Source organism: Elgaria multicarinata, chromosome 5, assembly GCF_023053635.1.
Source record: "Elgaria multicarinata webbii isolate HBS135686 ecotype San Diego chromosome 5, rElgMul1.1.pri, whole genome shotgun sequence".
NCBI lineage: Eukaryota > Metazoa > Chordata > Lepidosauria > Squamata > Anguidae > Elgaria > Elgaria multicarinata.
In genome coordinates, this window is record NC_086175.1 from 107,882,102 (window position 1) to 108,170,459 (window position 288,358).

The 288,358-nt window shown below is 41.4% G+C and overlaps 2 protein-coding genes across 4 annotated transcripts; one reads left to right on the forward strand and one right to left on the reverse strand.

The window, feature by feature from the left end:
• Positions 1-73,904: 73,904 nt before the first annotated feature.
• STARD13 (StAR related lipid transfer domain containing 13) lies at positions 73,905-235,751 on the forward strand. 3 transcript variants are annotated; one of them, XM_063126969.1, is made up of 15 exons: positions 73,905-74,020; positions 190,315-190,386; positions 192,683-192,764; positions 198,588-198,651; positions 203,411-204,798; positions 205,580-205,753; positions 212,547-212,706; positions 214,423-214,621; positions 219,634-219,841; positions 221,944-222,058; positions 223,325-223,546; positions 225,468-225,685; positions 229,094-229,270; positions 232,353-234,603; positions 234,713-235,751. In XM_063126969.1, the coding sequence occupies exons 4-14, from the start codon at positions 198,619-198,621 to the stop codon at positions 232,468-232,470; spliced, it is 3,012 nt and encodes a 1,003-aa protein (XP_062983039.1). In that variant the 5' UTR covers positions 73,905-74,020; positions 190,315-190,386; positions 192,683-192,764; positions 198,588-198,618; the 3' UTR covers positions 232,471-234,603; positions 234,713-235,751. The 3 variants fall into 3 exon arrangements, with proteins under 3 accessions (XP_062983039.1, XP_062983038.1, XP_062983040.1); XM_063126968.1 differs by lacking the exon at positions 73,905-74,020 and adding an exon at positions 107,757-108,028; XM_063126970.1 differs by lacking the exons at positions 73,905-74,020; positions 192,683-192,764 and adding an exon at positions 160,968-161,523.
• Positions 235,752-251,418: 15,667 nt separating this feature from the next.
• On the reverse strand, positions 251,419-283,265 carry KL (klotho). The gene is made up of 5 exons (XM_063127720.1): positions 282,498-283,265; positions 271,131-271,641; positions 263,577-263,845; positions 257,559-258,675; positions 251,419-251,813 (listed from the first exon to the last, which is right to left on the reverse strand). The coding sequence occupies exons 1-5, from the start codon at positions 283,263-283,265 to the stop codon at positions 251,419-251,421; spliced, it is 3,060 nt and encodes a 1,019-aa protein (XP_062983790.1).
• Positions 283,266-288,358: the final 5,093 nt, after the last annotated feature.

Sequence of the window (288,358 nt, forward strand, 5' to 3'; positions counted from 1 at the left end):
CAAGGACTAGTCAATACGTTAGACAGTTGTGAATATGCAATTCCCACTGTATGTACATATATGCTGTGTTAAATACTTTAATTACATGAATAATCCTTCATCTGAAACTCAGACATACAGCCTACAATGGTGAGAGGGAGGTAGCTATCATTTCGTCACAGTTACTGAGTGACAGGGGTGGTGGAGGACACTTGGCCAGCTTACGCTTACTCCCCCAACCAAACAGAAAACTTTGTTGCTCTCAATGTTTTTCCTTCAGTCATTTTTTAAAAATCAATGTTTAGCATTTATATAGGGCTTCGAATTCACTAAAATGTTCCACATATATTACTTCAGTAATCTTTACAAGAACAGTATCAAGGCAATAAATCTACATACACCAGTTGCAGGGGAACATAGGCAGTAGGGTGCTACTGCTCCCGTGGCTGCTTGTGGGTTCCTGGTTGACAGCTGGTCAGCCACTGTGAGACCAGAGTGCTGGACCAGATGGATCCTTGGTCTGACCCAGCATGGCTCTTCTTATGTCCTTAACCCTGTAAATTAGCACAGGGGGTGAACTGGTTGAAATTAAATTGGTCCCTTTGTTCTTTTGTCAAAGTTAAAAGCCTCTTCTAATATAACACACAACGCTATTCTTTTCCTATGAGACAAAAGACTGCTCTGAGCTGTCAGCTTCCCCCTCCGCTTCTTTATAAAGCCAGCCTGATCTGATCCCCCCCGAACTTAGGTCTCAATATTATCTTAAAGTTAATGTCTTTCATCCTTATGACTGCATATGTACACAAATCCTCAAGTCACTTCATGCATTAAAGGTGCAATCCTATGCATGTTTGGACAGAAAAAAGTTCCACAACTTTTTCTGTCTCAACATGCATAAGATTGCACCTTAAATGAAATTACCTATGAGAGCTGATCCCAAAATAAGCAAATTATTTTTCTAAGGTGCTTCCAAACTTTGTTATCCTACATGAGCTAATATATAAGTATAAAATTTGGTATAAAGAAACTTTTATTTTCTTATATCAGTAATACCACAACCATACTGCTAGAATACTGAGAAGATTTCTTAATGACATCCACAAACTAAGTATTTTCCATCTATCCCTTTTTCCTCTTCTCTATCTTTTTTGGGGGGCTGGGGTGATGGTCAAAAGCTATGCTACTCCTTTTGAGGAGAATAAACAGTTTGTTCAAAAGAACATCTCAGGTGATTATCCTGATGCTTATCACTGACATACCTAACATAAATGAGCATACTGAAAACAGGATGTCCCATGGTACAAGATGAACAAATAACCAAAGTTCATCAAGAGCTAGAGCTTCACCTTTCATGTTTGCTCTGATAACTATCTGGTCTGCATAGACCAGTGTCCTTCCAATAGCTGAGGACCACTTTTTATGAATTAACATTGGAAAATGCCCTTCAAATTACTTTAGGATATGGAAAAGGCACATAAGAGACATAATTTTAATAGTAAGCCTGTTATGAATGCATTTTTACCATAAGGGGAAAATAAACAAGGAGACAATCTGCCTAAACCAGGATGAAAAGGAGTGAAGAGAAAGAATAAATCTACTTTTACTTTGACGCATGTATGCTTTGTGAGAAATAAAGGCAAGGACCAAGCACACTTTCCTGTAGCTGAGGGAGGAACCACTGCTCCTATTTATAGGGACTGCTGTATGTGCCCTAAGACTAAGAGTTATCAACACCCCAAAGTTTCTGCATAAGCCATTGTTCTGAGGATGCCTCCGGAATTTAAAGCACAGTGTCCTGTGTTAAAACAACGCAAACAACCTACCTCAGAGGGTGGGTACTTTGGTCTCAAAGCTAAATTTATTGATCAGAGCACACTAACAATTATTTTACAGCACACCAGTGTGCCCTGATACACAATTTAGGACTGACTGGTCCTGTAGATATTGAACTTGGCTGAATTCTTGTTTGGAGCTCTTTGTTTACAGCCTCACTTATATAATACGTTAGTATTTATTATGTGTACACCAGAGGTGGGGAACATTTTGCCCTTCAGATGTTGCTGGACTATAACTCCCATCATCCCTAACCAAGATAACAAATCTTGAGGGATGATTGGAGCTAAAGTCCAACAACATCCAGAGGGCCACATATTCCCTATCCCTCATGTCAGAGCTTTTCTTTGAAAAGCAATATGTACAGGTCCATATCCCAAGGGGCTTAAAATCTAGAAATAGTCACCTGGTTTGCATGACACAGTTGGCTCATCATGGGCCACAGCGCATGCCAGGTGCATACAGCCACCATTTTAAATATGCAAACCCCAATTGGGGAATGCATCTTCTCCTGCGAACCTGGCCATCATGGATTATTCAAAAGTTAAACAACCCTTGCATAACCCTCAACTAGTTGTAGAGTTATGTGAGTGTTGTTTAATGCTTGACTAACCCACAATGGGTTCATTCAAAATGGCAGCCACATACTGTAGTTTATCATGGGTTAAATAATCCATGATCAGCTGGCCATACCGGCTTTATAAATGGGAATCATTTAAAAATAATTAAAAAGACCATTATCCAAAAACTATACACATTATATAGACACTGAGCTAGGTATGGTTTAAGTAGTAGTAATTACTTAATTGCAAGATGTTTGCTGAAATTGTGGTTTTCTCTGTCTTTTAAGTGATTCTATTTAGTACAGTACATATGACCTCCCCCCTGCCCCCCCCCCCCCAATTAGGTAGCTCATTTACATTGTGGTAGGGTCAGAGTTCAACTAAGGCAACCTTCCCCAACCTGACTCTCCAGATGGTTTAGACTACAATTCCCAACAACCCTGACCACTGGCCTTGCTGGCTAGGATGCATGGGAGTTGGAGTCAAAAACATCTGGAAGGCATGAGGTTGAGGAAGAGTAAACTAAGGAGAGTGCACTAAGATCAGAATTCTGTTGACCTCAGTATGTCTATGAGCAGTAAAAAGTGCAGCAACTTCAGTTTACCCCCTTTGTCCTTACAGATGAGCACTGCAGATGTAAGTGGTTTCCTGCACTCTTTCCTCCACCAGAATACATCTCTTGCCTGATTAATAATGGTATAGCAGAGCCAGAATAGGCTCCATGACCGCCACCTACTGGATAATGAACTCTGACTTCAAAATCCTGTATATTCCCAAATAGTTCACTGCTCCTCATTATCCCTAAGCCTACTACTACCACTGCTAAGATCCTCATTTCCAAGACTACACCTACATTATCTATAGCCAAGGATAAATCACCCTATCAGGTCGACTGGGGGTAGATATAGAGCAGACAAAAGAAAGTACTTATTCACATAATCAGTTTAAATAACTAGCTGCCACAGATGTCTCGAAAGGTAACAATATTCATAGCAGAGAGATCTCTAACCATGATGGGAACCTCCAGGTACAGAGACGCTATACCCCTGCATACCATTTACTAGAAGGCAGGCAGTGAGAAAGGACTGTTGTTTTTTGCGGTTCTTGAAGGTTTTCCAGAAGTATCTGGTTGGCCACTGCAGGAAACTGTATGCTAGATTAAACGGACCACGGATCTATTCCAGTGAGACTCTTGTTCTCAACTATCCCTCAAGAACCATTCCAAAGATGCAGGTTTCCTTCCCAGCAATTTTTCCCTCCAAACCTTTTCAAAAACAAATAAACAAAAAACCCTCTCATCCGGCTCAGAACGTTCTGCTGCCTTCTGCTCTAACCTGTTTTACAGTTTGAGCCCACTCAGAAGTATCAGAGTTCAGTAGGGCTTGCTACCAAGAGTGCATAGGCTTGCAGTCTTCATTTCCAGCATGGATCTCCTTATGATTTCTGAAACAAGCAGATTTACCTAGTGGAGGCTGGTGGCTCCGATTTCGTTGAGGCTGTGAATCCATTCTGGGTGTCAGGCAGGACCAGCCAGAACTCTAGTGGATCTATCCAAGGTGCTGGACCTAGTTTTGGTTTAGTGTTCAGCACCCTGGATTTTATTTATTTATTTATTTATTTATTACATTTTTATACCGCCCAATAGCCGAAGCTCTCTGGGCGGTTCACAAAAATTAAAACCACAGTAAAACACCCAACAGTTTAAAACACAATTACGAAATACAGTATAAAAAGCGCAACCAGGATAAAACCACACAGCAAAGTTGATATAGGATTAAAATAGCTCCTTTAGAGTTCTAGCTTTCTCTGACTGAAATCACAATGGATTCACAGCCCCACAGAAATCAGAGCCACCAGCCTCCACTAGGTTTATCCCATCCTCCTCCTTCATAACAACCCAAAACCCGTAACAACTTGCCTACTAACGGTGTAATCCTATACATGTTTACTCCAAAGTAAGCCCCACTTAGCTCAATGGGGCATACACTCAAGTAAGGGTGTATAGGATTACAGCCTAAAGCACCAAAGTCGCCGCCGCCCTTTCCCTCAGTTCCTACATTCTCCCCTACTAAGCACCATCCGCGACAGCCCTTGTTTCTCCCTCACAAGATCCTTAAACCCCCAAACGGCTTCCCAAGACGAACTCTTTCCCCAACCCCCCACAATATTGACAGCCCCAGCCCCGCCTCTATTCACGTGATCACGACGTGTAAAACGCTAGCCCGCCCCCGTGCGCGCGCGTTCTCTCACCATAATGTCTCTCTAGTCTCCACCCTTCCGTGGGAAGCGCATGCACGGGGTCCGAATGAGAACGCGCGAGCAAGCGAGGCGCGAGACAGGCTGATCGCCAGATGGCGCCACAGCCTCATCAAGCTCCCGCAAAAAAAAACAACGGACAGCCGTGTCCTTCGGCTACGTCAGCGAAATGCGCGCGCACGCTTTGAATCCGTCTGCGCGTCGGCGGGAGGTGATGAGAGAAGGGGGGCAGCACGGGGAATGGTGAAGAAAACGAGGAGACGTGCGCGTGCACGCACCCAGCGGGGCGCTGCCTTTGAGAGCTTGCAGGGGCGGTGCCTTTTGAAGGAAGAGACGACGAGCCGAGCTGGGGTTGTTGTTTTTCCTGCGCCCGCGCGCTGTTTCCTCGCCTGGGCGAGTGAAGGGAAGGAGTCCATTCGCGAGGGAGGAGGCGGTGGTTGTCGGGCCTGTCTCGGTTTCCACTCTGTCAGAATGCGATGGCTGAGCATGTCTGTGGTGTAGGCTGTACCCACGTCATGCTTGCTCCTGTGACTGCACTGCCCCCTCCCATTTTTCTCTTCCCCTCTGATTTTTTTATAAATAATTAAAAAGCATTTTACAATATTGTCTTTAAAAGCCTTGCAAACCAGATGAATTGCCCTTACTTTTTGGGGGCGCACCCCCGCCAAACGTTTAGGCAGGCTACAGACCTACCTCAGGCCAAGAGTCGCCCCCAGGATAAATGTGCATAGGATTGCTATCTTCCTGGTCGTTTGTTTTTAATCTTGTACCGGCCTTTCCCCGAACCAGTCGGGAACGATGGCGATTTGCAGTTGGTCTATTTCTTAATGATGTCAGCCAAGACCATAAAGAGAATCGTGGGCAAAATTGCTAAAAGACCCAGTGGTGGCGCTCAATCTAAAACCACGACAACCTAAAACATAGTTGGTATGTGTTGTATGTACAGTGCATTCCTGAGAAGTAAGACCCATTGAGATCAATGGGGCTTACTTCCTGGTAAGTGTACATAGGTTTGCAGCCTTCAGCAATTCCAGATTTAATAAATTAAGTGACCACCAACTAGTTCTTAAGGAGAGTAAAGTCAACTGGACTGGGCCTCTCTGCCTTTTTAACTGCTGAATAACCAGATCTATTCAACTTCCCATCACTGCATCTCCATGCAGTGCTTTTAAAAGGCACAAATACTTTATTGGGATTTAAAATGTTGTTTCTACATACTACAAATCACCACTCTTGCCTCAACACCTGACATGAGTTTATTTGATTTTCATTTTGGGAACAAAAACTACTTTCAGAACACTGAAATGTTGAACCTTTATGTAAGAATACTACTAGCCTTTTAAAGCTGGAAAAGTTTAAAATGAAAACAATGGAAGAAATAGTTCATAGATGAAAATAGGGACACACATGTATTTGTAAATGCTTATTTTCACACCAAGGATGGCCACCTGAGCCTTCTACATCACAATGATGTTCTTTTCCACTTGCTAAATTTTCTATTCAATTATTCTGCATCCAAAGCAGGGTGTGTTGTGATGAAAACAGGCTAGATAATATGAAGTCTGTTATCAGATCTCCCACTCTAAAAATATGTGAAGAGCCACACGGGACTGAGGAGGGATCAGGCCTGCAGCCCCAGAGGGAGGGGGAAATCACACCAGTTGTACTTTTAGTAAAACTGAATTTAACAACCTCAGCAGCAGTAATCCATCTGATAGCGAACTCACATGATGAGTGATAACAAAAATGGAACTAAAAAGACCACAGTGAGACAAGAGGGAAGGTATGAGAATGCTTTGGAAAACACTAGACTTTGCAGAAGTAAAAAGAAATATTTTTAAAAAAACAAGGAGAGGCAACCGCCTCAGAAAACAGCCCAGTGAAGACTGAGCATGCTCAGTAGCTATGGAATGTTGAGTGTCAATTGGAAAAGAAAATGGGGGAGTGGAATGACCTGTTTCAACCCTAACAGCATTTGGAACATGGCATGGCTGGTTGGCAGGCATTCCGAAAAGAATATTTTGTTGCCGTCCCCACTTGTTCCCTATAATAGCATATTCAAATGGTTGAGTGTTGACATGATTGGTGTCAAAGCAAGGGCTCTGAGACTCACAATGAATTGGCCCTGCATGAGCTTTGCACTTACGGTTAGTAGTTTTCTGGAAGAGCTGGTATTTAGTAGAATATTTTCTCTCACAATGGACCTGGGACTTCTGAAACAAACTGCAATTCAAACAAATTCAGCAACATTTATTAGGTGCGGGTTATGAGTTAAGTGCACTGGCATTTGTTGTCTATGCATGTGCATTTATATGCATGTGCGCTAGAGTCAAGATATACTTGCCATACATACATACTCATGAAAGGAAGGTGAAACCCAAAGAATTCTAGCGTGTGTGTGTGTGTACACTAACACAATCTGTCAAAGAAATCCTCATCTCCAATGACAAAATAGGGGCAAAATTAGGACAGAATTTTATCAGGGACAAGTGCCAGAAAATTATTCTTGGTAAACAGGAACGGTTGGAGCATATTTGCCACTGAGCTCACTGGGATTTATTTCTAAGTAAACATAACATTGGATTATACTGAAAGAGTGGCAGCCATCAAAAAGCATTTCAAAGTAGGGTAATGTTGAATATCCTAAATACAATCTGGTCATTGTTCAAGTCCTTTGAGAGAATGAGGGGTTTTTTTTGGTCCCAATTGTAGTATTATATACTCCCAAGTACTTCTTTCTGAGTTGGACAAGCTTAGACATGATTCTAGTTGATGCAGATGTGTGGATGGCATGTGAAATAAATACAGTCATTTGAAAGTGTGAAGGGGGCAGGGAATTGATTAGATAGATGAAGTGACATCAGCAATGAAAAAGGTGAGGACGGGAGAACCCAAGATTATTCATGCCCTCCAAAGAGGAATAAGTGTCAAGACAGTTTCCCTGATTGTTTGGATGCCAACTTTGTAACATCTGTCAACAGCAGTGACTTTGAAGACAGCCCGATAATGAAATTCATTGTTGCCTGTCATAATCTGTGTTAAAGGAATAGCACTTTGCTGCAGGCTATGTGAACAGAAGGAAAGGAAATAAACTCATTAGAACAAAACAAAACAAACGTTGCAATATCCAATATAATGTGGAAAACCTGCCCAAAAGTGGTTTTCTTTCTCAAGACTGCAGAATGATTTGTGTCTATGTTGGCCTACTTTGAGAATTGTCTCTTGAGAGCTGCCAGATTTGGAGAGCCTACGTGTGGAATAGGGGACAAATAGAACATTTTACTGCAAAGAAGACTATGCCTTGACAGTATTTTGTCTCTCTGTGTCACCCATACTTCATGTTCTTTTTACTCCTGTGACCAATGAATGTTTCTTTTTGTCCCTTGGTTGGAACAATATTTCTTGTTTATTTTCCATTTTATTTTTTGAACTGCATTGATTTATTTTATTACGTTTATATACAGCCCCATAGCTGAAGCTTTTAAGCCCCCCCTTAAAACACCGCCCACTGTTCTTGGCCTCCTGGAGCTTGTCTACATGCCCTTTATACTCCATTGTGATTGTGGTGTTGCACCCCGTTGTTTACATGATACAGCCACCAACTTGCAGCCACATTGGACTTTTTCCTGCGAAACTGCTCTTTTACAAAGTGTTTACTGCTACTTTATCAGTTGCTTCGATGTCACCACATGGTTTCTTTGCCAGTGGTGGCTTTGGTTCGGGTTAAGAAAGTGGATGGACTTAGCAGCGGATCCCAGCATGGGATAGGCACAGAAACGCACGGCACGGAGCAAGGGAGGGAGGTTGGTGGCCCAGCTACACCCCTATCTGGACAGGGATAACCTAGCTTCAGCCATCCATGCTCTGGTAACCTCCAATTAGATTACTGCAATGCCCTCTACGTGGGGCAGCCTTTGAAGACAGTTCGGAAGCTGCAGCTTGTGCAAAATGCAGCGGCCAGATTGATAACTAGAAACAGAAGGTTCGAACATACAACGCCGATTCCGCTTGCATTGGCTACCTATACGCTTCCGAGCCCAATTCAAGGTGCTGGTTTTAACCTATAAAGCCTTACATGGCTTGGGACCGCAATACCTGACGGAAAGCCTCTCCCGACATGAACCTACTCATACACTGCGCTCAACATCTAAGGTCCTCCTCCGAGTGCCTACTCCAAGGGAAGCTCGGAGGATGGCAACAAGGGAGAGGGCATTTTCAGTGGTGGCCCCCCAATTATGGAATGATCTCCCCAAAAAGACTTGCCTGGCGCCAACATTGTTATCTTTTCGGCACCAGGTCAAGACTTTTCTCCCAGGCATTTAACAACATATGCTAAGTTTGTTTTTAATGGACCCGTGAACTTTTGTTTTTTAAATGGATACTGTTTTTATATTTTTGATGTTTTTAAATTTTGTATACTTTTAATGTTCACTGTTTTTTAACTTTTGTAAACCGCCCAGAGAGCTTCGGCTATGGGGCGGTATATAAATTTAATAAATAAATAAATAAATAATGGCCACCATGGCAATGTAAAAGTTGGGGAAGATATATAACATATAAATTAAATGAACTTGCACAGAGTTGCCATAAAAATGGTTTTTGCAGTTTCCCGTTCCTGCCGTTTGACAATGGTACTGCGATTTCCCCCAGGCTGGATAGCCTGCGCTCTCTCCTGCTGTGTAACTCTTTCGAGTCCACTTTGCAGCAGCAATGCTGTGGGTTTGGGGGGGAATCAGGAGGCAAAGCAGTGTCATATAGATACAGCCTTGGCTTCACAGGAAGGTTAGTCCTGTGAAGTCCAGCAATGCTGCCTTAAATGGTTTGCCACATGTGACACGCAGTGCCTTCCTTTATCTTGTTTATGCAGTGCCTTCCTTTATCTTGTTTACTTTCCTAGTCATGTCTAAATCAATTTCAGTCAGACAGTTTTGCTTCAAGTCAAAGACAGTTTTGCAATGAGTGAATGGATTTTGGGGTGTTTATTATTCAGGTTCGCTCAAGACATTTTGCTGCCTGAGGCAGAACAGCAAATGACTCCCACCTCCACCCTCAACTTCAAGGCGTGTTGTACCCAAAGCTGGCCATCTGAAGCAGAAAATTTCATGCGTGCCTCTCACTCTCTCTGACAGTAAAAGAATAGTAATCAATCAAATAACTAAAAATTTGCTGCCCCTTCATGACACCCCTTACGGTAGACAGCCCTGCTTGTAGAAGCCACCTGCTCTTTCACTCAAGTAAAGAACTGGTTGTAATTTAAGCATGTTAATTCTGACACTAGCAGCAAACCCAGCTTTCTAGGGGACTAATAAAAGAGAAAAAGTTGCCAAAGGTCTGAGAAAAGGGTTTACATTTAATTTTTATGTTACCTTTATACTCCGCCTTTTAATAAAAATGCCCAAGGCAGCAACATACACCAGTTTGTGCTAAAGAAATGTGGCATATAAATACTTTAAATAAATTTTTTAAAATGCATTGGGCCTGTACTCAGCAGAGTTTAGATTTAGACCCATTTTCCGTGCATGTCCACTCAAAGCTTGTTACTTAGTGCCATTTAATACTATTTGTGGATTTATATTGTTAATTTATTGCCAATATCATACACTGTTTTAACTGGAGGGGTTTATTATAGTGGAAACTAGATAGATAGATAGATAGATAGATAGATAGATAGATAGATAGATAGATGCAATAGCTGAAACGTGAAGCTCTAACTTTGATGAGGATGCCTTCCTTCTCATTTGTGGGAGAAACCATAGGTTGCCACTGGTGCCGTAAACCTACCCAACCTGTGAAGCTAGCTCCACAGAATGGATCTGCGGCTGCAAGGCATTTCCATTGAGGTGGCTTATAGAAACCACTCACTTTCATCCCCTGTGGATATTGATAGGAGAAAAAGGAAATGATTGCTCCTTCCAACTTACCACCAATGCTTGCATGTCTGTTGGTCCACTTCTTTGTTTTATGGAAGAGCTTGTTGATCCACTTCTTTGTTTTATTGTTGGTTCCACCACCATCACCACCACCATCCTCACACCCCTTGAAAAATCTAATCCAGATATTTCCTTGACCCAAAGACCTTTCTACATACAGCTTCTCTCTCTCTCTCTCTCTCTCTCTCTCTCTCTCTCTCTCTCTCTCTCTCTCTAAATCATGCTGCCTTACCGGGGCTTTCTGCATCTGCTTTCTTTCTGGGATTATGACCAGTGCCATTACAGGCCGTGGTTTGAAATGGAATACTTTCTCTCTCTGCATGCTCTATGTGCTCAATTCACTACTATTCACTTTAATGAGACACCACTATCTAATGGCATAATTATAGTCCAACACCGAATTTACAACTGGAAGATAGTAAGAATTCTCAGATATTACCACATTATCTCTGTGGTTTTTTTAAACCCGTGATTTTCAGGGGATAGTGGGGAGGGGCCTTGGATGCTAACAACGTCAAGTAACGGACCCGCAAGCATCCATGAGTGGCCATCATGACGGTGCTATAAATTGCTTGTTTCGAGAAGCTCATAATGATAGTCAGTTAATAGGAATGGCATGAATGCGGGTAGAAAAAAGAGGGAATTAGGCATGCAATCACTGAAATGCTCTCAATAAGCCCTTTAGTTCTGATTTGCTTCATAGACTGAATGGCAGATTTTGGCTTAGATATCTGGCATGTATAGATTTTTTTCTTCTAATGGCATCAATGCCTTTGATCTAGAGCACAGTAAATAGTTTCATGACTATTCATGGGTGGCTAAGTACTTGCATTCCAACATTTCGAATTGCTAAAGTCATTTAGACTGAAAAGCACTGAGCAATATTGACAAAGCTTGTGTGTCTATTCCATCACCCACCTCAGTATTTGTAGTTGAGATCACAAGGCTTTTTTAAAAATCCAGTAGATGATAAGTCTGGCCTCTAAAGCCAACCCTGATTTCTACACATTCTACAAGTGCTTGTTCATTTCTGCCACATTCCTGCAATTCAAGTTTAAATTTGTTGGCAGCTATCATGCTTATTGCAACATTCTTCACAGTGAAACAAATGCGTATTTTAAATAGTAGGTGTTGTGCTGAATAAGATTATACAAAGAAACCAGCATCTTTTAAAAGGATCAAAACTATTCCAGTCATCAGAGAAGCAACATGTCACACCTAGTATACATTTAAATTCTCTGTAATCCTGTAGTTAGAATATTGGATTGGGGAAAACTTGGGCCAGCCAATGGACCTGTTCAGACAACACAGTAAGCCATGGTTAGGCCGCTAACTGTTTTGCAGCAAATGGTTAGTGAGCATATTAAACCATGGTTATGCACCCACCATAATTCTGTTGGCTTTCCTGGTCCCTTGGGCAAGCTCACATTCTGACACAGGACACCCAAATCAGTGAGACTTCTTTATTGCAGGAAATCCCACAGTAAAGGCTTAATGGTTATAAACTTCAGAAATCATATAGCTGATGATCAGTAGCTATAGGCTCCAAGAAATTCCAGAAAACTCAAAAGCTAATCAGTACTACCATGACATGACTGCTACCCCATCAATGCAGATCTGGCCCTTGCGTCAAATCATTACGAATGTGGAATAAAAAGCAGCAAATAACAATCTGAAAGCAGTATATGGAATGTCTCCTGTGACCTAACAGTTATCAATGCACTTCAATACCGTTATAAAGCAGTAATGTAACTCTAGCTTCAGATTATAACTACTAATTATAATTTGGGAAGACTATCAGAAGACAAACCCATTGATTATTGGGTGGATTGAACTATAATAAATAAATAAATAAATATAAAATTAGATAGATAGATAGATATAGGGTGACCATATGAAAAGGAGGACAGGGCTCCTGTATCTTTAACAGTCGCATAGAAAAGGGAATTTCAGCAGGTGTCATTTGTATATATGGAGAACCTGGGGAAATTTCCTCTTCATCACAACAGTTAAAGCTGCAGGTGCCCTGCCCTCTTTTAAATCTGGTCACTCTAGTATAGCTCCTGCAGCTTTAACTGTTGGGATGAAGAGGGAATTTCACCAGGTTCTCCATATATACAAATGAACTGCTGAAATTCCCTTTTCTATGCAACTGTTAAAGATACAGGAGCCCTGTCCTCCTTTCCATATGGTCACCCTAGATAGATAGATAGATAGATAGATAGATAGACAGACAGACAGATAGACAGACAGTCAAATAGATCTATAGGTCTAGTTCATGAGTTGTTAGTTCCTAGGCTAGACAAGAAATTTAACCTTGAGGTCAAATTTTTTTAAAAAAACTGCTTTAAAGTCTGATGAGAAGACTCTTAAGATCTGTAGCAGGATAGATTCCTAGCATGCAATCAAATTATTCTTAGGACCACATTATGAGAGGAGCTTCCCCCACTCCCCATATCTGGTTGATAATCAGTATGTAGGGGAAATGTCATGAATAAAGCAGACCCAAGTTTTATTGTTGCGTCGCATCGCTTATAAAGCATATTCTGTTACACATCATGTTGTGCAAGCTCTACATTAATAAAATTTACTGCTTGTCAGCTTTCCTGCAGTTCAGCAGTAGTTTGATGCAGCCCTTAAAAATATATGGACTATTGAGTCTTAGTCCAAATGCTGCTTTTGTGCCAAATTTCCAATTAGCAAATGCCATTTTATTAACTAAACCCTGTTGAGCTCCATCTTTCAGTATAATGAAAGCCATTTCTGCTCTCCTTAATTTAATACACAATTTAAAGGGTTATTGAACAAGACAGGAACAAATTCTAATGGAGGGAATTAGTATGGTTTTAAATTCTGGGAGCTCTTTGAACCTTGTCTTTATCTACCTTCTTGCCTAGGAAGCTGTACTCTATTCTTTTCAAAAAGAATACGAAGGAAAAAAGTTATAGTTTGAAGGCAGTCAATGAGAAGTAGAGTATGACTAAGTATATTTTTGTATATGTGGCTTAAATAGTTTTTGAGTTTGCAATCTACAGTGCTAATATAATGCCTGGGTTGTGTAGAATATAGGTTTTTTTAGTCTTGTTCTAGTCCATAATGACAACATTAACTCACGTCACAAACACCATGAGCTCAAAGGCCTAATCCACACCAAGTAGGATATTACATTATGAAAGCGGTATGAAAACGGTATATGGTACATGTCAATGGGCCCCAATAGTTGTCAGTGTACTTCAATACCGTTATAAAGCAGTAGTGTAGCTCTTGCCTTTTATATACCGCTTTCATACTGCTTTCATAGTGTAATATCCTGCTTCGTGTAGATTAGGGCATAGGCACTTTTTAAGGACAAATTAGATGTTACAATAAACATGTACCTGTTGCGCAACACAGCCATCCCTCCTTATTCATAATGTTTAGTTAGAATTTTGGTCATGTGAAATCAAGATATTTCACATTTCTTTGTTCTCACACAGACACACAATTGAAATTGAAAGTTGAAAACCCCAATAAATCAATCAAATTTATTTGTATAACACCTTTCCAAAATAAAATTCATTGAAAATAAGTTACAACAAATTAAATAAATAAACTCTAACTCAGCTATGGCCTTGCAGAAGGGGTGGACAGCTTGTGGACCCCCTTGCATTTTAGCCTACAACTCCCATCAGCCATAGTTAGCATAGCCAATGGTTAAGAAATGCTGGAAGTTGTAGTCTGAAACATGAAGAGCACTAAGCTGAGGCAGGCTGTCTTATGACTGGCCTTGGGTAAGGGCCAAAACAGATTTTATTTTAAATTGTTTTGGAATAGAAACAGTCGCCTTGTGAGATGACCTTTACCAGGACAGGGAGATGAGGAATGCGACGCTGTTGATTTTCTTGGACCTCTCAGCAGATTTCTATACCATTGACCACGGTATCCTTCTGGATAGGCTATCTTGGCTGGGAGTTTGAGGTAGTACACTTCAGTGGTTCTGCTCCTGCTTAGATGGCTGATTTCAGAAGGTGGTACTGGGTGATTATTGTTCTGCCTCTTGGCAGTTATGCCATGGGCTCTATTTTATCCACCATGCTCTTCAACATGCTGTTTAACCTATAAAGCCTTACACAGCTTGGGACCGCAATACCTGACAGAACGCCTCCCCCGACATAGAATCATAGAATAGCAGAGTTGGAAGGGGCCTACAAGGCCATCGAGTCCAACCCCTTGCTCAATGCAGGAACCTACCCATACACTACGCTCGACATCTAAGGTCCTCCTCGGAGTGCCTACTCCAAGGGAAGCTCGGATGATGGCAACAAGGGAGAGGGTCTTTTCAGTGGTGGCCCCCAACTATGGAACAATCTCCCCAATGAGGCTAGCCTGGTGCCAACATTGTTATCTTTTCAGCGCCAAGTCAACACTTTTCTCTTCTCCTAGGCATTTAACGGCATATGTTGAGTTTTTAACTGATCCCTGGATAGTTGGTATGTAGTCTGTTTTTAAGCTTTTTATGGGTTTAAATTTTGTATATCAGTTTTTAAATGTTCAATGTTTTTAATCTTTGTAAACGCCCAGAGAGCTTCGGCTATGGGGCAGTATATAAATGATGATGATGATGATAATAATAATAATAATAATAATAATAATAATAATATCTACATGAAACTGCTGGAGGAGGTTATCCAGAGATATGAGCTGAGGTATCACCAGTTCAGATGACATCCAGTTCTATCTCTCCTTTTAATCAAATCCAGGTGAGGCAGTGGGCGTTCTGAACCAGTGCCTGGGTGTGGTAATGGACTGGATGAGGGATAATAAACTGAGACTCAATCTAGACAAGACAGACTGAGAGCTTCATCTCACGTACCTGTTTCCCTCGAATTATCCCCTATAGCGCGAAGCTGTCGCCGTTGTTGTTGTTGTTGGTACAGGGCGGCTAGAGCCTTTGCATACCAGGAAATGGGTTTAAGGGGGGAAATGTAAAAAAATCAACGGGTGACCCAATCCAATTCAAATTTGGTATGCTTAAAGCTCTCTTTAATATCTATTACTATGCCAATTTTGTTGTCTTTATCTTTAAAGCTTACACAGTTGTAAACATTTGTTTAATTTTTCTTCAAATCCTGCTCCTGTGCCCCAGTGGCCGCTCGGAAAATAACAAATGATACGCTCGAAAATTAGTAGCAAAATATTGCACTTCTTTTGTTTAAGAAGCGCAATTAAAGCAGGATGCATGGGAGTACTTCACAGTAAAAGCAGATTATAAGCTGGAAAACTTCGGAGTCCTTTGCACGCAGTTCGCAGTGATTGCACAGTATAATGCTGGTGTGATAAAGCTCTGACTGGTAGCCCATTTCTGGGCCTGATTCAATGTGCCGGTATTAAGATTCAAAGCTGTAAACCGCTTGGGGCCAGGTTACCTGAAAGATCGTCTCTTTCCAGACCCTATCAGTGGCCCTTCTCTAGGAACCCCCACCACAGAACATGAAGTGGGTGGGTACTAAGCAGAGGGACTTTTCTGCCGTGGCACACCGGTTGTGGAATGAGTTTCCCAGAGAGGTTTGACTGGTGCTTACATTGTGTTCCTTTCGGCGCCAGGTGAAGACCTTTTTTATTTTCCCAGGCCTTTTGGTTTTTGAGTTACTGTTTTATATCTAGTATTGTATTTTAAATCTTTGCACTGCTGCTAGCTTTTGTTTCATCATTATTTTTATACTGTCATTTTAAACTTTTATATTGTGTTTTATCGTCTTGTATGGTTTTAGTTATTATTATTATTATTATTATTATTATTATTATTATTATTATTATTTATATAGCACCATCAATGTACATGGTGCTGTACAGAGTAAAACAGTAAATAGCAAGACTCTGCCGCATAGGCTTACAATCTAATAAAATCATAGTAAAACAATAAGGAGGGGAAGAGAATGCAAACAGGCACAGGGTAGGGTAAGCAGGCACAGGGTAGGGTAAAACTAACAGTATAAAGTCTGCACAACATCAAGTTTTAAAAGCTTTAGGAAAAAGAAAAGTTTTTAGTTGAGCTTTAAAAGCTGCGATTGAACTTGTAGTTCTCAAATGTTCTGGAAGAGCGTTCCAGGCGTAAGGGGCAGCAGAAGAAAATGGACGGAGCCGAGCAAGGGAAGTAGAGGCCCTTGGGCAGGCGAGAAACATGGCATCAGAGGAGCGAAGAGCACGAGCGGGGCAATAGTGTGAGATGAGAGAGGAGAGATAGGAAGGAGCTAGACCGTGAGCTAGTTGTTGTGAACCGCCCAGAGAGCTTCAGCTATTGGACAGTATAGAAATGTAATAAATAAATAAGCAAATAAACAAAGCCATACTTAACCTTGAAACCATGAGGAGAGACATTGTGGGGTGGTGGTGGGGGCAAAGAAGCAAACAGGTTGAAAAAGAGAATTTCAAAATACAGAACTAAAACAGAAAAAAGGAAAAACAAAAACGAGGACCTCTTCCCCAAAACAATTCCCCCCATGCACTTAAAATGTTTAGTTCATCTGAAGACTGGGGAGGAAAGCAGCATAAGGAGCTGATGCAAGAGCAGGCATGTACTGATGGTGTCTTGGCTTGCCTTCCTCTCTGACTCTCACTCAGGCATTTGGTGCCGCATGGTCTTTGTAGTGGGGGAAGCGTCTGTCCAGATGGGGCTTCTCCATGTGTGTTCCAATAGTGTCAAAAGAAGTGGATGAGATCACACTAAGACAGATAGCCAGTCGATCAATCAGATGTTTTCTTTAAAAGTAATTGAACATTTTACAAATTGGGGGAAACCATTGATGTGTTTTTTGCATTGTGTTTTTCCTTTTAGACTGAGTCTGTAGAGGAGAGTGAATGGTCCGATTCTATGTGGTGCCTGATGAAGAAGTTGGAACAATTGAACGTGGATATTGAAGAAGCTCTTAGTGTTGGCTCCTCTCCTTCTGGGACTCCTTATACCAAAAGACATAAACAGATGGTGAGGAAACGCTGCCTATACCATTTACTGTGCATGGTATTTTGTCGAACAATGGAAAGCTGATTAACTGGCAAGTAGCTTCAGCAAGATACCTTTTAATGCCAAGCTACTTGAAAATGTACCCAAAAGGTTACATCCACTTCACAACCAATATTATGGTTTATTATAATTACTAATGATTATTTAATAAGCACATGCAACAGATTCAAGCCCTGAAGAGAATTTTTTTAATGGTTGTGCTCAAAGGCTTACAATGTAATATGTCTAATGTTTAAAGTTTTATATACGCACGAGGTCGTTGCAAGATAGGTATGCAGTTGATCAATCAGCCACAGCTTTTATAATGCTGGTGACCTGAATGCTCCATAATTTTGTCATTACCATCCATGGCAAGAAGTTAGAGGCTTTTGAGGAACGATATCTAATAAGCATATAAAGTTGAGTTTGGGCTGCAGTGTTTTTGCTGCCTTAATAAAGTCATGTCATTTGGTGGTATGTCCTTGGAGTGGAGGGAGTCTGGATGCTGCAGGAACCCTCTCTGACAATGGTCCACCCCACTACACACCTTTCCCAACCCCACTGCGAGTTTCTCTCCCCAGTGGAGCACATCTCCAAGTGGATGTGTGAATTGGCAGGCATAAGGAGAATCAGTGAAGGCCAGAAGACAGCACTATCTGTCTCATCCTCATGCAACGGAAATTGAGTTTAGGATTGCACTGCAATTTATTATCTAAATTAGACCATTTTCACCAATGTATTAAACTGTGTGTTTAGTGCCAAAGTAGATGTGACAAATGATTTTGTGTAATTTTTCTTATAAAGTGTAACTACAAAGTATGCAAGTTGCAGCAGAAGATCAGTGTGGGAGCAGGGACCTCCTACGTCTCCAGATGTTTTCCTGCCTAAAACCACCTCTCCCCAGCAGTTTTTCTTCTGTGGATAGAAAAGCAGCTGGGTGGAGCAGGGGGGTTTTTTAGAGGAAAACTGTCAGAGGGAAAGGCCTTTCTTCCCAGCCCCACCAAATGTTCTTTTGGTTGCACACTGCAGGCTCTGCAACTGAATTTAATTGTTAACATGGAAATATAGGAGAAAAACTGTGTGACAGTGTTGTTTAGTTCTTAGTTGCAGAAACAGGAACGGAATATCCTATAGACGCAGAGTGTAACTGATATAGCTGTGATGCTTATAACAGTTCATATTTATTTATTACATTTTTATACCGCCCAATAGCCGAAGCTCTCTGGGTGGTTCACAAAAATTAAAACCATTAAGAACATAATAAAACATCCAACAATCTAAAAACCCAAATACAAAATACAATATAAAAAGCACAACCAGGATAAAACCACACAGCAGAAATTGATATAGGATTAAAATACAGAATTAAAACAGCAAAGTTTAAATTTAGGTGTTAAAATACTGAGAAAATGAAAAGGTCTTCAGCTGGCGACGAAAAGAATGCAGTGTAGGCACCAGGCGGACCTCTTTGGGGAGCTTGTTCCACAGCCGGGGTGCCACAGTGGAGAAAGCCCTCCTCCTAGTAGCCACCTGCCTCACTTCCTTTGGCAGGGGCTCACGGAGAAGGCCTCCTGTAGATGATCTTAATGTCCGGGGAGGTACATACCTAATGCAGACAAAATAGTGCACAAAGCACACAACTATTAAAGTAAAAATGTAAAAGTCAAAACGGGGTGAACAGTTATAACGAACCAAAAAATGTATAATAAGAACAAAAATTCAACATAATTGTAACAAAAACAATCTTTAGCAGATAACATAAAAGTTATAAACAATTGTAATGTAGTACAATAGCAGTAATAATCAATAGTATTGAGCCACGTATAGGTCTCATTCGTTATTTCAAAACCGGACATACGATAGTTTACCAGTATATAATTCCTGTTTTCGCGTGTTGCTTCCTCAGAAACACTGAAAAGAAGTAATAATAGATAAACTTTTTAGATAGATAGACTTTTTATCCCCCATAAACAAATTGAAAATCCAATCATAATATTGTTGGTGCGAGAAGTTTTCAGTTTGGTGAATATAGCTTAGGGCTAATGCAGTGTGGGGGGGGAAACGTGGAGCGTTCAAGCCTCCATTCCATGTGAAGCTCTGTAAAGAAGTCTTACGAATCTGTTTGAGGCATTTGGCCGGGCTTTCAAGGTTGGAGTTTCTCTATTCCTCTATTGATAAAAATACTATTGTTTAAAGTTTTCTTCCATACACACACACACACACTTTTGAGGGTGAAACAGAAGTCTGGCCCAGTGCTGGGACAGGGTGAATGTGTGTATTGAAGCTTCAGTCAATGGCAGAGCAGAGAATGTGAACAATCTCTAATTTCTGGACTTAATCGTATATTTCAGTTATAAAGAAGTCCTGTTCAGAAAGAGAACTTTTTTCGGTATACATTTTTTGGAGGTGAAGTGGCTCTAAAGAGTGAGCACTTTCTCCAGTCAAGTTGTTCTTTCAGTTCTGAAAATGCTCTAGAATATTACATTACCCATTTCTCCCTAGGGTCAGTTGTTGCACTAAAAACATTAATGATTAAATAAAAATGGTTTAACTCCAGAAAGACTTAATGGCATCAAATGTTAACATAAATTCTCCAACCCTAGAGACCTATGAAATATAATATGGAAGAAAAATTGAGTAACATATGGAAACTCTCAAATATTCAATATTTTGAAATGTAGTTCTGAAGTGGTGGTGGGAGATAATTTAATTGTACTGCTTCTATGTAATTAAAATAGTTTTGGAGTTGGGAAGGGAATACAGATTAAAACTTACTACATATGCTTTCAAGCTTATATTGTGTACTGCAAAGAAAGGAATCAGAACTATAGGAAACTTATGATTTCTGCAAAGCAGCTTCCATGCAAGGATACTGAAGTACTTTGTCTCTATGTTGGGGCGCAGTTATCGTTGTGAATGAAAAGAGGACTTACTTCTCACTGAAGAGCTACAAGAGAACAGTTATAAAATGATATATTCTTTGAAATGATAGAGCTAGTATTCACAAACATGAAACCCATTCTAATGTTAGCGATATGAATCATAGAATAGTGGAGTTGGAAGGAGCCTACAAGGCCATCAAGTCCAACTCCCTGCTCAATGCAGGAATCCACCCTAAAGCATCCCTGACAGATGGCTGTCCAGCTGCCTCTTCAAGGCCTCTAGTGTGGGAGAGCCCACAACCTCCCTAGGTAACAGGTTCCATTGTCGTACTGCTCTAACAGTCAGGAAGGTTTTCCTGATGTCCAGCTGGAATCAATGCACCTAAGTGTCGAGTGGCTACACCAGCATACAAATCTTTGGTTCAACCATGCTTTTGAGGGCACCCTGGCTAGCTGATGCTTTGGTTATGCTCAACCCTAGAAGATGCAGGAGGGGTGCCCATCCCAAATCCAAATGGCCCCTTGCCTTGGAGAGCCAGTGGCAGTGGTTGGCACACATCTTTGGAGCAGGGCAACTGCTGACCACCGCAGCCCCCTGGTTCTGTTGCTGTGCCTCTTGCCATTGACACCTGCTTACCCACTCTGTCCCAAAGGGAGAGCATCAGCAGACAAGACAAGTGAGAAGAAGGAGCATCAGCAATCAATGCCTGCTTAGTTATTTGCCCTTTCTCTCTGGGAAGCACTTGGGATCGAGCCCAGAGGTGGTGGGAGATCAAGGAGATAGCTGTAGGGAGGAAGATAGGCACCTACTGAGGACATCTTACCCAAGAGCTCCCAAAATCCTGGGGCCGGCATTGCTATCTTACTCCAGGGTTTTAATCAGTCATTTGCTTAAACCCACAACTTCCCCAGCTATAGGGGAGCAGAGGAGCGAATGCATAAAGAAAGGGTGCTTCCCTGGATCACTTAGGGAAGCAGTGAGGAACCTCCAGCCTGTGGACCAAATTTGGCCCGCTAAGCCCATTCAGCCAGAGGTGAGAGGGGGGTGAGAGCACAACTGAGCCACAGCACAGCCACTTTGCTCCATTGTTGTCTTCCCTTGCTTGGAAAGTGAGGGAGGAACAAAGCCGTCTGGGCCCGATTTGCTGCTCTGTAAACTGCCCCACACTGGAAAGGCAATGGAGTAGAAAAGCTGCCAGCTCTGTGGATTTTGCTCCGCTCAGCCTTTCCCTAGCTGGGGAAAACCTGGGCCAAGCTACGTAAGCCAGCTCCCTGTCTGAGGCGCCACCTGGAGAAGTCATTGTAGAGAGTACTAAGCTAGATTGACCAATGGTACAAGAACAGTGGAGGCCGGTGGTGGTTCCAGTGTCAGTGGGGCTCCGGGTTTCAGTCAAAAGCAGTCAGAACTCTAAAGGAGCTATCCAAGGTGTGTGTATAGCTCCTTTAGAGTTCTGACTGCTTCTGACTGAAACCCAGAGCAGATTCAATGCCCCACTGACATCAGAGCCCCTAGCCCCCACTGTATAAGCCAGCTCCCATGTTCCTATGTTCCACTTTCCTCACAGCTGAATTGTGACAGAATTCTTCTGGGCCAGCAGTGTACTGTTAAGTCACAAGTCCACTTCTCAGTGGGGAAATTCATTTGCAATTAGGCAAAGGCTATAATTCCTTGTGGTGTCCTTTTCTGTTTAATGCTGCTTTCTGTGACGCAAGACAATGTAGTGCCTTTCTAGATGATTCATCTAAAATGATGTATGTGTGTTTTTAATATTTCCCCCTGTCCTCTTCAGGAAGCACGCACTCTGTGTGCTCCAGCAGTAAATCACAAGTGATGCTTCTGGGACACGTGCATTTGGTTATACTGATTACCCATCTGTTGAGAGTTCAATATATTCACTCTTCATTATATATTTAGTGTGAGGATACTTATTCTATCAATTACTATCTATTTGCTCTTCATGTGCTTTCAGTAGCTTCATTAAAATGCTAAACCACTCCTCTTGGGCATGTAAATCCTGATAGGCAATTCCAAGGTTAGATTTCCCACTTGAATAGTAACCTGTAAAATTGGGTTTTGCTTATCATGACCACATCAGCAGGTATTTGATATCTAGGGAAACAAGGGTTTATTGTCTTTCTGAGTACCCCAACAACTGCGATAACGTTCATTGGTCTAAAAATCAGGAGTAAGCAACTTGCTGCTCTCCATATTTTTGGACTGCAACTACCATAAGCCCCAGCCAGTGAACAGGGATTATGGGAGTTGTAGTTCAAAACATCTAGAGGACACCACGTTGCCTGCCTTTCCCTGCTTTCCATCAAGCAACTCTTTTAAAGTCAGATCATCACTGAAACATTCATTCATTCATTCACTCATTGCTCTCAACTTTTAATGTATGGACAATTTTATCCGTGAACGAATGACATTTTACAGCATTTGAAAATTAAATATTGTTAAGGAAGTAACATAAACTTGGAAGCATTGGCTTGCAGAAGTCCTCCAAAGGTGCACTGTTCTTCTTTCCCCAACAACCTTCAGCACTGGTTTAATTAGGCTTAAATGATCCTGAGATGTTTACAGGTACTGGGGCTTTTCCAGATGCTGTAGTTATACTGGGGAGACTCCGACTGAATTTTGCACAGATCGGACTGGATCAGCCAAATGCCATGGCCCCCAGTCCCATTGAAGGGGAATCACTGATGACAAGTATTAGCCATAGTTGCAGATAAGGAGTGGTTCCTATTCCCAATGAACATGTCGCACTTCCTTTTGGCACAGGGAAGGTTTAATCTTTGTGAACTGCCCAGAGTGCTTTAGCTATGGGGCGGTATAGAAATATATTAAATGAATGAATGGAGATTGCAGTGCTAGTGCAGGAGTGGACATCATATTGGAATGGACATCGTTAGTTCTGCCTAAATGTTTGTGAAGAAGTTTGTATTTAGGAAACTATTTTCTTAAAACAGAAGCTTTGGGAGTATTATAAAAGCTTAGTAGAAAACTTACATAGACTCTAAGCGATCACTATCATCCATGAAAATTGAATGCTACCAAATACTAATTAGGGCTGTGCACCAACTACAAGATTTGGTTCAGACACAGATTTGGCAATTCAGAAAACAGCCTGATTCAGCTGGGACTGATTCAGAGGCTGAATCAGAATCTCAATCCGGAAATACAAAGGTTCATGCCTTCTATTGACTCTTACGCTGCTATCTTTCCGGCGCCAGGTTAAGACTTTCCTCTTTGCCCAGGCATATGGCGGCACATCTTAATCACACGCATGTTTAGTTTTTAATCGGTTTTTAATGCTTTATGTGTGTATGTTCTGTGTTTTAGAGTTTTAAATTTTGTATACTTGTTTTTATCTCAATTTTAGAATTTCTGTAAACCCCCCAGAGAGCCCTGGCTATGGGAGCGGTATATAAGTGCAATAAATAAATAAATAAATAAATAAATAAATAAATAAATTATTAGAAATAAACTGTAACATGTTTGTTGTTTGACAGAATTGGATGACATTCACAGGCACAGTAGCCAGTTGTAAAGGGATGAAACTCGCCAGATTTCAGACATATAGTTCGAGGGTGTGTGTAGGCTAGATGCCTTTAAATTTAGATTTAAAAACAAAACAAAAACCCAACACTTTGTTATTAGGAATTCAGGTTGAAATGTCACAAATGAAATCTCACGTGTACAACATATGCTGATATATGTCCATTTGTAAGTTCATTCACAGGAGCACATGTTTGCATCGCTATTGAATCTTGTGTTGATTTGCATTCCTCTTCAGCGTGCCTTTATGATATCTTTAAATTTAGATTTGCATTGACACTGAATTCTGGGTGTGGTTTATCTTACAGCACAATCTGAGCATGCCCACTGCATTTTGGTTCAGTCATTCTGCTAGTTTAACATTTATTAATGCTTGAAAGAGGGACCTGCAAGTGCTCCTGTTCAGGGCCTCAGCCAGCCATGCTATCCTCCAGGATATTATAAACGATTAATATTCAAGTATGCCAATTCACTTCCATCCCTTGTTTTCCACTTTTTCTCCAACTGACATCTTCAGCATCCCATGGCTCCTGCTCAGTCCCAAGCTACTTGAATAAATCAATCTACTTAAAGGAACACCTTCTCCTATACAAGCCTGACTGCACTTTGAGGTCACCAACAGAGGCCTTTCTTACCTGCCTGCCGCCAAGGGTGGTTAGGCTGGTGAGTACAGGGGACCTTCTCAGTGGTGGCTCTGTGCCTCTGGAATCAATTTCCATGGTCAGTTCATCAGGCCTGTCCTTTGCAGATATTCAAGAATCCTCTAAAGACCCACCTGTTTTCTCTTAAGTCCAGGCCATTGGTTTTTATTGATGTTTAGTTTTTAATTATTTTTATCAACAATTTCTGTTCTTCTGGATTTTATAGAAATGAGTTTTTATGGCTTTTTATTGTGTCCACTTTGTGTGGTTTTTCTTTTTTAGACCACATTGAGAGGATTCTGTTGTGGAATTGAATATTTTGCAGAGTGCGTAGCACATGCGATAGCTGGATTCACTAAGTTTCTGACTTGAGAGGCTTACTGAGGAAAAGTCAATACTCACAGATTTTGTCAGTAAGAATAACTTTACTGAAACAAACTTTCCTTTACATATGGTCATCAATATATACAGCACACTTCACCAACAGCAGCAGACAGTACAAAGATAATAACAGTGACAGCAGTCACCACAAAATGACAACAAGATGCCTTTAAACAGGGACATCTTAAATACTTTTCCTTTGGTTCAATTAACCAATTGTCTCTACTCCAGGTCTTGCACATAGGCCAAAACTGCCAGGCTCTGGTCTGAACACCTGCTGCAGTCCAGAGACAAATCTGCCAAGCACTTTAACTCTTTAAAGTCCTTTCTTTCCTCTGTGGAGAAAATTCACCCCAACAGATTCTTCCTTAAAGGCAGCTTTGAAAAAGTCTTAGATAGGTAAATAGTCTTAGTTGTGCTGTTTTGGTTCTTTTCTCTTTACTTTTTTTAAATTAATTTACAAATTTATGTACTTCTGTGCACCTCAGGAATACCTCAAGTATGTAGAAGCTGCCACATTATTTTTGGGTGGCCTCATTTCACTTCAGAACTGATAGGCACTCAATCACCTGAGTTCGCTACTGGTATCTGAGATATATTGCAGAAACTCTACCTTCATCTTGGGCGGCTGCCACTGCAGCTTTTGCCTTACATAAAATCACAAAGGCCTCACTGCTTGCCAAAAGGAGGAGAGGCTGCTGCTGCTGCTGATTCTCACCAGGTCACAGGGTGAGAAATTACAGATGCTGCAATCAGAAGTTGAAAAATACAGAGAAGAAATAGGTAGTATTTGAAGCCCTTACAAAACATTCTTTCCCAGCTGGTTGGAATGTACAGTATGTATACTTACAAGAGAACCACACATTTTGATAACAAACATGTATTTACCAATCCCTGACAGTTAACATGAATACAAGGGCAGGTGAAGGTATTTGCAAGGGAGAAAGGGTAGGAAGGCTGAGTACTGCCTTCCTGCCAATTCACCCCTACAAAACCTCCCCACTGCCATCAGATTAGCGTTATAAGAATAACATGGGTTTAGAAACCTTGAGTTCACTTCACAGTATGTAGTTCTGTCCTTATACCCTTCTATATGTAGCAAGTCGGCTCCACTCTGAAGAATACAAATTGGGAAATCACCATAACTGGAGGAAGAACCTAGCCCCATAAGAGTTTACTCTTGATTTTTAAGAATTTAGTGTGCCCAAATATAGAAGGCCCAACTTCAGCTGTAATTAATCTATACTCATTTAAGTATGTTCTACTTAGAGAACATAGCTAATTAATTATTCTTGTTATCGTCATTATTTATAAAAGATTTTTTGAGTATTTGGTCCTCTTTGCATCTGTCACTATGACAAGAATCCTTACATCAACCCTGTAAGGCTGTTATGGGGCTGAGGATTGAGAGATAGTGGCTTATTTAAGACCATCTAGTGAGTTTATGGAAGAGGCAAGCATTAAATCAAAGATATTCATAATTCCAGTTCGTAGCCAGGTTTTTGAGAGCCCTTGAGCAAGACACACTCAATGGGCACCCTCCTTCAATGAGTCTCCCTTCTCACCATGATTGTATAAGCCTATATACAGCAGTTGCTGGGGAACATGGGTGGGAGCGTCCTGTTGCACCATGTTCTGCTTGTGTGTCATTGGTGGACAGCTGGTTGGCCACTGTGTGAACAGAGTGCTGGACTAGATGGTCCCTTGGTCTGATCCAGCAGGGCACTTCTTATGTTCCTATATCAGCATCTGCTATTGCTCCTCATCCTCTTCCTCAAAATAGGTACCACTTGCTTGCTTGACAGGTAGAAAACCAGGGAGGAAGTAGACAGAGGCAAAGTACATTTCTGTTCCTTCTCCCCACTATCGTCGTCTGGTCCAGAGTGAGAGGAGGTGAACAAGCTGGTTGCCATGGTAAAGAGGTGGAGCAACTCCGGGATGACCTTGTCAGTAGGCCCTTGCTGGAGTGTAGGCCCTCAACAGCTGCCCAACCATGCCTACCTTGATGCCAACTCTGCTCCCTATCCTTTACATAGTTGATTAACACAAAATGAAGTAGAGCTACACTAGTAAAGGCAGCAGCAATTCACAGTTCACTGAAATCAACAATAACATCTGAAAAGATTTGAAGGAAAGTAGACTGAACTCTTGAGTTCAAGGATTATATGTTTAAGCACAGCTTAAATCATACTGTTTTATTTTAAAGAATAATTCTGCTTACACTAGCATTTTACCTTTTAACTTCGGGGTGGTAAAGATAGGTGCTCAACTTATTTTGAAAGAGAAATGATTTAGCACTTCGTCTGTATGGCCCTCAAGGGAAAGAGATCGTAACAGAGCAATAACAAAAAGGTTTACTGGTAGGTGAAAGGGGGGAAAAGACAGTTGCCTCAGAGGATTTACAGTAAAGGCACTATTTATTTAAAATAGGTGACATTTACTTTGACTGCGTAAGCAGGATCAGCGTAAGAATTTCACTTACAATGCCACTTATAAATCGTAAACACTTCCCAGAGACTCTTTTTTTCGGGGAAATTTCAAATCTACACCCTAACTGAACTAAACAGCTTGCTACATAACCTTTGTAAATATTTTATGTCAGCTTAGGGCTCAAGGGCGAATATCTCCTTTGCGCTGCACTCATGAACAACTGTGTGCTTTACAACTTCAGCTATAAAGCATAGAAATAGCAAACCTGTATGCACTGGACAAATGAAAATACTTATTTTAATAGGTTGAACATCCTGACGTTGATGTTGTCAATAAATTGATGAAGATCCAAAAGGGCTCATACATCCCTGTTCTGCATAGGCTGCTGAATTTTAATTCCTGAGCCACTTTAACAATAGGTGCCCACCAGAATTGCTGACTCTACTATGAACTCCCCCAAGTTCAAAAAGTGGCTTAGGTCTTCGATACATTAAATTTTAAGCATCTGTTGGCTGGCTTCCCTCTTCCAGTTATGGCAAGTATACATTGCCCATGCCCTAGCCTCAAATTCTGCTTTGGATACAGGAGATGGCAGCAGAGATGTGAAGGTCCAGGAAAAATTCAAAACGTTTTTTGTTTTTTCCTGAAAAATTGAACAACTTTGGATTATGAAATAATTTCTTTTAGAATTATGAACAATATATTTAAGACAAGGTATTTATATATAGATACCCAGCCTTTACTCCCTGCCCTTCCAAATGCTTTCTAACAGATATGTAATAAAATGTTTATATTATTATTATTATTATTATTATTATTATTATTATTTATTTATTTATTTATATAGCACAATCAATGTACATGGTGCTGTACAGAGTAAAACAGTAAATAGCAAGACCCTGCCGCATAGGCTTACAATCTAATAAAATCATAGTAAAACAATAAGGAGGGGAAGAGAATGCAAACAGGCACAGGGTAGGGTAAGCAGGCACAGGGTAGGGTAAAACTAACAGTATAAAGTCCGCACAACATCAAGTTTTAAAAGCTTTAGGAAAAAGAAAAGTTTTTAGTTGAGCTTTAAAAGCTGCGATTGAACTTGTAGTTCTCAAATGTTCTGGAAAAGAGCGTTCCAGGCGTAAGGGGCAGCAGAAGAAAATGGACGAAGCCGAGCAAGGGAAGTAGAGGCCCTTGGGCAGGTGAGAAACATGGCATCAGAGGAGCGAAGAGCTCCTTTAAGACTAAAGATGTAAACTTTCTGGAAATAATGAAGCTGTAAGGAGAAAGGTTCTTTTTTAATCCTCTCTGTAAAATACCCAGCAGAATTATTTCTTCCATTCCTTATTAAAATTATTGATCTAACGTATCTTTTACTGATGGACATTTAGGGGTGCTCCAAGACAGGCTCAGTTTCCCAGCATGTGAGTAGAGTCACCATATCATAGTACAGAAGATAATGTGTATTCTTGACCATTTAGGCTTGTTCTATAGAGTCCTGTCTTTCTGGGTTTTAATGTAGTTCTAATCTAAAACCCACATGTGAAGGAAACACTATCAGTCACCACTGCAAGGTAGGGGCCCTTCACAGACTGCTATCCCAGAGCCCATCATGGCTGTAATCCATCCCTTAAGGGGGGTGGGGAGTGTGTGAGTCTGAGGCTCACTATAACATATTCTCATAATGAAAGACTGTTCTTTAGAAAGTGTGCATAAATAATAGCCTTAAGATGCTGCCTCTAGTAATCCACATTTGATATTGGACAAAATACATTTGCACTAGTGTATGAACTAAGAAATGGATTTTATTTGATGATCGTGCCAGCATTTTCAAATTGTGCCTAGCCAAATTTCTCAATGACCTATTAAATCAGCTGCACATTATCGTTGAGTTTTGATGTTGTCTTAATCCAAGGCTTGGGGACCACAGTTTATAGCCTGAACTGAAGATGCATGACATCACTAATAATTCAAGCTCAACACAGAGCTTAAACTAATGAGCCAAAGGAAGCATGGTCAGGAAGTGGAGCATTTGTGAGTCATGTCATGGGAATGTGTATGGTGAGCCATTCCTGATAATGCTCAGCCAAACCACAGTGTTGATGTTGGAAGATTTGGCGTGGGAACTACAAGTATATTCCCAACTCCCATTTGGCATTTTATTTGTATTTACTTTTTAAAATAACTTGGTTTTCTCAGATGGTCTCCCCCCCCCATTTCCTCAGACTTTATTTATTTAACAGTTATTAGAACAAAGGGCCCTAAGGACTTCAGTGTTCTATACAGGAGAAGAATCAGCATTTTCCAGAGATCATCTCCTGTTTTTTGCATGAAAGGAAAATTTCTGTTTTCTGACAGGAAGCCTTGCTTTGTAATAGCTTCTTCTTGGTGAGCTCAGACTTTTTTGTGTTGACCCTTGACAGTCTTTGCAATGAATTGGGCATGGCTCTGTTCTTAGTATTTGTCATCTTGTTTTATTCCGTAACTTCAGCATTACTAAAATCTCAAAATAATTTAAAAAATCTACTTTTTGAACCAGCACCATCCAGGAAATTAACTCTACTTTGTGGCTTGCAAAATCTATTCAAAAGTAAATGCACACTGATAGGCATTGAACAATCCATTTCCCCATTATGGCCATCATAGTTTCCAGTCATAGATATACTAAAAGCAAAGAGCCCCATGATTACTTTAAATCATGGCTCTCAGGAGGAGAAAGAAATTTTGTATTTCCTCTGCTGTGTTAATGGCAACCACCATTAATGCAGCAGGGGGAAAGGGTGCAATCCCAGAAGCCAGGGAGGACCCATGCCCAAGCACTCTTAGGGGCTTGTAAGCGCTCAGGTGTGAGTCCATCCTTGCACCAGGCACATATGCTTGGGTCCATGAGGGCTGGACATGGGGGGGGGGGTCCACTGCCCTTGCAGACCCAAGCAGACAGTCACAACTTCCCTACCAGGGAGACACTGTAGGCTACTCAGCCTTTTGTACTCTGATTCAGAGGGTGAGAGGAGAGATGAAAGCCAACTAAGTGCTGAAGGTGAAGTGACTGAAATGAAACTGATAGACCTAGGGCAGGGATAGCAAACCTCTTTTAGACTGAGGGCCAAATTCATTTTTGGAGAAGTTCTTGGGGGCCGCATTCCAGAGGTGGCTGGCAGGACTGACCCACCCATGAGGCAGGGTTAGGCACCCACATCAGTCAGCGGATGAGGAGTGGCAAATTATGCTGCTCTTCTCCTCCCTGCCTCTGCCAGGAAGGCCAGCCGCCACAGCCTCCAGTGGGTGCTCTGGAGAGCCCCATCAACTACTCTTCTACTATGGCATATGCTGCACTGAGAGACCACTTGGCGGGGTTCTCTAGAATTACCACACCCCCTCTCCTTCCCTAGTCACATGAGCTCCTGTGAGCAATCTTGCGAGACCCACATAAACTCCTGTGAGGTCTCATGAGACCTCCCATGAGAATCTTGCGGCCGCTTCTGGCTGTGCCCTCTCATTAGAGGTGACACCATGGCGACAGCAAAGGTAAAGCTCTCAGACCTAACTTAGAAGTCGACAACTTGTGGCCCTCCAGATATTTTGGCCTACAACTCCCATCAGCCCTAGCCAGCATGGCCAAGGGCAAGGGATGATGGCAGCTGTCGACCAAAACATCTGGAGAGCCACAAGTTGCCCACTCCTGATCTAGCTCAATATATTCTCAAGGCTGACTGGCAGTAGCTCTCCAGGGTTTCAAGCAGGAGTCTTTCCCATCCCTCCCTGGAGCTGCCAGGGATAGAACCTTCGACTGTCTTCATATACTGTTAAACATATGCTCTATTACAGAGCAATGGCCCTTCCCCCAAAATTACTCTGCTTCCAGCTTCAGATGTTTCCATCTTGAGAAAATGGGCATACATAGCTGTACCTCCTGTTCCCTGATGTCCCTGTCCTTCTGCTGTATCCAACTCTTTGCTTTGCTTCACTTCAGCTCCTGATTTCCCTTGACAGCTTCTTTTATGACCTTGGATGCAGGACAAGGCAATGCCTCTGGCTTGTTGCTTTAATAAAGATGACTGGCTTTAGCCAAATCTCAAGTTGGAACCTGCAAGTTATCCATGGGAGAGGTCACCTGCACTTCTCCTTGTCCTGATATGTTTCTAACCATCTCCAAAATGTGACAGGATTATCTGCATTCTGCTATGGGTAACCTCTTACAAACAAATGTTCTACATTGGTTGTCAATGAAATTTAGTTTTGCTGTGGAAGACACTTGTAGGACTGAGTCAAAATGGCCTATTCATTTTTTAAAAAAAATATTTTATTATTTTAGGAAATGGCCTATTCATGAACCTGTCCATGAGTTGTGAAAGGTGGTGTTTTCTTTTGTTGCCTCCCCCTAGCTACTTTACCCACAAATATTTTTGTTGATGTCATGGCTGATTTAGTTCTGTGTTCTGCTTTCTAGAAGAGTGACATCACTACTTAATTTTGCTTGCACAATTTGCTATATGCTTTCTAAATAGCCTTACTGAAGAAACACATGTTCCGAAGAAATAATAGATATCCATCTTATAAAGTCACCTTGCGGCTACCTGGGTGGTCATATGGAGCTGTTGCTTGCAGATCAGAAGGTTGCTGGTTCTAGTCTTGTTGAGGGAGGAGAGAAGGGGGCTGTGCTTAGAGGAAGCCCATAGCCAGTGTAGTCTGGTGGCTCTGAATCCTGTGAGGAAGTGAATCTATTCTGGATTTCACTCAGAATGAGTTAAAACTCTAAAGGAGCTATCCAAGGTGCTGAAACCAATCCCCAGGCTGAGTTTAGCACCTTGGATAGCTTCTTTAGAGTTCTGGCTGGAACAGATTCACAGTCCCACCAAAATTGGAGCCACCAGCCACTATTGCTTTATATAGTTGCTTTAAAAAGAAAAGAGAAAAGAAAAAAGGGGGAAAGCAAGACTTGCCTGTTCCCCATATAACAATTTCTTTCTATTTGGGAGGCTTAAAGCCAGCCTTTTATTTTCTTATTTAATATACACTGCACATAATGCTTCCCCCCTCCAACACTGGACCTCATGTCAACTGACATTTAAAATCTTTATTTAAAGGAGCAACTCTCTCTGTGGTGTATGTGTGTTTCACTGTCTTTATCTGATTATCAAAGTTTGACTGAAGCACCAGCTACTGAAGCAGTTAAGGGGGAAATCATTCTGAAAATTTTACATCTGTCAGCCTGTTAAGGGGATATAGTTATAGCAAAGTGAGAGGTAAAGCCACTCAAGGAGGAGACTTATTAGAGCATATCCAAACAAATGGGAACAGACAAACCTTCTCCCAAGTAGGCAACTGCCCAGCACCTGTTAAGCACTCGGTTGCTGAAAAATCAATGTAACAAGAAGTATAACTTGATGGGTACCACACACCATCAGGTTGCCAACTTCTTTTCCTGTGCCTTTAAGTGCTTCCTGTGTGGCAGAAATTTAGCAGGTGAAGAATTTCCTGGCACGGAGATAAAAAGATGTGGAAAAGATTCTTCCAAGTCAGGAGGTCCTTAAAAACACAAGAGTTCTGTTTGGCAATCGCATCCATCACTGACAGTCATGTACCGTTCAACACATTATTGTTCTGCAGGAAGCCTCAGTGAGAAAATGTTTAACGGAGTGGCACTATACCTACACAGATGTTCTCAGTGCAGGTGATGCAGGATGCTCCTGACATGTGTCTTAATTTGGCATGGGTTGAGACAAAGTGCAAGGCTAACCATTGTTCCTGCACCTTAAGTGGAAAAGTGCTGTCAAGGAGAGATAAAAGAAGAAGCTTCAAGGCTTGTTTACAAAAGGAATCCTGAAGGTGCTTGTGTGGTTTGTTCAGATGGAAGGAGTGAGCACCCAGGGAGGGGGGCGATCATAGCTGCTCTCATCTTTCAGCCCATGACTCATAACCAGCCAGTCAATCTGTTGGTCTCTCACTATTTTTAACCATTGATTTAGCCACTTATTAACATATCCATTATTCATCTTCACCCAAGCTCCTTATAAATGCTTTATAAAGGGCATTTTATCAGAAAGAACATCGCTCGATTAGCTCTTCCTTCTAAAAACCTTGAAACTTGCTATATGTAGAAAAGAATTATTTTTCATCATTATATGATGAGCAAGGTAAAGCTCAATTAAACCTCAATTCAATCGCTGAATAAGACAATCTTTCTTTTTAAAAGAGGTATGTTGAGGTAGAGATGGGTAAGTGGCATTCCCAGGACAACACAAAGGACCAGTTTTCTGTGTGAATAAAAAGAAAGCGGCATTAATTAGTCTATCCAATCTCCACTTTCACCACCATTCACTGCAGTGTTGCAAGCCGTATGTGATTACTTCTCAAAAGCACCTATATTTCTGTTTATTATAATGGATAGAAATGTTAGCTACAAATACTCTAAAATACAGTACTTCTTTCCATTTAGATTTGACTATATCGAAGAAAATGCCTTTAATCTTTGCTGTGAATATTGCCTTTCCTCGCTAAAATCTTTTTGTATTTCTCCTTCCTGGAAAATCACTTATTGTATTCAGAGATTATGCTTCTGTTTATAATATAACTATGGGGGAAATGACAGCCTGGTTTGCACAACATGCTGCAGCTCACCATGGGCTATTTATGTGCCAGATTGCATATTCAGCCCCCAACTGGGGGTTGTTGTATCATGTGGACCCGCCACTGTGAGTTATGTGAGGGTTAAACAACCCTTGCATAACCCTACAACAGACCATGTTGTGGCCTCTCAGGGGTTAATCAAGCCATGAAGGACTGTCATTTCTTGTGAACTGGTGCTACGTGAAAGTGAGAATATAATTTTAATAGATTGGTATAACACCAAGTGGATCATAACTGAGAGGATCATAGTTTAGAATAGTGTACATGATCAGGATTAGGGTTTATTCAGCAAGCTGGAAGAAGGGGAGTAAAAATAAATTAATCATTTATTCAATGAACTTTGTACATCTAACAAGTATGGGTCAAGCAGAAGTGGCAGGGGCAGAAGGAAAGAGAGATGCCCATTAATGAATTAACTTGTCTCTGCATTTAGGCTCAACTCAGGTTAGTAGCAAGGAGGATTTCCTCTGTAATATTTGTCTACTTTGACTCTTTCCTTGAATCGTCGAATTCTATCTGCTCTTCAGCCATCTGTTTTGTGGTCTGCATTGTGTGGACTAATGTTCAGAGGATTATGTAGAAAAATTGCAGGAGGAAGAAGGTTGGATTTGATGACTTACTGGTCCATTACAATTCTTTTATGTATTTCTTTATTGGCAGCAGGAACCACCAGATGACAATGCAGGTACAGCAAAGCGCCTTTAAGTTGGGATGGGGGAAGAATTTCACTGAGTTGACATTTTTATAAGAACTTATTAAATTTGCATTCCTAAATCAATGTGCAAAGCGGAACACAGATATCGTTTGATATTCGGACTTCTCCGAATTTTGAGAGCAGTTCTCTCCCCACCCCACCCCACCTCCCACACAATTGCTTATATTAGGGGGAAATATGTATGTTAGGGAAAACAAATGTTTTAAAAAGCATTATATAAGGGGAAAGTGCCTGCAAAAAGGGAGTGTATTAGCCAAAAAGGGAGTGTATTAGTACACAGAAATGAATATTAGGAGAGCTGTGCACAAAAATGCATAAGTTTTTCTTGCAGTCTTTTTTTTAAAAAAAATGGTGTGGAAATGGGACAGACTGAATTGAGGATTGGAAAACTAAAAAGTGTCAGAAACAGAAATTAAATGGTTCATCCTTACCCTTGGACAGACATGACCAGTAGTAGAAACCAGATTCAGGTCTCAGCAACAGTCAGTTGCTCAAACAAGGAGAAATATAACTTTGCTCTCTCCAGTGTACATAACCTTGATTTAGATCTGAACTACACATTCAGAAATATTACATTATACACCCCTACCTTGACTGTACCACTTCAGACTCCTGGTAGAGGAATACATGTTTGAGTGTTATTGCCAGGGCTGGCTCTACCATTCAGCAGGGTGAGGCCGTTGCCTCAGGGGTCTACTCAGGAGTAGGTCTTATTGCGTTTAATGGGACTTACTCCGAAGTTAAGTGTGTACAATTCCAGACTTAATCAATAATGGCATAAACAAGGACTAAATCATTCTTTGTTGTTATGTTGTTAGAAGCAATAAGCTTTTATAATTCTGCCGCAAACATCTACTGTTGTCTTTGAGGCAGCGTTGACAGTAAACATATGTTTTAAACGGAGATGCACTTAAACTGAATAAAACAACTTGGCATCAGATATCAGAGATTAGCAGCTCTGCTAAAAACAATACCGGCATTGGAGAGCTGATGTTGTCTGGTATGCTACTCCACTGTTTACAAAACTGAGTAATATGTATTCAAGAGGTATTACTTAGAGATAGACAGACAATGTGCCAGCATTGTCATTTGGTTAACACCGACCATAGAATCATAGAGTTGTAGGGGACTTTGTTAGCCATCTAGTCCAAGGATGATGAATAGGGTGACCATATGGAAAGGAGGACAGGGCTCCTGCATCTTTAACAGTTGTATAGAATTTCAGCAGGTGTCATTTGTATCCATGCAGCACCTGGTGAAATTCCCTCCTCATCACAACAGTTAAAACCACAGGAGCCCTGCCCTCCTGACCAGTTACAAAAGAGGGCAGGGCTCCCGCAGGTTTAACCGTTGTGATGAAGAAGGAATTTCACCAGGTGCTGCATGGATACAAAAGACACCTGTTGAAATTCCCTTTTCTATATAACTGTTAAAGAGACAGGAGCGCTGTCCTCCTTTCCATATGGTCACCCAACTGATAAACCTTTCTCACCCTGAAGGCTGAATTCCATTTCAGAGAAGCTCTTGGGAACTGTATTCCAGTAGTGGGTAGGGCCACACGCCCCCACTCCCACCCCCAATTCCATTGTTACCAGTTTATAGTAGGAAATATTTCTACTCAGAAGTAAGACTGAGTAGCACGTATATTGACAAATACGCAGGATAAGCCACTGTATATTCTTTTCAGAAGTAAGCAGCACTAAATCACTCAACAGCAGACTCCCAAATACCAAGCCTTCTCACAGGCAAGCAGGGCAACCCTCTGCATGTCTACTCGGAAGCAAGCAGGACTGAATCACTCAACATGTTTCTGCCCTGCCCCCTCTGCCTTGCAGGGGAAAGCCTTTATCTCTGATCAGCAGCTGAGCAGAGAGAAGTGCTTTCTCCTGCTAAGTGTTGAGAAAGTGCTGTGACAGAGGGAGCAGGACAAGAGAAAGAAGCTGTCAGGCCAGATGGGGAACACCCATGGACCTTATTAGGCCTGCAGCTGTGAGCTCCCCATCTCTGATCTAATTTAAATCCTGCTGGATGCAAGAAATCCAGAGCTAGAGCATCTCCAACAGATAGCAAAGTAGGATATGGAACTTCAAGAATATTAAGAAGTTGTTTACAGAACCTGGTTCCTTCCAGACCTGTTAACCAGACTTTGCCTGTTCTGATATAATTGAAAACTATGATTAATTGATTAATTAATCTCTCCTCTCTCATCTCACACTATTGCCCCGCTCGTGCTCTTCACTCCTCTGATGCCATGTTTCTCGCCTGCCCAAGGGCCTCTACTTCCCTTGCTCGGCTCCGTCCATTTTCTTCGGCTGCCCCTTACGCCTGGAACGCTCTTCCAGAACATTTGAGAACTACAAGTTCAATCGCAGCTTTTAAAGCTCAACTAAAAACTTTTCTTTTTCCTAAAGCTTTTAAAACTTGATGTTGTGCAGACTTTATACTGTTAGTTTTACTCTACCCTGTGCCTGCTTACCCTACCCTGTGCCTGTTTGCATTCTCTTCCCCTCCTTATTGTTTTACTATGATTTTATTAGATTGTAAGCCTATGCGGCATAGTCTTGCTATTTACTGTTTTACTCTGTACAGCACCATGTACATTGATGGTGCTATATAAATAATAATAATAATAATAATAATAATAATAATAATAATAATAATAATAATTGAAAACTATGATTAAACGTCTTTAATTGTGGTCTGTGGAGAAGGGAAGGTGTGCATGAGCATAAAGTTCATACATAGTAAACTAAGCCAAGTAAATTGAGATATATTACATGCAAACCAGGCCATAGTGGTAGAATATTGAGGGTTTGCAGCAGGCTAGGCACTGTCAAATAAATACGTATTTTTGTTCGTTGTTTTAAACTGATATTTGGATTGTAAATTTGGGTACATTTTTGTTGGTGGTGGTCAGACCAAATATAAATATTTTAATAAATAATATAAATGACCGCAGTCAGCATTGCTACATACAAATACCAAAATTACAAGGCACCAGCATTAAAGTTTAACAGATATAACTTAACTACCAGGCCCAAGAACTTATTTATTTATTTATTTATTACACTTTTATACCACCCAATAGCCGAAGCTCTCTGGGCAGTTCACAAAAATTAAAACCATGAAAAGCATAAAAACAACCAACAATTTAAAAACATGAATACAAAATACAATATAAAAAGCACAACCAGGATTAAAACCACACAGCAAAAATTGATATAGGTTAAAATATAGCATTAAAACAGCAAAGTTTAAATTTAAGTTAAATTAAGTGTTAAAATGCTGAGAAAATAAAAAAGTCTTCAGCTGGCGACGAAAGGAATACACTGTAGGCGCCAAGCAAACCTCGCTGGGGAGCTCATTCCACAACCAGGGTGCCACAGCGGAGAAAGCCCTCCTCCTACTAGCCACCTGCCTCACTTCCTTTGGCAGGGGCTCACGGAGAAGGGCCCCTGTAGATGATCTTAAGATCCGGGCAGGCACATATGGGAGGAGGCGTTCCTTCAAATAACCTGGCCCTAACTTACAAATAACCTAACTTACTTGACTTTTTGCATTATAAGGTTTCTGATAGCCTTCAAAATTCTAAATCATTCGCTTTGGAGTCCTGGGTAAGTGGCCCACATGCATTTGCTCATTATTTTGGGTCACACAGGAAGTATTATGTACATGCTGCATATTGTGAAATCCATTTATCCAAGCCCTGTGCAGATATTACACTGAGTGGGTCAAATCCAAACCTAGGCATGCTTAGAGTAGAGCATTAAAATTAATGGGATTTAAATTAATCTCAATCTCATCAATCCTAGCCAGCATACTCAGTGGTGATGGATAATGGGAGTTGTAGGCCAAAACATCTGGAGAGCGACATATTGTCCACCCCTGAGAAAAGCCTTTGATCGGATTCTGCAGGGTGCTTCTCATGTTCTTAAGGACTTCAGCCCATATATCTCAGATCGTAATCCATCTCTCTTGCCACTAGGTGACCTTGATTTTTACGCTATCTGTCCAAGGAGCTCCACGTGTACATAGCCGTCTCAGCCATTTGATTGACTAAGCACTATAAGCATTAGTCATTAATGGTGATATATAGTGATTTATCTGACCATGGATCAAAAGAGCATGATCAGTAGTGATCTTATAATGCTACTTTGTACACATCCTAAGGAAAAAGAGGGACTTGTATAATATAAATGCCGATAATTGAAATTTACAGTGATCACTCTGTCTCCTGCAAGATGCACATTGTGCATAATATATAACGAAAATTGGAGAGGCTGAGTTGTTTTTCACACCGTGCTTTAAATCTGCTCTCCATCAGCCTCTTTCCAAGCTGCGCTAAATCCATTTAGATAAATGAATGGTTCGTGTTTTTAATTCACATAGGGCAGACTTGACTTGTAAAAAGCAAGGAGGGGAGAAATCTAATGTTCCCTTAGAAATGGTTTTTAAATTGCCTCTGTCACTTCTCAAATGCAAGGATTGCCAAAATGAACCAGCCTCAGTATCTTTTGCTCCTTGGGGAAGCAACTAAGCGACTGAATGATTTTTATGGCAGCCTGCAATGCAGACAAACATATCTTTACTCCCCCCACCTTTTTTAAAAAAAAGTGAAGCCAAATGACCTTCCTGACTCACATCCAAGGAGCCTTCTACTCTCCTGCAGCGTTTCTATTCTAGGCAGGCACAGGTCATCTCTGAATTGTTTTGTGGGATTATATGCTTTAAGTGATTGAAGTGGTACATTTGAGAAAACAGGCGAAAGGCTTCCAGGATCTCTATGGGGGAGCCTTATTGCCAGGCTGATATTCGTATGGATGCAAACAAGATAACATAAAAGGAAAGCAGTCAGGAATGTGAATAGTGAAAAGTCAATTCTTCATCTAATTCACTTTAACCAAACTGGGAGGCAAATATCCTCAGCCATTGCTGTTTTCATCTCCTAATTCATTTAAATAGTAAGTGCCACCCAGACATAAGCCTTCATTACTCTTCCTGTATTAAAGAAACAAGCAGTCATTAGGTTTACAGACTGGGTTCTCAGGGATATGTATGTAGTATTGTCTTATCTCCACTGACTATCAAGTACTTACTGCTATTTACCAACCAACCATTTTACTTATTTACTTACCAACCATCTGTCAGGGATGCTTTAGGGTGGATTCCTGCATTGAGCAGGGGGTTGGACTCGATGGCCTTGTAGGCCCCTTCCAACTCTGCTATTCTATGATTCTATGATTTATTTAGTCAATCTTCCATCCCATAATAAATACATAAATACATTTTGAAATGCGACATGGGAGACCCAGGTTTGGAGATCCCAATGTTGTTTTCTTTCTCAAAACGCATTCCTGAGGAGGGGATTTGGATCGAGGCCACAGAGCTTCTTTACATTAAAAAAAATCCTGCTGCCTTAGTGGGAATTTCTGTTTCTGCTTTCTTTCTGGGTTTATGATTGGCACCATTACTCAGGCAGCCACGGGCATCACTGTGGTTTGAAACTGAATACTTCCTCTCTCTGCATGCTCCATTCACTTTAACGAGACAGAGCATCTTGAGGCATGATTATAGTGCAACGCTGAGTTTACACACTAATTCCTAGATATTACCACATTATCATTTGGTTTTTTAAAAGCAAGATTTCCAAGGGATAGTGTAGGAGACATACTGGATGTTGATGCCATCATGTAATGGACCCTCAAATTTCCATGAGTGGCTGATCACACTTGTTTAGAGATGCTCATAGTGTGGGGCAGTGGAGGCTTTTGGCTCAGATGTCAGGGGCACAGTGAATCCACTCCGGCTTTACTAGTTGGAATTCTAAAGAAGTTATCCAAGGTGCTGAACTCATTTTGGGGATAGTGTTCAGCACCTTGAAATGCTCCTTTAGAGTTCTGACTAAAACCCAGAATTGATTCTCAGCTCCACCGAAATCGGAATCTCCAGCCCCTACAGCACAAAAGCCAGGAAAAGAGCAAACGATCTGGGGAAAGGGGGTGGGACCATGGGAAGGGAGCATGGCCATTTGGGGGAAGCTAGAAGGCCGGATTTGTCCCATGTGCCTGAGATTCTGCACCCCTGATTTAAAAGATGCAGTAGCTAGTGACATGTTTAGCATTGCATCTAATTTGGTCCTGAGTCTATGAGCCTTTCTACACAAGGCATTGATTCCTCACTCAAGGTAGTTTGCAGGTGCTTCACATGATGTCCTCCTCCTCCTCCTCCTCCTCCTCCTCCAGGACCTCTCCTGTTGTTTGCAACCATTATAGCATGTGTGTGTTTTCTAACAAAGAAAGTCTGGTGTTTCTGTCAATGGTGGCATGTTGGACTTGATGGCCTTATAGGCCCCTTCCAACTCTACTGTTCTATGATTCTAACCTGTGTGTTTGTGCAATTCCGCTATACTATAGCACCACCTAGTGGTTGCATAATGGAACTTATGGAAAGGCAGAGAAAGAAAAACCCCAGAAAAAACCCCACATGTAACAGAGTTGATTTTAATCCCACAAAGAACCCGGAAGCAGAAGCCTTGGTAAAGTGGTGGGTTAAAAGCCTCATGTAGAAAAGCCCTATATCAGTGATGCAGGAGGGTATTTAGCTCTTTGCCCCATGCTGATTCCACAATTTAAACACCACCTTCCTTCTCCGGACTAGTTCAACCCTCTGTCTTTGGCATCCTTAAGAAATTGAGATACATTTATACAAAGCACATGCTACTGTTCTTTCCTTAATCAGGTAAATTGTGAGTAACGTGGCTGTGACTAGAGGTTCCAAATCTCAGCGAGAAAGAAAATTGAATTAATATTTTAATGCTTGGCTGACTGCTGCTTATTTTTTAACTGCCAGTAGTAAAATTAAGTGTTGCATTTAATACTGTGTACTGTGCTTGTTTCTGAATACTGTTTGAGTCATTGACTTACAAAACTTCTATGGTTGAGCAGTTGTGTGTGATTTTAATGGTCAGAGCTGGAGGTGTCTGAGCCACACTGCTGTATCCTTTTTGCGCCTTAGGTTGGATGCTTCCATACAGCTTAGATTAAATGCTAATGCTCCCTGAATGTATTTTGCTACAAACCTGGTTAGGCAGAGCATTATGATCATTTCTATAAATCGCTTTTAATATGTCAGATTTTGTGCTGCCATTTGGAATTGATCCAGACACTGTCTGTACTTTTGTAGTATAATGTCCTAAAAAGAATCAAACATTGTAGCAACCAAAGCTGGATGCTTGGGGTTGATGATGATAACACTTGTTCTGTTACTTTATTGTCATGGTTGTTGTTGTTGTTGTTGTTGTTGTTACATTTCTATACCACCCAATAGCCAAAGCTCTCTGAACACTTGACAAAACCTTAAAATACAATATTAAACATTGTATATAAAAACAACATTTTAAAACAATCAACCCCAGGACCAGTTAAAACCTTATCATATGGTGTCAAATGCCTGGGAGCAGAGAAAAATCTTAACCTGTTGCCAAAATGATGACAATGTTGGGACCAGGTGGACCTCACTGGGAGAATGTTCCATAATTGGAGGGGCCACCATTGAAAAGGTCCTCTCCCTTGTTTCCATCCTCTGAACTTCCCTCTGAGGAGGCACCTGGATAAGAACTTCAGATGAAGACTGTAGTGAAGAGGTGCTCCATCACAGGCCATTTTACAAAAAAATGAAATCCAAGAGTATATTTGCAGCATTGTGGAATTCACTCTAGGGTACTAATCCAGATTGGGGACCCTGTGCTTACTCGAGAGTAAAAGAGAGGGAAATGTCTTACACTATTAACGTCTGTTTTGGGTCAGAGATTAACAGTTTGATCATATACATGTCTAATCAAAAGTAAGCCCATTGAGTTCACTGGGACTTAATCCAAAGTAAAAGTGCTAAAAATCAGCAAAATGATTTGGAGAAAGAAAGCTAGAGCAAAGACCATCGGAAAACTATTTTGCCTCAAATTACTGGATCACTTTTCCCTATTATTATTATTATTATTATTATTATTATTATTATTATTATTTCTATTCCGTCCCATAGCTGAAGCACTCTGGTATACAACGCCAGCTTTACACACTGCCGATTTTGCACCATTAACGGTTTCTTCCAGTTAAACCTTGATCTTTCTTTTTGATAACAGGAGAAAGGGGGAGAAAGGGCAGGAGATGTCTTGCTGTTGCTGACATATAATTGACCTGCAAACTTCTGTGAGTGGCCAGACATGAGTGTGCTATAAATTGCTCCTTTAGAAAAGTCTACTGAGTACTAGCAACTTCACATATATACATGCATTGAAATTTACTACCTGCTTGACATTATCAAATTGTAACAATGTCCCTTGGGTGTCCCTTGGCATTTTTGCCTGCTGCGTCGTCTATACTTGGGTATTTCAATACTGTATGATTGTTGTAAAATGATGTTAGCCATATTAAGAATCTCAAAAGCAAAACAGAAAAGTGGTATATCAATATTTTTTTAAAAAATTAAATATCCTCTTTCAAGCTACAGGTCAAGCAAGACCTTAATTAAATCCTTATTTTGTTGCAATGTGTTTATTAGCAGCTCCTCTCAAAAACATTTCCAGTCCTTGTTTCATCCATGAGTCAATGAAACATGGATTGGTAACATCTCAGGATTCATAGTTTCAGATGAAGCTAAATGATTTGTCAACTAAGGAAAATCATTCTTCCTTCCTTACAGATGCTGTCTCAGACACAGGACAGAGAAAAAGCAGGTCGGTAACATTTTCAAAATTTATAGAGACATTCTACTGCTCATAAGTTATTGCCATGAATGGATTTTGAGAAGGAATATGAGAATGTACGGTGAAAGAATGTATGCCAGGCATTTTGAAGTGACATTCATAAAAATCTCAGGAGTCAGCTGACATGGTCAGCTCAAGACATTCCACAGCCTGAGGTGGACCAGCAAATTGTCCATATCCCCACCCACCCCATCCGCCCCACAAAGTCATGATTTGTAGAACCAAGGCTAGCCAATTTTTTTTGGCACCTGAAATAGAACTCACAAAAGTCTTTCTTGTGTGCGTGTGTGTAAATTACAAGAATAATATACTAAATAAGTAACAATTTGTTGCCCTTTCATGAAACCTAAAATCACTCTGCCTTATAATAGTGCTGGTCCTACTTTTTGTGTGAATGCAATGTTGCTGTTCTGAATACTGATTGTTTACGTCAAAGCAGCTCTATATATTATTCGTTTTAAGAATCATATTGCTCCTATTTGAGCTTCAGGGGCTTGGAATTCCCACCTCAAATCGTTACAAGGCCCCTGAATTCTCCTTCAGCTCAGATAAAAATCTGAGATAGATATCAGCAGAATACACGTTGTCTCAAACGTGCCACCATGAAAATATAAGAAGGGATTTTGTGGGAAATTTGCTAGCAAACACGATGGCTCATCCTGCCAGCCTATGAGCCTGATTGAAAAATAATGCATGGTATACATGAGGGTCAAATTGGGGAATTAATTTTGAAAAGCTGAAGTAATTAATCAAAGCAGTTCATGTACTGAAGTATTTTGATCATAAGAGAAACCATATTGTCAACTGGTCCCTGAAAAGAAAGGGAACTACAGCAATGACACATTGTTCCATAGGCAACTGGGAATTCAGCTTATAAACTTAGTTGAGATGGCTCAGAAAGGACCACATGAGGAACATTAATGTGGATAGATTTAAAAGGGTATTCGACAATGTCATGGAAGATAAGGCTATCAATGGTTATGTTGTGTTGTTGTTTATTCGTTCAGTTGTTTCCGACTCTTCGTGACTTCATGGACCAGCCCACGCCAGAGCTTTCTGTTGGCCGTTGCCACCCCTAGCTCCCCCAAGGTCAAGTCTGTCACCTCCAGAATATCATCCATCCATCTTGCCCTTGGTCGGCCCCTCTTCCTTTTGCCTTCCACTTTCCCTAGCATCAGCCTCTTCTCCAGGGTATCCTGTCTTCTCATTATGTGGCCAAAGTACTTCAGTTTTGCCTTTAATACCATTCCCTCAAGTGAGCAGTCTGGCTTTATTTCCTGGAGTATGGACTGGTTTGATCTATAATGGTTATATAATGGTTATATATTATACTAATTGCTGGGGACCAGAAGCGAAAGAGTGCTGTTGTGTCTGGGTCCTGCTTGGGGTTTTGAATAGTCATCTGCTTGGCCATTGTGGAAACAGAATGCTGGACTAGATAGCCCTTTGGACTGATCCAGCAGGACTCTTGTTATGACTGGGACACATATAAAGCAGGACAAGAAAACTGCAAAATAAAGGGTCACAAGAACGGCAACTGTTAAGGCCTAACAGTGATAGTGCATGCTCAGGAGAGTTTAATGTTTTGTTTTTAAATTGTCTTAGGTCCAATGCTAATCATATAAAAACCATACTAATTCAGGTTTAAATGAATAGGGTAGGTTTGTGTTTACTTGTCTTCAAATTATTGCATTCTGTGCAGAGAACTAGCTTGAACTAGTTAGCTTAAACCCTGTGATTTTGCATAGCTCAGATTGTCATCTGCCAATGTACCTTCTGTTCCAAAATTGCATTGTTCATCCTTTTTAAGGGCAATTATGTGCTGAAAGCAGATGAGAGAACCATTTTTGCAGCCAATGTCAGAATGAATATATATATATATATATATATATATATATATATATATATATATATATGCTGAATTAGCACATTGGATAACTCAGGCCTGGAAAATTGAGGTCTTAATTGGTAATTCTGTGTGCTGGGCCACTTTTACTGTTATGTCAACAAAATGTTACTGTTGTTAATCAAAAAACACAGTTCTCCCTATGAATGTCCCAACTGTTATTTTTGTTCACATTAACTTTTATCTACTCTATGTAATGAGGATGTCTTTAGAATGCCAGGTCAGTACTTACAGATGAAAAATACATTATTCTGAAGCAAGACCTGCTTCCTCCAAATGGGTAATTTTTTACTTAGAACTAGATAAAACTGTTCATTACTTCCTTGATTTATCTACACTGATTACAGCACTGGTTTTATACCTTGCTCTCTTGGAATGTTCAAGAAAAAATAATGCATGATTTAACAACTTAAAAATAATTAGATTCAGGGTGTGTGTGTTTTTAAAGGACTTCAACGCGTTGGCTTAATTACTGTGACCTAGGATCATCACCATGTTTTAAGCTGAAAACTCATGTTACAGCAGTGGTTATCAAAGTGTAGGCAGCCTTCCCTTGAAGAAGAGGCACAAAAAGTTCCAAGAATGGATAGGGTTAGCCAATCTCCCCTACCGGTCAAGATCTTGACACTTGTGCTTCATAACATGGACTTTGCACCTTTGAGACAGATGTAAAAAGCGGTTCATTTGATACCAGAAGGCTTGCTAAATAGGAACACTTTATCAATGGTACACCCTCTGCTTCACACACCTTCTAGGCAACGTGGAAGCCCCTTCACTGCAGTGTTGTCCTAGGTGGCTACATGTATGTTAATATTGCAACTATGCAGAGAAGCTATTTGTATGGATCCTTCTTACAAGGTGCTTGGCCAAGTCCGGTCGACCACCTGTGTGCTTGACCCTTGCCCCTCGTGGCTCATTACATCAAATAAGGAGGGGATCGCCGGCTGGGTCCAGGAGGTTGTAAATGCCTCCTTGAGAGAGGGAGTGGTGCCGGCCTCTTTAAAAGAGGCGGTAATTAGACCACTCCTGAAGAAGCCTAATCTGGACCCGGAAGATGTTAACAACTACAGGCCGGTGGCTAATATCCCTTTCCTGGGCAAGGTGCTTGAGCGGGTGGTTGCAGGACAACTCCAGGCACTCTTGAATGAAACGGATTATCTAGATCCATTTCAATCGGGCTTCAGGCCTGGTTTTGGAACAGAAACTGCCTTGGTCGCCCTGTGGGATGACCTCTGTCGGGAGAGAGACAGGGGGAGTGCGACCCTGTTGGTTCTCCTGGACCTCTCAGCGGCCTTCGATACCATCGACCATGGTATCCTTCTGGATAGGTTGTCTGAGGTGGGAGTTGGAGGTACTGCGTTGCAGTGGTTCCGCTCCTACTTGGATGGCCGATTCCAGAAGGTGGTGCTGGGGGATTATTGCTCTGTGCCGTGGCACCTAAGCCATGGGGTTCCACAGGGCTCTATCTTATCCCCTATGCTGTTTAACATATACATGAAGCCGCTGGGGGAGGTTATCCGGAGATGTGGACTGAGGTGTCATCAATATGCGGATGATACCCAGCTCTACCTTTCCTTTTCATCAAACCCAGGTGAGGCAGTGGCTGTTCTGAACCAGTGCCTGGGCACGGTAATGGACTGGATGAGGGCTAATAAACTGAAACTCAATCCAGACAAGACGGAGGTACTGTTAGCGGGTGGTTCTTCTGTCCGGCGAGGTGATGTTTGCCCTGTCCTGGACGGGGTTGCACTCCCCCTAAAGGATCGGGTCCGTAGTTTGGGGGTGCTCTTCGATCCAGAACTGTCACTTGAGGCACAGGTGAACTCAGTGGCAAAGAGCACCTTTTATCAGCTCAGGCTGATATACCAGCTGCGCCCTTATCTGGACAGAGATAGCTTAGCTACAGTTATCCATGCTCTGATAACCTCTCGTTTGGATTACTGCAATGCGTTATACGTGGGGCTGCCTTTGAAAACGGTCCGGAAACTTCAACTGGTGCAAAACAGGGCAGCAAGGTTATTAACAGGGACTGGCCGGCGAGATCACATTACGCCAGTCCTTTTACAACTTCATTGGCTGCCAGTCCAGGTCCGGGCCCAATTCAAAGTGCTGGTATTGACATTTAAAGCCCTAAACGGTTTGGGGCCAGGTTATCTGAAGGAACGCCTCCTCCCATATGTACCTACCCGGACCTTAAGATCATCTACAGGGGGCCTTCTCCGTGAGCCCCTGCCAAAGGAAGTGAGGCAGGTGGCTACTAGGAGGAGGGCTTTCTCCGCTGTGGCACCCCGGTTGTGGAACGAGCTCCCCAGAGAGGTCTGCTTGGCGCCTACACTGTACTGCTTTCGTCGCCAGCTGAAGACCTTTTTATTCACTCAGTATTTTAACACTTAATTTTAACTTAAATTTAAATTTTACTGTTTTAACTCTGTATTTTAATCCTATATCAACTTTGCTGTGTGGTTTTATCCTGGTTGCGCTTTTTATACTGTATTTCGTAATTGTGTTTTAAACTGTTGGGTGTTTTACTGTGGTTTTAATTTTTGTGAACCGCCCAGAGAGCTTCGGCTATTGGGCGGTATAAAAATGTAATAAATAAATAAATAAATAAATAAATTACCTGATTGGCACTATAGCTCCTGGGGGGGGGGGTGCCACTCCAATGGGAATGACCTAGGTTATTGACCTGACCCACATCACACACATCGCTTTGACAGAGAGAGCATCACAGGGGAAAAGCTCCCTAAATTATTTTATCCTTACAACCACCCTTTGTGGCTAAACGGGAACTTGAACTGACTTCTCTCCAGTCTGGAGTCCTTTCTCTCTACATGTTCTTCTTTAGCCTTGAGGGAGCAACCTATGTATGAAATGGCTCCAGCACAACTGGGAGAACATTTAAAGGTTCCTGTAGGAAGTTTCAGTTGTAGGGCTTTTCTATATGGGGCATTTCCCATGCACTCATCATACCGTACTCATGGTCGTTTATGGGTTCTTTAGATGAGATTGTGACCATCCAGTTTTGCTTCTGTGTCTAACCGGTACTTTCGACGAGTTTCTTTAGGGCAGGGGAAATGCGGTATTTGATTGTGAAAGCAAAAGAAAGCACAATTTTCTCTTGTTATTTGTGCTATTCTGCTATACCACAGTGCCACCTAGAGGTTATGTAGTGGAAAAGCAGGAAAGGAAATGCTGTTTGTGTAGTGCTTGGGTCTCTATTCTGTTACAAAACTGAAAGAAGATACAACAGATTAACAGGCTTATGTAGAAAAGCTCATGAAGTCAGCTCCCTGTTGAGGGGATTGTACCTGCTGAAGGAGGTGGGGGCCCTGTGATTGGCCACCCCTCACCTGGGGTCATCAAATGTTCTTCCGGCCCACAGGAGCTACTCATGGATAAACATTTCCCAGAGCAGGGTCTGAGGACACATGATTCAGCCACCTTGCTGAAGATAAGCAGGTCGAGTTTGTTCTGTGCCTGACTGGGACACCACTTAGGAACCCCATGTATTTATTTCTTTATTTTATGCTTATTACATTTATATCCTGCCTTCCCCCCCAACCTCTTGCAAGGAATCCAAGGCGGCTTATATGGTGATTCTCTTCTCCATCTTATCCTCGCAACAACCCTGTGAGGTACGCCACCTTGAGTTCTGCGAAGGATGAAAGATGGAATATGAATGAAAGAAATAAAGAACATATAAAGCATAGGGATGATAGGAGTTGGAGTTGAATACATCAGGAGGCTGCCTGGTTGGGGAAGCCTGGTGTATTAACACCTTCATTTCTTCAGCAGCTGGCAGTGCCACTCTTCAGACCATTTACTCAGCTGAAGCCTGTGAGTTTTCACCAGAGTAAGAGGCTTGAGGATCAAGGCCAGACTCTCCCTCTCCTCCTTTCTTCTGTGATATTATGAAGGCTCTCAGTCCGGTTAGAACAAGAGTTTGCCTGCATAGTTCTCTCTGACCTCTATTTTCCAACACCCCCTTTCTACTCCCCCTGCCTATATTCTGTATGGTGAAAACACTTCTCTTTGTATCGCATCCTGTTTTATTTGCATTTCATTTAACTATTAAAAATAAACGAACATGCTTGGCATGCCATTTCCTGGACCATCCAAAGGACTTTCCAATATGTTTATCTGAATACTTAAAATGTTTTCCAAGAAAAGCTGCAGCTGCACACAGTCATTCCAATTCCTCCGGGAAACCTTTTATGGTATACTAGAATTGATGGAAATATGATTGCATGCTAGAAATGGATTTTATTTCAATATGGAGTTCCAATAATGTCGCTTATGACTCGACTATAAAGTAATTATCCAGTATTTTTATGCATGTGTATAGCTGTAAATAGTGCTCTATGCGTTGTAATGTTTACCTATATTATGAAAAAGTAAAAACTACTGCCATGAGGGAGACAATTGGCCCAGTCCTTACTGGGAAAGAAGGTGCTTCAATTTAGCCATCGCTTCTCTTCTTTCTCAAAAGAGGATGGCAGTTAATGCTTATGAACTCTTCCAGATTCAAGCTGAAAGTTCAACTCTTAGAAAGTACAGCCTATAAGAACATAACAACGTAAGAAGAGCCATGCAGGATCAGTCCAAGGGCCCATCTAGTCCAGCATTCTGTTCACACAGTGGTTCCCACGGGAAACCCACAAGCAACACATTATTATTATTATTATTATTATTATCATCATCATCATCATCATCATCATCATCATCATCATCATCTATATACTGCCCCATAGCTGAAGCTCTCTGGGTGGTTTACAAAGATTAAAACATTGAACATTTAAGAAAACAGCTATACAAAATTTTAAACCCGTAAAACATAAAAGTTGATAGAAGGGACTCCGTACCACCGAGGCCACCTGAGCCTCAAGTGACAGAAATGGTTCTTGGAAAAACCCCAATCTATGAACCTGCTCCTTCATGGGGAGTGCAACCCCATCCAGAACAGGTTGAACACCCTCTATCCAGTGAGAAGAATCACCCACTAGCAGCATCTCAGTCTTTTCTGGATTGAGTTTCAGTTTATTAGCCCTAATCCAGTCCATTGTCGTAGTCAGGCACCAGTTCAGCACATCCACAGCCTCACCTGATGAAGATGAAAAGGAGAAATAGAGCTGTGTGTCATCAGTGTACTGATGACAACACACTCCAAAACTCCAGTTTACTGCACCCAATGGTTTCATGTAGATGTTGAACAGCATGGGGGACAAGACTGACCCCTCTGGAACCCCACACTGAAGAATCCACAGGGCTGAGCAATGTTCCTGTAGCTGACCCCCCAAGTAGGAGCCGAACCACTGCAATGCAGTACGTCCCACACCCAACTCAGCCAGTCGTCCCAGAAGGGTGCCATGGTTGATGGTATCTAAAACCGCTGGGAGATCAAGGAGAATCAACAGAGTCACACTCCCCCTGTCTTTCTCCCAACAAGTCATTGTCTGTCCCAAAACCAGGCCTGAAACCTGACTGAATTAGATCCTGATAATCAGTTTCACCCAAGAGTGTCTGGAGCTGGCCCACAACCACTCGTTCAAGGACCTTACCCAGGAATGGACCATTTGCCACTGGCCTATAGTTATTAAGATTTTCCAGGTCCAGGGAAGATTTCTTCAGGAGTGGTCTCACTACTGCCTCTTTCAGACGGCCTGGGACATGAGTGCAACAGGATCCTCCTACCCATGTTTCCCAGTAACTGAAGTACATAGGCGAATTGCATCTGATACTGGAGGCAGCAAACAGGTATCAAGACTAATAGCCATTGATAGCCTTTTCCTCCAGGAATTTGTCTAACCCCCTTTTAAAGTCATTCAAATTGGTAGCAAACTTCGATGACTTTACTATGTCTTGTGGTAGCAAGTTCCATAGGTTGGCTATGTGCTGTGTGAAGAAGTCTGTTTATTTGTCCTGTATCTCCCACCAATCAGTTTCATGGAATGACTCCAGATTCTAATATGAGAGAGGGAGGAAACTGTCTACCTATCCACTTTATCCATACCATGAATAATTTTGTACACCTCCATCATGTCTCACCTTCCTTTTTTCCAAACTAAATAATCCCAGCTATTGTAACCTTCCCTCATTGGAAAGATGCTCCAGCCTCTTGATCATTTTCATAGAATCATAGAATAGCAGAGCCTACAAGGCCATCGAGTCCAACCCCCTGCTCAATGCAGGAATCCACCCTAAAGCATCCCTTTCAGCCCAGACTTGAGAAGAGCTCCACTTCTGCTGGATTCCACCAGACTCTGCCCCTTATAGAGCTTCTCTACATTTTTTTAAAGGCTGCTTTCTGCTTCTGTTTTCATTCTGGGATTGCAATCCATTCAATTACACGGGCAGCCACGTGGTTTGAACAGAATACTTCCTATCTCTATCTTGAGTTTGAACTTCCATTCAAACCAATAAAATGGTGCCATCTAGTGGTGAAATTATAGCACACCACCACCAATATACTGGGCTAATTTGGCGGATTTCTTTTTTAAAAGCTGATTATCTCTGTGTTTTCTGACAGCGGGATAAGTGAGGGAGGAAGCATAGGAGATGTCTGCCTGATGATGATGTCATGAAATCGACCTGAAAACTTCTGTAAGTCACCAGTCATGAACTTGCTAAAAATCGCTCGTTTAGAGAAGCCCATAGTTTCCCTGATCTTACCCAGACACCTGATTTTTTAAAAAAATTAGAACCTGGAGATCCTAATCACAAACTGCTGCTGAGAGATGGCAGAGGAGAAGCAGGCATCTTGGCTGATTCTGACCTGCTGCTTCTGGCAGGGGGCTGAAAGAGATTTTTGCTTCCCACCCCAGCCCAAATTCCTTTCAGCGGCATTCTTTGTTGTGCCTCCTGGTCCTTTGGATTTCGGTCCACAATATATAACAGCTTAAGAGTTGAGAAAACCCTGAAAACCAGCTATCAAAATAATATGAGGCAACTTGCAAACAGGCTGGGATAGAGCGTCATCAGATGGAGGTGAGGGGAGGGAATCGTGTTTCCTGACCGTTGCTTTGGCCTCCTGCCAAAATAGGGTCCCCCCTTTGGCCCCCTTTTCCACACTAGGGATGAGCAGCTTCCTCTTTCTTCACACAGGGAAGACAGAGAAATTAGCAATGACCACATGGCGTTTTTATCACGCTGCTTTTCCTGCACACAACAGGAAATGGTGTCAAGTTTCACTTCAGTAAAAAAAAAAAAAGGGGGGGGGGAAGGATTTACAGAGTCTTATTTTGCCATGGGAGGCATGTGGGAGGTGGATAGCATCGTAAAAAGGACCCGTGAAAAGCCATGAGCAGGCAGTAACGAGTGTGCGATAAAGTGCTTGTCTGATAATGCACATAGTCATGGGAAGCACTATTAGTCTGGATGATGAGATGATTCCAAAGAAGCACAGTAATTCAGTGGTGTAGTGGTAAATTTTGACGTGCAGGCTCTCATTGTGACAGTCCCCATAGCCACACATCCAAAGAGAGGCCAAAAATTCAGGCACCTGTGTTGATCCATACCAATTTCCTTCTCCATAAGGGGCAGGTCTTTTGTAAAGCAATTAACTGCGCATTCAAGACCAAGCCACCCCAAAATACTTTGTGTTACAACAGGGAACAATATATTGTTGCTGGGGAAAATCCCACCTCACCCCCCCCCACCTCCAGCTACTGTAAGGACTGAAGCTAAGTTCAGAAGGATCAGGGAATTCTGGGGTGGGTGGGGCATGGCAGATGACATCAGTGGGGCCTGCTGATCAAAAAGTGCCAGGGCCCTGTGAACCCTGACGCCATGCCGCCACTGAGCACTTTCATTAAAAGTGATTGTGCAGACAAGCTTTATCTCTTTGCTGCTCATGTTCTTTACAGGACAAACTCTTTTCGTGTAACATTTCTGTTAAACAGCAAAAGACATTTGTTAACATAAAAGGTATCTGTATCTCAAGGAACGGGAGTAAGGTTTCTTCTCCCTTACAGACGAAACGGTGAAGTGAAATGAAGTGCTAACAGCGGCGATACGCTAAACAGAGCAGCATGCAGCATATTTGCTGATGCATAGTAATGTTGCATTTAGCAGAGCAGCAAGAGGCTGGCAGAAGAGGTGGTGCACTGCGGTGATATACACGACCTTGGGTATTTGTAATGCACATCTAATGTGCTCTTGAAGTGTTCCGTTATAAGAAAGTGTGGACTAATGGTTTGTCTGATCTTCCTGAAGTTCCTCCAGGCTAAAGCCCAATGAACTTCGGGGAGATCTGTAAACACAGGCAGGATCTACACTACTGCTTTATGACAGTTTATAACAGTATTGATGACTGTTGGGGCCCAGGACACATCCCATATACTGTTTTCAAACTGTTTTCAAAGTGTTATGTTTTGCTTGGTGTAGATCTGGCCATAAAGACTTGAGAAACTTCTGTCCTATCCATGTTAGTCTATTGCAGCCAAAACAGCAAAGAGACTTGGAGCTCTTGGAGACTGACAAATGTATTCAGGCATAAGGTTTTGTGCACTTTAGCCCACTTCATCAGATGCATGGGGTGTTTCAGAGAGTTCCAGGTTTATACAGTATATATTTACAATTCTTCCTTGCACTCCCCCTATGTACTGCATATAAACCTGAAACTCTCTATAATACTCCCAAGCATCTGATGAAGTGGGCTATAGTCCACAAAAGCATATGGCAGGACAAATAAGAACATAAGAGCCATGCTGGATCAGACCAAGGGACCATCTAGTCCAGCACTCTGTTCACACAGTGGCCAACCAGCTATCGACCAGGGATCCACAAGCAGGACATGGGTGCAACAGCACCCTCCCGCCCATGTTCCCCAGCAACTGGTGTATATCGGCTTACTGCCTCTGATGCTGGAGATAGCACATAGTCATCAGGACTAGTAGCCATTGATAGCCTTCTCCTCCAGGAATTTATCCAACCCCTTTTAAAGCCATCCAAACTGGTGGTCATCACTGCATCTTTAATTAGTCTTTGAGGTGCCACAAGACTTTCTGTTGTTTATACTTTACTCAGTGGCAGGATTTGGGACCATGCTGTGCAGTAAGTGGCACTTTAACCCTTTCCCATCCAGCAGGATTCTGATTAACATGTCCCCTCCTGAAGCTGCTCTTTGCCTCAGGAGAAAGGTTCCATTGCTGCCAATTGATCATTTTGATCCAGTGATGAATCACAGCTTTGTGATTTTTATTGGGATCACAGTACTGGAGGAAAGAGTCAACCCCCTCCTCGTGCATCACAGTCCTAGCCCTCATGTATCCACATTCCATAGCCCATGCCACTGCAGTTGAAACAACAAAAATCAGCAATGTTAAATGCATACACACATTTAATGGATCGTCTCATTTGGCCCTGATTAATGGGCTTGTAGGTTACATATGCTAGTCCCATTCACACTGTAATGTGTGAAGTACCCCCTCATTCTGCATCGTACTGAGAATCTGAATTTACGAATTATCCTTTTATGAGGCCTGGATGTGCTCAGCAAATGAGAGATGTCAGAGTGGCTTTGATATTCAGACAAACAGCATTGAAGGACTTGGGAGTGACTTGTGTTTCCTGCTTCTTGCATAACATGCAAAGCATGAACTCATACATTTTCCTTGTTACAATGTATGTGGGCCTCACATAGTTCACCTTGGTGTAGACATGCGAGTCCACTTTGTACATAAGAAGAGCCATGCTGGAGAAGACCAAGGTCCACCTAGTCCAGCAGTGTGTTCACACAGTGGCTGTCAACCAGGAACCCACAAGTAGGACATGGGCGCAACAACACCCTCCTGTCCACGTTCCTCAGCAAGTGGTGTATATAGGCTTACTGCCTCTGATACTGGAATGATACAGAAAAAGAGGAAGCATGAACGCTTCATTTAGAATGCAATTCTATGCATGTTTACACAGAAAAAAGTCCCACAACTCCTAGCATGTCCCAGGCAGCATGCTGGGAGTTGTAAGACTTTTTTTTTTTTAATCTAAGCATGCATAGGATTACGCCCTTAATATCTGATGGTGATCCCAGATCATGTGGTAAAACTGTTCCTCAGTGGTATCATTTCAGGCTTCATTTGGGTGGGTATGTCATGGCTGAATGCTTCCCGGTTTTGTTTTAAACTACCTGCACATAAAAAAAACTTAGATGTTGGGCCAGGACAGGCCCTACCATAAGGTGGAGTGAGGCAGCTGCCCCAAGTAGCAAAATGTTGGCATCCTAAAAGGCCAGCAAATTGCTAGCTATTTAACTTGCCATTGTTGTAGTTTTAATTCCAAGGATGGGCAAAAATACTTGTGGGATTTTCTCCCTTAGACATCAAACTAACTTTGACAGACTTGGTTGGAACTAAGGCAGCCATTTGCTGCTCCGCTTCAGGTGGCAAAACACCTTGAGTGAGCCCTGTGTTGGGGAGAAGTGATCTAGTCTAATCTTCTCCTGTGCCATGCTCGCTTTCTGTGCAAAAGGATCTTCATGAGTTTGGGGAGCATTTAAACATGCAAAGTCCTACCTGAAATCTGAAATGATAGAGTCCAAGAGCAGCTTTATCACATTAACAGTGGTTTACCAGGTGTCAGTTACTTGCATGAGGGAGGTATCCATGAAAGCTATATATAATGTATTAAGAGGAAGAGGAGCATGGACTCTTGGCCATGAGGCAGTACATGCTGATCTCAAGTGTTTACTGTTGAATTCATGGGAAAGAAAGCATTTCAGCACTCTTCCATGGGTCATTCCAGGGTTGTTTGTGATGGCATCGGCCAACAAGGGGAAAGCTCCTTGTGCAGATTCACCTTGAGGACTAGTAGAATTATGCCTTTATCTTGTTTGCCATGATTGATTCTGTCCTTGCAAACCTGTACAGTCCAAGCTAAGTAGCAATTCATGATCAGTTACTATTGCTGCCTTTTTGATATTCATATGTTGTCCAGTCAACTGAGAGTGATATGGGAGGGCTCTGTTGCACTCATGTCCCGCTTGGGGGTATCCCATGGATAGCTGGCTGGCCACTGTGTGAACAGAATACTGGACTAAATGGACCCTTGGTCTGATCCAGCATGGCTCTTCTTATGTTCTGATACTACCTTAGAGTGTTTTTAATTATTCAGCTTTCACCACCACCACCCAAAAAATAGCTTCTTTCAGATAGGGATGGAAGGTTTTGCTTCTGAGCAGAAAATAATCTCATGTCTATGTTGAGGGGTATGAAATGCCTGTCCTTTTACTTCCATGGTGTTTTGTTTTCCACTTCTGGGTCCCATGGTGTTGGATATCCATGGAAACTCTGCAGAGAGTGTCAGAAATCCTTGCTTTTTGGAACTATGAACAAGAAATGCAAATATCACCCTTCACTTTCAGTTGGTTGTCAACTCAGAAGTGCACACTGAAGTGCATATGGATTTGCATCTCAATTCTTAATCTCCTGGCTAGTTTGTGCAAGAGTTTGTACATCCAAAAACTACACTAGAAGATCTGCATCTGAAGCCTGCTGGACTGTTCCAGTTATGTCCATTCAGCTATATCAGGAATAGGCATGAATTAGGTCTGGATCCACTGGTAGGTCTCTGGACGATTTGCAGTAGATTGGCAAGGTTTTCTGACACCCAAGTGTTAACAATAGCAGCAACAAAACGACAAGCACCCCTCTCCCTTCAACCTGAAATGAAGAAAGCTTGGCTCAACCAGGAGTGGATTTTTTGTGTGGAAGGAATGTGAGCTATGCTCAGTTCTGATACTCAAATCTTTACAGTCAGGGGTAGGGGACACATGGCCTGTGGGCCACATGCACACCCTCACCGCCCAGCAGTATGAACCCGCCACACCACCAAATTTGCCATATATTTTTTTAAAATACAAAACAAAACAAAATGGTGGCGGTAGTGCTATGGAATGCTAAAAATGTCCAATTTAGCTTGTTCTAAAGCTAAATTTGTCACTTTTGGTGCCCTATAGGCACTACAGGTCCTTAAAAGGGTCAGATTTAGTTTCAGAACAAGCTAAGATTGACTTTTTTTAGAGGAGACTCAATTGAAGGAACTTTACCAATGCTATCCCCTCAAACCTGGGGCTGGTCTTGCCCTTATCCTTCCCCCTCATTGGCCCTTTTGCTTGTGCTGCTCTCCTGGCTGCATCTCTAGGCTGGGGAAGGGCTCAAATGAAAAGACTTGGCGAAAGAGAGAGCGCCAATTCATCTCCCTATTTATTGGTGTATTAACTAGGGCTGGGGAGGAGTTATCCCATAATAAGGCCAGAACCACAGGTTCCAGTAACGTGGAGGCACTGTTTGAATTCAGACTCCATTGCTAGCCCTATTCCTGAAACACAAGGGAGACTGGTATGCTGTGCCTGGGATGCCTTTGGGTTACACTGTGGTCAGAGGCCTCTAATGAACAGAGGCAGAAGCAATGCTGCCACAGTTGAAGCTTTGGATCATATGACCTGAGGCCCAAGGTAGCCCAGCTATGTCCTGAGTTTGAATGGCACCTTGTTTCAGTGTAATGGCCGTATTAGTGCTTTAGCACTGGTAATACTAGTAGTCTGTCCAGTTATTTGTTGTTGTCTAGTAGTCTAACAGTATTCTTTCCTGAAGACTTTTTTTTTTAAAAAAAAGCAATATATAAAAATGAATATGGTCTCATGGTCAAGCGTGGAGGCCAGCGGAAGGTGTAGATCTGCCTTCCCCACCCTGCTGACCTCCAGATTTTTTGGACTTCAACTCCCATCAGCCCCAGCCAACATTGTCAGTAGCTAGGAATGCTGGGACATCATCCAAAACATCTAGTGAGTGCCAGGTTGGGAAAGATTATTGTTGCTTTTCTCAACTTTGACTTCCCTTCTGATTTACACCTTCAGTGGGAGAGGATATGTGCCCAGCATTCAGGTATTTATTTGAAAGAACTTTATTTGTATTTATATATCTTGCACATTTTGACCTTACATTGCAGAGGGGGTGGGGAAATGTTTTCTTTTCCAGCCATTACTTTTGGATGGGAAAGAACCAATGCTAAAACTCACATTGATTTGGAGGGTGTAGAATTCTATTCTGCTACAGGGATTTATACTGCATGGGTGTTCTCTTTCATAACCAAGATCCCAAGACCCATCTTGAGGTTACGTGGGGTGTGTGTTTTTGTTTTAATGATTCATCGTTTTGATGATGCCGAGAAGCAGCTCCTGTTCTTTGGCAGAAAATAAACATCTACTTGAGAACGCCCCCTCCGCTCTCTCCCTCCTGAAAGTAATACCAAAAAAAAAAATCCCCAGAAAGCAGTCAGTTGAGGAAATACATGTTTGGACTAGGAACAGAAGCAACAGATACTTTGCTAGTTATTTTGATGGCTTCTTTGGAAGGGGTTGAGGGGGAGGAATGGGAGAGGGGAGCAGATACTGTCAAGATTTCCAGATCTGTTTTTCCGTTAGGGGCTAGTCAAATGCTAGTGTGAGTCTTTCCTGTCTGCTTTTCCCACAGTCAGTAAGACTTATCTGACAATGGAGTTAGTGTCAGCTGTCCAAAACTAACTAGGAGATATGGTCCTTTCGCCACCGCTATTGCTTATCACCGACACCCTCTAACTTTCTTTCGACTGTAGTTAATTTACAGACGCACAAGGCCAGGCCTTTTTCTTGTTATTTTGCCTGCTATAGCTCCACTAAGTTCAGTGGAATTACCCCATGGTTGGATTTGGTCCAAGGCATCTGAGATGAGAAGCAATAACGTGCTACTTAAATAGTTAGGGGCTCCATGCAGGTGTGAAATGAGAACACAACTCTAAGAGCTTTTGCTGGATTTACAGTTCAGATATCTGTTCTGTGCTACCAGCGTCAAAGCATTCATGTTAGTCAGCCTGTGCTGGGAATAAAACAAGGATTGTTTCCCCTTTAAATTTACAAAAGTGTTAGCATCATACAGCAAAGCTAGGGCAGCCAGGGCCATGGGTTATCTTTTACAGAGGACAGTCCTCTATTTGCAGGGCTGCCAGAGGACTGTTCTCTATTTGAATGGCTGCCTAGTCCAAGTCTGTCCTAAAGATAAAGAAACATAAGAAAGGAGAGGAGAGGCCTTAAAGTTTCCCATCAACAGCAGTCTGAGCAAGTCACACAGGTCATTTGGTCACACTCTTCCACACTATGGTGAGATGTACTTATTTCTATTTAAATTATTGTAATTATTTCTAAATTTGCATCGATACATATTAATCAGCAGATGCAAATGTTATGCAAATCTGTGCCTTTTGTCCTCCTTTTTGGTGGTACATCTCCTCCAAACACCTTTTAGAGCATCATCACACAGGGGGAAATTGTGTTTCCTTACCGTTGCTTCTCCGCCCCCACTTCTGTCCCTCATTAATTCCTCTTTCTTCCCGGAGGGAAAAGAGGAAGTAAACAAAGACCACGTGGTCCATTCATGTGCCATTTTTATCATGCTGCTTTTCCTGCACACAGCAGGAGATTGTGGCACATTCTGTGTTGTTGTTTTTTAAAAAGGCAGATTGAAAGGGGTCTATTTTGCAATGGAAAAATGAGTGGAGGGAGCAGGAGGCATGCGGGATGAAGACGTTGCTTTCATCGTCTAAAGGATGTGCATCAGATTCAGCTGAAGCTTGTGGAGAATCGGCCCCCTTTGCACCATTTTAGGTGCTTCCTGAGGTGAAGTAGGCTTCCCACCAAGGTGACCAGAACCAAAGCTAGACCAAGCAAGAAGCTTCATTTGCATGCACATCCATAAGTGGGCAGTAGCAAGCGTGTAATAAAACGCTTGTCTGATGAACCTCTGAGTTTCCTATTCATCACTTCAGAATATTGTTGATGTGATACAAAAAGTGGAACAGAAACATTTCTAAACTGAATGTATACTCAGGTCAATAGGACTTTTCAGATGCAGGAAATGGCCATCTCAGAATCCCATTGTTGTCCTCCCCTACAGCACAGTGATTGGATAGCCTCTGGTAAAATGTGCTCTAAGATTAGATGGTAGACCTGTCAGTCACTCATTCTGGAGCTAGGCAGCAAAGCAGCTCAGAACATGCAAAGACTTTAAAAAAGGGGGGGGAAATGACAAAATGGTGGTTCATGTAGAGAGGTGTTTTCTCACTCATCATCCTGCAGTGTCACGGGCACTATCCAGTAGGAGTCGTGACACTTGCCCTCCTCTACTGGAAGCCTTTTCTAGTAATGCCTTTTCCTTTCTCCCTCACTCCAGAATTCTTCCCTTGTGATGTAAAGACTGCATGCTCATTCTCAATTGCACTAGAAAGTTAAGCATGCAAGTGAGTCAGAGTGAAGTGTTCTCAGCTAACCCTTAAAAAAAGGAGACTCCATTTGTTATTGCTGAGTTGTTAATATAACACAGACATTGACATTTCCTGGTTACTGTAAACAGTGAAATGCTTTTAAAGTTAATGGAATACAGGTGCTGTTGGACCCTGCTAAAATGTTGTCAGAGAAAAAGACTTTTTGGAATAGAAAGAAATGCAGTGCACCCAGACTAGCAGTGTTGGTTTTCTTTTCTTTTCTCTCTTTTAAGTCTACACTGTATCCTGTGATCTCTCGCCCATTGCTCCTCTTTAGAATTCTCTGTGTGTATGCAAAAGCTTACACCACAAATGAACCATTCCTTTCGGTCCTAAATCCTAACCCTGCAAGTGGGTGCTGCTTCGGGTACTGAGAACAGCATCGTACAGTTATTAGAGCATTTGAAATGTACATGGGAGATGAGAACCTGATTCAATTCCCCATTCTGTCATGAGCTCACTGGGTGAAATTTGGTCAGTCTTACATCCAATGATGCATAAACGTTTATGCCATAATACATTTTTTTGTTTCCCCAATACTCGTTCTCCTTTTTGGTCCAAATCTGTCTCTCAGCCTAATCTACCGCACAGTTTTTTGTGAGGATCAAAGCGGGAGAGGACCATATATGCTTCCCAAAGTTCCATGGACAAAGGGTGGGATAAAAATAAGACAGATTCCGCCTATTTCCTGTAAATATGTTGACTCTTCCTGAACCACATATCCCATTACTGTAATCTTTTAAGAATGTAAACACCTCTTAAGGGGTCTGGATTTTTTATTGGGGTGCCAGACTCTCTCAAGGGATGATATGATGCAGTGTAGGGTAGATAGTGGTCTCTACAACACGTGTGGTCCAAACTCTATAGAGTTTTAATGAATAAAACTAGTACTCTGATTTGCGCCTGGAGGAAGGGCTAGAGAATGCCAATATAGACTTTGGTTTCAGTGGGCATGTTCATAGATACCAAAGTCTGTCCTGGCTTTCTCTAGCCACAGCTCTCTTTGAAATTTCAAGGGCAGCTCCATGTAGAGCAAATTGTACCCCTGATTTTCACTTTTAACTTATTCTTTTTAGTACATGTTTTATTAAAAGATGGTAGATACAAGCACCATCTTAAGAAGCATTGCCTTCTGTGTGACAGAAATGGTTCTTCTCAGATGGAGCCTACTGCCTGCAACACATATGCACACCATCTAAAAACAAAGGGTGTATACCATTATCCTTAGAACTGTTTGTTCTCATGTGCAAATCCATACATATTTAATTGGTTCATTTGCTGATTAGTCAGCTGAAATTTATTCGATTATGTATTTTATCGTTTATTGTTGTTCCCTGCCTCGATCAAAATGGAGAGGTGGGCAAGAAATAAATGTATTATTATTATTATTAATTCACAAAGTTTCAGGTTTTTTTAAATCAGGTAACAGCCGTAATTATACTTGCTAGGACTGATGGGGAAAGTTACACACAAATGCATGTAACAAAGCCCTGGTGCTTTTCCCCCCCCTCCTCCCACATGTCTCCTCTACTTAAAATTGGTGTATCTGAAGACTGCTTTCCATTTTTAAAAAAGAAGCTGCAGCAGAATAGGGGTTTTCTTCAAAGCATTTGTGTACAATGTGGAACAATCAAAATCATAGTTCTCGCATTTGGTGCAATTGCGAGAACACATTCTTAGCTATGACCACCCCCAGACTTTCCACAGGCAGCAGCATTGGGGATCTCTACCATTTTTTAAAAAAGTTATGCCTCTGTAATTACCAGAAGCAATGAGCAACTAGAGAAGCAGAGAAGGACACAGTGTGTGTTTATTTTTATTGGATGTATTGATGTCAAACAAGAATAGATGCTTAGGCATCTCTGACTGGGAATATAACTGACTCTCCGGGGGCAGGGGGAGTGCATGTGAGGAGACTAGGAGAGGATCATCCCCATAGCCCGGTCTTCCTGTGACAAGCATGTACAACATGTGACTCACCAAGTTGAACATAATCCATTGGTCACTTTCAGTGGCTCACCAATGGTTGGATGAACCTAAATTCTGCTTGGAGAGCTGTTCTTAAGCACCTGGCAGGCCATGATACATGATGGGTGGGCATTTAGCCTGGTGAGTGACCATTTAGGAACACTGGAAGGTACTTTTTTTCCAAAATGGGCCACTGCTGCTCCACGCACACATGCTAACCCACACTCACTGGTTAAGTGTGGGTTGTTATTGAACTGTGAGGTGTTTGTTGAACCATGGGTTAGCGTGTTGTCTGAACACAGGTCATTTTCTGCAGAGTGGCTTGTTACAGCTCACTTGAGAACCCATGGTTTGTTGTTGGGTTTTTCAGGGTGGTTAAAAAGCCACCCTGAAAAAATGTCCTGGGTTGAGACAACATGCTAACCATGGTTCAACAATAACAATCCACACTCAACCAATGAGTGTGGGTTGGCATGTTGTGTTAACAGCCCCAATGCAATGTGTAGTTTAATGTATGGGTGAGTTGTATTGGGATACAATTACATGAAATCAGGTCTCAATGCAGGGGGTGAGTTGATTTTCCCCACTCCATCATTAGTCAGCTCCTCAGATTTTCAAGAATATACACTCACCAGCTTTGCAAAACAGACGATCAATTTGTATAGTAGCAAATGCTTGTGATAATGTATTGAGGGCTGCAACTCAAAATTCTGCCCCAGTCATGCTATGTTATTGCAATATCTTCACTACAATGAATTCCACTCTTCCAGACAATTGCCTTATCAGTGAAGAACATTTTGTCCATGCTTTGCCTGAGGCTTTTATTCCGCCAGTACACAGCATACAAAACAGTCACAAAGTCATTTTTTAAAAAACCAAGGAAAATGAATCTAAGATATGTTAGGATGTTTCTTTACTATGTTTATTGCTGGGGGGTTTTCATCCAGTATCTGCTTTCACAAATGACTTTACTCCAAGAGGATCTCAATTTATCAAGAAATTTCAGGATTTTTTCTAACCTGGACCTGAACTTAGTGTAAGTTTTACTGTGAGGGAGAAAAGTGGGGGGGTGTATGTGTCATAATTTCTTGGTGCTGATGAAGAGAAAGAATGAATGCTGTTTTCTCTTGAAGAAATATGACTTTGAAGTAATGCTTTAAAGATCCTGGAAACAAACCAAGATGGCAGGTGATGCATTCTCCCAATTGCATTCAACTAAAGCCCATCACGTCAAATGCTACATGTTAAATACCCAAATGTTGCTTTAAGATCCATTAAATATTACATATACAATAATTTTATGTCAATTTAACTTTTTTTAAGGATAGCATTACAAGTGAAACAAACATCAACTGAACAGATATCGATAGTGGAGGTAGGCAGCTTTGTAGCTCTCTAAATGTCTCAACCTACAATTCCCATCATCTCTCACCATCAGCTATGTTGGCTTGGGCTGATGGGAACTCTAGGCTAAAACATCTGGAAGGCAAAAAGTTGCCCACATGTTCTATAGCCATCTAAAGGTGAGTGTGTGTCTTAAAACATCTGGCCAAAGTAATTCTTGTCCTCTTAACTCACTTACTGTAGCTTATTCGACAATATCCTACGCTGCCCACGCATTAATGGGACTTGCCTCTACTATAACAAAAAGTAGCAGTTTGTGAAACAACCAGAAATGAGAAGAAATGCTTATTTCCAGAACAGGGTAGAGCAGTGGAGCTCACAGAAGAAAGCATAACTGACCTGACCTGATCCAGAAACAAGCATTTCCTCTTGTTTTCATGGTTGTTTCAGGAACGACTAGTTCCTGTTCCTCTAGTGGCAAGTTCCACTGGTGCAACAGAACTAGCTGAGGCACTGGGGCAGTGTAGAGCACTGGCCATTGTTTGCGGCTGTTTCTCTGAAGAGTGCTCAGAAACAGTTGATTCATAATGCAGCTACCAGAATATAAACTTGAACTTGTCAAGTAAAGTGTGTAACACCAGTTTCTGTTTCAGTAAAACCATTTGCAACCAATTTTGTTTCCAGGCTCAGGACAAAGTGAACATGAGGACATAAGAAAAGCCATGCTGGACCAGACCAAGAGGCCGTCTAGTCCAGCATTCTGTTCAGTGGCCCACCAGCTGCCCATAGGAAACCCACAAGCAAGAGATGAGTTCAATAGCACCCTCCCACCCATGTTCCCCAGCAACTGATGCATATAGGCATACTGCCTCTGATCCTGGAGGTAGCATATAGCCATCAGGACTAGTAGCCAGGATTAGTGCTGTCTTTGACCTTTAAAGACCAAAATGGTCTCTGTGGGAACCAAACTACACATTACACTAATTATGTAGTATGTAGCTAAGGGTTGCCTTACTTTTTACTCTTGTGTAAGCACGCATGGCTCCAATTTTGATTGAGACCAAGGCAGTCTGGGAGTTAAATCTTCCACTCATTTTTCCTCCTTCACGCCACTGGGGAGGAGGTGTTAAAAAGAGGGTGGGGGAAACCTCCATTGCCTTGAATTAACACTTTTTTCTTCTTTTTTAATGTGGGGATAGTTTAGGGGGGAAATGGGGGGGTATTCTTCCCCTCCCGGAGTGCCATTGTCCCAACCCAAATTGGGTGCTTACATGAAGGTATAACATAAGACATGCTTCAGCTACATGCTACGCAATTAGCGTAAGATGTACTGTGGCCCTGAAAGATTTCCTCTTCCAGTACAACAATGGAACCAGTTACCTAGGGAGGTTGTAGGCTCTCCCAAACTAGAGGCATTCAAGAGGCAGCTGGACAACCATCTGTCAGGAATGCTTTAAGGTGGATTCCTGCATTGAGCAGGGGGTTGGACTCGATGGCCTTATAGCCCCCTTCCAACTCTACTATTCTATTATTCTATGTACCTACCTGGAAACTCAGATCAACTTTGGAGGCCCTGCTCCATGTCTCCCTGCCATCTGTGGTGGGCATGCAAGACAGGGCCATTTTGCTTGTAGCTACGGAAGTGGAATGCCTTCCCAGAAGAGCCCCGCTTGGTACTTCTACTGCTGGGAAGTAGTAAAAAATCTAATTATTTCACAAGGCATTTGGGAAAGGTACAAACCGATTAGTCTTTTATATTGCTGCCTCTGCTGTTGTAACCTGCTGTTGGTTTTGTTGGCTTGTTGTTTTTCAGTTTAGGATGTTTCTCTTTTGTTAAGTATATCATTTTCATTGCGTATTTTTAATATTGTTTTACAGTTCAAGCTTATGCATGTTTACTCAGAAATAGGTTTCATTGTGATCAATGTGGTTTACTCCCAAGTAAGTGTGTCTGGGGGTGGCTGGGTCTTTTTAATGGAAATCCAGCACTGAAATATTCTCAGTAAATAATAACATATCTTTAAAACTATATACATTTGAAGCCACTATAGAGACCAAAGATCATTAATAGTATGCTTATTAGTAATGTTATTTTAGTAATTTTTAGTATGTAACCATCACATCACCTCCTGCTCAGGCTAATTCAAATGTCTGCAGACCCCTCCACCCCATTCCATCATGGGATTCTGAACTTCCAAACAATGGGCTCCATCACACGTAATTTCCCCCTCCTTTGTAATTTTTTTACCTCCAACACCTAAGCACATCAAGCTTATGTTCCCTTTCACCTGAATACGCTGATCTTTCGCTTGTTTGTTCTTCCACCCCACCCCACCCCTTCTATTTCTCCCTCCAGTTCATTGGTTGCTCCTCCCTTTTTTTAATAAGACTTTTTTTTTGGTCTTTTTTTTAAAAAAAATCATTGTGAATATCAACAAAGAAAACAGAAATACATCGTGAAAAATGGGGACACACACACCATAGATTGTGTATGTAGAATTACCATCATTTCCATCATATAAACTGAAGAAGAAGAAGAAGAAGAAGAAGAAGAAGAAGAAGAAGAAGAAGAAGGGGAGTTATAACAAGGTTTCAAGAAAAGCAGACCAAATATCTGTATATTTATCCTCTTGTAAATTGTGTGTATATAACACTCATTCAAAAGTTGATAATGTTATTAGGTCCTCGATCCATTGCATTATAGGAGGTGTAAATTTGTCCTTCCAATGTGATAATATAAGTCTTTTGGCTGTCATAAGGGCTCTGAAGATCCATCTGCGCTGACCATGTGTTAACTTCCAGGAAACCAGTAGATAATTTAGAAGGACATGCACGTTTTATATTAAGGCTTGGAGCCGGCTGCTGAGAGAGATTGCTTTTCCCTGCCAGGACCTGATGCAGCAATCCATTCAAGCCAACAGCAAGACTCCTGTCACAGCACATGCCCCCAACAAAGGAAAACGTGAGAGTACAGCACTACACAGAGTCTTAAGGGTGCATTAAACATGCTTAGGGAAAATAATCCAGACTTTAGGCATTCTAGGAAAAGACGGAAAAGGCTGGGGAAGAGGCAGGGTGTCAGCAGGTCAGGCACGGCGTCATGTGAGTACCGTGCTGCAAATCCGCACACCAGGCATGGTGAGAGTGCATGGAGCCCAATGTGAGATCACCATCTGGTCAGGTCCCCTCACTCACTCCTCCCCTAATCCTGCTTTTTATCATTTCTTGTCTGATGAAGAGATCTGGAGATCTCCAAAGCTTGCACATTTTTCTTGTGATCTTTTGGTTGGCCTAATACAGGTATTACCCTAATATGGATTTTGGAATTTTACTTGGAGTCAACATGACTACTTTTTCTTTTTGTGCTGCTACTGACTTCACTAAAAGTCACAGAGCATGACATGTTCATTGGCTAATAATATCTGCATATATGAGTGTTTCTATGAGACCTGGATCTCTCTGTTAGGTAAGATTCTGGCCACATTAATTGCTGTAACATAGCTTGCTGGTGGGTAATTTCACATTCATAGTGCTTGAACAAATGAGTATGTAAGGGCATGTAAAGCTTCTCACTTCACAAGCTATCTATTGGCAATACATATGACAGCAATTCCAGGCATATTTGTTTTTTTTATCGTAACCGAAATGTTTTTGTTTTACCATAATAAGAATGTTCTTCTTATCATAATTTACTCCTACTGCTAGTTGATAGTATATATATACAGCCATCAGTATACATAGTTGGCCTCCATAATGACCACTAGAATATAGATAAGATTGTCATGGGAGTACAAAACAAAATAAAAAAATACAGGCCTTTGACTGTACCTCCGTGCATAATGTGGGGGAAATTGATTTCTGGCAAGATTGCTCTTTCATTCATAGGTCTGTACTTTGCCTTTCAGGGCACACTGACCTCACAAGACCATTTACATAAAGTTTTCAAACATACAGAAAGAACAATTACAATTTAACTCTTGGATGGTGTACTTTAAGAAAGACAGATTTCACATAGACAGATTTCTTCCATCCTGACACTTATGCCATGGTTGATACCGCACACCATGCTTTGGAGGACACATTTGGCTAGTTCAGTTGCTCACTGATGTTTTAGTGTGATTCTAATGTATAGTATGGTGCTTTAGACACTGTCTTTACTAGGAGAATGTGCACACTCCTTTTCCATGGTTGCATCTGAATGCTTTCTTATTCTCACAGCTTTCTTGTGGCCTGATCATGGGTGACAGATACTGCTTGCTCCTACACATCTCTCCTTAATCCCAAGAACAAAAACTACCCTCTGTATAAATAAAAAGGATATTGCAAGCAGATCACCTGTGCAATCACCAAGAGCAAAACTGCTGAACCACTATGGGGTATGTTACAGCAGTCCTGTTATGGAGTAAATGTGATGTCTGGAGGTATCCTAGAGCTAATGCAGTTGTAATTCCAGATTTCCTGCTCTATTAGAGGGGTTAAATTATTTGCAAATGCAAATAATAAATAGAGAAATGAAGGAAAAATGATAGCTCCACAATGAAGCTTCTTGATGTGCACACACACACACACACACACACTCTCATAGACACACACAAATAAGTTGCATTAAATATGCCACTCATTTGGATGCATTTGCCATCAAACTGAGTGACAATTTTCCTGTTGGCTTGAGTGGAAAGAAAATCCAAGTTCCATGCAAGAAATGACAACATGCAGAACTAATGTATGTTTTAATTGAGGCAAGGAAATCATCTAGTGTCAATTAACCTAGCCATTAATTACTATGGTGATGAAGGCATCCAAACGAGATGCATAATTGGAAGAACCTGAAACCTTTTGCACTTTTCTTGTGGTGGAACATTATGTAGAGCAGGGTCCTGCTCAAAAATGATGTACGGGGGGGGGGGGGGGGGGGGAGGAATCAACACAAGGAATGCTGCTTTCATTCCTGAGTGTATTTCATTAACTTGGGAATAAAGCAATCCACTGAATCACCCAACCCCTTCCGGGAAAAGTTAGATGTTTCTCCTTTCCTATCATGTAAAATATTTTCACTGCTTTCCCCACAAATTAGAGGTTATACCACCAAATAGCTCAAAATGTGGTATATAAAATGTACTTTCTCGCACCAGGAGATCCTGCTTTCTTGGGTCAGAATAAATGAAGAGAGGATGTTTGTCATTAATAAAGCAGCATCTATCATCTGGGTCAGACAAGTTTTCCATTTAGTCCAGTACCCGCACTTTAATATTGGACAGATGCTTGAGAAAGTGTTTTAATAGACTAGAGTGGAAATGGACAATGGATGCAGACAAGCTGGAGCGTGTTCAGAGGAGGGCAACCAGGATGATATTTGGACAGATGCTTGAGAAAGTGTTTTAATAGACTAGAGTGGAAATGGACAATGGATGCAGACAAGCTGGAGCGTGTTCAGAGGAGGGCAACCAGGATGATCAGGGGTCTGGAAACAAAGCCCCATGAAGAGAGATTGAAAGAACTGGGCATGTTTAGCCTGGAGAAGAGAAGATTGAGGGGAGACATGATAGCACTCTTCAAATACTTAAAAGGTTGTCACACAGAGGAGGGCCAGGATCTCTTCTCGATCCTCCCAGAGTGCAGGACACGGAATAACGGGCTCAAGTTAAAGGAAGACAGATTCCACCTGGACATCAGGAAAAACTTCCTGACTGTTAGAGCAGTACAACAATGGAATCAGTTACATAGGGAGGTTGTGGGCTCTCCCACATTAGAGGCATTCAAGAGGCAGCTGGACAAGCATCTGTCAGGGATGCTTTAGGGTAGATTCCTGCATTGAGCAGGGGGTTGGACTCGATGGCCTTGTAGGCCCCTTCCAACTCTGCTATTCTATAATTCTATGACTACCCCTAGGCTCTGTTTGCTGCAGCCCGTGATGCTATTTTGTTAATACCTCAAATCAGTGACATGTACACTTGAGTGCATGTGAACCTGAGGGTCACATAGTTATCTAAGGAACCCACAAACAACTGTGAGTAGGGAATGATTTGTGCACAATAAATGCCTCTTGTAAATAAGCAGTATTTCTACTATAGCACAGCGCCACCTAGTGTCACCAATGTGTAGAGCTTGGGTCTCAATTCTGAGACGAAACTAGAAGTAGATGCTGCAATTAACAGGCTTGTAGAAAAGCTCTGTGGGAGCTGCTGCAGTATCTGCTTCTCCTGTGATGCTCCTTTAACACTAAAAGATCTAGGTCAAATAGGAGAAACCAATGCTAAGGCCTCTACCCATACCAGCATTGCTTCAGGTTCCAGGAGAGTAATGCTGGCATGGGAAGGGCTGAAGTATGAGCTCCTCCCATGTAGCCCAGATCTTCCAAAGTACCATTTCAGGAGCAACATATTTATTTTTTTATTTAGTACTGCATTTATATCCCGCCTTTTTTCCTCTAAGGAACCCAAGGTGACATACATAATCCTCCTCCTCCCCTCCATTTTATCCTCACAACAACAACCCTGTGAGGTGGGTTGGGTTGAGAGTCTGTGACTGGCCCAAAGTCACCCAGTGAGCTTCCATGGTTGAGTGGGGACCAGAACCTGGATCTCCGGACTCCCAATCTGACACTTTAGCCACTACGCTACATCCTACAGAGGTTTCCTAACCCCCAAAATGATGTAAGAAAGAATCCTGAGACTCCAACAATTAACCCAGTCAATGCTGCAGTGATTCCAAACACAAATAAACAAGCCATTTTAAAGGACACCCAAAGTGAAAGCAGTGAGTGACCTCACAGCTCATGTGGTTTCCTGAACCAATGCTAGCCAAGCTCCTAGGTGGATGCCAAAAATCAAATCAACTTGGAAACTCAAGGGCAAGCTAAATAAGATGCCCTTTACATACTTAGCAATTGTGTGAATGGCTTTATAAAAATAAATAGGACATATGAGAGGCCTGAATGAGACTGGGACCCTGGTGGGGTAGAAGGGTTAAGAACATAAGTGCCATGCTGGATCAGACCAAGGGACCATCTAGTCCAGCACTCTGCTCACACAGTGGCCAGCCAGACATCAACCAGGGATGAACAAGCAGGACATGGTGCAACAGCACCCCCCACCCATGTTCCCCAGCAGCTTATTGCCTCGAATACTGGAGATAGCACACAACCATCAGGGCTAGTGGCTATTGATAGCCTTTGCCTCCAGGAACTTATCGAACCCCCTTTTAAAGCCATCCAGATTGGTGGCCATCACTACATCCTGTGGCAGTGAGTTCCATAACAACTATGCGCTGTGTGAAGAAGAACGTCCTTTTATTTGTCCTGGATCTCCCACCAATCAGTTTCATGGGATGACCCCGGGTTCTAGTATTTTGAAAGAGGGAGAAAAATGTCTCCCTATCCACATTCTCCATTTTGTACACCTCTGTCATGTCTCCCCTTAGCCTCCTTTTCTCCAAGCTAAACAATCCCAGTTGATGTAACCTTCCCTCATAGGGGAGATACTCCAGCCCCTTAATCACTTTAGTTGCCCCTTTCTGTATTTTTTCCAGCTCTATAATATCCTTTTTCAGATGTGGTGACCAGAACTGTACACAGTGTGGTCACACCATAGATTTGTATAAAGGCAGTATGATCCTGGCAGTTTTATTCTCAATTCCTTTTCTTATAACGCCTAACATGGAGTTTGCCTTCCTTACAGCGGCTGCACACTGGGTGGACATTTTCATACAGTCCTTTGCCCCCTGTTGGATAACAGGAAGAAATCTGCATGCTTCCAGACACTAGGGGGTGATAGAGCATGCGTTGTATCAACAGTCACTTTTCTTATTTATCCCTCTTCGTTGTCCTGTAGCTTTACTGGTTCCTTTCTATTACTCCCTTGCCCTCTTTCTATTTACTTCTATAACAGGCAACAGGCATGTGAAAAAGCAGGGGAGACTCCTATTCCTGCCAAGGGAAGTGTTTCTTCCAACACAAATTACAGTTGTGGGGTGGGAGGGCTGATCAAGATTAGGGCTGCAGCAAGAGGCAAAGGGTTCCTTGAAGGGAAAAAGGCGGGATATAAATGTAATAAATAAAGCCCCTAAATCTAATCCAGACCAGTCCCCCCCCCCCTCAGCAGGTAAACATGCACTCCATAAAAAAGCAAAGATAGCCATGCTGGTCCATGTGGGCGGGGGGAGCAGGGCAGCACATCCAAAATCTACAGTGGAGCAATGCCTTAGTAGGACCAACCAAAATTCCATAAAAATAAGCAAGCTTTCAAGTTCTCCAGAATTCTTCATCAGGGTAGATGGTACTTTTCCTACTAATAAAGGTATTGCTCAGCTGTGGATTTTGGACATGCTTCCTAGTTTCCTTGGTATAAATGGATATCTGAGGGTGGGGGCAGAGGTATGTAGAGATAAGGAGGAAGACGTGCTAACAACTCCTGTTATATGTCACATTGGATCTCTCATTAGAGATAAGCTCCTTTCTCACTAATTGAGGGCACATCAATTAAGTTTGTAGTAAGACTCCTTTGAACAAAATCTCTTTGAAATTTACCGTCTTTCAGTCGACAAAATACTGCAAATTAGCCCTGCAAATAAAATAAATAACAGTTTTACAGTTAGGACAGGGATGTTGTTGGGGTGGCATCTTAATACAACTGAGGGAATATTTTTTTTTATGAAGCACAAGGTATGACAATAGCAATAACTGTGAATGTGTACAAAACCACATGGAGCCTTTCTTGCACACTTTGTAAATGTTGTTGAAAGGGAAGCATTTTTATACCAAATGTGCATTCTAGCCAAAGTAGCTTTTCCATTGTTGTGAGAAAGCCAAAGAAGCTTTTTAGGGTGAGGTGTGAACACAGCCTAGCTAGTGTTGTGCCTTTGAATGCTGCTTATGTGCTTAATCTATGTTTGAGCTTCCTTGACCACATACTTAGCAAGGAGCAGTTTGAGATGAGTGTATTGTTTTGCCTGCCATTAGCATCCATTCTATTGCTGGTTCTGTGCCTGCCTCTTTATCCGAGTTTTGCTCTGTTGGCATTCTGCTGTTGTCCCTTGGCCACCTGGGCTTCCCTTCCAGCGTTCCCTCCTGCCCTTGCATTCAGTCTACCAGAACTGGGCCCCTTGAGTCAGAGGATGGCTTTCCTTCCCTTTGTAATTGGTGGCCAGCATCTGGAGCCCCTTGTGCTGTTCTTCTGGCCAAGTGACTAAGGCTGCAGCCCATCCTATGCACCAGCCTGGTATCCTCCAGATGCTGGGAGGTGGGATGATGGGAGTTGGAGGAGGTGGAAGGTTGCTGTGCTCATTTACCTGGGGGTCAGCTGGATTGAACCGAATGAGACTTACTTCTGAGTAGACACGCTTGTTTAGGACGGCACCTGGGCGGGCGCTCCTTACCTGGCGTGTGCCTGGATGTGGGGCGGGGACGGGGGACGGTTAAAGAAAATTGTCTCGGGTGGGGGCCGGCCGGGCCGACAGCGGCCAAGCGCACTCGCTCATGGAAGGGTTCCCGGCGGCGGCCCTTTCGGGGGCGGTTTCCTCGAGGCATGCTGGCAGGAGACGACCGGCGGAGAGTTCAGCTCACCCCTCCGGGGGCGGAGGCAGGAGAAGGGCAGGGGGGGAGCCGCCGAGGAGCCCGGCGCCTCCGCACAACCGCCTGGCGCTCCAGCGGCACTCCAGCGCTCGGGCTAACCCCGCCGGCGGGAGGCAGGCGCGAAGCGGCAGCCGGGGACGAGCTTGGCGAGGGCTTCTGCTAACGCGCCGGCGGCGGCAGCGGCGGCTCCCCTGCCCATGCGGCGGCTGAGCGTCTCTGGGACGTGCTTGCGGCCGGAGCGCAGCCCGAGGGGCCGGCGGCGGCGGCATGCCCAGCGGACGCCGCTAGGATGAGCAGCAAGCGACGAGCGGCTGCCAAGCCCCAGCTCCGGAGGTCGTTCAGCGAGCAGCTCCGCGTCTCCACGGCCAAAGCCTGGGATTTACTCTGGAGAAACGTCCGGGAGAGGCGGCTGGCAGGTCAGGCTGGCGAGCGGTCGGGCCGGGCGGGCCGTCCCTTGGGGAAGGGGGCGCCGGGCGCGCCAGGGCGAAGGGCGCGTGGCCTTCCCCACACCACGGAAAGCAAAAGGGGCAGCGCGCTGCGATGCCCGCTTAGCCCGCCAGGGCGGCGGTCGCCTCACTCGTGCCGCCGATTCCGGCTGGAGACCAGCAGCACCGGCTGCAATTCCACTTGCTGTTCTTCAGGAGCCGCTCCGAGTTTCGGTCTCGCCCTGCACACAAACCACACTTCGAGATGTACATTTCTTGCCTTTCCCGCCTCAGTGGTTCGAATGAAACGCTCGCCTCGTTGGCTGCAGGCTGCTTTCGGCTTTCGCGCTGGCATAGCATTCAGCATGGGGGGTGGGGGGACACGGGCGACAGAAACGGCAGGGAGCCACAAACGTCAAGCCTATTCCCGAGTCGAGAGCTTTATTTCCCCATAATATTCCGAAGGGTCTTCTCTTCTGAATATTATGCGCAGGTATAAAGGCAGAAGAGAATATCTAGCCAAGCCGAGGCGAGTTTCTCCATCCCAGTCACGGCCCCGTGATCTGTGTATTGATTTGGGGGGTCTTGGGGGAACTTTGGCTCGTCGTACAGCCCATCTCCGCGGGTGCATTAGTGCCGCGAGAGTGCAACTACGAACAGGATGAGTTCTTGGGGCTAGCGGGAAACAGCCCACTCTAGGCAGCGATATTTTGGGTACCATTCCAAGGCAGCAAAGTGTCCATTATTTAGTTGTGTAATATAATAGGTTTGCCATGTGCGGAGCGTTTGTGTTCTCTGCTTTGCTCATCAGCATGTCCTGGTCCGACTCTGAGCATTATGTTGTGCATTAAGATCTGTCGTTCATAGAAGTAACTTTGTGATGTGCCTTGGGGCCTTGCAGTGGGCTGCGCACTGAAGAGCCAGGAATTTTGTGTAATAGAATGGATTGGTGCTCTGCACCAGAATCTCTGTGTGTGTGTGTTAAAACAGATCTGTGCAGCTGTATGGGGTTTTACTCCGGACTCTGGATAAGAGACAACTGCTTTAGGAAGTCAATACAGTTTTGTGCAGCTGTGGGTCAGACTTGCCTGTATCGTTATGGCCACAGACCATGTGCTAGGGTTTTTAGTGGCTATTTTTGCCTCCCGTGCAGTGAAAACATAAGCATGTTTATTCCGCAGTGCACACTATGGAGTTTTATTGGACTTAACTCCCTCAGAATTCTTCTTAAGAATTGCTGCCAAAGTACCTCTATATCGGTGTATGTATTGATGTTAATGGGCGAACTTCCAAGTAAATAAAACACCAGGATCTGTGGCTTTATGTGGCTTTATTATGCACTTAAGGTGCCTTACTACACATTATAAAGCTGAATGTAGTTGTCTGTCTTTGTCCATTAATACAGCACTATGAAGAGGGTGGGGAGCAGGAGTTTCCATACTTCCCCCGAGTCGCTCCCTCCCCTCTCCCCCTCCAGACACTTCCTTCACTTCTTCCTCAGAGGTTGAAAACTGGTGTGGATCCTCCACTCCAGTCCCATAAGGAAGAACAAAAAAACATCATTTGCCCTCTGCTTACACCACAAGATTCTTCTTAACTCTCCCAATATTCGTATTTTAAACTCTTCATGTTATTCAAAAGCCAGCTTTTCTTGATCCAGCAAAATATCCTAGCCATAACTTGAGTACCTTTAATATAGTATGCGTTGTAGTTCTGCAAGCATGTTCACAGATGGTAGTGCAGCACACCATGGAATGTGTTTGCTTAGGAAGAAACTCTGTGTGGCCGCGGTAGCTAGGTGCAAATTCCTATAAGAGTCTCTATCAGTGAGACGTGCAGCTGGTCTCTTTTGATGTGCTTTTCTACGTTATTTTTAAATACGCTGCTTCAGTTGACAATCATGCTTCCCCGTGGTTGTCTGCCTGCCCACCCCTGAAATGCTTTTCCCTAGCCTCTTAAATGTTGCAAGCTTCTATCTTTACCATCTCCTCAATTATTGATCACCGTTTCATTTCATATTAGAAAACCAGGCAGTAGAAGCAGATGCATCTCTAGAAGAGCAACTCAGGTCCCCAGAGCAGCAAGGAATGTCTCTCCATCCAAGTTGTAATGTTTGTACTCTAGCTGGTTATGGGGCATAAGTGACGAGATGTTCTCAGCTCGCTGTGTTCCTACCTGGCACTTTTGGCAAGTTTACACAGCACTTTCTGCACTGAACGAAAAGCCTAGGAAATGCACAGGGAGAATACAGACACCTTCTGTTTCTCCTCCACCACTACCCTGCTCAGAGATTCCCCACATTGGATTGCAAAGCTAGCCGTGCAGAAAGCTGGTTCCAGTACGTGACTGAGCCCCTTCTGTATGTCTGCATTCAGGAACATGGGGTGGGGGAAGAAACCAAGAATGTACCAGGATATCGGGGCATGCAGGCCACCTTTCTAAATGCCCCCCACAAAAAGCCTCCCGAAGAAATGAGCCATTTTCATTGCTCTGGACTAGAGATAGGGCAGGTGATACCCTGTTCCCCTAGTGGTTAATAGAAGGATTGCCACGGACCTACAATTTCACCTGTTTCTCCATTCATGTATCAGGAGGGCGTTCTTATTGAGGTATGGCCAGTAGCAGGAAGAGACTGGTCCCTTCCTCCCACCCTCATTGGCCTAGGGGGCAGAATAAATTAAACACATTATCTACTGCCACATTGGCAGTATACCAGCTATTGGGCAGTATAAAAATGTAATAAATAAATAAATATAAAATATGGAATCAGAGCAAAACAGGGCTTTGTATTTTCAACCACTTGAGCTGATAGTGCCTAAGGTGCATTGCGGAGAATGTGCCAGTTGAGCTTCTTCTTTTTTTTGCTTCCAGGCCTCAATCTCCCGTAGCCTTTAATATATGCTCTGCATTCCCATGGCCCATTCCTCCTTTTTTGGACTTCCCTGTCCCCAGGGAAAAGATGGGTAAGAGCAATTCATATGGGCAGGTCCCATGCTGCTGCATTCATGCTACACCAGTACTGATGTGGTTACTTCAAGTGTCTGTGCCTACATACACAGAAACACACACGTGCATGCCAAGGCAGGGAAGTAACTTATTATTTATTGTATTTTAATCCACCCAATAACAAATGTTCTCTGGGAAGATTACAAATGATTAAAAGAATAAGATGCAATGCAGTACAAAATAACAAACAGCAGAGGATGTATATGAATAGTCGTAAAATCTAAAAAAAAAAAAAAGGGGGGCTCAAAAATGTTTGTGGAAAAGAAAGGTCTTTACCTGGTGCCAAAAATATAATAATAGAAGTGCCAAGTAAATTTCCTCAGGGAGGGCATTCCATAAACAGGGTGCCACAACTGAGAAGGCCGTCTCTCTTGTAGCCACCCACCTAGGGTTGTTCGGCAGGGGCACCAGGAAGAGGGCCTTTAAAGACAACCTAAGGATCTGAGCAGGTTCATATAAAAGGAGATGGTCCTTTAGAACTTTAACATTTACCCTTCTTGCATGCCAACCATGCTGCAACTATGATATAAGAACTGGCTTGAACTGTCATTGTTTTTAAAATATATTATTATAAAGGACCACTATTTCAGATCTGGACCTATCCTTGATCTATAACACTGTATGCTTTTCAATGAATGGGGCAATGAATTTTTAGGGGATTTAATTCAAAGGGCTTGAACCGGTGGAGGCTGGTGGCTCCAATTGTATTGGGGCTGTCAATCCATTCTGGGTTTCAGTCAGGACCAGCCAGAACTCTAAAGGAGCTATCCAAGGTACTGAAGATATTTTGGGGACATATACACATACATATAAATATCAACAAGTTTTTGTTAAAAGCATGTGCCAACAGCTGTTTTGTAGTTGTAAACCACTAAGATACTTTTGGCTTTTGAGTGGTATAGAAATATAATAAATAAATAATAAATAATGTTCCTATGGAGTAAACTTTAACTTCTTAACTAAACAAAAGCCCTTGACTGTCTGGAATTAGGCTACAGGCAATTCCTTGAAGGTTAATAATGATTGATATGGGCCATTAGCTAAGGTGGTTGAAATACTGAAAGCCTATCCTCATATGATGCCATAATTTAAACTTAATCTCCTCTGTCGTAAAAGGTTGGTGATCTTGTAGGAAAGATGCCCCTTATCTGATTAACAGAGCAATTGTATACATGTTTACTTAAAAGCAAGTCCTGTTGAGTTCAGTGTACTCCTAGGTAAGTGTGCGCACACTGTATAGGATTGTAGCCAAATGTGATTAATTTTACAAGGTAGAAAAATTGTGTACTATGATACCAGAGAAAAATGAATGCAAATATACTCTCTTATATCTAAATGACTTTTCAGGGGTTTTGCCATTTTATTTTATATTCATTTTTCATTTGTGTATTTTAGTTGCAGCCTTGAATCCTCTTCCCCACGCTAGTATTTCTTAAGAAAAAGTATGATCTAAATATGTTGTTGTGTTCTGGGACACTATCAGCTGCTCATTGTTAATAAGAAAAAAGTTCCATTAGATTAGCAGCTGCCCAGCATTAAGAAAACTTGATCTTTTATTTCTTCCTTTCCAATACCCTCAACTCAGATCCTTGAGTGACAGCCAGACCTGCAACTCTTCATTACAAACTTGTGTTTGGCAGCACAATCCTATATATGCACACTTATGGAACGACTTAAAAGTAGTTATTGTGAACAATACCACTTTTGTCACAATCTAGTTTGGCCTTCTAGAAAGCTTTTGCTCCTCCTAACTGCTTGGTAACCACACATTTACATTTTGGAAACCGCTATGAAAAAATGTACAGCAGCTGTAGGATGGAAATATCAGCAGTGATAAGTCCCATAACTGGGACTTATAATAGTCCCAGTTATGTTGTCACATAGAAGGATAACAAAAGAGACACCAGCAACAACCTGGCATGATAAACTGATACTGCAGTATAATTATACATTAGTATTTGTCTAGTGTTTAATATAGCACTATGAACTCAAGCACTTTCCATAAATGGCTCAATAATCACCCAGTAAGGTATGCCTGTCATTTTCCAGGTTTGAAGGGGTAGGAATGCACTGAAGCAAAGAAAGATGGTCTGGCATGAAATTTAAATCTTGAATTCTCCAATTTACAGCCAATTCTCTTCACCACGAGCCCTCTGAGATGTATGAATATCAAATTACTAGTTGGTCTATGGTCAGATAATCTAGTTGGCCTATGGTCATGTTGGATTTAGCTCCCTCCTGCCAAATAGGTTGTGCTCCCTTTAGTGGAGTCGAGGTAAAGTTTGAAGTGCAGGTGCTCATCATGACATTCCACATAGCCATGCTCCCAAGGAGAGTCCAAAAATTCAGGCTACTGTATTAATCCATATCGACAAAACAGTTCTAGCAGTTTTTATCTCCATCAGGAGGATGGATGTATTTTGTAAAATTAATAGGTCTTAATTGCCCAATCAAGACCAAGCCACCTCAAAATCTTTGCATTAAAACAGGGAATTATATATTGTTGTTGGGAAAATTCATTTCCTTCCTCCCCCAGCTACTATGAGAATTGCAACTCTGAGAATGAACAGGGAAGTCTGAGTAGGGTGGCAGATGACACCAGCGACCCTGCTAATGAAAAAGTGCTGGCACTGTGCCCCTCTGAGGCCTGGCTCCACTACACCACTGATTTCCTACAAAGTTCTCAGGGTTAGAAAGAGCATCAGGGTCAGTTCACTTCAAGACTGATGTCTTCTCTATGGAACTTTCCAGAGAGTTGGTACCAGCTAATTAAATTCTTCCGAGAGTGTTGCATCTATATTTTCTTCTTCCAGGACCTTTGATTGGCCGTTCCTCATTAGCCTCCACTTCTGACTCTTTGGAAAGGAACCTCTCGTGCAAGCACTGAGTCATTACTGACTCTTGGAGGGATGCCAGCTTTCGCTGACGTTTTCTTGGCAGGCCTTATAGCGGGGTGGTTTGCTGTTGCCTTCCCCAGCCGTTATTACCTTTCCCCCAGCTAACTAGGTACTCATTTTAACGACCTCGGGAGGATAGAAGGCTGAGTCGACCCGAGCTAGCTGCCTGAAACCAACTTCCGCTGGGATCGAACTCAGGTCGTGGGGAGAGTTTCAGCTGCAGAACTGCTACTTTACCACTCCTCGCCACACTGACTCTTTACTTGTGCCAGTAATTGCCCGACTGGTTGTTCTATGTAGGTGGAAGTCTACTTTGTCTTGCCTTGCCATTCCCTGCTCCTTATTTTATCTCAAATTCCAATTTCCTGCTCCATTACAGTTTTTACAACTAGCTCCCCTTCATTCTCTCCAAGCCTTCTGTGTCCATTTGGCCTTCCCTCCCTCCTGCAAATGCTTTGTCCTGATATCGAATTTTCCCACCCAATCTCGTCTCTTGCCTAAGCTTTGAAAATCAGGCTTGATCTCTGCTATTGCTTTGAGTTGTGTTTGATTGCAGTTGCTTGGTAGTTTTGCATCAACCCTACCTACAAGGCCTCTTCTGTTGCTTTTGTGGAAAGTTTTCCAGTACATTTTTACTAGAAAACCAATGTGAGAAAACCCTCCAGACAAATAAACCAAAACACTGGTGGTGGCAGGAATGTAAAACCATATTCAGAGGCCATATAAGGTTCTAAAAACAAGTGCCAGCAATTGCTGCTATACCTCAGTAAAGATGCTTTGTAAAGGTCTAGAATGAAGCTAACTGATTCATTTAAGCATGAAAGCTTTTGAGTTTGTCATTTCAAGTTATCTATCATAAAGTTTCGCGGATTCACCTTGACATGGACTCCAGTCAGTGGAGACTGGTGGCTCCGGTGTCAGTGGGGCGTTGAATCTTCTCCGGGTTTCAGTCAGAATCAGTCAGAATTCCAAAGGAGCTATCAGCACTTTGGATAGCTCATTTAGAGTTCTGACTCGTTCTGACAAACTAAACGCAGATTCACCACCCCACTGACATTGGAGCCACCAGCCTCCATCGACTCCACTTTGGGGACAGTTCAGAGTGATGAAACCTCAACAACCGTTTGTTCAGCTGGATTATCTTCAGCTTGTGGCTCCCGAAGATGTGGACAAACTATCTGGAGCAGTGAGGGCCATGACCATCTGTGTACTCGACCCTTGCCCTACTTGCCTGATTAATTTGGCCAAGTTGGGACTGATGCCATGGCTAAGGGATGTGATTAATGCCTCTTTTCAGAAGGTTTTTTTTTCTCTCCTGCTTAAAAGAGGCAGTAATAAGACCTTTATTAAAGAAACCGCCCTTGTCCAATAAGATCTGTTTAACTATAGGCTAGTCTCAAAAGTACCATTTTTGGCTAAGGTGATCATGGGCCATGTCCAAAAGGTGGTGCTGGGGGATTATTTTTCAACTCCACAGTCTGGTCTGTGGTGTCCCTCACGTTGTTTGCTTGTTACATCTTGCCCTTCCCCATTTTGTTTACTAGTTACACAAAACCACTAGGAGACATCGTTCAGAGCTTTGAAGTAAAGTGCCACCAATATGCTGATGACACCCAGCTCCATTGTTCCAAGGAAGCAGTTGAAACCCTTGAACATTATCTGGGTTCAATAATGGGCTGAATGAGGGTGAACAACCTGAGGCTAAACCCAGACAGGAATGGAGGTGTTGATGGTCAGTAGAAAGCCTGACTCGGGGATCAGGATTTAACCTGTTCCCAATCTAGTCAGGACCATGGTTCTTCAGGTGGCAGCTGTGGCAGGGTTTTGTGTGTGTGTGTGTGTGTGTGCATACTTTTGCTTGGTGTGCCAGCTGCAACCCTTCCTGAGTATGTCTGACTTGGCAACATATATCCATGCCTTGGTTACATCATGTTTAGATTATTGCAATGTGCTGTATGTGAGGCTACCCCCGAAGAAGCTTCTATTGGTGCGAATTGCAGCAGTTAGGCTGCTAAGTGGTACACAGTATCAGAACATAATACCTGTCCTGAAAGACCTGCACTGGTTGCCTGTTGCTTTCTTGGGGCAATTCAAGGTGTTGGTTCAACCTTCAAAGGCCTAAACAGCTTAGGACCTGGCTATCTAAAGGACAACGTGTGTCACTCTGAACTTGCCTGAATTTGGAGATCTGCAGGAGAGGACCTGTTGAGAACACCATTACCCACAAAGGCCTGTTTGTCAGACACATGGGAAAGCATTTCCTCCTGCGTTGCCCCAAACTACGGAATGCACTCCCTCAAGAACCGCACCTCGCCCCCACTTGCTTGGCCTTTAGAAAGGATGTAAAGACTCATCTTTTCAATTTGGCTTTTAAAAATATGTACTGTTAATGTCTCTACTGTTTTAATGCTCTTGATTTTATTGTTTTAAATAGTTGTATACTGCCTTGATCAGCAGATAAGGTGATCTACAAATGTCAATAATTAATAAATAAATAAATAAAATATCAACCAATCTCAATTATTTTCATCAAATTTATGAAATGGGCAATGCTGTGGCCCTCACATGTTTATGAGTTTAATGTCTTTTATTGAGAAAACAAGATGATAATGGAATGGAATACCTGCTTCAATCCCGTCATGCCTGGGCATTGAGGTAATCTTCAGAGGCTTTCCTTCAGCTTCCTGCACCATCTGTGGTAGGGTGGTTGGTGGCCAGAGAGAGAGAGAGAGAGAGAGAGAGAGGCATTGCCTTCTTAGTGGTGGCACCCTGCCTGGTGCCAACATTGCTATACTTTTTGTGCCAGGCAAAGTTACTTTTATCACCCAGGCTTTTATATGTATTTTAATGATTTTTCTATGTTAACATGCTGTTGCTGTCTTTTTTGTAAATCATCCTTGATGCTCTGCTGAAAGGCACAAATCTTTAATTGGTTGACAGACATATTCTAGAGCATCTAGAGCAACTTTATTGAAATTTCACTAATGTTTATGAAACAAAACCATAATAAATTATTTGTGGGTTACATGAGGAACTTTGAACACCATGAAAATCAGATGAGGACAAACAAATGAAAGTTAAGGCAGTGAGTTTCTTAAGAATGGAGTTAGGAATCATTGGTGAAATTTGGGAGCCTCGTGCATGGGCTCCCAAAATTCACTGGCTGAGTGGGAACCTTGAGAGGAGCCTTCTCCTATAAAGTGCTCCATACTGTGGCAATAGAAAGTTCCTGGTCAGGATGAACTTTAGATACAAATCTTTTAAATTGCTCTGACATGTTTGGCAGTGAATTGCAAGATATTCTTCAAAGTAGAATCTCTAGTGACATACAATACTATAATAGTAGTGTTAAAGGGGATATATGCCCAATAGACCTTCACTGGCGGTGACCAAACCAGAGCTGGTGGTGACCAAACAAGAAAGAAATTTTGGGATTGTGATGGACAGCTCAATGAAAATGTCCACCCAGTGTGCGGCCGCTGTAAAGAAGGCAAACTCCATGTTAGGCATTATAAGAAGAGGAATTGAGAATAAAACAGCCACTATCATACTGCCATTATAGAAATCTATGGTGCGACCACACTTAGAATACTGTGTACAGTTCTGGTCACCACACCTAAAAAAGGATATAGAGCTGGGAAAAGTGCAGAAAAGAACAACTAAAATGATTAAGGGGCTGGAGCATCTCCCTTACGAGAGATGGTTACATCAACTGGGATTGTTTAGCTTGGAAAAAAAGGAGGCTAAGGGGAGACATGATAGAGGTGTACAAAATTATGCATGGTGTGGAGAATGTGGATAGGGAGACATTTTTCTCCCTCTCTCATAATGCTAGAACCTGGGGTCATCCCATGAAGCTGATTGTTGGGAGATCCAGGAGAAATAAAAGGAAGTACTTTTTCACACAGCACATAGTTAAGTTATGGAACTCACTACCACAAGATGTAGTGATGGCCACCAACTTGGATGGCTTTAAAAGGGGGTTGGATAAATTCCTGGAGGTGAAGGCTATCAATGGCTACTAGCCCTGATGGCTGTGTGCTATCTCCAGTATTCGAGGTAGTAAGCCTGTGTGCACCAGTTGCTGGGGAACATGGGTGGGAGGGTGCTGTTGCACCATGTCCTGCCTTGTTGGTCCCTGGCCGATGGCTGGTTGGCCACTGTGAACAGAGTGCTGGACTACATGGACTCTTGGTGTGATCCAGCATGGCTCTTCTTATGTTCCTATGTTCTTATTGGCATTTCTAGTAGGAATGAAATGTTCATAATTTTAAAAACAAAATCTTGCTCAATACATAGAACTGCTGAACAGAACAAAGGAAATCAAATTAGCAAGAAATATAATGTAGACGTTCATATGCTCCTTTAGCGCAGTACATTTATGACAAATGTACATGTTCCATGTGATTGTTGTGAACTGTCTGAGGTAATTGGAATAATAACAATAATAACAACAGCAGCAACACCTATTTCTTAAGTCACCTTTCTGTAAATGCAGATTAACCTCAGTAAAGTATCAGTTAAACTATTCACATATAAGTTAAATGAATATTTCACAGCAGAGACCATTTTCAAAAGGGAACGTGAGAGCAATGTACCCAAAACATGCTATTTATCATCATGAGCTTTGTGTACATATCCTCCTACATACCATACTCAATTATATCCACATGTCTTCAGGAATCAAACCAAGGATATTATCATCTGTTTTCCTCTTGGTACTCTGGGGATTTAGAAGGTTACTCACTCAGATTAACTTCAATGGCAGTTTAATGTGTGGATTCTTCGTCATACCAGTGGGAAAAAAAGACCCTCTTTGTCAAAAACAGATCTTCTGAAAGAGTCTTATTTATATCAACTTGGGCGCTTCTGGGAAGAAAAAGATTACTTATGATTAGTCCTTTCATGCAGACAGCCAGAGAATTTCTGTGGGAGGTTCAATTCTATCAAAATTGTTCCAATCGCTAAAAGGTCAGTGATTAGTAACATGCCATAGATACTTACGGACATGACATGATCAGCTCTTTGTAAACAATGCGGTGAAAGGAAAACGGGTAGCAATTTCTTTTTGTCTGCATTCAAGTAAAGATATTGAGAAGCAGATGAGGGTTCAAGAACTTCATGGATTGAAAAGAGGGATGTGTACATAAATGTGGGTGGGTATAGGGCCTGGGCAATGCGGGATGGAGGGTAAATCATAACTACTGTTCTAGCCTGCTGCTCATGCCATTCTGTATATTTTCAGACTTGTCATTATATCCAGCTTTCCCCAGATTCTCAGTAAAGTTTTCTCTGTTTGCCTGAGATTGCAAAAACAGAGAAGGGGTGTTTTAATTACAAAGAGGTTATTATATTAACTGAATATTATTACTTTTTGTTCTTTACCAAACGTTCTGGAGTTAGTTCCAAAATACTGTTCTAGAGTTAGTTCCAAAATACCTACCTCCATATTAGTGAGCTAAAGAGTTAAACCTAATGGGTTATATCCAGTGTTAATTCTACTTTGAGTAGGCCCATTGAAAAGAAAGGGACTTAAGTCAGACTAACATTGGATACAACCCATTGCCTGGCTACCCTCTTGAATGGCATGGGCTATGATGCAGAGGACTGCAGTAAGAGCGGGGAATCAGCTGAAATCAGATCAAGGCCTTCTTAGTTTGAGTGAGTCAAAAAAAAAAATTCTTCCCCTTTTGTTATTTAATTTTCTTTTTTAATCTCTGGGTTTTTTTAAAGTCCTGTTTAGAAGTTTAACACACAAAAATGTCATGGAAATAAATAGGGAATAGTGGGGAGAGGGTGTGTGTGATCATCTGATCATTGTAAAGGACCTATAGTGTATTTAATTACAGACAGATTACAGTGGCCCGGTTTGGATGTATGCTAAACTATGTTTTTGTGCTACTGTCTTCTTTTCCAAGAAGAAGATGGTAGCACACAAGGAGATCCAATGTTTTCAGTTTCATTTTCAATTTCAGTTTCAGTTTCACCTTCAAGCTTGAAGGTGGCTTGTTTCAGCAAGCCATAGTTAAGACTAACCATAGTTTGTCCAGGATTGGACATAACACTAAACTATGGTTAGTTAAAGACAAATATTTCTGATCTCCTTGTGACTGCACTGGAGGAAAAGATGGAGGGAGGAACTGATGAGCCAAAGGCTTGTTTACATAACACTAAATTATAGTTTATGTTTTGCAGGGAATCAAATACTGTATATGATTAGGAAATAATTTGGACATTTGTATTTGCATCTTATAAAGGTTGTTATATTGGAGAACTATGTTCATAATCTCCTTTATCATAATTATACTACTCTGATGTATTATAAATGATCAGTTATGTGAGTTTACCAAAGAATTGTGGCTCACTTGTAGAGGTTATAACTTCAATCCCCAGAATCTCCAGGTAGGACTGGAAAAAATCCTGCCTGAAACTACGGAGACCCATTGACAACACCAAAGGTCTGACTGAGTATAGGGTAGATTCCTATGTTCCTATGTGTTTGTATAGACATATTTTCTTTTATAGAAAATATATACAACATGATTGTGTATACTGATAGGAGTGCCAGCAGGATCAAGGCCAAACCAACAAATGTATCTATGGATTTATTCAAAGGACTGGGACATCCTTTTGGGGATGCAGCACCAATTTATATGTCCTGTACATTCATTCATCTCTCTGTGACCATGTTAACTATAGTGTTGCTATATAAATTATTTTCACCTCTGCAATCATTTGGGTCCATCAGTAGAATTTTTGTATTAAGAACATACCTGGTGTTGGTTTCCCACATAATCGGTATTTCCTAATCTCCCTGGAGCAGTTGAGGGACTCATACATAGAACTTCCATATCCCAATAGGCATAGGTGTTTTTTACATACTGCAAACCTAATCACATTTAATTAGAAGCCTCATTAATTTGAATGGAGAATACTCTCAGGCAAGTATGTTCCAGAGTTCAGTGGGGCTTTTTGTTTGGGGGGTGTTTAAAGGAAAATAAGAGCATATATGAATTTATTATCTCCTATGTGTTTTTCTTGATATCTGGAAGCTAAATAGAAGTTGGTGAGAATGTGTAGTGCAAAGGGGCTTGTGGATGTCTGGTACTGAAGAATTCTCATTATGTTTTTCACATCAAATTATCTTACTTATTTTGAACATAACTTATGTTATGCTATTTTCAGGAGGCCAGGTTATATATATATAGTGTGTGTGTGTTCATATTTGTTTTACTGTATCTAGTACACTTCCATAATTTAAAATAGTTGTCTTTTTTTTACTCCTAAACTATAAAAACAATTAATCTTTATGAAATGCTCAGATGTTTATTTACCCAAAACAAGCTCATAACTTCGGTTAAAATATAGGTATGTAGGAAGATACTTTACATTAACTCAGACTATTTGTCTATCCCAACATTTACTGCTTGTTAAGTCAATGATTATGGATTGGCTACCAAAAATATGAAACCATTGTTTGAAGTAGATTTGCAAACCATGATTTGCGGAAACCATGGTTAACTGGGAAAACTATGGTTAAGGTAATGACCTGGTTTGCACAACATGACAGCCCACTGTGACTCAGTTTACCCACAGGGGCTGTCACATCATTCATTTTTGCAGGGCACTTGCCTTGCCATGGTTTGTCATGTTACGGGAATCCAGGTGACCAGGATTGTTTCAGGGTTAGACAACCCTCAAATAACCATAATTAAGACAACCTCAAAAAAAAAAATAATAGGAAAATTAGACAGCCCTCAAATGACCCTAAAACATGCCATGGGTTGTTTGAGGTTAGTTTAACCCTCAAACAAACCCTACTGCTTGGTTTCCCATGACACAACAAGCCTTGGCATGCCAGGTGTCCATCAGTGCCATGCAAAAATATGCGGCAGAGTCTTGCTATTTACTGTTTTACTCTGTACAGCACCATGTACATTGATGGTGCTATATAAATAAATAATAATAATAATAATAAATGCTCAGCACAACATGACAGTCCCCATAGTTAAATTAAGCCATGGTGGGCTGCCATGACATGCAAATAGGCTCAATGTCTCTTACTTTCCATCCTCTCTGTTTCTATGATGACAAGCAGATCTTGCTTGTGTCTCTTTATATTTGCTAATTAGAGACAAGTCTGAGCTCACCAAGCTAAACCAAGATTTCACTGGAAACAATGTCTGCATATGTAACAAGAATTAAGGCAACACACCATGGTTAGTGCTAATCATGGCTAAGTATTATCTGTGCTGTGCCTTAGAGAGTGAAGGGGGCTCTGTAAATATACTATGTAAGTTAAATACCTTGGCTAGAGATTCCACTGGGTATAAGCATTTTTCTGTCACATTATTTTTTTATGTTTTATTTTGTGTTATCCAGTTCCTATGTTTAGTTTATCACAGAATTTTCCTGAAATCTGGATTGCTACAAGGAGTGCACAGTATTATGGTGTGCGCCATTTTTACTTAATAAACTTTTCTGAGACATTCTAAAAAAAAAGTTTTCTGCCAGGCCACATAAGTAAATCAATTCCAGAGTTATTAGGTTTATAACAAGGTAAAAGCATCCTCTATTTCGGACATTTGGAGGGACACAGCTGGGAATGTGCCAGTTAATAGATTCAGACAGATGGATTCTGTCAGGTCTATGAACTTTTCACAACATTCGTTAAAATCGTCCCTTGCAGTCCTCGCTTCCAAACTGAGCATGCTTCCTGAGATTCACATTTGGAACTGCCCAAATCAAAGGGCAAGGAGGGAGAATGTGGCTTTAGAAGAACGTGTCCTTCAGTGATGGAGGTGTTCAAGAAGGAATGCCCCAAATGCCCAGTCCTAATTCATACATCAACATTCTGTTAGAATAGGCTGCAGCAGCGATGAGTCTTTAGATGCAATGAAATGAGTCTTTTCAGCAGCTGTTTTCTTTCTTTCTTCTCCCCTCTGGCATCTAAAATGATCTGCATCTGTAGAAATCACTGGCCAAGTGACAGAGAGACAACACGTCCTCAGAATTACTTCCTCTCTGTGTGCACGGGTGCTGAAACAGAACAAGACAGTACAGCAAACATAAGGTGTTAAGAGTTTCTGGGAATAGCATATAAACAAGCAATGACAAGGAAATTGTTTTTGAAGACAGAATTTGTGCGTTATACCATCCTCTTATCTCCACCCTACTGCTCATGCAGAAGCAATAACTGCACCAAAAAGCTCCAATTTCATTCTCTTGGGGTAGAGTCAGATATGTTCATGACACCATTACTAAGCAGCAGCTTTTTGCTGCTTGCTCTAGCCTGTACCATGTTTTGATTCACACACCCACATTTGGGGTGCTTTTTATAGAGTTGTGTTTTTTACTCTTTTTAAAAATGAATTTAGAAGTCAGTAAGAAAAAGCTGAGCCTGGAGACCGTTAATGTCCCACATAAGAACATAAGAAGAGCCCTGCTGGATCAAACAAAGGGTCCATCTAGTCCAGCACTCTGTTCACACAGTGGCCAGCCAGCCATTGGCCAGGAATGAACAAGCAGGACATTGTGCAACAGCACCCTCCCACCCTTGTTCCCCAGCACACAGGCTTACTGCCTCCAATACTGGAGATAGTGTCATCTGAGTTAATAAAATGTGGAAGATCCAGAGTATGAGCCAAACTACACATTAATTGGCTTTTATCAGAATTCTGTTCCTTTAAAAATTGTATTTTTTAATATACTGTTTTTTATTCTTTTATTCGATTTGTTGTTCACTGCTCTGAAAACTTTTGGATGGGGAACAGTATATAAATATTGTAAAAAAAAATTAAAAAAATAGCATGGATAGATGAGTCTACATGTTCATCCAGTCCATGGTTCTGTCTCCGACAGCACTTAGCCCCAGATGCCTCTGGAAAGCTCACAGCCAGCTTATAAGGGAGCCTTCCATTTTTGATGTGTTAGTAGTTTGTTTGATTTTATTGGTATGTAGTGTCCTTTTACAAGTCGGGATCCACAAGAAAGTGTTGCAAGCTATCTCCAGACCATAACAGGACTGCTCCTGTGTAGGGCTCCAAGAAGCCTGGAACAGGTGCCTTGTAGCACTTGCTTGGAGCTCATGGAAGGAGAAATGTTTTTCAGGGGAGGAAGAGCAAAAAGGATACTTATTTAAATTCCCACTTTCCTGAAAGCTTCCCCTACACATGATACAGCACTTAAGGGCTTACATTTCAGGTAATTAGATATCATACGTGGTGTGTTTTTTAAAAGGTGTGGATTGGCGCTTTCCCCACAATGCTATTTCCTGCAGCGGAGCAATTTTCACAGCTGGAGAAGAAAGGCTTCAATTCCCCCTCCCTGCATGTGCCATTCCTGAGAACCATCTCCACCCGCAACCTGGTATTTTGTTTTTGAAAACACACAATACCGTGATTGCTAATCATTTCATTAACATTATGTTTAGTTAGGCCTCAATATAAGCTGTTAGGGTTCATGCACACGGATTCCCTCTTTCCTCCATTTTCCTTTTTTTTTTTTTTGCCACCTTAGGCATTCCATGGCTCAACAAACATTAACATTCCATAGGTTCTAAAAGCTCACAGGTCTTTGATAAGCAAAAAAAAAAAACCTTTTAATTTACAAACTAATAGGTGGTCTAGAAATAATTCGTATAAATAAACTGAATAACTAGGGAGTCCCCAAATTTGTAGAAACTACCTTCTTGTTTTCGGGTGGCACTGTTTCACTTTCAAATTGATATGCGTACGGTCACCGTGACATTAAAGGGCTGTGTTTTGATGTTGTTTTGGATACATTTGTAGAAAAGTGACTCTCAAGTGCATAAAATGAAATATATAAAAAGCCATCTCCTGTTGTTTGTCCCCAACATAGGGCCCTAAATTGTAACTAACTAGGAAATATCACAGATGCATTTTGAGTTCTTTTGGCCCCAGTCTTTGCATCTCCCCTACCCCATGGAATCTGCCAACTTAGAATAACTTCATGTGTCTGATGATTAAAGCTTCTGCTTTGGTTTTGAGATTTATGCTTGCCATGGTGAGTTTGGCGCCACCCTCTGGTGAGCATGACAAGCAACCAGCCTTCCTCCAGATTTTGAAGATGCACGGGTGGGTGAGGATTGTCTCAATGTCTGCCCGATTATCCCTGCCCACCCCCCAGCTCCAAGAGTAGGAGGAATCTATGAGAGTGATGTGGTCCATGCACAATAAAATCAGGCAGAACTCCACCCTTTCCTGCTCCAGAGCACAACAGGGCGGGGTCTCACTTGGCTTCTGTTCAGTGGTGGAGCTGTGAGTGCTCCTGGGAAGGCAGCCTGCTCTGTCCCTCTCTTTTCCACAGGAAAGGTGGTTGCTGGGCTTTCTTCAGTGCAGTGCTGTTTGGCACCAAGACAGTGAGAGAGGGCAAACAGAGGGGGCCACATTCGAATTGTACAGCCCTGCTTATGCCACAATAAATCTGTCAGTCTTTAGGGTGCTGCAACACTCCATGTTTTCTTGCAGCAGAATAACACAGCCATCTATCTGGAATAAATATATGCATATTGGAGATACAGGATCCCAATACATGTAAGAGGCAGGCACTGTTTATCAGTTATCCTTCTCTTCATCAGAACAGAAGAAGAGCCTTGCTAGGTCATACCAAAGGCTTGTCTAGTCCTGCATCCTGTCTCCCACAGTAGCGAACACAATGCCTTGGGAAAGCCCACAAGCAAGACTTTATTTATTTATTTATTTATTTATTACATTTCTATACCGCCCAATAGCCGGAGCTCTCTGGGCGGTTCACAAAAATTAAAACCATTCAAAGTATAAAACAACAGTATGTGAGTGCAATGGCACCTCCCCACATGTGTTTTCTAGTATATTGCCTCTAATATTGTAGGTAATTTGTAGCCATTGGTAGCCTGAACCACCATGAATTCGTCCAATCCCCTTTGAAAGCTGCCTATGCTGGCGGCCATTGCTAAATCTTGTAGTGGTGGATTACAAAATTTAACTGTGTGCTGTGTGGAAAAGGACGTGCTTTTTATCTGTCCTGATTCTCCCACCATTCAGCTTCTTTGGATGTCCTCTGATTTCTAGTATTGTGAGAGTGGGAGAAAAGTAGCACCCGATCCATTTTTTCCACATTGTGCATAATTTTATACACTTCTGTCATGTCTTCCCTCCATAATTATCTTTTTTTCTGAACTTAAAATCCCCAAAATTGTAACTTTACCTCATGAAGGGGGGGGCGTCATCCAGCCTTTTGATCAATTTGGTTGCTCTTTTCTGCACCTTTTCCAGCTCTACAGTATATATTTTTTGAAGTGTGGGGACCAGAACCGTACACAATATTCCAAGGATGGTCATACCATAAATTTGTATAACAGAATTTTGATATTGGCAGTTTTATTTTTGGTTCTTTTCTTAATGATCCCCAAAATGGAATTTGCCTTTCTCACAGCAGCCACAGTCCCAAGATGCCTTCCCCGGTCAGTCACTCACTGTCAATTCAGACCCCATCAGCATTTTTCCCCATTATGCCTTACCTTACACTTGCTTGCACTGAACCACATTTCCCATTCTTGCATTTGGGAGAAATCCTTCTGGTGCTCTTCACAACCCGTTTCAGTTTTAACCACTCTACATAATTTGGTGTCATCCTAGATTTCATGGTTCCTAGCCTATTATCTCCTCAGTTGCTGTCATGTAAGAACTATGACAGCTACAAGTAGAGCAATAATGATATACAGTATTATGAAGAATCTATGTCTGCTGTTTTAGAAGAGGTCTGTTGGGAGGGGGGAACATTGTTTATTTGTTTTTAACCGTTTATAATGCTTTGATTCTTTTTCTATGTTAAATTTTTTAGACTATTTTTATTATATTGTATATATTGTATTTTTATCAATTGTTTTAAACCGTGCAGAGATCTTCAGGTATAGGGCAGAACAGAGATGATGATGATGATGATGATGATGATGATGATGATGATGATGATGGGAGTCTGACTAGTTTAGTTCGGCTGTTGACTGACAATGCTGAAGTCCACTAGACAATTTGTTATTTATTTATTTATTTTTCAGCTTTCTAATATTTGGGGACCCATCCTTATGGAACCGTAAAGCATACCTTGGCTGTTCCACAGCTGACATTTTCCTTTTGATTGTCCCTTTGATTTGTCCCTTTTCTGGGACAAACATTAGAGGGTATGCTCTCAGGTGAGCTATCTGGATTTACTTCCTCTGGTTATAGATTCAGAGATTCTGAGATAGTGTTGTTGTTTTTAATTTCTCCTTGAATTAGGGAAACTCACTGTAGTACAGTTTAGAAGGGAGGGGAACTAATTTAAATAGAAAACAAATGAAATGCTGTATCTGTAGTTGGTGAAAGGCTTATGCAAAGCTCGGTCTGGAACAACAACTTTGCTTTCTGCACGTATAGGAAATAAATAACTTCAAGCTGCAGAGGGCTGCTATAGCAGCAGAGCGAATGTTATCACGCTAAGAAGTATGCACTAATCCCCATGTTGTAGTGTTTCATGAAAGCGAACAAATTCAGCGGGATTATTAAATGACTGCAACAAATTCCCAGTTAGGATAGCTTTGAACATCTACATTTGGATTCTAGGTCAGTACAGTGACAATAATGAAGAACTCCCACTCAAATGCAGTTCATGTTGATTTCTACTTAACAGCTTCTTCTAAAGGCTTAGAGCAATGCTTTCTTTTTGCAGAGGGAATCATTTAGAGCAGTTGGTTAAATGCGCTAAGATTATTGTCTTGGGAAGGATAAGTCAGCATCTGGGGGGAAACAAGAAGTCTTCCCCTGACAAGGAATAAACTTTTGTCAATGCATTTTATGCTGACAAATAAAAACTCTTAGCTTCTGCAATGCCCTCCAGGTATTCATATATATTCAGTTTTTGGTTTACCCTATACATGTGATACAATTCCATTTATTTTATCATTGGATTATTACTTTGATCTATTCTTGTTCTGTGCCCCCCCCCTCGAAAAAAGCAGCCACATTTGTTTATGGCAAAGGATCTCTGGATCCCAAATTATCTTATAGGCCTGAAACTTTGAACACTCTATGCAGAGTCTGCCATTTGCCTGTGGGGTGGTGGTGGTTAACCATTACCCTCTGGTGTGCAGACAAATGTCAAACAAATGTACAATTGCTCTGGCACCCTGGCCTTCCCTCCTCTTGTCTGCTGTCTCCTGCCTGCTCACATACTGTCAAGGCATCCCAGATTCCTGTTCCTGTCATGCCTCCTCTGGAACACTTCTCCTTGGAGGAAGAGCTGGAGGACCAGGAACTAACTTTGTATCATGAGTAGTGCCCAGGTACTTCTGGTAGACCAGGAGGAGCCCAGGCCCTCAGGGGTGACTACCATGATGCCATCACCCTCTGGAGACAAGGACTATGTCCCAGAGGTGGAGGCAGAGAAACCCCCATGCCCTCAGGAGAGATGTGGCCTGAAAAGAGAGGCACTCAGAAAGAGTGCTAGACTGAGCCAGAGGCCTCCTTGTGATTTTACACTGCTCTGAAATTTTTCAATGGGGAGCGGTATATAAATATTCTAAATAAATAAATAAATAAAAGCTCTATTTGCATGTAGGAGGCTTGCTCACATGGAGGACCAGCAGTCACTAACAGCTCATTACTGAAGTTTGGGTGTTGCACTGACAGCCTCTGCATAAAAATGGAAATGTAAGGTTGAGGGAGTTGCTAGAAACAATGTTGAATGAACCGTCCTGAACCTAGTTTCCCTTGCCTGGATTCTGGAATGCTTGCTTGCATGAATATTTCTGGACAGAACTCTGACTTGCTGTCATGATTCCAAGCCCTCCCTCCAAAATGTGAGAGAATAAAGAGGTCTGCTGTGCAATCCACAAAACCTTTATTTAGTAAATAAGACACCTCTTCACACCTGAAGGGAGTGTGAATGTTAGGAGCTATGTCTAAACTTAATTAGAGTAACAAAGCAAGGCAGTTGCCTATCAACTAAATGGATGGTTTCCCACTGTACTGGACAAGCTTTTACTGGCCTTCTCCTTCAGGGAGGGTCTTCAAGCTGAACTTCTGATTTATGGCTAGTCTAGTAGACTGCTTCCTACCTCTTCTCAACTCCACTCACTTTATCATGCAGAATACTCTGGGATCTGTCATTTCCGATGCTCCCTCCCCCTCCAACAAAGACTGAGTTCCCAGGGTGGGTGGTGGGAGGAGAATGTCTCTGAGCTTAGGCCTCCTGTTTGATAACCTCCTGGGAAGATCCTTCCTTGACTCCTGGAGAGTCTTGGAGAATTACCTACCCCACTTTCTGTCTCAGCTGGTCTTCTTCAGTCTCTGAGTCTGATTCGGAATCCACACTAGGGACACCTGCCTGCTCCTTGTCTGCGGTGTTGCCTTGAACCCTTGTTGCCTGTGACCTCGATTGTTGAGATCTTGCCTTTTACCTGGCCCCAGTTTATGCTGCCCACCTTGGAACTCTTGCACCCTTGAACCTGCAACTGCTAGTCTCAGACTTCGGAAACATGAAAATTCAGTGCTTTTGAAGCCAGCACTGATTGGTTTTAGTTTCCATGTTGACCTTAGAAACTGATGACATCCAACCCTAAACAAACTGTGCAAATATTTATTCATTTATCTATTTCATTTCTATACTTTCAAATAGCCAAAGCTCAAATAGCCAAAACACAATATAAATGTACAACCAGAATAAAACCTATATAACGTGGCTTCCAAGTTTGGGCTTTATCTTATCACTGCCTTTGGATAGTCATTGTAGTTGTATATTCTTTTTCAGGGGCAAAAAGATCCCACTTATTGTGATGATTCAGTCAAATTTTGATTTTGAGACATGTTTTGACTGAATCAGCACAATAGATGGAATCTCTTTGCTCCTGAAGGAGGCTAACACGGAAAAATGTTGGCTGTTTTGCATCTTCCATTAAAAGTCTTCCATCATTTTGAGGCTTCACTTCCTCTCTCTCTCTCTCTCTCTCTCTCTCTCTCTCTCTCTCTCTTTCTCTCTCTCATTTACTTTGCTCTTAATCTTTTGATTCCTTAAGAACCTAAAGTGAAACATCTGTTCAGCTAGAAATAGTGGCTGGACAGCAAACTTACTCAGTGTTGTTGCGGGATTTCAAAGATTCAGTTGCGTCTTCCACAGATTGTGGTCAAGTCAATCCCAAGAGATGTTCACTTTCTTTTGCTCTTCAGTTCCCCTGATTGCTCTACCACAGACAATCCAATTACCATGTCACTGCAGAATGTCTAGAAATGGCTTGAGTACTTCCTCATACAGAATAAATACAAGAAAGTTTCTGAACAAAATCATCACAGTTGACAACATTACAGAAAGAGGAACATAGTGTAAGTTTACAAATTTATTAAATTTGACCCCTCTGGTTGAAAGAATTACTGCTTGGTTTTTAATTGTAACATGTTTACAAGACACTAAGCTGACAAGCTTTCTTGCTTTAAGTTGGACTAAGATGCTACTTTGGATACAGAATCTGTACAATCAGCAGTGGAAGCTGGTGAGTCCCATGTCAGTGGAGCAGTGAATCCACTCTGAGTTTTAGTCAAAACTCTAAAGGAGTTATCCAAGGTGCTTTGCAGTTATTGTGGTCTGTAGATATGAACAGGAACTTTGGAGCAAGGCAGACACCCACATTGATCCTTGGTCCTTCCTAGATCAGTGGTGGCTTGTTCAGTGTGGAATTGGCTGATGGCATCAGATTTATTATAAATACATCTTTGAAGGAGATGCCTCCCTGCCTCCCAGGCAGAACATAATTGCAAGGGACCACTAGTGTGGTCCCATACAACTGAGACGAGTAACTGCTTCTCGCTCCATCTGACTAGCCTGTTTCCCAAACTTTGATGAGTGTACCTGAGATTCACCAGATCAAGAGAGAATACAATGGCTTTTAAGGAAAGACTCCACTCAGTGATAGATTTGAAGCAAAGAACTGGTTCCTGAGTTGTGCTTTTCACACACCCTCTCCTCCCTCCCAATCCCCTTTCCTTGTGTGTCACGACTTCAAGACTGTAAGCCTGAAAAGCAGGACTGTCTCATAATTAATCTTTGTAACCAGCTCTGGGAGATATTTTTGGCTGAAGGGTAGGATAAAAATACAGTAAATAAATATAAATAAATAAGAAACCTTAATAAAATGCATAAAATGGCTACTGAACAGAAAAAGCTCCAGATAGCTGAAGTAATTGTCACCAGGAGGGAATCTACACGTCGTTGTGAGGGTGCTTACATGCGCCCCCAGTGCGCCCCCACAACGACTGTGTAGACCGAGAAAGAAGAGACGGAGGAAGAGGAGGAGGAGGCGGCGGCTGGGGAACCGGCCGCGTCCTTGCCGCCGCCGCCGCCGCCTCCCCGCCGGCCTCCTGCTGCCGGGGAGGCGGCGGCGGTGGCGGCGACGGCCTCCTGCTGCCGGGGTAAGAGCCACTCGGGTCGGCGAGCTCGGCTTCCACTTCCGCCGAGCTCTCCGACCTGGGTGGCTCTTAGCCCGGCAGCAGGAGGCCGGCGGGGAGGCGGCGGCAAGGATGCGGCCGGTTCCCCAGCTGCCGCCTCCTCCGCCTCTTCCTCCGTCTCTTCTTTCTCGGTCTACACAGTCATTGTGGGGGCACACTGGGGGCGCATGTAAGCGCCCTCACAACGACCTGTAGATTCCCTCCCGGTTAAATCTATGAACAATAGAGGTTTGAAAGAGAAGTTAGCTCAGACATTCACGTAATTCCTCTGTGTCATACCTAACAGGTTGCAATGATTATATCTGTTTGATATTGTTTTTAGCCACTTTGTGGATCTCAAAGGACAGGACAGGAAGATATACATATTTAAAATGAATTAAGGTTGCAGTCCTATACTCACACTTAATGGAGCTTACTTCTGAGTAGACATGTACAAGGTTGCACTGCAGAGCTGCAATTCTATATATGTTTCCCAGGTAGCAAGCCCCACTGATTATTTAGTTCAATCCTGAATAAACATGCATATGATTGCCTTTTAATTTAACTATATGGCCTCATTATAAGGTCAGTGTTTTACACTTTAAATGTTATATTATGTATAGCTTTTTATTACATATAAGTACTAGGTTTATGGATTGTGGAATAAAAATCAGGTTGCTTGCTTGTTAATCCTGTGACAAGAGAGCCATTCTTCCTTCTGGCTGCACTTATGAACCACAGTCCCCTATCCAACCTGACATCTCAGGGTAAATCTGCCTTTAAAAAAATATTAAATGTGACTTGATCAGGTCATTAATGCTTTTAATATCAAGAGAAATATTTTATAGCATCATTATCCTCTAAAGCTGCAGATCTTAAAATGCAGGCAGATAATCCCTGATATTCGAAATAGAGGGGAGAGTGAGTGGATGCATCATTTAGAAGGCTGCTCTGCCAAACTGAGGATTGTGTGTGGGGTGTCTTTGAGCTTTACTTTCGTCTGTAAAAAAAAATTTCCCTTACTATTTTTACAAGCTCCCCATCAAGGCAGTTTACACAGAGCAGCTGTCTTGCCTCTAAAGCACATCAGGATTTCTCTGGCTTTCAAAGTTCTGCTGTGTTTTAAGAACTTTATTGTGCCGTTTCTTTCTGCCTCTCCATCGGATTGAAATCCTTTATAAAGTATTTCCCACCATAAAAAATAGAGTCCTGGAGCATCAAGAAAGAAAGAATATCCTTGTGTAAGGGGAAAAAAATTGTAAGCAGCATTCAGAATTAGGTTTCTTCTTTCTGTAAATCTCCTGCTGGTGTTTTCTCAAGAGACTTATAGCATGGTGATGCCAGCCATCTATGCAGTGCCTATGCTCCATTTACCAAGGACAGTGCCTATTTTCTGGAACCTGTCCTTGATAAGTCACTATTTTTGTCTGCGAGGAGTGCCTTGTTAACATTTTGTTTGTTCCAATTGCCATTCTCCAGAGGTCAACTCGCTGCATATGGCCACCTTGCCCAACCTGGTGTTCTCCAATGTGTTTGCCTACAGCTCTCAAATCATTAGTGAAGGCAGTAGTTGTCAAAGTCAAATTAAACAAATAGTGTCAAGGCACACAACTACTAATATGAATTAGGGGTATTCAATTCTTATTCATATGTATCAATTCTTAAATTACTGTTTTCATATATATCATCACTATGACAGTGAGAAAAAGTAATACAATTTTTATTACAAAGCTGAAATAGCTAAGTAAAATATATATGAAATATGAAACATTAAACAGATTAAAAGGTTAATTACATATCTTCAGTGTTAACGAAACATCAAACAGATTTCAAAGTCAAATGGGTACGGATTCCAAAGTTAAATGGATATCTTCAAAGTTAAACAGGTATACGGTATATTTTCACGTGTTTCGCAAATAGCTTCTCAGTAAGACATTGTTTAACAACACATCTGGAGGATGCCAGGTTGGGTAAGTATGTCCTAGGTCTCTTGAACTTAAACAGCTGAGCGGAGGGAATTGGATACCTTTTGGCTCCTAATGTGCTCCCAAAGATATGCTTGTGCATGAGCACATGAGCATGCATGGCAGGAAGTGCACAGCCTGCCATTTGGTCGCTCTTGAGGCTCATCTTGAACTGTTGATAGCAGGTAGTAGACTATTGCTTTTGTCTGGCATATCTTTAAACCGAAAAACAAATACCTTCTTGTCTTTTAAAACATTACTGGACTGGGTATTGCATGGGTGGCCACATGCTCTACTTTATAGAGGACAGTCCTCTGTTTGAAGGACTGTCCAGTTCAAGACCAGTTGAAAGATAAAAGAACCGTAAGAAGCCAGGAGAGCAAGAGCCTTGACTAGATGACTCGGTCCCCTATTCACAGTCTTCCCCACTATGGTGAGATGCGCTGTTTTTCTATTGAACTTATTGTTATTATTTATAAATTAGCAGATGCAGATGTTATGCAAATGTGTGTCCTCTTTTGTCCACTTTTGTTTTGTCATGCTTTCCCTCCTTTTTGGCATTGCATAAGTGGCCACCTTAATATTGCAGAATAAATTAATACAGCTGACAGCCTTCAATGTCATGTAACGGGGCTGGTGGGGCTTGTATAGTAATCTTTGCTATAAGACCTTATCTGGCATGTGCTTATTTTCATCTATGAAATATTGTGAGGGCATGACAGAAACAACCCCAAAGCATCACCTTACGGGCTCTTGCAAGCAACCTGGGAAACTCCGATTCTACTGTATTCCCCCCTCATCCCTCACACATACATATAGAGCAATTTAAAAAAATAAAATACAATTTTAGATCTCCTAATTGCAGATGTGAACTTGGGAAATGTTACAGCAGAAATGCTAAAGGATAATAACCAAGAAGGAAACTGCTAAGCATCTTGGCCCAACACTGAATTCTGGGGCTCCTTGCTCTGACCCTTTGCCTGTCAGTCATCCTAATGTCCTATTTACAAATGGGGAGAGCAATCCTATGGCTTCTAGAGAGCGTCTGGGGAGACATAAGATAGTTTGGATCCCTAGATCCAAGGTCAAAGACAGCGGTCCGACCTCGGACCCAAGAGTCTGAGCTCCCTGTCCCCTCCTCCTTGCAGCTGGCATGGAGAGAACCGTCCTGGCTGCCTCTTCAAGGTCACAAAGATGACCTCCGAGGGAAAGAAAGGGGGTGGTTCTGTGGGCAGAGAGGACTGGGGAGGCTGGGGTAGGAAGAATCTTCCAGCCTCCCCAGCCTCCTTCCCCCCCTCCCGTTCCGTAGAGCTCCAGCTAGACACGCAAAACAGACTGTCTAGTAAAAATGCACCCCTGTACTCCTCTTGCTCTACGTAGGATGCTTGACAGCCTCTGAGTTTGGAGGCTGATGAGCACCCCAATACGATTGCACCCTAACAGAAGTAAAACAATTCCTTTAATCCTAGCCATCAGAAATGCAGAGCCCTGAAATGCAATTATATCTTGGCTTGCTTTGTAAAAAGGTACAACGAGTGAGCCTAACAAAACAGAAGAGAAGTAGTATTAAGGGAACGACTGTGCAAGTTCCATAAATTATTTTCAAAAACAGCTTCCACATAAAAAACCAACATCAGGATCATCTGTGGTGTTGCTTTGAACATCCTACTTTTTTCTTTTAGCTCTAGCCTAAATGTAGAGTAGGAATTTATTTATTTGTTTATTTATTTACAATATTTGTATACCGCTCCCCATTCAGAATTTCGGAGAGGTGGACAAAATAAAATAGAATAAAAACAGAGTTTTATTATACCAATATGCTGTAACACTGCTGGTTGTAATTTATTGTATTTCCCATATGGGAACAAGCCTTATACTTTAGTTGTCACTTTCCATCATAGGAATTTGTTGTGGCTTCTTAAGAAGAGCTGTTGCACTTTACGCAAGGTAAAATGAAATCATAAGGAGAAACTTCGATGCAAAAAAAAAGTACCAGAGTCAGGAACTGAACAGGGGTCTGCTACCTACCACTGGACTTTGAAATCTTCTTAAATTTGTACATTAAATAGATGAGAAGTAATTTTAAAGTTTCAATGAAGCCTTTGATCCCATCAGTGTTTTTAGAAAAGCAATGCAAAAGCCAAAGTCCAACCACATAAAACTATCAATATTGAATATGCTCTGGGGCATTAATTAACTTTGTAATATAATCATGACAACTTAAACTAATGTAACATCTTTCATGCAATGTATCTCTGGCCCAAGGTGATTTGTAGAACTTGGTAGATTCCAGTAAATTAAAGAAAAACTGTAATGAGGTGGTAGTTGCAAGGAATGCTACACATCAAACAGTTACTATTTCTCTCTGTGTTCATATAGTTTAAATAGTTTAAAATTAATATATAGCAATTGCTCGATCCTGCTACTTTTATAACAAGAGACAGAATAGTACAGGGTGTAGAATATTTTGATGTCACTGGTGCATTTGAAGGAAGGTGGTCATAGCCCACTTCCACGTGAATATGAATTTGGGCTGCAATCCTGTGCTCACTTACCTGGAAGTAAAGCCCTATTGAACTCAGCGGGACTTTTGAGTAGACATGTATAGGATCACACTGTTAGAAAGCAATCCTACGGTTCCTGGGAGAGTGTCCCAGGGAACATAGGATTGCTCAGAGCACCACCTCACAAAACCATAGACATTGCTATGACCTTGATCTCTTGTAGGTGACTCTTGAGTTCTGATATCTCCCTCTCCCCACCCACCCCTTCTTGGCTGCTGCAAAACCATATTGACTGCTTCCCAAGGTCACAAACACAGCCTTGGGGAGCGCTCCAGGGGGAGGGGGGATGCTGGGATACGAGAAATCCCATGGCCTCTACAGCGCCTCCCCAGCCCCTGGTAGTGTGCCTTCTCTAGATGGGTTCAAAGGACTGCATAGAGGAAAACTTCGTAAAAGAACGGAGAGGCCAAAATGGCCTCCGTTACTCCTCCCACCTTGCCGGCGGTAACTTCACAGGGCAAAGTCTACTCAGAACCCTCCGTGATTGGAGGCTTCCTTCTGACACATTTAAGCAGTGGCAATTTCGGTGTGGTGAAGGTACAGTTGCGCGCCTCTTAACTGGACAACCATCTGTCAGGTATGCTTTAAGGTGGACTTCTGCATTGAGCAGGCGGTTGGACTCGATGGCCTTATAGGCCCCTTCCAACTCTACTATTCTATGATTCTAATTAATTTTAACTTTGCCATTTTAAATTTGTATTTCTGCACTGCTGCTGATTTTATCCTGGTTGTGTTTTTATATTGTATTTTATATCATGCTTTTATACTGTTTGTTTTATACTTTGAATGGTTTTAATTTTTGCGAACCGCCCAGACAGCTTCGGCTAGCAGGCAGTATAAAAATGCAATAAATAAATAAATAAATTCCCTCCACTACACACGTACCATTACCTGTGATGATCCTAAACATCATAATTCTTCCTTCTCAAACATGATAGTGATGGGGAAACTAATGTGAATCAGACTTTTGCACACACAAGCTTTTGTGTGGATCGTTTCTTTAGTACACGGTGGAGGGGAGAGTTATAGATCTGTTTCTCCATCACATGAAGACATCTGCTGCTTGGGTAAGTGTATGAACTGGTCATAGTCCTCTAGCAGGGAATCAAGTAACTTTATAAAAAAAAATTCTAACATTTTGGATTGCTGCTCTTTATGTCTTTGTTTCAGTGTGTATTTGGACTCGAATCATGATAGGTTTTCTAGCAGAAGCCTCGGCATAACTATGAATTAGGTGTTTGTTTAAGATTAGGCCAAATCCCAAACTCTGAATCAAACTGAGTTTATGTCAACCGGTTCAGGAGATGTATGAATAGAAGAAAAGCTCAGAACTGAATCTGAACACACTTGAAGATTTGGGATAGAAGAAAAGCTCAGAACTAAATCTGAACACACTTGAAGATTTGGGATTTGGAGGGACAAAAGGGACCTCATCCACACGGCTGATTTAGTGGAAAGCATCAGCACATCAGGGTCATTTGCAACAGATGACACTGTAGCCAATCTGCAGCAACCCCACAGCTTTCCTCTGGAAAAGGCACACTTCCGGGAAGTCATTTTCCTTCTGTTGCTGTGTGCCTCTTCTCCCTGCATTAAATCTTGGGCATGCCTATTGCTGTGACCTGGCAGTGACCTGGTCAAAGAGTGGGGCCAACCCTTCCCCCATAATCCCCATTTTCAATAGGGCATTTTTGGACACAGGCTCCTTCCCATTTAGCACTACTTCCCATTCACAAGCATTCACAATAGCGCAGTTACTGCTTTCCCCATTCACATTATGTAGCCTGTTTTTCCCATTCAGAAAATCGCAGTAGCGCTGTATTGGGCACTCACAATAGAGCATTAGCTGCTTTACCCGTTCAGATTATGTAGCCTGTTTTTCCCATCAAGGTGTGTGGATAGGGCTGGGAAGAAGCTTCTCTCATTTGCTTAGCACCTACAGGATTGATGATGTTCAGTTCTACTCTGCCCACCCAACCCTGAAGTATGGGAGTTTCAAGTACTTTGTGACCCGTGAAAGTGGGGTTTTAGGTACTGTACACTGTGCTTTTCTTGCTTCGTGTGCATGTGACGGATCAAAGATATTTCATGAATATCTGGATATAACCAGAAAATGCTTCTCATTCTGATTCTATGTAGAGTGTCAGCAACTGATACATATCTCCCCAAGTTCTCCTTATAAGAAAAACACCAGAGGAGGCAGAAGTGGCATGGAGAGGCGTGGGTATAATTTTGTGACTGGCAGCTCTAGCTTCTATTCACAGGGAAGGCATTTACCAAGGCTCTCCAACCCCAGTGCTTTGGGGAAGGGATGTTGAAGTAATATATCACAGTACTAATTCAGGTTTCAGTGTTATTTGCTAGTTCTCTGTCCCAGGAGCAGGAACATTAACAGAGGGTTGGTGGAGTCAGTGAGACCTGGGGAGGTATAGCATTTGGATGCTTGCTTGGAAATGGCTAGATGTTCAAATCCTTCTGCTTCTGCCACTGTATACTCCACAGCCATCATCCATCCCTGTCCTATTGCAGTGTCTTTGACTTTGGTGCCAATTAAGCAGAAAACAAAGGAGACTTAAACTGTTTTTCATTCATCATAATTCCCTAGCCCCTGAACCTATCTCTCTGATATTTTGCAGGTTTCTTGCCTAGGGACACCTCTGTGTCATATGCCATTTAATTTATTTGAACACTTATAAATGATTAAAACAATTCCCCCAATTAATCAAGTGGTAGATTTTTTTAAAATGCAACTACTCATAAAAAGTGCAGATGGCAAGTGTCATCTTAACAGAGCCTAGAGAGGCATTCCCTGTTGTCTATCACACAGGAGGGAATGCCCTTCTGGGATACTGCTAGCTATGACAAATGCACATATGCATTATGTAAAAACGATGACAGCATGATTTTGGCTTCACAGGTATTAAATTCACACATTTCAAATTTAATTCACTCAGATTTCTTGTAATTTAGTAGTATGACATTCATTGCCTTAATAGCTCTCCATGATTGTTTAGCCCATATAAGACCTTTGCAGGTGTTCCCCTCAAATTATTTTAGTAGTATGAAGCGGGGGGGAGTGAAGCTGCACCTGCTGCACCCCCTTCAATGGCACGTCTAAGCATTCCACCCCATGATTTGGAAATCTCTGGCCAGCCTGTTTCTCTATATTAGTGTAAGTCCTCTGCAGCTCTGTGATAAATGTATATCTTAAGTGAGTTCAGTGTAAACAGTATGATAGTCTTTATGTGTCTTTTTCCAACTTTTTCTGGGAAAAATCTAACAAACAGCTCTGCAGGCATGAAGCAAGCCACACTGAAAACTCTAATCATCCTCCAGGTCCTGCATAACTATTTTGACTTTTACAAAATAAGCTTGCACATACGACAGGCAATAAGCCAAAATGATCACTATTATATCAACCAGTGTATATAAAATAATGCTCTCTGGAGATAGCAGCTCATAGTATTAAGCCTAAAGGTATCAGGTTGCCTCTGCTATGACACAGAAGTTCGTTCCAGGTTCAGATCACAACATTCTTTAATCCTGAAGCTGCAAAATGCAAGACAAGGCTTTGTTGGCTTTGGATAGTAACAAGGATGGAAGAATGTGGAAGTTTACCCACTAGAAATGGATTTGAATTAGCTCCAGAGGTGCAAGGCATGATGTTGTACTTGTAACTCTTCTAGTGATAACTGTGGTAGCTACAAATTGGAACCCTGGGAATGTAGGTAATGTTGATTGGGCTATTAGGAAGGCATATACTGTGGAATAGCAATTTCTCCTATGAGCCTGGATGATTGATCGTTTGATCGACTTGGGTTCATTTCAGTTTTACTGAAATTCACCAAAACAGAACCGCAGATTGAAACATGTGCAGCAATTGTGTATTGATATTTGGAGGGGGGGGGGCAGAAGTATGTGATTTCTAAATTCAAATTTGATCCTTTGAGAGCTGTATATTAGTAATTTCATCTGTATTGACTAGCAAATGACAAGGGTATATACAAGCAAATTAAGGCTTGTATTTTATATCTTGGTTTTATACTGTTGTTTTATACTTTGAATGGTTTTAATTTTTTTGAACTGCCCAGAGAGTTTTGGCTATTGGGCGGTATAGAAATGCAATAAATAAATAAATAAATAAATAAATAATAGTTGCAGTTCTTAAATTATAAATTTGCTCCTGCAGTAGTCATGTTTCTATCCTATCTATCTATCTATCTATCTTATATATAGAATTTTCATCCTGCCCTTTCACGATGAACAGTCTCAACACAGTTTACAGGGTTAAAAATACAATAAAAGCATAGTATGAAAATAGTAAATCTCTAGAGGTAAGATCAGCAAGCCAACAGATAAAAACAATCAAAACAATTAAAAGGATCTGACATATCATTAAGGCATGAGAAAACAGGTCTTGCTTTGTCTGCTACCTAAAGATAATAACCATGGCTCTTGGTGAATATGCCAAGGTAGTGGGTTCCAAAATTTGGGTGCCACCACAGAAAAAGTCTTCTTTACATCCATCTGACATGTAATGATGTGATGTTGAATAAATATAGGTTTGGGTATAGCTTTTTCATTATATTGCCGATGAAGCTTTACTTACTCTTTTTCTCTGTGTCAGATTTTTCATATATTACAAAAGATGGATCCTTTTGTAAACTATTTTGGCTTGCTATAAAATTGAAAATGTCACATTGGAGACCTATGTAGCATATGGTAAAGATATTTTGTAAAAATTGAGTGGATGATAGCTTTGACAGTGTGAAATGAGCAGATAATAACTTAGACAATAGGACAGGAGACAAAACCAAAACTGGCAATGTGAACGCTCATTATTGGAATATTTAAAATTATAGGTGCCTGATAACTTTTTGTATACAGATATATACAGTAGGTTCTCTAGATACAAGAATATCTAAAAATATATAGAGTATGCAATATACTGCATGCTATCTATGCTATTTCTGATATATATATATATATATATATATATATATATATTTATAATCATATACAAATTTAAAACTATTATTAAACAGAGTGGATTTGTGCAACCCTTTTCACGTTGTTGGTTGATTTGTATTTTGGTTTTGGGGGTGATCATCATCCAGTAAAAATCATTTTTAAAAAGATTCAATTTTCATGGTGATTAGGTACTAAATGCACATAAGACTTTCCTGCAAGATCAAGTCACACATGGATCATCACAATGAGTGATTGCAAATCATCATCATCATCGTCATCATCATCATCCTTTGCCAGGAGAATTCATAATAATCCATCCCTTTTTTAATAACGCTTTAAGGAATTATTCAATTTCAATTTTACTTCCACTGCTATTAATGTTGCTAAAAAGGATCATTTGTTCTGCTTTAGATAGTATTTTCTAAAATACAGTTTTGGCTCTCTGTATTCTGAAGTTTTTTTTAAAAAAAGCTTCAGTATTATTTGGAGGAAATGCTTGTATTCTCCAAAGAGAGAAGAGAGGATCCTGTACCTAAGCGATTCTTCTCACTTAAGATGTTGTAGCATGAAATCTCTCTCTCTCTCTCTCTCTCCCCCCCTTCAGACTCTCCTATCACAGCACACCAATGCTTAGTCAGCTCCGAGGCATGTCATTTGTATTTGCTTTCAGTGTTATGTACGGCTGCAAATGCTTGAATAGCCTTCACTTTCCTCTGCTAGGCACGCTGTGTACTTTCATTCTTTACTTTGACTGATTGGTCTTTTCCGATCACGTGAGGGGACTTGGAATCTTGAATTGTAGCTTTTGGCACACCTCTCTCTCTCTCTCTCTCCCTCTCCCTCCCTCCCTCTTTTTAAAAAGTGCTTGCTCTTTTCAGCTCCTTTAGGCTTCTTGCCTCTTTTCTCTCAGAGCTTTGATTAGATTCAGGAATTGCCACCCAGGAGACTGTGGTGACAATTTTTAAAGGGGCAGAGATGTTTAGGCAGGTGTCCAGCGCTTCAACTTCGGGCTGCTACTGTGTGAATACCATGTCAGCAGAAGGCCAAGAGATGTACTTGCGATTTGATCAAACGGCAAGACGCGCTCCATACAGGATAAGTAGGATTCTAGCACGCCATCAGCTCCTGACTAAAATTCAACAAGGTGAGTCACCGGCTGCTTTAGGCGCTTAACCAACTCCTTGCCAAAAGAATGCCTTCAGGTCCATTTTCTTGGCCTTAAAAATATTTGAACGGGATTTCAGATTGTGCTGTTTGCCTGGTGTTATGCCTGACACTTTAAAAAATACCTTGAATGTCAGTATTCGGCATTCAGTTTAGTTATCCATCCACATGCAAATGCAGAGCAGCGTAATGTGTGGAAAAAAGTACTTAGCTCCACAGCCACTTAATCATAAACTTTAACATTCCATACTGGCTTCATTCATCTTCTTAGGCTGCTTAATTTACATTGCTCCATTTACCATTCTGCTACATCTAAATCTGAACGGCGTACTCCAAACTGGACTGTTTTTATATACTATGAAGGAGCTCTTGTGCTGTAAGTACTGGAGGAAAAGCAAGTATGACAGGATGTCTCCCATGTGCACACAAAGTAACTGCTGACTTTTTTTTTAAAAAAAAATCCATTCATAGACTCCCTCCTTCCCCACCTCCACTTTCAATAATTTAGAGCAGGTAACAAAATAGATGACTCCGTGTCCCCAAAGGGCTCACAAAATAGATTATGTCAGATATGCCATTTTCTGGAAGTTTATAGGCCTATGCCTGCAATCTCTTTAGGCATATCAGCTTCTTCCTCTTTTTCTATAAAACATGGGGGAGAAATGATCACTCTCCAAACATATAGTTTCGTGGGTGGGTGGGTGGGTGTACTTTTAATCAAAGTGGATTTTAAAAACCCCACACGGAAAAATGAAACACATAAAAGAGTAACAAACAGTTTTGAATCTGTCAATAGTTAAATGGTAAATCAATAGAGAGTAGCCTGTGCTATGCATTTCCTACTTGTTTGCTGCTTTCCTATATACAATGTCCTTAACGGGTATTTCTGGCTCATTTCAATGCGCTCATAGCACCTGTATTGCATACAGTAAATCAACTGACTGGCAATATCAGTTGCCAATCATGAGGAATTTATGCTTTTCTAGATGACCACTGTAATTGGTTATACGTGCTGTATGGAGTTCACTGGAAATTTTGTCCAGATACACAAGCATAGGGTTGTATGTCTAAATGATGATCTCTCCTTTGTTGCTGTTGAACGCTGGGTAAAGGATATGTTGATGGAAATCGTATCACATTTATAAAGGAACAATACATATTTCAACAAGCTTTTGATGAATGAGATTATTTCCTTGGCAATCAGGCAAGCTCTTTTGTTTGCAACATGGTTTCAGGAACCGGTGATGTTTGGAGGATACTGGTCCTAGCTGTGGCTCTGATTTCAGGAAGGATATTAAGTCATGCCATATACCTTGTGTACAATCTTGATTGAAAGAAAAAGGGCAACATTTTCCCATTGGGTTTATTTAAAAAAACAAAGTATGCACAGAATTCAGTGCTGTTTAATGTAAGCATACATTTCCAGGTGATCTTATAGGAAAAAACAATTTCAAAAACTTCAAGAGTGTATCTATCTGAGGCCTACATAAAATCATGTAATGAGGCCTTAGAATCCTTTTTAAGCATCTGCCTATAATTAGTTTGAGAGCACTGTGTTTTTGTACATCCAAATTGAAATGCTGAAAAAGTTGGGCTTTATTCTTCTCCTTCAAAGACCCATCACGTTTTCAAAGAATTCGGAAATCAAATATATAATGCAGTTCTTATTGTGTTAGCGAGGGAGAATATAAGGATTTGAAGCTGCTGAAAATCTTTGCTCAGTTTCTGAGCCCTTTTCTCATCAGCCATTGTGCAACTGATAGGGTCAAGTAAGGGGGCCTTTCGGTTGCAGTGTCTAAATTATGGAACAGCCTTCCAAGCAATATTTAGTCTTTGTCCACTTTTAAGTGGTCTCTAAAGACTATATTTCAGCCACCATTTTGAATTAGGATCCCTAGTTGACATACTTTTATTGGCTATTCCCAGTGCGTTTTATTATGTTGTACTACTGCCATTGGGGATTTCTTGCTGTTGTTCTTGGAATGTGTTATAGCTTGTTTTTATATTTGAAAATGCCATTTGGCATAGAAAGATAGGACATAAATACCATACATAAATATTTGTATTCTATGGCAAATTTCCTAAAAGTCTGAAGCAATAATATATTGTCCAAACCAATTAGATATATGCAAATTTTCTCAATCTGGAAAACATTATTAGGAATTTGATGTATTTTGAAGTTGTGTATATAGGCCTGTGACCCTAAGCACACTCTAAGCCATTACTGACATCACTGCACTTGGAGAACTGAGATGTGTGGGCGAAACTACTCTCTAGTGGAGACCACTTTAAATGGCCCTTTCCCTCTGCCATAACTGCTCTCTCCAGTGTGGCAAGCCATGTGACTGACCACTCAGGACAGGTAGTATTCTCTATGGTGCTACAAACTGTGTATGTGTTGTGGGGGCGTCATGACAGTGCAGAGAAAATCCCGATTGACATGATGAGGCACTGCACCTGAACAGCTTGCTGTGTAGAGACAGCTGTCAACATGAACCATTGAAATGTGACCATGTGGCAGTTGTTCCCAGGATGCCAGACTGCAATTACCTGCAATGTGTTTGAGTTTGTAAAACTGTAACGTGTTGTGGAAAACGTGACATTTGTTTGGAGAGTGCCAGAATAACTTTGATTAGTAATAATAATAAAAACTGTAATAACACATCGTGATGTGACAGTCTGTATATTAAAAAGAGTCGGTCTGTTTTTACATATTTTAAACATGTAAACAGAGTCCACTTGCATATTTTCATCTGTTTATGTAGGGTGACCATATGAAAAGGAGGACAGGGCTCCTGTATCTTTAACTGTAATGTTGAAAAGGGAATTTCAGAAGGTGTCAATTGAAGAGGGTGAAATTCTCTCTTCATCAACAAAGTTAAAGCTGCAGAAGCCCTGTCCTCTTTTGTATCTGGCCACTCTACTGTAGCTAGTGTAGCTTTAACTGTTGTGATAAAGAGGGAATTTCACCCACTTCAATTGATACCTGTTGCAATTCCCTTTTCTACATTACTGTTAAAGATACAGGAGCCCTGTCCTCCTTTTCATATGGTCACCCTATCTGTTTATGTATTTATTGATTCAATTTGTACCCACCTTTTTACCAAGAAAAATAGCACTCAAGGAGGCTTACAATCATAAGTAAAACTTGATTAAAACTTAATAAAACAAATGCATTAAAACACAATTAAAAACACAGAATAAAAACAGCATCCAACCTCAACAGACATGCTTATATGCCAAAGGCCTGCTTGAATAAAAAATTACCAGAACTTTCTTTGTATCCTGGAGAGAAGGCGGTGGATAGGAAACTTTCCTTAAGTTAATTTATCATAGAATGCAAACCTGATTTTGACCCATTCCCTTCTCCCCTATTAGTATCCCCAGGTGCAATTCCACATTGCTCAGGAAACTCCCTCCGTCTTCTAGAGAGGCTTTTGGGGACTGCAAGGTGGCTGCTGTGTAGGGGTGGGTGGGAAACTGTCCTTCAGTAAAGCTCCTTAAGGTAACTTCTCTTAGGATTAAAGCCAATGTCAATAATACTGAACATTAAGAAAGGTTGAACTTCAACCACAAGGCCTGCGTGCCACTTACATTTTGCTTAATCCCTCTTTGGAAGTGCTGTTATGTTGGCTCTTTCAAACATTCGTTTATTTTAGACATTTGTATATCACACTTTCCCAAACCTAAAGCAGCTTATACTTAAAAAGCAATATTTGCATAAAAATAAAGCAAAAATTTAAAAATCACATAAAAAGCAGAAATACAGGAATCAATAACAGATGATGATGATGATGATGATTAAAAACCCTCTGCAAAGCATTCAACAGCCTTCCAAGAAAAACTACATACTGATCTTGAATGCCGAAGATCACGGGGAACAACTGAGTTTTGTAACCCCTCCGGAATGTCGTTGGGAAGAGACACATAGTCTTTGGCCTCAGTCAGGAGGTCATTCCAGAGCCTCAGGCCAATTGCATTAAAACTGATTTCCCTCCCCACAATATTTTTAAAAAAACTTAACACACTATAGCAAGTCTTTTAAAATGAGTATAATATCATGAGGTTCTTGACGTAAAATGGAAGGCCCAGATTGTTTGCTGTGGCCTTAGTTCAGCAAACTACTAAGTGGTGTTTTTTTTAATTCAAGGTTCTCATATTTTGAAAATAACAAACCTGCCCAAGTTAAGTCAACAATTTTTTCAAGCCTTTCCTAATACATCAGAATTAAACACAAGCTAGATAACTTGGCTGTTCTAGGCCTTGGAGCTTGTAGATTTAAGGAAAAGAGTTTGTGACCTAAGCAGGCCTGTATCTCCACAAGAGTTATACCCTGAAAGAAATAATCTCCGGAAAGAAATGGTTTTCCTCAGTGACCCTTATGCTCAGTGACCCTTATGCTCTGTCTAAGTGTGAGGGGCTAAGTGTGAGGGGCTGATTTGGGGTAACCCCTTTAAGCCACCCTGTTTTAGCAGGACGGAACAATCCTTCACTTCTCCTGGTCTGAAGGAGAAGATGAAGAACAAATATAGGTAGATAGATTTCCTTGCCTTCTGGCCCAAGATATTTTGGTGCCCAAGGTAAAGATGTACAGAATCTGAATGGGCTGGCAGCTGAATATTATTTCAACACTGGTGACAAGATAGGCTGGGACACAGGGCAAGCTATACGGCACACACACCTTTGTCTTCCAACACCTTGCTGCTGCTGCTCTACCACCCCACCCACACCTCAGCATCTACTGCCTGATATGGCCACTCATTTCATGTAATGGTAGGACCAATCCTATCTGTAGGAGAGCTCTTCCAGTATGATGTGTCCTCCCAACCCTGCTGGGCTTATTTACCCACTAAGCCAGTGAGCAAAAGTGGGAATATATTTGTATAAACCATGACGGTCTTTTGAATAACTCTTTGCTTCTCAAACATTCAGATGAGTCAACAGTGGCTGGAGCAGCTCAGGGAATCCCATAGCCTTCCTGTTAGAAGCAATATCTTATTTGCTGAGCTCTCCCCCATAGATGAAGTAGCTCCTTCTGTATAATAGCCTGTAGGCACGGTTAATGTGGTAGGGAGTTAACCTGCTCAACATGCAGTCACCTCTCAGCCCTGCTCTCCAGGCAACATGCTTCTCTCACATCAACATTCTTTGTTATTATTGACATGAGTGAAAACTAATTCCTGAGGAGCTGCACAGTGGACTGCCTCAGCACCATGACTTGCACTAACTGGGGAAAGACAGGCCCCACACAGAGACCTCAAGAAAAGAAAGACAAACTAAAAGAGAGCCTTCAGAGTGGTGCCCCCCTTCCTATGGAATTCCCTACCTTTGGAGGTCAGGCAGGTGCCAATGCTGTGTTGCTTCCGGTGCCTCCTGAAAACGTCGTTGTTTCAGGAAGCTTTCCTTGAGTGTCCAGCCACAGTTTTACCAAACTCAGGTTCTATCAGAACTCTGATCTTTTAAAAATAGTAAATTTTAGTATCGTGTTCTTAGTCTTGTATTCTATCTGTTGTTCACGTCCCCAAAATTCTTTGGATGTCAAGTGGTATATAAGTATTGTAAATCATAAAAAAATAAAAAATAAACTTGCAGGCCTTCTAAAGTTAGATAGATAGTTGTCACATTCTTAACATCTTGGACTAGTTTATGATCAGAGTATGTGAGTGAGAAGAACTTGCAGCCATAGAATGAGAGGTTTCTATCAGTTATAGCAACTGCTGTGGGTAGGGCAAAGGTACAGCAGAGGCTATCTTGGCAGAGAGCTATCAAGGAATAGAGAAAATTGCCTCTATGCCCTGTGAACTGTCAGATATGCCCTGTGGTACACCTGTGTTTGCCCAACCCTTACATCCTGCTAACAGGTTATGTTCAATATAATTTTCCTTTTTAAAACTAAATATTTAGCACTAAACAACAAACAGAGGGACTCAAATAAAATTCTAGGCTAAACATTTCCATAGGACTACATTTTAAACATTCTAAATAACTCGTTTTGCTTTAGCAATTATGAATTGGATCCAGACATGGTCATACTTCAAGTAGACACACTTAAATAATTAGTATTTAAATTAGTTTCCTCTAACTTATGTTCCATTAATTTCAATGGGTCTACTCTAAATATGACTGTGCTTGGATCCAACTCTATTTCTTTATGGCATGTGTTGTAAAGAATTTCTCTAATATTAAATGTAAATCTGTATTTTTCCAGTGTTTAAATCTTCCAGTGATTCTTGCCCTTCCTTTCTCCAGTATCGTTCCATTATATTTTTATGTTGAAGGGGTTTGCACATCCTGAACGAGATGTAATATGCGTGATCTGGAGTATTTATTCAAACTGCATGTGGAAGAACGGTGGAGATTCATTAATGATTACTCATGCACTCTTAAAAGTAAATAAGGTGGTAACTGTCAAAGAATTCATATTAGGTGAGTCAGAAAATTATGATTCTTTTCAAAGTTCATAGAAATAGACTGACTATATCATTCAGGTCTATGTCGTGCTGTTGGTTCCAAGTAATGAATAGCTCAATTCACACACTGCAAACAGTAACTCCATGGCTGTTGAACAATTCTGCTTATTATGCAGAGATTATAATTAGGCTCCTTCGTACTTTTCTGGAATTCAGCCCCTCTTTGCGCTTTGAAGAATTGGCACAAAATTGCTCCAACACAAAGGCTCCTGGGACTCATCTTCTGGTGAGAGAGCACTTTTAGGAGAGAGTCCTAAACCACTGTTGCTGGGGTAGAGAAGGAGTGGTAAGCAACCTCGTTTTGATCTTTCATATGGTATTTATGGAGAAAGTTTATTCACTGCTTCTCCACTTATGCAACTAGTACAAAATGAGTACTGCTAAGTTTTCCGGAGTAAATTTAGTTACCAAGCCTCTAAATTGTTCTTTGTTTTCTGGTTTTATATGCCACGGTATTTCCAGCGGAGGCTGGTGGCTGTGACGTCAGTGGGACTGTGAAGCCACTCTGGGTGCTTATCAGTGGTACCTTCTCAAACTGGAGTGAGGTAATGAGCAGGGTACCAGAGGCTCAGCCTTAGGTCCAGTGGTCTTCAACGTTTTTATTAATGACTTGGATGAGGAGGTGCAGGGAATGCTTACCAAATTTGCAGATGACACAAAATTGAGTGGGATAGGTAGTACCCTGGAAGACAAAACAAATTTCAGAGTGATCTTCATAGGCTGGAGCGCTGGGCTGAAAACAACAGAATGACATTTAATAGGGATAAATGCCAAGTTCTACACCTAGGAAAAAGAAACCAAATGCATAATTACAAGATGGGGGATACTTGGCTCAGCAATACTACAACGAGAAGGGTCTTAGAATTGTTGTAGATCACAAGCTGAATATGAGCCAACAGTGTGAGGTGGCTCCAAAAAAAGCAAATTCTATTTTGGACTGCATTAATAGAAGAATAGCTTCCAAATTGCATGAAGTTCTATTCAGCATTTGTTAAGCCACATCTTGAGTACTGTGTCCAGTTCTTGGCACCACGAATCAAGAAAGATGCAGACAAGCTGGAGGGGGTTCAGAGGAGGGCAACGAGGGTGATAATCAGGAGTCCTGAAACAAAGCCCTGTGAGGAGAGAGGGAAAGAACTGGGCATGTTTAGCCTTGAGAAGAGAAGATTGAGGGGAGACATGATAGCACTCTTCAAGTACTTGAAAAGTTGACACACAGCGGAGGACCAGGATCTCTTCTCGATCATCCCAGAGTGCAGGATACAGAATAATGGTTTCAAGTTACAGAAAGCCAGATTCTGGCTGGATGTCAGGAAAAACTTCCTGACCATTACATCAGTATGCCAATGGAACAATTACCTAGGGAAGTAATGAGCTCTCCCACACTAGAGGCCTTGAAGATGCAGCTGAACAGCCATCTGTCAGGTATACTTTAAGGTGGTATCCTGCATTGAGCAGGGGGTTGGTTTCGATAGCCTTAGAGACCCCTTCCAACTGTAGTATTCTATGATTCTGTAGGTTTCAGTCAGAACTCTAAAGGAGCTATGCAAGGTGCTGAACCCAATCTCCAAAACAGGTTCAGTACCTTGAATAGCTCCTTTAGAAGTCTGACTGGTGCTGAGTCCCAGTGAGGATCTACAGTACTGCTTATAACGGTTTATTATTATTATTATTATTATTTATTTATATAGCACCATCAATGTACATGGTGCTGTACAGAGTAAAACAGTAAATAGCAAGACTCTGCCGCATAGGCTTACAATCTAATAAAATCATAGTAAAACAATAAGGAGGGGAAGAGAATGCCAACAGGTACAGGGAAGGGTAAGCAGGCACAGGGTAGGGAAAAACTAACAGTAGAAAGTAACAGTAGAAGTCTGCACAACATCAAGTTTTAAAAGCTTTAGGAAAAAGAAAAGTTTTTAGTTGAGCTTTAAAAGCTGTGGTTGAACTTGTAGTTCTCAAATGTTCTGGAAGAGCGTTCCAGGCGTAAGGGGCAGCAGACGAAAATGGACGAAGCCGAGCAAGGGAAGTAGAGGCCCTTGGGCAGGCGAGAAACATGGCATCAGAGGAGCGAAGAGCACGAGCGGGGCAATAGTGTGAGATGAGAGAGGAGAGATAGGAAGGAGCTAGACCGTGAAAAGCTTTGAAGGTTAACAGGAGAAGTTTATATTGGATTCTGAAGTGAATTGGAAGCCAATGAAGAGATTTCAGAAGCGGAGTAACATGGTCGGAGCGGCGTGCTAAGAAGATGATCTTTGCGGCAGAGTGGTGAACAGAAACCAACGGGCTGATGTGAGAAGAAGGAAGGCCAGAGAGAAGAAGGTTGCAGTAGTCCAACCGTGAAATAACCAGTGCATGAACAAGCGTCTTGGCAGAAGAGACAGACAAAAATGATCGAATCCTGGCAATATTATACAGGAAAAATCGACAAGATTTAGCTACTGCCTCAATATGAGGAATAAAGGAGAGCGAGGAGTCGAAGATAAAGCCAAGGCTACGAGCTTCCTTGACCGGAGTAAGCGTAACATCATTGACAGTAAGAGAGAATGAGAGATGAGGAGAAGGTTTAGGAGGAAAAACAAGCAATTCAGTCTTTGCCATGTTAAGCTTCAAGCGACGATGAAGCAGCCAAGCTGAGATATCTGAAAGACATGCCGAGATACGATCGTGAACATCAGGAGAAAGTTCCGGAGATGACAGATATAGTTGTGTGTCATCGGCGTACAGATGATATTGGAGACCATGAGATTGAATAAGCTTGCCCAAGGGCAACATGTATAAGGAAAACAACAACGGGCCAAGCACCGAGCCTTGCGGAACCCCTACTGAAAGGGGAAAGGAGGAAGACGAGCTGCCATTAGTCAACACGCTGAAAGAGCGACCCGCTAGATAGGAGGCAAACCAGTTATAGACAGAGCCACAAAATCCAAGGTCATGAAGGGAATCTAAGAGAAGATCATGATCAACCGTGTCAAAGGCTGCAGTTAGATCAAGGAGAATAAGAACGGAATAATGGCCTTTAGACTTGGCAGTAAGGAGATCATTGGTGATCTTAGTAAGGGCTGTTTCGGTGGAATGCAGAGGACGGAATCCAGATTGAAATGGATCCAAAGCAGAGTTACTAGAAAGAAAGTCAAGACAGCGAGAGTAGACCGCACGCTCCAGGATCTTTGAAACAAACGGCAACAAAGAGACAGGTCGGTAGTTAGACAGAGATAGCCTATCAAGAGTAGGTTTCTTGAGAATGGGAGAGACTGTAGCATGTTTAAAAGCAGAAGGAAATGAACCAGAGGACAGAGAAAGATTAATAATATGTAGCAAGGAAGGGAGGATAGCAGGAATAAGATTAATAAAGACGCGAGAAGGAATCGGATCACGAGAACAAGTGGAAGGCTTCGAAGAGCGCAGTATTGTAGACAGTTCATCCGCAGAGACCGAAGGAAACGCAGAGAAATTTGCAGGAGGAGCTGACAGATGAGGTTATAATGGTTATGACAACTGTTCAGGTCCAGGGCACATTACATATACAGTTTTCATACCGTTTTAAAACTGTTATATCCTGCTTGGTGTAGATCAGCCCCCAGAGTGGATTCATAGCCCCTTGGCATCAGGTTCATAAGGCTCCATTGGCTATTTCCAAGAGAAACCTGCACTTATAGAATGTACACAGAACAGGAATGGAAGCCATCCTGTTCTCTAGAGAGAAATCTGAGGCCTAGAGGTGGATCACAGGGTATTATTGTATAAACCTACATATTACAGTATTAGCCTACCCATCAGTGCCTTCTTAGAGGGAGGCACAGAGGATGGCAACAAGGGAGAGGTGACTGCCCCCCCCCCCATTATGGAACACCTTCTCCAGTGAGACTTGCCTGGGCCAACATCTTTTTGGCACCAGGTAAGGACTTTCCTCAACTCCCAAGCATTTGAGATCATATAATAAGACTTTTAATGGGTCCTGGGATTTCCTGTTGATTGCTTTAAAATTATAATATTTTGGTATGTTTTGGTTTTATATTATGTTATTATATTGTATTTTAGGGGTTTAAATTTTGTAAACCGCCCATGGAACTTGAAATGATATTATGTTCTACCATAAAGGAGATGCTGTTTAGGCAAAGCTGAGGCATTGCATACAAAGCTCTGACAGCAGAAATGGCTGTTAGAAAAGTATGCCAGAATTGAGACTACAGGAAGGTAAACAGTAAACTGTTACAGTGAAATTGGACTTCTGCTCTTCTCTAGTCTACATAGATATTAAACACATGGATATTCCAATGTTGCCTCTTGTTTGGCCCTACTTATGGATATGAAGAATTCTGCAGAAGCTGCAGCTGATAGAATACTTTTTGCTCAGTTTAGACATTCATGATAAAATGCTTGCCTTTTCTGTGAATGATCTTAGCTTGTGTTTATTATGAAATGTAAAGTAGCTGGTCTTTGTTGTTGCAGTCAAAGTTCTTGAAGCATGGTGGGGTGAGGGGTGATCAGCCACAAGTAGACAAAGAACTTTAAATAAAAATATTTAGATAATACTTGATAGTGCAAACCTTTTGAGTTCAGTACAAATCGTTTGTAGAGTAGTGAGTGTAGCATTGTAGCTGGAGGCAGCAATCATAGACATTCTCTGAGGGGCCATAGGAGAGTGGAATTTGCCTCTCTGATGCCAGTGACAGCACTCCAACATCAGAAGAGGAAGTCGGAGATCTGCCCTCTCTCCCTTGCAGCCTGCATTGAAAGAACCACCTCAGCTGCATTCCAAGTTTGGAAAATTGACCTCGGAGAGGGGGAAAGGGGGTGTTTTGGTGGGTAGGGTGGGGAAGAGACCTAAGAGGCCAAGATATGAGTTATCCTGAGCCTCTTCCAGCCTCCTTCTCTCCCCCTCTGATGTGCCCTTGCTAGACAGACTAAAAAGCCTGTCTGGCAAAAAATGCAATGAAAGAGGACAGACAGGTGAATATTGTCTCTGTGTTCCTCCTGCCCTGCTGTTTTCACCCCCGCACAGCATTGAATACATAGAAGCCTCCATGTATTCCTTCTTGTGAAGGCACAACCTAGAGGATCACAGCCTTCTAGAGTGTTCAGAGTGTTTAACATGCATTTTTGAGTAATCTGTTCAGTAGATCATTGTTATTATACCCATATTGGAGGTGGTGAGGTGAGGCTGAGAGAGAGAAGGACACCTTTAGGCCAAAGACGCTTCCCGCCTTACAGTTCTGTCTCTTATTTATGCTATGTTACTTTCTGCGACATTAAAATATTTGTATTTTCAATTTTAGATTTAAAAACTATTCTGATTTTCAGGGTCTTGATACTTCAGTAACTGTACCAGTCTGTCATTTTACCTAGCTGAGATATTATTATCAATTGTTTATATCTTACTAGATTTACTCCTATAGTGTTACATATAGAGTTCCCAGAGAGGTTCTCCTGAAGCAGGCTCCAAAAAGAACTTCCTATGTTCCTTGTTTTTTTTAGGATCCATGGAAGTATGTAGTTCCTGAATTAGCCCAAGGTACAGCTCAGGGAAGCTGATCTTGTCAGCGGTTGGGGAACTTTCTGACCTGACTAAGCTAAACTTTAGGCAGAGACACTGCCCAGCCCATGTAACTGGCAACAACCCAATCCTAGCCCATTCCCATATCTGTTGACCGTCACATGGCAGGAGTGAGGCCTTCTAGAGTAGGGGGGGGGGGGACAAAAAGTAGATTAACTGCCAGCATTACTGACCATTGGCTATGCTAGCAAGAGCTTCTGGGAGTTGAAGTCTAAAACATCTGGAGATCTAGCTTCTGCCCATCCCTGTTCTAGAGAGTGGATAAAGGGATTCTGCGTAAGCTTTAGCTTGCGGGTTTTTACACAGTTCTGTCCAAGCTATGATTAGTTTCCAAGATTTGGATGAAAAGCAGATGCAATACTTCCAGTTTATGTGTGATTTGTTTAGATGATCCACAAAATGTTCTCCCTCATTAAACATATACATTTTGACAGCATAACTTAAACTCTAATGCTAACATCGTATCTAATGCATGAATATCAGGTTGACAGGGCAGTGTCCTGATCCCCCAACATACATAAGCAGAGACATGTGTGAACAGGGCTTTTGAGTAAACTCTTTAGAAGTATGTCTTCTAATAGTCCTGCTTCTTTATTTATATTTATTTATTTATTTATTACATTTCTATACCGCCCAATAGCTGGAGCTCTCTGGGCGGTTCACAAAAATTAACCACTTTAACTACTTTGTTGTCCCTGTCTGGATTTAGTTTTTCAATGCCACCTCCTTCCCCATCAACTTGTTTTTGGTGGTGTTACTATTTCTAACAACTTGTCATTCAAATTCCTTCTCTGGAGATTTAATTCAACAGGGTTTATATTCTTTTCCCATTTATCAGGGCAAATCTCTATTCTACAAATGAAGAGTTCTTGTAATTCATGCCTTTTTGATCCTGCTGCTTTACCCATGCATCCAATGTGATGTTTGTTGGATTTGACCTTCTACCACAGTGTTTTTGAATAATCTTCATTAAGAGGCATGCACCTCATTCCTGTAATTTTAATTAACTTTTTAAACACCCCAATTTTATTAATGTTTACTAGGAAGTAGTTTCCTACTTAGTTCAGTGGGATTCCTTATGAATGAGTCTTTAGGATCTTATGTATGTTTACTTGGAAAATATGTTCCACTGAAACTAATATGACTTGATGTTGAAAGTACATATAAGACTGGAGTAAGTTGCATTTTTGTAAAGCACTTTTCAGCCCCATGCATGTTTAATTTAATAATGATATGGTCACTCTTCCTCAGTGGCAGTATTTAACCATTGCAGCAGATCAAATTAATTTAAAAGTCACCTCTCCCTTTATTGGTCCTGGACCTTGCTTCTCAAAGAATATTTTTTCATAGTTAGACGTATTTGTGGCAGCATACAGTGAGTCAAGATCACATTCTCATGTCCTAATACAGACTTTACAATGTCCTACTGTTATTTTTTCTCCTACCAACAAAGTTTTGAAATTACTGAAGAGAAAAAGAGCATGACTCCTTGGATAAGCATCATCACATACTTGAAAAGAATGTGCATGAATTACTACAAGAATGTGCTACAACTTTTCAGTTGGGGTCTGTTTACAGAATTGGTTTATTTATTTCAAGACTCCAGCGAAAGTACAGAATGACTTTTTTATTATACTGCTAATTAAGACCAATGAGCATATTTTGCTCCTTTATTTCTCATATTTCTTTACTGTCCAATAGCTGAAGTTCTCTGGGTCATTCACAAAACAATACTTCAAACTATAATATAGAAAGTCACAATAAAACATAATATAAAACTTTAAATGTTCAAAAGATAATAAAACCAAAGTAAAAGGCAGCAGTAGTGCAAAGATCTAAAAAGATACTAACACAGTTTTTAAAACTGAAGAGCCTGGGAGAACAAAAAGGTGTACACCTGGTGATGAAAAGACCACAATGTAGACTCTAAGTGAGTCTCACTGGGGAAAGCTTTTGACATCTGGGATACCATCACTGAAAAGTCACTCTCCTTAATACCACCCTCCTCACCTCATTTGTTGCTAGGACCTGGAGAAGGGCATCTGGAGAAGAACTTAGGATCTGGGCAGGTGTATATGGGAGGAGATGATCCTTCAGACAACCTGGGCCCAAGCCATTTAGGTCTTTGAATTGGGCCTGGTGTAATATGATCATATCTCTGAGACCTTGCTCCAGTCCAGGGGGAGCTATAGCCTGTGACACTGATTCTGAGTCAGTTGGGGAAGGTGTACAGTCAGACCCAGCCATGGAAAACCAGGCGCCTGAGAACTCAGTTCTACCAGGCCTCCCACTGGCTTACAAGCTGGGAGAGGGTAAGATGCAGGTTGTTGATATGGCCTATCTTCCACAGCTGGGAGACCTGAGCTTGACGGATACTCCTGCTTCTCAGTGAGGGACTTCCATTGGAGCAGGGAGCAGGAGGAGGTCTCTGCAGGAGAGGGAGTTTCAGAGATGTCTCCTTTGCTCTGTTGTCAGCTAAAGAGGGCAGTGCAGAGGCATCCAGTGAGGAGCACCAAACATCTGAGAGCCAGAACTGCTTTTGCAGTATTGAATGTCCGATAGTAATCTCCCCTGTATTTAAACCAGAGCAACCTGCAGTAGACTTTCCCGGAAACAACATATTGATAACCTGGGAATCTTCCTGCTTTCACTGGAACTGTAAACCATTTGGGATTTATTCTGTGTGCTAAACCAAGGGCTGGTTGTGCCTTTTTGTTTTGAAGCTCATGAAGTGTTTCTTGTCAAGGAACTCCATTGTAATCTGTTAACTTTGGATCTTTATTGGAACTCCAAAGACCTATAGCTACTGGAATTACTGCAATAAAAGGTTTTACAGAGATTTGTGCCTCGCCTCTGGGAAGGGAGGTTCCGACTGTATTGGCCAGTTCCTGTTGCTGCCCTATTACGAACCAACTGAAGTTTCCGATCCGTTTTCAAAGGCATGTATAACCCTTTGCAGTAATCCAAACAGAAGATTACCACAGCATGGACAAGTGTAGCTAGGTATCTCTATTCAGATAGGGTCATAGTTGGTATAGTTCCAAGAAGACCCTCAAATTACAAACCTGATATTTTAGGGATCTAATTGAAAAACGGATTGTATTAATGTTAATTAACTAATAACAGTGTTACATTACTAATACAATTACTTTTGAGTATCATCCAGCCACTTTTGCATCTCATTACTTTTAAAAGAAATAATTTAACCACATATTTAAATTAATCAGTTTCATCAATGGCGTGGCTCAATCATAACTATAACTATGAGACATGAGCAGAATGCTTTCCTTTCATCCCACCAGGTAACCATAAAGAGTTGACATATTTGGGGAAGAAGAACTGCATGGGGTGGTGGGTGGGAGTATATGACATGAAATAAATGAGAGGATACATAGGAAGAATAGCCTGGAAAAAACAAATCAGTATATTCACACTGACTTCTAATTAGGGATGGGGGAGAATTTTTTTCAGTTCATATTTTTACGTAAACTTACCTCATCTCACACTTTTGAAATGCTATGCAAACCAAAAATTTGGTTGTTCTTTGAAATTTGCACTTCTACAAATTTTTCAGTAGAGTTCTCAAATTAAAAAATACACACAAAATGTGTAGATTAGGGGAAATAACATTCAACAATGCATTATATTAGAAAATTTGCCTACAACAATGTATATATTAGGCAAAAATACATATAAAATGCATATATTAGGAAAAATGTGCACAAAAATGCTTATGAATTGTCAAGTTAACTTTAAAAAAAATCATTCTCAAGGTTTGGGATGAACCAGAGTTAAGATAGGAGAAATTCTCAAAGTTCCAGATGAATCGAACTCAAGAATGGAAAAAATGTGAAACTGAGAGAAATCAGAATTGACAAATTTGTCAATCCCTACTTCTAACCTATAGGTTCATGTTTGTTTGTTTGTTTATTACATTGATATCCTGCCTTTTTTCCTCCAAGGAACCCAAGGCAGCATACATAATTCTTCTCCTCTCCATTTTATCCTCACAACAACAACCCTGTGAGGTAGGTTGGGCTGAGAGTCTATGACTGGCCCAAAGTCACCCAGTGGGTTTCCTTGGCTGAGTGGAGACTAGAAACCAGATCTCCCAGTCCAACACCTTAGCCACTACATCACACTGGCTCTCTTAACAATTTAGTTAAATTGGAGCTTAATTAACAGTGAATAGTCACAGTTCCATGCTAATGGATGCAGGCATTCCATGACACAGGACAGGACATGAGGCCCAGAACAGAGGGAGAAGTATCTAGCAGTCCCCACAAAACATGAGAAATCCCCAAAATAAGGAAGAAGGCAGGCTGTGAGACCCATCCAACAAAAATGCTATCCAAGTAGTCTACCCTTCTACATGCAAAGCAGTAAAGGACAAGCACTCATAGTCATCAATTTCCTCTTGCATAACTGAGCATGATCATCTCAGAACATGATTTTCACTCTTTGAAAGATGACATGCATTATAAGGCCAGTCCGGACAATTCTGCAGTACAAGCAATTGCCCAGTCTCTCATCCCACATTTATGGTATCAATGTGAAGAGGTGGAGCTAACAGAAGAGTCACTGTGACAATCAAAGGCAGTTGGATGAAGTTCCTAGGAACCTCAGGGCTAAGAGAAAATTACATGTCTTGTTCAGTGAAACTGCTTATAAGAGACAGAAGTTCTCTCGTAAGGTCCATTAAGATCATTTAAGGTTGGGGGCGCTAGAGATAGGCCTTCCCAGTAATGGCCCCTCTCCTATTATATTCCCGCCCCAAGAGAATATATGCCAAGCCGCATCTGTAGTTTTAAAGAGGTTTTTAAAAAGTTATTTGTGTTCTTTGGCTTTTAACTGAAATGTTTTTATTATATATGCACTTTTGTTGGTTCTTTTTTGAATTTGGCTTGTTTTTACTGGGTTTTATAGGCTTGAAGGCAGCTAAGAAATATAGTAAATAAAAAATAAATAAATTCTCCATGCAGTCCCTTCCCTTTTTTTCCCTCCCTGCTGAAGAAGGGCACAGCATTGTGAAAAACATTGTGAAAAATTACAATAATTGGCAATTGCAACGAAATGCACATTTGCAAATGAACTTTAGTTGCATTATTTTTTTCCTTCGTTTTCAGGATGCATCTAAAATCCTCCAGTCCAGAACAGGGCAGTGTCTTTTTCAATAAAATAATTTTGTAGGTCAGATGTAGTGGAGCTAGCTTTTCATTCCTAAGGTGAAGTACAAGGGCTATTTCCACCTAAATGTATGAGAATCCCATCCAAAACTCAAAAGGAATAATGACTATTCTCAAGCAGGCTGCTTTTTGTAAGGTATTTAGTAGGAGGGATTACTTGTTTAAAATCACATTAAATAGTAGCCATTCAGTAACTATTCATTTGCAACTTCAAAGACTTTTGTTTTCACTTCCTGCAAACATGTCTAGAAGGTAATTGAAAAGTCAGAGCTTGGCAACAGGTGAAAAACAACTGACTGCTTTTGAGCTTTCAGTGGTTGACTTTATGCTTGGGAAACCTGCCCTGAGGCCATGAGTGGCTTAGAAAACATCTGAGGATGTGACTCTACTAGGCTTATTCATACCAAAAGCATCCATATTAGTAGAGAGCTGACCAATATTTTCCATGGGTATTTGTGGACTGTATATTAGGTAAGCGTATCCTGTGATAATAAAGCAGTTCATATGTAAAGCCTACATTAAAATGTAACCCTGAACTGAAAGCTAGTGTGGCAGATGGCTGGGTTTGGCTGTAGGAAATTAGTTGAACTTACAGTATAGTTATATGTATGTCTACTCAGAAGTAAGTACCATTCATTTTAATGCAACTTACTTTTAGATAAGTGTATATAGGACTGCAGCTTGAAGTGTGCTTATCTCTGTGTTCGATTGTGGACATTGAATTGAAGTCAGCAACACAAGTTTGTAAGATCATGGAAGTGGGGACAGGTTCCCCAGATTTTTGTTTAGGATTGGGACTGGAATTTATTTTGAACCAGGATTCACCTTGGTATTAAGTGTAGCTACATGGAAAAGTCATGGTTGTGGGGTCTATTCAAATAGCCCAACGTACTTTCTAACAGCATAACAGTTTCAGATTTTCCCCATCCCAACTCTCTTTAGATTAACAATGCAGTCCTATGCATGCCCATTGAAAAGAAAATCCCATTGAGTTCAAAGGGGACTTACTCCCAGTTAATTGTGTTTAGGATTGCAGCCAAAATAGTATGACTGAAAAAGCAAGTGCTGAAAAGTTCTAGTCTTTATTCTGTTATTTTACTTTTATATATATTATCATATAGACCATTTGAGTACAGGTAAGACTGTGGTGATAAATCTAAATTAAATAAAAATATAAGACGAGCCAGATCAAGGGTCCATCTAGTCCAGCATTCTGTTCACACAGTGGCCAACCAACTGTTGACCAGGAAGCCACAATCAGGACTTAAGTGCAACAGCACCCTCCCACCGATGTTCCCCAGCAACTGGTGTACATAGGCCTACTGCCTGTGATACTGAAGGTGGCATATAGCCATTAGGACGAATAGCCATTGATATCCTTCTCCTCCATGAATTTGTCTAATCCCCTTTTAAAAACAAACAAATCGGTGACCATCACTACATCTTGTGCTAGTGAGTTCCATAGTTTAACTATGTGCTATGTGAAGAAGTATTTCCTTTTATCTGTCCTGGATCTCCCACCAATCAGCTTTGAGGGTTGACCCTGGCATCTAGTATTATGAAAGAGAGAGAAAAATGTCTCTCTATTTAATTTCTTAATGCCATGCATAATTTTGCATGCAACTTTCTGCATGCAAAATATGTACTCTACCATTGTACTACAACCCTTCCCTAAAAGGCCCCCGGAACATTGTCAAATCAAGGCCTCCTCATCCAAGAGTCTTCATTATCAACTTGGTCTGGTTTCATCAGTGATAAAATCCCTCCCACAAAGCAAATGGAGAAAGAAGAAAGAATCAGTCACCCTTTGCACTTGTACACGAGGTTCATGCAACACACAGTGTTCCATCTGTTTAAGAAAGAATGAAGTATTCATAAGATTCTCCATTCTGAAGCAAAGAAATTTCCTGTGACATTTTAAAACCCCTTTTGTATATAACCATTTTTAGATATTTCTGCTTTCAGTCATCTTGCATGCTACGCTGAGGGTGGTTTTTTTTTTAACTGAATGGAGTATTATGAGTTCTGCTCACAGTCCAGTAACGTCAGTGCTATTTGCTGAAATCTTTTTTTATTTCAGAATGTCTAATAATTTGATGCTCAGGTCATCAGTGTTATCCTCTGGGGAAAGGGAGGAATTATTCATGATGCTGAAATCCTATACAAAAAAAAAATTGTGCTCCTTTTCAAATTAAAATTATAGCCAGCGGTATTAATAATTTTTGTGTGTGAAATCATGATCTTCCTCTTCTAGGAATAATAAAGCAAGTTCTCTAAATTTTAAGGCCGTATTCTAGTTCCTGACACAAGCGACAGAGTTATTTATCATGGTGAGGGAGCAGGATTATTGCTGAATAAAATTGAGAGTCAGTTCTTTTAGTAACAGATCTTGACATTTCCTGTGTGTTCAGTGTACCTGTTAAGAAATGCTTCAGCCTGACTCATAGCAAGCTTTAGGAATATCAAACGCTGAGTCAAATTATTGCTCCATCTATCTCAGTATTCTCTACATCAGGGGTTCACAATCCATGCCCCCCTCAAGGCTTGCAGTCCATCATGAGTGCCCTGTCTCCCTCAATTTCCTTGTTCTCTGTGCTTTCCAATCCCTACCCAAAGATCTTCATATAGATCACTGTATCACTGTCATGATGGCTATATGTTACCTCAAGTATCAGAGGAAGTAAAACTATGTATACCAGTTGCTCAGGAGCATGAGTAGGAGTGTGCTGTTTTTTTGTGGTTTTCCCGTGGGCAGCTGTTTGGCCCTGTGTGAACAGAATGTTGGATGAGATGAACCCTTGGTCTAATCCAACATGGCTCTTCTTATCAACCTTTCCTTGATGTTGCTAGCAGTGAGGAAAGAGTCATCTGTATCAGGATTGGTTTGGGGGGGTGTCTTTGCGCCCCCTAACCTGCATCACGTGAGGACCTCAAGGCTGAAAACATTGTGTGCTGCATTGACTGGCAACAGCTCCCCAAAGCCTCTGCCAGGGGTCTTCCTGGAGATCTCAGGCGATGAACTGGAACCTTTTTCTTATTACGTATTTATTATTAGTTTTATATCCTCCAAGGAGCCCAAGGCAGCTTACATGGTTCTCCTCCTCTCCATTTTAGCATCATAATAACCCTATGATATAGGTCAGGTGGAGAGTCGGTGACTGGCCTAAAGTCACCCAGTGACTAGAACCCGGATCTCTTAAGTCCCGCTGCAAGACTCTAACCACTACAACACACACTGGCTCGCTACCACTGTGCGCTGCCACTCAACCACCCAGAGTTTTTCACCTGGTTTTGTGAACCGCCCAGAGAGCTCCGACTATTGGGCGGTATAGAAATGAAATAAATAAATAAATAAATAAATAAATCCACAGCTTCAACCTTGGTATAACTTGGAATCTTTTGCATACAAAGCATGTGTTCTGCCCCCAAGCTATGGCCCTTTGAGTTTTTGATCTGCAGAGATCTCCTGTTTAATATAGAGAATAGGCAGAAATAGTGCTGGTGATCATATCATGCAAGAAAAGAGTGAGCATGAATCAGCTGGCAGAGCTCTGTAGTTCAGCAGTCATTTATATAATCCAGTGTGCTTGGGAGCACACTGGGTTACAAAATGGTGGGACTGCTGGTGGAGCCAGTTACTGAATGGTGACTCAGAACAAATCCAGTTACAAAACAATGGCTTAAGAATAAATAGAGCCAAACACTATACCTAATGAGACTTTCTCGGTGGTGCAAATCAACCTTTGAGTTATTGCAGCTGAGGGATTTTATTAATATCAGACCCTTAAAAAATACTGTCAGTAGCAAAGCTACATAAATGTGTGGTCCCTGAAAAGCAGTTAATACTATCATGCATCAGTTCAAATGTTTTCTATTGCCAATATTAATAATATGAAACATTATAGTCCCAATGACTCGCAACCTCCCCATAGTCCTTCTACCACTTGTTGCCCCACCTTAAGGTCATAGTGGAAGAGACAGAAAACATGCAGTGAAGGGTGGTAGGTCCCATGTCAATAGGGCGGTGGATCTGTTCTGGGTTTTAGACAGAACTCTAAAGGAGCTATTGAAGGTGCTGAACCCAACCCTCAAAATAGGTTCAGCACCTCAGACACCATCTTTAAAGTTGTGTCTGGCTCCGACAGAAACTCAGAGTAGATTCACAGGCTCACTGACATCGGAGCCACAAGCCCTCATTGGATGTTTCCCAGAGAAACCTGTACTTACAGAATGCCTGCTTTGGCTCTTTAGGGACTAATACGTTACCTTGATTACGATCATGGCAAAAACTACTGATCCAGAAAGTTAAGTAGAATAAAAAGGATGTTACATTCAAACTAAATCTTCTCAGGAAATTATTTGTTGCCTCAATAAATTCCAGAAACTGACTTCAGGAGATCTAGAATTTAATTGCAGGTCATTCTGAAGAGGTGAAACCACATTCTCAACACTGGATGAGTCCATTGAAAACAAAGATGCAGAGGATGATGTGATATCTTCCACATCAACATTTCTACAAGTGGTTCGAGCCTCTCAAAGTCAGCAGTAACACTGACCAACTGTCACATACCACATTGTGGAACTGTTTGATTTTCACTCTGCCAGTGTGTGGCCACTTAGCTCTTTCCCCTGGAGTGGGAAGACAGTGGTTTCTATTTACTTCTGGAGAAACTGAGAGAACTGTGTGTTTCTCAAACAGTTTTGTCTTCACATTGCATTTAACTTGATAGTGACTTTTGCAAGGAGAGCTCAACATAGCATAGGGATGCTGGCAAATTTCATTCAGCCAGCATTTATATACACATCGGGAGGACACCAGTTTGGGCAAGGCTACTTTAGCCGCTCCCCCATGTTGGTTCTCTGGATTAGCCATTGTGGTGTCTGCTTTAAGAGTCTGTTTGCTCCCAAAGTGTTCTGCTTATATATTTGTAACTAAACACCATAACTGTCCAGTACCTTCTCATTCAAAGGAAATGGAACCCTTCCAGACTGCTCCTGAACTTTACTATGCTCATTTTCATACATATCTCATGAGAATGTTAGTGGCAAAACAGGTTAATTTGCTTATAAGTACAAACCAGGGCCAGCATCAAGGGTAAGCATGGTTTGGGGCACCTGTCAAGGGCCCACATCCCAACAGGAGCTCAGAAACAACAGCTCTCTGGAATTGCTTCTTCTCTTCACAGTGGCAACCTGCTTGCTCATCTGGTTCTCATTCTGACCCATGTAATGGTAATGGTGAGATGGAGGAGCAGTAGGTGTCATGGCCTACTTGCTCACTGCCTCTCTGCTTGTCAAGCAAGCAAGGCTTGATGGCCTTATAGGCCCCTTCCAACTCTACTATTCTATGATTCTATGAAGTGGTAGCAGTAATGAGAAAGAGGGTGAGGAGCAATAGCAGCTGGCAACAGTTGTGGTGAGAAAGTAGGCTCCCTGAGAGAGGCAGCCCATCAAAGGTGTCTTTCCCAAGGGTCCTTCAAAACCAGGACAGGCACTGATACAAACTATTCTAAAATTAGATAGATGCCATATTAATGTACACCAAACTACTACTAACGTAAACATTGTTACTGGGGCTGCAGTCCAGTGAACTCTTATCATTCGCTAGCCATCCCAAACACAGTTTCATTTTTATTGCAGAAATCATTTTAAAGACGTGTTTTGAACAAGTGAGCACAAACCTTTTAAAGTAAGTCAGCAAACATGCTGAAAAGGTTATTTCTCACTCCCTGAAAAGCAGCTGGAAAATTTTAACAAGTTTAAATATCTTCAGAAAACAAAGTGCTTTGCCACTACTTACGTAGTGGTTAATATTAAACAGCTGTTGTGCGCTGACATATATTTTCAGTTCCTATGTAGCTCAGCTGTTTTAAACATTCACTGGAAAATGTAAAATATATTTTACAGTGATATTTGTTTCTTGTTAGATGCTTAACTTGTGATGTAATGTGTACTAAACTTTGAGTACAAAAAAAGAAAAAAAACACACCATACACACAGAGTACGTGCAAAAAGTTTTTAAACCACCTGTAATGAACTCACAAAAAGTTCTGAATAATGGGTTGGATATAGGCTCTTTCATAAATAGAGCAGACCCATCCCAATGTTCTTCCAGGGTTACACAGCAAACTGGCTAGCACAGTAACTACTTTTGGAGTATGTTTCCTAAAGATTCTCATTCTCAAAATACCAAATCCCTTTTGGCAGATTTTAACATTTGTCTAAATTAGTGATTTTGAGACTGCATTGGAGAGAACTCTGAGGCTCCTCAGAAAAATGGGATGTCCTCAGTGAGAAGATTAATCATGCCAGGCAAAGTGCAGTGAATTTATATAGTATTGCCAATCTTCCCTGCAATGGATACCTATAGGTGGATGTGTGGTGGTCAGAGTCCCGTTTGAAAAAAAGCCATCCCATCCCACCTTAAAGGCATGCTTCGGAACAGTAGTAGGAAATGTAGGGAACTTTAATAAAATAGTAAATTGCCCAACACATTTTGGTGGGAAGTTTTCTTAGGGGAACTGAAAGAACAGACCATGCTTCACATAACAATATACAATTATAAAAGAAACCAGCATCAGACAACTCTTCTGCATATTACGCACATAATGGGTTGATGTCGGTTTGTTTTATAATTCATACAGGTTAAGGGCTAAGGGGTGTTTTACCTTTACAAGGTTTTTGATATGTCCTGTTTGATTTTACTGAATGACTATGTATGTTATATGTAGTTTATATTACGGATGTTTTATATTGTTATTTGAATTATGGTTTCAGTATTTAACTCCCCACAATGTCTATTGTGCTTATCTAATAACAATTATATTATTTGTGATATTTTCCCCACCCCTACATAGAGGTGGATTATATAATCACTATTGCCAGTTATGACATGTAGTTATCATGTTTCATGTTGTGCACACAGTTGCCCATAGTAAACAAGTAAAAATACCCAAAACAAGTTATTATTATTATTATTATTATTATTATTATTATTTATTTATATAGCACCATCAATGCACATGGTGCTGTACAGAGTAAAACAGTAAATAGCAAGGCCCTGCCGCATAGGCTTACATTCTAAGCGGCAGGGCCTTGCTATTTACTGTTTTACTCTGTACAGCACCATGTGCATTGATGGTGCTATATAAATAAATAATAATAATAATAATAACAACAACAACAACAACAACAACTTGTTTGGGGTATTTTTCAGTGCAATCTTTCAGTGCTTTCAGTGCAATCTTAGACAAATCTACTCAGAATTAAGCACTATTAACTCCAGTGGGACATTCTCCCATTGCAGTGTATAGGATAGCATCTTTTATTTCTAAATTAGATATTCCCATTTCTTCTTATAATCCACAGTATTCAGAAGACTTTCAAATGTGTATAACTAGTGTGCAAAGCCCTAAACAACTTGAGACCTAAGAGAGCGTCTTCTCCCTTACCAACCTGCTCAATCGCTGAGGTTGTCGGAGAGCATGCTCCTGGTGGTTCCACGTGGACCTGTGACCCAACTGGAATCCACTAGGAAAAAAGCCTTTAGTGTAGTGGCCCCTTCTCTGTGGAACTCTCTGCCCCTGGAGGTCAGGCAGGCACCAACACTAGGCTGCTTCCAGCATGTCCTGAAAACAACCTACCCCAACCTACTAGCCACTGTTTTCTGGCTCCTTTGTTTTTAAATTGAATAATTTTAATTTGCTTTTTTAAACATTTTTCTTTTACTGTTTAAATCTATGCTCACTGCTCTGGAATCTGTGTTATATAACTGAGCTGTATATAAATGTAAATTAAAAAAACACTGTGTGGAGGCTGGTACCATGCCTTCTTCTACCTATCAGCTCAGCTGTCAGGCCTCAAAGAACTCAGATAACACCATCAAGGTCCCCCAGGTACCCAAGCATATAATTTAAAACACTTGCATATCCCAGCCAGGAATCCCATATGCATTGTACATTAGCCAGTAGCCAACAACGCTTGCTCACAGATGTTGTTCGCTGTGTTCTTGCAATGAATTATGAAATCAACTCCACCTATGTGAGGTACCAAGCATGTAGTCATTTACCCTGTCAGTGACTCCAGGATGATAATCAAGAAAGAGCATCTGACTCTTCAAGGGCTTTTTTATGGTACTTTAATTCACATGTAAATAAATCAGGATTTGAAGTGAGCTAAAGAGATACATTCCAGGATAGCTGATCATGTAAGGGAGCTCCAACAATTGTATTCTTTAGCTCTGCTTTAGCATCTCAACATAATTAGGGTTTTTTTTAACCACTGCAGGAGAAGGAATCTCGTAAGCTTTCCGAGAGCAATAAATTGGTGCCACTATGGCAAACTTCACATAACCCCCCCCTCAAAAAATCAGGTAATTAGATGGTCCTGTGTTGCTCTTTAGAATGCTCTGTATGGTGAGACCCCACCAGAAAAGGGTGTGGCATTGAAACAGCTCTGAAAGGACAGACAGTGGGGAAGCAGTTTTTGCAGTGGCTGCTGATACATCACCCATTGATTGCTGATCTGTTGGCACCATGATGATGATTCCAGGTATAATAAAGTGGGATGGCGGGGGAGGGTAAGCATAGAAAATAATGGGTCCAGGCCATAATTTACAGTCTCTCTCTCTCTCTTTTTTCTCTTCCTCTCTCTCTCTTTCTGTGTCTTTGCATAAACTATTAACATTATTCTTGTTTAGATTATTATTATTATTATTATTATTATTATTATTATTATTATTATATCCCGCCTTTTGCCCAATGCTGAGCCTCAAGGCGGCTTTACAAAGTTTAAAACATAAATGGGGGGGGGGACACACACACACACATAAACATTTAAAACACACAACAAAATTATAAGACATTAACATAGATGGAGGGCCAGATTATTCTCCAAAGGCCTTCCGGAACAAAAAATTTATATTATTATATGTATTTATATCCCACCTTTTTCCCAGTACAGGGACTGTGATGTATATAAGTAAACTTGGATAAAAGAGAAAATATACAATGCATTAAAACACACATCTCCAGGCCAGTTTGATAATTGACACTGTATCACATCTGCAAGTTTCTCTTAATTGGGAGTTTAGGAAGAGCTTGAAGCTCGCAAACAGTTGCAATGTTGCACCCAGCATTTGCTTTTAAAACAAAGTCATTCTGAAAGTCTAGACTGAGATCTTAGAATCATAGAATAGTAGAGCTGGAAGGAGCCTACAATCCAGCTGACCTTCCTACCTGTGGACCTAGTTTTTCAGGCTGGTGGTACTCTTCATTAGTACCCCCAGCCTGAAAGACAACTCAACAGCCAAAGAGGATGGGAACCCTCCCCAGGTTATACCCACATCTGCCTGTGACCTTAGATAGACAATGCAATGAGAGAGCAGGAAGTTGGTTTGCTGTATTGCCACAAACAAATGGGAGACCTCAAAGACAGCACAGCTCATTTTCCGTATAAAAAGGGTTTAGCACAAATGAAATGCGTATCATGCATGGCTCACAGTTCAGGAACTTTGTGAAATTCTTTAGCAATGATGAGGAACCTGCTTTGCTTCCAATTTTCTAACCAGCTGGAGAGCCTGGGCATATTTGGATTCCAAAACAGATGCTTGTAAAAAAAGAAAGAAAGAAGAACTGGTAAAAACACATGGAAAAAACTGTAGCATACTTACTTAAGCTGATCTGAAGCATAGCTTGGAAGAAGGGGGAACACACAATAAAACGTATTGTGGAAACATGCTGTGTCCACTGTGAATCTCGTGAGGTGCAGCAGAAAGGACACACTGCAAACAATAAAAAGCAAGACTAGGGCTTGAAATTGATCAGAATATTTCAAGCAGATGGGTAGCAATCTAATGAAGCGTAGCAGTGAACATCCCTTTTTGTTTAATCTGCATTACTTTCCACTGCCAGCATGCTGTTAAAGTGAATTTGAACTTGGCTGTGCCTACTTTTTCTATGCTGTACCTTTCCTGGACTTATTGCAGACTTTCCAATAGAAGGGCAAATGGATGCAGAGCTCACTTCTGAAGTTCCAGATGTGTCTGATCCAGGACAATCCTTACTCAGGAGTCAGGACCAAAATAGACATTTAATGCAGCAGTATGCAACTTTCCCTTAATTTTTTTTTAATGGATACTTTTTCTTTTATGTTTTTTAACCCTCCCTCCTGTGCAGGGGAGGGGGATTTGGGGAGTGAGGAAATGGTGGGTTGAAAGGATTAACCTTCCCCTCCTAGAGCACTGTGGTCTCAATCTGAATTGGGCCATGTGTGCTTACACAAGAGTAAAAAATAAGAAAAGCCTCAGTGATTAGCATAATGTGCAGTTTGGTTCATCCTGTAAGAAGGAGGATCAGTAAATGCCAAGGCCTACTTGCTCACTAGCTCTCTGCTTGTCAAGCATGCAAGTGGTAGCAATGACAAGAAAGAGGATGAGGAGTAATAGCAACTAGCGACAATGCGGTAGTCTGATGAAGGAAGGAGCCCACTGAGGGATCCTTTCCCAAGGGCCCTCAATAACCTGGAGCCAGCACTGAATTCAATACAAATTGGGTATTGATGACACTGGTGGCTCTGTTGCAACAACCAAAGGATGTCCCATGCTGATGCTGGACCTTCACCTCGTGTGCCTCTAGGAACCCTACTAGTGCAATTTCTTATAGTGGCATCTCGCTCGCCATTGAAAGAAGTGTAGGATGCCAGACTAAATGAACCTTTAGTCTGATCTAGCAGAGTTCCGTTTTTGTCCTCCATTTAGACCTTAAGCCTCCCCTCCTCCCTGCCTCAACTTTTTTTTTACTTCATGAAAATAAGGCAGATTCCTGCAGCAAGTTGCTCAAGATTGAGGGTAAGTAGGCAATCTAGGGCTCTCCATATATTTTGGACTACAACTCCCCTCTGCCCAGTCAGCATGTCCAGGGATTATGGGAGTAGTACTCCCAAAGATCCGGAGGGAACCAGGTTTCCCACCCCTGTTCTAGATTCATACTGATGTAGCCAAGAACAAAATTTACTCTTGGTAATCAATTTTAGGCCTAGTGATGTCCCAACTTTCACTTGGATATAGTAAGAAAATTGGATCAGTGCATATTTTTCTGGTAAAATCTAGACTCGGTTTTATTGGCTAGATTTCAGAATCAATCATTTGTGCATCATTGCTGTCCCCCTCATAGGCAGAAAGCACAAACTGTATGTTTTTAATTAAATTACCCTAAAAAAATCTGTAGCTTGAGGGCGCTGGTTTATTACTGGTATCCAGCTCTATTTTCATTTACTAAATGACATTCTGAGAGCTTCTGTTCTGAATATAATCACCTAAGGGTATCTGCTCACTAAAACCCTGCATGATTCAATTATTGCAGAATGTCATTCCCTTCCCAGAACAGAGGGCTGGGAACATTAGCAAGGACTTTAATGTATCCCAGTGGTTTCCTCTTCACACATCAGTTTTCACATGAACAATTAAAAAAAAGCAAAAGAGTCTCAGCTACTCTTTTGAGTTTCAACTTTAAGAGCTACATAGTTAAATCATTCTTCCTATTGCCCTTTTTGCTAATAGCCCATCTTGCCCTGTATATGACCTGAATTTTATTACTATTTATTATATCCTAAAACTTTTATCCCACTGTCTAGCCCAAAGGTCTCTCACAGTGGCAACCAACACATTAAAAAGATAAAGTACACCAAAATACAAAACATAAAAACTTTATAACCCAACATAACATACAAAAAAGTTCTAATTCCTGGAGTGCTTAATAAATGGGCTTTTGAAGGATGACTTGTTCAAATCTTCCCATAAAGAAGTAGACATAGCAGGCAGGTGACCGTAGCAAATAGTACAACTATCTTTAGGATGGCTTTTTCACTGGAAGTAAAGTTGTTGTGAGTAACAAACAATGATGCTAATAGTGATGACACTAACCTAGTATTCATGAGAAAGACCATGGGTTAGAAATTTCTTTAGACCTGGATCCATAGCTTTCTGGTGTAATGAGCAGACCAAATGTGACAAATAATATTATTAAATTGATACTGCTTATTCAAGGATTGCATCTTTAAAGGTAGATCATGGATATAAAGCTTTTGTACCACATTTACTCATTATTATGCAGATATAGTTTTAGTCAATCTGCTTTTGCCTGAAATGATGAACATTTGTATTGTTAATTTTATGGACTTTGATGACAAGTAAAATGTTCCATGAATGTGAAGCTCAGCTATTTTGTTGCTGAATAATTTTTATGTTTGTTTTTAAACCCTTGTATTGTTTTGAAATGTGATTATTAAGGTCTCCTATGTTGGCTTTGTCATGGCATTTGTATGTCTTGTCATCAGCAAGTAGTTACAGGCCTTCAAAGATGTAGTTTTTAGGTTTAGCAACATGGCAGTACCATCTTTGTCAGCTGTTTAATGACAAAGGGTTGGATACAAAGGTACCCATTCATATGAGCACACTTTTGTACGTAGAATAGCTGTTTTATACTTTACACCACAGAATTGTGTGTCGAAAGCTTGCACAAGAACAGCTGCAGGAGCAATACTAGAGTGACCAGATTTAAAAGAGGGCAGGGCACCTGCAGCTTTAACTGTTGTGATGAAGAGGAAATTTCACAAGGTTCCCCATATATACAAATGACACCTGCTGAAATTTCCTTTTCAATACAACTATTAAAGATACATGACCCGTGTCCTCCTTTTCATATGGTCACCCTAACAGTTCCTTGGATTCAACCCATCTTCTCTTTTCACCAGAAGATTTCCTATTCTTCTTTGTTTTGAAATGTTGCCATAAGTGGGTGGTGGGAATTGAATTTAGTTACTGATTATTCTGGTAACACATAGAAGAAAATGTTGTAATGGGGCAATCCTGCACGTGTTTACTCAGAAGCAAACAAGGTGCTTAATGGGGTTTACTCCTCAGTAAGTGTGCTTAGGATTTCAACCAAAGACAGGTTCTTGATTAACATTTGAGGTCCCTATGGTTCAAAATCCTAAACATGGAGGGGACATGTATGGCAGCCCCATGCCCTCTACCTGTTGAGCTTCCTGTGTTGAACCAAAAGTTCTCAAAGAAGTTTGCAGTTGTGTTCAGAGGAATGTGGTTGCAGTCCTCCCCTCAAATAGAAACCTGTTACCAGATGTATTTGTTTCGATGAACAGATCCATTTAGACAGAACTATTCAACTACCCAGTCCAGGAGCACTCAAATCAAGAGGGAACATCTAGATAGAAACAACCAGTGCACTTAATTTGGAGGATAATGCATGGATTTCCACTTGTTTGTTATTTTACGTTAAAACATTTCTTGCACTCTTATACATTTTTTTACAGCGCATAGTTAAACTAAAGAATTTGCTACCACCAATTTGGATGGCTTTAAGAGGCAATTAGATGATTTCATGGTGGATCAGGCTGTCAATTGCTGTTAGTCCTGATGGCTATATGCGACCACCAGTATCATAGGCAGTCTGCAATTGGATACCAGTTGCTCTGGATCATGAGCAGGAGAGGGCTGTGGGCCTCATATCTTGCTTGCGGGCTTCCCATTGGCATCTGGTTGGCCACAGAGTGCTTTGCTCAATAAGTCTTTTGTCTGATCCAGCACAGCTCTTCTTTATGTTCTTACATGGCAGACGTCATCTCCTTGCGAACCTCTCTCCATTCTCCATGTTCTTAAAACTTTCATCTTTTCTCCAGGTGCCAGATTTGAAATCTAGCAGCATTGGCTTACTGACAAGGGCAGAAGCTGAGACATTTAGCTAATTGTTAATTGTAAGCTTATCTCTGTTTTGTCAGGCACTTTTTAATCTGCAATTTCTTTGATTGACTGTATCCTGCTAAGGATCCAGAGCACAACTGAATAAGCAATGCTTAATTGTTTTTCAGATCATTTAGTACTGCAACATCATTGGCCATTGGACACGAATACCGACTTTGTTTAAATCCTGGATTCAATTTGCAGTAAATGAATTACATGATAAATGGTGTCATTTTATTGTTTAATGCATTCAGAAATATGCACAATTGTGGAGAAAGTGAGGCTAATAAGTGTCAGTACCCACACAAGTTAGTCCAATAAAGGTGCTTCTTTATTTGTTCAGCTTTATATTCTATGGGAACAAAATGGCTACTTAACACTTACATAACCAGGCACTTCAGTATGATGCAACTTGGAATCTAGTCCACCAATTTTGCCAGGCAGAATGTTTGGTGGACTGTTTAATGAAAGCCAGAACTTTTTATTAGAACAAGAATTCAGGGGAGGTCAATACCCATAGCTGGGTTAAGAGATGCTCTTCTGAGTAGCTTTATCTGGGCCTACTTCAGTGATTTCCTTTCATTTGTCTCCTTTCAACTTTCAATTCCTCCTTCGTTTTATGATTGCAAAATTATCTTTTTTAGCGATCTTGGGAGATATGTACAACACAGGGTGGTCACTTGTGTGCTTCCAAAAAAGAAGACATACATCAAACAAAAAGAACACAAAAGAGGGCCTGAATTTGCATATGCTAATTTATATGTATAGATTCCAATTTAGAAATTATTATTCTAATTTAAATGTAAATACTGCACTTCTCAATCTATGCGCTGTGCTCAGTCTGCTGTCCAGGTGCTGTTGATGGGCAGCTTCAAGGCCCAGCTCTTCCTTCAAATGTTTTTTTTTTTTAAATATTTAAATTGGACTTGGACTGGACAGCCCTAAAATTTAAGGACGCCTTCAAAATAAAACACAGTCCTCTGGCAGCACTTCAAATAAAGGACTGCCCTCTGTAAAAGACGTGCAAGGCAAGTAAGCATCCAAGCTGAACACAAAAGGAGAGAATAATCTCAGGATGTTGTAAACAACTTTACTGATGAAAAGTAAAATAATACTACAGTCTCTTTCTGTAGTATTTAGCCTTCTTCAAAGTATTATAAAAATGTCTGCAGAGATTCTTATAACAGATTGCCTTCTGCTGTAAACAGTGGTGACTGGTGTACAAATGTGTTCAAAATTATACATGGTGTGGAGAATGTGGATAGGGAGACATTCTTCTCCCTCTCTAAAATACTAGAAACCAAGATCATCCCATGAAGCTGATTGGTAGGAAATTCAGTACAGATGAAAAGAAGTATTTCTTCACACAGCACATAGTTAAACTACAGAATTTACTGCCACAAGATGTAGTGATGGCCACCAATTTGGATGACTATAAAAGGGGGTTAGCTAGTCATGATAGCTAGGTGCTACCTCTAGTATCAGAGGCAGTAAGGCTATGTACACCAGTTACTGGGGAACATGGGTGGCAGAGTGCTGCTGCACCCGTGACCTGCTTGTGGGACCCTGGTCAACAGCTGGTTGGCCACTGTGTGAACAGAGTGCTGGACTAGATAGACCCTTGGTCTGATCCAGCATGGCTGTTCTTATATTCTTATTTTTTAAAATCCCACCTTTTGACCAGTACTTAAACTATTTGTATTAAACAGAAATTAAAGCCAGTTTACACGTGACCTTTAAAGATTAACTAATATATTGTGTGCATAAACTTTTCTGGGCCAGAGCCCAGATAAATTAATATCTAGGTTTCTGATATATGAAAGCTACATGTTACCTTATTTATTTCTGCAAGCATCTAGCATAGCTTGCCACATGGATCCTCCCGTTCACAAAGAGAGTTTTCTAGATAGTGGTAGATGTCTGGAGAATCTCTTCACATCCGATATAGCACATGTTTTCAGTCCCACCATCTTCACAGGCTCGTTTGGTGGGAACATGGGAGAGGGCCTTCTTGGTGGCTGCTCCAGTGCTTTGGAACTCTCTTCCCGGGGAAGCTAGACTGGCTCCCTCCTTTATGGGCTTTCAGAAGCAGGCAAAAACTTGTTTGTTCCAGAAGGTCTTTGGAGAACAATCTGGTCCTCCATCTATGTTAAGGACTTGTAAAATTGTTGTGTATTTTAAACATTTATGTTTTAATATTGTAATTTTATTTTATTATATTTTTTTTATTTTATTTTTTATTTTTGTACACTTCTTTTCCGAGGTTTAAAATGTATATGTTTTAAATTTTGTGAGGCCGCCTTGAGGCCCAGTATTGGCAAAAGACGAGATACAAATAAATATAATAATAATAATAATAATAATAATAATAATAATAATAATAATAATAATAATAGATATTAAGGCACAACAAGGAGAGTCTCCACACCAAAGCATCATCCTGTTAGAACAAAGTAGAGTGAAGTTCAGCTGTTACATGCTTGCTTGTTATTCAAGACAGTTTGAGATGCTAATGGTCAAGCAGTTTGTATTTTTGCCCTTTTTTACCTCTTGTCTAGTAAAGGGGTTTTAAACTGAAAACATGCGTAACTGAGATACAACTTTTTGGGAAAGCCAGTGACATAGCAGATGGGGGTCTTTTTCAATGGTGCCAAAAGGGTTGAGGCAGAAGTCCACTCAGCAGAATGAGCAGGAGGGACCCGAAATTCAGCAGGATTGGCTTGCCATATTTTGAAGTGAAGGAATACACGCGTCTATCTAAAGGGGGCAAAAGAACATGAAGTCCAGGGTCTAAAAGTAATTTACTATACCACTGGCCTTTTTACACTGAGAGGGAAAGAAAGCAGATGCTATAGCCAGTGGCTTGGAAAAAGGCAGCTTAAAACAAACAACATCTGCTCTAAATCCTCCAGGATTTTCTGTATATATCAAATCTCAGGCTTTTAATAAAGGACAATATCAGATCAGATTACGGAAGGATGATAAAAAGGCTTATGAAACATTAGGAACATCACCTGAAGAATGAGGACACCTGGAAACGAGTGCTGTGGGCACTTGATTATTGCCCACAAATCTCCCTGTAGCAGCAGGCAGACATCTCTTGCATAGCTTGTACATGGCATTCGTCTACATCAGCTTTCTCCAACTGGTGGCTTCCAGATTGTTTGGACTTCAACTCCTATCAGCCTCAGGGATGCTCAGGAATGCTGGGAGTTGTAGTCCAAAACATCAGGTTGGGGAAGGCTCCTCTACATCATTACTGTGGTTTGAAAGGCTACCTGTTATTGTGTAGAACGGTTTGCAGTTCACGCCATCAGCAGACCCATCCCTCTGTGTCGTCTGTGAATTTTAATGCTACTGAAATGCTTTCATACCAAGTACCAGAAACATCGTTTGCCACTAGCATATTGGTTGTGTCTGGGCTGACATCCAAAATCCGGATTTTGCCCCACCAACACCAGCCCTATTTTCAGCCTTTCCAAACATCATTCCATGTGATATTTTTGTAAGTGTTGGTCAGGAGGACATTACATATATAAAGGAGCCTGAGCCTCAATAAAACATGGGTTACCAAAATTGCTAGAGTACTCCCCCAGCAGATAAGAGTTCTGCTACACGTATGGTTCCAAGACACCCTGATTATTATTTTTAAAAGTCTTGAAAATTGGACATTTTTTATTTCTAATCATCAAAACATGCAATGTGTGAAGTCTCCTTCAAAGTAGTAGACAACACTCAATAGGCCTGCAAGCCAAGCCACCACCACCACCCCGTCAACATGCAGGGCTGTAAGATTTCTCCCTTCACATACTTCACCAGTACGGTGGAATGCAAGCTGTGTTTACTTAGGCCTCAAGGGAAGGGTATCAAAATTGTGAAGCTACTTTAACAGATATAAAGCTGAAAATTCTTATACATATAGTCCAAGACACCCTGACTACTAAAAACAATCTGAAAATGGAACATTTTTGTGTCTCATGATAGGAATTCTGCCTCATAGCAGCAGCCAGTACAGTACTCCAACAAGGTATGCAGTAGAGAACAAACCATGCCACATTTTTTATGGAATTGAGAGCCTTTATTTATTATTACATTTATTTCCTGGCTTCCCCCACACACACCCTTGCAACAAACCCAAGGCTGCTTACATGGTGGTCCTCCACTCCGTTTTATTTTCACAACAATCCTGTGAGGTAGGTTAGGCTGCAATCACTGACTGGCCAAAAGTCACCCAGTGATATTGATACATTGAAGAGATGAATTAAAAACAGCAAACTGAAAGTCAGTATTATACATGCAAATCTAAAGTGAAAGGAACTGTCTTGGTAGCCATACTTGAAGTTTTGAGATGAATTTTCTTCCTCAAAATTAACTATGTGAATCATTATTTTGATCACAGACTGTGAGACTGATTTCAATAAGCAATGACACGGTGAACCTTCAGAAGGATAAAAAGTGCCAAAACTATGTTTACAAATTTTGACTTAAAGACATTGGCTCCTTACCAAAAGAGCTCCATTAAAAAAAAATCTGATTGCCTTGAATGGGCCCCAGGCATTATCGGATTGGAAATGCTGTATATATAATGCTGAATTGTGTTGCAATGGGATAAGACCCAGGGATACAGTAATAAAACTGTTGTGTGATCACAAAAATTCCAGTGAAATTCAGTTCCAGGAAAAGATAAGTAAAGCTGATTCAACGTAGTAAGAAATGTCGGCAGCTGTAACAGTACAATGTTTCAACATGTTACGTGGATGCATGTGTAAAATCACACCACTGTGAAGAATCTTGGATCATCCAGTAAGGCCACCCTAACATTGCTTAGAAACTCCAAAAAGGCTAGTTCTGAGTTGCTCAGTCAAAAATACCATTCCCTTAATAATATTGCGGTTGTTTTTTGCAGAACTCAGGAAATATTATGTTATTTCTAGTTCTGAGTGTTAAAAGAGAAGGAATTAGAAAAGAATAATGAATAAAGCCTGCAAACTCACTCACTCACTCTCTCTCTCTCTCTCTCTCACACACACACACACACACTTGTTCTTGTTGCTTCGATGGTAGTAAGGGATTTTATATATCAAAGCCCCCTTTTTTCTATTACTTATATTCCATAGTGTGTGGTCAGCATATTTTGGCATCAGTAGTTGGGCAATGAAGTTGCCAAATACTATTTTGGCTTGGGCCGCAATCCTCAAACCTCTTATTCATGTGAGAGAGTAAATGGTTTTATGTTTTCAGCCCTGGGAGATGAAGTGGCATATGAATTTAACTTTAAAGAAAAACAAGTTTGTAAGTCATTATTATGTAATACATTTGTGTCTCATTCTTCTTCCAAGGTGCTCAGGAAGATGTACATGGTGTTTGTTTTATCCTATTTGTCTCTGGTGTAAAGGCTAAGAGAAAGTAGCTGCCAAAGTCGCAGAGTGAGCAATGTGGGAATTTGAACCTCAGTCTCCCTAGTCAAAGTCCAGCTTTCTGTACACTGTATAGAAATCTAAACTTCGTAGCCCCAGGTTGCTTGCACACATTGGATAACACTGTATAACAGAACTGCAAGAATAGAACTTTGATAATTTTCCATTTTCCAAATCTTTTGCATAATCATTCATTACTACTGAGTCTACTCTGTATAGGCATCACTGAAACCACTGATTGGTACCTGGCCATCCTGAGAGAATCATAAATTATAAAGGGGCCATTCCTAAGATGTTCTCTGGGTTGCTGGGTGAATAGAATGGAATAGAAAACTAGGAAGCTACTGTGTCAGGCTATTTATCCATCTATTGGAGAAGTATCTTGAACTAGCAATGATTCTCTAGGATGTTAGGTGGACATTTTTCACATCACCTGCTACCTGATCCTGTTTTAACTGGAGATGCCAAGGTTTCAACCTGGCATCTCCTGCCTGGAAAGCATATCCTCTACCACCTTCCCAACCCAACACTAAGGCCTAATCTACACCTGCAGGCCTTCCAGGATGGGGGGGGGAGGATCTTGGGCTTTCCAGCTTCTAGGATTGTCCCCCAGAGTCCAAACGCCAGCATGTCAGAACAGAAAAGGGATGTTCCAGCACAGTGTGTGTGTTTTTTAAAAAAGAGAGGAGACGTCACACAATTGCGTGGGTGCATTCTTGCACCAAAAGTAAGTTAAAAAAAAAAAACACCTGCAAACTTGGTGCCAAAACCCACCAAGAGCCATCCCATGGATGGCGAAAATGCTCCCCCTTACCCCCAATGGGCACAGACACCCCCCACAGAGCTCCATGCCTGTTTGGTGAGCCCTGCTACTCATGGGGAGGAGGGATGACCCTGGGAGCGAGTGCCACACTGCCCGCAGACCTTGGGATTGTCCTGGGAATGTGAGAAGAACCGGGAAAAACCCAGTCCTAGTTTACACGGGACAACTGAAAGCTCGTCCCTGGTTGATCCCGGGATCCCCTGTGCATCATTTGTATGCACAGGGACAATCTCGAGCCAACCCTGGGATAACTGGCTGATGTAGATTAGGCCTAAACGGTCGTTTGTGTTGGGCATGGTTGGAATGAAGTGGAAAAGGCTGGAGATATTTTTGTAATGTGAACTGAAAGAGACAAAGACCTAGTCCACATGACAGGACACCCCCACCATGGGTGATAACCCATGGTAGGTTGTGTTCATGATGTGCAAAATGGTGTGGTTTCTATAGGGTGGCTTATTTTTCATAAACAAGCCACCCTGAGAATCCATGGGTTGTTACTGGATTGTTCAGGGTGGCTTGTTTTCAGAGTGGCTTGTTGTGATATCCAAACCCGGCAGGGCAACTTCATTGTGGGTTGTCGAGAACGGTTAGAGAACTGGCTGGCAAGAGCAGCAAAAAACCCTTTCGCTTTTCGCAATATCCCTTGTCCCACTGCCATCCTCTCTCACCCCTTGTCAGTGCCCTCTGCCCCATGCTGTAAAGAAGAACAAAAAAAAAAACCAAGAACGAAGCACGCCAGAGATGATCCCAAATGCCTTGAAAATTGCATATGTTTACCTTGAAATTTGTGTATTTTTACTGATTCCCTTCCCTGCTCTGTAACCCATTGTTAGCTCTGTATCTCTGATAGCTAACAATGGGACACCAGTGGAGGGAAGTGACAATCACGAAGGGGTGTGGGGAGCCAAAAGTAGCCAGCAGCTGCAGGTGAAGGGTATTTGGGAACAGTCTTTTAGAAAAAATGGTGTTCACTAGCAAGGAAAATGCCAAGGGGAAGATGAAATGGACAAGCACATTGACAAGAGGGGGACATCGGTATGCTTGACTAATAATGGACAAGCGGTTTTCCGCTCTTGAACAAGACCCTGGGAATTTTTTTCTTTAATTGCAAACATGTTGTTGCATTCATAAAGGCTCAGAAAAATTGATCCAATCAACTAATCTGGTAGTTGGGTAAATTCAATTATCTTTGATGACCTTATTTCCAGTGCTTGGCAACTAAAAGTTCAAGCAGCAATATTCTACTAACCTGCCTTAATTTTTGTATCCACCATCTTGGAGAGAATTGGATGGTAATTTATCTGAAGGAGTCCAATCTAAGATATTCTCCACAGCCAACGCTTGCACAAACCAAGAAGACTTCCATTACTGATAATACATTTCTTTGTAAAATTGTAGAACTGCAGGCATGGTAGATTCCTGTTTATTTCATAACAGTGCTTTCCCCCCCCCCAACCACCCCCTTTCCAAAAACTTTCCAATTGTATAAGCTGTGGCATCTGTCCAGAATGATGGAATGTCATAAAATATATGAGTGTATGAAGAGAAATGTAATTTGCCTGCACCAATGAGAATGATTCTGAATTATTTTTGTAGCGTCTTCTACCAGTTCAGTGAATACGAAACCCTTCTTTATATAATAACAAATACACCACAAGGTGTACAAAGCAGACTGTTATGCATGAGTCCCTAGCTAGATGGGGAATCACACAACCAAATGTCTATTGCATAGGTGGCTCCTTACTTGATCCAGCAGTTGGGGATGCACATCTATAGCCCCGGTTTAGATAGTCTTAATCATCTGCTGAGAACAAGGGTGGTAAATTTAGCTCCTCCTTTTTTCTCCCCATCAAACAGCTGATTGGTGCTATTGAGAGTGTCTAATCAAGGCTGCGCATGCATAGATTTTAATCATGGCCATAGAATGTTAATGGGTCTTTGCTTCTTTTATTATTTTCCATAGTCTTCAGTGAATTTGGTTTAAGGCGCATTCACCATGTGGATTAACCATCTGCTCCCAATAACTGAAAATTCATATCCAATACTAATGAACGCTTTCTGTGTGCTTGCATGCCTCTAAAATACTGGAGGCAACTGTTTTTCCTCTCAAATGGAAAAAGTCACAACAGCTGCGGGACACACAAGGACAGCAGTGCTTGTCTGTCGTTATATTTCTGGCAGCAAACTTCTAAGTGCAAAGCAACTTTCCAAGCTGCCTAATTACTATAAGCCTGTTAAGTGTAACTTCTGTGGCAACGGGAAAATAGCTTCCTTTTAAAGATTTTTAATTGGATTACATAGTACCTGAACACCTGTGCTCATTCTCAGGCTCCAAACTCTATGTAGCTGAGATATATGTTACAAAGTGGTAAAGATAACGCACTAGATCTTGAAAAATGAGCTTTGTTTCTTTGCAGTTCAGACCCACACATGTTGACCCAGCCAGTTATATCAGGGTTACTCTCACATAAAGATTCATAGGATTGCCGCTTTAAGCTATCTATATTTGGTGATTCACATCATCTGAGAAAGAATTCCAGTATTTCAAATATACCTTTTGAATATAAAAGAATAACCAAGAATTTTTTAATCAACAGTAAACAGATAGTTTCTAGCAAATGCAAAATGGACATTTAATATTATGTTTATGTTACATGCAATTTTTCAATTGTTTCAATAGTTCATTGCCCATTTTCCCAAACCATTGTGTTTTTCAAGAGTGCTTAAAGCATTTTGTTTCATTCCTGAGTGCCATATTAAAAATGTACCATGGTTATCTAGTGGATATAAAATTTGTGGGAACAAAGCAGAGGAGCTGCCAGTGCTGGTAGATACGTTGTTCATCTTTTGTGATGCCTTTTGAAAAACAAATCTGTGCGGTATTTCATTTTCTTGGCACAATGGAAGGTGTGATAACTCTCCTCACACCAGTACCGTATTCCATCTGGCATGATCCGAATATCTGAAGTTGCCAGCCTAATACATCCAGATTGATAGGGTGACTCCTCAAAAGAAAGAGATGAATTTAGAAACAATGAGTGTTGTTGTAAACTGAATTAGTTTAAATATAATGTGGCCTTCCGATTTTCTGGGCCTTTCAGATAATTTTGTTTACCAGATTTAGTCTACAGCCATGAAAGTGACAATTGTGTCTTTAAAAATCCGTTTACCACATTTTTATCTAATTCTGCTTCTTAAGATGGAAACTTGAAATGCAGCAAATTACATCTTTGGAATATATATTGGGGGAAAATAATCTTCCATCTTCTAAGAATTTCTTGGAAACTGTGTGCAAACTCTCCTGCTGCCTGAGGTGAGGAAACATACACACCGCGGCTGGCTGCTATATGGCCGCCTCCACCTCCACCTCCTGCCACATCCCCCTCTTCTCCCTCCCCCTTCCTGCCTGTCAGCTACATCTGTTTCCCTCCTCCCTTGCTGCTGCCTGCTCTGCAGGGTGGCTGAGCTCTCTGAAGAGACATCGGCTGGAAAACCGTCCAGCACGGGTCTTCAGAGAGGCAGCCAGGCCCAAATGCCTGGCTTCCTTAATAACACTCAGGCATTGTGGGTTGAGGGCGGCATGTCCTTAGAGATTGACTGCACTGGGGGTGATCTCCAGGGCCACCTACAAATATAAAACATATAAAAGCAGCTATAAAATTTAAAAACTAAAATGCCAGAGGGGAAAGAAAGATCTTCAACTCCTGCCAAAAAGTGCACACATGTCATTCAGTGCCCAGCTTCAGGGTTATGGGAAGAAGATTGAGTGGGACATGATAGCACTCTTCAAATACTTAAAAGGTTGTCACGCAGAGGAGGGCCAGGATCTCTTCTCGATCCTCCCAGAGTGCAGGACACGGAATAATGGGCTCAAGTTACAGGAAGCCAGATTCCAGATGGTCATCAGGAAAAACTTCCTGACTGTTAGAGCAGTATGACAATGGAATCAATTACCTAGGGAGGTGGTGGGCTCTCCCACACTACAGTCATTCAAGAGGCAGCTGGACAGCCATCTGTCAGGGATGCTTTAGGGTGGATTCCTGCATTGAGCAGGGGGTTGGACTCGATGGCCTTGTAGGCCCCTTCCAACTCTGCTTTTCTATGATTCTATGATTCTAAGATAGCAGTGTAGGTGCCAGGTGAGCCTCCTTGGGGTGAAGGGTGCCACAAACAGGGTGCCACAACTACAGAAGTCCTCTGTCTTATAGTCACCTACCTAACTTCCTTAGATGGCCTCCAAAAATGACTGAACGGTCTAAATGGACTACAGTAGCCATACGGGCTGGAGAAGTTATTGTCAAATACATTTGGAGCCACCAGGTCCCCGAATTCCTCTTGTTGAGTGCCTGAGTTCATTTAGAATGGAGTACATTTCTAGTGTACTGACCAATTAGTGATCACTTCAGCTTTTGTAGCTCATTCAGTCAGTCTCTGACAAGAAGCTAGCCAGAAGACGAACGAGATTTCTCTTTGTGTCTCTGCACCACATCTCATGTAAGTGATTTATTTGTCAAGGACAAATAAGTTGGAAGTTGGAAACGCTATAAAACCCCATAAACGTTCATTTAAAATCCGATAAATGTGAACAGCATACATCGCAACCATTTATTTGTTTGATGTACATCCTATTCTACCCCATAAGCTTAGAGCTGTTTACAGCACATTCCCCCTCCCCCCAAATGGTAATACTTCTCCAACTAGCTTGCAATCTAAGAAAATCAAATGGTTTGGGGGATAAAAGATGCATGCAATGAGGCTTTCTCACAAATGGAACTCCACTCAATTTTCCCTTAACGATCCTAACAATCAAGGAAGCACCGAATATATATGAAATTCAGGCCCCCTGCCCCTCTGCTGTCCTTTTCACCAGCATCACACTTTCTGTTCCTAGACTGTTTGTGAGATATCCCTTTAACAACGTTCTGTGACTTCACAGCATCACAGCCAATGTCTATAAAAGTCAGCCACTACACCTGAATCAGGGACTCTAGAGCTTGAATCAGGATCCTTGTTGTCTGGGGCTGGGTCTAAGCCTAGTGGGCTACCATAAACTTCAGAGCCATCTTGAGACACAGAAGAAAATAAGGGTGTGCATCAGTTTCTGCTATTGGCAAACAGTATAAAACCTGTGGATTGGCCATTCCTAGTATAAATACTGGAAGTCCGGCCTTCTGTCTTTGCCTGGTCAATGGAGCAGTGAGTTCTGCTGCATTTCAAGCTCCAGCTTTTTGTTTCTTCAAGTTCCAGTTTTAATGACATGGAGTTACATAATATGGTCAACAATTTAATATCTAATGCTTATATGATGGAGGTTCCATTGTATATGCTCAGAATAAAATATTTGTGTGTCTCATCCTTATTTCTTAAAAAGATGAGGATTTGCTGCAGTATAGATAAATAAGCCACCGATTAACACATAAACAGTTTGGTTATTTCTCTGCTTCATATGAAGCTATTTTTAAATATATAATTGTTCTCTTGTACTTTTGGTTCTGCAAATCCTGGTTGAGAAAGAATACAAGCACTATATGGCCTCTAGTGGCCAATTTGTGGTACTGTAGGCATCTTTGTTTAACCTGAGTAATTTTTCAAATCATGATTCAGGTGTGGTTGCAGATACAGTACTTAATGCAGACTTCAGTGAATATTTCTTAAATAAAATTGGTTAATTTTCTGTGTCTATGTTCCTGCAGCTGAACAAAAAAGAGCATCTTTTGGACCTTTGACTTTATCCTTTGGCTTCATCCTTCACCATGGTGTGGTGAAGATGTCCAAGTTAGCCCATTTTTGTAGAATAGCTCCTCCTTCCTTTCATCTGCGCAGAAGAAAAAGTAACCATAGCTTCTATACCACTACCAGCAATTGCTCTCTAGAAAAGCTGTTACTTATCCTTTCTGCTGTCACAGGCAGGCAATGTTCTGGGAAAGAGGACATTTACAGATTAAGTTAAAAGTTACGTGTGGTGGAATCTGCACTATGAAGAATAGTTCTGTCTGACCCAGAAAGGTGCATGACCCAGTTGAAAAATCCAGAATTTTAGTATAGCTGTGATAAGTTAATATAATATTTCTTATATCTATAATCTCAACACTCCAGAAGTTCTGGAAGCTCGCAGATATCTTTTGATTTTTTAAAATTATTATTATTATTATTATTATTATTATTATTATTATTCATTTAGGGTGCAATCTTATGTAGATTACCAACAGCCTCCTGACTCAGAGACTGCGAAGTTTCCAATGCAGGGCGGAAGGACACCCTGCTTTTCTGTACACTGGTGATTTTGCCCATCTAGTGTTGGCATCTCGAAAGGAGAAGGAAGGAGGTTTAGGAGGCCATAGCCACCCCAGTCTCCTGCCCTCCCCATCTCCGCGCTGCATTATCTGAATGTGGAGAGGTTTCCTGGCTCCCTAACTCAGAGCCAGGAAACCAAATCATCCTATGCCTGGGGTGCGGGTGTTAGGATTGCTCGCTCCATCAACATCTATACTGCTTACCATATCTAAATATATGTCTAAGTAGTTTACAGAATCAAGAGATTAAAATACATAGTAATGAATACAGCAACTCATCAGCTCAAATGTTTTAAATATTTAAAACTAAAGCTAAAAGCACAATAATTAATAAACAAACTAACTGGGCAGCATGGTCGTTCCCGGAAGGCATTGGTAAAGAGATTGGTCTTTATCAGGGACCTACAACATACCACAGTTTTACAAATGCATATCCTTCTGCACACCTGGGCACTGCCCTGAGAATACAGAAATCACTATCTTGTTTTTGGGTGGCCCCATTTTGCTTGATAGGCACTGAACCAATCCAATTCACTTCTGGAAGGAATGAAGATGTAGACCTCTCTGGAGGTCATAATTTAGCAGATTCCAATCTCTGACAATCTCTTGCAAAATTCCAGTTACAAAAACAGATCACGGAGTTTCTTGGGGCAAACTGGCCAAGAGCTCAACTACACCAAGCAGGATATTCCACTACGAAAGTGGTATGAAAGTGGTCTATAAAAGGCAGGAGCCACACTACTGCTTTATAGCATTATTTAAGTGCACCGACAACTGTTGGGGCCCATGACACATACCATATACTATTTTCATAGTGCAACATCCTGCTTGGTGTAGATGTGTCATGGGCCCAACAGTTGTCAGTGCACTTCAGTACCACTATAAAGCAGTAGTGAAGATCCTGCAGTGCACTTTAATACCACTATAAAGCAGTAGTGTGGCTCCTGCCTTTTATATACTGCTTTCATAGTGCAATATCCTGCTTGGTGTAGATGAGCCCCAAGAAGCCAGAAGACGATAGAAATAGAAAACCCTGACCCAAGTTGTTCAGGGTTAAAAAACAAAACAAAAACCTCTTTTCCAAGAGAATTACGCCCACCCCCACCTCTTGAGTAGTCCATCAAAACCAGGCCTGCAACTCCACATACCACATGTGGGGAAATAAAATGATAAAGTCTTGGAACAAAGAAATTTGCACTGAGCATGTGAATCTACATGGTGCTCTTTCTCCCTTCCTCCTTTCAACTTAAAGAGCCATGCTGGCTGTTAGGTAAAGTCAATGTCACTTTATTCTGTTTTTCCTCTTTTTTTTAATAAAATACATGTTTAAGGAAAAATTGGAAAGTCACCAAGGAAGGAAAGTTGTGGGTAGTGTGTGTACCTTTTTTTGATGAAGGAACGTTTTTCAAGTAATAACAGGAATGGTGAAAGAAAAGCAAATATTAATTCTCTAGGCTTCTAGGAGATCAGAGAGAGACCTTAATTCCACAAAGGCACAGTGACCTTTGTGGTTCTGTAATAAAATACGCAGGTCATGTGCATGATGAAACATATTTAGAAGTTGTAAAGAAAACATTCTGAAATTGTAAAATAAGTTTCATCCAAAATTTATTGGTATGAGTTCGGAAACCATTGTTATTAGCCATTCATGGAGAAATGGTTACTCAATTAAAACTGACAATATATTCATTAGAAAGCAATTATTTCTACACACACACACCCTCTCTCCAAGCAGCTTGGTACAGCGCTAGTTCCTATTGAAATCTTTCAGAACAGAGACTTTCATCCTATTATTCTAACAGCTCCAGTATATATGTAGCCAAAGAACTGCTTACAGAATCTATAGCCATAGCTAGACAGGGCAAAATCCCGGGGTGATTCCCAGGATCATCCTTCTGCGTTCACATGACACACAAGGGATCCCGGGATCAGGGAGGGATCTTGCCCCGGGATCTTGCCCTGCCCTTTAGGCCCGGTTTTTCCATGGTCTTGGGCTGAGCCTGAGACCACGGAACATGTGGCTGGGCTCTGCGGTTTGTCCCAGCACCTTGCAATTCCTCGCGAGGAGCCAGGAGCCGCGCATGGAGTGCAGCACTCCTCAGGACCTCTGCACCCATCGGGGCTGAGGTGGGGGGAGCAGGGAAAGTAATTATTTTTTAAAAAAAACACTTTTTGCACACGAGCATTTGTGTGCTGCTGGCCCTTTAACCAGAAAAAAAATGGCAGGCGCAACGCCTCTCTGTCTGAGGGTGTCGTGCACCACGTGTGAACTGAGGGGGAGATCTCGCGATGAAAAAATTGCAAGATCTTCACCCCTCCATCCCGCTAGGTCTAGCTAAGGCCTATATGCACTTGGTCTAATCTTCTTCTTCATCATTCCCCCTGTTATTAAAGTGAATGTCCTTCAAGTAGATATGCTGGATGTAAAACAGGGCAGAGATAGAGCAGCAGTGGCGTTGTACTAGCAGAAGGGGAGCTTTGCCTACTTTTTCCTTAGGGCCCATCTACACCAAGCAGGATATTCCATTATGAAAGCAGTATGAAAGCAGTATATGAAAGGCAGGAACCACACCACTGCTTTATAGTGGCATTGAAGTGCACTGACACATGTTGGGGCCCATGACACATCTACACCAAGCAGGATATAACACTATGAAACTGGTATATGGTATGTGTCAGTGGGCCCCAACAGTTATCAGTGCACTTCAATACTGCTGTAAAGCAGTAGTGTGGCTCCTGCCTTTTATATACTGTTTTCATACCGCTTTCATAGTGGAATATCCTGCTTGGTGTAAATGAGCCCTAAGTTTCACTCCATTGCAGGGCAGAGGACATAACCCAGAAGAGTAGAGAGAGTGATTTTGTTTGCATTGAGGTTTCAGATCGTTTTCTCTACACTAGTTCTCTGCTTCATTATATAATGTGTAATATGTGCATTCTTTCTTATGCTGTGATGTTCTTATGATTCTTCATGAGATGTTTAAAATGTAAAAAAGAAAAGGAAAAAGGAAAGGTTAAAAATAAACTGAAATTCTGTACATAAAATAGTTTTGCTTAGTTTGCTTACAGTTAATAATTTCTAAATAAAGAGCTGAAAAGCGATGCTGAAAATCAGATGAATACTGTATTTAATTGATAGTAAAAAGATGTGAGATATAACAAGAAACAAAGAAAATTACACAAACTACAGGTTTATTATCCTTGGTCCACACATGTCCCCTATATTAGCAAACTAGGGTGATCACATTTGGATGCACTTAAGAGGGCAGGTTCTCTGATGGTAGAGATCTCCTCATGCAGAAAATGTGTGGGGTCAAAATGACCCCCTGCGCCTCCACGCCAAACTCCCCAAATGAGCTCTAACTGTGAGTGATGCATGACCAGTTCTCTCTGTAGCCAGAGAACATCCCTTACAACAGAGGTCAGGCCCGATCAGGTATTAATTCTGTCGGTTGAACTGTGCACAACTCTTTCTCCTTTAACAAGGCCAAAGTCAGGTGATTACTTCTGTTTCCCTCCAAAGTGAATGGAGAGGAAAGAAGAGGAATTGGATTCAGACACAATGTATTTGTTATCCTCTTCCCACGGGTCACCTGAGACAATGAGAATGTGTCAGTAAAAAACTGAAGGGCTGTCCTTGGGAAAGATAGGAAGAAAGGAAGCTGTCTTATACTGAGTCAGACTGTGGGCCCATCTAGTCCAGTGTTGTCAACACTCACTGGCAGTGGCTCTCTAGGGTTTCAGGTGAAATTCTTTCTTAGCTCTACCAGGAGATGCCAGGGATCAAACCTGTGACCGACTGCATGCAAAACATCTACTCTTATCACCTATCTATGGCCCCTCCCAGACTTATTTTGCATTGGAGACCATTCAGGTATGTGATCCCTCACCTGCATTCTGAAGTGGTACAGTCCAAGGAGGGCTGTGAATGCATGAAGTGGGCCAGAGATTCTCTCTAAGGCCTAATCTACAACAAGTAGGATATTGCACTATGAAAGTGGTATATAAAAGGGAGGAGCCACACTGCTGCTTTATAGCTGTACTGAAGTTTACTGACAACTGTTGGGGCCTATTGACACATACCATATACCGCTTTCATACCTCTATATCCTGCGCGATGCGGCTCCTGCCTTTTATATGGCGCTTTCATACCACTTTCATAGTGCAATATCCTGCTTGGTGTAGATTAGGCCTAAAAAAGCAGCTTAGCGCCCTTGAACCATGCATGAAATTGAAAAACAGCAGTTTCTTGAAGAGACGTACATGGAGTATCACAGCAGGATATTTTGACTTAACCTGCTCTCCCATGCTTTCTTTTTTAAATAATGTGCCTGCAGGTTTATTTGGGAATCTCGATAAAGTCATCTTTAGCAGTCTTGTAGATCTTAGCCAAAGCAGTACTGGGAAAACATATAAAATATTTTGCTTTGTTTCTAAAACTGGGAACGGACCTGGAATTTTCCCCCCTTTATAGGTACTGAGTAGTTATTTCCCTCTTGTCAAGCTATTACTGTGGATTAGGTATCACGTCCCCTCAGAGAACCATTATAGCTGCTGCACATAAAGCCTGGAGCAGGGACGGCTCGGACGTGGGCCTCAGCAGGAGAGCTGTGACTTGCAATGGATGGAGCATTAATTTCTCAGAATTACATTGCTCTCAAAACATAAAACTGCAAGCTGTATAATAGTCATTGTTTTCCACTAGGGCTCCTGCAAGGCAGGAAGGATTTTTAGTAATTTTATTTGCTTGCTCTTAGAAAGACAGCGACTCCCATGGCGCTGGCTTCCCTCTGTTACATCTGCTAAATCATATTATGGGAAGCAAAACATGGGGGGGGAATCCTTAACAATTCCATTAAAGTGCCGTTATTTCTGCCTTGAGAAGTAGTTAAACTTTTACCACTGCAGCACAGGCTTCAAGTCTAGCATTTAGTCTAAGAAGTCAACATTTAAGGCATGCTACCATCCGTCTCAGTTCTCTTTCCGCACAGTTGGAATAGCTAGCTATGTAATAATGTTGTGAGGACAAATGAGATAAAGACGTGGTTCACCCATCACAAATGACACATGATTTATTAACTGTGGGTTGTTGATAACAAAGTGAGGGACCTCCCACTCCCAAACCCAGAACTGGAAGTTGTTGGGGGAGGAATAAACCACGCTTGCAATGCAAGAACAAATGATGGGTGATAAGTCTGGGCCGTTCGTCCCCCAACAACCTCCAATTCTGGGTTCAGACTTGACAATAAATAACCCATGAATAGAGTGTCCCTGCATTGTTTAACTCAACAGGATTGGATGGGTGGAAGCTGGCCCGCTCGCTCACTCCAATTTGCCCATAGCTACTCTGACATGCAAACCAGGCCACTGAAATGTAGCTCCACAACTCCATAAAAGTTTCCATGTGGGAAAATATCCACCTCCCATTCACAGAGAGAAGAATTGGTTTAAAATATCACTTCCCTTGGTAACAAAACTTCGTAGTTACCATATCTAAGGTTGTCAATGTCAACCAAGAGAATGCCACACTCAGGTCCCACTCCAGTTCCAGAATATTGGATTTTATGAACTGGCAAACCTCTTGCAGTGATGCAGTTTGTGCCTAAAGTCCAAGGCTTCACAATTAAGCTCCCCACCCGCCCACAAATGACCATCCAGAGAGTGGCATCTGATGAGGGCATGGGCAAACAGACCTTGGTGTCAGCACCTAGGATGACATGGGTTTCCCAGGAACCACGAGGGCTGATGCTGCTTGCTGTAGCATTCTTCCTTTTTCTTTTTAAAAATATATTCAGGGAGCAACCAGCTGTGTACAGGTGCTCATCTTATTATTTTTACTTTAAAAATGTTATCATTTCCTACAACAAAATAATACTTATTCCCAAGTAAAAGTGTTTAGCGTCTGGATAGCAGAAGCCAACGCCATTTTCTTCCTGTATTCGTAATGGTGCTACAATGTAAATGAATTTGAAATCTAATACTGCGTATGTTCTGAATAGTTATTTATTGTGATCAGGCTTCACAAACTGGTTTCCTCTAATGTATCAGAAATGTTGAAGCAGTTGTAAAGCACTGGAGGACAGGGGCCCTTTCTACACCTAAGGATTATCCCAGGAAAATGGAGGGATCGTCCCTGCCTGCTCATGGGATCCCCTGTGGGTGATTTGCATGCACAGGGATGATCCCTGGACGATCCCTGGAAAAAAGGCAGGTGTAGAAACAGGGTGGCAAGAAAGAAGAGAAATGTGACATGTGTACTTCACAACTGAAGCAGTACGTGTGGCTGCCTACAATGGGGGGACCCCGTAAGACCATTACATCCAGGGTCTAAAATTACCTAGCTGCACTACTGCCCTTGAAAATAGCTCAGTGTAACACCACCTCATAAATAAATACACAAGGGATTATTTGCAAGCAGAAGAATGAGTAACTTAGGGTGACCATATGAAAAGGAGGACAGGGCTCCTGTATCTTTAATGGTTGCATAGAAAAGGGAATTTCAGCAGGTGTCATTTGTATATATGGTGAACCTGGTGAAATTCCCTCTTCATCACCACAGTTAAAGCTGCAGGAGCTATAATAGAGCTCTACTTAAAAGAGGGCAGGGCACCTGCAGCTTTAACTGTTGTGAAGAAGAGGAAATTTCACCAGGTTCCCCATATATACAAATGACACCTGCTGAAATTTCCTTTTTAATACCACTGTTAAAGATACAGGAGCCCTGTCCTCCTTTTCATATGGTCACCCTAGAGTAACTGGACAACAGTGAGCTGCTAATGCAGCTCCATGCTGTAGCTCAGCCTTCTCCAATTAGTACTCGCCAGATGTTTTTGGATTGCAACTCCCTTCATCCATGACCATTGACCATGCTGGCTGGGGCTATCGGATGCTGCTGTAGTCCAAAACCTCTAGAGGACAACAGGCTGTGGGAGACTGCTGTAGTAACTCCTACCTGTTGGTAACACTGGCTGAAAACCATCTTTGGATATGAAATCCGTGTGGTTTGAGAAAGGCATGGGTTTATAAAGAACTTTGCATTACTAAAAGCAATTAATAAATGATTAATAATTCAGGGAGCATCTGGGGACTAAGCAAAGTTCGCTTAGGAAACTCTCCCCACCCACCCCCAACTCAGTCTTGACAGTGATGAATCAAACTATTTTAAAGTCCATACACTTAGGCTGTTTCTACACCTGCCTTTTTTCCAGGGATCATCCCGGGATCGTCCCTGTGTGCATGCAAACGACACAAAGGGGATCCCGGGAGCAGGCAGGGATGATCCCTCCTTTTTCCTGGGATAATCCTTAGGTGTAGAAAGGGCCTTAGATTTAAAAAGCAGTTTCCATTTGCTCCTGCAGGTGTACCCTGCATGAGTGTTTTTTTTGGATCTGGCTTTTTGCCACTTAGTGATTGTCAGAACGCTGGCCTCAGGTTCAGTGTTGCATCAGAATAAAGTTGTTATGCAAGAAGCCGTCTTGCTGAATAAAATGCTGGCCTGTATGCTACATCTGTGCTTAAGACTATTTTTCACTTTGTGTTTCCTGATGCCTTTTCTTAAAAGGCATGAAGGCATCCAGAAAATCAGCAGAGGAATGATGTGTGTTTGCGACAACAACAATAACGAGAAGGGAATAGCCAAAGTCAAGGCTGAAAAAAATGTGTCTGATATAGAGATGGCAGATAAGTTTGTCCGATTTGCCTTTTAATGCAAACTGCCTAATTCACACTTCCTGAACCAATACACAAATCAAAATGCAGTTTGCTTTGGTATTTGCACCTCTCTGAATTTTATACATTTATACCCCATCTTTATTTCCTCTTGCAAGGAACACAAGGCAGCTTTCATGGGTTGTCCCCACCACCACATTTTATCCTTACAACACAAGCCTGTGAGGTAGGTTAGACTGAGAGTCAGTGACTGTCCCAAAGACACCCAGTGAATTTCATAGCTGAGTGGGAACTAGAACTCGGATCTCCTGAGTCCCAGTCCAGCACTCTAAACACTACACCACACTGGCACACAGGGTAACACAGGGGAAAGTGCACACAGAAATCTGTATGTTGGTGAAAACTATGTACAGAAAGCATTATATTAGGAAAAATTGCTTGAAAAGACACATATACTAGGCAAAAATGTGTGCAAAAACATGTATATTAAGAAAAATGTACACATATATACTTGCTGAAATATTTGCTGCTGAATTTTCATGCAGCTATTTTCTTTTAAAAAATACATGAGCTTGATGCAGAAATGGAATTGGAAAAATTAGAAATGGACAAATTCACCCAATCCCTAGTTTGGCAATGGAAACTGCCTTATGCTGACCCAGGCCATTTATCTAGCTCAGCAGCATCTATTCTGACAGATAGCACCTCTCCATTTCCCAGCCTGCTCCTGAGATCCTTTCACTGGAGATTCCAGGGACTGAACTCAGGGCTGATCCCCTCAAGGCAAAGCATATGTTCTGCCACTGAACTATGGCATTTCTTCAATTGTTGCACACTTCTGCCTGGCTCTGCACATTGCAAGACTGGTCTCTTCACAGGAAAGGCCATTCATGTATAAGGTCCACCCCAATGCAACCACTAGAATCCCCAGCCCAGGGACTGAGTTCATGGAGACCTACAGCCAGTCATGATAGATAGTACTAGGACAGATGGATGAATGCAGTCCCTGCTTCCCTCTATTTCATGGATGAGTTACTGAGGATGGTTTGCAGAGCAGTTTGGGGAAGAACATGACTCAGTATGAGGCATCATAGTCAGCTAATCCAGCAGCTTTCTACATACATTTTACAAATGCGCGTACAGAAAAGAAACAAGGGAAGTGATCCTCAACCTTTCCTTTTAGCAGTGAAAATAAGTGCCAATTCAGATCAGTAACAATCAAATTATTTATTCTTGAGATATTCTGGTCCCAAGCCATATAGGGCTTTAAAGGTCAAGTGAACCTGTGGACAAGTTTTGTATACTATGATCTGGTTGACGGGTTCCAGTCAGAACTCTTGTCAGCCATATTTTGAATCACTCACTAGCAGTGAGTGATTCAAATATGAATGATGACCATGTCTGATTTCTCCCAAAAAGGATGCTTTAATTGATCAGATAAAACTGGTAAAAAACATTCCTAGTAACTGCTGCCTCCCAAATTATGAACGGGCTGATTCGGGTGGAGGAGTGACTTACCAAAAACAGATTGTGCATTTATTCCTGATTTACCAGAAATCCCAACCATCAGTAGCTCCATCTAAGCTTCTATTTGTTCACCGTCATCTAATTCAAACCTGCCACTAGACTACCAGTTCAGGACTTCCACAGTGTTCCAAGGATTGGAAGATGGAAACAAGAGATAGAGCTGGGTGCCATCTGCATGTTGACCCTTAGCAATGAGGGTATACATTTCTTTTAGGACAGTGTGTTGCAAAATTCACAGTGTGTTTTGCCATCTGTTCTCGTTAAGATAGGGAAATGTTGTATACCATTGACTAGGTTCTTCAGGCTTGAAGGTCAGAGCTCTCTTGTCATTACTTCTCAGAGTTATTGATTTGACTACGCGGTTGACTTTCATGTGCACCTCATTAAGATGAGTAATTGTTTCCCAAGTTTCAAGTGGAGAAGCAGGTCTTTTCATGGCATAATTGCATGATTTACTCTGTGCAGCTAGTGGTAAGAGAAATGGTTTACACAGGATCCAGCTGTGAGTTTTCATTTCTTGAGGAACAGAAGGCGGGACTAGAAACCAACCTAAAGCCAGGCAGGGCATTGATCAGACCAGAAATGATGTAGAGCACAGCCCTGCGGAAAGCACTGTGGAAATATTAGCTGGCAGAGATAACCAAAAGGAAACGCTCAGTGGCAGAGTGAAACCATCTGTCAGATTCTGAACAGTTCCTCTCAATAAGCAGAAAATGAAGTAAAGAAGAGATCTTGTTTCAAGGAACAGCAAAGCCTTAGGATATTTGTATACAAAGTAAGTTTACATCCTCTAGTAATTATGTGTTCATTACTATGATAGTTAATGCCATTTGAAGTGCTCTTCAGTATGAAGAGAAAGGAAGTCTGTGCTTATCTTCTTTAAAGGTTTTAAGTCCATGTTAGACATGCAACCAAGCTTATCTTGGAGTTGCTTATTCGAACAATTTGCAAACAAGCTTTCGAAATGCTTATGCTCCAGGTTGTAGAATGCTTTTCATTTGAGAGCTGCCTTCTCAAATGGAAAATAATTATTTTAGAATAGGTCATACCAGCATTACTGATCAGAAGCATGCTGGAGTCTATATGTAAACGGAGGGAAGGATACCATTTGTGTTTGTGTTGAGGAGGGAAATGTTATTCTTGTCTGTATGAGCCTTAGTTAGAATTTATGAAGGGCTGGGGTTTTTCTTTATTTATCCGAAGATAAATAGGAAGAAATTACATAAGTGAAAATATACCCTGCTATCCTTTCTGAGATTATTTACAGCATGATCATTGGGAAGACTATCCCCAGTATGTTTTGGAAAGAATAAATGTATTCTTTTAGTACTTTCGTGTTGTTGCACTTAAGTGCAACTAACCTTCTGAAGAATTTACATTTCTGTATTTTATTTTTATTTTATTTTTCAATTTTAAATAGTTTGTCCTACTTTTCAACAAGGCTTTAAAGGTGAATGATTTTATGTTCTCATAGATGAAACTATGAAATATGAACTGCATTAACTATGTTCCAATTTATTAATTAATCCTTGATGGGTGTAAGCTACCTAATTATTAATGGCTTGGGATGGTAATAATAATGATGATGATGATGATAAGGTGCCTGTTGTTGCTGTATGCAAGACCATAGTAATTTGGTCATTTAGCATCAGAAAATTCTACCACAGTTTGTTCAGCAATGACACTTTTGTTGTAGTAGTTTTAATGGACTGTCCACTCCCAGCCAGAAGTGGAAGCTTTAGCTGTAACGTCTTTAAACACACACACACACACACACACACCATTATGGCCCAATATGGATGACAAAACATTGTAGCATGTGTGGGAAAATGGCTGCAGTCCAACGTCTGGAATCATTTATCTTCTGGTAGAGCTTGGAAGATGACTGTTTTATGCATTTTACAGAACTCCCTGTTGATTGATATCATTTACTTAGGGGGTTGTGATCCGTTGCTGACGACAGAGGTAAATTAGGGAAAGGGCAGCAACACACTATTAGTACTAGTCTACTATCAAATAGTAATAGCAGGAACAAAGTAGGTTAAATCCTGACCAGTATCCTTGATGCCCTGTTCTTTTAAATTTTGGGCGCATTTATGTGTTATTCTTGACAGTCATGTAGATCTATCTGATTGCTTCGTAACCATAAAACCCTCCTCTTTTCAGCTTTAGGAACTGGTGAGCCAAAGAGCTTATCCCCCCCGCCCCCTTGTTATCTGTTTCACTTCAAGGGCTTTCCTAGAATTCATGATGATGTTATTGCTGGGACTAGTGGCAAAAGGAAATGGCTGTGTGTTCAGAGTGTGTGTCATGACCACTGTTGCTTTTTGCTTTCCAAGACACTTACATTCACTATGCCAGGATCCAGCGAGGGGGTTACCCCATAATGTGGCTGCCACATACATAAACCCTATGTGCAACATGTGCTACTTAAATGGCTACAGTTTACATGCATGGCACATTTAACAACAAAAACAATTGTTCAGTCTGGGTTTTAAGAATTTCACAGTCATAAAGGTGCATTGGTTTGACTTTAGAGGAGATGAAGAAACCATTTTTTTCCATTCTACTGTCAGTCTGCTTTTGAAAGTGTGCATGGCTTGAAATCTTTTGTTCCCTTCTCACAAGGCCCCTCACTTGACTATCCCAGTCATACGTTGAACCTAATATTTGCTGTACGGCGGCAATTTCCTTAGATCCTGACTTTGACGTCATTGGAATCAGATTGCAGCATTTTTCATGCTGAATGAATAAGAACTGTGTGGTACGTGCACACGTGCGTTTGCTAATTAAATGTGTTGCTTCTGTATCCAGAAGAAAAAGAGAGGCAAAAGGTCGGATTTTTTTTCACTTTTCCATATTTAACTGGAACTTGCTTCGTTGGAAAGCCACAAACTAGAAAGAGGTTATAGGACATTTTGCAGAGATCAATTAACAAGGCAGAAATGTAGGGGATTCTAAAATAATGGGACATTGCCTTGCTCATCCTTCGATTGTTGTTACTGGGGCTTTCAAATGGCAAAGAAAATATCACAATACTAAGGGAAAAAACCCTCTGTTACTTCAATATATTACTTCTAATAATATTAGCTTCCTGTTTGTATATTAGTGCGCCTCTCCTGAAAGAAATGCTGCAACAATCATTCTAAGTGTAACAGAGTAACAATCATTCTATAATTAGCTACAATTAGCCCACAAATGTTTTTTTTAATCCTGGGTTGCCAAGTGGAGAAAGAAATGTTCTCTTAGACCTTGTTTGCACGTAATGACAACCCAGAGAATGGGCTGTAGTTGAATTGACGGTTGCCATTACACATGCACCCTGCAATATGGTTTAGCTATGGGGCTGTTCACATAACATAACAGCCCACCATTGCTTATTTATTTAACTCTGTTTTAGGGTAATGTGGATGTTCTTTAACATTGACATAACCCTTACCCACCGGGTTCGCATGACACAACAATCCCATATGCAATATGGTGCCTGCAGGTGCCACAGTTCATCATGGGTTAAAAACCCACAATGAGATGTGGCATGGCATGCAAACCCAGTCTATGGGTTGTTAACCACAAACAACTGAGAGTTCCCACCCCAACAACAAACCATGGTTTTTCTCCCTGATTAATAAACCATAGTTGTTAATGCAGGATTTGCACGTAACAACAACCATAATTCATCAACCCCATATTCAACCCATAGTCTGCTTTGTCATTATGTGTGAACATAGCATTCATCTTTGAAGTTACTATTTTATTGGTAGCAGAATATGCATGAGACAGAATTTCATATCACTATTTCCATACTCTATCACATCAAACTGCAGATGGGTAGAAGCATATGAGGAAGAAAGTTAGCTTAGAATCCTTCTCCCTGAAACACTGTCACAGATTTAATGGTCGTTTTATATAAGCATGGAAGTTTGCAAGGAGGAGCAAATTCAAGATGCAGTCTCTAAATGGTTCAGCATTTACCATTTCAGCTGTAAGCAGAAGTATCATGCAGTGGACAGAGTATTTCATGATATGGTATTAAGTATTTATTAAAAGAAGAAAGGGGTCAGAGTTTAAAACTTGGGAGATTCCTGCTCAAAATGACTTCTTTCAAAGCAACTTTGGAGTATATATCTGTTTGGCTATATTTGCAAAAAAAGGCCTTAGCTAGACCAAAGGTTTATCCCAGGATCATCCTGGGGTCATCCCTGCCTGCTCCCAGGATATCCTGTGTGTCATTTACATGAACAGGGATGACCCCGTGATGATCCCGGGATAAACCTTAGGTCTAGCTAAGGCCAAAGAATGGTAATGATTACTAATCTTATACACTTCTTATTATTATTATTATTATTATTATTATTATTATTATCCCGCCTTTTGCCCAATACTGGGCCTCAAGGCGGTCTTACAAAGTTTAAAACATACATTGTAAAACCTAGGAAAAGAATGTCACTATGGGTGCTAGTAGTCCTGCCCCTTTCTTCCTTTTTTGCCCTTTAATCCACAGAGAGGCTCATGAATAATGCAAATATGGCTGGTTCATATTTAAAAGACCCATCCAAAATTTCCCTGCAGCATGGACCAGCCCCCTCCCTTGCACGCCCCGATTGACTGCCTCCATTCCCTTCCCCACTGGCGGCAACAGCCTAACCACACAGCTGTGCCCAGGGCCTGCCTTTGTGCCACACAGATGGGCAGAGTAAGGCTGTCCATCATTTTATTTATTTATTTATAGTATTTATATACTGCTCCCCATTCAAAATTTTGGCGCGGCGGACAAAATAAAATAGAACAAAAACAGAATCAAAACACATTAAAAGTAAATTTTAAAAGAAACAAAGTGCAAAATGAACCATGGCTGGTCGTTAAGGGAAAGCTTCCTGGAACGACGAGGTTTTCAGGAGGTGCCAGAAGGAATACAAAGTTAGCACCTGCCTGACCTCCAGAGGCAGGGAATTCCATAGGAGGGGGGCCACCACACTGAAGGCTCACCCCCACTGGCAGAGGGGCTGCCCTGCCTGTTTGGCATGGAGGAAATTAATTACTATTAAATCTCAAGCTCTGAACTTTTTTGAACTTTCAAAATTTTCTGCATGTGTACACTGCTCAAGCTTCCATTTAAAACAAAAATGAGCAAAATCGGTCTGGGAGATCTCAAGTAGTAAGACTTGTACTACTGTATTCTTATATAGATTATTTGGCTGATCAAGGCATCTTTTTGGGCTTCGTATTATTACATATGTTTTAGGGTTTCATACATTTCTAATCCACCCTAATCCATAGGTGTATTTTAAATATAGAATGTTATAGTACTTATACTTAAGGGGGAAAACATACCTCTGAAATAGAGCCATGGAAAATACACAATAAAAACTGCAATCTCTTCTGTGTTGTTTTGTTTTTATCTCCCAAGCAAAAGACTTGAATATACTTGCAAAATATTGCTATGTGGGAATTATGTAAACACTTCAGTCTTATGTAATGTTCCATTTAATCACTTCTGCTATGAAATGCAGAACTGTGGCAAACACATTTCATAAAGTTTGTCTCTACATGTCATAGGGCTAAAAGTGCATACCGTTTTTGTTGTACTTTTACAACTCAGTTTAAATTGTAAATTTATTCCATGAAAGAGATGACCTCTGTTGAGGTTATGAAACCTCAAATACAGTTGTTTATTGCGCATAACATAGGGTTGTATCCAATGATGTTGTTCCACTAGCACAAAGTTTCTACCGCTTCTGGAAACCATGTTTTTATCCTTGTCCAAGTGTCAAATCCAATAGTTTGATTTTGCCTGTGCAATTTGTAGCACAAGCTGTTTCACACGGCATTGCAAAAACTGTTTCACAAGCTGTTAGTGGGTACTGTTACTGGGTGATTTGTCTGCCTGGCTAGGTGATGTACCACCTGTTATGGAGGGGGTTGCACTTTCCCTAAAGGAACAGCTTCGTAGTTTAGAGGTGCTCTTGGATTGATGTTAATCGAGGCACAGCTGGACTTGGTGGCATGGAGCATTTATCAGTTTAGGCTGATATACCAACTACATCCTTAACCGGACAGAGATAGCCTAGCTACAGTTATCTATGCATAGATAACCTCTCATCTGGATTACTGCAATGCATTGGGCTGCTTTCGAAAATGATCCAGAAAATTCAGCAGGTTCAAAACAGGGCAGCAACATTGCTAACAAGGACTGGCCAGTGTGATGATATTATCCCAGTATTTTTCTATCTGCACTGGCTGCCAGTCCATTTCTGGGCCTGATTCAAAGTGTTGATATTAACATTCAAAGTCCTAAATGACTTGGGGCCAAGTTACCTGCAGGATTGTCCTCCTGCTCAGACCCTAAGTTCATACTCATTGGTCCTTCTCCAAAGGAAATGAAGTGGGTGCCTATCAAGAAGAGGGTCTTTTTCTACTGTGGCACCCAGGTTGTGGATTAAGCTTTCTAGACAGGCTCACCTGGCTCTTTCCAGCATCAGGTGAAGTCCTTTTTATTTTCCCAGGCATTTTAGTCTTTTAGTTCAATCTATCACTGTATTTTAAATTTTTGCATTGCTGCTATGTTTTATCCTGGGTTGTTGTTGTTTTACTCTTTTTTATGCAGTAGTTTTAAACTTTTATAATGTATCTTATATAATATTTATGATTTTAATTGTTGTGCACCTCCCACAGAGCTTTCACTATTAGACAGTATAATGTAATAAATAAAATATAATAAATAAAATTATTGCACAAACTCATTATGCAATGAACTCATTAGAACTTCATTAGACTACACGTTGCTTGCACTGGAAAATTTGTAAATTTTCCACTAGCATAACACAGGATACAATCCAAAACCAACTCAACTAGCACAAGTAACACCTAGTCTCATAAAGTTGGAAAGAATTGCGCAGTCCCTTCTTGAATGATTGATAGAACAGCTTGTGCAACGCTTGGTGAAATGCGCTGTACTGTAGGTTGCACAACAGCATGTACAAGAACTTGCGCAAGCAGAATCAAAGTATTGGATTTGACACTTGCGCAAGGTTAAAAGCAGGGTTTCCACAAGCAGTAGAAACTTGGCACTAACAGAATTGCTCCATTGGATAGAACACGGACAATTGTACAATTCTGTTGTAGTTTGATATAAGCCTAGTAGTTAAAAAAAATACAATAGATCATACTGTTATGTGCGCCCCGCCTGCCTGAGCAGTGAGGCATCCCAGGGGCAATGCTTCCCTGAGTTTGGCTTCCTTTTGAAGGAGAGGACCTTGGAGACTCATGATGACCCATAATATTTGGATTTATTTACTGCTGTGGATAGGTTGACCCCAATAGCTTGGTTGAGCTTAAGCACTCCTACAAGCAGCAAATCAACAGCTCCATATTAAACCTCCCAGAGAAGCAGCCACCAACTGTATCTTTTCTCCCTTCAGTTCAGCTCTCTTTGCTCCCTGCCACGTCTAGTTTATTCTAAAAATATACCCTTCGTATTGGCGCCTCAATCCAGGAACAGCGATCAGCATGCAGAAGTGGGTTTCCAGAGTCAGATCTCTTCTAACAGGGCCCAATAGGCTGCTGTGCTTCCTCTAAGTAGGGTGACCATATGGAAAGGAGGACAGGGCTCTTGTATCTTTAACAGTTGCATAGAAAAGGGAATTTCAGCAGGTGTCGTTTGTATGCATGCAGCACCTGGTGAAATTCCCTCTTCATCACAACAGTTAAAGCTGCAGGAGCTCTGCCCTCTTTTGTATCTGGTCACTTTTTATATGGTCACCCTACCTTTAAGGGAATCTTGAGCGTCTGGGATAACTATCTGAAGGAAGCAATACAATCTCAGTACTCTAGCCCTTGTCTGAGTATTGAAGCCAGGTTGAGACCATGGACCGACACTCCTGAAGCCAGGTCTGCTTTGTTTCCTACACTCCAGCATTTTGCAGTTGAAAAATGGGGACACCTGTGTATGTGTAAGTTACACCTATTTTCACACTAGAGATCGCTACCTGATTGTGCCCATCAAACATTGCTGGAAGCTTTTCTCTACCTGTTGCGCTTTGCATTCATCTACCTGTGCACTAACCTGTCCTACATCAGGTTGTGAAGCAAAGTGTGCTAAGTGAGGTGGATGTAATTAATGGAGGCTGGTGACTTTGATGTCGGTGAGGCAGTGAATCCACTATGGGTGTCAGTCAGAACCAGCTAGAACTCTAAAGAAGCTATCCAAGGTGCTAAACCCTACCACCTCCAAAAAGGTTCAGCATTTTGGATAACTCCTTTAGGGTTCTGACTGAAACCCAGAGCGGATTCAAGGCCCCACTGACATTGGACCCACAAGCTTCCACTGGATGTAACCATTTACTATTTAAGACAGTGTAACAGAATGTTTACTTTCACAATGGAGCTCGCTGTGCCTATTATGGTCATTGTCATTGTGCTTCTTTAGGCTTCCTAGCAATGTGTCTCTGCAGAACCATAGATTTTGTAGGGTCATAAAAACATAAATGAGATCAGTGTGTCTGACACTATAAAATAAAGAATATGTTTCCATCCACTGACACTGAAAATCAAAGATAAAGATAAGCCTCAGTTACATAGTACATAATTAACGTAATGTGTACTTTGACCCTAAGTCAGCTGACATCCATGTAGTCTACCACAAGTGTACCTTTGTGCATCATATTTCAAGTTATCTTAGGGCCAAAACAGACATTACTTTAAATATGTATCCAACAGCTATATCTTTTGTTCATTTTTACTATAGAGTAGGTACAGGGCTCCTGATTTGGATCAGGACCCTAGAGTGACATATTGGTTGGGATTGTGGTCCCTATGCTTATTCTAGAGTAAAAATGAATAGAAGACATAGCTGATAGACACAGATTTAAAGTAATGTCTGTTTGACACATAGTAGTTGTGATTTAAAAACTCAGAGCTGTAGGAAAACCTACTATGGAAAGAAATCCAGTTGTTGGTCCCAATCTGGGTAAAGTTAGTCATCTCTAAGGCCCACTGAAAGCAATGGGATCTGGAGTAATCAGAACTAGCTTGTTTTATTTGTTTCAATCCGACACTTATCTCACTCCTTCAGACTCCATGCATTCAAGATTTGGTCATTTATATCAAGCTGACAAGCTGGAAAACATCATCATCTATCTATCTATCTATCTATCTATCTATATCTCCATTTCCTGTAAGAAAAGCTAGAACAAAGAAGATCAAACAACTTTTTTTTAAAGTCCTCTTCAAAGAACTTCTGTGAACAAGGAAAATCTAAATTTGGGGAAATGGTGTGTGTCCCCCACTACCACCCTCTGATAACACTTGTTTTCCTTGAAGGCATTGCTATATTGCAAAAGGTAAGCCTGTACTTGCTGTGGAAGACAGGGCTTCTATAGGCAAAATTGACTTGGAAACTAATTGTTATTGATTGGTAGAAATTGAATTTGCTTCAATATGGTGGCACCTTATGTCCTCATCTAGAAGAAATGTCTAAATTATTAATTGTAACATTGTGAGTGAGAATGCACCACACACACACACACACACTAAACAAAAGCCTAATCTGGCAGCACGAATTATGGCTACAGCCACCTTCAATTTCTGGCAGTAGCCATGTCTACCTTACCATGAGGTCTATAAGTTACAATCCCATAAACAAATTCACTGCTGGCATACTCTGGTGTAGGTTTATGCTTACATTTTTGACTTGATGTTGGCTAAAATGTTGGGGAAGGGCCATAGTTCAATGGTAGAGCACATGTTTTGTATGCAGAAGGCTTCAGGTTCAGTCCTTGGCATCTCTCTTTAAAGGTCAGGTACGGTGGTGTGGTGATAAATTTTGACAGTCCCCATAGCTGTCAAAGTGTTCCAAGGACAATCCAAAAATGAAGGCAGCTGTGTTGATCCATATCAATAAACAAGTGCTGGTATTTTTCAGTTCTACCAGGAGCTGGTCATTTGTGGAGCTAGTGGTTCTTAATTGCCCATTCCAGACCAAGCCACCCCAACATACATTGCATTACAAGAAAGAACAATTCATTTCCCCCAGCTATGAAGATTGCAACTATGTTCAGAAGAAACAGGCCATTCTGAGTGGAGTGGCAGATGATATCAGATGATATCAGCATCCTTGCTAATAAAACTGCATTGATACTGTGTCCTTGGCAAGTCCTGGCTCCACTACACCATTGGTTGGGTAGTGGGTGATGAGAAAGGCCTCTCCTTGGGGAGCTACTGCTAGAGTAGAAGGTACAGAATTAGATAAATCTTCTCCGTTTCAACACCCATCCTGCACTCATTCCATTCAACTCTGCATTGTGAACCTTGTGAATCCTTGGTCATATGAGTTTGTGAATCACCTCTGGGTTTTATGCAAGTCCACTGGGTTGTGCCTCATCTTTCATCTGTCCTTCCTTTTCTTGCTTACATGGCGAATGCCTGTGTAGCACTTTCCTTTCCTCGCTGTCAGTTCCTGCTCTTGCTGCACAATAGATTGCAGACCAGCCAACTTTCCCACTTTAAATGAGAAAGACCCCAGATTTTAGGGCTGATACTTCTCCCCGTTGCCTTGAATTCTGATGTACAAACACCTTTGTTCTTCTCAGTTCCACCTTCATTTAGTTTTCTAAACAATGTTATTGGCCATTAAGGTGGACTAAGGCTGGTTAGTGTAGCAAAGTGATTTGCTTTGATCTACAAACTGAAAAGCTGTACTTGCAAGATCAAAGCAAACCATTTCGTTACACCGCTCAAGTCCTATGCAAGCCAATAGGTTGTTTAGGTTGAGTGAGAGAAGGACAGCTAGCATTTTCAACTGTCTGGACTTCCTTCCCCGGCTCTAAAGGCGTACTTTCCAACATCGACATGAAACCTCTCCAAGAGGTCATCCAGAAATGGGGAGTGGGATCTCATCACTATACTGATGACACTCAGCTCTATATTTCCTTGCCATCTTATTCTGGGGAAATTTCTAAAAGTGTTTGGAGTCAGTGATGAGGATAAATGAACTCAAATCCAACCTGGACAAGTCAGAGATGCTATTGGTTAGGAGGCCTTCCAGTCCAGGAATAGGATGTCAGACTATTTTGGATGGGGTTGCACTAAAATACCAGGTTTGTAGTTTGGGAATACTCCTGGACTAAATGCTCAGGTGTCAGCTGTGACCAGGAGGAACATTTTGCCCAGCTTCAGCTGGTGTGCCAGCTCCACCCATTCCTGGTACGTTCAGATCTTGATTGGACTAATGCAACGTGTTCTACATGAGGCTGCCCTTGAAAACCACTAAAATTTCAATGAATACAGAATGTTGCTACAAAATATTGACTGGGGCAAAGTGCTGGGATCATGTGACCCCTTTATTGGATTAGCATCACTGGCTGCCAATTCATTTCTGAGTGCAATTCAAAGTGCTATCTATTTCCTTTGAAGCTTGGGACCAAGCTACTTGAAGGTCTGTCTCATCCCATGTGAACCTGCCCATCCTTTAAGATCAGCTGTTGCACCCCTCTTGCATCTGCTGTTGCCAGGGTCAGCCCCAGATACTTTACTGCCGGAGGCAAAGGACAAGCTGGCGCCTCCCATTCCACAAACAGAAACCCATTAGACTGGAATGGCAGTTGAATCTTACTTCAACACTGGCAAGGGAACATCAGAAGGCAGCTGGCTAGCTTAGAGGTAACAGGGCAGGCTGAATAGCATACATAACTCTTTTCTCCAACACTTCACCACCATTCCCCACCCTTCAGCGTCTGCCACCTGAGGTGGGCATTTCATTATGCTTAATGGTAGGGCCGACCCTTAACTGTTGCCTTTGTAAGCATGACTGATGGCAATGCATCGCAGAGACTCATTGCCTCAAGAGCTTAAGTCATCTTCCTTCTCATCTGAGTTCCACTGGCCGTTAAAGAAATACCTCTTTAAACAGGTGTTTGATTCTGGTTTTGTTTAATGTAATTTATTGATTGATAGTCTTGGCTCTTTGTCTGTGTGTATGGGGTGGGTGTTTGTCCTTGATGCTGCATTTAGTGTGATAAATGTGTCTTAATTATGGATTACTGATATTTTTGTCTTTTTTTATATTTTGTAAGCCACTTTTAGTGAGTTTTGGAAGGGAAAATCAGGGTAAAGTGTTTTGTATGAATAATGGAATGAGAATGGATAGTGGGAGGAAGAGGGAAAGGAAAGACGTAGGCAAGGAGAGCAGAACGGGTGAGCAAATCGGCACTAAATAATACAATGATTAAGTGAAAGTTTATTTTGCACAGAGAAACACAAGATGCAGCATCTATCGCCATTTTTAAGATATATTTCCTGGAAATTAAATATAACAGTTGTGTTTTTATGAACATTTAGCTGAATTACAAGAATTGTTGTCAGGGGACAAAGCCCACATTCATTCCATTGTATGCCTTGGAGATGGAATTATGTATCCCTTATGAGAAATGTTTGGTATTCGATGTTTTGCTTTTGTGGAGAGCATTAGAGGAAAGGATTGTCTAAAGAAACTGCAAGGAATGGCAAGTAGAGACAAAGACACCATTACAGAGTCTGTGGTTTTAGCCAACTGTTTATCATGCTAATTTAAGAGACCATAGTTTGAAAACATACTGTACATCATTTGGATGAAAGCCGGTCAACAACTGGTTTTCCTAGCAAGACGGTTATGCACAACTTTTCCCTTCACTTTCATGCAAACTCTTACAGGTTTTATGGAGGAAAACATGGAATCAGACACCTTCCTAGCCTTTAAAGGGAGCTTCTATTCTACAACTTCTCTGCAGGAAAGTCACTCATGGAGCCTAATAATTAGCAGGTGACTAGGGATGGGCAAACAAGCAATGTTTGAGATCACCTGGTTTGGCTCAGCCCAGATTCTTGTTCAAGTTTGGATCACTGTTCAACTGGGGAAATTGTGCAGATTGAGCAGCAATCAAACATGAAATTTGTGCAAATTTCCTCCGTGGACTAAAGTGGGGCCGATTCAGTCCATGGGGAAAATATGCACAAATTGAACAAGGAAAGTTGCACAAATTGAATGGGAGCCCATGTTCGGCAATTTACAGACATTTTCGGTGCACACTTACTCAATTGCGTTTGGAATTGTGAACAGGACATACTCACGTATTTTACAAGTGAAAACAAAATTCTCATCCATTCCTATGGGGATGAGGTTTGCATAATTACTTTTGAGGTGCTGGACTCTACAATACTTCCTTCTCTTCCATCCTCTGTGTTCCTTCTTCCCAGTTGGGTCACTACTATGGCTCCCAGCATTTGCTCTCAACTGTTGTTTCAGTCTGGTCAACATTGCTGCTCCCTTCTATTTCCAACCATGTGTATCACAGGGCTCAAATTGTACGAAGGAAAAGTATTTCTTTATTACATTTCTTTACTGCCCAATAGCCAAAGCTCTCAGTAGTGGGCCCTGAATAAAATCCATGCGTCACACTCCCTAACTCAGCTCAGCCTCATAGTCAAAACATGGTACACACGTAGCCTTCAAAAAACCATACATTGAATAAAGTGAAGTAATATACATTTCCACCCAGTGGATGCTGTGAATCTGTTCTGGGTTTCAGTCAGAACTATAAAGGAGCTATCTAAGGTGCTGAACCCCATCCCCTGCATAAAACCATCTGAAGTGACGTAATGCAAATTACCATCTAAAGAGCCCACTAACCATGGTAAGTCTAGGGTCTTTCCTAAAGCTTTTTCATGTCTGGGAGCCAGCTTCTATCTTCTCATGTCTTTTTCTGGGTCTCTCTTCTCTTCTTCACCTTCAGCAACTAAACGTCATCCCTGCCATTAGAATTCTGCTTTACATATTACTTGCTTCCATTTTAAAAAGGCAGATCTCATTTTGGTGGCCAGAAATTCAGACAGCTTAACATGTACAGTATGTATACTTTTTGTCTATCACTATAACAACAAGAACATAACTCTTCCCTGCCCCCTTCCATCTGTGGTACAATCAACTTTAAAATACTTGTAAGTCCTTGGGGGAAACCAACAGACTGTTTTCCATTCCTGGGCTGCAGAGTATATCCTCAGATTATGATTTTTTTTATTTTATTATTAGCCGACTTGAGCACGTTTAGGACGGACATTAGCAGGGGCTGGCTTGCAAGTAAAGGTGATTTAAGAAGGTGGTGTAATTTATTGCCTGATGTTTTGCTATACTCTGACCCATGTCCTGATTGAGCATTCATGTCTTGCATAGGTCTAACTTTCTTACAGAGATAGAGTTGTGGAGGTATGATCCTGCTACCAGGTGGATTGGATTATAAACAAGCCAAAGGGCCCATTCTCTCTCACACACACACTGGGGGATGGTGGGGAGGGGAATTATGGAACAGGGAGGAGTATGGAAACCTCTAGAAGGAGGGCATCACACAACCGGCATCCATACAACACTCCATGGTTCACTTACCCGTCCCTGCTCTGCAGCTAAACCTGTATCCTTCCGCTGCTGCCAATAGTTATGCCAGAGGCCAGCATGGCGGGGAAAGGAGTACATTGGCTGCTCCAGCTGTCACTATGCCATGGATACCACAGAGAAAGCCCATGCTGGCTAGAGTGTCCCCAAAAGTAGTGGACACTCTTGGCTGTCTTCTCTGTGGTTGGCCAGTGTTTTTTTTTTATAGAGCAGCAACAAACTATCGAGTACTCTTCACAGAACATGGTAATCATCCCCATGGCCCATTACCTCCTCTGCAGAAGTTAGGTAATAAGCATGAGTAATTGGCCCATCATGGGACATGGACACACATCCCACAACACACTAAGCCACCATGGATTGCGTTTCTGAGTGATCCAGCTTGGCTTAGTGTGACTTTGAAATGGCCTGAATGAGAACTTTTAAAACTGGGCACTAAAGCATGTATGTATGTTGCAGCTGTGTATGTTGGTTAAAATCCCTGCTTGGCTCTGGGTATGTCACAAGTGAAGTAATATCTTACATGTGTTGATAGTTGAAAGTTGGCAGTAATCATGTAATTCATTGCCAACTATATGCTACACAGAACTTGCCATATGGCCAAGTCTGCTTCTTACCTCAGTGAATTGTCCATTAATTGATTATTGTCTGCTTATTTATTTAAAACATTTATATCCCATTTATATCTCAGGGCAGCATACAGATAAAAGCATACAGTATAAAAACAGTAAATATACATAGCTAAAAACAAATTAAACCATAAACCAAGTTAAAACAATATATAATTTAAAAGCAGTAAAACTATTAAAACAGTTAAAACAATGTGCCTAGTGAATTCAACCATTAAAAGCTTTATTAAAAAAACATGTTTTCACTTGGCGCCGGAATAAAATCAGCGTTGGTGCCAGTCGGGCCTCCAAGGGGAGGGCATTCCAGAGTCGGGGTGCCACAACAGAGAAAGCCCTCTCCCTTGTCCCATCATAGCGAATGTGTTGTGCTGGTGGGGTGCAGAGAAGGGCTTCTCCAACAGATCTCAAGTCTCGGGCAGATCTTAAGCCTTATGCATTATTATTATTATTATTATTATTATTATTACGGTATTATTATTATTATTATTTAATAGCTGTTAACCAGCAACAAGCTACCCATAGAAGCCAATATTTGTTTTTGGCTTACAAATTTCAGCTTATTTAAAATATAGCTAGTTGTGATGTCTGAACCCAGAACCATGGCTTATCCCTGATTTGTTCATGCTGCTGTCCACCCTGAAACAGAGGCACCCAGCAATTTGAAAATGAAACTGTTCTGAAGACTTGAAAAAATGGGCAGGAGAGAAACAAATTGGAAATAGGAAAAATGATTCAGGGATTACTCATCAGCAAGGAGATTCATGCTAAAGCAACAAATCATTGTTAACATAAACCATGGCCTACTATTGTGGTGCGAACGCAACCATTGGGGATCCATTAGTTCTCTTACTCAAATCAGCAGTGATTCACCATGTTTATTCTGGCATAGAATTATATCAGAATAAACTGAGCTGTAAATCAACACCTTTGTTTTTAATGAGAACATTTCAAAACAGAAATTGCCCTCAGGGTTAAATAATCCCTGTATTTATCTCAGTAGATACCTATAGTACATATTCTAGTTTTACCCTGAAATTTATTGATTCAGTCAGACATTATTTTGCTCCTGAATTGATGAATCCCCCCACTCTGTATACTGGTGTGCATTTTTTGACACTTGACTGATGGGTGTACCTACATTTAGCATCTTAAATTGCCTGACATTAAAAAAAAACAGATCCCAGCCATTGTCATCAGTGGCAATTTTAATTCATTTTATGCAGCTGTCCATTATAACAGTGCACTGAAGAGGAATGTGCTGTACTTGGCATTAGTCTCAAGCACCTAATTTGGATACTGTTTATGACAAATTTCAACATTGTCTGAAAAGTTGTTCCAGGAATCCTGGTGAATAAGTATGTGCAAGATTTTTCTAGGAAAAATCTTGCATTCACTGTATTCACCAAAATGGTTATGTCCTAGATTCTAGGACCTACAAGAAAAAGTCAGACCTGTAGTCTATACATTCTCCCAAGCACACTTCTGCCCCTCTAAGAAAAACTTTAATAACTTTGCCACAGATCATGTCCTGGGAATTAACAGCCATTTGTAGGCTAATGGACTGAGGCTGTAGTACCCCATGCTGTCAGCTCCTCCAAGTTGCTCATTAATCCCTATATGCGCACTCTGCTGGAGCCAGGATTCCTTAGATCTTCAGCATGTTCTAACAGCCATGTTCTTTTTCACAGCATTGTAGCTCTAGACAGATTCACTGGGGTCGGTGTCAGTTTTGAGGGCAAGGCCTCCTCAACCCCCTGCCTCAGTGAGTATACCTTCTCACCACCATTGTCACCACCAGCTGCTATTGCTCCCCTTCCCCTTTCTGATCATTCTACTACTTGCTTACTTGACTCTTGCACCTTCTCACCATCTCTCTTGTTTTGGCCAGAGGAAGAAGTGAACAAGCAGGTTGCAATGATGAAGAGGAAGAGGAAGTCCAGTGGACCCCTGCTGGGCTATGAAACCTCAGCAGGTGCCCAACCATACCACCTTGCCTTCTTCTTCTTCTGGAGTTTTATGCCAAGGCAAGGCCAGAAGGCCCTATTACCACCACCTACTGATGTGTATTAGCCCAGCAACTGATTTACAAACTGCCAATTAAATTACTAGCTAGCAAAGAAAACACCATAAAGCAGAGATCACAAAGGATTAAAACTCAAGGATCTTAAGGAGAACACACAAGTCCCCAGCAGGAGCCCATTTCTCCGTTAATAAATGGAGAAAAGGTTCCTGTCCTCCCAAATATTTTATACAATCCCATATAATGTGATCAACAGTCTCCCTTATTCCACAGGCTGAACAAAGGTTCGATTCCACCCACCTAATATTAAACAGATTGCTTCGAGCTCGTGCCTCCCTTGCCTTGATGCAAACTGCTAGATGTGGCCTGAGCAATACAGACTCCTTGTGAGTAAAGGAATGTGCATGAGCAAGGCCCTGCTGATAAGTAGACCTTTTCTCAGGTGGTACAAATGGCCTGCAGCTGTGCTCTGGGTGGGGCTCTGAAGGCTCAGGCTTAAAAGCCTTCAGTTCCAAACATTAGGTGCTGGTGCACTGTCTGATTCCTGCTTTGTATTTCCCTGGTGTTCTCTGTGCCTGATTATGTAATGGTGATGCTTTTTGAATTGATCCTGATTGGGTCCCCAGAGCTCTGTTCCAGGGCTACTGTAAACAGGATACCGTCAGCCATATATAGCAGCTTGGGCAGGCATGTTGCTTGCTTCAGGCAGGTTTTAATGTATGGCTTCTATGCTGTGTTTGTCTTGGTGAGTCTGGAGTTGAAAATACAGGCCTAATTAGAAGACACCTAAGCTAAAATATTTGTAATGGAGCAAATTTAGCACCCAGTGTTGATTCTTGACATATTTTAATATAACATGCTTCTAATTCAAGTAGGCTGGCAGCTTACAAGCCTGATGATTTTTGGTAGCAGACATTTAGCTGGTCTTTAATACAGCATCCAGATATTTTGGACTTCAAATCCCAGAAGCCCCAGCCAGCATGCCCAATGGTCAGAATGCTGGGAGGTGAAATCTAAAACTTAAGAATGTAGCAAGAGCCATGCAGGATCAAACCATGGGTCCATCTAGTCCAGCACTCTGTTCACACAGTGGTCAACCAGCTGCCTACCGAGGACCCACAAGCAGGAGATCTACAAAACAACTGGAGATCTACTTTCTGCTCACCCCTGAAATGTTACACTGTCAATGACTTGTTGGTCAACATTCATACCCTGTATTTCTTTCATGGTCCGGTATTTCAGGGTTGAGTTTGAATGAAAGAGCCACTCCAGTTTTCATCTTGGAGGCAATTGAGCCAAAAAGAGTTTTTATTCCCATGTAATAAGATCTTGCAGAGAGTGGGGAAAACTTGGCTTTGCAGCAGTCAGAGTTTAACCTTTTATATATCTGTTTATTTATTAAAAGTATTTTAGCCTGTCATTCATATTAGAGTATCAGGGCTTTGTACCAAAGCCATAAAAATGTCACAATCTACTACAATAAAAGCATGGAATCACAGTAAAAACAAATTAGAAGCATAAAAACAGCAGACCACCTAAACATAAGCCTTCTCCATAACTTTTGTTCTAGTGGGCATTCTGTTTTATTTGTTTGTTTAAAATGTTTTTATACCACATTTCCAAAGATTACAGTGTGGGCTACAAAAATTATAAATAACAACATAAACAGCAATAGAAAGTGTTTTTAAAAAAGCAGATAAAAAAACAGTCATGGTCAAAATTAAATATTTTAAGATGTTTTAAAATGCCTGGTTGAATAAGATGTTTTCTTTTGCCTGGCACCTATAAGGCAATAACGTTGGTGCCAGATGAACCTTCCTGGGGATGTCCAGACACAACCGGAGTGCCATTATCAAGAAAGTCCTCTTTCTTGTTCAAACAAACTTCACCGCTTGTAGAGGCCTGTTCAAATACTTGGAACAGCCAATGATCTTAACAACTGGGCAAGCCTTGGACTACTTTTGATTGGTAGTGCTAGGAGCTGTCCATCTGGAGCACCCTGTGCAGATGGTAGCAAACAGTAAACAAATAACTATACCAAAAAACATAGATAAAATTCCGGGGGTCAGGGTTGAAGTTCTGCTCAAGCCGGTTCATCATTCTGCGTCTGTTCCTAAACTTTCTCCTCCTCCTCCTCCTCCCAGAAGTCTAGAGGTACCCTTTGCCTGGGATTATTGCAAGATGTCCCAGCTCTCCTACATGAGAGTCCAAGGTTCTTTGCTCCTTCTGAAATAAGGACTTGAATGTAGTGCAACCGCACCCACCCCAAAACCTTCTGGCTTTACAAGATGGGCAACAAGGAAGCATGGGGGATAGAACAGTGGACCTATTTGAGACAGGAGGAATAGAAAAGCATTAGCAATGGGTAAGAAGGGAAAGTCACAGGAGCATAGGCTATGGCAAGCTAGAAGGAAGTTGTAGCTTTTGGTTTCACAGGCTATGTATAAATCACTATGGCCTGGTCCAGTCAACACGCTAAACCATGCTGCTTTAACCACAAAATGGTTAAGGGATTTTGTGGTTAAGCAGCATGGTTTAGCGTGTTGTCTGGACCAGGCCATTATGTATTAGTGTGGTGAGCTTTCACATGTTCATCCCTAGACTTACAAAAACTAGTCTTGCAGTAAATAACTAGTACAGTTGATGTAGATGAGCAACTGAATCTCCATTATTTTCAAATCTATTTCTGTTCGCTTTCTTGAACTGCCCACATGCATAGTTGCCCAGAAGCCACATGAGCCTCAAGAGCCACAGCCTGGCCATGATTGGTCTGTAGACTGCAGCCTTCTCCCACATCCATTAGCATATCACTGTGGTCCAAAATGTGACTTTCAAAAAGTGAAAGGAAAGGTAACAAATCTACAAACAGAAACAAGAGCCGCTATCTTCTGGTGGTTAGTACGTTGGCCTCTGACTCTGTTCTGAAAGATGTGGTTTTCTGTCTTTATCTAGTTAAGAGCTGCTTAGATTAGCTCAGGGCAAGATACTCTCTGTTCTCCATCTGTTCAGGGCATAGCACACTGCACGCGGAATGTGGTACAGGAATGGATATCATTAATATCAAGATGTGCATGTTCTTGACTGTCCTTGAATTTCTCTGAAAGGAAGCAATTCAGCTGCCACTAACTTAGAGGCATCAGACTTATAGCATGGAATTTAATGTACATCTCCCCTAATAAACATATGAGAAAAGAGAGACATTAAATTCTGTGTCTTAGCTCTGATACTGTAGCTACCTCCATGTCTAATCTGAATATTACTGGTACTTTGTGTGCTAACCTCCTAATGATGAGGTGGCGTTCTGGCAGTGATCATTAGCATTACAAATGCTGTCAATGCATATTGCAACTAAAAAAAATGCTAACTGCAAATGTTTGATGTGGTAATCCTGCTTCTAAAAAGAGAAAGCAGACAAAGTCATTGTGCACTTATTATGTTACCTTGGCTTTCTGAAGAGGAAATTCTTCACCCAAAAAGAGTCCTTGGGCTTTATGAAATGTTAACAGTGTCGATACAAGGTAATGGTGATAATTACAGCGAAATCGTGGCATATTATATTCAGAGAGAAAATAATTTAGAATGCAATCTTAGTCTCCTGAAGTTGATAGCCAGAGGGGTTAGGATTAGCACATTGATGCTTCTCTGCCAGCCTCCGCTTGCAGAGAGGAGCGCCACAAACGGCGTGTGGGTATGACCGAGGCCCTGCTATATGTGGGTGGACAATACCGCTATCTCCGGTTGTTAATGGGGCGGGGGGGGCTGTCTTTTGATCTATTGAATCCAAGGCCCTCGGTTACCCCAGGGTCAGCCCATCAATTATGCCAGCCTGGAGATGGGTCAGCAGAAAATGCAATAAAATAAAATAAAAATCCATCCCTTCTGCCCTGGGTGACATGAAGTAGTAGGGGTGGGTCTGCTCCTCACTGACTCTATTTTGGATCACTGAGTTAGCACACTAAAGATTTTGGAAATGAACTGATCCTGATTTGGGATCTTTTATTTAAGCAGCTGTACTGTTTTAGGCTGTGCATTCTGGTGATGCTCTGTGCTATAGCCTCAGTTGCAGGGTTTTACTATAGGCCAGGTCTTTAGAAGAGTAAAGTTTTCTCAGAGAAGCAAGAGAGCAGCACCAATTGGGCCCAGAGGCCAGACAAGCTTGTCTGCATGTTGCTCCACCAAGGAGGAGATCAAGACTGAAACTTAAATAGGACTTTGATTGCATTTAGGCTGGTTGGCTCCACCTCTTCACTTACTGAGGTGTTATCTCTTAAAGGGGCATGGCCTGTTTTAGCAGCTTCAAGCTGCAACAATATGGGAGTGGCTGTGGCATAGGAGTGACCTCATGGCCAGCAACCTCCTCTGAATGCAGTGGAGCCAATCCGGGATCTTTCTGTGGAATTGAGTCTTGGGGAGATGGAAGCCTCATGTGCATTTACATGACTGTATCTTCTTCCTGAACTCTGATGCTTCTTCTGAGGACAAGGAACCAGGATCCACTGAGGATGAGGGTTCAGAGTGAAATCCATTTCATCATTTCAACAAAAAGTGGACTAAAATAAAAGAGTATTTAAAGACAGCTTAAAAGCAAACAGGGAGGGAGCCAAAGATATCTCCCTCAGGAGGGAATTCTGACCAACCTAACTGATCTTAATGCTGGGTTTATGAGAAGGGCCCCTGATGCCTGTCTTAAAGTCTGGGCAGGTTTTTATAGGTGAACATAGTCCTTCAGGTAACCAGATCCTAAACTGCCGCATTAATATATAAGGAGACATATTAAGAAAATTATCCTGGGCATCTTTGGGCCACAGGTGAAATGTCCACTACTATTGCTTATATCTTCTTAATCAAACTCCATGTGCATAGTTGCTTACTGGATAGAAGAACTAAGCACAGTTTTGCTAGTCATAAGGAACACATCATGTCATGTAAAGGAGCCATCACTGGAGGGATTCAAGAGGATTTGCATCTCTCAAATTCACCCTGGCAATTAGTTGGGCCTCTTCCAGCCTAGTGCTTTCAACAGTTTTGTTCAAGATTATATTTCTTGTTTTAAGCCTTGGCTATTCACCCTGGATAAATGAGAGAACAATTCTCAGGCTGGCTAATACTAGTTGGTCAAAGTGTGAAGGTGACACGTGCCTTTTCTAAGCACTCTGTGGAACATTCCATCAAGATTTTTGTCATAGTTATGCTGTGGTTAATGATAATGAGTGTAACAGATAGATTACTATATTTGCAGTGATCTAGTTCTGAAACAAAATAATAATAATAATAATAATAATAATAATAATAATAATAATAATAATAAATTTATTTCTTGCTCGCCTATCCATTTTGATCGAGGCGGGGAACAACAATAAACGATAAAATACATAATACTTGATTAAAACATAATATATTGTTAAAAACATCCTAAAAAACATCCTAAAAACATTTTTAAAACATCTTAAAATTCCACTGGATAGGCCTGCCAGAAGAGATCAGTCTTTATAGCTTTCTTGAATGTTAGTAGACTCTTAAGTTGACGAGTCTCCTCCGGCAGGCCATTCCACAGTCTGGGAGCAGCAGAAGAGAAGGTCCTCTGGGTAACAGTTCTTAATCTAGTTTTTGCTACCTGAGTATGCGGGGCGGATTGTATGAAAGAAGGCAATCCCGCAGGTAGCCTGGACCCAAACTGTGTAGGGCTTTAAAGGTGATAACCAACACTTTATACTTTGCTCAGAAACTAATTGGCAGCCAGTGAAGAGATTTTAAAGCTGGTGTAACGTGGTCACTTTCAATATGTTGAAAGTGTAATTCTGTAATATACAATATAGATGGCAGAGTTATTTCTCCTATCTAGTTAAACCGAGACTCTGGTTTTGTAGATCTAAACACCACAAAAGGTGGGGATAATTTTAACTTTAATAGTTTATACTGCTGTACAAAGTCAATATTGTGTGTCATCAACTTCCCCCTTGTTTCCAATTCATTTGATCATATAATTTAGGAAATATTCTGAGTTCTTTGGGGAGAGATTGAAAACATGTACCATAAAGGCACAGGAAACTTGTACCGTAAAGGCACACGAAACTGAACATAACCACAATTTGTCCACATTTCTTTTATGACTACTGAAAAGTTCTTTGTAACTTGACAACATGCCTATTTAGTGTACATTTTATTTTTGTATTTTTAAAACTACTGTTGAATAGTACCCAGAACAAGAATATGTATATTTGCCCTTAATGGTATAGCTCATAAATCAATAGACCTAGAACTCCAGCCTTAGTTGTGAAGTAGGCATAATCAGGTTGTATCCAAGGGAACCAATTTAAACCTAAGGATGGTTTTAAGAGGAATGATTGTGGCTTGATTAGAAGCTCTTCTCAGTTGGTAGGCCTTCGCTTGATTTACTACGGCTTTGATTGCTTGGATCTCAGTCCTATCCAGAGTTTTGTCTTTTTAAAATTGTATTAACATTTATTTGTTTTGGGTTTTTTTTGCATTTGTTCAGTCAGTGTTTATTAAGGGACTTGAGTGAAGCCCTGATCTGGATCAGGATGACTGCATGCAGGTTTAAACCTTGCTACCCAGCTGCTTTCCCAACCCCCATCCACCACTCCTGCATGCATGGACTAAGAAAAGGGGAGGGGAAGCTCCATTGGTGCCAATGGAATGAAGTACCGGATGACTGGAGGAGGGCTAACGTTGTCCCTATCTTCAAAAAGGGCAAAAAGTAGGAAACTGGGAACTACAGACCAATTAGTCTGACATCAATCCCTGGGGAAAATTTGGAGCAGATTATAAAGAAGTCAATCTATAATCACCTTGAAAATACTGCAATGTATACTAGAAGCCAGCATGGATTTGTTAAGAACAAATCCTTCTAGACTAATCTGATCTCATTCTTTGATCAGACTGTGAACTTTTCTTGTGGACTGTGGGAATGCTGTGGACATAATATATCTTGACTTTAGCAAAGCTTTTTACAAAGTACTCTATGGCATTCTGATCAGCAAACCAGCTAAAAGTGAACAACTATTAGGTGGATCCAGAGTTGGCTACAGAATTGGACTCAAAGAGTGCTTATCAATGGTACCATCTCAAACTGGGGAGGAGGTAATGAGTGGGGTACCACAGGGCTCAGTCCTGGGCCCAGTGCTCTTCAACATTTTTATTAATGATTTGGATGAAGAGGTGCAGGGAATGCTTATCAAATTTGCAGACGACACAAAATTGGGTGGGATAGCTAATACCCAATTAGGAACAAACTTCAAAGTGACCTTCATAGGCTGGAGCGCTGGGCTGAAAACAACAGAATGAAATTTAATAGGGATAAATGCCAAGTTCTACACCTAGGTAAAAGAAACCAAATGTACAGTTACAACATGGGGATACTTGGCTCAGCAATACTACAAGTGAGAAGGGTCTTGGAATTGTTGTAGATCACAAGCTGAATATGAGCCAATAGTGTGATATGGCTGCAAAAAAAGAGCAAATGCTTTTTGGGCTGCATTCATAGAAGTATAGCTTCCAAATCACATGAGGTTCTGGTTCCCCCTCTATTCGGCACTGGTTAGGCCTCATCTTGAGTATTGCATCCAGTTCTTGTCACCACACTTCAAGAAGGATGCAGATAAGCTGGAGGGGGTTCAGAGGAGGGCAACGAGGATGATCAGGGGTCTGGAAACAAAGTCCTATGAAGAGAGACTGAAACAACTGGGCATGTTTAGCCTTGAGAAGAGAAGACTGAGGGGAGACATGATAGCACTCTTCAAATACTTGAAAGGTTGTCACACAGAGGAAGGCCAGGATCTCTTCTTGATCGTCCCAAAGTGCAGGACATGGAATAAAGGGGTCAAGTTACAGGAAGTCAGATTCTGGCTGGACATCAGAAAAAAACTTCCTGTCTGTTAGAGCAGTACGATAATGGAACCAATGACCTAGGGTGATAGTGGGCTCTCCCACACTAGAGGCCTTCAAGATGCAGCTGGACAGCCATCTTTCAAGTATGCTTTAAGGTAGATTCCTGCATTCACAGGGGGTTGATGGCCTTACAGACCCATTCCAACTCTACTATTCTATGATTGTATATTTAATATTGTACATGGTTTAGCCCTGAAGCAGAAGGGTTGGTAATGGTTTATCTTTTGCATCCTTCCCCGTTTTGGGGTCTTCCAGATATGTTGGACTACAGCTCTCATCATCCCCAGCTAATGATTGTGTATCATGAGGATGACGGGAGTTGTTGTTCAACACATCTAGAGTGCATCAGGTTGAGAAAACTGGTATATGATGTCCTCTTCTGCCTAAGTAGTTTTTTTAGACCAATACCTCTTTTCTCCTTCTAAGGGAGGGAGAGTACAAAGGAGTTACTACAGCTGTAACACTTTTCCTCTACTCCAAAATGCACACATAATTATTATTTTTCCATTCACAAAGCACCCCTAAAAAGGCAAAGGATTATATGAATGTCCTCCAAATCTTTATGTGTGCCTGGTACATAGTTCCCCATTGACAGCTATAATGGAGGACAGGGCTAGAACATAAGAAGAATCATATTGGATCAGACCAAGGGCCATCTAGTCCAACATTCTGTTCACACAGTGGTCACGCAGGTGCCCATGGGAAACCCACAAGCAGGTTGTGAGTGCAACAGCACCCTCCCACCCATGTTCCCCAGCAACTGCTATATATATGCATACTCCCCCTGATACTGGAGGTAGCATATAGCCATCAGGACTAGTAGCAATTGATAGCCATCTCCTCCAGGAATTTGTCCAATCCCCTTGTAGACCCATCCAAAGTGGTGGCCACCACTCCATTTTATGGTAGTGAATTCCATAGTTTGACTAGGCGCTGTATAAAGAAGTACTTCCTTTTATATGTCCTGAATTTCCCACCAATCAGCTTCATGGGATGATCCCAGGTTCTATATTATGACACAGGGATAAAAAATGTCTCCCTATGCACTTTCTCCAGACAATGCATAATTTTGTATACCTCTATCATGTCCTTCCTTACTCATCTTTTCTCCAAGCTAAACAATCCCAGCTGCTGTAACCTTCCCTCATAGAGAAAGTCTGCCCTTCTTGAATCACAAAGAAAGACAGCTTCCCTCCTGCTGTCATGAAACCAAACTACTACTTTTATAGGACTCTTACTTGCACCATTACATTCTGCAAAGCATCTGAGAACAAATAGAAACATTGCTTTGGAAGTTTTATTTCATCTAATCATTGTTTTAACTTCAGAACTAATTGCATAGCAGGATATGAAATCATTTTAATGTGTTCTGTATTTGAAAATCTCATTAACAAGATTCAATTCAGCACACATAATACAATGTACTAAACTTGGTTACGCATTTAAATTTAACCATTGAGATGTTTGTATATGATTTTTAAAAAAACACATGGCACCAGAAATTATCAACTTGGGCTGGGGGAGTCTTAAGAGAACGTTTTGTGAACCGCCCAGAGAGCTTCAGCTATTGGGCAGTATAGAAATGCAATAAATAAATAAATAAATAAATGTGCATCATTTCTGGGTTGCTCGTGGAGACATTGCAATGAACTTAGCATGAATTATCTATGGAATTCAGTATCCTGTGCTATTCGTCACTGCATCTACTTTGGAACAAGCAAGCATTGTTTCTTTGTCAGCAAAAACGTAATCTTGTAGCAAGATAAATGGGCATAGCTGCTTCATTCAATCACATTTGCCTACTAAAAACCTCTCCTACCTTCTTTTGCAAGTGCAATGTTGCATTGGTTCTAGGGAGATAAAGTGGACCCCACCTTAAGATCCAATGCTCAGCTCCACTAATAGAGTCACTGCCCCTCTTTTCTCTCCTCGCTCAAAAGGGTTCTTTCCCCAGTAGCATGACCGCGTCTGGCAGGGCCAGCATCAAGGGTGCGGCATGGCTGGGACCCTGCTGTGGGCCCATAGCCCTGCAGAAGATGCACTGACAACCTGCTCCTCCTCTTCACATTGCAATGTGCTTGTTCACCCACCTCTCACTCTGACCCAGGCAACAGTGGTGGTGTTGAAGAAAGAGCGGTAGATCCCACTGCCCACATGCTCTCTGCCCAGCAAGCAAGCAGGTGGTAGCAGTGTTAAGAAAGAGGAGCAGCAGGTAGACTCACGGAAGGAGAGGGGCTCATTGAAGATGTCTTGCCCAAGGGCCCTCCAAAACCTGAAGCCAGCACTTGGACTCTTTAACCATGTGTGGATCCTTCATCAGTACAGAGATGGGGCCGTATCTCAAGTACTTGATCCACACACACCCTGCTAGCTCAGTCACTTACATTGTACTGATTAGGAGTAGACATGAGAGTATGTTAGTAGTAAAAAAATAATCTGGGCTAAATTAGACAACAGTTTTCATATCCTGTAGGAACTCATTTATTACTTAGACCTAAATTGCCTGCCACTATGCTAGATGTTACTCAAATGTTGCAAGAGGCATGGCTTTACCTGCAACCTTACAACTGAAGAAATCTTACTATCTAGCAGATGCTGATGTGAGAAAGATGTCTATTTGTGAGCAATACATAGGTATGTGTAGATTTCTGGGCATATCTCGTCAAAAGTAAAGACAAATCTAACTTCTTCCAGTACCACAGGAGTGCTTTATATGTGCAATTATGTGACAAACCATGAAATATAAAATATATAGTCTTCTATGGATACAGATGTTAGGAGTTGTAAAAGCATTAACAAATAATTTGGTCTCTAAGCCTGTGTTACAAGATGTAACACATTTTTCTGTGCTATAATTTTCATTATATAATGAAAATATAGGACTATGGAGTGAAGAAACTAACATGGGGAACATTCTATTGCCTCCAGCCGAACTCCAGTGTATCTCAGGGTACTAAAATGTCTCCAAACAAAGCTATATATTTGTGGTGTCAGAAAAAGGATGCTTAAGCCTTGCTTCCCTGAATTTGTTCTTATTTGAAAACAAAACAAGAAAGTAATCTAATGGTAAAAATCAATAGAGTTCTTAGGATATTGTTTGTTCCAGGCTCATATTTGTTTTCAAAAAGAAAACTCTGTATAGGAACTTAAGTCTGCTTCCCTGAATCATCTCTGTTGGAAATGTTTCATCCCAATATGTTGCATTGGCTGTGACAGGCAAAAAGGAATAGATTTCTTTGGACGTTTTACATCCCATGTGCTTTTTGTGTGTGGAACGAAAAAAGTGTGCATTTTCAAACACGGAAAATATACACTCTTCTAAGCTCGCACACCAAATGCTCACTTTCCACCCATAGGCTAAAGCATGAAAATATGGGGATTGGGGGGGGAATACACATTTTTGGACATGTACACTTTTGCATTTTTGAATGTGAACACAACCTTTAAGAAATTGTGAACTTTTCCTGAAAATTACGCTCCTGCTCACATTCACATTTAGGGTTGCAAACAAGGCCATGTTCACACATTCTCGTACATCCCTAGCACTCGTGGCTTTTGGTGGGGGGGGGGCAGGAGAGAGAATAATGTCATCTTATCCAAAGTTGAATCAAATTACATTAAAAGATCTGAGAAGAGGCTCTGAGAAAATGCAGCTGCTAATTAAAACAGTGCCAAACTGAGCCTGGCTTTTCAGATTATCATTGAGAGATTGCTTGATTTCAGCAAGCAAAGTGGGTTTTTCTTCTGGTTTGCTGAAATGGTGATGATATTCTTGGTGTGAGTAAGGGATGTCAGGCCTTAGCTAGACCTAAGGTTTATCCCGGGATCGTCCCGGGGTTGTCCCTGCCTGCTCCCGGGATCCCCTGTGTGTCATTTACATGAACAGGGATGACCCCAGGACGATCCCGGAATAAACTTCAGGTCTAGCTAAGGCCTCAGAGAAATCCTCAACAAAACTGAATGAGTTTGGATTTATATGAATCCGACTCACGGATTCCTCAGCAGACTGGCTCCCCTCTCTCCATCACGGTTCTGCAAATTGTTATTTTAACCATGGCCAGATCTACACCAAGCAGGATATAACATTTTGAAAATGCTTTGCAAACGGTATATACAATGTGTCCTGGGCCTGAATAGTTGTCAATACTGTTATAAATCGTTATAAAGCAGTAGTGTAGATCCTGCCCATCTGGAATTGTGCATTAAAAAAAATGAAAAAATGCATTTCAGAGGAATTAATGCATTTGGGGGAATTCATGAATTTGGTATGTGCGAATTTGCACAAATTCAGAATCAAAATATCCAATTCTGTCAATGAATGGATGACGGAATGAAAGGTGCGTAACACTGACAATTTTACACAAACCGCACATCCTTAGGTGTGAGCCAATGTTCGTAGAAGCAAACAATTACAAAAAACGAATTACAAGACATCTTGGTCTGTCTTTAAAAATAGCATTGAATTATATATGAAAACATGCAGATAAAATGCTGTTGCACTGTGGGATATATTTTTTGTTTCACAGCTGACTTAAGAAATACCAAGGGCATAAAATTCAATATTAAAGCTTCCTGTTCTTTCTTACTTTTTAGAAATTGAAGCAAAGGAGGCCTGTGACTGGTTGCGAGCTGCCGGATTTCCACAGTATGCACAACTGTATGAAGGTATGTTTTGGAGATAGTACAGTAGCCACTACACCTTTTTATGCACATTTTTCAAATGTTCGCATCTTGTTGAATGCATTGGGGGGGGGGGTTGTTCCGGGAATCACATTGCAACCTCAGGAATGTCCAGAGTTCAGCTTCGGATTGCATCCAAGTCTGTGTTCAGTTTGGACAGTGTGAACTGGGTAAAATCCTGATAAAAAATGAAGTGAAACACATTCCTCACATCTCCCTATCTATGAGTGTACAGGGTCTATTTTATCCCACACAACTCAGTGGAGGTCCTGCTTTGCTTCAGAAGTCCAGATGGCCAGGAGACTGGACTGAGTCTTTCAGTTGTAGCACCCTAAGTGGATCTTCTCTAAGATGGGAAGTCCAGTTGGCCCCTTCCTCATTAGCATTTTGGCATGCTGCCCCCCTTTTCTATATGTTCCATCACACCTTTACTTTGGTTTAATTTTTCCCACATTCTGTGATTTAATATCTGACTTCTGTTTTTTAAGCTCATATTTGCTTAATCCCTACTGTATAATGGAATGTATATTGATGTTAACTGATGTTATAAGGCGCCTTGGATCCCCATCAGAAACTGAAAGGTGGGATATAAACATTTTAATTAAGAAATAAATAATTGGAGGTCAGGAAAAAGTTCTTAATATTGTCTTGCATTGCTGTGGAGAGGTAGAGAGATGGGTTAGCCTTGCTAACTTGTGTTCACTTGTACATTTTTGTTGGGCTGTTAAAGATTAACATGGTACAGAAGGGTGCATTCTGCCTCTAAAGGTTTTCTTTTTAATTGATTTTTCTTCTTAAAGTCACACAAAATGGTACAGCTAGGGGGAGAAGGAGGACTGTATCACTCATTGCTATTTAGCAATGTCCAGTTGGCGACCAGAATATTTGAAGGACTGCTTTCTTTCACATGACTCAACACATATCCTGATTACTATACTATGCAGTTGGTGTCAATTACATTTGTATACTCCACAGATTATTCACTATTGAAATTCACACGTTAGGACACAGAGCTTAGGAGAGACTTGGGATTTTCCCAGTACTAACATATTGGGTTTTGAGTACTGGAGAAATGAAATATCCCTACAAGTGAAGGGCTTTCTTGAAGAAAGACATCTGCGTCCTCAATAAATGAAGGCCAAAGTAGACAAGCTATTTATGCACATAACAAGCACGTGAATATCTTTTTAAAAGCACGTGGATATCTTTTTAAAAATAAATAGGCAGGGGAAGGCAATCTGGATCAGGACCCTGGCATAGGTTTTCCCAAACTGGATGGGGGGCGGGGGAAACTATGCCTCCTCTTTGTATTGGAAGAGCTCCCAATTGAAGCTTTTTTCCCAATGAAAATAATAGGCTCACAGAGCATGATCTGGATCAGGACAGCAGTGTAATATGAAGGGTTAAAGCTCCTTGCCTCCCCCAATCTGCCAGGGTCCCAATCTGTATTGTGGGAGGTGCCTGCTATTTACATTTTAAAAGGTATCGTGTCTAGTATCGTGCCAAGTCACAAGCTGCAATTTTGCATTCATAACCGTTTTATATGACAGCCCCATAGGATCCTACAATTTTGAAAAATGGGAGTATTTACTGTATTTCTAGACTGTTTAAAAATGTAGGGTAGCATGCAGGACGTTATTCTTGTGTTTTCATTGTTAGCGTCCCAAAGGGAGGAGGACAGAATATTTCAACAAATAAATAATGGAGAATAAATAACTTATACGCTTGTTACTCTATATAACTTTTATAAGCAAGTGTTTTGTATAACAACATTGTGCAACTTAACAGTGTCTTGTGTAAAGACAACAAGAAAGCATTAAAAAGTGTCTGGGCCAGATCTACACCAAGCAGGATATAACACTTTGAAAACAGTTTGAAAACTGTCTATGATGTGTGTCCTAGGCTCTAACAATTGTCAAAACTGTTACAAACCATTTTAAATCAGTAGTGTAGATCCTGCCCTGGTGGAGTCAGGGCGTGGATGGTCGGTCTCTTTGATGGAATAGCAAGTTTTACAGTTCTGATCAGAACGCATTTCATGAAAAATGAGCCTTCTGATGTCCTATTGTATTATTGAATATGGCATGTTGATATCATTTTAGTTAGATCTTAACAACTCCATTTGAGTTATAAAAGGAAGTCATATTATCAGAAATAATATTAGTGGGGGAAATTCTAGTTTTCCCTTGTGTTTGCATTTTAGTCTGAAAGTACATTCAGTCCCTCTTGGAAGCAAGTAAGTGTGTAACCACTTCAGTAACAAGTGCTCCTTTTCTTGTAGATTCCCAGTTTCCTATTGACATTGCTGCTGTAAAGAAAGATCATGATTTTCTTGACAAGGATCTTGTAGAACCTCTTTGTAGGTAAAGTGTTTCGCTTTTTTACGCTCTTATTTTAATACACTTTTTTTTTTTAGCATTGCACAACTAGGGATGACGTAGAAATCCATTCGGGGTGAAGTTTGATGGGTTTTCATAGGCTCGACCCTCCGAGAGTTTGTTTCAGTTACCATGCAGCGCCCAGCACGATCTGCAACAAGTCGGGCAAGTTTGTGGATTTTCCGGGAATTGTGCACATTTTTAAAGTTCTGCAAATTGAGCAGATTACGGCCCAATTTTGCACAGATTTCAGACCTATTCGCACAAATTATGCAGATTATGGTGTAATTTGTGCAAATTCAGCCATAATTTGCACAAACTGCTGAACCTTCCAAACAAAACCAAAAAACCGTGCAAAAAAGTTACCAGAGTTCGGGGAGCAGCCCACAGCTGAGCTCGCAGACACAAGCTCGTCATACATGTCGCAGAACTCCATCGAGCCAAAAAAGAACTGTATTTCCCAGCAATGGACATCCCAATGCACAACATACATTATAAAATATAAAGAGAACTTTATAAATTTTACCTAATTTTATTAGTATCCCTCCTCCCCTGTGGAGGAAGTAGATGATCCAGCTAAAAGTAATTGTGATACTTCCAGCGTAATTAGCGATCACTCCGTATTACAGTGACCATATGAAAAGGAGGACAGGGCTCCTGGACCTTTAAAAGTGGTATAGAAAAAGGAATTTCAGCAGATGTCATTGTATCTGGTCAAGAAGGCAGGGTTCCTGCAGCTTTAACTGTTGCGATGAAGAGGGAATTTCACCAGGTGCTGCATGGAAACAAACAAAAACGTGCTGAAAGTCCCTTTTCAATACAACTGTACAACTTTTCATTTGGTCACCCTACTCCGTATGTACTTTTTAACTACATACCAGCCTCAGCGCTCCTACCCCAAAAATGTTATCAAGATCACAGCACATGGGGAGGGGAGGTTTAGACTTTCCCCCTCCAGCCAGCGTCCCCATTAAATCCTGCCTCCTCCGTATGCACAATTAACATGGGGGGTGGGGGTGGGAATCCCATTGGTGCCAATCAGAGCTTTTTTTTCTAATGCCAATTGCCATGGAGGGTCAGATTTCATGGAGACTGAAGTCTTCCCATCCCCACATGCTGCAATCTTGATAACGATCTCCCCAACGTAGCTTATATTTAATTTAAACAAAAAACACCTCATTGCTAATGTCACACGTACTTAGGCCTTGAGGCCAGAACTACAGGTCAGTGGAGATCCTGAACTGTGGACTAGAGTATCGCTAAACAGCTGCGAGACAGCAGGGAGTATTTAGAGCAGAGAAGTGGTGAGCAGAAGGAAGACAGTTAATTGTTCCTTCACCCACTGCCTATTATTGGCAGTCCTTTCCCCCCCCCCAATTCCTTTGTCCTCCATCCAAGGTTCCAGGTGCATGTTTAGAATTTAAGCATCCCTTCATAATCACCACTTCTCTGCTGAAAATCATGCCTCTTCTCTCCATCCAATTATAGCAGTTCAGCTGGGGCCCAGGTTCCCAGCCCCAAGCCTCAACTAATAGCTAGTTTTGGTCTCAGACAAGCTTCATGGACGGACAGGAATTTGAACCTAGTTCTCTTACAAAAAAAATACAAATACTGACTGTTGTACAGGATCTATCTCTTTTATAGGAATTGCTGTGATATATTTTGAACCCTTCAACATCATGCAGGCTAGACATTTTAAAGAGATCTGCCCCACCTGAGGAACCTATATCTCTGTTTGCCTTCCCCAGCCAGAGAGGCACAAGTGTAGGAAAATAAATATGCTCTACCACGGAGGTGGGCAAATTTGGGGGTGTGGGGGCCAATTTCAATCCCCCAAAACAACCTAGGGTCCACACCCCTACGGCTGGAACACGCCATCAAATTACAGCAGCAGCAGCATGAAAACAGTTGGCATTTTGACACTGAATTTCAGCAGCAAACTGCAAAGACGGCCTTAAAGGGCTGAATTTAGCACTAGAGCAAAACTTTAAAGCTACATTTGGCCTTTTGGGGCCTCTGTTTTGATTTTCCACTAAAATTTGGCAGCAAACTGTCAATTGTTTTGCCACAGCTGCAAATTTGGTAGCCCCCCCCCCCCCGGCTGTCTTTTCTTTAGTTACAGTTTGCTGCTGGAATTCAGTGGCAAACTGCCAATTGAATTTGATGGCATGTAGCAGCAGCAGCAGGGACATTTTATTTTATTTTTCCCTTTTTGGTTGTGGCTAAACTAGGGTCAAGACAACACATGGTTAGAGACTTGCAGGATTGTGTGAATCAGCCTTATCAAGCGGCTGCATTTTTGTTGCCTTTTGGATAACTGAACCACTGCAGAAGCCAAATGGCTGAGAGACCCTCCCAGAAACCTTCATCATGGTTGTAGAACCGCAGTGATGTAGGAGGCCTACTTTGTTGCTGCTGCTCACCTCAGACATATTGCTGCAGTTACTGCCCTTGGCTGGATTCCTTTGCAGCTGCTCAATAAGAACTGCACACTTGGACCCATAGAGAGTTAGAATTCTGACCTGTGCTAAGGTGTACACACAGAAAAACAGAGCAAAAGGCAGTCCAGTTTTAAGAGATTTTGCTCTACAATATTATTACGTTTAGTACACGTTATGTAGGAAGGTATTCTAGACTTTTTGCCCTTAAACCTGTCATATATGCTGATGGGGTTATCAATGGCTACTGGTCACAATGGCTATGTATTACCTCCAGTATCTGAGCCAGTGTGGTATAGTGGCTAAAGTGTTGGACTGTGAGTCAGGAGATCCGAGTTCTAGTCCCCACTCAACCATGGAAACCCACTGGTGACTTTGGGCCAGTCACAGACTCTCAGCCCAACCTACCTCACAGGGTGGTTGTTGTGAGGATAAAATGGAGAAGAGGAGGTTTATGTACACCACCTTGGGTTCCTTGAAGGAAAAAAGGTGGGATATAAACACAATAAATAAATAAATAAATAAATACCAATTGATGGGATACATGTTATTGCACTCATGTCCTACTTCTGGTCTTCCCATAGGTATGTGCTTGGCCATTGTGTGATCAAAATGCTAGAGAGGCCATTTGTTTGATCCAGCATGGCTCTTATTTATTTATTTATTTATTACATTTTTATACCGCCCAATAGCCGAAGCTCTCTGGACAGTTCACAAAAATTAAAACCACAGTAAAACACTCTTCTTATGTCCTTACGATACTTGGCCCTCTCCAGTGGTTTTATGCAGTAGCATTGAACTCCATGGAACATCTTTGGAGTATTACAGTCCCCCAAGTAAAAAAGAAATATACACAACAAGAGTATTATTTATGATAGGGTGCAGACATGTATGAATTGTGATTTTTGAATACAGGCAAACAATCTGGATCCAGCCCCCTGTTCATGTTGCATTTTACACAATTGCTGCTGTTCGTGCCTTTTTTGTACATGGAAAACAGTTCTCTGAGTCCAAAGTATAACACATTGATCATAATGTCATTGACTATTGTTTCTAGTCTTGGAATTATTCTTGCTGGGACTTTGATTCTCATTCCAGTGACAGATGTAAGCAGATGGAGAACTCTGTCTTCTGCCATTGGCACGTCAAGAGGGTGCGAGAAATCCAGGCAGGCTGTGTTTAATTGGAGACTCTAGAGATATAAAGACAGCCATTAATCCTTTCATTTCATTGGCACGATCTGTTTCAAAATATTGGAAGGCCCCCAGAAGATATGTCATCATCTTTCTTGCTTAAAATGTGAACAACTAAATCAGTATGCTGGCATCTGGTCACTGACTCCATCAAAATGTAAACCTGAGTATTGAGGAGGGGATTATCTTTTAATGTAGATTTGGAGAAAAATGTAGATGGGAAATTATTGTCACTTTTGAAGTATTTGTTCTTGAAGAGATCAGTTCACTAATAAATGTGACACCATTGATGAGGTCTATAGGAAACAGAGCATTGACTCAGAGCTCTGCGGACAATGAGCAGTATCCAATAGTGTCAATCCACAAACTCAAATAGTGCTAGTGGAGTTCTGTCAAATCTTTCCATTGTGCATTATGGTTGCACAAACATTGTGCAAATGGTTGCACAATGGATTGTACAAGCATAATCAGCAACTAGTTGCACAAAGGCTTGCACAACTGTAATGCACAATTGCTTGTACAACAGGTTGTGCAACCACTTGCACACCCACACTTGCACAAATATAACTTTAGTTGAATTCTCCTCTTGTGCATAGTTTGGAACCCTAGTTTCACTGGCGCAGCGTCATTTGTGCTAGCGGAATGACACAGTTGGATACTGCTCCTTGGGCACACATATGAACTCTTGCAAGAGCAAGTTCTTCTACTTAGGCCATTTCTACACCAGCCCAGTATAGAGGGAGGGAGGGGGAGGATCTCACGATATCCTGATTGTGAGATCCTTCCCTTAGTCCACATGCAGGCGCAAAATCCCGGGAGGAAGGAGGGTGTTGCGCCCGCCATTTTTTTTAAAGGAACGTGCACTCCAACGAACAGTGAGTTTTTTTAAAAAAGCCCCAACCCCGATTCCTCCAGGCCCAGTTCCTTCATCTACTGCTCCCTGCTACTCGTGGAGAAGAGGGAAAAAGCTGGCATGGGCGGCCACACCTCCCGCAGTCTCAGGACGATCCCGAGACCATGGGAAGAATTGGATTTTCCCAGGGATTATTTATTTTCCCAGGGAAAACCCACACTCATCTGTCATTTGGATGCACAGGGACTCAGCCATGACCAGCCCACATTTTCAGGCTGGTGTAGAACCGTCCTTAGTCTTCACAGAAGGGACCGTGAAGGGAAGGACTATAACTCAGTGGTAGAACATCTGCTTTGTATACAGAAGTTCCCAGGTTGAATCCCCATCATCTCCAAACCTGGAGAACTGCTGCCAGTCACTGTCAATCATACTGGGTTGGATAGACCAATGGTCTTTCTCGGTATAAGGTAACTTCCTATGTTCTCGAACTAAGGTCAGAGAAAGATGGTTGTGCTTTTTAAAGAATGTTGAAGTTGCTATGAGAGAACTAATTGCCTGCTAGATGCACTTTTATCACTCCAATAAGCATTTGATTGTTTTTTTCACGGTTTTTAGTGTTTCTAAAACCTGCAAAACCTTTTGACCAGGAATGAGAGTTGGGGCTCAAGAAATATATATAGGCAACCACCTTTCTTTACTACCACTTTCAGGAAATAAGTGTCAGTCTCAAAGCTTGGGTTTAGTTTAAGAGACCCTCAATACCAATCAATTGAGTTTTTTAAAGAGTTGCCTGTTATTAAACGTATGTCCTGCTCTAATCTAAGTACTTTTCTTTAAAAAAAATGCTTTTTATAGTTGTGAGAAATTAGAGCTATAAATATATATTTCGTTATGTAGATAGAAGGTACTTGTTATCGTCATCATCATCATCATCATCTTATGTTATTAAGTATGTTTATTTGACTTCCTTTCTAATATTGGGATTTTGCATATGTCAGGTTACTGAAATCTATCAGATTTAATGGGGGAAGGATGATAAAGATGTAGGATTGTCTGAAATCTTATCCAGAAGCCCATTTCTGATTATGGTAATGGGTATCAATCTTTCAAATCACCAAATTTATGGCTGGCTGATTTGGTATGCAGAGAAAAATGGATTCCTGTACCAGTCTTACGTATAGGAATTAGCATTGCATAACCCACTAGTTGTATTCATTGAAAGTTGTATTCATACAAATGAAAGAGGGAACAATATCTGAGATCATAAGGAGCCAATTCAGTTGGTTCATGAGATGCTAATCTTTGGGTCTTGCTTTTCTTTTAGACGACTGAACACACTGAACAAGTGCGCCTCAATGAAACTCGATGTAAACCTCCAAAGGAAAAAGGCAAGTGAATACGAATTTAGAAATGTTTGTTCTTTGTATAGGCCAGAGCTTTTGAAATCTCCTAGGATTAGCACTAGAATTCTCCTCGTGTTTAACCACTGAGTCTGAAATTGTGCACGAAGACTAGTTGTAGCTCATTGTATATTCAGCGCTGGTGTATAGAATCTTGCTGTAATGTAAATAATACAAGAGGATAGTAACTAGCCTTTATGTTGCATCAATGGGCAAATGAAAACTTACTAGAATGTAGCATAGATTGTAATGTAATAGTATTGGATTTCTGTGCCATGTAATATATTAGCACTGTGTCCACTGCAATCTTTGACTTGTGATGGAGGTCTAACCCCCAGATCCTGATCACTATCATCACGTGGCAGCCACCTTTCCACCTCCTCCACACTGCCTGTTGTAGTCTTTAGTTCAGTAACAATCTAGAGGCATAAACACACTTGCATAGCAGCAAATGAGAAAGGCTCGATGATAAGAAAACAATTCCCAGCAGCCTTCTCAAAATACACGTTGCCTAGTTAGCTTGGTACTCTGAGGACGTTGCCTTGCCGTATTGTCCAAAGCCATGTGACCATAGGACATGATTCCCTGCCAGATAAAAAGCCAATAACATTTTTCATTTTTTAGTGCTGACTTATTAAAATAAAGCTTGCCATGTTTACAGCCTCCTTGTGTAACACAGGCATTATTTAAGGCTTAAGGGGTTTCAAGAAGGAATGCAGAAAATGCCGTTTGATATGGAGAATTTTGTAGCGGAGCCAACAACATTCTATTTACAAGGCACTCCTGTCTCAGGGGTGTTTTCTAATCAGTAGTTTGCATAGTGCAGATCATTGCCTTAAGAAACTTGGTTTCTCTTGCAACATGCCTGACAAATTCTTGTCAGTGGTGCTACAGAAGTTGCTGCCAGCAATGCTTGAAGTAGCATAAACTGGAGTGGAATGCTATCCTATTTCTTCTCAGGCGGACCTAAAACTATCCCATTTCTTCGTACTGTAAGTGGTTGAGTCTGGCCTCATTTCAGAAAAACTGTCCTGCTTCCTTTTTTCAAACACTCACTGGTAGGTTAAAAGTCTTCTCCTAACCTAGGGATGTAGGAGGAATCTGTCAGGGTGGGGTGGGGAGTTCACCAAGCTTTCAGAATCTCAGCTTCCTGGACATTGGCTCCCTTCCCCACAAGCTCTCATGGCTTGAAACGCATCGAGTTGGGCCAGCTCATGGATTTTCAGGAGGTTGGGCAATAGAAAGTTGTGCAAATTGCAGTCATAATTCACGCAAATTCCAGGCGCAATTTGTGCAAATTATTAAAGAGGAAGAAAAACCCGCAAAAAGCTCCCGTACATCAGGAAATACCTGCGGCTTTGGGTCATGAATGCAAGCCAAGCCGGACAGGCAGTGGAGACCTGTCAGGCCCCAAAAGGGGTTGGATTTTCAAAGGACGGACATCCCTATCCTAAGCACACTTTGTCTGAAAGATTAAACATCAAGTGAGGACAAGGCGTGTTCACAGTGCATTAAGCATTAACTTTACAGCTGAACTTTCAGATGAACATACCCATTAACTGATAGGTAGCATCAGCCTTGCCTTTCTTTGCCTCCTGGTTCCATCACTCACCCACAAGTGTCTCCTCCTTTTTCTCCACTTTCGTTTCCAGCTTGAGAATACTGTGGTGATACCCACCTTTCTGTCCCTTAGGTATGTCCGGCTTTGTATGTCTAGTGAGTGCAGAATGTTTGACTGAGTGGGTGTGGCTAGTGATGTGGTGAGAGAGGGGGAGGGAGGAGTATAAATAGGTTGGCTGAGGGGATTGTGAGTTTAGTTTTGAGGTTTGGTTTTAGTCTGGGAGTTTTAGTCTGGCTCGCGCTTCGTGAGAGTGTTTGGTGTGAGGAGTGAGAACAGACAGTGTTTGGTGTGAGGAGTGAGGGGACTTGGGATTGTTGTTTTAAGTAAAAAAATAAGCAGGTTTGATCCAAATTGAAATACCAAAGATCTGTTAAATTTCAATAAACTTTACTTTGTGTTCTGTTACCACAAACCACATGTCAGCTCGGATTTATTACCTGCTATATTACACAGTGCAAAAACATCTAACAATACACCTGCAGTTCAGTACCTCAGCAATAGAACCTATTTTCCAAACCCCTTTACCTTGTTCCCTCACATATAGGGGAGAGGTTGTGTTGTTTTTACCCTTTCCTCAGGCTTTTCAAGAGGTGACTCTTGGCTTGAGAAGGGTGTGCTAGGCAAGGCCTTCTGTGTGAGGTCGGTGCCGACACAAGTACCCACACACACACCCCATATAAGACCATTAAGTCCAGAGTCTAAAGTTACCTGACTGCTGCCTCGTTTAACAACTGTATCTGCTGTTTGCAAGGCCTGGAGGTTAAAGCCAAGCAGACATTGCTCAGTTAGAAATCTTGACACACTTATGTTTTAGAAAAACAACAGCCAAGTAAGCTGCAAAATAGTCTTATGTAATGGAGGCCAATCAAGAAAGAACGGTCTGACTCTGAGGCATTTGGGAAGAGAAGAAAAGACAGAAACGGCATTCAATTTTAATCATTGACAATCTTCACGTGTACTTCTACGTAATCAAACTCTTAGCCCCACCCATTAAGCTCCAACTAAACCGTGCACTTGCATTGTGACGTTCCATTAAATTGTGAAGAAAATTTGCCCTTAAGTCATTTGGATAGACACAGCTGCTGTTGGAACAACTGCCTTCTGCAGCTGTGGGGTCATGGTCCCAGTGAGGAACAAAATGTAGGGGAAATCCATTAAAAAGCAGCTACATTTGTGCATTTTGTTGGCATCCACATCCACCTGAAGAAACCATATTTTCAAGTCACATTTTCTGCTTTTACACAGCTCTAAAAAGCTAAAGATAATCTCATAATGATAGCTACATGGCAATCCTAAGCATGTTTACACAGAAGTCAATCCCATCGTCTTCAGAGAGGCTTACTTCCTAGTAAATGTGTTTAGAATTGTAGCCTAGGTGGAGTATTTGTTCGTATGTTTCAGATATATCTTTAAGGATTTGTCCAGGGCTAGTTAGAACAGGGATTCCAGGTTTAAATACAATTACGTTTTTTTTAATGCCCGGTGAAATTAACAAGATTTCTTTATGCATAACTGGATACAGAATTGCACAACTAGATGCAGTTGTCCCAGTCCAGCAAGTGAGATCTGCATGCTCTTACATGCTGGAATAAATAGTTTCCACTGTGTTGCAAATCTGCATCGGAAGGCACATCCTCATACACACTGTGATGCTCATCTGAGCTACTTGAGCTTTATTGAACATCTGGATGTTTCTTTTGATGCAAATGGTTCATCTGCATCTGGGGCCACCTGTTGTTGTACATGATGGGCGGGTTCGCACATCACACTAAGCCACCCTGCGAATAAGCCACTGAATAATCCATAATACAACTGACAGACTATCAGCCTTGCTGCAGCTTTTTCTCCTGCTCAGTCCTTCAGCTGGCTCCAGAACATATCCTAAGCACATTTGTAGCAGACCCCGTCATGTCTCCAAGACCCAGACCACACCCCACTCCGATCACCATGCTTTTTTTCAGTGCTCAGGTGTTCATACTTTTTAAATTATAATTTTGATCATACTTGCAAATGGGTTTATACTTTTTTATTATAATTTTGTTCCATTCTTTCACAAGTTTAAACAGTTGCCCACAACTATAACTGGATTAGGGTTACAGATGTCAAACAGCTGTTACATACATGGTAGTCTCAGGACAGACCTCCTTATGTTTTCTTTGGGGAATGGGGGCTAAAATAATACTGATAGTCATCATATAACATTATAATAATAGTAATAATAATAATAATAGTAGTAATAATAATAATAGTAATAATAATAATAATAATAATAATAATAATAATAATAATAATAATAATAATATATTTCTTACCCGCCTCTCCATTTTGATCAAGACGGGGAACAACAATAAATGATAAAATACATAAAACTGAATTAAAACATAATATACATTGTTAAAAACATCCTAAAAACATTCTAAAAACATCTTAAAATTCCACTGGATAGGCCTGCCAGAAGAGATAATTCTTTATAACTTTCTTGAATGCTAGTAGACTGTTAAGTTGATGAGTCTCCTCTGGCAGGCCATTCCACAGTCTGGGAGCAGCAGAAGAGAAGGTCCTCTGGGTAACAGTTCTTAATCTAGTTTTTGCTAGCTGAAGTAGATTTTTCCCAGAGGACCTGAGTGTATGGGACGGATTGTACAGGAGAAGGCGATCAAACATTTTACATAAGGATTAACTGAAACTCCCTTTTGATTAACTTTGTCATAGCTTATACATGAAAACAAGATGTTGTTTGGCCACATGGGATAATGTCATCCATTTAGAATTTATAGAGTAATGCATTATAGTTGATAGTATCATCTGTTTCATTTTATTCCCCCAGTGATTTTATTCAGTCAATGTCCATGAGGCTTTTGCTTGTGAACCAAGAGAGAGTATATTCCAGATGGATCTATTGAATGAGCTAATGTTGAAGGATATTGACTTTATGCTGAATCCACTCTATTTATTTCTACATTTCAGAGCCTATATTGGAATTTTAGAAAGTGAGGAAAAGAGGGCTGTAATCCATTATCTTCAGCCAGTCTGGTTAACTTTACTGCATCACCATTTTTTTTAAGTCTATAATGCTAGAAAGGGAAAGGCATTCTATTTATCCAGGTCCTATATGCTGTTTTTCAGAGCGAAGACTCTGATGAAGAAGATCTTTGTGCCATCAGTAACAAATGGACTTTCCAAAGGACAAGCCGAAGGTGGTCTCGGGTGGACAACATTGATACCTTCATTCATCAGACAGACAAACATGGGTCCCCGGGGGACATTAAAATGAAAATCACCACCAGTAGCGAAAGTGTGCTTACCGATCTGAGTGAGCCTGAAGTCTCATCAATTCACAGTGAGAGCAGTGGGGGAAGTGACCACAGGAGCCAGTCTGGGGTCAGCGGCCTTCTGAGGGAGACATTTGACTGTTCAGGACAACACTGTGCAGAAAACATTCTTGCGCATGATGCTGCATCAATTGGTAGTACCCCTCCCCAGCTTCCAGAAGACTCTCTTAACCTTGGGAATGAAAAAACAACACGAACCAGAGCCAAAACGTTTCTAAAGCGCATGGAGACACTAAAAACCAAAGGTGCACATGGGAAATTAAAAGGCTCTGGAAGGACTAGTGGCTTAGTAATAAGTAGACCTATGCTTCAGCATGAGCCCAAAAGCTTAAAGGACATGCAATGTGTGCAGATTGGGAATGGGGACCTCCAAAATATAACAGTCCAAGACACAGTCAAACAAGGGTTTTCCTTCTCTGTTAAATCCAGCAATGACAGTAGCCAATCAGAGATTAGCAGTAGTGGCATTAGCACCCCTTCCTTAAAGGAACGTAAATATCATGAAGCAAATAAACGAGGTGGCATGTACTTGGAGGACCTGGATGTCCTTGCAGGAGCAGCTCTGAGGCAAGTGATGGATCAAAATCGTAGAAATGAATTCCATTCCCAAGAGAACCTAGTTGTCCATATTCCTAAAGACCACAAGCCCGGGACATTTCCTAAGGCACTTTCCATTGAAAGCCTCTCTCCCACCGACAACAGTGTGAACTGGAGGACAGGCAGCATTTCGTTAAGCAACAAGACCTGCTCAACGCCTAAAGAGGCCAGTCCCCTCGCTTCCTGTCCAAAGGAGAGCCGTGTCAGCATTTATGACAATGTTCCAGGTTCTCATTTATATGCCAGCACTGGAGATCTTCTGGACTTGGAAAGAGAAAACCTTTTTCCTCACCTGGATGACATTTTGCAACATGTCAATGGGCTTCAAGAATCTGTAGATGACTGGTCCAAAAATATATTGCCAGAACTGAAAAACAATGCTTTATCAATTGGTGAGTGTGGGTCTTTAGCATTCCAGTCAACAGCTAAGATTTCATTAGACTTTGAACAGAACTCTGTATCTGATGGCCGGACAACACCTAGTGATATGGATAGAGATGGGACATCTCTCAATGAATCAGAAGCTACTGGTGTCAGGGACAGAAGAGACTCTGGTGTTGGAGCATCTCTCACCAGGCCAAACAGGTTTGTAGGCCTTCTTTTATTGGATATAGGTCAGGAAAATCCTATTGCATGGAGTTCCAAAGTAGAAAAAAATCTATTGGAAGTATAAAATTGTCATACAATTCTTCTATTGTTATTTGAGAAGGGAATAGCTGGTTGCTTTTGCAGGAGTAGCCCAGAGACACATGGCAGCTCAAAATCATAGGAATTAATTTTAACTCTTGATTTAAAATTGTATTTTATTTCCTATTTTAGTTTTGAATTGTTTAACATTCCTGAAGTATTTTCCATTTAAAACTTCTTTCCTGATTACAAGAGTATTAACTGGAGGACAGGCAGTATCCTATTAGAAAGGAAGTACAGTTGGATGGAAGTTGTTCCAACTTTCCCAAGTAATTGAAGCATTGTCTCAACTTTGGGGCTTTTCTAGGGCTTGGCTGCTAGAGGGGTTAGTGTCAGCACAGCACAGTTATGGATTATACCCTGTGACTATGATTATGCACCTTCATATTCAAGTATAAGCTCCATAGAAGTGAATGGAATTTACTGGAACAAAAATAAATGGCGGTGTTGTACTGTATGAATAATAATCATAGTCTGCAACATTTCTCAAACTTCTTAAATGGGTTCTTATTGTGTTACATAAATGTTGACAACCGGCTCTAGAAGCACTCTGGATTTGTACAGGTACAGACAACAAAAAAAGAAAAGCACGTGAACTTGCAGACACAATTTAAAAGCATCAGCCTAGCACCATAACCAGGCTTCTTACTCAATTGTGTTTTATTTTGTCTGTCTAAAGGCGATTACGTTGGCATAGTTTCCAGATCTCTCACCAACTGAGCCATTCCATAGGATCATTGCAGATCAGCAGTCAGTCAGCTGCTCAATTAAATCTGCTGCAAAAATTTTCTCTGCTTCGCCTTACTGCCATCATGGAAAAATACTCCATGTCAAACAAGCATGGCTGGACATGGTGAGTATTGTATAGTTTGAGACGGGTCTTTTTTGTTTTCAGAATTCTTTAATTATACAGTCTAGGAAATTATTGTTTTTTAAATCAAATATATTATAGGAAAGTCCCTTTTGCTTATTTGGTGAAAGTCCATTCTGCATTTCAGAAGTTATAAGAAGTTTAATTGCTCATTTCAACCAATGGAAATTGAAGTTATAGTCCAAGAACCCATGTCGGTATAATGACACTATAAGTCAACCTTCCCCAACATCTTGCTCTTCAGATGGGTTGGACTGCAACTCCCAGCTTTTACCCAACTTTCCCTCCTTCCTTCCTCTTGTTGGATAGTAGGAACAATGCATGCTTCCAGACACTAGGGGGTGATAGAGATTGTGTTGTATGAACAGCCACTTGTCTTGTTCATCTCCAAAATTGCCCATCTTATAAATGGCTACTGTGGTATTTAAGGAGTGACAGCCCTGACGTACACCCATTTGTGGTCCAATATATACTGTATAAGGAACAGTGATGAAACTAGGGCCATTTTGCAGTGATCCTCCTCCTGTGCCATAAAAATATCAAACCTGACTGTGTTATACAGGTTTAATCACAACCTGGATTACATATTATGATCAGCACTGTAGCACTTTGCTGTGGACTTCGTAGCAATTTGTGTTCATTGTACAGAATCATGTGGTGCATAATTGGCATTCAAGTCATAGCCACAGCAGTTTTTGTACCTCTGCTACCAAGAGGCCGAAGGCTCCTTTGCATCTGGAGTGGGGATTTCGGCCTCCTAATTCCTATGAGGTCATAGAATACGCGGTAATTGAAAGGAGGGCTAGAGAAAGGGGAGTAAGAGGTGTTGGAAAGTCTGGTGTGACTTACAACGGAGTTGCCTTCTATAAAAAAACCATAGTGACACAGCATTTAGTATTGGAGGGAATAAACACAGGCTAGAGCCAGTTTAGAAGTACAAATCAACTTACTCTATTAGTGCTTTTATACAAACTGTCGAAGAAGGCCATCTAACACTGTCTAACTACAAGCATCCCCTAAAGATAGGTGCAGGAGTATAAGTGAGCGAGGGCATGTGCTATAGTTACTTGCTTCTCTCAGGGAGAGAGCACATGTTGCTTCTTACAGAGGCAAAAAAGGAAGGGGAGGATGTAGGAGAACGGAACCAATGAAGTTACAGGACAACAAAGAGGATGAACAAGACAAGCGGCTGTTGATACAACACAATCTCTATCACCCCCTAGTGTCTGGAAGCACGCATTGTTCCTATTATCCAACAAGAGGAAGGAAGGAGGGAAAGTTGGGTAAATTCTTATCATGGATATGTGCATACAAAAGAAAATATGGCTCTCCCCTGAACATGATCAAAGGAGCAGATGGGAGTACTATGCAAGCGTGTAATCTGGTCATCCAGCAGAAACTACTGTAGTATATTGGGGGGGGGGGGTTGAATTTGAAGCTGACACTGATGCTATTGTCGGTATAATTTTCTTCATCCACATGAGAGCTTTCTGATGCATAATCACCTTCATCGCATGGAACAGAAACTTCTTCCTCTGCATATTTTCTGGCTTCAGGAGATAGAGGCACTTGAGACTACTTGGCCATCCACTTCTGACTTTCAATTTTCTAGCTATGGTCTTTTTGTTTACATAACACAAGCTCACTTCCTGTTGCTCAGTTTCAGATTCCACAAACAAAATTCATCCTCAGCATTTGCTCTAACATAACATATTCCAGCTGAGTACTTTATGGCATTAGCTAGCACCTAAGTAGCCCATATAAGAGTGCTAAGGATTATTACACTCATTTTGCAGCCAAAGGCAATCAAAGTAAAGTTGTAACTTTTTGGTCTGTAGTCACACGGCAAGAAATATAATTCAGGAACTCCGATTCTATACACCACGGGGAAATTCTCTGACTGCAGTAGTAGTAAAGCTCCATTTTTTAAAAAAAATCATCAAAATGTATACATACAGCACAATTTTAACCAAACTTCCCTTAAATTAATGTAATGGTTTTGTAATTAGTGAGTTGTATCATGTATTATTGTTCAACTGCAAAGGTGTATCTAGAGATTTGTCCTAGATATTGGCCAGGCAGAAAATATGCAACATACTGCTGAAAGAGAAGATCCATTCAGTTAAATAAAGAGAAAAGAGAAGCACCAAAGACAGAAGTAGCTGCAGTGGTGGATATGACTTGCATATGTAGTTCGGGGGTTGGCGTTCAAGTCTCCTAATTTGCTACATTCTCCCCTTCTCCCCTGTTCATCTTTCATACTGGTGGGTTGGGAGCTGAACTCTGTCTTGGTCTCCTCTCTCTCTGTCTCTCCATACCTGCATATTTGACTCCTAGATGGATGGAGCCATGTGCTCTACACATAGCTCAAGAGGGATGATCCTTTTGGGTCTCATTCTGGGGTGCCATTTTTATTTCCATGCATGGGACAGGGATGGGAAAGCAAGAGTCACAGCAAGGTTCAAAGGCCCACTCAAGAATAAATTGCTTAAAAGTAGTGCATTTTAGGGCATTTTCTGGGGTTACTTTTCAATGCATTATAATTATTTATTTATTATTTATTTATTTATTACATTTCTATATTGCCCAATAGCCAGAGCAATTGATTATTACAATGTTATCAACACTGCTCAAGGAGTCACACCTTTTTTAAAGCAGATATGTGACTTTGGGCCTTTCTAGAACTACCTTAAAATCCGGGCGTGTGGAGGGGCCAGGGTAAAGGAAAGCCTCATCGTGTCAGCCATTTTGTTTCTTCCTTAAAGGGGCCATGTGCACAGGAGCGCACCAACAATAAAGGTAGATTTTTTTAAAAAAAATAAAGGGTTCCCTGCTCCCCCCTTGCCCCTGACTTCCCCCCTGGCCACGATCTCCCCCGCCCTCCCATGATCTCCGATCCCCCCATCCCCCGCGATCTCCGATCCCCTCATCCCCCGCAATCTCCGATCCGCCCGCCCGCAATCTCTGATTCCCCCATCCCCCCTCAATCACTGATCCCCCAATACCCCGTGATCTCTGATTCCCCCCCATCCCTTGTGATCTCTGATCCCCCCCATCCCCCCTGGCTCCGGTTCCCCCCCCCATCTCCCCACCGTGCCCTGATGTCCACAATGCTCTTGCAGAGCACTGCGCACCGCCTGCCACTTTTCCCAGCTACTCGGGAGTAAATGCGGTAGCTGGGAAAAGCGGTGGAACAGGCTACACGCCCACGGTCTCGGGCTCAGCCCGAGACTATGGGAAATACTGGGCCACAACTAGTGCCGGTTATCCCTGGCCAAGGGAGGGTTACCCCTGCCTGAGCCCAGGACCCCCTGTGTATCATCTGGACGCACAGGGGCCGGGCCGGGGCTCACACCAGGCTACTCCATCGTCTAGCAAGGCCCTTTGACTACCTGCCTTGTATATAGACCCATTAAAGTCTTGATAGTCACTCTGGTAAGCTAGTCGAGATATAGATGCTCCAGTTGAATGGAATCTGACAGATATGGGGAGGGTGTTCCTGAATGGTGTTGTTTCATGTCTCAGCTGCGCCCCTCCACTTAAAGGGCATAATGGAAACTGGAAATCCTCATTGGATGTGCAACAGCACATGTCACTTTCGTGCCAAACTCATCAGGGCCATCCTAAGATATTTTGCTACCTCAGACTAGGGATGTACAGATTTTGTAAAATCCTTTCCTCTGCATTTTGCAGATTATCAGGTTCATTTCGTCCCATTGTCCGCTCATAGATGAAATCCGTTTTTTTCCAGTTTCCAAAATTTGTGTAAATTTGCATGAATTTGCATCTGTACAAATTCACATCTGCAGAAATGTGCACCCCCAAAAAAACCCGTGGGCAAATCACCCCAAATGAGCATGTTCATGTTTTAGCCCTTGGGGGAAATGTACATTTTTTGCTGGTGTTCTTTATTTTATGCATTTTTCTATGGCTAAATTTATGTAAAATTCTGGAAAGTTTTTTAAAAAAGTCAATCTGCAAGTCCACAGAATCCATGTGAACTGGGAACTGCCGGTCTGCTGCCAAATCCGTGGGTCAGATTCATAGAAATCCAAACTCATTTGATTCTCCGATATCCCTCCCTGGCAGAAGGATAACATGGTTCCCACACCCTGCATTCCACATACAGAACCAGCCCAACAGTTGCATATTGTTTCAATACAAACTCTGGGACAGCGTCCTCCACTGCTCTTGAAACAGCAGGCTAGGGTTAGGGGGCACAGGATACATGTCACCTTGCTAAGTCTTCCAACCACTACACCTCGCACTTGCTCATTGCCAGTGCCAGCATACTTCATGTAAGCAAAGCCATGCAGGGACATTGCCTGCTGAAGTATGTATTCTGATCTGTCTGCTTCTCTGCCTATTCACTAGCAGAGATTTTTCATAATGGTGCTAAACGTGACACACTGGGAAAATTCATACACCCTGACACACTACCACAAGTCATAGTGATGACCACCAATTTGGAAGGCTTTAAAAAGGGGTTAGACAAATCCATGGAAGCTATGAACATTTACTAGTCTTGATGGTTATATGCTATCTCCAATAGCAGAGGCAATAAGCCTAGGTACACCAGTTGTTGGGGAACATAGGCAAGAGCGTGCTGTCGCACTCATGTCCTGCTTGTGAGTTTCTTGTGGGCAGCTGGCTGGCCACTGTGTGAACAGAATGCTGGACTAGATGGACCCTTGGTCTGATCCAGCAGGGCTCTTCTTATGTTCTTAAGTGACTACGCAAGACAGACAAATAGACCAGGCCAGTAATAAACAAGCATTGCAGCCTCTGAGGCACCAGCTCAGGAGGTTAAGAATGACTGTGACGCTTAAGGGAACAGCAAGGTATGGGGCTGCCATCTCCCGGCTTCCACTGCCTGAGGCAGCCGCCTCAATCTTCGTAATGGTAGTACTGAATATAGATATCATTTGCTGAATATAGATATCATTTGCGTAGGAACATGGGGAGCCTCCTGATAGTAGCCAGACCATTTGTCCATGTAGTCCATTACTGGCTAGTCTACTGGCAGTGACACTCCAGGGTGTCGGATGGAAGTTCCCCCCCCCCCATCACCTGCATCATGCTCCTTTAACTGGAGATGCCAGGGACTGAAATTTTGGGTGCAAAGCATGTGCTCTCCTATTGAACTATAGTCCCTTCCCAAAATAAGGGAGAGCGCTCTCTTGGGGAATTGAACTCCATTCTCCTGCCTGACAGGAGAAGATATTGTCCCATACCTCATCTTGCCCTGAGCTTGTTAAATGTCTTCACCTCCCCTGCAGTCATCACACAGTTTATTTAGATCCCAATTGTCTTTCTACCGCAAACAAGCAAAACTGTTTCGTGCTTCAGTTTCACTTAGATGATTCTTCTCACAAAGATGGGTCTGTACTACCCTTGGAATGTCTCCGTAATCTATCCTTTGAGCATCACCCAGGATGAATTTGGCATGTAATATTCCTTTGCAGTAATTCTATAAATGAATGGGAATGATAAATCATGCAATTTAAGATTACAGACATAATGAGCCACATTGAGAAAATTAACTGTACATGCTTTCAAGTTTAATCTCTGCCATTATTTATTGCACTTCAAGATGTCAAGTATTTGCTAAGAAAGTGTGTTGAAAGCTGTGTTGTAGAGGATGCTTTAGTGTAGAACAAATACGTTTGATTGCCAGTGGCAAAATGTAAAACATCAATGTACATTGATGGTGCTATATAAATAAATAATAATAATAATATATCCAGCTTTAGGAATTAAATCTATATCTGCTTTGAAACTTTCCTTTTTCCATCTCTGCTATTCCTTTATCAAGCCCAGTGTTCTACCTAACTTTAATCATTGTGAGCCACCAAGCCAAATGCAATCTACCAGACATTTAGGATAGCCTATCAGGGATTTGATAAAATCACCTAGGTTTGCTGCCTGGGACTTTTTGGTGAACTACATTCAATTTGATGGGTCACAAATGCAGGCATGACCTAGAGCAAATGTTCCTCCAGAAGTTGTACTGCAGGTCCCATCATCCCACATTATTTTCAGGTATGCTTTAAGGTGGATTCCTGCATTGAGCAGGGGGTTGGACTTGATGGCCTTATAGGCCCCGTCCAACACTAATGTTCTATGAATTTATGATTCTCTTGGCTATGTTGGCTAGGGCTAAAGAAAGCTGTAGTCCAACAACTTCTGGAGGTCCACACATTCCCCATCCCTGATGTTGGTCTCCTAGATAATAAATCCTTTGGACAGAAACTGATTAAACTCTTTGGTATATAGAACACTTAGGTCCCTGCAGTAAACATGTGACTGCATTTCACATTCCCTTTCTTTCTTTTAGAAAAGATAGGAACTGTAGGGAGAGGGGAATTAACCTTCGTTCTACACACACACACACACACTGGTCCCAATAAAAAATGTAGTCCCACACCAATGGCAGCTTACTTCCTGGGGATGTAGTTGCACATTATGTACATATAGATACCAATTAATTTCATTACACTTATTTATTGCATTTATATCCTGCCTTTGTTCCTCTTGCAAGAAACCCAAGGCGGCTTATGTTATCCTTCTCCTTTCCATGTTATCCTCACAACCCTGTGAGGTAGGTTAGGCTGAAAGTCAGTGACTGGACCGAAGTCTCCCTGTGAGCTTCATAGCTAAGTGGGGACAAAAAACCAGATCTCCCAAGTCCCGCTCCAGCACTCTAACTATACTGCACTGATTTATTATTATTATTATTATTATTATTATTATTATTATTATTATTATTTTCCAGGGCTGTACCAAAATTCATGAAGAGGATGAAAGTTCCAGACTACAAGGATAAGAACATCTTTGGTGTGCCTTTAATAGTCCATGTGCAAAGAACTGGGCAACCCCTTCCACAGAGCATACAACAAGCCCTGCGCTTTTTACGCAACAATTGTCTGGATCAGGTAGGTTCCTAGTTTGTGTAGGCTATGAGTGTATAAAGTCTACTGGCAGCCTTATTTCTAGCTAAATTTTCAAGGTGAAAAGGGAAGTTTCTCTGTATGAATGGAGATCCACTCACACAGCATTGGATATCACTCAGTAGGTAATTACCTTCAATGTTCTAAAGCTTTTCTCCTTGAAAAACTTCTTTCTCTCATCGAACTAGCTTTTCTTCTGGAACAGTAAGTGTTTGTGTGAATTATGACAAAGAAGCAGCACTTTGAAGGAATCTCTGTTAATATGACAACAATAAATGGAAACTGGAAGAAGAAGAAGAAGAAGAAGAAGAAGAAGAAGAAGAAGTAATTTATTTATTTCTCGCCTCTCCCTCTGGATTGAGATGGGGAACAAGATAAAATACAAAAATATTATAAAATATACAAAAATGATTAAAACATATAAAACTAATACATTATTAATGTAACAGCCAGACATCTTAAAATTTGACTGGGTAGGCCTGGTGAAAGAGATCAGTCTTTACAGCTTTTTTATATTCAGAAAGATTGTTGAGTTGGTGAATCTCTCCCGACAGACCATTCCACAACAAAGTTGTGGCGCTCCGTCTTCAGGATTCTAGCCACTCCATTCCAGTCCAACCCATCACCATCCCACCTCCAGTTTTCCATCCCTTCCCCAACAGTCAGTCAACATCCCATTGGCACGGAGTACGCTCAATCCTTATTACGCTCTTTGGGGTTCCTCCCCGCCTCCTTAGTAGTTTTTCTTCGAAAGACGTTTTGTACTTCTTCAAACCTGAGCGTAGCACACTTAGGATAAATTTAATGAGACAACATACATGGGAAGCAAAGAAAAACTAAGTGCTGTAATTTGAAAACGGAAATGTGCCCACTCTTTTCTTTTCACGGATTTCTTTTTCTCACTATGTCATCTCTTCCACTGCGAAATGAGGAAAAACAACCCTTAATAGATCCCAAGCAGTATAACACGATTTCACTTGGGAATAAAAATGTGGTTTGTGCACAGGAATTCACCTCAGGGGGGTTCCATTTATGAGAACTGCTGTAAAAGGACAATGCTGTGCAAAGATACGAGACGGCTCATTTGAAGAATTATCTGTTCCTTGCAGAAGAAAACACATCATAAAAATATATTGCAGAATCCTTGTGTAACTAATCCTTCTACCATGTCCTTTTCCCAGCTAAAGGCAACAGGAAAAAAATAAGCAGGAAGCCATAATGTGTGGGGGAGTTAAGTCCGAAAATCATGTCCTTCAAAATGAGGAGTTGTTGTTGTTATTTGTTAATGTTTGTATACTACCTTAATTGCTGAGGGGAATGCCATCAATTTAAAACAATAAAATCTTAAAACACTAAAAAAAGGAACATTAAAAACAGTAAAACATTAATATTACATAATTTAAAAGGCTACATGAAAAAGATGTGTCTTTACATCCTTTCTAAAAGCCAAGACAGTAGGGAACAAGAGAATCCCAGAATGTTATAGTCCGGACAGCCTCCGCTTTCACAGAATTAAAAAAAAACTACCATGCATAGCTTCACTTTCAGTGATTACAAAAACATTTACTTTGGCCATGATTATGGCAATTATGAATTAGGTTGGGTGTTGTTTTTTATTACTTGCATTTAATGTGAATTTTTCTCTGTCCTGATGATGACAAATGGCTACATAGTTAATTTAACTCAGGGTGTATGTTTTAGGTGGGCCTCTTCCGAAAGTCAGGTGTGAAATCTCGAATACAGGCCCTACGACACATGAATGAAAGCTCCCCTGAGAATGTCAGCTATGAAGACCAGTCAGCATATGACGTGGCGGATATGGTAAAGCAGTTTTTCAGAGACCTCCCAGAGCCTCTTCTCACTAGCAAGCTAGGAGAAACTTTCCTCCATATCTATCAATGTAAGTACAGAAGTTGTTTCTGTTAACAATAAATAAGAAAGTGATGTGGAGTCTCGAGCTTTTGAACTCAGTGGATTTGGGGTCTGAATTAAACCTGATGTGCTTGCTGTGTTCATATTAGCAACATCAAGAAGACCACCCCTGCCCTCCCCCCCCCACAAAAAAGCTCATTTTCCCTTGCAGTTTGGGGTGCTATCAAATATGTCAAACCATTGGCTCTGATTTGAGAGGAGGCAGGGCCAGCCCAATATGGCAGCCATTTCATGTACAAAAGCTGAGTGGAGTGGCAATTGAATAGTTCTTCAGTACTGGAAATGAGACAGCTCAGGGGTCACAGGCAGGCTGCATGGCGCACAGCTCTCTTTTCCAACACTTTTCTGCTGCCTCCCAACATCTGCTGCCTGAGGTGACCATCTCACTGTGCTTAATGGTAGAGCTGGACCCGAGAGGAGGAAATGTACCCCACCCCCAATGGGTGTGAGAAGTCTACGTATGTGAGGGCTGCAGTCAGATCTTCTTGAATAGCACCACACATTTGTGTGTGTGGAGGGGAGAATGTTTCACCTTTCAGCTCCAATGGTATGATCATATTTGCTTTGTCATTTGCATTGTCTTCTAGTCCATTTCTGGCCCTGTTCACAAGGGTCTGGTGCCAGATTACTGAAAGGATCACCTGTTCCTATATATACCTACCCTGACTCTAAATCTTCTTTAGAGTCCCTGCTCTAGAAGCCCCCAGCAGAGGAGGTGAGATTGGCTGTTACCAGGGAGAGGGCTTTTTCCATGTTGGCACCCCAGTTATAGAATGCCCTCCCCAGAGTGGCTCGCTTGGCACCAACACTGCTAGAGAAAGCCCTTTCCCATTTGGATGATATTCATGTCGCAGCATATTATCTTAAATCATGGACAGACTGATAGAAAAGGACTCAAGATCCAAAAACATCTTCACTAACAAAGGTGTCATAAGGCAGGGTTGGACAGTTCATGTGCCTTGAGAAATAGAGTTGAGACCTCCAGCCTGTCATATTTAATTTCCCGGAATATGCCGCCTTTTCTATTGTTCCTCTGTGTAAGACTTACTTTTAAAAATATATTAGTTCGTAGTATTACATGATAAGATCCCAAATTGTTACATGGCACACAGGTCTTAGTTGCTTTTTCTGCCCTCCACTTATTTGCATGCAATTCTCACTCCCATGCTGTAAACACATGCTGGCATGTTTACTTTTCTCTTTTTCCAAGGGCGCCCAGCCAATCCTGCCGTGACACTGCAACAGCTAACTTCACTGGAAACCGCTTTCATTATTTATGCCCCACACCAGTGAAGGGGCTTTTAGAATTCTTTTCCCTTCATGGCTTCTAGGAAACTTTCAAGCAGGATATGAAGACAACAATATTCCCATGCTCTTTTTCCCCAAAATCTGATAATCACAAGGATACTGCCTCTGAACATGGAGGATCCAGCCCCTCTGTCCCCCCCCCCCTCGCCCCAAAGATGTGCTTGTGGGTTAGGGAACCGTCTGAGATATCGCATGGAGGACTGCAGTTCACTGAGAATCCGGTGCTTTGCCTTGTGTGAGGGAAGCACATTCCATAACCACAAAATCACCATTGGACGCATTCTAATCTGATTTAGCAACCAAATCACATCATTTTGTTTAAAATAAAAAAGCAATTCTCTTTCTTTATTAAAATCTAAACAAAAACAGATGTCATTTGGGAGTAAAATGCAGTGTACCAAGTAGGGCTTTCTTCTAAAGAAATATGGATAGGACTAATGTGTAAATCTAGTATTCTGGGAATAACTGGGCTAATTTGTAAATCCAGTGTTCTGAGAATGACTGTGCCATGATTCCAAGCCCTCCCACCAAGATGTGAAACAATAAAGAGGTCGGCTGTGCAACCCACAAAACTTTATTCAATAAATAAACTCCTCTTCACACCTGAAAGGAGTGTGAATGCTAAGAGCTATCCTCTAAGCTTAATTAGTCTAACAAAGCAAGGCTGTTGCCTATCAACTGACTGGGCAGTTTCCCACAGTGCTCAACAGGCATTTTTCTAAATCCTTCCTTCAGAGAAGGTCCTTAACATGAAGCTGCTGCCAAGCAGCCAACCTCATAGTGCACTTCCCATCTCCTACCAACTCCACCAGCTTGATCCTGTGGCAGACTCTGGGGTCTGTCAGTTCCAGTGTTCCCACCCCCTCCGACAGAGACTGAGTCCCCAGAGGGAGGGGGAGAATGATCTCTGAGCCTGGGCATCCTGTCTGATAAGCTCCTGGGAAGAGTCCTCCTTGACTTTGAAGAGTCTAGGAGAATTTCCAACTCCACTTCCTGTCTAGACTGGTGTACATCTGCTTCTTTATTATTATTATTATTATTATTATTATTATTATTATTATTATTATTTATTTATATAGCACCATCAATGTACATGGTGCTGTACAGAGTAAAACAGTAAATAGCAAGACCCTGCCGCATAGGCTTACAATCTAATAAAATCATAGTAAAACAATAAGGAGGGGAAGAGAATGCCAACAGGTACAGGGTAGGGTAAGCAGGCACAGGGTAGGGTAAAACTAACAGTAGAAAGTAACAGTAGAAGTCTGTACAACATCAAGTTTTAAAAGCTTTAGGAAAAAGAAAAGTTTTTAGTTGAGCTTTAAAAGCTGCGGTTGAACTTGTAGTTCTTCCGCTTCAGCCTCTGAGGCCAGATCTATACCTTGTGTGTAGATCCCATCATGGTAATGCTATATCCCTCTTATGCATTTATAGTTCATAGGACACTCAGGGGCATTTGTTGTGGTATTTTGGATAACGTGGAATAAAAAGCAGGAAATAACACTCTGAAAGTGGTACATGGAATGTATAAGGTGCCGTAACAGTTATCACTGCACTTTAATATCACTTTAAAGCAGTAGTGTAGATCTAGCCTGAATCTGGTTCTGGTTCTAAAACCCAGTCCCCCACATAAGACAGAATGGGTCTGATCCTGAAAACTGGCTGCAATAACATGCATTGTGTTAACTTTTTTTTTTACTACAAATTACTTACAAATTGATATAGTATTTATGTTTATATTACAAATGAAAAAGTAATAAAATTTAAATAACAAAGTGAAGTTTTTGAACTTGCTTGCTTTAATTAGTAGTACTAATTGCTAATATTAATTGATTGCTGGGTATCAGGTCTTTGAATCACAGTGCATTTTTTACGTATTCGATTTTAGAATCAATCTTTACAAAGTTGAATGTGGATTTTTACTTATTTTTACTTATTTAGACAGGTCTCCCAAAGTAAGGCTGCAGGTGATTGGCTCCACTCCTGAGTAGCCATTTTGTGACTGGCTGCACCTAAAAAAAGATTCCACTAGCCTGGTGTTTGCCTGCCCCTATTTTGTCCAAAACATTGCACTGATTCAGAGCTGCAATGTATCATTCACTTCACCCTTTCTTCCCCTCTAAAAACATTCAAATAAAATGCTTGACCAAAAATAAATAAATAAATGCTTGACCGACAGCACAATCCCATACATGTCCACTCAGAAGAAAGCCCCACTATGTCAAATGGAGTTACTCCCAGGTCAGTAGTTAAGTATTGCTGCCTGAATCTTCAAGCAGTTTGCTGAAGCTATTTCTCCTTTTCCCCTCATTGGTTTCATGTTTGATTTACTCTGAGGAATACTGAAGACAAGCTGAGTAGCCTCTGAAGTAACTTCAGCAATTTTGTGCATCCTCATTTTGTGCATTCATTACATTTTTCCTTGACTCTCTACAGAAGGACAAGCATGCCCCAAGATTTTCTAATTGTTGTTGTTGTTGTTGTTGTTGTTGCTTAATCTGCCTCACCAGCAACACCTAGAAAAAGAACATGTAAAGTTAGGGCAGTGCACTCTCAAAAGGAAATGAGGTACCTGTTCATTGCATGACCTCTCCACTTCCCAAGATTTAACGGTAGCCATAAAACTACCCAGATGAACTCTGCTTGTATTTTTATTGGGTTTTACGATTCTTTACATGTATATTTTATTGCTATTTTTGTAAGATTGCTTTTTATGGTTTTATGTTATGAATCACCTTGATGGAGCTAGAGGACAGAAAAATACTACTGTTGGATTGGACCCAGTCTTAGTCATACGTAGGCTAGACCCATTGACTAATTGCTCCCATTGATTTCAGTGGGTTTACTCAAAGTATGACTAAATCTGGATCCATCATCATAGAGGAGGAAAAGGAAAAATAAAGAGAGGTATAAGAGCCAGAACAGGCCTATTTTATTTATTTACTTATACAATTTATATACCACCCAATATGTAAAAATTGTCCTGAGAACTCCTAACCAAATCTTTATGTGGAATGTGGGGGGTGTTTGATGTTGGATGGGGGGGGGGGTGTTCCAGTGTCCTTGAAGTCATTGGCTTGAGATGCAAGGGGCCTTGGCTCAGTGGTAGAGCACACGTTTTGCATGCAGAAGGTCCTAGGTTCAGTCCCTGCAGCACCTCCAGATAAGACAGAAGAAACTCATGCCTGGCACTAGTATAGAGTTGACAATACTAGACCTGATGGACCAATGGTCTGACTCAATAGAAGTTGGAAACTGGAGCTTGAAGTTCAGCTCTGTTCTACTCTGTTGATCAGGCAAAGGCAGGAGGCCAGGCATCTGGAATTTATGCCATTTCAGAACAATCCAGAGGTGGCTAACATTGCACAACTTCTATGCCTGGATTGGGCACAGAAGGCCTTCACATAAACTCACTCAGCTAAGCAGGCCTCAAACCTAAGCAGTTTAAAAAAGTTAACTGCTGCTTGTTTTATTTTCACTGATATTTTTAACACTGCATATTAAAAGCATACTTTCCCCATGCTTTAGCTGCTTTGATATTTATCTCTCTTCTGTGTGCAGTTCTCTCCAAGAGGTAATCTGGAATTTAGACGTTAGTTCACATATGACGTTCCAACTATCTTGTTTGTGTTTGCGATCGTAATGTATTAAGTGGCACCTTTTATTCCTCAGATGTTCCAAAAGAACAGCGGCTTCTGGCAGTTCAAGCTGCCATAATGTTAATGTCCGACGAAAACAGGGAGGTTCTGCAAACCCTCCTATGTTTCCTCAATGATGTCACGTCTGTGGAAGAGAATCAAATGACTCCCATGAATATAGCTGTGTGTCTGGCACCTTCTCTTTTTCACCTCAATATAGTAAAGAAAGAAAGCTCACCACGGTAAGGATTTGCTCACTAGTTCCCTTTGTCTTTCCTGCTCTGGGCTAGACGTAACCTTAATTAAATTTCCAACAGCTAAATGTTAAGTGGTTTTTGTATTTTAGCATTCATTTGGATGTCATCTTGGCAAATGGGCCTTTTATTCCTGCCTTTTATTGCTGTCCCAAAACGTAGGCATACATAATGTAAAATCACAAGTTTAGTAAAAGCATAAGAGTCACAAAGGTTTCTTTTTCTACATAGAAGCACCCATCCTGAGATGCCTTGAGCAACACAGGCGCATAATTGTGAACTGAGTGGTACACAGCAACAGCTAATATTCATTTCCACAATTGCCACAGCACTTTCCCCATCTGACACTGTAATGGGAACCGCTGCTGGGTTTATTAATGTACTTAATAAAATACTTCAAATACTTAAAAGGTTGTCACACAGAGGAGAGCCAGGATCTCTTCTCGATTATCCTAGAGTGCAGGACACGGAATAACGGGCTCAAGTTAAAGGAAGCCAGATTCCGGCTGGACATCAGGAAAAACTTCCTGACTGTTAGAGCAGTGCGACAGTGGAATCAGCTACCTAGGGAGGTTGTGGGCTCTCCCACACTAGAGGCATTCAAGAGGCAGCTGGACAACCATCTGTCAGGGATGCTTTAGGGTGGATTCCTGCATTGAGCAGGGGGTTGGACTTGATGGCCTTGTAGGCCCCTTCCAACTCTGCTATTCTATGATTCTACTGTTGGATCCAGGGTCAAGGGTAGGCATGGTTGGGCCCCTGTCGAGAGCCCACACCCCAGCAGGGTGACAAGAGCTTCCTGGATCTGCTCCTTTTCACCATTGCAATCTGTTTGTTCACCTGCCTCTCAGCCTGACTCAAGCAATGGAGGAGGATTAATAGGTGCCACTGCCTGCTTGCTCGCTGTTCCTCTGCAGGACTAGCAAGCAAAAGATAGCAATGATGAGAAAGAGGATGAGGTGCGAGAGCAGCTGGTGACCACAGTCAGGCCGGATTAAGACATGCGGAGGCCCTAAGCCACATCAAGATTCAGAGGCCCCATACCATAAAAAATAAAGAGAACAAAGTGTATTACATTACAAGAGAAAGGATAAAGAAAGCACCCCCTACCCAGCGTTAGGGGTGCTTGTATTTAAACAGTGTTAGATAGCCTTCTCTGAAGATGTGTATAAAAGCACTAATAGAATTAGTTGATTTTAACTTCTTTTAAACTGGCTGTAGTTTGTTCTTATTGCCTCCAATACAAAATGCTGCGTTGCTGCACTTTTTTCTGTATAAGGCAACTCTGATGTACATCACACCTAAATCTGGTCCTGACCACAATGGTGTGAAGGTAGACTTGTTGAGGGTGAGGCCCTTTGATGGTGTCTTGCCCAAGGTTCCTCAAAAACCTGGAGCTGCCCTGGTTGGATCACACATTACTTCCTTGAGTTGGGGTGTGTTCTGTGTCTGCCTATCTGAGGACAAGTCTTGGTTTCACTGTAGTGGTTCCCTGATCTATACTACCCTTTTCAGGATTGAAGTAGAATTCACTTTAGAATCATAGGGGTTGGAAGAAATTTTGGAGATCATCTGGTCCACCTCCTGCTCAATGCAGTTCACAGCATCTCTGACAGATGGCTTGGCAGCCTCTTGCAAGGGACAACCTACTATCTCCCAAGGCAGTTTATTCTGCTGCCGAACAGCCCTTGTTGTTAGGGGACTTTTCTCTTCATGTTTTGCTGAAATTTGCTTCCTTGCCATTTCCAACCATTGCTTGTAGTGAGAATAACTGCATTGATATGGGTCTCTGGAAATGTAAGTCATTTCATGAAGGAACTCCACCAGCAAGCCTCTTTATGAAGGCCACATATACTATGCAACACACACACACACACACACACACACTTTAAGTTTTAGTCCATTTTGTTACTTTGCACCTTGAAAATATTGAAAGATATCCTTCTCCTCAGCCACTAAAAAGGGGGTCTTTTCTCAACTCTTGTGATGTGATAAAAAATAGAGTATAAAGAACTATCTGTAGTTTGGTACCAAAAGGTATGTGTCGGAGCTTTTACTTTCATCTGAAGAGATGCTGAATTAATTTGCAGAGTAATACAGAAGAAATACGCAACAGGGAAGCCAGATCAGAAAGATCTCAGTGAAAACCTGGCAGCTACTCAGGGACTTGCACACATGATAACAGAATGTGATAAACTTTTTGAGGTGAGTGGAAGATTCAGATAGCATTATTCATAAAGGTAATATTTATGTGGGAGCATACTTTGAAGTACTTAGCCTGTACCGTTTTTCCCACGTTGGCCTTGGAATAATAGTTCTTGGATTGGGGTATCTCCTGAGTTGTGCCAGTGGAAGTTTCTCAGTGTCATTTCCTTCCAACCTTTCTGCAGAGTTGTTTATTTTGTTCATGTATTTATGTTGACATATAGCTCACTAAATTCCAAGGACTTTAGTTTGGTAAGAACGGTATACTTAATAGAGATAGATCTCTTACCATCAAAGCAGAGCCAAAACAATGGTCTAAAAACAACTCCATTTTTCAATGTGGTTTGAGTTTGTACTCAAAGTTTTCTATATTTGTAGGTCAAATCCTGGACACTAGAAGTAGCTGTGCAAAAACCTTGACGACTGGTTTTTAAGGCTACTGCTATGCTGTCATTAGTGTCTAGGACTTGGATAAAAAAACACTTTCACTTTTTTGTGTATTTTCTTTAACTGTTGGACAACAGGTTGCTCATCAACCCCCAAATTTGGCTCAGCCATATTTACAGTACGCAGGAATAATCCAAGCATACCTGTTTTGATGCAAGTGCTGCTCAAAATTGCCAGAGCTGCTGTTCTTCCCAGGAAGGAAGATTCCATTTGCATTAAGGTTAACTTCATTTCTGGAACTAATCACATTGGGAGGGGGCATTTTCAGCAGGATTGCAATGGTAAGGAAAAGAGTTGAACTCTTTCTTTGTATGCTATGGGCCCTGCTCCTGCTCCCTCCAACCCCCTGACTGGAGCTCCGCTCATGGAACACTCCTGCCCACAGAAAGCAGGAGGTGAATTTCACCACTTCGCCTTCCCCTTGCAGCCCCTTGTATCCTGTGAAAATCTGCTCCAGAGGATTAAGGCACCCTCTAGAACAGTGCTAGGGCAGAATTGGCAAAAATTGCTTCCTCCCTCCTTCCACTAGCAGGATCCTTCACTAGATCTCATTCTCATCCATAAACAGAAGCCTAGTTTAGATACAAACTATGAGGTTGATTTAGAAGAGCATTTGAGTACTTTGAATCTTCCATTTTAGTTGTTAGAGATATTAATCTTATCATTATTATCAGGCAGATGACATATTTATTCTCTCTCGGTATTTATTCCCGTATAGAATTTCCATCATTTTTTTTCTTTTTTAAAAAGAAAACAGATTCCAAATTACTTCTTTATAATCTGCTTCTCCCCACCCCACCCTGTCATTCTTTGGAGCAGATCCCGCATGAGATGGTAACGCAGTCTCGGAATTCCTATGTTGAAGCTGAAGTGCATTCTCCTACTCTGGAGGAACTGGGCAAGCAAATGGAGGAAGAAGGTGGGAGTTACCAGACCTTTCTTGAAAGTCTTACGCAGAACCTCTGTAAAGAAGCTAAGGAGAAATTCAAAGGATGGGTCACTTGTTCCAGCATGGAAAGTACAGAACTCTGCTCCAAAAAGGTAATTTCTGCAATCAGAAATCTTCTATCCACACCTGCATGATAATTGGAATATCCTATGGGGTTCCCAGTCCTAAGCTCCATCTTCTCTGAGAAACATTGGTCCTGATCCTAAGGGCTACATGGACACTGGCATTTTCTTAAATTAATACAGAGGTGGATCCAGACTCAGTAATTTACTTAGAGAAGTCTAACTTGTCCCATTGATTTCAATGGATCTACTCTGAGTAGCATCACATTGGATACTATCCCATGAGTTAGTGAGATTAGCGTTGGATCCACCCATAATTATTTAAAGGTATAATTTGCCAGAAAGAAAGAGAGAAGATATTACCAAAGATAAAAAGGAAAGTAAAAAAAGTTTGCTTCTACAGCAAAACTGGCAAAGCATGTACAAATCATGTTCATTAAAGCAGGGGTTCACAACATTTTTGGGATCAATGGACATATTTAAGAACTTGAGAAACTGCTTGTGACACTACCACAAAATGCCTAAGCAGTGGATTACATCTACCTGTTTTGCATCTACCTGTCCATCTACCTATGGACCTTCAGCAAAAACTTCCATTTTGTGTCTATTGAACACTGCTGTTTCTCTTTAATAAAGGATTGTCTAATTCGGCTAGTGGTGCAATATAGTTAACGTTTCTTTTAAGCATATGTGTTGGCAGTGTCCAGTAGTTGCTTCACTGATGTACGTGCTCTTTTAAATTATTCACCTGCTTCATGAAAATTAAAATATTGTCACTATAAATGGATTTTCCATGCCCTTTTGACAACTAAAAGACTGATATTACAATATAAACACCTCATTGCAATGGATTGAGGACTTTACAACGCTTTCTGTACTTGAATGGGTGGTATATAGATACCATCTTCAAATGGATACCTTTGGATATTTGGCCCACTTTTGTTGAAGGGTATGTATAATTGCTAGAAAATTGTATGTGTTTCATAAATATTCATTGCTAGGAATATATACAAATCCCTGTATGTATATATTTTTTTAAAACGGGAAAACATTCTTAAAAAATTAAAATGTTTTGCGGGGTACGTGTTGGGGACCCATTCATGGTGCCGTTAGAAGTACCTATGGGTGCCACATTGGGGACCCCTGCATTAAAGGGGCTTCATTAAACTAGAGCCAGCTAGCACCATGTGTAATATTTTCAGGCAGCTTCAAGGTTTATCAGACAAGAGTTTTATCGCACGCTTGTTACTACCCACTTATGGATGTGTCCCACTTATGGATGTGTCCTTTAGACGACAATGTCTGCCTCCCACGTGCCTCCCAATCCTTCCACTCATTTTTCCATAGCAAAAGAGACCCCTTTTAAACCGATTTTAAAAAAATAAGGAATGTGCCCTAATCACCTGCTGTGTGTAGGAAAAGCGGCGTGATAAAAAAAAATGGCCCCTGAATGGGCCACGTCGTCTTTGTTTACTTCCTCTTTCCCCTCCGTGAAGAAAAAGGAAGTAATGAGGGACAGAAGCAGGGGCGGAGAAGCCACGGTAAGGAAATGCAATTTTTCCCCATGTAATGACACTCCTAGAGAGGTTCCAGAACCTAATTGTCTTTGAAATGGAATTACATAACCAACATGGATTTGAGGTTTTGAGGTCTTTCTTTTCCCCTCAGTCCTTCATGCACCCCAAAATATGTTTAAGAATGAAGGACCTTCCAGGTGGCATCCAACATAACCTGGGGTACTCCAAATGGAGGGGGAAACTGCCTATCCTAGAGTCACAGAGAAAGGCCTGGTTCAGACAACATTATGCATTCCCTTAACCATTTTGTGATTAAGCAGCATTGTTTAGCGTGTTGCCTGAACCAGGCCAATGGCTTCTTTGGATTCTTGTCTGTTCTCATCTGTATGTTTACCACAGCATTCCCTTCTCTCTCCTCCCCCAATCAAATTAAGGTTGGAGATGGAAATCCTTTAAGGCTATGGAAGGCTTCTGTAGAAGTTGAGGCTCCTCCATCTGTTGTATTGAACCGTGTGCTAAGAGAACGGCACCTTTGGGATGAGGATTTCTTGCAATGGAAAGTCATTGAAACCTTAGATAAGCAGACTGAGATCTACCAGTACGTTTTGAATAGTATGGCTCCCCATCCGTCTAGAGACTTTTTAATCCTCAGGTAAGTTAATCTAGTGGTATGGGCAACTACCTTATTGCCCATATTTAACTTTTATGTATTTGTAGTTCATATATCTGATGTCATCTTCTAGGGGCTTCATTCTTCAATTCATGGTTTTCCTGAATGATTGTTCCAAATTAAAAACCACAACTACACGTGCTGTAATCTGAGTGCTATTTATGAAATGCTCCCATAAAATGATAACTATTGGCCACTTTCTCAAGCCAGGTGTCCAGCAAGGCCTGTTGTTTAATTTACACAGCTGCATATCTTGTCAGAAGAGCATAAATCCAGCTTATCCAATTGTTCTGGCTTTGCCCTTTCCCTGGAGAATGGCTGTTGTTTCTTGGAATTTAATTTATTTTGAAATTAACTGCAAAATACAGGCAACAAAAAGGAAGAGCACATATCAATACAACAAGATCACTAAAAGAAACTCACAAATTATAATCCTTTGTATATCATGGATATGCTTCAGGGATAGCTAGAGTAAAACAGCTAAAACCCTAAATGGCTTGGGCCAGGTTTTTGAAAGACCACCTTTCTTCCTGTATGAGTCTGTCCAAAATATGAGTTCATTTCCTAAATCCTTCTTGTGTGTCCCACTGCCTAGAGAGCTGGGTTTGATGGATACTTGTAACAGGGCCTTGTCAGTGCTGGAACTCCCCCCAGAGAAAAGTTATGATAACCTCCTCTTTAGTGTCCTTTGGACAGCTGGCCCTAATCTACACCAAGCAGGATATGGTACTATGAAAGCGGCATGAAAGCAGTATATAAAAGGCAGGAGCCACACTACTGCTTTATACCGGTATTGAAGTGCACTGACAGCTGTTGGGGCCCATTGACATAGTGCTATATCCTGCCTGGTGTGGCTCCTGCTTTTTACGTACCACTTTCATAGTTCAGTATCCTGCTTGGTGTAGGTTAGGCCCTGGTGAAGACGATATTGTTCCATTGAGCTTTTAATAGTTAATGCCGCTCTCTGTTTTTATTCTTAATCCTTGGTTTTAAAAATGTTTTTGGATTTGGGATTTTAATTAATTTTATTCTTTGCATTGTTTTTATTGCATGTTGCCTCAAGAGCTCATTGAGCAGAAGTGGCAATCCAAAAATATTCTAAATAAATAAAAGAGCAACCCTATGGCTCCTAGACAGTGGGTGGGGGTGAGTGGGGCATAGGATACTTCAGATTCCTGGATTTAAGGGTGGAAACAGTGTTCCAAGCTCAGACCCAGGAGTCTGATATCTCTCCCTCCTCCCCCTCACAGCCAGCGCAGAGAGAATTGCACCAAGGTTGCAAAAGTGACTTCAGAGAGGACAGAAAGGACGTGGTTCTGTGGGCGGGGAGGGAAGGGGACTAGGGAAGCAAGGATACAAGCTATCCCTCCTCCCCCTCTCCCCCAGCCTCCTCTCCCCCTCCTCTGTAGAGCCCTAGCTAAAGGGGCAAGAACACCCATCTAGTAAAAATTCAGAGCAGGAGAAGCACAGAGTTGACCATTATTTCTGTGCTCCTCCTGCTCTGCATGGGATGCCCATCACCCTCTGAGTTCAGAGCCAGGCTGGCTTCCAGATAGGACTGCACCCTAAATCACTTTCTAATGAAAGACCGGATATATATTATATAGCATATATACAGTGTAGATAGATACAGATATAGATCACTCCAAGAATTCCTTGTTTTTAAGGCAAATTTATTAAGGGGTTTGGGGGTAAAATGTTAGAATTGATGTAGACAAAAGAAGTCTGCTGTACATTTTTAAAAATGCAATCCTTCCAAATGAATGGTTAATGGAAGATATGTAGTTAAATATTGTCCTTATAGGATATCAAAGGACACGTGAACCACCCAAAGAGCTTTGGTTGTTGGGTGGTATAGAAATGAAATAAATAAACAAATAAATAAAATGCAATCAAATGTTACATTTTTAAAGGAAGTAATTGTCCCAGGATATCATATCTGAATACATTCCTCCCCACCACTATTAACACACACATAGAAGAATGGAGTGTTCTGGAAATATAAAGAGCTCATTACTCTTTCTTGTGTATCAAGAACAAACAGAGAACAGTGAATTGTTCAGTCCTGTGTTGCAGAAGCATTTCACACTACTGCCATAACAGCAATTGAAGGAGACATCCCAAGTAAAAGATACACAAGAGTTAGGTTGTTTGCTGACAACTGCTTATTTGGAGCAAAACAACATTGATTTCACAATTACCATCACACAAGCTGATACAGTGTCAATAATTTCATTTATACTCTGACCCCCAGGAGGAAAAGCTATTTCCTCAGCCATTGTCCAGTGAAGTTCCAATTGCAATCAGCTTCTAGCCTAGGTAGTTTATGTAGTTATTTATTACACTACTTCTCCACCCCATAGCCAAAGCTCTCTGGGTTTTTTTTAAAAAAAAATCTTCCACTCCGAAGATCAACCTTTGTATATTCTGAACTTTCTTTAAAGAGCAACATGTGGATATTTAGCTGTGTGTCCATCCATTCATGCAATCAAGCCCACCTACGGGGCTTTGAAGGTGTAGGTGTAGATTGGATAGAAATTAGGAAATGAATGAATGAATAAAAAGCAATAATTTGTAAAAAGGTCTTCGTTGCCTGATTTCACAAAACCATTCTCCAAGTAAGTCACAGAGTAGCATAGATGTTACAAAGACACAGAGCTGCCACTAAAAACGGCATGTCCCCCTCGCCAGCATTGAGTAAGCAACGCTTACAGGTGGAGTAATCTTATTCTTCTGAAAATATGGCAGTCACCTAAGAAACATTTCTCGACTGCCCCATCAAATGAAGTGACCATGCGTGAAAGAGATTTTTCAGCAATGGCCCCCTGGATGCAAAATGCCGTCCAAAGAAGTCCACCTGTTGCTGACTTTAATGTATTCCCAGCACCAAGCGCATTGGTGCTGCACTCCCCCTAAACCCTGCAGTTTCGCTCCTGCGTGGTTGTGCTGGGTAATCTCCATGCTGAGAATGGAGCATGGGGTTTCCGGCAGTACTGAAGCCACACACACTCGCTCTCTTCCTGGCTTCCAGCGACCAGTTGTCAACCACCCAGACTGCACCCCCAGATCGACCATGGAGCGAGGTCAGATGGCAGAAGAGCCAGGGTGACCTCTCTCCCAACGAAAAGGTCAGGGTAAGTCCCTGGCTTTTTAACCACGCAGCTTCGTGGAAAAGCCCCACAGTGGCTGCGAATCTGCGGCTGTGTTATATAACTGATGCAACACTGATTCACGGCCACTCTGGGGCTTAGAAAGTGTATAGACAGCCCCCTGAACTAGGGACAAATACAAGCCTGAAAGAAGAAAGAGAAACAGGGCTAGATACTTTCTTTGTATTGTAGTTCTTCCCCTCCAACTAACATTTCCTTTTTAAAAAACCCATTTTAACAGAACATGGAGAACAGACTTGCCGAAGGGAACGTGCATATTAGTGGCTGTCTCTGTAGAACATGAAGAAGCCCCTCTGATGGGAGACGTGCGAGCAGTGGTTATGGATTCTCAGTATTTAATAGAGCCTTGTGGCTCTGGGAAATCTCGCTTGACACACATCTGCAGGGTTGACCTCAAGTAAGTACTGCCCCAAACTAGCATTTCTGAGCTTTGTTTAGCAAGTGTCGCTAGGAGATTGCAATTACTTGTGTTAGGAAAGGGAATTTTGCCCTTTGGTTAACATTAAAAAAAAAAAAAAAGGTTCAGAAAAGATGTACAGATTAATCTTTTGCTTGCATACTCAATGATATATAATAACAATAATAATAATAATAATATATTTATTTATTTATTACCCGCCTCTCCCTTTGGATCGAGGTGGGGATCAACATTAGTACGGGAATCAATACATCTTAAAAATTCTTGATTTTACATTGATGTGGTTAGGCCTGCCGGAAAAGGCTAGTGTTTAAAGCTGCCTTAAAATCACACAGAGAGTTAATTTTACGAATCTCCTCCAGCAGGCCATTCCACAATCTGTGGGCGACAGAAGAAAAGGTCCTCTGGGAAACTGATGTCAGCCTAGTTTTAGCTGACTGAAGTAAGTTCACCCCAGAGGACCTGAATGTGTGGGGCAGACTCAAATATATCCGTTTGAGTCTAATGGAACTTACTCCCAGGTAACAGTGTATAGGATTGTAGCCTAAGTAAGAGAACAGTTTTACATACCTGGTAAGCCTCAGGATCTTGCAATATGGTGACTGCGAAATCCTCCCCCCAAATCCACACGTGGCGTGCAACGTCCCAGGAAGAAGAGGTCGTGCCCGTCATTTTTTTTTAAAAAAAAGATCCCCCTCCCATCCCGATGGGCAGATGGGCACGGAGCTCCTGAAAAGCTCCGTGCCCCATGCCTGGCTCCTCACGTTTACTTGCAAGGAGCCGGGACAAAACCAGGACAGCTGCCCACACATCCCGTTGTCTTGTGACAATCCCAGGATTAAAGCTGTCCCGGTTATCCCAGGGAAAGGGAGAGATCATCCCCTGTGCAATCCCCCCCCCCCCGGGATAACCTCTCGTGTAGACATGCCCTGAATTAAACCTCTTAGTGATAGGCAGAACTGCAGTGACACAACGTGTGGCTTGCATAGACATCACTTGCAGCCGCATGCCATATTTGACACACAGGGCACTTCATTCTGTTCTGCGGCCTGCATGCCCATTTCAATTACAAAATAAAAAGTAACTACGAAACCTTAGGTTCTGGTCTTCACATATGTTTGGCCTTGGGCACCTGCCATCCCATCCTCCAACACGGCTGCAAGGATTGGAAGCTTTTCGACTAACGGCAATTTCTCATGCACACTCAGCCATATGTGCTGCAGTGGTACCAGCATTGTCCAAGGTGACCAGCATTAATCTGCCATTCAGCGCTTTAGTCATTGGTTTATTTTATTTTATTTTGTACCTAAGGGATTTGGAATGTCAGGAAGATTATAAAAGGAATAGCTGTGAGGGGAGTAGATTTAAATGTAGTTCTAGAAATCACTGCACTCTTCCAGATGAAGGTACACTTCAGCATGCAGATGAGCTATCTTGAAGCTCCATCATTCTGCATTATTCAATATAGGAGTTTGTTTCATAATAATAATAATGATGATGATGATGACGCAATAATATATCACTTGCCCAATGAGCTGATCTTAAAACTGACAGGTATTATTATTCTTAAACATTTTCTATTGCAGTTTTAGACTTCATTCCTGATCCCAGTTCTGCATACAGAAATCATCTGAAATAAGATGTTGCATTAGGATAAACGAAGCTGCTATCTCAATATATTTTTTGGGGAATTGTATTTTTACTCCCAGAGAGAGGCACTTGTAGGATTTTCTGCTTCAGGTGCCAAAATAATTTTACTGGCTCTTGGTACTCTACACCATTATTGGGCAACTGAGGGTGAGGGAGGCACCATTTGCTGTTTCGCCTGAGGCAGCAGAAGGTCTTGGGCCAGCACTGAAGACATGCTTAAGCATCTGTGACTAGGCATAGGATTGTAACCTCTATGAGTACTGCAAGTTTGTTTTTCATATTAATCCACATAACAACGCTGCCATCATTCTTATTCTGCAAATGCGAAAATTATCTAGAGGGATGGCCAGCCATAAAGTTTGAGAAATACTTCACACGTTACAGAAGAAAATGTGCTTTGGTGTTTCCACTGTGGGTTCATCTCATTTTTTCCTCTACATTTCAAGGGCATTTGCGTGCTTGAAAACTTCCATTAAATAAATGTCCAGGTGTCAATTCCCAATGGCTACTTTTTTCCAGATGTGTGAATGTGCTTCAGATTTTACAGAAACACACCATGGAAATGCAGTGTCTATCATTTGAGAGGAGGGATTTGATTGGTCCAGATTGATCTGGTTCACATGATCACCACAGCTTGCAGGCTCCAGGTTGCTGATTCACACGCCCTGCCATGGCTTCTCGTGTTGTTCAACCCAGCAAAGATAGCTTGTTGAGGTGGTTAACAAACCACCACACAACCCTACAGCAGGCCATTGGTTTTAGGTAGTTTGTTAACCACCCCAACAAGCCATCCTTGCTGGATTTGGACAACACGAAAACCCACATCCTGTAAGGGTAGTTAGGGAAATAAGTTGGCCTGCAATGGCATGCACAAGGTTAATAAGCCACCATGGTTTATCAACCACCCTCATGTTCTGCAAACTGCGCCATTGGCTTATTAGATGTCATGGGGAAAGGCAAACTGTTTTAGGTTGGATTCAGGATCTGCTTTCCAAGATAGGAAAGGCTCTGCTTGCAGAAGGGCCTCTGGCTGTTCGATTTTGGGGGGATCTTCCCCATTCTTTCCACACTACAGCTCACCTAATTCACCAGGGACTTCTGACTCCCTGGGTAGTATTTTTAGGGAGCTGGAAGGGCTCCAGTGGGAAGGACAGGGTTAGGGTTAGGGTTAGGCAAAGTCCATTTCCATCAGTGGAGTTGATCCAGCATAAATCTGGATCCAATCCATTCTGTTTTCAGAACATGGTTTCTCATATTCACTATAATTGCCTGTTGGTACTGTGTATTTATTCTAATGCCATCAAAAAGGTGCAGTATATTTCTGTTTGGTTAGCATTTATGACCTACCCTTTCAGTGAGTTTTGAGGGAGGAATATTTTTACAATAACTTTTCCTCTTTCCTTTCCTGCAGAGGTCATTCATTAGAGTGGTACAATAAAGGCTTTGGACATCTTTGTGCAGCTGAAGTTGCCAATATCAGGAATTCATTTCAACCCCTGATTGCTGAGGGACCAGAAACAAAAATCTGAGTGTTGGAGACCCTGCATGTATGGAGTTCCATATATGCACTAGAGTCACAGGATTTCAGCCTACATTTGTGCAATAACTGAGCAAGGATTGTTTTGAAGGTTCTGCCATTGCCTGGAAATATCACTCCCTTACCCCATATCCAGCATCTATTGATTTACTTCACTGCAGAACATTTTTTTAAAGAATTTATACAGGCTTTAAAAGAAGCCTTTGCTTGTGTATGGCAAAATTATATTTAAAAGCTTCTGAGAAGCTTATTTTACAGTGTAAATAAGAAATCTAAATATTGTATATACTTTGCTATGTATAGTATCTATCTATCTATATATGTATATATAATATTAAGTTTTGTATATAAGCTGGTGCTTTCTATAAGAAATTATATGCATCCGTTTAGAATTATTTTCACTCTATTAGATCTCAGTATCTCCCAGCTTTTGTTAACAGTGTTTGCTATTATTGCAATGCTCTGAGACCATCAGTGTGATGATTGGCAATAAGGGGTGTACTGGATGCCATGTTTACACTGTGCAAACATGGATTCCATGTTTGCACAGTGTATAAAGAGATGCATGAAGATGGACGAAGGAAGGTTGAGAAGAAGCTGTTAAGAGGAGAGAGAATCATATGCTCAAAAGTAAGGAACAATGGAATATTGGTCTAGCTAGACAGCCTGTAATCTGGGCGCATTATAATTTGGTAAACAATAATTTACAGTGGCCTGTAGAAAGTCAGAAAACTATGGTGAGAGATAAGGATGTATGGATTTTATTAAATCCATTCCATTTTTTGTTCTATCGTCTGCTCATAGAATTTTGTTGGTTTGTTTTTACGGATGTATAAAAATGTCATTCCACTTGCACAGCAGATTTACACTGATGCACAATAGTGCTAGTGCGAATTTGCACAAATCTCCCCCCACTCAAAAAAAAGTTTAAAAACGGCCTGCAGGTTTATGTTACTCAGAAAAAGCCAACCCACTGTTGGATCTGTAGGTCAGATTCATAAAAATGCGAACTCATTTGTATCAGGTGCATATTTTTCTGACTTCCCTAATTGCAGACCAGAAAACATACCAGTTGCCTTAAGTAATAGAGTCGTGAAAGTCATTGGCTCAACTGAAAGCTCACTATTTGCAATAATCGTATTTGTTGGACTAATGGGCTAATCCTTAGACTTACCACACTAACAAATAAATGCATATAATGTGGTGAACCAACTGTTGCACCTACATGTAACCTTACATAGCTATTGCTTACCAAAAACCAGTAACCATTGCTTAGGATTCAAATGTAAGGATGGGCATTCAAACTATTCATGCCAGAACCTTGGTGTCTGTAGGGCTATTCTAGAGCAAACAATAATTAATTTAAAGCTTGTGTTTTGAGATCCTGTCTGAAGATTTGGTGTCCCTCCCAGCAGGTGAAGATTTTCATCTTGATTCAAAGGAAATGACTCCTGGTTATATTTCACTGAAATTAATGAGACTTGAGTTAGTCATTGCTACGGCTAACACAAAAATGAGCAGCCCAGAGATCGTTGTGCAATGGGATGGCCTATAAATAACATACATAAATAATAAATGTTGCAATGTCCTAGTTCTCAATACAAATCCTGGCAACTCGTAATGGCTGACCTCCTATCCATGGCAAGCATTATGAGCCCATAGTTCTTCTCTAGATTGGGCTATAATCCAAAGCTGGACAAGAACTCCTTCCTACCTCCCACTCCCACCTACACACTTAACTGGCTGCAGGTGTTGAAATGGCAGCAGAGGCAGGGAGGAGAGGTCTCTACCGACTTCTCTGGTCCCCTGCAATGACACCTCCTCAGGTATTAGGAAATATAGTTTTTGGGGGGTCCTGACATCTAAGTAGCTGCTGTAGCAGTATTCCAAGAGCATGAAAGTAGGGAGACTCCTCCCTCCTTATTACTGCAGAAGTAGCAACCACAGCCACAAGTATGTAAGGGCAAGAAATGAGAGACCTTCCAAAGCAATGATAACTAGGTAAGGAAGCTTGACTTCATCATGCCCCCAATGATGGGGAATGTGATGGAGCATAAACTGGGCACAGCAATAACTATACTATTTTTCAGCTATTTAAGAAAATAGCTCAGATGGCTGAGCCCATGTCATAAGAACATAAGAAGTGCCCTGCTGGATCAGACCAAGGGTCCATCTAGTCCAGTACTCGGTTCACACAGTGGCCAACCAGCCATCGGCCAGAGATGAACAAGCAGGACAATCAAGCTCGGAGACGCTAGGTTGCGTTGTTGATTTTCATGAGACTTGATGACAACTAACTTCCTCTGTGCTGGCAGGTGTACCAACAGCAATGCCAATACGTCACTAGAAATGATGGTAGAGACTAGATTACTGGTTTAAAGAAAATATTACACATCAATTGACAACCAAACATTGCTCTTAGCAATGATAGGCACCTTCAAACAACTTTTTATTGTTAATAATGGACTTAAAGTACTTAATTTAGAAATCTTGCCTGCATAATCACAAGCTATTACGCCCTTTGTAGCAAAAATTATGTTGAGCGGTGTTTCTACCTACAGAATATCCACACAATAGGGGCTAGATCTCTAACAACACAATCCCATGCATGTCTACTCAGATGTAAGCTCCATTGAATTCAATGGGTCTTAATCCAAGGTAAATGTGTATAGGATTGCAACCTTAATAAGCTTTTTAACACTGAACTTTTTTAAAATAAGTTTTTATAAGGTGCATCATAAATTGAAAAGGACTAATAAGAAATAATCTCTGGGAAGTGCTAGTAACAATGTTGTGGGTTTTCTTATCCTGTCTAGGATGGCATTGTGCTTTGGTCTTGAATGCTTTGGCTTTTTCAGGATGTTCATTTGTTCTCTGCTGGTATTCTAGAGTGGTCGCCTAAGGGTCCATTGGATAGTACATATGCAAGGACTACTTATATTCATAAATGGGGAAATGCTTTAAAACCAATAATTATTTTGAAATAATTTATGGAGAACAGGGTGTTTTAATATTAATAATAAAAATTAAGCTAGCATAGAACAAAAAAATACAATTTAATTTAAAACATGCCATTATTTTCATACAGATTAAAGTCAGGGTCATTCTGGCATTCTTTGCATCACTGTACAAGTCTGTTTAGTCAGGCCACAATTCTACACACACATACCTGGGAGCAAGCCACATTGAACTCAGTGGGGCTTGCTTCTGAGTAGACATGCATGGGTAAGATCCAATGTTATGTGAGTGAATTTTCACTTGTCCAATGGGGCCTTCCCCTCCTCTTCTCTCCCCTGCCAACCCCCCCACCCCCCAGCAATCTCTTTCCCAGCCTGATGCAGAGGGCTCCCATTATAAGTCAATCAAGATGTGCCATTGAGTAGACTACAGTGTGTTTTCCTACAAGGACAGGGTTGCCTGCTACTTCTTTTTTCCTAGCATGTGTCTTATATGCTTAACAGCTATGTGACAAGTGGACATTCAGCAGATTATGCTTTTTTGCACCAGAGATGCAGCAATGGGGAAAGGTTTCACTTGCTGAACACACAGCTGCTAAAGGCCCAGGTGCCCTGCTGGTAAAAATGTGGCCACATTATATTAAAAAAAACTACACCATCGTGCAGAAACAGGTTTGCATAGGTGTCTATGATCACTGTGCATAGTACATTTCTAGTATATAGATCTGCATAGTATAGATTACATTGTTCTTGTGATTTCTGTGAAATGCCACATATGGGACGATGCTTTCACAGAGCACCGGAAAGCTCTACCAATGCAATCCTATACATGTCTACTCAGAAGCAAGTCCAATGGGTCTTACTCCCAAGTAAGGGGAGATAGGACTGCAGTTTAATTGATCTTCAGTCAGGAAGGAAATGTTCCAGATCCTTTTCATCTGGACTTACTTCATCAATTCTGGGGTTGAGTTCTACCATTGACAATCGCTGCCTATTGTCTGGTTGGCCCTGGCACTAATGAAGCCCTGCACTTGCCATGCAGTGGTCTTAGTTGATTCTTTCCACCTGCCCACATTGTGGGCAAACATAATGAGCTGGTGGTCATGAGATCAGTTCATTATGATCACATCTCTCAGCAATCCCAGCATTCCCCATGCAGCCATACCGCCTGAGGAATTCTGAGAGCTGTACAGGGGTTTTTCTGTCTAAACGCGCATAGGATTGCTCCCTTACAAGTTGCAGGAAGATGGAGGAGGAGGAGGAGCGAAAGCAGCGGCTGACGCGGAAGCTGAAGGCTGCTCCTTAGTTGTTTCTCCTGATGTGAACTATGTGAAATGTAGATGTTTATTTCTCTTGACTCTCTAACCAGACTGAAAAAGCGCTAGTATCCAGAATTAAGACAAGGGCTGTTTCTAAGAGTAGCAACTCACTAAATACTTCTACGCAGTCTTGTTATTTGCATTCCTCACTCTGGGAAGTGTCATTTTTTAATCCTGACTCAATGACAAAGAAGAATTTTTAAAAAGCTACAATTCCCAGCCTGCCAGTCAACAGTGGAGGCGTCTAATATGGTCAGAAGTCTTAATTGCAAAGAGATGGGAAATTAGGGGAGGCACAGCTTCCAAAAGCTCTCTTAACTGTTGTTTTATTTTCTTTCTCTACCACAGCTTGTAAGTTTGGGGGAAAGGTGAAAGAGGGGAATTAGTGGCTGAAAGAGCTGACAAGGATGAATGAGGTCCGCCTTGTTGGTCTTTCTGAGCTTTGGAGAATTAGCAGAAAAATCCCAAACTTTTCTTTAGAATACCTGTAAAAGGGTCAGAAGGATCCAAATTGGGATGGGCCAATTTTACCCATCATTTTAAAAAAAACCACTTTCTAATTTATGATATTTGACATAAAAATGGAATTGTGTTGTTCCAATCAGCCTCCAGCATTACACTGGATGATAGAATTAGTAATTCATTGTTATTTAAAACCAGGTATTGTGAAGAAAATTATGATTTTAAGCTATGGATGGAATTGTATAACATTTCTTCTGCATGTATAGTTGGCCAGTTCCAACAACGACATGAAAAGTGGAGGGTAAATGGGTGACTCTTCCCTTCCATGAGTGACCATAGAACAAGAAGACTCAAATCCCATACAGAATGCTGTGTTTGTCGCTATCAATGGCAGATTTAGGAACAAGCCAAGTAAACCATGACTTAGGGCATCTGTTATGAGGGGCCTCTAAATATATTGGAGTTAACTAAAATGAAATCGCTTTGGCTTCAATGTGTGGGAAAGTCTCATGTGAGTTACAGCAGAGTTGCTTTATATAGAGAAAAGCAAGGCAACACAGCATTTAATATTGGAGGCAATAAATGCAAACTAGAGCCAGTTTTAAAGAAGTTCAAATCAACTTATATGCATTTTCAGAGAAGACTATCTAACACTGTTTAACTAGAAGCATTCCCTAACATTGGGGGCCTTGCTAGACCTACCTGATAATCCTGTGGAGAGGAGGGGAGATCTTGCGTTAGGAATAATGCGAGATCTTGCCCTTATTCAGACGGGAGCCGCAACAAGCTTTGGCGGAGAGCTGTTGTGGCCGCCATTTTTTTATTTTTAAAGAGGCAGCAGGAGCCAGGAAAGGTAAGTAGTTTTTTTTTTAAGTCTCCTTCTCTCCCCCCGACCCTGTTCTTCTCCCGCCCACCCCCACCTGCGATGTCCGATCCCCCACCTGATGTCCCCCAGCCCCGTTCTCCTTCCCCCGCCTGCCCCCCTGCCCATGATGTCCGATCCCACGCCCGATGTCTCCCACCCGCAATTCCCCCCAATGTCCCCGGCCTCCGTTTCCTGCCCCCCCCATGTCCCCAGCCTATGTTTCCCACCCACCCCATGTCCCCGGCCTGTGATGGCCTCTGCCGCCAAGTCCCTGGCCTGTGATGCCCGGCCGGGGGATATGGCAGCTCCGGGCATCACAGGCCAGGGACTTGGCGGCAGAGGCCAACACAGGTCTGGGACATGGGGGGGGGCGGGAAACAGAGGCTGGGGACTCGGTGGTGGCGGGAGTGCTGCAGCCCGTCCGCCGCTTTTCCCGGCTACTCACGCATAAGTGTGAGTACACACACTTGGTCCCGGCCTCAGCCCGACCTGAGGCCAGGACCGCAGGAAGAACCGCGCTACAAGCAGTTCTGGTTAGCGCGGTTCCAGGGCAGCTCGAGCCCTGGCTGAGGCCAGGATCCCCTGTGCGTCATTCGGGACACACAGGGGCGAGCATGGGCCTCGCACCGCGCTAACCCCTGGTCTAGCAAGGCCCTGGGTTTCACAGAATTTCATCAGCAGTGCCAAGAAGGTTCTATTTCTACCAATATTATGCACACACGCATACACAGAGCCAAATATACAGTGTGGGAAACATAGTGGGCTGTATGTCATACAAGCAGAGAAACTTAGGATTTGGGGCTTTAATTTGTTTATGGAGAAAGGATTTGGCCAAGGTCAAGAGGGATTGAGTTTGAAGAGGCATGGCTCATCTCCCTTTGCCTTAAACTGTTGCTGCATTTCCATTTTGGCTCTCCACACTTCGTGACAGAAGAAGCCAAATAGATACGCTTGGGTCCTCTAGCAACCATGTACCCATGAACTTCTGTTTTCTTTTAAAATAAGTGTTAGACATATCTATCAGGAGAACGCTGCGATGTTTTCATTAAGTGTTATATCACCATTGTTATGTGAATATGGTCGTTGCATTTTTAATGTTGTACTCATATTAATACCTCATTTTTTACCTCATGTCTTGTTATCAGTCAAAAAACACCCTGTAAATATATAATTGGGAGCTTAATAAAGTGGTTATATGCTGAAGGTTTAGATTTACTTCCAGTATTAAGTTCTGTTTTGTTATCTGATACTGGTTAATATATTATTTGAGTATTCTACCCAATCCTTCCCCAGCTACGTGGAAAAGATTATCTCACTTGATGCATCACAATACTCCATTTACATCTTCTGTATCTGATCAATGCGTGGGTCACAAATTCCAAATGGTGGGAGAGGGGAAGTAGCTGCAAAATGATAGAGTAAAATCAAATATAAATACAGAGTATGAAAAGTTGTTTAAAATTCTACTGAATCCAGTGAAAGCAATCTTCGACATAGAATCCTCCGAAGTTTTGTATCAGAAAGATTTTGTAGTGCTGCATAAAAACAATGACACTTACCAGACTGATCACCATGCTCAACAGAGCCCTGTTTTCTCCCTATGATTTCACCAAAACTCTTATCAACTCTTTTCATTTTTACCCATTTATAGCAAGAGTGCTAGGTGCATCATCTGAATGCAGATTATTATTATTTTTAAGTTTTTTTCTTTATTTTTTTAATATTCCCCTCAGCTAAAGATGTAAGAGGAATCCAGGTTTTTTTTTGGGGGGGGGGTGCAGCTTGAAGAGTTTCCCCCAGTTCATCTTCTGCTAGGTGGCCGAACTCCATCTGCAGTAATTTGTGTGAACTAGAGGATTTTCAGCGTTTTTCATTTGTGCAAATTATGGCTGCCATTTGCACTAATTTGTATAAATTGCACATATTAGGCAAACTGCAGCCTAATTTGTGGAAATTGTGCCCGTAATTTGTGCAAACTTCTATTTGCACAAATTAATATATATATATATATATATATATATATATATATATATATATATATATATATATGTCTGTGGCATTCAGGGAAAACCTGCAGCTCAGCTCGCAAATGTAAGCTTGACATGGAGCTCTGACGAACCCAAAAAGGGCTGGATTTCCAGTGATGAACAGCCCTACCCTCTGTACAGCACCATGTACATTGATGGTGCTATATAAATAAATAAATTAAATAAATAAATAAATAAATAAATAATAACTGTCCCACTTCTTCTTACAAATCCTGCTGCCCCCAGTATATTAGAATTCTCATGAAGCTATGTAGAGTATTACCTTTTTTCTTTTTCTTTTTTACATTACCCTCCATCAACAACTACCAAGTGCTGCTGGGATACTCAGATAGGCCTATACCAGTGCCCAATGTTGTGTATTTTTCATTTTATTTTCATAATCTTAGTATATTTCCTGTAAAGATAAGAGCCATACTGAATCAGACCAAAGGCCTATGTAATCCAGCATTCTATACTCACAATGGCCGCAGAGATAGCTATGGAGAGAGTTTACAATGGCATACTGCCTCTGATACTGGAAGTAGCACGTAGGCTATGGGAGCCCTAAGCAGGAGGATGTCTTCACGGCGCTGAGTTAGTGCCACCTTCTCCCCAAACCCCTGCAGTTTAATTTCCCAGGGTGTGGGACTAGGGGGTTCTGACAGTCATCCGGGTACTGGAGCCACCCCCACGTGCCCTCTTCCTGGTTTCCGGCAACCAATTGCTGGTCGCCTTCCACCAGGGCCACCCCCTGGATTAGCCACTGAGTGAGGTCAGATGGCAGAAGAGCCGTGGTGACCTCGGCCCCACTGAAAAAGTCAAGATAAGTCCCTGACTTTTTTTCAGCGCAGCTTTGTGGAAAACTTATGCAGCATGTATTCGCTACCACCACGGGGCTTTGGGTGCATATAGATAGCCCCCAGGATAAGCACTACAGCAGGCAGGGAGGAATGTTGGACCTATACCACAATCCCAATGAAAATCACACATAAACAAACATACACACAGACCCCTGTTAGTAGCCTTGGGAGGGAAGCCTCACTTGGCACCAATGAGCAATCCCAGACCTAGTGATTTTGGATCCAAAGAAACACCCACATTCCAGGAAAATACTGGGGGTTAAATGGATAACTGTGGAAACCCCTTTAGAGCAGCCTGGGGTGTAGTGTATGGAATGCAGACTTGCCAAGTACCAGAGTACAATGACAAAGGCCATTTGAAAATATTGGAGCATAAAAGGGAAAGCAGCTCCTTAGAGTCTTCTGAAAAAGACTGCAGCAGTACAGAATTGCAGAGGTACATTAGTTCCTCCAGAGATAGAATTTTTCTCAGCCAATGGAGCGTTGAACACATTATTTATACACATTTCTTGATTAAAATTATGGAGACTGCAAAGCCCTTAGCTACTTATCTGCAGAATGATGCAGAAATTCCTTCTCTCATTAGTAACCAAAGGCTACAAAGCCTTTTAGATGCACTATTCTCAGTGGCTGGGGCTGCTGGGGAAGCAGCACAGGATGAAACTACTGCAGAACCCAAAAATATTATGCTCCTGTGCATACAAACTCTCATAATGTGTGCCCAGCTGATAGGACAATTGTTTCAGACCTACAGTCTCAGTGAAGCATCCTGCCTATCAACATAGAAAATACAAAATTTAACTGATGTTTGACGTTTATATTTAACTTTGCATAGTAACACCAAACACGGTCTCCATCTCCCAAGACAGCCCCATGAGAAATGCCCTAAAATGACAGGAGAGAAGAAGCTGGCAAACCTATTGTTTTATAGATCCCATTTTTGCCTGTGGTGCAGCAGGTATAAAAGGATTCTCATCAGATATTCAACCTTTCTTCACCATAGAGAGCAAATTGTGGAATGTCTTACTGTGGAACAATGTCTCAAAAACTGGGTGCAATCACCCTGTGATTCTCTACATTTTTTTTTTAAATTGGAGCTTAATATTTCTTTACTTGGGACCAGTTCATGCCACCATGCAAAGTGGGTTAAGAGTTGAGCTGCTGATGTGCCAAGACTTTATCTTCTGTGAGTGGTATTGCCAGAATAGGTTCCAGATCCATGTTTATGAAAGGGCTAGCAGGTTGACTCTCTTACACTATTCCATAATACTAGAACTCTACCATAAATAACTGCAGCAATGATAGCAAAGTCACCTCGGCTTGTAGCCTCAGTACACCTGGCTGGCTGCCAGCAGAATGGAATGTGATCAGAAAGGACCTAGGGCAAGTCCTATAAAGCTCCTGTACCCTGCTGACGTCACATTCATACTCCTTAAGAGCTTATACCTAAGAGTCCATCTTATTAGACTTCTCTTATATCAGCTGGGAACACGATAATAACACAATCTTTCCAGCAAGTTAGGATATCAAAACAGTGCCAGCCCTATCATTAGGCATAGTGAAACAACTGCATTAGCCAGCAAATGCAAATAGCCAGGAAGAGTAGTGAGTTACTGGCGGACAAGACTGTGTGTGCCATTCAGCCTGCCCTGCATCCCCTTTCTGACCTCAGGTGTGATGGAGGACATTATCCCATTGCCAGTGTTGATATGAAATTCAACTGCCAGTCCAGTTTAGACAGCTTCTGTATATGGAATGGGCTGGCTCTCCATCAAACCCATGTAGCTATGCATTGTCAAGGACTGTTCCATAACTGCGAAATGTCCTTAACCTGGAAGGTCACAAAAGGCTGAGCCAAAGCATCTTTTGGAGCCCCTATGACATTGCCCTCCTACCAACAGACTTTTTCAAGCAGTACTTAAGTCATGGGGCTATATTTGCAATGCATTAGCAGTTTCATTTAATTTGAACAAGAAATTTTTATATGCTGTTACTTACTTGGAACCTTTGGAATCAGGTTGGCTAAAAAACTAAAGAAACACATAAAAATGCACAGAATTAAGCAACCAGAATAGATGTTTAATGGAAATGTTAAAATAAAAGCTGGTTGTAAAAATGGAACATCCACGGAAGGTGGAGTGTAACTTTTTGCAATAATGTTTGCTTCAGGCATCCCCTTTCCATGTTTGTTTCCACTGGCTGAGGAAGGATAAACCTGCTAAGTACAGCAGCCCGTGTTGGACTCAGACCAGAGAGAGTGAAACCCAGTCATGAGGCTGAAAGAGAGGCCTTGCAGCAGCCTTACAGCATTAATTTGAAAATAAAATGGCAGAGGACATTATGTGCCGCTCAGCATTCCTGGGAAGACGAATGGGATGAAAAGTGTAATAAGAAAAGTAATCTATTGAATATTCACTATAAGACATGGAATGAATCACACAAGCAGAGGAATAGTTAACGTAGTCTAACCATCTGTTGCATCTGTTAAACAATTAAAGCTGGGCCAGATCTATACCAAGCAGGATATAACACTTCGAAAACGTTTTGAAAACTGTATATGCAGTGTGTCCTGGCCCCCAGCAGTTGTCACTACTGCTATGAACCGTTTTAAAGCAGTAGCGTAGATCCTGCCCTGGGATCCGCTTTAACCCAAGCCTACCACATGGGATCTGCATCTTTTAATTTTTAGACATTGACCTTTCGCTTACTCATTCCCTCTTTCCCTCACCTATCCCCCTTTCTCCTGAATACTTCTTCCCTATTCCATTCTTCACTTTGAAAACCCCCCATAAACAAACAAGCCAACAGAACACAAGAAAGTTGGGATACTGCCGCTGGTGTGACCCACTTTAGATTGGGGCATGACACCATCACTGAAGACCAAGAGGGATAGACGAGCACTAAGATGGCCACATAGATGCAGAGATACATTTCTAAAAATGAGTCTGTAGTTACATAAGTGTCAGCATAAACTATATGGGATCTTTCATAGCTCAGCATATAATGCCAAGCCATGAAAAATCCACTTTAGCTCTATTTTTAAAGCAGGAAAGGTAATGTCGTCACATACCCTGTAGAAATGTTACTGATTAACATACTGAGCGTGTGCACACCACTCACAATCCTATATTCAGTTGCAAAAGTGAAGCCAGCAAGGTACAGATGGATGGCTACACAACACAGAGACCTTACTTTATGTGACTATTTGCTTCGGTTAGCTTTTTGGTTGTTTCTGACAGATAAAGGCTTGTGCTAATGGGGAAGCAAGATTTAAATAATGATGATGATGATGATGATGATGATGATGATGATGAGCTACTGTGGCTATTCCTTACTCCTTAACCTAAACAATCCTCTTGGCATTCCAGCTGTTAACTATTAATCCCAATGATTCATTCATAGTCAATCTGAAGATGAACATAAAGGGCATATTGGGTAAAGTAGTGTTAATGTTCAGAGTTGAATCCATCCGCTAGGGTTGTTCTAGGATACATTTGTCACAGCCATTTGTTGCATACTTCTAGAGAAGTGGGGAAATAAGGCACTGAAAGTGCAGTTTGCACTTATTTTGCCACTTCTTCAGTGCTAAGTGGCACTCGCCCATGTTGTGCCCTAGAAGCCATCCAGAGCTAAAAGATTAGTGATATGGGACTTACCTTTGCGGAAGCCATGTTGATTCTTTTTCCGAAGAACTTGTCCTTCTATATGCTTACTAATTTTGTCTTTAATAATGCTTTCACTCAATTTACTTGGAACAGATGTTAAACTATCCCACCTGTAATTTCCCAGATCCCCCCTGGATCCCTTTTTAACAATTGGTATTATATTAACCATCCTCCGTTATGGCACTTAGGCCTCTTTGATTGGCTATCAAGTTCTATTATATACTCATGGCTTATTTGCTCCCCTTCAACATTTGGACAATCAAAAACATTTTCATCTTCATCCCCTTCCGATGATTTAATCCATACCCAGCTTCACAGCTCCTGTTGGCTTTCCCCCAGGGTTTCATTTAAAAGCTGCTCTGACATCTTTTTATGTTTAGTGCCAGCAGTCTGGTTCCATTTTGGTATATGTGGAACCCATCCCTCTTGTAACGGCCCAGCTTGTCTCAAAACGTTCCCCAGTGCCTAACAAATCTGAACCCCTCCCTGCAGCACCATCCCATCCATGCATTGAGTCTTCTCAGCTTCACCTGTCTAGCTGGCCCTGCATGTGGAACTCGTAGCATTTCAGAGAAAGCCACCTTGGTGGTCCTGGATTTCAACCTCTTACCTAGTAACCTAAATTTGACATCACAACTACATTTCCCCACATCATTGGTACCAACATGGACCATGAGAACTGACTCCACCCCATCACTGTCTGATGTCAAGTTGTTACTTTGGATACACTAGGACTTTTATAAGCTGGGGTGGTCTCATCCAATAACTGGACATTGCCTGCTTTTCCTTAGATGTAAGACCATTTCACACATATACAGAGCCAATCTGGATTTGACACCAAATGTACACAGGGAGCTATAATCAGTAATACCTCCCCTGATGAGTTTACCGCTATGATACATTGGTTTGCAAACATGCTTGTCACATGCACAAATTTCATTTTTAGGTGTACATGTAAAACATCTTTAGAGTACACCTAAAATGCCATGTGTGAATGGCCCTTAGTACTTAGAGAGGAATGGGGAGAAAGCAACAACCTAAATTCCTTTAGTTTCAATCTCAATTCTTCTCTAAAAGGCCTCCAAACCCAATATGAACAGAAAAACCAGCAGATGGAAAATCAGTTTACAGAAATGTGCCATTAATGTACTTGGGTACCTCTGTGGCTATTTTCATGGGAAGATTTTGATTCACAATAATTTTGATTCAATTTAGAAATGTGGTAATGAAAACAACATACAATGGATTCACTTTGCAAATATGTTCTGTATTATCATGCGTTTCATGAAATCTATCGATTCCTCAAAATAATTCTGCATAAAAATATACTTTTGCTAAGTGGCACAGAAGTTTTAGATTATAACTTTCTGGAAAGTGGCAATAAAATGAATTTTATCAGCACATTAAAAAAACATAGTTCTCATAGTGCATGCACGTTTGTAATTTCAAAAAATCAATCAGATAATAATTATACATCTCTCTTATTTTATTATACAATCCAGTGTATTTAAAAATAAAGTCTTTTTGCACTATTTATCCATCTAGCCCATTTATATGTAGTGCTCTTCACAGAAAAGTGCAAAATCAGCATTTACAAATAAATAATGGTGGGAAAGAGAGTGCGCTATTCACAATTGGTGGGGGATTAAATTGTATGAACATCGGCAAACCTGTCAAGGCAGTGCTCATTATTTTAGTGACTGAATATTAGAGATATTGAAGGGGGGGGGGTTGCATTGAAAAAAACCTGGGTTCTGACAGCATTTCTGTTAAAGGCCACAAGGGGTTTTTCAAGCATTTAACAGGAACACCTGCAAAAACCCAGATCAGGGCTGTACATGGCCTAATCTACACCAAGCAGGATATTTGCACTATGAAAGCAGTATATAAAAGGCAGGAGCCACACTACTAATTCATGGTGGTATTGAAGTGCACTGACAACAGCTGGGGCCCATTGACACATAAGTACCATATACCGCTTTCATAGTGCTATATCCTGCTTGGTGTGGCTCCTGCCTTTTATATATCACTTTCATGCCACTTTCACAGTGCAGTATCCTGCTTGGTGTAGATTAGGCCCCTGCTATTCAGTGGGGTGAGGGAACCGCCTCAGGCAGCAGGTACTACGGGGCAGCAGTGACAATCCCCCAGCCATTTTTCCTGAGCCCTCCTGAGCCATTCCCCTCTCTTGGAGGACAGAGAGCTGTGTGTGCCACATAGCCTGAAATAAGGGTGACCACATGAAAAGGAGGACAGGACTCCTGTATCTTTAATAGTTGTATTAAAAATGAAATTTCAGCAGGTGCCGTTTGTATATATGGAGAACCTGGTGAAATTTCCTCTTCATCACAACAGTTAAAGCTGCAGGTGCCCTGCCCTCTTTTAAATCTGGTCAGTCTAGTATAGCTCCTGCAGCTTTAACTGTTGTGATGAAGAGGAAATTTCACCAGGTTCTCCATATATACCAATGACACCTGCTGAAATTCCCTTTTCTATGCAACTGTTAAAGATACAGGAACCCTGTCCTCCTTTTCATATGGTCACCCTACAAATGTAATGTAAAAATAATACAATACAATACAAATGCATTATCCTATATGATGTGGCTCTTCCCCAACCAACAGAAATGTCTTCCTGACCTGAAAGGTAACCTGAACATCTAAACTTCAAATAAATGCCAGTTCATTACAGTTACACTGAGAAACCCAATACATATTCTGAACATACATAAAAACCTTTCTTAATTCCATACCTCGCCATATGGCAGACAGGTAAGCAACAAAACTACGCACAAACAGTTAAAAATACATTCTCCCAGAAGTGATCAGTTGCTAACAGATGCTTATCATCACTCCAGATTTAAATTACTACGATCATCATATGAGTATACATACACATAGAACAGCTGCTCATTTGAGGCTAAAATGTAGCCCTTATGCTGTAAATATATTAATTCTTTTCTATATCTGTACATATTCTATTTAAAAGGAAACATTGTCTTATTTGCAAATAAAATTGACCTATTTCACACACAAATTTTATGTAAGGTACATACAAATTCATACCTTAAAATTTACAATGTGAATAGTAATAAAGATGCCTATTATTAGAGGATGCAAATTTTCCAGCAGTTTGTCCATAGAGACAAAAATATTGAAAGGGCATTTCTGCACAATCGAGTACAGCTATATTTGATTTTAAAATGTTCTGTATGAGTAGCTAAATCCACTGTCCAAGTCCCATGGAAATGTCTGAGAATCAGCCACAATGCAGCTTCCCAAAATGCATATTTGAAGATTCTGTGCCAGAAGAGATACTGAAAACATAGATGGCATTGATTGATCGAGATACAAGCCTGTCACACCAATTCATAAGTCATGAAGAGAAAAACAAGTCTTCCCTTTGCTCGTTTTTGATCTACATCAGTCTAGATCAACTTTAATTCTTGGAGTGATATAAAAAAAAATAGGGTAATACCTTTATTAGGACTCAGTAAAACATCACAACTACTGAGCAAGCTTTCCCAGATTTCTTTTTTCAGTTTGGATATTAAGTTAAGTTAACAACAACAACAACAACAACCTGGGAGATTGGGGAGAAAACTATGCTTGATAATATGGGTGGAGGGGGGGAGTCAAGTGTATAGGAACACTTTAAAAAAAATCCCATGCAAGTTTACTTGAAAGTAAATCCCAGGAGTGCACTAAACAATGGACAATCTCCCTTTGAAAACAAAAAAATGCTTTAGGGTTGTTGGTTGCCTGTTGTGCATTTTTCTTATTTCAATACAACTGCTCATTTCAAGAGCAGAAATGGGCAACGTAGAACTCTGATTTGTTACCTGGAAATATCCAAGCAAATCTCACAGTTATTGTCCTTTTCTTATTGCCTTTTAAATCCACCCAGCTATAACTTATCTTTATTGTGTGAACCCAGCCCCACGGCGAGCAAACCATTTTTACTGCCTTCCTACAAGAACATAATCCCTTCAGGTCAGATAGGGAAAACCAGAGATTGGTCACAGTCCCTTAATGTGGCTATAAACATCAGCAGATAAGAAGAGGAGAGGCAGCATGATGGTGTCAGCTGCCTCCTCTTATGCAAATAAATCAACATCAAATCACTAGAATACCACAATCACATCTTACTTTAGCAACTTCTCTTTGGCCACAAAACTGTCCCATTTCTATAGAAAAAGGCAGGCATTTATTTTCACTAGAGCTGCTGTACAATCTACTAAAAGTAATTCAGGGATGATCTGACCATAAAATAATGTGAATCTATGGGCAGAGTCCAAACATGAGGGCCATGTTCCTGCCTTCAATGTCCTTCATTGTAAATGGATTTAAAAAGAAGAAAGAAATTAAAATAACTAGCTCCAAGTCCAGGGGAAGGGCATCATTCTGACTTTTCAGTTTCAATTATTGGTATCATAGAATCATAGAATAGCAGAGTTGGAAGGGGCCTACAAGGCCATCGAGTCCAACCCCCTGCTCAATGCAGGAATCCACCCTGAAGCATCCCCGAAAGATGCTTGTCCAGCTGCCTCTTGAAGGCCTCTAGTGTGGGAGAGCCCACAACCTCCCTAGGTAACTGATTCCATTGCCGCACTGCTCTAACAGTCAGGAAGTTTTTCCTGATGTCCAGCTGGAATCTGGCTTCCTTTAACTTGAGTCCATTATTCCGTGTCCTGCACTCTGGGTGGATAGAGAAGAGATCCTGGCCCTCCTCTGTGTGACAACCTTTTAAGTATTTGAAGAGTGCTATCATGTCTCCCCTCAATCTTCTCTTCTCCAGGCTAAACATGCCCAGTTGTTTCAGTCTCTCTTCATAGGGCTTTGTTTCCCGACCCCTGATCATCCTGGTTGCCCTCCTCTGAACACGCTCCAGCTTGTCTGCATCCTTCTTGAATTGTGGAGCCCAGAACTGGACGCAATACTCTAGATGAGGCCTACCCAGGGCCGAATAGAGAGGAACCAGTACCTCACGTGATTTTGAAGCTATACTTCTAGTAATGCAGCCCAAAATAGCATTTGCCTTTCTTGCAGCCATATCGCACTGTTGGCTCATATTCAGCTTGCAATCTACAACTCCAAGAGACTAAGGGCAGTATCTCAGGGCTTTTCTTTTAAACTGCAACTTTATCGTTAAAATCAGTACTCATATTTTCTGAAGGGTTTTCTTTCTCTGCCTTTCTACATGTTCCACTCCATAACCTCTATGTGGCACTGTAGTATAGCGGAATTGTGCAACTACTGTAGCATTTCTGCCATTCCCCCAAATGCCGGACTTTCTGGACAAAATGCCAGAATTAGGACTCGCCAGCATACAAAAAATGCCTCACATAGAAAAGCGCTAATAGTGCCACTGCGCTCCCACACATTTTGATGAGCCAGCAGGCTCTAATGCTTACCTAACAGAAAGCTAGCGGTTCAAAAGGCAACCTCCAGAAACAAGTGGAAACACTCATTTCTGGATTGGGAAAGGTCAGCAGAGTTTTCTTCTGCAAGTTTTGCTGACTTCCCCCATTCCATAAATTAGCATTTCTGTTCATTTCTCAATGCTTTTAAAGCCATTGTGTTGTGCTTGCAGTGGGTCCCACTGGTGTGAGGGCAGAATGGATACTGATCTAAGAGCCCCAGGCTGGGCAAAAAAATTATTTTATCCTAACAATTTAGCAGTCAAATGATTATGATCAACCAAATCGATCCAAAAGATAACATACGTCTGTGAGGGGTGGGGAACTTGTGGACCTCAAGATGTTGGAATGTAACAACCCTAGCCAGCATAAACAATGGTGAGGTATGATGGGAATCACAGTACAAGAACATCTGGAGCACCACTCAGTCCCTATCTATGGTCTAAGTGAATCGGTTTGTACTTTCATGGGATTGATTATAACCCTTGAGCTAAACAAAAAGGGATTGGGGGAAAACAGAAAATGAAGAGTGGGTTGGGAGAATGGAATGGATTCTGACCAGTTAGCTGGAACATGAACATGAGCACTTCACAATAGGTTATAGGCCCTAATGGTAGATACCATAAGAGACTGATCATCCCCATCCTCAACAAAAGACCCATCCAGTCTGTTCAGAGACATTGTAATACAGATACAATGAGGCATTTATTGTGCACCCATCATTCTCTTCTCATGGGTTGTTTACAGGTTCTTTAGATGATGTTGTGATATTCAGTTTCACTTCAGTGTTTAAAGAGCACTTTTGCTGAGGTTTTTTTTAAGAGCAAGGAAAACACAGCCTCTAATAGTGAAAGTGAAAGAAAATGCTTTTTCAGTTGTGTATTTGTGCTATTCTGCTATATCACAGTGCCACCTAGAGGTTATGTAGTAGAAAATCAGGAAGATAAATATTCTTCGTATAGAGCTCATATCTCAATAGTCGACAAAACCAAAAGCGGATACAGCTGATTAACAGCCTCATGTAGAAAAGGTCTTTGATGTACATCTGTATCAGTTGTGCCCATGGACCTCCCTTGGCAGATCAGGGCAATAATTGGCATGGGTGATAACATCACCACCAAGGCAAGGGAGTGTGGAAATCCTAATTCAGCATCACAAACATGGTTGAATACACAAGAATTCAAAGCCAGACTTTGAAGAACTAAACTCTCAAAGCCTACTGCCTGGATGGACAAATTAGTCAGTTTCACAAACGAAAAGTGCACATACCCAAAGGAGTCACACAAACTCCATGGATACAATCCATTTTCATTTCTAGTGCTCCACAGCTTCTTTAGTGCAACAGTAATCACAGCCTGAAGTATAATTAATTCTGAGCTCCCCCAGGTAACGCAGGTGAAGGGCGGCAAGCAATAGGAAAGCTGTGTTTATGCCTTCTGTCAGTCTTCTTGGAGTAGTAAGTGATCAGAAATATAGTAACAATGAAAGCAAACAATATAAAACCTACAAATGCCAGCACAGATCTTCTGGGTTGGAAAAAGTCACATTCTGGACAGAGAGCAAGCTCTTTTGGGCAAAGCAGGCGAGAGGTTTCCGGGCCATGGGAGGTGTTATTGTCAATGATCTGTCTATAATGCATCATGGAAGGCTTTGGATCATATTGGTTTACCACATAACGATACAGGCCGTATCTAGAATCATCTGTATCACTGAAAGAATAGATGAAGAAGCCACGCAGGTTAACATTGTCCAAGGTGTAGGCTGCAAAATAGAACACAAAAAACAGAGGAAAAACAAGTTAGCGGGCGTTTATTTTAACACCAGTCCTGTACACCACTGTGTGTTCCTTCAACCCTACAGTTGTATTCATTCCTACTAATCTTTTATGAACTGCCCAGAGAGCTTTGGCTGGGGCGGTATAGAAATGTAATAAATAAATAAATAAATACTACACAGAAAACCTTCAGAAACAGGGCCACACCAACATCCAGAAATCCACACCAACATCCAGAAAGCAGTCATACTTAAAACATGCTCAATTCTGAGGAAATTCCTGAACCAGTAAAAGACAACATGATCTGGCAAAGCCCATCATGTCTGCCTAGAAAAACCACCATGAGTGAGAAAAGATACAATAACAACAACAACAACAACAACAACAACAACAACAACAACAACAACAAAAGTATCTCTGAACATTTATGAACAAATGAAGTGTCTTAGAGTATAGCTGGGCAGACTTCAGGTTGTGGGATCTACTTTGCTTCTTCCTAGAACACCAAGAACCATCAACAGGTGCCTGGTGCAAAAGGGAGAAGGAGAAGGAGAAGGAGAAGGAAACGGAAACTGGGATGGGGGACATTTCAACCTCTCAGGACACTCTCTTACTGAACTTAAGGTGGCCATTCTTGAACAAAGGAACTTCAAAAACTGGTTTCAACATGAAAGAGCTGAGCAACAATTAATTAAGAAGTTCAATAAAACATTGCAGCATATCTCCAGCCATAACAAGAGAGTTCCTGTTCAAATGTGTAGCTCCCTGTGCCTGCTTTCATGTAAAAATGAATACAGCAGGAGGCTCAATCTCAGGTCTCCTGCATCTCATCTGGGGCGTTACTAGACGAGGCTCTAGCGCGCGTTACCTTCCGCAGTCACGTCGAGGCTTCCAGATGACGTTCACGAGGATCCGCCATTATCCTGCGGCGAAGCCTCTTTCTCCCGACTTTAAAAAAGTGAGTTCTAGTGCGCCTTTTCCTGCCGTCCCGCGGTAATTTGGAGTACGTGTGGGAGGATGTGAGGTCACTGCGGTCCGCACTGGGCAGGAAAAGGCGTGCTAAGGGGGAGTGGTCAGCGGCTTCGGTCAAGCCGCCTCCGCCATTTGCGCGCAGTCTGCCAGCTGGGGCAGCGCGGCGGAGCGGCTTTTTTTTTTTACTCACCCACTGATAGTTTGCGCAGGAACGGAGGAACGGAAAAGTGGCTAGTGTGCTGCTGGGGTGTGTGGGGGATGGGTGGGGGATGTGCGCCTGTTCTAGTGTTTTTTTTTTATTTCCCCAGTGACAGTTTGCGCAGGACCGGAGGACCGGAAAAGTGGCTGGTGACTCCTTGCGGTGGGCAGCTACCGTGGCCGCATAATGGCGGTGCTGTACGCTGCCTGTTAGTGTGGGTACCAGGCTGGCAGAGGGCAGAGCTGTTTGTGGGCTGCTGCCATGGCTACGGCCAGATGTGGGTTGGCTCCTTGGGATGGGGCACAGGGCACAGAGGCGGTCATCGCCGCCGACACCTCAGAGGCATGATGGGAGATGTAGGCACAGAGTGCCCATGCAGACGATTGACCTCGGGTCATATTACACCCGCCACGACCCCCATCAGGAAGTGAGCGCATCAATGTTGACCCTCAACAGCACCAGCAGCACTTCAGCTGGCACTGGCACTGCCGCCGCCGCTGCCGCCGGGGCCGGCGGCGGCATCGCTGACGGCTGCGCAAGTTTGCGGTCTTTCGGACGTGCGCAAACCGTGCAGCGAGCGAAAAAAAAAGCCGCGGCAATCAGGCCGGTGTGGCTGCGCAACCGTGCTCGCGGCGGCAGCAGCACAACCGGCGCAAACTTCCGCCACAAATCGAAGGCAGGTGTGGAGCATGAGGCGTCACGGCTGAACGGGAAAAGCCGCTTTCACCGCTCCTCAACGACGGAACACCCGGTAGGTCTAGCAACGCCCCTGGTTTGGCCAGAAGTCTCTTTCTCATTACAAGGAAACAGGCACTGTGAAGTGGACACCCCTTCCGACCCCATCCTATTTTGTAATAAAACCCTATTTTCTTTTTGGTTGGTGGGGGGAACCCCTCTTCAGTGACTCTCTAATGCAACCGATTGCAACAGGATCTGGTATCTCAGCAACTGAAGACAGGAGGCTATTGCATTTCCAGCAGAGCCTTGGTGCATGCCCTTTTACCTCTCTGGAAACAAAAAAGGGTGAAAGAAAAACAAAGGAGAAGATGGTTGTGTAAGGGATGCCAGGAGGGCACTAGAGCCAAATAGGATGTATGTGCTCCAAGGTGCCAAATAAGAGGCATCTGTTACCCTCACCTCAAAGAGAGCTTCAGCTATTGGGCGATATAGACATGTAATAAATAAATAAATAAATCTGTGATAACTGGATTTTCAATTAGTTCATTATCTGAAAACCACAGGTGTTCTTTGCCACCTACCGCCAAGGAGGCAGTCAATACCCTTGAATGTTGCCTGGGTGCAGTAATCAGCTGGATGAGGGTGAACAAGCTAAGATTAAATCCAAACGAGAGGAAGGTACTGTTGGTCAGCAGAAAACCTGGATCTAAAATTGGGATTCAACCTGTTCTGGAAAGGGTTGTGCTCCCTTGATCCTACACTGTGGCAGCAGTGGCAAGGAGTGAGTTTGCAGAACTCTGTTTGGTGTGCCACTTGTGACCATTCCTGAAATTGCCAGACCCGGCAACATTTAGAGCTTCATCAGACAGGGGGAAATCACGGTTCCCTACCATCACTTCTTTGCCCCTACTTCTGTCACACAATACTTCCTCTTCCTCAGCTGAGAAGAGGATCATATCACCTCTAGATTAAAAGATCTGCTGTGGTTGCCAGTTGTTTTCCAAGCTCAATTCAAAGTGTTGGTCTTAACCTTTAAAGATTCAAACGGTTTAGGTCCTGGCTATCTGATGGGCTGCTAGTCTCATCATAAACCTAATTATTAATATCTGCAAGAAAGATCCAATCACAGAGGCCCATTTCTCAGGTAGTAAAAGCTCATTCTAGGCAATATGCCATGACTGTGATCCCACCCCCTCAAACCAGCATGGCTTTCCTATGACTGTTTCTAATAAATCTGTTCTGCCAACGCAACACAACTGCACTGGTTGCTTCCACACACTTCACCAGTCAGTTGTGATTTTTGACATAGGCCAGGGTGTACTTCATTTCTCAAATTGCACACATGCGCTTCTGCAGACCAAAATGGCTGATTTCCCTGAGAGCACCACGGGAGGAAAGGCATTGGCAGCATGCTGTACATCTTACAGAGAGGAGGGCCCCTGCCTCTGCCAGTGCTTTGTAATGGGCGTCAACATCGAGCGCCCAGGACAAGGTGACTACATGCACATGACCACACTTGGCCAATCAGAGCTTCGGGATGGAGAGAGGAAGTGTGGTGGGGAACCCGTGGAGTGGCCAGCCAAGCTCTTGCCTCGCTGTGTGGAGAGGAGATTGAAGGAGAGGAGTGAGCTACAAGCCTCGGGAAGAGCAGCTGAGATTTCTGAAGAAAGAAAAGAGAGAGGGGAGGATGCAGCGTTGTTTAGCATGTGTGAACATGATGGGGGTTTTTTATTTTTATATTAGTAGCAAGTGCAGATCTGGGTTGCTTTTTTATTTTATTTTAGCATCTGATTTCTGAAAACCCAACAAGGGTGACTCAGGAGCCGGTGAGGCACAACTATCTGGTAGGGACGAAATGGCTTTTTTATTGTTGGAGGAGAGAGGGAAAGCCGCGGGGGTGGTAGTTTGCTTTGCTATGAGGTGCTAGTCAAGCAAGCAACTTGAAGAGAGCAGCTGGAATTTACTCTATTTTTTGAAGAGAAGGCGGTGAGGGAGAAAGAGAGAGGACAAGAAAGGCAGTGTGCTTTTTATTTTTACTTTAGCAGCAGCTCTGAGCTAAGCTGTTTTTTTTACTTCGGCAGCTGATTTTATTTTACTTTTTAAGATGAAAAGTGGGGAGAGAAAGAGCAGTGTGTGTGATCTCTTTGTGAAAACCTGACAACAAGGAATACTCAGGTGCCAGCCAGGCACAACAATCTGGTAGGGATTTCATGGATTTTTTCATCAGCAGAAGGGAATGGGGAAAGGAGGCTTGCTATGCTATGCTATGCTATGCTATATTGTGGTTGTTTATTGTTATTGTTGTATTTAAATCTCTGGCTCTGTGTGTGCATTGGGGAGTGGGGTTTGCACCTAAATCATGTCTGTGTTGGTTAATCAACTTGATGAAAATGCATCCAGATGTGGATTATTAAATTGGCTTGCTTGGGAAGAAAAATGAATTCTACTGCATCTTGCTTCCAGGATAATTCAATAGATAGAAATTAACTTATTCCTACAGCTGGTTTGCAGAGTGGGTAATCTTTATGCATCATGAATTTGACTTTTGGAAAGGCTTTTGGATCCTATAGTGTATTTTAATAGTGCAATCCTATATGACTACTCAAAAACAAGCTCCATTGAGTTAAATGTGACATATTCCTAGGTAAGTGGGTATAAGATTGCAGCCTAAAAACCTTTCTGGCCTGTTTGCTTCCATAACATAAAGTATTTTGGGCTTGCTTTGCTCTAAATTGCTTAAACAAGGATTTTCTTCATTTTGCTTATCCAAACTGTGCCCATGTGGCTCTCTCTACTGTGTTTTACCAATGAAAATTTTGAGAACTGCTATGCTGCACCTCCTTGCCAACTTGTATGGCTTTCTAGGCTCTTCCACCCTTATGCAGAGACTATATAGCGAACTAGGTGTAGTTGGCTCTGCCTCTGGTGACTCATCCTCCATGCCACCAGTCAGATTGACCACCAGCCTCCACTGGTGAGAAAGGGCTTTCTTAGGGTGACCATATGGAAAGGAGGTTGGGGCTCCTGTATCTATGACAATTGTATAGAAAAGTGAATTTCAGCAGGTGACCTTTGTATGCATGCAGCACTGGGTGAAATTCCCTCTTCATCACAACAGTTAAAGCTGCAGGAGCCCTACCCTCTAGCTATCCTAGAGTGACCCGATACAAAAGAGGACATGGTTCCTAGCTTTCTCCTGCATCACTCCCAAATTGTGGGATGCTCTTCTTTGACAGCTAAGATCAGTCCCCACTCTCTCAGTTTTTGGAAAGGGGTTAAGGCACATCTCTTTAATTTGGGCTTTAAAATTGTAATAGCTTTAATGTTATTTTAATACAGTTTTATTGCTTCTAAGTGTTTATGTATTTACTTTTCATTTGAATTGCTGTACACTGCCTTGGTGACATTTGTGGAACATGGTATATAAATTTTATTAAATAAACAATAAATAAATAGTTGCTATTAGATGATCATGCACATCATTCTAGAAAATCTAAATAAGAATACAAGGGATAGGGATGAGGCAAAGGGGAGGTTAATACGCCCTGCACTGTGCATGTAATGTAACATGTGACACAGTGTGTATATGCACGTGTAATAATGCTTACTTCTGTGAGCTCAGAGAGCACTGAGCCAATGAAAAGAGAGGCATAAAATGTTGGGGTGGAGGAAGAGAAGCTGAGGAGAAAGAGCTGAAAGGACACCAGAGGGAAAAGTGAGAGAAAAACAAGAGATGAAATAATTAAAATAAATGCACGCAAAATAGGCAAGCCTATTTTCATCTATTCATTCTTGGACTACTAGCCTTGTGGCAAAATGGGATTTACACCAGGGTATCAAGAAACAGTATTAAGGCATGTAACATTTTTCAAAGTACTCTTACCTTTTAAGGCTTCGTTAATATAATTCTCTATGTAATACATTCTCAACTTGTCTTGATCCACATTCTGTTCATCATCAATTCCACTGGCTATGATGTAAATGGGGATATTGCCATATTTATTTTTAATCCAGTTGAGGAGCTTGCGTAAGCCCCAGGGCACCACTGGATTTTTGTTGGCCGATTTCACCCAGGTGATATCATTTAGCATTTGGACCTTGAGGTGGTGATCATAATTTTTGGGGTTTTCATTTTCAGAAGTCACAAGAGACGTCGTGTAGTGACTCAAGGCAAAGAAGTCAAATGAACCACAGATGAGATTTTTTTCCTCCTCCGAGAAATAAGGTAAGTGAATATCATAAAAACCATGGCTGTTTCTTTCGTGAAGCCACTGTCGCATCACATCTGGATAGTCACCAGTTCCAAAGATGGGTTCAGCAAGCCTGCCAATGTCAAATTCCAAAACTCGCTTAGCTGCACTGTCATCATGTTTTGAAAAGGGAAAGGCTGGCTCAAACCAGTTGGCATTGAAAGCAATAGATATTTTACCTTTCTGAGTCTTTCTGAATTTTTTATCATACAGATGCCATGCCTTGGCATGGGCTTTCAGCATATTATGGGTTGCTTTATAGGATAGCTTCTTCACACTGGGTTCATTCGTTGTAATCCAAAATTTGACATGCTGGCCAAGTTTTTTAAAGCAGAACTTAGCATACTCAACAAAGGCTTCCACAATGTGCCGGTTGTCCCATCCTCCATTATTGGCTAGAGGAAGAGGAAGTCCTTGATTTTTAGCCACATAATGCCATAAAGCAACAACAGGAGTTATATTCACTCGGAGAAGTTCACTGACAAAACACTGATAGTAAAATAGGAGTGTGTGGTTAATGTAAGTCTCATTACCTAGAGGGAGAATCAAAGGCCACGACAGTGAAAAATGGAAGTGTGTGATGTGCATTTCCTGAAGTAAAGACACCTGGGGCCTGATTGCAGCAAGATCAACGCAATGAGGCTTGCGATTTGGGACACTACCTCCATCAATTTTAATGAGCTTCTTGGTGTGATGAATATCCCAGACATAAACGTTAGGGTCAAGGAACTGGGATTGAGTTGTATCTACCTAAAGAAGGAAAGATGGGGAGAAAGTAGGTAAGGTTTGTTGAAAACTCATAAGCCAGCAAGCTAAGCTACTGGCTGCCACAGAAAGCCAACTATTGTTGGTTATATCATCTCAGGACAATCACAAATGGTAGACTTTCTGCACTTCTTCTGGGTATCTTAGGGCAGAGGTGCAGAACCTCAGACCCAGGAGGACAAATCTGGCCCACCTGGAATCCCAACTTGGTTCCCAAGATATCTACACCCCCTTCCCCTGGTCCCACACCTTCCTTAACCACTGATCATTTGGTGGTTTCTTGGCTTTTCTCCAGTTATTCCCCATTTGAAAAACTGAAATGGTTCTCCTAAGGCTTATTTCCGGGCTTTAAGCTAAAATAGGCTGGTATTTTTGGTATTTTGGACCCTGCTCTGTTTGCCTTTGGCCCAGCCCACTAGTGGAATGTGACTCCAGGAAGCTTCTCCAAAACAGAATTCATACCTCAGGGTGAAAGACATTCAATATGCCTGTCATAGGGACTACCTCTAACTGATACACAACAGCAGCATCTTCTGCCAACACAGCAAATATCTCAGAGTATCAAGTTTACGTTGCACATTTATTCCATGTTTGCACAATTCAATATAGGAAACAGAATTCTCCTCCCAGTTTCATACTATAAGAGAAATAATGAACAGATGATGGAGAGAAGTGAGCTGACCATTGTAATTGCTGCAGCTTTTTCATAGAACTCATAATCAAATGCTGTGAAGCTGAGCAAGCTTATCGGAGGAATTGTCTTAAGAGAAGAGAGTCCCTTTTCTGCAATATAGGCAGCAAAGAATTGGGATAAGGTATCCAAAAATTTATTTGGGGTATCAAAAAACGTGATGTTAACTCTGTAATTAAATATATACTACACAAGAATGTACCACCTGTATTTTTAAAAATGGTATGTTAGTATCAGTATGCTGTGTTTTTAAGCTTTTGCAATGGAAAACAATGGTAATAGTTACACATACATATATCAGAGATTTTGTATTGTTAGTATCTCCCATGTATAATCCTTGGGTTTTTAAAAACTAATTCATTCTTGGGGGGGAAATTGTGTATCTGTTCATGTATTTGTTTTTAAAATAATATCCAAACAATTTATGGGAAATCTGTTTGCCATGCAGTGATGTACAATGAAAAAATTCACAGATCACATATGACTTAGAAATAAATAGAATGTTAATTCTAACCAACTTAATATTTAATGATGACATTCTGATTTAATGCATCACAGAAGATTAGTCATCAACACAAAACTTGAGCTATCAAAACTGCTTAATGTGTAAATGAAACTCAGTGGATTATTTAACTTAGTTCATAACTTTCAGCATCAGAAAACTATATTTGCAAAGATGAGCACCCAGAATTGAGCTACCTCTGGCTTTAATGGAGCTTCCACTATTTGCAACTCTTGGGGCAACTCTTGTGACCTGGAAAGCTTTGAGTACACAAAGCAGGCCTTACATCCAAACTAAATCTAATGTTCAGCCTATAGCCTAAGCTAACCCAGACTGTATCTAATAAAGCCTCTGTGGTGAAACTTGACTATTCACACATGTTAGCTCATCCCACCAGGGATTGGACATTTGTGGGGCACCACCAGAGCCAAGGTGGAGGAGGAAATCATGGACACCCCTTCCAGGAATAAGCACCAGACAAGAACCAGATTCTTGCACCAAATTCTTACACAGGTGGGTAAGAGTGAATTCTTCACCCTCCTTCAATACCTGCTTTCATCTCCCTTCTGGCCAATGTACCAATGTGTCATGCCCTGCATAGAGATGGAGTCAGGAGATGAGGAGGAGGTGGCAGAGGCTGGACCTAGTACCGAGAAGCCCAGCTCAGGTAGTGAGGAGGCTGGACTGGCAGAGACTGTGGCAGAGCCTCAGGGAGAAGAGCCAAGGCCAGCTGGGACCTCTGCTAGCTCTGAGGGCCTGATGCCAGCAAAGACTACGGAGGAGCCGCAGAGGTCTGAGGAGGAGGCGGAGAAGCCTGGTTTCAGCCAGTTGCGGGCGGAGAAGGCAACCAGACGCCGGTCTCGCCGCCTCCACCAGAAACGCCAGGCAATTAGGGATCAGCTGAGAGACCATGACTCAGCACTCTGACTGAGCATAAAAGCGCAGCTGTGAGCCATGCAAAGTTGTCAGAGATTATCTGAGCATTCTGGCGGAAGCCTTTGCTCTTGGATCTTGTGACCTCATGCCTTGTTCCTGAACGCCTGGATTCTGATTCCTGTCTTGATTCCCGGACCCCATGACCACGTCTGCCTACTCTGGATTCCTGCTTCGACCTTGGACCGGTTTGTGACTACGTCTTGCCTGTTGTTGCCCCTGACTCTGGACTGTGTTACTGGTTTGTCGCTGACTGTTGGCTGTGTTTGAACTTGGACTGCATTATCGAATCTCCTCTTTGCCACGCTCCCTTGACTTTGGACTGGACATTGACTACTCTACAAGCCTGCTCCTTGAACTGTTCCTGTTCCTTGACTTTTGCAGTCAAACCCCCGTTTTCCCCTCCTTTCCCTGCACTGTTTAGCTTCTGTAAATAAACACCTTCATTGCCTAGCTACCGGCTGGTCTTATCCTTCTTTGTCAAGCCATTTGGCGGCTTTCCCGAACACAATGCAAGCTATATTGGTTGGTACATTCTCTATCTTTTTTAAACAAGCCTTCCCTGGACTCTAATTTATTCTAGATTTATGTGATTTAAAAGTTTTAATCTGGATTTTATGGTTTTAGTTGTAAACTGCCCAGAGAGCTTAGGCGATTGGGCAGTATAAATATGTAATAAATAAATAAATAAATGGTTATTACGGGAAGGGAGACAACCATGCCCAATCAAGGTCTTGCCTATATATCACACACACACACACACACACACACACACACAGACACAGGCAAGGCCTTCACTGAGTATAATATCCCATAACGTGTGTGTGCGCGCAGTAAAATATATACTGTATTCTACTACACTTGTACAATAGAAAAATAAGGATAAAATGGAAAGCAGCTGCCAAGATAATGACAAGGGATACAATCACATGATCATAATCACTAAACTCAGCTGACCCATCTGGCATTTCTGCCATTGCTGTTCTTTGCATCACTCTACAAAGGAACTTTCTGGCCAGCAAATACTGGAAGAGAGCATGGGATAAAATGCTGGCAACAGCACATGGCCCAAGATTGTCAGGGAATGTTTCCCTGCAGCCTAAATTATAGTATGCTTAAAAGACAATATACTGGGCCCACGGTTTGGCCTTGTGAATGGGGAACGTCAAGCCTGAAAGCTGCTTCTTCCCACGGCAGCATTTTCCTCACCTTGCTTGTGCCTTCAGGGCAGGGGGGCATCTGTAAGCCTGGAAATAAGTCCGGGCACTTTTAGGGCTCTCCCACTCCCTGCCGTGTCTAGTTAATTTATTTATTGAATTTTTATACCGCCCAATAGCCGAAGCTCTCTGGGCAGTTTACAAAAATTAAAACCATACATAATATAAAACAACCAGTATAAAAGCACAATATAAAATACAACATAAAAACACAACCAGGATAAAATCAAGCAGCAATGCAGAAATTAATACAGATTTAGAACAGCAATGTTAAAATTATGTTACTATACTGTTAAAATGCTGAGAAAATAAAAAGGTCTTCACCTGGCATCTAAAGGAGTATAGTGTAGGTGCCAGGCAAACCTCTTTAGGGAGCTCATTCCACAGCTGTGTTACCACAGCAAAGAAGGCCCTCCTCCTGGTAGCCACCTGCCTCACTTCCTTTAGCAGGGGCTCACGGAGAAGGACCCCTGAGGATGACCTTAGGGTCCGGGCAGGCACATACGGGAGGAGGCATTCCTTCAGATAGCCTGGCCCCAAGCTGTTTGGGGCTTTAAATGTTAATACCAGCACTTTGAATCAGGCCTGAATTATTTGGAGACAATGCCTATAGATCATTACAATAGACTGCAGTCACCTTTTTTGTTGTTTAATTCTGATGGTTTTGCCTATTTGGGGATGATCTCTAAAAATCCTGTATATCAGCTCATAGGAGTTTCCACTTAAAACCACTCTGGAAGAAAGTATTTGTATTTGGAGAAATTTTCTAAGGAAAACAAATGTTTATCTTTTGCAGGTAGTTATTTGAAGATGGTCCCTAAAATCTTCCAATATTTTCCTATGGCCATTTGGAATTAACCAATGTATTTCAATGGACATTCGGTGTCCTTTTTAGTATGTCCCCATCTACACAATGTTTTATTTATCTGCCCTATCTTCATGATTGCCTGATCTGTCCCTGGAAAGATTGGGTTTGGGAATTTTTAATGGGTGGGGGCTCAGGGTGGAATGGCGAAGATATGTACATAGAATTATAGATATGTTCATAGAATCATTGACTTCACCCCATGCTGAATGCAGGAATCCACATTAAAGCATAGCTGACAGATGGCTGTCCAACTGCATCTTGAATGCTTCTAGTGTGAGAGAGCTCCCTAGGTAATTGGTTCCATTGTCAGACTGCTCTAACAGTCAGGACGTTTTTCCTGAGTCCATCTGGCATCCTGTAACTTGAGCCCATTATTCCATGTCCAGCACTCTGGGATGGTCAAGAAGAGATCCTGGCCCTCCTCTGTGTGACAACCTTTCAAGTATTTGAAGTGTGCTATCATGTCTCCCCTCAGTCATACACACACAAAGAGAGAGCTGATATAGCATGCTTGTAAGAACACAAATCCTGAATAAGCACACAAAATGATGTTATGTCAGGGGAAGCACCTACTGCACTATTATAAAATATGTTTTGTAATGAAACAGAGACAAAGTTATTATTTTTATCAACCAAAGGAAGACTGGAGGATCTAATTTGCTCTATCAGTCTTACCTGAAGAAAATCGTCCGTAATCCCCCAAGCAAAATCACAGGGGAAAGACCCTTCTATGGGCTGGTTTTCTGGTCCTTTGGGGAAGCCATTGTCCTCTATCAGCTTTTGGTAGAACAAACCTGAAGACTTCCACATCAATTTTTTATCCTGGCTTTGAAAGTCAACATAAAACAGCCCCCGTCGGATGTTGTAGCCTCTGAGCCATTCAAAGCCATCCATTAGAGACCAAACCGTGTACCCAATGACAGTAACTTCATCATATCTGATAGCTGAGGAGTAAAGAACAAAAATTAAGTGACCTAATCTTCCTATCTTTGATTCAATGCATTTACTTGAACAATTATACTTGCTCTGTGGAAAAATTCCATGGTTTAAATGTCTTACCCAATAGTTTTCAAACTGCAATGACCGGGGGGGCGGAGCTTGGCAGCCTGAGCGATGGCGGGTTTCTTCTGAGGCTCTGAACGGCGCTTGCCGGAAAAGGCAATTATCTCTCTTTTAATGGGCATAAATCTTTGAGCAACTGACAGAAAATGATTATAAAACCAACAGGAGCCGGGAAAGTGGAGAGAAGGGAGGTGAGATGAACTATGATTAATGCAATGTCTGTCTAAACGGCAACTTTGTCAAAAGTGAAAGTAAAGTAAACGCTGACTCTGACGCAGTTTAAAAAGAAGGAATTTACGCTTGCTGGACATTGATTTGTGTTATAACCTCTCATCTTTATCTCATATGGGAACGATTGAAATGCTGGCTTTCTAAGGTTGAAGTGGTTGACTGGATTTATTGGCGTGGCGAGAAGGGGGGGTGAAGGGGCGAAAAAAGCTGCATTTGGCATTCGGTGAGGGAGATGTGGGATGCTGAGAGACTTTGAATGATTAAATCTGATCCCCTCTAGTGAATGCTGTTGTGAACTGGATCTGTCCCCCCTCCTCGTGAAGAAGGAGCTGTGAGTGCTATATAATAGAGAAGCCAGCATAAGTTGCTAAGGAAGAGAGTTGGACTCTAAGATTTATGCCCTACCCAGAAGGGACCCATGCCCAACGTTAAAAAAAAAGATCAAAAGTTGGGAAAAGCTTAATATACAAAAAAAGAAACCTTCAAATCATAATTTGGCTTACCTCTCCTTCCTGGAAAGTACAGCCCCTGGAGTTGAACAGGAAGAGGAAGATATAGACCCAGTCTCTTTGGATACAATACCAAATAAAGAAGAAAACATGGCAGAAGGGGGGAACGAAAGTGGTAGTAACCCTCCCTCTTTAATGGAAATCAAGGCTATTATAGCAGAAAATAACATTATTATTTTTAAAAAAATGGATCAGCATATGAGTGAATTCAGAAAACAAATGCGTACTATTGCGGATAAAGCGATGGAAAATTCGGATAAGATCAAAAAGATAGAGGCTAAAGCGGATCTGGACCAGAAGAAACAAGAGGCTTTCGAAAAATCAATTAATATACAATTTAAAGAATGGGAATTGCGTTTGATTGCCGTGGAAGATCAATCTCGTAGATCTTCGCTTCGAATAAAGCAGCTGAAGGAGATGCAAGGAGAAGATCTTAGAGAAATTATCGTGAACTGGTTCAAGGAGCTGATACCTGACATACCAATAGATGGATCGGATCTGGACCGAGTCCACCGTGTGGGGGGGCAAAACTACAAAGGGACTAGAGACATACTGGTGAAATTTGGCAACTATTACAAAAAAGAGCAAATTATGAAAGAATTGAGATCTAAGGTTCAGATACAGTGTAAAGGCAAACCAGTGCAAATTTACAATGATCTTTCTCAACGCACATTAAATTGGAGACGTAGTCTTAAACCAATAACGGTAACATTAATGAAGAATAAAATTCCTTATGCATGGGGTTACCCGGTTTTTTTAAGATTTACATATGGGAGGAGGGAACACAGAGTAACCTCATTGGATCAAGGTAAAGATTTGCTGAAGAGGCTGGGTCTGGATGGGGAAGCAGATGGGGCTGGAGTGGGTGGGGGAGGGAATGAGGCTGGGACATCTGGAGAGTAAGAGAATTGTTAATTATGTTTGGAGATAATTGCAAATAAAAATGCTAATATAGAAACCTGCCGGCCAGGCACAGCACTGCCTCCCCCCTCCCCCTTTAAAGTAGATGGCTGGAGTACTAGACTCACGGGGATATGGGGGGGGATTAGAGTGGGGGGGTGGGGAGGGGGGGAAAGTAGGGGAGGAGGGATCGGGGTAGGAGGGTGGGGGCTTTATGTACGGAGTTTGTGTTTTTATGTAAGCAAGTTTGAATTGCTGAGCACAAGGGATCGGAAGAGATTTCAAAAGGGTGATTATGGATAAAAAGATAAAGGTATCAACACTCAATGTTAAAGGTTTAGGGGCAGTCGTGAAAAGGAAGAGAATAGAACAAATGCTAAATAAAGAGGGATCAGATATTATAATGATCCAAGAGACACACCAAGGCTCCGAGAATTCGAATATGATAAAATTAAAGTGGTTAGCCTATTATGAAAAATCATTAGGGACATCAAAAAAAAATGGAGTGGCCACTTTGATTTCAAAAAAAAGTGGGTTTATATTAGAAGAAGTAAAAAAGGATGATAAGGGTAGATATCTTATGTTAAAAGGTAAAATTGAGGGAAAGGTTTATACTTTGATTAATGTTTATGCCCCAAATGAGAGGCATAGAGAGTTTTTTATAAAGTTGTTTAAAGAAATAGAAGAATTTAAGGAGGGGTATGCTATATTAGCTGGGGATTTTAATATGGTTATGGATAATAAAAGGGACAGGTCAAATCCCACTAATGCTGAAAAGAGGAACAATATGACTATATTGAATAAATTAGTAAAAGAAAATGATTATTTAGATTCGTGGCGCTTACTTAACGGGAATAGGCCTGGATTTTCATACTTTTCCCCAGTTCATCATACATACTCCAGGATAGATTATATATTTGTTTCAAAAGACTTTGCAACGAGGATTTGTAAAATGGAAATGGGGGTAATAAAAGTAACCGATCATGCCTTGTTAAGTTTAGAATTTACAGTTAAGAAAGATTATAAAGAGGCATATAGATGGAAGTTGAACACAAAGATATTGAAATACAATAAAATAGTAGATAAAATTCGGAAGGAACTGTCGGAGTCATGGGAAATTAATGAAAAAGGAGGAACAGCTGGGTCAGTCATTTGGGACACCATGAAGGCTGTAGCAAGAGGAATCTGTATTAGAGAAACATGTAGTTTAAAAAGACAACAACGTGCAGAACAGGAAAAGTTAGAGATAGAAATTAAAAACTTGGAGGAAAGATATTGGCGAAGTAAAGATAAATATAAATTAGTGGAAATACAAGCTAAGAAGAAACAATTAGAAAACTTAAATATAGAAGAGATTCAAAAGAATTTAATGTATATGAAAAGGGAATATTTTGAAAACAGTGATAAGAACTCGAGGTTGCTTGCCAAGCTCACACAAAAAGAAAAAGGGAGGAATGGGATAGAAACGTTGAAAGATAGCCGAGGGAATTATTGTCATGCAATGAAAGCTAAAATAAAAATTTTTCAGGAATTTTATCAGGAATTGTACAAGGGTAAAGAAATTCAACAAGAAAAGGTGGAGGAGTATATTGGAAGGTTTATAAAGAAGGAAATAAAATCAGAATATAAGGAGTTAATGGAGTCAGTAATAACTCAAAGAGAAGTTGAAGAAGTTATTGATAAGTTAAAAGTGGGTAAATCACCAGGAGCAGATGGTTTGGGTCCAGAATATTATAAGGTCTTCAAAGATTGCTTAGTTCCAAAATTAATGGAACTTTATAATAGGATATTATCAGGAGAGAAGATACCTGAATCATGGGAACATTCAGTGATAATTCTGATCCCAAAACCAGATAAAGATTTGACTAATCCTGATTCTTATAGACCTATTTCTTTAATAAATCAGGATGCTAAAATTTTTACATCTATTATGGCCAAACGATTAAATAAATTTTTGGCAGAATATATAGGGGCAGATCAATGTGGGTTTGTGGTAGGAAGACATATGCATAATTTAGTGGGTAGAGTTTTAAATGTAATAAATGTAATAAAAAAAGCAAATATTAAGGCAGGTATTATGGCATTAGATATTTTTAAAGCTTTTGATTGTGTGAGCTGGCAGGCACTAAAGAGTATTATAGATAAATTGGGATTTGGAAATAAATTTAAAAATGTAATAGAACAGCTATATTCCCAAAATACGGCGGTAGTGGTGGTAAATGACGGACTTACTGAAAAGATACGACTAGCCAGAGGAACAAGACAAGGATGTCCGCTCTCGCCGGTCCTTTTTGTAATGGTTATGGAAGTTTTGGCGAAGGCACTAAGGGAGGATAAAGAATTAGAAGGAATTGGAGAGGTAAGGGAGATAAAGCTAAACATGTTTGCGGATGATACTTTATTGACCATTAAGAATCCATTAAGAAAATTAGAAAGAATTAAATATCAGTTGAGGGAGTTTGAGGAAATTACAGGGTTAAAAATAAATTGGTCTAAATCAGAGATGATGTTGTTTAACTATACTAAGAAGGAAGAAAAGGATTGGGAATTTAAGGGAATGGAATTGAAAGTTAAGAATGAGATTAAATACTTGGGAATTAAAATTACAAAAAATCTAGAGAATTTAGAAAGGGAAAATTTAATGAGGTTAAAGAAGGAGGTACTAGAGAAATTGGAGAAATATAAAAGATTAAATTTATCTTGGTTTGGGAGAATAGCTTTGATAAAAATGAAGATATTAGCTAAAATTAATTTTGTATTTAGGATGCTACCTATAAAAATATCAGAAACCGAGATAAAAAGTTGGCAAAATATTATTAATAAATATTGTAATGGAGAAAAGAGAGCAAGAGTGAATAAAAATAATTGGTACCTAAGCCAAAAAAAGGGGGGAATGGGTCTCCCAAACATAAAATTATACTACGTAGCAAATAGATTAAGACATGTTGTAGAAGCAATTATGGGAGTAGGAGATTTATATTGGATGGAAGAAAAAAACATAAGTAAGGTAGAGATGAATCTGGAGAATGTTTTTTTTAAAGATGGAGGAAGAAAATGGGTTGGAAGTATAGATAATCCACTCCTGAGGACTCAATGGGAAATTTGGAGCAAATTTAAAGGGAAACTGCTTCCGAGCAACTCTCCCTTAGCACCGATAATAATGTTAAAGAATTTCCCAGAGGATCTAAAGGGTAGATTATGTAAAATACTAAAAGAGAAAAATAAAATAAAATTAAAGGATTGGGTAAGAGATATTAAAACAAGAGAAGATATGGAAAATTTGTTAAAGGAGAAGAAGCTATCTTGGCTAGAATATGGTCAATTAGAACAATGGAATAAAAAGTGGATTAAAGATAATAGAATGTGCAGAAAGATGACGAGGTTTGAAGAATTAGTAGTAAGTAAGGAGAAAGGAAAAGGAGGTAGTATAGTTTCAAAAGGATTAATGAGTGAAATATATAAAATATTGTTAGAGAAGGAGTTTAGAGAGAATACAGAGAAAATGATTTGGGAATCAGATTTGAAGATACAAATAGGGCGACAGAGCTGGGAGGGACTATGGAAACAAAGAGTGTTGAGAAGTTTATCAGTAAGAATAAAGGAGAATTATTTTAAAATTTTATGGAGGTGGTACCTAACCCCGGTTAGATTGAACAAGATATGTGATCAACATTCAGCAAATTGTTGGAGAGGATGTGGGGAAATAGGAACGTATTTACATATGTGGTGGCAATGCAAATATGTACAAAGATTATGGAAGATGGTGTTTTCAGAAATTGAAGAAATAGTGGGAATGAAAATAGAACAAACACCAAAAATAGCATTGCTGTCACTATTTGAAGATATAAAGTGTGGAAAAGGAACTATAGAGCTGATATCGAGTTTGTTGGTTGCAGCACGATTGTTGATAGCTAGGAACTGGAAGATCCAAGGGGAATATTCTATTGAGGAATGGTATAAAGTAGTATGGGACATAGCCATTAATGATAAACTGACATGCAATATTAAGTGGAGAAAAGGCGTAACTAAAATAAATGAGTTCGAAGGAATTTGGAAACAGTTCCTAGTGTTCGTGTTTACTAAGGGAAGTGGGAAACCACCAGCAGAAGAAATGATTAGATTTTGGACTCAAGAATGATCCCGAGGTGGGGGGTGCACTTTTATGTTAAGAATGGAAATGTTGTAGTGTGATAAGGCATATGTAATAGTTTTTGATATTTGTACTCAACAATTATTCAATATGTATGAAGCAGATATTTGATGTATTTTTTTTTCTTATTGTGTTGTTTCAAATATATTTTGGAAATGTTCATTTATGTTTATATAGTGTTGAAAATGAATAAAAATTATTAAAAAAAAAAAAAAAAAAAAAACTGCAATGACCGTATCATTTGACAGATATGAATGTCATCATTAGTGGCCCAAGCACCTTTCCATTTTAAATTGATAGTTGCTCCAATAAAAGCAGATAATTTCACTTGAACGTTATGCCTCATTCTATAGAGCCCGTACAACTGCCATTGTATTATTGTTATATATCTCACAGTATGGATGATTACTCAAATGTCCTATTGGGTTTAATGAAAGTTAATCCCAGTTAAATTCGTGGAGGATTACAATGTGTGTGTAACACACACACACACACACACACACACACACACCATATTTATATATAATTGTATTTTATTGTAATAAGGCAAGATGAAAATTGTAATATATAATTATTAATTCAGATTAATAAACATTCACACTAACTCTCAAGTGTTACAAGCAATAAGGACAATTGCCTGTAGTCAGTGTAAATTCAGCTAATAAAAGTTATACTGACACTTATTTTGTTCTTTCACCAAAATAGTTTTGTGATAAAATCTGACACAGGCATAAAGCAATGTTTTCCGCTGGGAGAAAGCATGTAGCTTAGCTGCTATTTTTAAAAAGGGAATTGCACCTACCATCTGATACCTTTACCAAAACTCAGATCCCTCTTCATAGTAGAGGCATATGTGATTGAGAAATTGTAAATCAGCTGTGGAAGCAGAATAAGTACTCCAATAGTTATTTCCATTTCTTCATTGGTGGAAAATGAAATCCAAGGAGCTAATTGTCAGAAAGTAATCCCGCACACGCACACACATAAAAAGAGTGTATATTCTTATCTAGCAAATATTTACTCAGCTATCTGAGGTATTAAAACGAATCACTGGATATCTTTTCTCTAAAGCGATTCACTGCAAGCCACATAGCCAAGTATACAAACATTACAAAGCAATATTAAGCAAGTGACTTAAGTTTTTGCTGTCACCAGTGAAATATTATCCACATTTGTTGGGAAGCACTTGGCAACCACAGAGGCAAGTACAATCCATTCTTTTGGAACCCCAATCTGTAATGAACACCTGAATAAATGTTTAAATATTCACTGAGTTTAGCCTCAGCAGAACTTATTTAACGAACATAAAAGGATAACATTTTCCTTAACTGTTGTGTCAGGTTAATAATAATGACGAAATACTATCAACAATCCTACCTTTTAATGTGTCCATAATGAAATCTTTAAGATAATTCACGTGCATGGAGTCATCCAACTTCGTGCTACCAGAAACATACCAGCTGTTCTCCACAATGAAGATCTGTGGTTTGTTATATTCGCTACTTATCCAGTAAAGCAGTGGCCTTAAACTTAGTGCTTCTCGCTGCTGGAATTTCATGTCAGAATTAACCAGTTGGAAACTCAATGTGGCTCCAAAGGAAAGAGCAAAGAAATCAGCTGTCCCCATGACAAACTTCTTTTCTGCTTCAGTGAATTCTGGCAGTCCTGAGGAAAGATAACTCTTCATGCTTTGGGGGTAGTCTCCATCAATAAATATGGGCTTAGCAAACCAGCCCAGAACAAAGTCGAGAGATTTCTGACATTCCTTTATATCACTTCCAGTCATCTGTTGAGGTTTTATCCAGTGGGAACTTAAAGCAATTGACACTTTACCTCCTTGAGTGGGACGGAAATGATCATTGTAAAGATGCCACACTTTGGCATGGGCCTATGGGAAAGAAAGACCCGTGTGAAACCATTTTATTTCATGTTCTCTATCTAAAATTATTTCTCGCCACCTTTAAGGGTGAAACTCTCTTAAGGCAGCGTACAAGATAAAAACCATACAAAATGGATATTAAAAACCCATAAAAAAAGTTTCAATAAAATCCATTAAGAAAAGAGATTGCCAATTAAAATCAGTAAAAACAAATTTTATTAATAAAAATCAACAGCCCAGACTTAAGGGAAGGACAATGAAAACAGGTGGGCCTTCAGAGCTATCCTGTAGGCCTGCAAAGAAGGGGCCTGACAAACCCCTCCTCAAGTTGATTCCAGAGATTTGGGGCCACTGCTGAAAAGGCTCTTTCCCCTGTACTCAGCAGGTTAACTGCCCTTGGCAGTGGGCAGTTGAGGAAGGCCCCTGCTGATGATCTCAGAGTGTGAGCACGCTGGTGTGGGAAAAGGCAGTCCTTCAAATAGCTTGGGCCCAAACCATTTAAGGCTTTAAAAATTAATGCCAGCATTTAAATTGGGCTCAGAAACATGCTGGCAAACAGTGCAGCTGGTGCAGTGGTGGTGTTACATGAGCTGACGGCCCAGCTCCCATCAATATCCAGGCAGCCATATTCTATTTTATACTTATTTATTTTCATCTAAAACAAATATGCCTCCACCTAGCCAACAACAGTTTTCATGGTGGCTATGAGGTTTCCACGTCATCAACATTCAGCACAATTATCTTAGTGAACAAAAGCTGATCCTTCCCAAACACTACCAGCATTAGTTTGCTTCAAGACTGGAATAACTGTCTTGTTTTACAGGAGCAGCTTTTTGTCAAGCTGGAAATGATGGTCTGGTTTTGTAAATTAAGGGCCTTACAATCATTACATTCAAGATACTATCTTTCATAAAGTAGCTTGGCAAATAGGTCCAAAAAAAAATACTGCCTCAAATAATTATTACTAGCCCTGATACTCAGGGCTGTGTATGTCATTTGTACTCAAAATGCAAGAATCAAAGTGTAGAAACCTTCTTTTTGGTCATCCAGAAGGAATGCTTTAACTTGCCACAGTCTACAAAGCAAGTGGCTATTTATAACCCTGCTCAAATGATTTAGAGAGGTAGCCTAACTACTTTCAACACAAATTCACAATCCATAGGTAGTAATGTGCTTTTTAAATTCCTGCTGCGTCTGTTCTAGATGGAATTTAGGCCTGGCCCAATAATCCTTTGGTTCATAAGAAGTTTACTTCTAACAAAAGTGAACAAGCCAACATGGCCCAAATAATACAGAAAGAATTGTTCTACCTAGCTGCTTTTACTTTCCATCAGGTTTTCTGAGAACTGAAATAGAACCTATATTCTCACACACCGGAATGTGGGTTACATGTAGAGCAGTTTCACCGACTGCAGAGGAGAATATTGTTTATGATACACATGCCCACACAAATGTACAATTGATGTGGACTAAGTAGGAGTATAAAATAGGTACCACGTAGTGAAGGAAGTTTAGAATTAAATAAGAATGCTAAATTATATGGTATTACACGACTGATACTCACAGCTAAATATCATGTGAGACGATTAGAAGCTTTCTCAATCTTTGGCGAAAAGCAATACTGTTATCCTACATTATGCCTGCTTATGAAAGAATGCATGTGTAAAGATTTGTTTTTAGAAGGGACGCCCAGTCAGAACATGTTCTAAGTTTGAGGGGACACTCAGCAAAGTGCCCTCCATGGGACCCATCCTGTGTCAGTAGGCCTCCTCTGTTGTGGGCTCACCTGGCGGCAGCAGTGAACAGCTACAAGATACCATTTAAAAATTCCAACAGTGCCCTTGAGTGGGAAATTGTGCTGGAAAAAATCCTGTAGTCAGTGCACTTGGTAGGAGAGAGGAGTCATATACTCAAATAACCCAGCCTTGGGAATCTGAAATATCATATAGCTCCACCACCCGACTCTGTCTAGGAACCATAGAATTACTCCCTCCATGTATTTTTCCCCCCTCTTTGCTCCTGAATTTCTACTGAGATGAGTGCATGGGAAGCTGCCTGTCCAGTATCATCTCTTCTGATTGACATCAGCTCTTCAGGATCTCAGACAAAAGTCTTTATTATCCCCTGCTACCTGATCTTTTAGTTAACTGGAGATGCAGGTTGGGAACTTTCTGACTGCAAAAACTGTTACGGAAAAACTGGAGCCCACACGGAGAAACTGGAGTCCACACCAAAGTTCTTGTTCAACAGATAGCTTTATTCGCTAGCGAAACAGCAGCACGGGATGAGTCCACGGGAGGCTGCCCTGGGGACTGGGAGGAGGGGCTTTTTATACACGCCCCTCATGCAGAGGAAACGCCCACACTTTTACACAAAGGAATTGCGTGCGCATCTTGGCAGCATAGCACAACCGGTTCAAACCTGTTCGGTAGGAATGTCTGCCTCGGACTTCAGGCATGCGCAAAGAACACGGCCTTCATTAAGGTCATAACCGGAAATGACAGCCAGTTCCCTCACATTCCCCCCTTTGATACACTCTTAGCGAAGGCACAGAGTGCTATCATTATCCCAGATTGTCATCATTGACAGGGACTGGCCTGTAATCCTGCAAGGCCATTAGATGCACTGCAGTACGTTTATCTGCAATTTGCTCTATCATGTCCTTCAAACTTTGTATAATCATTGGCATAAGACAGGGTTACAGCAAGCATAACATAATTCTTATAACAACAATACTGATAATCTCTTTTAGCCCACCAAACTAATTGAACCATGAGCCTAAGCCCTGGCCTGAAGTGAGCTTGGCCATGGGCGATTAGGAGGTATGACGGTTTGATTTGGTCAATAGGACAAGATAGTTTGGTTCAGCGTGGTAATGGTCTGACACGGGGTTTCTCCGATCTTGGGACCCCCGGAAGATATTCTTTGGATGCACCGCCTTCCAATTAGGGTGTTTGTCAGCATCCACTGACTATGGGGATTGGGGTCAGTGGTCTTATTATACGGCTGGCTGACATTGTATTCTTGGGCTTCCTAAGGCCATTGGTCTCCTAGGTTGGTTCCTCCACATACATAACAATTAGATACATTCAGAGTCGCAGCGACAGTTTCTGCAAAAGTGACAAAAAGGTTGCGCGCTATCTCTGGCACTTCAAAAGGCTGTTCGACTTCTTTCCAAAAGTCTTGGAAGAAGTGCTCTTGTATGGTGTGGCCTGTTTCTACAAACTGGGTGAGCTTCAGATAAATCCGCCCCAGGGGATCTGCTCCCCGTCCATGAATGCGGAGCCCGAATTGGTTCCCAAAAGTGGTCACAAACTGTTGTGGGTTAAAAACGGTAAAATTCACTAAGTTGCACTGTTGTGCTTTGCAGTTACTGAGGACTGGCACTTTGGTTAAAGAGGCGTGGATTTTACTAAGGGGGGGGTGTTGTTGGATAAGTGGCCCACCATACACAGTTCTAATAAGGACAGCTGTTATCGCAATTGGCTTGTTTGGGGATGGTAGTCTGCATCGGGTCTGTGGAGGGGCATATATATTTGTCTTCGTGCATGTATGTCTTCTCCCAGCTGAGATCCCCACACTGATCTGGCCAGTGGGAGATCTTGCAAGGGTCTATGATCACAGAAGCTGGAGAATTTGGGGTTCTAAGGGGTATTTTCTGCAATAGTGTACCTTGCTGGTTAGCATCTCTGACGTCTAGGTGCCATTTAACAGGATTTTCTCTGGGATCAAAACATGTGACTTTGTCATTCAGAGAACATGCTGAGAAAGAAACATTACGGAAAGTGCAAGACGTTTTGGTCCCCTGTGCTCTAACTCCTAACCTTGCAAGATTAGAATCAGGGCACTAAATAAATCGAAGTTTTGGCCACCCTAGGCATTCTCCCCCTTTTTGTTCCAAGTTTGCATAGCAAGGACTTTATTAGAAAAATATATTTACACAGTTACCCAGGAGCAAGACCCTTTCAATTCAGTGGCATCTACCTCTGAGTAGTCATGCAAAGTATTACATTGTAAATCGATATTTTTCTAATGATTTATTGTATTTCCCCCCTTAAATCAATCTCTGATTATTAAATTTCCAACAAAATAAAATTCTCAACCACTAAACACTGCCATGATTTGTTAATACGTAACATTTGTCACAACCCATACACAAAACAAGATACTGCATTGTTTAAATAAATTCATTTTACTGGCTTCATGATATTCATCATGACTGATGCTTGAAAACTCACAAGAATCAAAAGATGGGTAATTAACCTAATCCCTAATGCAATAAATAATTTGTAAACATATGTGTCCAAATATAAGAGCTGACAAGACTTTTATAGCCCAGGCGTTAATGTTCTGCAAATAAAATTGGTAACAGTAAAAAAAGATGACAGAAACCCATGACTGTTTATTTATGTAAGTTGATCTGTTATTTTAAAATGTTAAGCAATTAAGTAAATCAAACTTGGGGCCAATCATTATGTTTCTACCTAATCTTTCTCAAAGGATTGTTGTGAAGAATTGGATGGGATGGAATACTATATACTCTTTGAAAGAAAGGCAGGGTATAAATGTAAATCAATGACAAATGCAGAATGACTTCAGTGAATATTTGTTTGCAGGCGGTTCTAGAAATGTAAATGCTAATGTTTTTAGGATATGATAGTCATCACTGGGCATGAGTCTAGACAGAGGATAACAGTAGAAGGGAAAGGGCTTATAAATGTTTCCAGTAGAATCATAGTATCATATAATAGTAGAGTTGGAAGGGGACTAAAAGACCATCAAGTCCAACCCCCTGCTCAATGCAGGAATCCACCTCAAAGCATACCTGACAGATGGTTGTCCAGTGTGGGAGAGCCCACAACCTCCCTAGGTAACTGGTTCCATTGTCGTACTGCTCTAACAGTCAGGAATTTTTTCCTGATGTCCAGCCGGAATCTGACTTCCAGTAACTTGAGCCCATTATTCCGTGTCCTGCACTCTGGGATGATTGAGAAGAGATCCTGGCCCTCCTCTGTGTGACAAACTTTTAAGTATTTGAATGCTATATAGAGTGCTATCATGTCTCCCCTCAATCTTCTTTTCTCCAGGCTAAACATGCCCAGTTCTTTCAGTCTCTCTTCATAGGGCTTTGTTTCCAGACCCCTGATCATCCTGGTTGCCTTCCTCTGAACACGCTCCAGCTTGTCTGCGTCCTTCTTGAAGTGTGGTGCCCAGAACTGGACACAATACTCTAGATGAGGCCTGACCAGGGCCGAATAGAGAGGAACCAGTACCTCAGGCAATTTGGAAGCTATACTTCTATTAATGCAGTCCAAAATAGTATTTGCATTACTTGCAGCCATATTGCACTGTTGGCTCATATTCAGCTTGTGATCTACAACAATTCCAAGATTCTTCTCGTTTGTAGTATTGCTGAGCCAAGTATCCCCATCTTGTAACTGTGCATTTGGTTTCTATTTCCTAGATGTAGAACTTGGCATTTGTCCCTATTAAATTTCATTCTGTTGTTTTCAGCCCAGCACTCCAGACTATCAAGATCACTTTGAAGTTTGTTTCCGTCTTCCAGGGTATTAGCTATCCCACCCAATTTTGTGTCATCTGCAAATTTGATAAGCATTCCCTGTACCTCCTCGTCCAAATCATTAATAAAAATGTTGAAGAGCACTGGGCCCAGGACCGAGCCTATAAATGATAAATATTTAGTCTATAAATATAATAAAAAACATATTATATAATATATAATCATATAAAATATAAAATATTGGCTTGAAATGTGTTCACATAAATTCATAAGTAATTCAACAGGACATCTTGGTGTAATAGAGTTATGTTTGCAAATATTACCTTCAATATATCAATCTTGAACAATTACAAATAAAATTCAGAACTGTGTATTTAGAGTTGTGATGACAATATTACAAAAATACCAAGTTGAAACAGATTCTGTACCTAAACAGGCTATATATATCATACACTAAACTTTACCACGAATGGTATATCTAAACACACACACACACACACACCTGCCCAAATTCAGAGTCCAGTCAATGAATGCAGCACCACTAACTTGTTTTCATGAAACTTGAGTTTGTCAGATTACTTATTCTGATAATAAATAACTTATTTCCAGAATGGAGGAGTCCAAAATCCAAATAAATTTACTTGTGGAGTGAAAATGTAATATGAATAAAAGCAAAATAAACCATTAATAAGGTAACAGTACAATCCTACATGTATACTCAGAAGTAAGTCCCACTGAGTTCAAAGGGTAAAATTCTCAACTTAACTCAGAGAACTATAGCCAATGTTACTGCTGTTTCTTTCCTTAAGAACAACTTTCCCCAACTCTTTCACCCTTCAGATGTGTTGGACTGCAAGTCCCATCATTATTATTATTATTATTATTATTATTATTATTATTATTATTATTTATTTATTTATATAGCACCATCAATGTACATGGTGCTGTACAGATAACACAGTAAATAGCAAGACCCTGCCGCATAGGCTTACAATCTAATAAGTTGTAGTAAACAATAAAGAGGGAAGGAGAATGCAAACAGGCACAGGGAAGTGTAAACAGGCACAGGGTAGGGCAAAACCAACAGTGTAAAGTCAGAACAAACTCAATCACTAGGCAGCACAGCCAAGGTTGTTGCTGGCTGGGGATGATGGGGATTGTAGTCCAAGGCATCTGGGCAACACCAGTTTGGGACCTTTTATATGCAAAGGATGTGCACTACCAATTTGCTTCAACCTTCCCCTACTCCACTTAGCTTGATAATTTTGTGAACACAAGGGAAGAGAAAAACTAGCAGATGATAGAGTTGACACGGAACCATTAAGAGCTGAGATGAAATTCAGAGCAGGGCTTGGGCTTAGCTCATAATAACTCAAAGATTTCTGAAGAGGGAAAATTTGTGATTGCAACCCACATTTCCAAAATTCTTCTTCACCCCGAATCCTAATAAGCCAAGGGAGACAGACCTCTCTCCATCTTGTTTAACAGAACAGCATGAGCCACAACATTAATACATCACTTCCTATTTACCATAAAACTTGCAATCTAGTGCTCAAAATTGTCGCACTGTGCCAATTTTGCAAGACACTACTAAAAATCACTCTCATGTGACTTGGATGCTTCTGTTAATACAGACATTATACTGTAGGTGTCATTAGTAGGCCATTGTCACAATTGCTTGGATCGCTCTCAGTTTGTTTTTTAATCACTGATGCAGAGAAAGTGGTTGGCTGGGAAAGTCTTCTTGACCCTTATCTCAGCTGGCTTGTAAAGTACTGTAATCCCTATATAAGAATTTTATCTCATCAAATCATCTCAAAAAGACTCAGGATGCAGTTCTTCATACACATACCAGGAAGTAAGTCCCATTGAACTCAATAGGGCTTACTTCTGAGTAGACTTCCACAAGATTGTGCTATAAGCTTCATTGAATAAAGTGGGATCTACTTCTGAATAACAGTGCATAAGAGTGGGCTAAATGGCTGTATTCTAGTACAGACCTAATTAGGACTAAACCCCGCTAAACTCAGTAGGGCTGAAGCGAAGTGATGAACTTTCTGTGAAAGTTAGCACATTTAGAGTACTGAACTGCTGGTTTTGGATCATTTAATAACTTGAACATTTCTCAGTGTTCATATCTGTATTGAGCTAATGTGACTTATGTATCATTAATTGTGTGTAAGTCCATATTTTACTGCAATATTTGACGCATTAGTTGTAATACATTCATCTAACACTATTATGTTTGTGTGTGTGTGAGAGAGAGAGAGAAAGAGAGAGAGAAATATATTTCACTAGCCTTCTTAAATATAATAATCTACTCATGTAAGTACTCCCTATTTGTTTGTTTTTAACAGAACAGACACCACTCTTTATGCATTGTATCTCTACCACCTGGATGTGTACATTTGTTTTTACTCTCACCAGAATATTGGACTTTTCCCAATGTATTTTCACCCTCTGTGTAGAATTAACCACTATGACCTCTGTTCAAGTCATGCATTCAATAAACCAGACTCACGCTTATGAACGCTTATGATACAATAAATTAGGTTGAAATCCTAATAGGGAGCCCTTTTGAGCACAGTGGAGCTCTCCCCTCTCAAGTAAACATGCGCAAGATTGTGCTGCAAGTATCTGCAATAGACTAACATGGCTACACTTCTGCAACATTAAAGTCTCTGAAATTCTGATCTAGTCACATCCGTAGGAACCAATATTTTCTTCTTCCTCACCTTTCAGTTGTAAGTATTACACTTTGAAACAAAGGGATAACATTAAAATCAAAGAGAGTCAGTGTCAGAACAGAAGTGGGGAACACATGGCTCTCCAGATGTTGCTAGACTGCAAATCCCAGCATGGCTGGCTGGGGGATGCTGGGGAATTGTAGCACAACACATCTGGAAAGCCCCAGGTTGGGGAAGGCTGGAATAGATGTTCCTTCAAATCCTCACTCTGCTCACTGAGTGAGTACGGCAGATTACCAACGCTAAGCCTAACCTACCTCACAGGGATAAATTCTTGGAGGCAAAGGCTATCAATGGCTACTAGTCCTGATGGTTGTGTGCTATCCCCAGTATTCGAGGCAATAAGCCTGTGTGCACCAGTTGCTGGGGAACATGGGCGGGAGGATGCTGTTGCACCATGTCCTGTTTGTTCATCTCTGGCTGATGGCTGGTTGGCCACTGTGTGAACAGAGTGCTGGACTAGATGGACCCTTGGTCTGATCCAGCAGGGCACTTCTTATGTTCTTTTGTTCTGATGATAAAATAGCGGAAATGGGAGGAACCATGTATGACACCCTGAGTTCCTTGGAGGAAGGGTTGGGTATAAATGCTAATGATGCTAATGATTATAATGGTAGTAATGATGATGTAGAAGTGTCAGATACCTAAGATCTGCTTAGTTCAACCTCACCAACCATGCATCTCTAACAAGTTTGGGCATGTAATACACAAAACTAGACTGCTATTGTTTCGATAATAATTTGCCACTCGCATCAGCAGAACTTAGGCATTAGCAAGATGTGTTTTTCAAAAGTTGCCAGCAGGGCAAGGAATAAGTTTAACTAAATAAATCCTGGAAAGGCAGGCAAACAAACGGGCTGTGTTACTCGTACAAGAGCAGCCGCCACATCAACATTTAAAAGAGGTTGGGCAGTACAGTACTATGGGACACAGTTCTATGGAACATTTTGCAGCATTCTGAAATGGTAAAAATCCCATTGTTGCTTGTAGAGCTCTTACGTTTGAGAACAGACTCACAGAACAGTACGATTGGAAAAGTTTCAGAAGTCATCTTCTACTAGATCCAACAGTATCATTCTGCCGGAGAAAAGTACACCACTGGCAGAACGAATACCCCTGTGCACACCCCCAAATCTACTCTGAAGGGTTGGGGGTCATCCAGAGAAGATTTGGGAGTGGCTGCAGGAGAGAGGAAGGGAAAGGAAACTCCTGTTACACAGGCCGAAGTCTGCTCACATAATGTTGGATTTAGCCCCAATTCCCCTACAGCAAGGCAGTTTCATAATTCCTAATACATCCTTACTAGATCAGCTCCTATCAAGAGGAGACACTTAACATTCAAGGCATGGGCCACAGTTAGCTAGATAATGTGGCATCAAGCAACAGAGTTGTCACCACCTGTGTAAGAAACTTATGTCAGAACTGATCACTCCTGTTGCTTGATGCCTTGATATTTTTGCTTTCTGAACTGAAAGCCTTGTCCCCTACATCCAGGTGTGTTGGGTGGGCTCCCTGATGACAGGAACTGGAACAGACAGCAAACAGCCAGTTAAACTTTCTGGAGTTGTGGCAAGCCCCAATTGCTCACAGAGTACAGAATACATTGCTCACAGAATACAGAATACCAATAAAGCAATGCCAGAGAACTTGTCATTGACTTTCATTACGAAATGGGTTATATGTGTGGAAAATGGCACCCTGCCACGTAATTAGTTTACAACCTCCCTTGTTTGGGAGACAATGAGTTTACAATATTCTTTTGCTTGACTTGGAGATACCCTGCCCATCATCATCATCATCATTACAAATGTATATTTGTGGAGTGGCTAGAGTGTTGGACTGGGAGTTGGGAGATCCGGGTTCTAGTCCCCACTTGGCCATGGAAACCCACTGGGTGACTTTGGGCCAGTCACAGACTCTCAGCCCAGCCCACCTCACAGGGTTGTTGTTGTTAGGATAAAATGGAGAGGAGAAGGGGAATTATGTATGCTGCCTTGGGTTCCTTGAAGGAAAAAAGGCGGGATATAAATGCAATAATAAAATATATTCCTTATTCTGCGGACACCTCTGGCAAGCTGTGCCTTGTTCACTCTTGTACCTTCACTGTGGAAAATTTAATTTAGGATGCATCTGATGACGTGGACAGAGTCCACAAAAGCTTTTCCCTAATAAATGTACTCATCTTTCAGATGTTCTTGCTGGAACAGACTAAACATGGGCTACCCCTCTGTAATGTACAATCTTACGCATGCTTACCCCGGATTAAGTCCCATCTAGCACATTGCAACTTGCTTCTGAGTTGACATGCATAGGATGTGGCAATGTTAATTGGGACGAAACTGCTGTAAATTCTTCATGCTCATCAATGCTCCTTTTTAGGAGTCAACAGCAGCCAGATGCCTCTAAGAACCTTCCAAAGAAAGCATGACTGGCAAGAGGCACCCACCAGCTCTGCTCCCATGCTGTCAGTGCTCCTCAGCATATGTGTGTCCCTGAACTTACTGGTATTTGGAAGACGTCACTATGACCGTCTCCAAAGCTCACTGAGAGGTAAAACTTGGCCCGTGTTCCCTCGCCGGCGGTCCCTCCTTCCTTACCTTGAGAAGGTTGTGCGCCACTCTGTAGCCCGTTTCCCGCCCGCCTCGCACGCCAGGGGCCAGCTTGCCCGTGGCGTAGCCGTGCCACGCCACGAGGTAAGGGTTGTCTATGGTGAGCCAATAGCGCACGTGGTCGCCGAAGTGGCTGAAGCAGAGCTCGGCGTAGTCCCGGAAAAGGTCGACGAGCGCCGGGTTCTCCCAGCCGCCATAAGCGTCCTGCAAGTGCTGGGGCAGGTCCCAGTGGTAGAGGGTGACCACGGGCTCCACGCCGAGCTGCCTCAGGCCGGAGAGGAGGCGCACGTAATAACGCACGCCGGCGAGGTTGGCGGGCGCCGTGCCGTTGGGGAGGAGGCGCGCCCAGGCCAGGGAGAAGCGGTAGTGGGAGACCCCCAGCAGGCTCAGCGCTTCCAGGTCGCGCTCGACGTTGTGGTAACTGTCGCTGGCCACGTCGCCGGACGGTGGCGGCGCAGCGGTGGCGCCGCTCTGGAGAGGCGTGGCGCGGCGGCGACGCTGCGCGAAAGTGTCCCACACCGAGGGCCCCTTGCCGTCGAGGCTCCAGGCGCCTTCCACCTGGTACGCCGCGCTGCCTGCCCCCCACGAGAAGCCCTCGGGGAAGTTGTCGTAGAGGAAGAGGGCGTCCTCCGGGAAGGGCAGGCGGCTGAAGCGGGACCAAGTGTCCGCTCCCTGGCCCGGCTCACCGGCCAGCGGATGGCACAGCAGCAACAGGGCGAGCAGAAGAGGCAGCCCCGGCGCCGCCGCAGGAGTCATGCCGTTGGCTGAACGAGACAGAGAGAGAAGGATGCTGACGAGGAGAAGCGGCGGATAAGGGACTGAGTGGCTGCAGGGCTGCCTTCTGTCCCTCCACCCCAACCAAGACCCCTTTATCACTTTACCCTCCCCGCGTGGCTATTAATCATTACCTAGGTAGGAGGTGGGAACCACCTTCTCCTTGGGTGCGTGAAGGAGGAGGGAGGTCACCCAGGTTGTTCTAGATCAGAGGGAGGGAGGCGGGGCGGGGGGGAGAGAACCACCTGCGAGCCAGTTGAGGCTGGTGGCGCCGATGTCAGTGGGGCTGTGAATTAAGCCTAGGTCTCAGTCAGAACTATAAAGGAGCTCTCCAAGGTCCTGAAGACGTTTTGGGGCTTGGATTCAGCACTTTGGAGACCTCTCTTGGATTTCTGACTGAAATCCAGAGCGGATGCATAGCACCACTGAAATTGGAGCCACCACCCTCCACTGCTGCAATTTCTGCAGCCACCCCTTTGATGGCGAAGAGGCTTGATCACATCTCTGGGGAGAATGAAATCCTCCCCTTCTCTCTCCCCCCACGCCCCAACTCTCTCACACACCCCTGCAGAGCTCAATGCCTGGCTGATCTCCTTTTGCTCACCAGTTCAAGCAGAACCCCACAGGGAGGTATTAGAAGTGGGAATCTTAGCTTTGCATGGCTTCAACAAACTTTTTTTTTCTTCCTGGTTAAACTTCAGCTGCCTGCAACTGGTTCCCTGCTCCTAATGATAGGTGCTGCTGTGGTTGCTACTTTTGTGAGAAAACTTCAGCGCCTTACGGATATAATCAATTCACTGTGCAGAATCTTTCTCCAGCATCAGTTCAAACGTGGGTGAACTTTTTTTCTGGCTTTATATTCAAGGTCACTTAACTTGTTACCCTTTAACTTTGTTTATTCACAAATTGTTTTAAAGTGGCCGGACGATTACAGTTCCTATGGGGTTTCCGGTTCTTTTTTGCATACCTAGGGGTGAAGTGGAAATTCTTATTTGAATTAGTGTTTGTGTGTATCGAATTGGATAGTAGCAGTCAACATTGTTCAGGATTAATGACCATGGAGTATACGGATGTGATCTTGCATATGTTGTAGCTTATTTTGTGTGCACAGGGTTCTGATAAGACTTCCACTCTCATTTCCTTCTCCCTTGAGAAACGGTTAGAACAGGCCTTGTTTCTAAGGGGAAACTGCTGGTCCCCCATTGGATACACTGAAAAGTGCCTGAGAAGCGTCAAAAGCAACTTCACGATATTAACAGGGGGGGGGGCTTATTCATCCTTCTGGCACAACGTAGGAATGGGGCACTCTTGTTTCTCTTCCTTGGCAAGACTGGCAAAGTGTAAAATAATGCATGTGGGTAGTTCATGTATTTCGTGAAGCAGAACCATTGGGAGTTGGCTAAGAAGTAAGGCATCATCTAAAGAGTCAAATCATTTTATGCATTTCCTAAACTTATAACTTCAATTTAGGTGATAAGATGCAAAGGAGGGTAAGGTTCCTGTACCTTTAATATCTGTGTATAAGCATTAATTTCCATTGTTATGACTTGTTTTTGTTCCTACATGATAATCTCTGCCAGCTGAAATTATCTCTTCTACACAACTATTAACGATACAAAAGCCCCATCTCTTTGCCATGTGATTATCCTAGTTTGAGGATAATGGAGAACCTGGTAAAATTCCCTCTTCATCACACCAGTTAAAACTGCAGGTGCCCTGCCCTCTTTTAAATCTGGTCACTCTAGTATAGCTCCCGAAGCTTTAACTGTTGTGATGAAGAGGGAATTTCACCAGGTTCTCCATATATACTAATGACACCTGCTGTAATTCTGACTTTATACTGTTAGTTTTACCCTACCCAGTGCCTGTTTACCCTACCCTGTGCCTGTTTGCTTTCTCTTCCCCTCCTTATTGTTTTATTATGGTTTTATTAGAATGTAAGCCTATGCGGCAGGGTCTTGCTATTTACTGTTTTACTCTGTACAGCACCATGTACATTGATGGTGCTATATAAATAAATAATAATAATACTATGCAACTGTTAAAGATACAGGAGCCCTGTCCTCCTTTTTAAAATTATCTCCTAATTAATAGGGATAAATGCCAAGTTCTACATTTAGGAAATAGAAACCAAATGCACAGTTACAAGATGGGAGATACTTGGCTCAGTATAGCTTCCAAATCACGTGAGGTACTGGTTCCTCTCTATTCGGCCCTGGTCAGGCCTCATCTAGAGTATTGCATCCAATTCTGGGCTCCACAATTCAAGAAGGACGCAGACAAGCTGGAGCGTGTTCAGAGGAGGGCAACCAGGATGATCAGGGGTCTGGAAACAAAGCCCTATGAAGAGAGACTGAAAGAACTGGGCATGTTTAGCCTGGAGAAGAGAAGATTGAGGGGAGACATGATAGCACTCTTCAAATACTTAAAAGGTTGTCACACAGAGGAGGGCCAGGATCTCTTCTCGATACTCCCAGAGTGCAGGACACGGAATAACAGGCTCAAGTTAAAGGAAGCCAGATTCCAACTAGACATCAGGAAAAACTTCCTGACTGTTAGAGCAGTACGACAATGGAATCTGTTATCTAAGGAGGTTGTGGGCTCTCCCACACTAGAGGCCTTCAAGAGGCAGCTGGACAACCATCTGTCAGGTATGCTTTGAGGTGGATTCCTGCATTGAGCAGGGGTTTGGACTCGATGGCCTTGTAGGCCCCTTCCAGCTCTGCTTTTCTATGATTCTATAATTCTATGATTCTATGAAAATGCATGCAAGACAAAATAGAAGGCCCAGGTGAAGAACTACTGCACTGAGTCACAGTTTAATTTGATTCAAACCTATATTTGATATCCATGGAAGCATACCTACAGATCCTTTGCCAAGGAGTGGGATTCATTGCAGACATGGAATCCCTTTCAGCAAAGACAAGGGCAAAAGTGTTGTTGGTGTTATGTGGAGAATTAATCATTTTGATAACTTTCCTCCAGAAGAGGGTTGAGGATGTTTAGGATAATTATAAATGAGTAAACTTAAAAAATGTTTTAGCTGCTTGACTTCTGAGGATTTGGCAACAGGAAATAAAGCAAACTCACCTAAGTCAAGGAGAAGAAAAGTACTGGGAGCATGAAGGGATTGTTATCTTCAGGTAACCAAGGACATACCTTAGTTTGGGACAATGTTGAAGAGGCAGACACTATCTTTTGTCTTGCTAATATTGATGGTATGACTGGTGGTAATTTTTCTAGGATGGAAAACATGTATTGGTGATGGGAAAATACCTTCGTAAATGTGTAAAAAAATGGCTAACCAATAGCTAATTAAACGCCTTGTATGCTTTTAATTTTTATTCTTTTTTGTTAACCTATTCCTGAGAAAAGTTGTAAGTTGTTTAGAACTAGTCCAAAGAACAGACTCTCATTGAGATGGGATGGTGTTATGAGTTTGCCTCTGTCCAATTACTATGAATTGGATTCTATTGCTTCGTTTTGCTTGGGAGCGATACCTGCTTAAAACCCAGAATTTCACAAAAGAATGTCAATATTTTATACTGGCTGTGGTTGGCTCCCAAGTGGTCAATTCACCTGCAGGGCTAAGGCCTGAATGGAATATTTGCTAAATTTTATGTGAGAAATGGCAAATTGGCGGTTCTTGAATTTGTGATCAGAGAGAGATGCAAGTTGGCTGTAAGTGAAGGTTCTCTCTTTCTCTCTGATTCCGATGTGGTGTGGCAGATCTGCTGACTTGCAGGATTACGCATTTGCTTCTAAGTGTATATTTATAATATGGCAAATATTACAAAGACTTGGAATGGAGGAAAGAAAAGAAACAACAGCATCTTGAATACACAAATCAGGAAGGAGAGGACATCTCCAATGCCACAATATACCAGTAGCCTTTCTTGTATGCCCTACATGTTTTGGAGTAAAAACATAGTGGCAAAAACATTTGTATCTCAGATTTCCTGACCTCCAGTAGTATAGGTGCCATCTATGTCATCCAGTGCTCAAGTAACAAAACCTATGTGGGTAAAACATCAAGGTCTCTAAAAGTGGGGATAGGGGAACACCTGTGCAACTTGCAGCATTAGAGAATGGAAGCCCCTCTATTTAAACACTTAAAAACACCACAGCTTAAATATAATGATACTCTTTTCTGTGCCTTGGAAATTTACACATTAATGAAAGATTATTCAATAGAAGGGAGATCTTTTGGATTCATTCTATGAAACATTTGCCCCATGTAGGCCTGAATGAAGTTTTTTCCCCTCTCTCTCTCTTTTCAAGTTGGATTTGTCTTTCGTTTCAGATGTTCACGATTTTGACAGCTTTACCATCTTTGCCTGACGAGACCACATCATGCCAGTCCTTTCCAGCTTCATTGGCTGCCAGTCCAGGTCCGAGCCTGATTCAAAGTGCTGGTATTAACATTTAAAGCCCTAAATGGCTTGGGGCCAGGCTATCTGAAGGAACGCCTCCTCCCGTATGTATGTGCCCGGACCATAAGGTCATCCTCAGGGGTCCTTATCCGTGAGCCCCTGCCAAAGGAAGTGAGGCAGGTGGCTACCAGCAGGGCTCCTTCTCTACTGTGCACCCCGGCTGTGGAATGAGCTCCCTAAAGAGGTTCGCTTGGCACCTACATTATATGCTTTTAGATGCCAGGTGAAGACCTTTTTATTCTTCCAGCATTTTAACAGTCTATAAATAAATGTTTTAAATTTGTAATTTTGCATTGCTGCTGTTTTTATCTGGTTGAGCTTTTATACTGTATTTTATAGTATGGTTTTATACTGTTGTTTTATACTTTGAATGTTTTTAATTTTTGTGAACTGCCCAGAAAGCTCTGGCTATTGGGCGGTATAGAAATGTAATAAATAAATAAATAAATAAATAATTTAAGGTTCCTGTAGTTTTTATATCACCAATTGCTTGGGACCACAGCCTGGCCTGGTTGAATAGTTTTCAATAGTTTCAGATCTGTCTTTTTCCCTTTTTTACTTTTTATCCGCAAGGTAATTGAGAGATGGCTATTTAATTCCCACCCCCCTCCCTGTATACAACACAGACTTTTGTTAGGTACC

Excerpts from the sequence above, each read along its gene's own strand:
- STARD13 (XM_063126968.1), top strand. The coding sequence starts at position 107,860 with ATGTTTAGGCAGGTGTCCAGCGCTTCAACTTCGGGCTGCTACTGTGTG. Across the intron at positions 198,652-203,410 it reads TAAACCTCCAAAGGAAAAAG|AGCGAAGACTCTGATGAAGA; the intron begins GCAAGTGAATAC and ends GCTGTTTTTCAG. Across the intron at positions 229,271-232,352 it reads ATCTGCAGGGTTGACCTCAA|AGGTCATTCATTAGAGTGGT; the intron begins GTAAGTACTGCC and ends CCTTTCCTGCAG.
- KL (XM_063127720.1), bottom strand. The coding sequence starts at position 283,265 with ATGACTCCTGCGGCGGCGCCGGGGCTGCCTCTTCTGCTCGCCCTGTTG. Across the intron at positions 263,846-271,130 it reads CATTATGGACACATTAAAAG|CTATCAGATATGATGAAGTT; the intron begins GTAGGATTGTTG and ends TTTACTCCTCAG. Across the intron at positions 258,676-263,576 it reads TTACGGACGATTTTCTTCAG|GTAGATACAACTCAATCCCA; the intron begins GTAAGACTGATA and ends TTCCTTCTTTAG.